At 35.9% G+C, this 279,167-nt stretch overlaps 4 protein-coding genes across 4 annotated transcripts in view; 2 read left to right on the top strand and 2 right to left on the bottom strand.

The window, feature by feature from the left end:
- Positions 1-1,684: 1,684 nt before the first annotated feature.
- Positions 1,685-4,441, top strand: LOC140147844 (dual specificity tyrosine-phosphorylation-regulated kinase 2-like). The gene is given in 5 exon segments (XM_072169600.1): positions 1,685-2,723; positions 2,726-2,836; positions 2,838-2,927; positions 2,929-3,102; positions 3,105-4,441. Coding segments are annotated over 5 exon segments (1,704 nt in total). The 5' UTR covers positions 1,685-1,967; the 3' UTR covers positions 3,678-4,441.
- Positions 4,442-63,647: 59,206 nt separating this feature from the next.
- On the bottom strand, positions 63,648-117,470 carry LOC140147850 (F-box/LRR-repeat protein 5-like). The gene is given in 11 exon segments (XM_072169619.1): positions 63,648-66,814; positions 77,077-77,309; positions 91,711-91,758; positions 91,761-92,366; positions 92,833-92,915; positions 93,942-94,225; positions 94,735-94,926; positions 97,644-97,782; positions 99,252-99,449; positions 101,766-101,912; positions 117,363-117,470. Coding segments are annotated over 10 exon segments (2,007 nt in total). The 5' UTR covers positions 117,447-117,470; the 3' UTR covers positions 63,648-66,814; positions 77,077-77,083.
- An 11,710-nt stretch (positions 117,471-129,180) lies between these two features.
- On the top strand, positions 129,181-267,450 carry LOC140147843 (cadherin EGF LAG seven-pass G-type receptor 2-like). Its single transcript, XM_072169599.1, is given in 37 exon segments — positions 129,181-130,337; positions 130,339-131,391; positions 131,394-131,799; positions 132,223-132,987; positions 154,164-154,796; positions 167,495-167,723; positions 170,990-171,194; positions 185,556-185,668; positions 190,637-190,926; positions 197,647-197,813; positions 199,293-199,439; positions 208,857-208,976; positions 217,066-217,154; positions 217,156-217,226; positions 217,910-218,166; positions 225,779-225,871; positions 225,873-225,926; positions 225,928-225,997; positions 226,803-226,999; positions 228,097-228,303; positions 233,843-234,026; positions 234,651-234,897; positions 235,364-235,543; positions 236,764-236,890; positions 237,553-237,756; positions 238,914-239,152; positions 239,489-239,555; positions 240,274-240,353; positions 246,970-247,138; positions 247,924-247,998; positions 250,476-250,737; positions 252,616-252,657; positions 253,847-253,963; positions 262,518-262,682; positions 263,375-263,587; positions 264,874-265,105; positions 265,719-267,450. Coding segments are annotated over 37 exon segments (8,829 nt in total). The 5' UTR covers positions 129,181-129,308; the 3' UTR covers positions 265,750-267,450.
- Positions 267,451-271,800: 4,350 nt separating this feature from the next.
- Positions 271,801-279,167, bottom strand: part of LOC140147840 (protein SEC13 homolog) — a 35,524-nt gene continuing 28,157 nt past the window's right edge. Inside the window, exons 8-9 of the mRNA XM_072169597.1 lie at positions 275,823-275,909; positions 271,801-274,571 (exon numbers count right to left, since the gene is read on the bottom strand). Coding sequence (XP_072025698.1) covers positions 274,464-274,571; positions 275,823-275,909 — 195 coding nt within the window. The 3' untranslated portion in view covers positions 271,801-274,463. The remainder of the gene's footprint in view (positions 274,572-275,822; positions 275,910-279,167) is intronic.

Genomic DNA, 279,167 nt, shown 5'->3' with positions numbered 1-279,167 from the left:
CTACTTTTATACTGTAAATGATAATTCAGTCATGTGGTCAAAATAGTCTATTAGAAGTTCTCTGTTTGGTGCTAATGCTTGGTAGATGCGTATCCTACATTGATATATGGTATTAGCAGGTAAGTATCAACATTTGGAATTTACACTCACAATCAAGTTCCACCCAACTAAAGTCTGAATCTGTTTGATTGCTTGAGCCGATAAATCAGCCAAGCAATAAATCATATCATCAATAAGTAAAATAGATATTTTTGATAAAAAGGTAATTAGTTCGTGTAGAACCTGTGAATAGAATACAAAACATACAACATTGTGATCCTGCATTGTGACTCACTTTTGCTGTCCATTCAAAGTAAATGATAAAATGAAAAAAAAAAAATCTTAAGGAGTGTATTTAGTCATTTTAAATGATTCTATTATGAATGGTGGATATAAAATTTGAAATGATGACAAGTTGACAACTATTCAGATCATTGAATAAATAATTAATGATTTAAAAAAAATAAACATAAAAATATATAACAAATTAAAGGAGGATTTCGTGATCCTAGCATCCTCTTTTTATGACATTTTTCAGTAGTATATCCACAAAAAAAGCTTGAGCTCCCAAAATTTCGGTTGATTCCGATTTTGCGTTTGCGAGTTATGTTTGATTATGTGTATTCCCGGTGTGTATTACACTGCTCCATAGGCCACTGGTGTAATTTCGTTCTGATATACCAGAACGAAATTCAAATTTGACAATATTTTTGGCTAAACAAATTAATCTGCAAGAAATTTTTGGTACATGAACATTATGTAGCCAGAGCTTTCCAGTGGCATAAAAATCTCAACTTTTTTGGAGAGAAGTGGGGGATGAGGCTGTGGATTATGAAATGCCCTTTTAATTTATAAATAAATAAAAGACTAACCAAATAAAATCATGAATTAAAAGTAGATAAAGTAAATAATTGTTTTTTAAAAAAATGGCACAAAGTTTATATTTTACTCCATGTCAGCTTGTTAGGAAAAACAAGAGATGGTAACTCTGGGAAAATGAGTAAAAAATGGTATGCCAAAGAGGATTAACTCGGAGTGAGATGATAAAAGGTATTCAAAAGCCCAAAATGCACTTTTTGACACTCCCACTGAACATGACTCATATTAGTTTCCAAGTAGTTCATAAACTGATTTGCCTTTCCATAAACCTGTGATGAAAGGAAGTATTGATTTTATTCCTTTGACAAGACTTCCCATGGAATTTCTGCCCCACCCCTCCCCATTATCCCCACTTAGCTCCACTTCCCGTCATCTCTCTTTTATTTTAAGCTATTTTAGGCATAGGCCTTGCGCCTTGTTTATTATTTTGCCAAATGTTACTTTTGTCTCACCAGGCTCAAACTGAAATTGACAAAAAAAGTAGGGTTACCAAATAAATGGTAGACCCAGGTTTGCTTTATAATTTCCTAGCCTTGTCCCATTCTAACTTTTGCCGACTTTATTTTTGGCATAGGCCTAATGAAATCCACCTGTTACCACGAAAATCAGCACTTTCAGCGCCAGTTTTCGTATTTTTTCGAGCACAGAAAGTACGAGGTCTGAGAACCGTAGACAGTCAGCCAATATGTTTCTTGACATTACCCGTTTTGATTTACCAGGTTATGTATTGTGTTTACATAAATATTGGATCATGGAGTTTTTTGTTTGTACTCCATTGATCACATGGTCTGTTGGTTGGAGACCTGAGCACAGTGACGTTGTAAACAAATGAGCACGACGCTCAAGTGTCGGCATAGCAACCAGTGGCAAATTCCATAGCGCCGCGTTGGGAGACCAACATAGCAGCCATTTTGAATCCGATCGGAAGTCACTGCACACAAGGAGCTCTCGGAAAATCATGGATTTTATATGATAAGTTGATGTTTTTGAGCCACATCGATGCTATCAACGATTTCTTTGAACATTAAGGACACATTATAGTAGATTCAATGGTGGACACATATTCTAGAAAGCCTAATTTACAGGCATCGCGGACTCGTTCGCTAACCGGTTTCACCGGTGACTACCCATCAGTGTCGCATACCGTAGCAAACATGAATCATGCATCTCATGTTGAGTTACCACCCATCAAAAGTCATACAATTGGTGGATCAAAACAAAAACCACATGATAATGTACCAGGAGGCGGTGTGCAAGTTCAACAACTTTTTGAATCCGACGATAATCACAACTACAAGAAGTCTATTCCGTCTGTTAAAGGCCAAATTCCAAATGGTCACGGGCCAGGCCCGACGGCTCATCCCTTGCCTAATGTCAATCGTAGACCGTCAAGTGAAGTTAGCAACGGGTCAAAAAGCAACTCTGCCAAACCAAAGTCGTTACCAATGACCCCCGAGGAAGCAATGAAATTATATATGCACAAATTAACTTCTTATGAACACCATGAAATCTTCAATAATCCTCAAATTTACTATGTTGGTCCAAATGCAAAGAAACGGCAAGGAGTTATCGGCGGAGCGGCTAACTGTGGATATGATGATGACCAAGGATCATATATTCATGTACAACATGATCATGTTATGTATAGGTATGAAGTGCTCAAAATATTGGGCAAAGGAAGTTTCGGACAAGTTGTGAAAGCATATGATCACAAAACCAACCAACATGTCGCAATCAAGATGGTTCGTAATGAGAAGCGATTCCATAGGCAAGCACAAGAAGAGATTCAGTATCTTAGAACACTTGAAAAAAGCAGGACAAAGAAAACAATCACAATATCATCCATATGGTTGAAAGCTTCAATTTCAGGAATCATATTTGTATCACCTTTGAATTACTTAGCATGAATCTCTACTTAACTGATCAAGAAGAACAAGTTCCAAGGATTTAGTTTACAATTAGTGCGAAAGTTTGCTCATTCGCTGCTTCAGTGCTTGGATGCCTTACGCCCTTAACCGGATCATACACTGCGACATGAAACCGGAGAACATATTGTTAAAGCAGCAAGGCCGTAGTGGAATTAAAGTGATCGATTTTGGTTCCAGTTGTTATGAGCATCAGAGAATATACACGTACATCCAGAGTCGTTTTTACAGAGCACCGGAGGTGATTCTAGGAGCCAGCGATATGGAATGCCCATTGATATGTGGAGCTTAGGGTGTATCCTCGCGGAATTATTAACTGGTTATCCTCTTCTACCAGGTGAAGACGAAGGTGATCAGCTGGCCTGTATGATAGAGCTACTAGGAATGCCACCGCAGAAGTTGTTGGATGTGTCAAAGAGAGCGAAGAATTTCATCAATACCAAAGGTCATCCGCGTTATTGCACCGTCACAACGCTCCCTGATGGCACGGTTGTATTCAACGGTGGGCGGTCTAGACGCGGCAAGACAAGAGGTCCTCCTGGAAGCAAAGAAATGGTGAAAGCACTCAAAGGCAGCGATGACCCTCTCTTCTTGGACTTCCTCAAGAAGTGTCTAGATTGGGACCCTCAGATGCGTCTGACTCCTAGCCAAGCACTCAGGCATCCATGGTTGAGACGACGACTACCAAAGCCCCCATCTACCGATGTTTCGTCTGCCAAGCACAAACGACACGGGTCGTCAGTCGGTAAACTTCCGCCAGCAGGTACTAGCGGCAAAGTACGTCAAGGAGATGGAACGTCGCATCGGACTGTACTACCTAAGATTGTCACATAACGACAAGTTATGTCTTAGGAAATAAAATTAATGTAGGCATTCCAAGAGTATAAGATGTATGCTGCTTGCAATTCTTCTTGAGTTTTGACAAATATTACATCCATTTTTCGTTCCCTCAAAATGTGTGTGTGTTGAACTGTTCCAAGTATTTATGCGTCGACTTAGTCGGTGCTAACATTGTAAATTTGTAGATAGCTTATTGCAAATTAAGTAAATATATGTAGATCATAATTCAAACTACATATATTTTGAATTGCAAGTTGTTTTTATAGCTTGCTCATATTGTAAATGTATAAATTATTTTTTATTTGTACAGTGATACTTTTTATACAGTATTGAAATCCTTATAAAAAAAACAATGATGAGTGTTTCTAGTACATATCATTCATCTTTTAAAATGAGTCGGGCACATCAAATTTGTGTCAGTCATATAAATTTCACAATGGGATCCCGATGTATGTAATATTTGTCAAACAAAGTCTGACATTTTTTACTAGGCTTTGCTACTGCTAGTCAGTTGGTCATGAGAGAACATGTATCACTGCCTAGCTTGTATGAATTATTTTACTAATCATTCTAATGTACTACAATGAACAATGTAATTTATTTGCCTTGATGTGAGTTGCCTTTTTGAAAATTCACAATTCAATGTTTTTAATGGTACTTTGTATTAATGGATCTGACAGTTTTTAGACATGTTTTTAAAACAATTTTTTTCCCGAATCATCCAAATTTGATCTACAATTTATAAATAATAACGCCACAGTACAATGTACAGAGGGTGCTTTTTTATTCATACAAAAAATGTTTTGAAGGGGGTCTTGGAGAAAGAATCCGGTCATTCAAAAGTGTGGATTATATATATGTTGGCTAGGTGTTGAATATCAGGAAGTAATTAGTAAAGCATGATATTTTTGCCGCATTAAAATTTCATGTGTGGGAGAGAACCTGCGTTTCCACAAATGTTTACTTCCTTAAAATTAAGACCTATTTTGTCCATGTAGCAGAGAGATGTGACTTTTCAGATTTTACTTCTAAAGCCTGATTTCAGGTTTTTTGTGAGTCCAAATTCCCCCGTTTTTATTTATTTTCAGCCCGTTTTGGGACTACTTTTTAGCCAGCATTCACATGCTTTTCCAGATTTTTTCTCACCAGTTTCAGGTTTTAGAGTGGAACTGAGTGACATCTCTGATGCACACGTAGGAAGAAAAATATTTGTATGCATAATAATTTGCAAATCGTCTGCATCCGTGAAATTTACATGCGCACAAACATTTCATGCTTTACAGGTTAGTTATCGTACTGCATCCAATGTTATCAACTTGCTTTAAGGGGGTACAACACCCCTGGCCAATTTTGTGCCTATTTTTTGCATTTTTCTCAAAAATTATAGCACTTTGGTGACAAGTAAGATATGTATATTATAGGGGCAAGGACTACAACTACTGTACTAAAAATTCAGCAACACAAAGCAAGTAGTTATTGATTTATTGATCAAATAGTGGTTTTCCCTCATTTTTGACTGTAACTCCACAACTGTTGTCTGTGTTGAAATAAAATTTCCAGTGCAATAGTTGTAGTCCTTGCCCCTATATTATACATATCTTACTTGTCCTTGATGCCCTATAAATTTTGAGAAAAATGCAAAAATAGGCACAGAATTGAGCAGGGGTGTAGTACCCCCTTAATGACTGCTATTATTTTACTTCCTTGACACAGACAATTAAGTCTCAATTGTTTTGAAACAATTGGCCATGCTCATTACAGTGCACTTGCATAATTTGATACACGTTGGATGTAGTACGATGATAGTCAGTGTTAAAAATTCCAAGGTGTGCCTCATGACATAATATTATAAGCAATCCGCACCATGTGCCAAGTATTTTAACATGCATCAACTTAGGAGTGTGCACAACTGTCTGCATTGTGATCCAAAACATGTACAGTAGAACCTCATTATAACGAAATCTGATACAAGAAAAACCCTGTTATAAAGAAGTATTTTTCCAGAACCAAGATACAGAATTCTTTTGTTATTCATTGTTTTTACAACCCTGATATAACGAAATTTGGATATAAAGAACTAATTTCTCTGTCCCTGACAACTTCGTTATAATGAGGTTCCACTGTAGTAATTAATAAAATGAAACCCTAGGAGTTGTCAATTCAGGGACTCTTCATTGTGAGTCAATATTTTTGTCATAATTTGCATTAGTCACAATCCAAAGTTCAGCAACTAAACCGTACGATCCGTACCGTACATGTAGGAACATTGCGAGGATGCTATTTTTTTATGCAAAAAGGTCAAAGGTGCATGTTTTCATAATTAGAATTTTGGCAGTTTTAGCATTTTTTTAAACTTTGTTTGCACAAAGCAAAACATTTTACAGCACATTTTTAACATTGGACCATCAGCTAGACATAATTTTTTGGGGGGGGGGGGGTTAATCATTTGCCATTCGGTTTTAATCATTTTTAGTCCACAAAAATGTCTGCAGAAATTAAATGCATTGCTGGCCAATGCTGGGATACATTGGATATTATTTTGCTTTGAGCTAACAAAGTTCTGTTATGTGATCAATATTTTTAGCAAGTTGAGAGTTTTATGATAAAAAAAAAATCATTGCCTTGTGCCCTTGTCTACAGTTATGCAATGTAGTCTGCACTTTGTGTGTGTCATTTTACAGTGTTTTATAATCATTTATGATGTGCTTTATGATAAAGGGTCATACATACTATACATAGACCTTTTCAGAAGGTAGTTTTATGAAAACACTGATTATGCGTGCGGCCCGTGCGTGTGACCTACCATCAGAAATATTCAACCAATCAATTGCTAGCAATTCAAATGCGTATTCAACAGCTATGCAGTGGATATCACGTTGTACACTGTGTCAAGTAAAAGCAATGTATTGCACATCACAGTCATCATCAGGCCACACCACATGCTGCAGATCAAAACGCAGTCGCCAGTGCGATTGGTTGTAGTGTTTTGTTGACAGCACACAACATCTTTGTGAACTATTTTTGATCAGGTGCTACCTTAATTACTAATTTCACTTTGAGGTAACCACATTTTTCTGTGAGACTACGCCCCATTCAGTATATTTTTAGTAGTCGGAAATTTTACATTCAGGTTACAACATTTTTGTATTCAAAAGTTCGTCCCAGTAGTGCGTCTAACTAATGGTGCCCAGGACCTGAACTGGGAATTGCAGTGTACTTTCAATTTTTGAAACATCTAGATACGGTACATTGCAGTGCACTCAGGGAGATGAATTGGGTACATCCAGTGAATTTGTAATAATGCAGTGGCCCATCAATCGTTTGGGTTTTTCCATAGATTTTTTTCCTCAAACCCACTACCCTGTAAAAGACACATGATGAGGATTTTACAAAATGTACTAAAATTAAAATACCCAGTATTATGATGATGGCAATTCCAATGTGAAAGTTTATCTGATATTTCACAATTCATTCCACAATTCAACATTAATAATTTGGATGTGAATTCAATTTTTGTGTTGTGTGCCTGTGTGTGCGAGTATTATAATAATCATCACTATCGAACTTCACCCTGCCCCCCACCCCAAATGGACAGATGTATTGTTGTCTTCTTTGAGGAAGGAATAAATAGCCCACAAATTAGTTGTAATTTTAAAACACTGACACTGCCAACTATTAAACTTCAAAACAAGGTTGACAATGTTGTGTCAGGTTTAATATTCAGTAACTGAATTGTTCTTTGGACCAAAGTCAAACTCAAATTAAATATCAATGTAACCATTTCATATTTTGTAATACTATTTATAGTTGTGTGTTTAATGTCGTAAAAATAGTCTGATTATGTCATTTTGTCAGAGTGACTAAGAGTAAGAACCCAAGGCAGACATCATTTTAAAAAAATTCAGTAAGTTCCGTAAAAATAATGTTTTTGTTGGGTGCACTGTATAGCGGGGGATTCTCACCAGGTTTTTATTGTCACACTTTCACAAATAATTTTGGTACCCAGTATCACAAATTAAAAAGCCTTCGAAAAACATTTTGACCCGTACATGTAGGCTTATGTGTGGCTATTTAAAACTGCAAAATTCAATAGACTGCTCTAAACTATTAAAATAGCAAATAACGCTAATAAGTGGCTAGGCCTTGTTTTGGAACTTCCCTGTAATAATGCTGGCTCAGCCTGGACTGTTTAGTCATAATCATATTGGGGGTCAAGGTGTTGCGGTTCTTTCTTTGTTAGGCGCTATTTGTTCTTGCATGTTTGTGGAAATCAGATAGGGACAATGAATTGGTTGTTTCTGGTGACTAAATCTTTTCCCAGTATGACCAAGGCTCTGATCAGTCAGCTGGTCTGTCTGAATGCCTGTCCCTTTGTTCCAGTCCTATTCATTCGGTATCAACAGAAGTGTGAATTCATACTGTGTGTATTACTGTATTATTAATATGCATAAAAGTGTGCATTGTTCGATTTATGATTATTTTACCACTTTTAATACTGATCTAGACACAAATGTGTTTACTTTATATACATTGTACATGGACACACAAATTCCTGGGCACAAATTACCCATAGGTGATATTCTCAGTACTATAAAAAAGTAATGTATGTTATGCCTGAAGAAAACATTTGTATCAGTTTGATGTACAACCACATGTATATTAAGTAGCACTTGATAATTAAGAAATTTTTGCCCACGTTTTCCCCAAATGTTTTCAGTTTTTCAATGTTCTTCAATGAAGCAAATTTATATCATTGCATCCATTTATCTGTATTTTAACAAGTCAGGCATGTTTTACATTCAACCATGGTCATACATAAATGTATGTCATAGACATGGTATAATGTTGAAATTTTGCTTACCCAATACCACTCAAAGTGTCAAAATAATATTTCTTCAGGTACAATGCGTAGTGTGGAAATTTTAGCTTCAATCACAATAATTTATGATTTCTCCATAAAAATGCACATGATTTTATACTGTAAGATGTACATGACTTGGTACCGGTACACCAGTATTTTAGGAAGACCCTTGTAATGTAATTGCAAGTTTTAGGTATACATCATACATGTATGGTTTTCCATTGATATCTTTTTTTTTTGCAAATGCTTTGATCTCAAATGGTACAAAATGTAGTTCATTCCATCACACTTTTATGTTGACCTCATTTCATAAAATCACAACGAATATTAACTGAAGGTTTGACTTGCCTGAATTGAATTGAAAGTATTATCATTTTGTTTAAATGTGATTTGAATATAAATAGGAATATCATTGTCACATCAATTTACAATAAAGTGTTTTTGTTGTTTAAATTGATACAAAATTGTCCAACAATGGAAAGTGAGTGAAACCATAGATTTTATAAAATCTATGGTGAAACTCAGTATAAATGTTTTAAGTCATGATTAATTGCCATTTTTTTTACAAAATTAAACCAATGGGAAAGAATAGCCCTACAAATATATCTCAAAATCTGTCTGCTGACAATGGCCTTGTCCTGCTCAGTGCCATGTGTAAGGTCAGAGGAGGCTCTGTTGAGCTGTCTTGGAATGTTATGGGTATTATAGCCCTGCTCATGTGTCAGTCTGACAATGATGCACTTTACATACAGTATGTATTTGACCTTCACCTCATTAAAAATCCAGGTTTTATGAGACTTGAGGTGGTTAAATGAAATTAGCACAAACACCTGTAAGTGTTTTATTACTCATTGTAAGTTGACCATGTCATTTAGGGGCCTCAATTATCCCATGTAAATAATTGTGCCAGTTTTGAAAAGGTGAATAAAAATCATTACTGTATTAAAATGTACACAACAGTGGCAGTGTTTGTGCCGGCCCACTGGTACTGTACATGCTGCAGGGCTGTGGCCCCAATTCTTTTGCCACAAACACATGCTGTACAAGTACATCAGATTGCATCAAATTGATTGAAATCTGGTGATGGCACTTGAACTTGGCATTTAAAAAATGTGTACTCAGTACAGTGTATGATGGTATCTGAATGTACTGTATCAATGCAAATATTTGAGGCAATTGTTTTTAATATGGCTGAAATGGGTAGCCATTTTTACAATGGTTGATATTGAATATTCCAGTACATTTTGTAGTACTAGTATTGAACTACATGTATAACATCCAGTGCCTCATCAAGTAGCCTAGGCCTGCATAATATGTGAGATTTCTAATATCAAGTTCTGGTACATTGTACTGCGTGTAGATGGTTTACTGATACAATGTATTTCAGCTGATTCTGGAGTTTTTTAATCAGGACCATAACGGTAGAAGATACATGTAGTAACATAACCCCAAAAGAAATTACCTAATGGAAAAAGCTGTATCAACTAGAAATTTCCTTTGAGTGTGAAGGCCAATTTCAAGTCATGAAAAATCCTTGCTGTTGAAATCCTTGAACTTTCAAGAAAATTGCAACTGTGATTCAGCATTAGATTTTATTAAAACCAAAGGCAATGTAATCCCATAAGTAAGATGAGTGATTGTTTGAGGGAAGAGAGGGAACATTAAACGCTAGTAGTACTGCTTTGTATAATAGTTGACAGTGCATTCCATGATAGATTATTGATGGTGTATTTTCCATGTATTCCGTCCGTCCATCCATCCATCCATCAGTCTATGTACTGTTTTAAGTTCATGAGCTGTATACCATGTGTTGGGTATCATTTATGGTGTTTGGTGTGTACTCGACACACATCAATAAGCTTACAGAGAGCCTCACACAGTTGTGTTCTGAATTGATTTTCAAGACAAAAGATGTGGCTTCTAAAATGAGGAACATTTCCTATTAATTTTGTGAAAATATGCAATTTTTCAGAGCATACATCAGTCTACTGTTTTAAGTTCATGAGCTGTATACCATATGTTGGGTATCATTTTATGGTGTGTACTCGACACACATCAATAAGCTTACAGAAAGCCTCATGCAGTTGTTATTAATAGTGTGTTCGGAATTGATTTTTGAGACAAAAGATGTGCCTTCTAAAATGAGGAAAATTGTGTGAAATTATGAAATTGTTCATCATTGATCACAGAATTTGTTGTACATGTATGAAAGCAGAACACATGTGTTGAAATAGGAAATTGATTGTTTTTGTTTTCATCCTGCAAACCGATTCATAACCATGTGAGGATATACGGGGACAGTTTTATGGTCAACACATGGAGCTATACATGTAATTTGTGATAAATTTCCTAATATTGTTCTTTTGTAAGCTTATTGATGGAGAAATTATAGTGAAAAACATGAACTGATATGGCACCGGTACTTTTAATTTTAATTTTCTGACTTGATGAATACATAGCTGTTCAGAACTTCAGATTCAAATGGTTAAATCAGGAACAACAAATTGTTTAATTCTGATCATCATCCTCATGAAACTTGTTAGTAGTGCCCAGTATGACAAATATTTCTTTCATTGCGGACAAGATATTACACAACTTCCTGTCTAAAAGTTATTTCTATTTTCAACCAATTAGTGTACACTATTCATTTGAAATCTCCAAAATGATTATCAGAATTTATTAAAAATAATAATTTGAGGGTTGAGAACTAGAAAGCCTCAACTCACAAAGGATTCCTTTGTGAGTTACGGCTTTCTGGTTCTCAACCCTGATGTTGCAAGTGAAACTTAATTTGGACACATTGTACAATGGTGCAAACATTTTACATGTATGCAAACAGATATTAAGTTAATGAATTAAAAAAAATTGATTTACATTTAAGTTAGAATATTATATTACCGTACGCCGTACTTGTTTTAAGTCCAGGATTTAACTTACCATATTGTTACTACCCCCTTCTCAAATAAAAAAAAATACTCCCCAATTATATTAAATTTTTGTGAAAGGATCCCATTTTCCTTCGGGGTGATGTAAAATATTAAAATATGGGCCCTAAAAATGTAATTGTAATTATTATGTTGACAGCATTGCACTACCACGTATACAGTCCATTATCTATGGCACATTTATTGCAAATGGTTTTATGCCCAAGGCTTTGTTGTTTTGTTGCCAGGTGATATACTGTACAATATTCATCCATTACTGAGCTGTTCTATTCTCATTTTATCAGTGCGACATTCAGTTACTCCAGCATTAAGGGGGTACTACACCCTTGCACAATTTTGTGCCTATTTTTGCATTTTTCTCACAAATTATAGCGCATTGATGACAAGTAAGATATGTATATTATAGGGGCAAGGACTACAACTACTGCACTGAAAATTTTATTTCAGCACAGACAACAGTTGTGGAGTTACAGTCAAAAATGAGGGAAAACCACTATTTGATCAATAAATCAATAACTACTTGCCTTGAGTTGCTGAATTTTCAGTGCAGTAGTTGTAGTCTTTGCCCCTATAATATACATGTTTTACTTGTCAACAATGCGCTATTTTGAGAAAAATGCAAAAATAGGCACAAAATTGGCCAGGGGTGTAGTACCCCCTTAAGGATGTCTAGTGAAATGAATTCCAGATGAATTTGTATAATTTATATTTTTAAAAAAACTAACATTAAAGAATGAACTTCAATGAAGGTGATGATGTCTGCTGTTGTCAAGATTTGTTATAAAATGTCTTGACCTTCTGTTATGATACTATAATAATTAAATATGCAAAAATTTGGTGTTATTTACTGATTTTAGTACGGTACCATACATGTATGTATAAAATTTGAACCATCTGTTTTTTGTAGCTCACTATGTACAATGTACATGTTATCAGTATCATGAGTGTGCTTCAAATTTTGAAAATAAATTTGGACAAAAAAAAGCTGAAATGTTTTATGTTGGTCTAGTATTATTTTGTTGTTTATACTTGTTTTTCTTATAAGTGCATTGCCTACTTTGTCAAAGATCCTTAGTCCTACAATGTATTTAAAGCCCTAATGTACAATTTCCTTATATTCCAAATGCAGAAATAACACTAGTAATAATTGTTGGCAAGGGTTTCTTTCTGTCCATTTTGAGCTGAAATAACAAGGTAAAGTGTCTACAGTCCATGAAGAAACCCTACTGGTTTTTTTGGCAGTTTAAGGTTAGGCCTAAAAAAAATTGTTTGATTGGCGTAACCCGACCTACCTTAAAATTAGGCCCAACCCTAACTTTTTATATTTTTTTTTTGCACAAAAAAATAATAAAATTTAAAAAAATAAATAAAAATAAATTAATTAAAAAGAAGAAAAAAGTTCCAGTCTTTATCAAACAAAATTTACAGCTTCAAAAGTAAAAAAAAAGAAAAGAATCCCGACCTACCTACCTACCCTAAAAATTTTTTATGTTACGCCAATCAAACAATTTTTTTTTAGGCCTTAGCAACATTACTATTTTAAACTGTTGTGATTTGGTAGTTCACAGCATCTTGCGAATGTTAGTGAGCTTTGGCAAAAATTGCATTAATCATTTCATAGCGAGTGTGTAGAAGAATTCAAATATCACAGATATACTTTTGTAGGTCCTGTGGTTCTTGAGTTACATGTATGTTGTAAAGAGGGCTGAAACAACAACACTTACATGTATGTAAAACGTACATAACTCATCATTTAATAACAACATTAAATCAAGCACGCTTTCAGAGTATGATTTGTAGAATTAACTTTTGCAAAACTTTTTTCAATAATACATTGATTTAAGGGGTACTATACCCCTGCCCCATTTTGTGCCTATTTTTGCATTTTTCTCAAAAACTATAGCACATTGGGGACAAGTAAGATATGTATATTATAGGGGCAAGGACTGCAACTAATGCACTGGAAATTTTATTTCAGCACAGACCATGGAGGTAGTAGAGAAGGAGAAAGCTCGCACAAATTCTATTGTACAATCATAATTGCCGCCCTTTGAGGTTTCCAGATCAACGTTTTGATTATGTTACACGATTATCACTTATAATCTTTTGTGTTGTATACATGCATGGTCGCACACTTGTGTGCGCTATAAATATGATGAAACAGCATAAGTCATTCTAACTTGATGAAAATGACGCACATTATGCGTTACATCTCTTTTATTGTCTAGTTTAAAAGAGGGCTCAGGACGCGGTTTATTTTGAAACCTCGGGGGAGGAACAATTGTTAAAGTTTTGGGTAAACAAATAAAATCGGACCAACCCGGGCAGTACCGGGCAACACTGAGATACATCTCGTTTGATGGGAGTATAATTCAACTCATCAATGCGCAATTTATTTTAATAAGATCTTCGTATTTTTAAAACAGTGGTTAAAACAATTTTACCCGTCCTTAAAATGTGTGTGAACTGCACTATTCCATAATAAACTGTTTAGAAACATTCTGGAACAACGTGTTTCAACATATTAATCGTAAAAACATCATATATTAAATGAAATATGCTTCAACAGCTAAGTAAATGTATGCGCATCCATAATACATGTTTTGCGCATACGTGATTTACTTGTTACTAAATATGAACCCCCCATGAGACGGAGTCATTACAGAAATTATCGGCGATGATCATTTGATCAAAGGTATATCTGTCTCTATTGTGTATACAATAGGATTCACGTAATGAGCTTAACGCGAGCTCACTCCTTCTTTACTACCTTCATGCACAGACAACAGTTGTGGAGTTAGTCAAAAATGAGGAAAACCAATATTTGATCAATAAATCAATAACTACTTGCTTTGAGTTGCTGAATTTTCAGTACAGTAGTTGTAGTCCTTGCCCCTATAATATATACATATCTTACTTGTCACCAATGTGCTATAATTTTTGAGAAAAATGCAAAAATAGGCACAAAATTGGCCAGGGGTGTAGTACCCCTTAAATAATGAAAATCATTTTTTTTGGCTGCTTTAACCAACAATACGTTGTGTACTCGTGTAGCCTTAATGTGTAGTTCCATAGGAGGACATAATCATAATTTCATGAATTATGACTTTGATTTATATTGATATGAAATCCGGTTCGCTATCTGGTGGGTACTGTGCAGTAGCTGCATTGGTACTGTGTGAAATACCTCGTAACATTGATGATGGTGCAGGTGTACCTGTGCAGGTGGCTGTAATCTTGTACATGTAGTGTAGGACATCCTAATCTGTTATCCTAATCATCCTGCCAGTTGTAGCATATTTCTGATTTTATGAACTTGTGTCCCTACTTCATCCCAACCTGATCTGGGTACAAAGACCATGCCCATACACTATGGACCACAATGGCCTCATCCCAGTCGCATAGTTCAATAACCTCATTAAACCATCATAGTACAGAATTTGACCTCAAGTTGCAAGGTATGAGTTTTAGTACCCAAATTTTTAAAGGTCATTCAATGACTGTACAAATGTATTGGGGTTAACGGTGTGCCCCTGATAGATGAGCATGTTGTGGATCCTAGTGATACATTGTACATGATGAAAGTGTGATGTTTTTAATGTTTGCCATACATTGCACAATGTCAACAAATATTATGTACATATACATTGACAACATGCCGCATAAAAGGACTTTTAAGTCCTTTATATTAAAATATATTAATTGTAGTGCTGTACTCGCACACAGTCAAGTACCATTTTTTAAAACAAATTTTACAATTCTGTCATTCATGTAGTATGATGACGTAGTTTATCCAATATTGATGTCTTGTCTCATGAGCAAACACGTGATCGTGTATTTACTTAATTATTAGCAACAAGGGACAATTGACTAATCAATGATCATGCATGTACATGGAAGTCCTACAATGTATGCAATTAAAACTATTCAATAATGAATGTAGGAATGATTTCATATTCGCTGCTCGATCACCATGATCAAATGTTGTGATTGCTCTTGCTCAAACAAACATGTACAATAAATTAAGACAAGGACAACTTTTCTACAGACTACACATGATAAGAAAGGGGGCAAATAGTAACAGACAGATGGAATCCATACACCGCCTATAGAAGATATAACCAGGGCTGTCAACTCTCACGCATTGGCCGTGAGTCTCGCGCATTGGGTCACTTTCTCACGCCAAGGTAGTATAATCTCACTCCTAGCTAGTAAATCTCACGCAAAACGGTGGAAAATGAGTAAAATCTCACGCATCTTCAAATATAATTTTCAGATTCTCGAACGCCATGGCTCAAATAATCATGGTTCAAAATGAACATTGTTGTCGACAAATCCCGGTACAGCTCTGTCTCACGCCAAGCTGTTCCAAAAGTTGACAGCCCTGGATATAACCTTAATCTCCCACACAGGGGATGTAGATTTCAAATGGAGTCCCCCATTGAATTCACACTCCCTGTGTGGAAGATTAAGGTTGTGTCTTAGGGCGTATGGATGTAAATGAATTCAAGCAAGCACCAAGTTCCTGATAGTACATAAGCCTTACAGCTTCACACTAGAGATAAATATACATGATCTGAGCGGGATTGATCTCATAATAGCTGAGAATTATTTGTTTTTTGTTACTGCGCAAGTCAATAAAGTCCTAACTTACATGTACGCCTGAGTAAATAAACAAACGCATGCATCTGTCTGCTGTCACACAATATACGAAAGCACAGTTGTTGTAGATGTTGCACTCAGCTGTATGTATGCCACGATGTTATGAGTCCCACCTAAGCTGGGTGACGGTATGTGCCTGTCAATAGGCCACTTTTTTAAAGTCATATATACCCAATGACCCCCTTTAAGTCATACCCAATGACTCCCCTGTTTTAGGCGCAGCTACTCAATGATCCCATTTTTTCCCTAAAATTGCATCATCAAAATGCCACAAAATAATGCGGAAACTTTCCAGCACATTTGTATCGGAAATTTAGAACAAGAAACAGAATGATGCTCCATTTTTTTCAAAATTTTCTACCCGATTATACCCTGTTTTGAAATTTTATACCCAATGACCCCCTTTTTCAAAATACCAATGACCCCCTTATTCATTTTGTTTGTACCCAATGACCCCCCTTTTTTAAAACAACATTTTGTACCGATAGGCCCCTACGACGCCGGTACGTACATACCCGTCACTTCTAAGGTTGAGTGCCCCCCTTGGGTTCAATGACTTGATTGTGACAAATTGTGATGTGGTGGGAACATGTACAAAACATGATACACGCATACTGATGGTGATGAGGGAACAATGGTAATGCTGACAAACTGCCTGACATGATCTGTGATATCAGTATCACATGTCTAGAAGACATTGCAAAATGTCAATGGCACCACAAATCCTTTCCAGGATCTGTGATGGCACACAGTGACTGTTCCAATTGTCATGAATTGAATCACCAGTTAGTCCCATGGGAACCCGAGATTAATAATTATTGTCATTTACAATTTACCAGTACATGTTATTGTGATTATGCAGCAGCTGTCAGTCAGGGTCATGTTTAGGGTTAGGGAGGTTATAACTAGTTAGGCTTATAGGTTACTTAGGGTGAAGTTATTAAGGTTATTGAGTTTTCGTACAATGTAGTAATGACCTTTTGGACTCGCAACCTGCAACTGTTATTTGAAGGTTCTGGTTATATTAGTAAACTGTTGTATGAGCATTAAACTTGGTGGGTATAGTCACCATTTAGAGCCACATTTTTGGAAGGTCATTTTGGGGTAATCCGAAATCAAATTAGTATAAACTGTAGTATGGGTATGGCGTTTTGCGCAGTTTGTAAATTTCAACAGCCAGGTAATTGCGACAGAGGAGAACCGCCAAAAACAGGTGACCGCCTAGTTGTTACAAATTCTGTGCAAATTTTGTTGATTTGATGAAGAAAATTGCATCAGGCCAAGTTCAAAAGGGAAGCTGTTCAGACTGATTTTTAGAAAGAAGCAACTGATTAAAGGAAGGTGACCTAATATATTTGGAAAATCAAATTCTTTAAAACTTGCCTATAACATAAAATGCCGTCCCTTTCAAACATTCATGAAAAAAGAACATGTAAATGTTTCTTGTAAATGTGACTAATTCCTTAGGGGTGGTGCAATAATTATGTGTACCCCGGGGTGAATTCTCAAAATGGTCTGCCAAAATCGCTTGTTCCCTTTGGCCGTGCCAAAAACCTTTGCCCCCCTTTAGACGTGCCAAAAAACCTTTGCCCCCCCCCCCTTTTGACGTGCCAAAAAATCTTTGCCCCCCTTACACATGCAAAATTTTGGGGAACCCGAATTTAAAACCTTAAATTGTCTTAACATATAATGCGACCGCAGCGAGCAGGAAATTTTGCATATTTGAACGTGTTCGTAACATTTTCCTACGCCTTTTTAGGGCGTAATATGGAAAAGGTGCCCAAAATATCTGTGCCAAAAAATGCTTGCCCCCCTTTTGGCCTGCCAAAAATCTTTGCCCCCCCTATAATTCACCCCGGGGTACACATAATTATTGCACCACCCTTATGGAATTATTGACATTTTATACAGCGTGATTTTGGTAGTCTACAGCATTTTTATTTAAAATGATAATCATCATGATCATGTAATAAATTGATATCAAATGAGAGATCCTATTTTGCTCATTAACATATTGAAATTAGGAGTTCCAAATCGGTGTATTTCCAAAGATATGATAAAAAACTGTTGAATTAGTCTAAAATACACATGTATGGTACCGTATACCACATTTGAGACTAATTCAACAGTTTTTTGATGATTTGGAACGCCTAATTTCAGCATGTAAATGAGAAAGATATGAGCATTTTGATGGGGTAAAGTGAGGGGATGAGGTTGTCAATCAGGTTACCCACCTTCATTAGCAAAACAAAAAGTAATAAATAACATTTGAAAATGAAATATTCAATTAATTATTACTTTTGTTGCTGATTTGTTGAAAAATATAACCAATTTTGATTTTAAAATGTATACAATGTGTAGGACTGAATTGAAAGATACGCTTTTGAATGGATTTTCTGAAGATGTTGCCACACATGTTTTGTGATGCGTGTTTTAATTTGAAATGCCAAGGCCAGCTGTAAACACATTATATTTTGAGGACAGAAAACAAGTATTTACAGCAATTTATTATAGCGTCGGTCTGACACCTCCGTTATACAATTAGTCCTGAAAACGATAGCTGCAGTGACATAAAAGGCTATAAAACTGATAGGATCCCCTATACTTTTTATGCGATTGAAAGAAACAGTAGGTTGAAATTGTTGTCAGTATTTTGATATAAATTGTAGGATGAAATTACATCTTGATGTAGAAATGTAGATTTTAGTGTGTGGTTGAACATGAAGTAGAGATTGCCAAGGACACATGTAGTATTATGTTGGTGGAACATCAGGGGAAAAACAGGTCACTTGATGTGAAAGTAGGTTAACACCTACCTAAACCAGACATGTCTGTTCATTAACCATGTTAGCACCTTGTTTTGTCATGCAGCAAAAATGGGGGAACACTACCTTGCACATCGGATCAAAAAATATAACATAATCACGGGTTGCTATTTTGTCAATTAGCTTGCTTTAAAGCTCTTTAAAACCCTAACTATAACCCCCCCTGTGCTTTTTGGCGAATGGAAAGAAGGAAGGAATAAAGAAAAGATGAACAAATAAGTTTTTTGTTTCCCTTAGTATTCGAACCCCAGACACCCATGTGCCAAGCATTTGATTGGCAACAGGTTACCCCGTAAACATGATAAATACAGACCATGAAGGTCAATTGGTCCATGAAGTGCAAGAGACTGAACTGCTGCAGACACACAGCACATTTTTATGGTCTTAAAACGTGATACTTGCATAATGCAAAGACACATGTACAGGCCTGATTTGTTAGATTAGATAAACAATCGGCCCTCATGAATATGCAAGAATTCTCAGCATACAATGCACTTTGGCTGTTGGTGAATGGTCTGAATGGTATGTTGTCTATGATGGGTACACCTATCCAGAAGTGGCATACAGGGACAAAGGGTGAGAAAATTGCTAAGTCATCCTGCCAACTGACCCCCCAGTTGGTACACCACTAGGCCTTCATGATCACAGTACAAACCAGTCACTTGAGATCTTGAAAGTTGTCTTTTAAAAAATTCTCTTGCAATTCTACAATTCTTAAAAGATTTATGTAGAAAACTATATTTTATCTAGTACAGCTACAGTCAGTCTACTTTGAAGTACAAAGTAGCGACCCGGACGCACACATTGTGCCGACTTTGAAGGCACGCATACATGCAGCAGAGACGCAGTAACTGCAAGCACTATTTACTGCCAGCTGTATACACGCCGTTGTCACTTTGTACTTCAGAGTGGACAAACTGTATACTTTGGGATTTCATGTTGGTTTTTTTCATTTTCTGTTTTCTATGGAACAAACAGACATCTCAATCTTGATGGGGTAAAGTGGGGACCATTATTTAAGTCTCCCTCTTTTCAATATGATTTATAGGGCCAGGGGCGTGCCCACTATACCCAGAATCATTAGATCCTGACGGTGTGCACAGCATGCCTCCAAAACAGGTTGATTTTGATGTGTTTCGGGCATATACCAGGGACTCGGCCCTAGGGTGCGCACCCTCTGCGCTCCCAGGCCTGGATATATCCCTGATGAAGTAAAATCCCTGTACAGGTTCTTAATGTTGTCAGAGTGACCACATTTTGACCTAGATAAGCTGACCTTTAAGGTGGCGATAGATAAGCTGTCGACCTTTAGTAGCGAGATGTATACACATCAAGTTCATCTGAGGTCATCATGCAGCACTCATCACACACAGTGCATTATACTGTAACTAATACCACGCCCATAAAGGAAAACAATGGTATCCAACTAGACTGACTATCAAATTTACATACATTCAAGACCACACCCATACATGGTACAGCATAAAACATATCCACATGTATTTTCCTCTCATTAAGCATAGGTGATTCCTGTTTAATAAGTGCTAGGCTATATAGGACATTATACCTACGGATCATCTGCTGGAGGGAGGCTTCGGTGTGTTTTGTTTGTTTTTGCTTTGTGTGTGTGGGGAGGGGGGGGGCACTATTTCAATTCCTAGGCGGTTTTTCTTCTTTTTTTTGGAAGGGGAACAATCATTTCAATTTCCTAGGCTGTCTTCTACATCTAAGGGTATAATATTCAAAAGTCCCCCTTTTACGCCATCAGCTCCAAAGACACACCACCTCAAAATTCTGGGGGAACCGTGATAGCCACCAAAATTTTTTGATGTGCCCCCCCCCCCAGACACCATCAATTAATCCAGTTATTCATCAGTTTGAGGCTTGATTCATTGGGCTATTCCATTAAAAATCCACACTACCCCTGTGGAAGATTTTGGAAATATCTGCCACAGAGGGAGTATGAATTTCAAATGGAACAGCACATTACGCAGCTCAGTTTGCATTTCAACCTGAATCTTCCTCTGAGGGAGAGTGAGTTTCAAAAGAAGCTGCTGATGTGTTAATTCCATTTGAAATTCATACTCCCTCTGTGGAAGATATTTCCAAAATCTTCCACAGGGGTAGTGTGGATTTTAAGTGGAATAGCCCATTGCCCATGATCAATTACGGATGTATTGCCATGTAAGCCTGAATTGCAATGGTATTGGGCTATTCCAGATGTATTCCGCACCCCCCCCTATGGAAGACATTTAAAAAAATACAATTCCAGCTGGAATTCAGATGTGTCTAGAATTCCAGCAGTCATTTTTAGCAAAGATTCCGGCTGGAGGGTATGGAAGACATTGAGATTAGGTGAAATTCGGCTGCTAAAATAAACGAAAAAATAAAGAGTGGGGATTGTGAAATTGTGAAAGGCCATGATGTGCCTATGGAAGACATTCACATTTCTTAATATTCCGGCTGGAAAATGGTCAAAAATGCTCCAATTCCAGCAGAATCTTCACTTATGATCACCATCTCGATTAACCTATGAAAGACATTTACTTGAATTCTGGCTGGAAACAAAAATGTTCTAATTCCAGCTGGAACCCTATGGAAGACATTTACATTTACGTGAATTCCGGCTGGCCATATTAGACATATTACCACAATTCCGGCAGTGTCTTCCATGGGTTTTTTCCTGACATGTGAATTCGGGCTGTCAATTTAGCCCCAATTCGGAAGTGTCTTCCATAGGGGGTGCAGAATACATCTGGAATAGCCCATTGTCACAAAGATATGGTGAAGTAAATGTCAAATTAAGCTCACATAGCTGCTTAATATCTATTTTAAGAACACTCGATGTTAAATATCTCTTTTTTTTAGACAAACCTGTTAAAGGTAATTCAACCATGCATAGCATGAGGCATGTAATTGTGTAAGAGTATCATTTACTAATGGAACACAAATGCTGGCATATGAGCTCAATATGGAACTATGAGATATTGCCATTAATATCAGTACTAATCTCACTCTTAAGTGCTGCCGACTTTGACCCAAAGATTTGCTTTCGCATTTTATTAGATGAAATAGAAGCGATGTAATACTATCGAACAAAATAGATAAATGCAATCAAAACTGTGGGTCAATGCATCTGCAGAAAGGCAAATTAAATTTGTCAGATGCATCACGTACTGATCTATCTCAAAAGGCTGCCTTGTGTGATTCTTATTATCAATGATTTTTTTCAAACTTTCAGCATGCTTCTTTCTATTATGAATGGACACAGTGGTGGCATCAGGAATCTTTTTCGGGGAGCATTAGGCAAAGTGAATGGGGGGGGCAAAATCAACCAAATTTTGCACAACATTGCTGCAGAAAGTGGAAATTAGTGTGATTTTGTTTTTTTTACCTCAAAAGTGAGGGGGACGAGAAAAATATTTGGGGGGAATGCCCCCTTGCCCCCCCCTCTAGCGCTGTCACTGAATGGGCATGAATTGTATTGCTGTGCATGATAATATCTTAAAAAATAAGCCTAAATTATTATTATTTTTTTAAGTGTATCTAATCACAATTAGATGACAATATTACTCAATGCAGCATGGCTTTTGAGGGGGGGGGGTTCTCCCTAAGAAATGGTGTACGGGGATGCTCAAAGGTTTTCAGGTGCATTTTCATCATTTTTGGTATACCAGTGGGGTGTTTTATGTGATGGCATGTTGTAAGACACTCCAACCCCATTATGGTCGCCATTTGAATCAAAATGGTATAGAGATGGGTTGGTTAACTGATACAAGCGAGGTATAGTAATCGGGGGTTTTTTGCTCTAGCCTGGAGCCAGGCAGACTTTTTCAGGGAGGGCAAAGGGGAGCATTAGCCTTTGAACTGGGGGGGGGTGTTTGAAAATGGTCAAAAATGGGCTAAAAATGTCCAACAAATGCCTAAAAAACACAAATATCAGGGCAGCCAGCATCCTACAGTGCAAGACTGCTCAGGGGTGAGGGGATGAAGGGCAGCTTCTCCCTGGCTATGCCACTGGTGGTTTACTGGTGGTATGTACAAAAACTTGGTGTATATATAGTTTGGTGGTACACCAGCCTGGAGGATATCCTGTTCTATGGTCCATGTGTCTAGAATTCACACTGCTGGAACAAAATATGGAATAAGAATGTCTGGGTAACGTACCTCAATGCGTGGTAGAAAATTAGACCCACCTTTATATCTTAATTTCCAACAACTGTCGTACTTCAGTGTGATGTTCACAATTCTCTGGGATAAATTATTCGTATCATCCTCATGCATACAGCATACCAAATCAAATCTTACAGCCTTTCCATGAAAGTAAATAATTCATTTCGAGTCTTGTGATGCTTTCTTAACCATATGCTTTTGGATTATTATCCTGTATAACTAAAGAAGAGCAGTGATCTGAAGATGAATTAATTTGTTTTCAATAAGACAGAAGTGCTGATATTGCTAAACCTTTTATTTACCATTATACATAGTCTTACCTGTAACTTATTATAATACATACCATGTATTAAACATTGGCATGACATTTGAATTTTATTTTGTTTTTATATTTTTAGCTCAAGTGAAGATGAGCGACTTGTAATAATTGCATGATATGTGGAGTGGCAAGGGATGGCAAGGCCTGTGTGTCTCTGGGTGGTTGACTCCCTTGAGTTTACATTTTGAATACTTGCCTTGTTTCTCCAACAGGCTATTTCAGTTGAAATCCATACACCCCCTACGAAAGACACTACCTTAATCTCCAACACAGGGGGTGCAGAATTAAAATGGAGCCACCCATTCAGGTAATCCCATTTTAAATTCACACTCCCTGTGTGGCAGATTATGGTCATGTCTTCCAAAGGGGGTGTATGGATTTCAGCTGGAATCGCCCCATATGATCAGGATGCGATGGTGAAAATCTAAACCCTGAACTATAGTGTGTCCCATCAGGACCCAAAGTGTGTTTCCGCATGGAGCAACGGTTTAAAAAAAAAATCCCTATACACGTAACATCTTGGTTCAATATCTCTGCATTTTACATTTCCATTTCATAAAGTAATACCTGAGTACCTCACCGTTGGTTGCATAAAGCATGCTTCCTCAGATGCACATCACCAGTAATGAATTGCCACGAATGACACATGGGTATTGCATGTTGAAGAAATGCCTCATTATGTTTTCACTCATGTATATAGGAGATAATGTTAAAATATATTTTTGTTATAAATTTATTTACTGTTTGTTGTGCGGTTAAGCTTTAGTGCTAAACATTCTTCTTCATGAAGAAGGCAGGGGGAAAAAGATGCAAAATATTTAAAATCATTTAAAATTACTGAAATAGTTTGCAAGTCAATACATTTGTGATAAGAGCCAAAAAAAAGAATGGGAAATTACCACATTTGGCTATTTCATTTGAATCTATACACCCCTTTATACATTATAGAAGATATGACCTTAATCTTCCACACAGGGGGTGTAGATTTCAAATGGAATCACACATTCATCAGGTAACCCCATTTGAAATTCACACTCCCTGTGTGAAAGATTAAGGTCATGTCTTCCATGGGGGTTGTATGAAATTCAACAGGAATAGCCAATTGGTTGAACTAATATGATGAAAGATCCTGGATGAAGCTCAAAGATGAACTTGGATGGCACATCAGGACCCAAGCGTGTCTCCACATGGAGTGATCGTTTTAAACAAACTAACAAGCATTCCTTCACAGGATATCCTGCCTTTGCACCAAATTATTTTATTTTATCAAAAACAAAAATAACACGTGGCATGAAAATAAAGAGAAATAATGAACAAAATTGAGCACTTTTTAATTCAATTTAATTTTAATTTCGCAAACCAAAGTCTCTATTACACATTGAAAAGCTGCTGAATGTCTATAGCTGTCTATCTTGTTATTCTACATGTGAGGTATTCATTGCATGATCCTGATGGTTATTTTCAGAGAGCTTAATCACATTTACAAGCTTTTTATTAAAAACAAAATGGTAAGCTGTTATGAACAAATGACTTTGTATATAGCATATGCTATAGCAGGTTGATGCCATTTCTAAATTACAAATGAATGATATAACCAGTGGTGTGCCTAACGGGAGCCCTCCCCCACCCACCCCCGACAACTTAGATAAAAAATATATTCCTTGTTCTTGGTGCTGTTTAAATACGCATTCAATTAGGGTATAAAATAGTATGAAACAAACTGAAAATGTTCATGTTTATTGTATGTTTCAGTAGATATCCACACAAAAAAGCTTATTCCCTAAACTTCTCTTATTTTAATTTTGCATTTGCAAGTTTATGCATGCATTATGTGTATTACATCAATGATTACATACAACCACTGTATTGCAATTTTGTTCTGTTTTAACAGAACATCAATACAAATTTGACTATATTTTTGTGAAGCTAATGAATGGCAAGAAAATATTTGCACACTAGTCTAATATTACCGTAAAAACTCGATAGTTGGCATATGTGCTTACTATTGAGCGCTTTTGAAAACACGATATTGTACCAAAGTCTGGCGCTTTACCAGCTGAGCTAATGGGGTTGAGACACACATTTGCAGGTTTACTTGTTCGTATATAACTATGTGTACATCAATGATTTGCTCAAAACCCTTTACACGTTTGTGGATGGGGCTCTTCATGTTTGCATGTTTTAAAAGCGCTTGATAGTAAGAACATATGCTAACTATCAAGTTTTTACTGTATGTAGCTAGAGGTTTCCGTCCTGTTACTCCTGTAGTATAAAAATCTCAACTTTTTTTAGAAAAGTGGGAGGGGAGGATGAGGCTGTAGATCACAAAATGTCCCTTTAACAGTAATTGAGATTTAATTAAAACAAGATGTCAAAATATACAGTTTTGTTCTACATATCTGAAATTAAAATATTTTGGTAAGCATTATAGTAAAAAATAAGCAATTATGCTCTGACCTTGCTCACTTATAGCAAGTAAATTGTAATAAACACAACAGTCTATTCCGTAATATGTGACTGCTGGAGAAGGCCTGAGCCTGTGTGAAAATGCTTTTCAACACTGAACATGCTAAATAGGCCTACAAGTAATCAACTAAATTAGCTTTCTAGTTACATGTAAGAAAGAAATTTATTCATCATACACAGCATGAAGCATTCATTATGTTATTAATGTAGTCTGGGCTTGATTGAAGTAAAAATCAGGTTAAAGAAATTTCAAAGCAAGATGCTATTTCTGTTTATATGTAAGCACAAGGGAAATACACTGTAAATTGGCCAGAACACATGGAACGCGTTCATTAATGTAACAGCTTTTTAACACATGACACATGTTCAACTTATTTAGAGAACACTAGTGTGAACACCTGAGACGTGTTCACAAGATACAGTTGAACACATGACACATGTGTAATATGTGTTCTAAAATATTTCAGAACATCAGTGTTCAAACTACAAGAACACCAGTGTTCAAATGAAACAAAGAAAGACATACGGAAAAAAGAACACATGTCAAGTGTTCAAAAGGTGTTACATATGTGTTCTAAGTTTTGAATATGTTGTCTTATTTTTCAAAATCAAATATTAATGTAACAATGTTTCCTTTTTGTGATAGTGCTATGTAGGTAAGGAGACACTATTTAAGGCAAATTTTAGTTTCCAGACATCTTTTCATAACTAATCTTGGAAACAGAGACAGAACACTAGTGTCAAGTGTTCTATGACTTTTACAGTGTACTTTGAAGAACCTTTAAAGGTTCTCCTGGAGGATAGTCAAAGAACCCTTCTAGAACCTTTTTTCTAAGAGTATATACTTCTATTATGAAAGCACTTTGAAAAAAAATTAGTTATTAAAATTAAATATAATATCATATTTGATGCTTTTAAGCAAGCAAAACTAAAATAGCTTTTATAACACACTGCTATTCCTTCCATACAAGCTTCAAACTAGCCCTACTAGTATAGGGCCTTTTGACTGTGGTGATCCAAGAACCATGCATGCATAAAACCTGGCTATGTCCAGAGAGCTGCTGCCAGTGACTGCTAATTCCCCAGAAGCTTTTATCTCGGGGACAGCGGTTAGTGGGTTGTGAGCTGTCACTGGGTTTTTAGCAGTTCTCAGTATATAGCATGGTGTATATAATGTGTAATATAAAAAAAAAGGCCCTGTGGTAGGGCTACTTCAAACCTGCTCTAAATTTGACATGAATTCTTTGGGATCAATTCATCTACAATTAAGACAGAAATATGATATGACTACCTGTGCTGTGTAAACAATACAATTGTGTCAAACAGAGTTGCACAAAAACTGTAATGGGCTATTCCATTTCAAATCCATATTCCCACTGTGGAAGACACAACCTTAATATTTCCCACAGGGGGTGTAGACTTCAAATGGAGCCACCTTCTCCAGGTAACTTAATTTCAAATGCATACTCCTTGTATAAAGATTGAAGCTCAGGTCTTCCATAGGGGGTGTATGGATTTCAACTGGAATAGCCTGCTGATTCACTACAACTAAAGAACAACACTGCCCATGGTGTTGATTTAATTCATCTCAAATTTCTGCAGCGATGTGCACTTTCTGTTTGATGTTTTCTATTCATTTCTTTTTTATGTGGAAATTCAACCTTTTTTATAAGTTGACAACGGTTGATAATCGAGTCTTCAAAAAGATTGAGCTGTGCTGCATATTAAAATGTGGCTGAGACAAAAGGCCATGTCATTGTCACAGGCAAAATTGGGAAATCACACATATTTTGCAGCATCTCTACTCATTTATCACCATTTTGTAGAATTCAGCACATATGTGACCGTCCACGGCGAATGAGCCGTAAATTCCTCCCCCGGTCAATTTTGTATTATTTCGTGTTTAAAAATAAACATCATAAACTTAAAATGGTATATCATTTGACTTCAAACAATATCCAGAAGCGGGGTTATGGTTTGTTAAACTTTGCTCCTTCAACAAAATTATAACTTTTTACGTTTTTACATGTGTCTCTTTTTCCACATTGCTGGCAATATATATCAAACAGTCATAATTGGCGGTCATTTCAAATCATCCCCAAGTCAACGAGGTTTAAGAAAGTTCTCTCATTGTTAATTGTTGGTTATGCATACCTGTACAAAATACAATGCCTGGTAACCCACCACTTGAACAGGATTTAGCAAAAGCAAACAAAGACCAGCAGAGCTATTAAAAGTTCTATAGCTGGCCATCTAAGGTAGAAGCTTATTATCCACTTCAACAATAGGATTATTGATTAGTTTTTGACTATCAAAATAAGACGGATGTCGGGCCAGCTTAAGTTATCGATGAATACGACCTTCGTACACATTTTACACCGTAACACAGAATACAATTTAGGGAATTTACGGCTCGTTTGTGCTGCCGGGTCACATATATGCTGTCAGCATATATGTGCTGAATTCTACAAAATGGTGATAAATGGATAATGCTGTTTCTTTTCAGAATTTAGTACGATCTAAGGTGATTTTAGCAGATTTGAAACAATTTTGTAACAAGTTTTCCTCAATTTGCTGCAATTTGTAGGATTTGTAGTGATCAGTTACAATTTAGTAAGATTTGTAGTGATTGGTCACACTTTAGCATAATTTATGCAATTTGCATGATTTTTCACTATATACTGCGACTAACAGCAGACTAAGTTGGTCAATTTTGGGCAATTTCCCATTTTTCCCCCGTGACATTGGGCCTGCAACACATAAAAGTCAAACGTGCCAATGCGTTGGTAATCAGATTCTTGTTCCATTTAAATGTGAAGTCGTCTGTGCCGATTACTGCAATATTGGTGCCATGTATACCAACAGAAAATGTATCACACTTCACAGATTGGAATTCAGTCCACTGAGGGTTGAGCAAAATATTTCAATTCTGAAAACCACAGATATTGGAACAACACACCGCCCACAATTAATTACAAAATTTGACAAACAAAGAGACAATAATAAGCTACACTAAATTACTGCTCTGGATTTTCAAATTAATTCCGTTCAAAATGAGGCTAAATTTGTAAAATTGAGAACAATGTGCAATTCACTCCCAAAAGAGTTAAATAAATTTCACTCCATTACATTACTGCTCTGGATTTTCAAATTAATTCCGTTCAAAATGAGGCTAAATTTGCAAAATTGAGAACAATGTGCAATTCACTCCCAAAAGAGTTAAATAAATTTCACTCCATTACATTGAGTGATTACTAGGCAATCCATATCCATAAAAGAACGAAATATCACTCCTTTACTCTTTGTAAACCAGGTTGTTTGAAAACTTGTTTTATTATTTTTAAACAACTGCTGTTCAGTTCACCGTTAAACAGCATTTTTGCCCTAATGCCCCAGTTGCATTTTGGCGAGGGGGAAGGAAAGAGGGAAGGAATTAAGAAAAAAAGAAGAGAAAACTTTAGTCTCTGGTGCGGTTTTGAACCCCCCCCCCCCCAACAAAAAACCCTCAGGTGCCACACCCGCGCACAAGCCTACGTTGCAACAGGGGTCTAGCTTGGCAGGCCAATCTTTCCATGGCCATATGACTGTTCACAAGATGATGCAGCATCACATGGGATACCACACGTTCGGTTAAAAGTGAAATGTACTGGGCAAATAAATAACAAAAATGATAGGCCTATATAGTTTAGGAACAAGAACCACAGCTATTTCTGATTTGCTTCTGCTTTGCCATAAGCAGTTAGGTCTGTAAATAGATTTTTTCCCTCATTAATTCCGTTTTTCCGGTATCTTGAATTATTGTCATTTTGTAAAGTAAACTGAAATTTGGCCCACAAACTGGACCATTTTGACAATTATCTTAGTGAAGCCTCCTTTTTTTTAGTTTTTCACCGTTGAAATTCTGAGACATTTTGAAGAAAAGTTACTTGATTCGATACTCGCATTGTTTATGTATAAAACAATTGATATGTACTACATATGTGTAAATCAACCACAATGTCAAAGGCTGTATAAAGGGTATTAAACGTTTTAATAACATTTTAAAAACATGTTTTGAAACTTCCTGCAAAATATTCTTACATGCTTAAGGGATCTGGAATGAGCATTTTGACAGTATTTTTTGTGGGACATGAGAGCACATCAGAATGTCTTTCTGATATCAAATAATTTTCATTTTTTGAAATTCACGATATAATACAAATTTTATGACAAATTATTAAAATTTGGTATTTTTCACATTTTTTATATATAACAGTCCTCGAAGTAAATTTTATAAATCTAATGATATATTCTTAAAGTGTATGTAGCTGGGAGGAAAAGCTGATGATCAATTGAAAATTTTGACCTTTCATATTGAAAACATGGATTTTTTCCCAAAAACACCTAATTTTTTTGTGTTTTGGGAAAAAATCCATATCTTCAATACTGAAAGGTCAAAATTTTCAATTGATCGTCGGCTTTTCATCCCACCTACATACACTTTAAGTATAAATCATCAGATTTATAAAGTTTACTTTAGTACTGTTAAATATCAAAATATCAATTTTAATCATTTGCTATAAAATGTGTATTACATTGCAATTTCAAAAATCAAATTATTTGATATCAGAAGGACATTCTTCGTGTTCAGAATGCAATTCGATATGTCTGATGTGCTCTAATGTCCCACAATAAATACTGTCCAAACGTTCATACCCCATCCCTTAAAAGCATTGACGAAATATTTTGCAAAATTGTGTGCAAAAAATATTTTACAATAACATTTGTTGTTGAAATGTATTTTCATACAAAACATTTTAAAAACATTTACCTACACTGTAAATCCAAGTGTTTAGGGTTTCTGTAACACTTTTTAAACACTGCAAGGTGTTTAAGTTTTCATTTACACAGTAAAGGTATAGGACACCTAAACACCAAAGTAAACACATAAACACAAAGAGTAAACACATGAGAGTATTTAGATTCTAAACATTCAACATGTTTACTTTCATATTGTTCGGAAAGTAAATGCTCATTTGTTTACTTTGTAAACATTTGGTGTGTTTACTTTCTAAACAATTTTGAAAGTAAACATGTTGAATGTTGAACCTTAACATAACCTGATATTTAATGTTACTAAAATGTTTTTCACCGAAACCAACTCCCAAAATATAACCTGTTTAAAATGTTTTAAACACGTTTTGTATTTGCTGGGATACTATTCATGCATCAATGTCGTTCACGTGCTCACATCAGCCTAACAACGTAATCTTTGGATATGTTCCAGTCCACGGGTTCCAGTCAAATCATTAGCATGATCATGCTGATTAACATAATGAACATAAGGAAATGCCCTACATAATTATTTATAATGGAATAACTTAAATTTGCAGGCACATAATTTCAAAAAATTCTGAAAGTGTTTGTATATTATTATTTTTGTGAAATTCTGCAGAATATTCAGAATTACAGTAATGCAGACACCTTTTAAGCAGTTTCTGATGATAAGAATATTTTTTAGTATTAAAAAATAAAAAAATAAATTGCTCTGAATTATTAAAAGGTTCACAGAACTGTTAATGCAAAATATCTTACAATATTTTTATGATTTGATATTTCTACAATTTTCCCAAAAATGCCTTAGTAAGTGAAGTGACATTTGGTTGTGTGGGTATAACTCATTGATAGTATAATTATATGGATTATTTAACTTCTACTTCCAATTCAATGTCAATCTTTCTTGAAAAAAAAAAAAAAAGTAAAATCCACATGAAAATATGCTTTTATATTATCATCATTTGCTTCATTCTCATTTAGTGACAACATGCAGATAGCTAGTAAACAGAGTGATTAAAATGTAAAATGCATTTTTTCTTCAATAAAAAATTTTGCAATTTCAATCTAATTGGGATCATCATCAAAACTATTAAAGTACTATTTAAAATGCAAAAAGTAATTACAGTTTGCCAGCGATGAAACAAATTTATAATATTTAAGACTACAACGAACTATTTGTGAGATTGTCAGAATTATATATAATGCATGCAATTTGTTTCCAAAATTTTCAGATTTCACTTTTTGTTCATGGTTTGGGGAAGTTAAATATGCTAAATTTTAATTAGTTATGTAACCTGCCATGTTATTTTTCAACAATTATTAATTGCCATTTAGACTTGTAGAAATTAATTTCCCAAATCTACAATGCTTGGAAATTCAATTTGGTAAAATAAAATCAATCTGATTTTTTCCTTCTAGTTGCATCTTATTTCCATCTTCATCATCTTCTCTTCAAGGTCATTTGTGACATATTTGATCCAATTCGACCAATGTCAGAAATTTGAAGATATAATCTCCAAGTTGTTTTTTTAAATAGTTTTTCAAGGCTGATACCTGGGAAGTTGAAACCTTAGATAATCTATGCTGAAACTAAATGCTCCATCTGACCATCTCTTAGTATCATACTCGGTTTATCAGGCTTTACAAATCAAATTCAAGTTGTTGTTGGTAGTTGTGGTGAAAAAAATACATTTACCCAAAACCAATTATGATAAAAATCTGATATATTTGGCTGTGATTTGCATGATTCAAACCTTTTGAAATATCCTGAAAGTAGTAGAAAATCCTTAGAACTGTGTGAAATTGGGCTAAAATACCCCAAAATGGGCTAAAAATCAATAAATTTTAGCTACAAAAAATCCTGAAATCAGAAAAAAAACCTGAAGAATCACATCCCTGGATTTTATTTGCCGTGTCCTAAAATGCATAATATATTAAATGTTTACATAAAAAATGACCCAAAAATGGAATTGGGTGGTTTTGATATTTTTTGAAAAGGTTTTTGCTCTGATCTGAGACTTATAATATAACATTCACTGCGCTAGCGTATGGGCAGAAATCCCGGGCAGAAATGTGTACTGATAAAACCTACAGATACATGGTTTTATCAGTACACTTGGGGAAAAGAGTAGTAGAAAGACATGCAAGCTTTTGTCAGTACAATACAGGATAATTCAATCGGCTGTATTCCATAGTGGCGTATAGTGATTTTTGGTCATTTTTTGAAAATTGGCACATATGTTTTTAATGATGTTCTCTTTCATTTTTTCTAAGTCTCATCAGTCATAATTAGCTAATTAATTAGTAACTAATTAATTAAATGTATGATATAGTTACAAAGTGACATTTTTGTATTCCATAGTGGCGTATCGACCATACGCCACTTTTTATACACATTTTATAATTATGAAATATCGGCAAAATGAAAAACATCGTATGTCATAGTGGCGTACACGTATCGGACCTATACGCCACTATGGAATACTGAACGATTTAAAAGTAACGCCCATGGATTACACAGCGACTGAGGTGGCGTGACGTTAACGTTAGGCTAGGGTATTATGCGTTTTGTTTGTTTTCCATAGTGACGATAGTTTTATTTTCAGTTTGCCAGCAATAGTATGTATTTATTTCTTTTGAAAAATATATAACAATAAAATCTATTTAGTTTACTACAGAAATTTCACATCATTTACAAAATATAATGAATGTCTGATTTACACAACTCGATTTTAAATTGGCATTTCTTCAAACCCGATTTTCTCGAAAAGTTGTTTATTCATGGGCGCCCTACTATATACGCCACTATGGAATACAGACGACGATTATAAAGAATATTCCATGGTGGTGGTGGCGTCAGGAATTTTTTTTCCGGGGGTTATTGGGGAAAAGCGAATTTCAGGGGCAAAATCAACAAATTTTGCAACAAAATTGCCACAAAAGTAGAAATTTTTGTAATTTGGAGGTTTTTGCCTTAAAAGTTGGGGGAGGGGAAGAAAAATATATTTAGCTAAACTCCCCCAGCAGTAATGCCACCACTAAGAACATCAGGGAAAAATTGAGATGCGTACACAGTTTTGTCATCCCAACAACGTCATGTCCCTTGCACATTCCCGGCTGGCCAAAATGATGTCTTGTAAAAATAGCCACATAAAAATTCTTACATTAGCCATGTTGACTCCATACATTTGAAAGGTTTTTAAAAGCCACAACTAATCAATTGCTTGAGTGGAGAGATACATCAGCTAGCCTTCCAGTCGGACAGTGACCTTTTGTTTCTTTTCATGCAAGAAATGTTGATGTTATTGGGAAAAAATTAGTTGTACATTTAGAATTAGAAAATAATAATTGTATAATAGAGCCCAAAATAGATGAATATAAGTTTTTCATTTTTAGAAGCATGGAAATTACTGTATTTTTGGAAGCAAAATTACAATCTTGATGAGGTTTTCATCAAATTGAACTTTGAAGCCATTTAAAAGAATAAAAATTAATTTTCTTGGAGTAGGTCTATATACAATGTATATTATACATAAATGTGTTAATTGTATACAGAAATTCATTTCAGTTAATGGGTGACTACACGAGGAGGGGGAATCCACATCAAGATGTTTCAATGAGATGCGTGTCAATGCGATCTCCTCTAGAGCATGCAGACAAAATTGTGTCATGAGCACCTTTATGCACACAAAATCGCACCATGAGCGCCCTACATGCTCACACACTGTAACACACAAGAAACATGCTTACTATGCGATCATTTCCAGGATGCGGATTCAAATGCAGTGAATAAACATTCTATTGTTGATGCGCATTCTGAGAGATCGCATTGAAGTGTTTTAATGCAGATCTGGCTCTCGTGTGGATCGAGTCATTCGTTGTCTTGTTGGTCTTCAAGCAATTACGAATACTCACATAGTCGCATTCAAGTAGTAAATTGAGGAATCCCAACATGAGCAAAACAAATTATTTTCTTTCTTTCTTTTTTCTTTGTTTCTTTCTTTCTTTATTTCTTTCTTTCTTTCTTTTTTTTTTGGTTTAATAACATTAATTTCAAAATGTTAAAATAAAAATCACACACCACACCTGCATTATATTTATATTTGAAAAGAAAGGAAAAAACAAACAACAGTTCAATATCAATTTTTTAAACACAACAGACTCCTCATCGGGTTAGACTCCTCATCCACGCATCACATATTTCCGCATTGAAAATGGAGATTTTGGTTTCAGCAAAATATGAATAATGCTCTGTTCAGATTGTATACCCAAAATGCATCTTTTTGGGTTAATCCTCCATTTTTCTTCGTCAAAATTGAGATTTTGGTTTCAAAAGAAAGCTCATATTTTTCTCATTATCCCAGTGAAATTTAATGCTCAATATATTTTTTGTTTGAATGGTGTGAATAAAACATAGTGATCTGTAGTAACCACAGGAACATCCAGAACATATCAAAACTTCTGGAGCAATACAACTCAAACTTTGGAAACATTATTGTTTTACTGGTATGCCTCAATCTAAGATAGAAAACAGAACATCGGACCATGCCCCTTTAAGTTACTTTTAGTTTTCAACTGCATTGATTTTTTAGCACAATAATAAAAGGGATTGCAACTACAAACAGCAGAAGCTCCACAAGCAGATAAAATGTGTCGGCAAATTATCAATTTATATTGAGTAAAGCCCGATACAAGGAATATGACAATTTGATATATAGTTTAATGTATTTTGAAGAATATGAATTACCTAGAAATGGCTTCTTATTTGATTGAAAGCCAAATTTCAAACAATGGTAAGATATATGTCAATAGATGGAAAAATAATGTTGATTATGTCAATCTTTATAAATTAAATGTCAACTTACCATAACTACGCAATTCAAAAGAAACATATCAGGAGTTTTTTTGTACATGTCTAAACTACACCAACATTTGGACTATTCCAGTTGAAATCCTTACACCCCTAAAGGAAACATGCCCGGGGGGATCACTCACATAACAAAGTGGTATGCATGCTCGTCCAGCCCATCAAAAATAGACCCTAAATGGCGTAATCAGTGTGGAAAAATTTCACCCCTATTGGCGTAAGGCTCTGTAAATCTTACCCCTAAAATATGGCGCAATTCCAAAAATCAACCCTTTTTCGACGTTTTTGGGGACGAGCATGCATAACACTTTGTATGCGAGAGACCCCCTGGGGAAACATGACCTTAATCTCGCACACAGGGGGTGTAGATTTCAAATGGTGTCACCCATACCCCATTTGAAATACACATTCCCTGTGCGGAAGATTCAGGTCATGTCTTCCACAGAGGGTATACTGATTTCAACTGGAATATCCCATTCAAGAATCACCAATACAGGTCAATTAATTAGGTCATTCTACTTCATATATCATTGGAGTTATATGAGATTAGCCTTCCAAATCACCAGCTTCACTCATTAGAAAAGTACTTTACTTAAACCAAGATTCCTTTCACGCTTGTATTTCTCTGATTCATTACCCGCGGGCATTCACATATTAATGGTCTGTACGCATGCCTGACATAAAAAGCAAGTAAAAAGGGGTGTTTATTAGGCAAGGCAAGTTACGCGCGTGACGCATTTAGGGTCTAAAAACACTGATTTTCAAGAATATGGGTAGTTTTCTGAAACTGAACAACTTGTTTAGGGTACCTTTTCAAATTTTTGGTAATTACGAGTCCAAAAAGGGTAAATTCTTTTCATTTTTATTAGCCAAAAACTCATTAGGGGGGTAAATTCTATATTAAATTACCTTAGTCAGGGGCTAAATTTGCTGGTAGGGTAAAACTCGTTTGGGGGTGTTTCAAAAAATTTTGGTCACACATGCGTACACTATCATACTTGAGTGGCCCCCTGGGCTTCATTAGCACATCTGTGATCTATGCTTGTTCCAAAAATGCAAAGAAACTGAATTTTAATGAATTTTAAGGTAATCTGTTTTAGCAAATCACTGATAATTCCTTTAAGAAAGAAACTGCACATATATGAGTGGGATGATGAAACCAGATCTCCTCAAAACATATTAAGTTAAGATGAGAGTAAAAACATGATGTAAGCTCTATACTGTCTATGGTTATACATATATTTGTACACAATAAGATATTATTCATTCTGAAGTCTGGAGTATCATTAGGCTATTCCAGTTGAACTCACACCCCCTATGGAAGACATGACTTTAATCTCCCACACAGGGGTGTAGTTTTGCAAATGGAGTCCATTCAGGCAACCCCATTTGAAATTCACATTTCCTGTATGAGAGATTAAGATTGTGTCTTCCATAGGGTGTTATGTATGCAGTGCTGGAGGACTTGAGTCCAAACTTGAATCCTTTTTAAAGGACTCAGACGTACAGGACCTAGACTCGAACTCAAGCATCAGATTTTGGAAGGGACTCAGACACCAGGGACTCGGACTCAGACAAGGTGGACTCGACTACAACACTGGTTATATGGATTTCAACTGGAATACCTCATTGCAATGAAATGATAAATTGTCCAGTGGAATAAGACAATTCCTTGCAATATTAAAAGCATAGTTTAGAAACTGTTTTGAACTTGAGATTCATCAACAGACCATATCCTTGTAACATTAGGCTCACCACAAGAAGAATATAATAGCTTTTACATGTATAAACACCCTAGACAATTTTATCAAATGTCTGATTAAATTTGAAACATGAAACTATACCAAGTAATGACTGGTGTATTGTATGATGCTGCATGATGACAGAGGTGTTTCTTGTGTAAAATAAAATGGGGTTTGTTGTCAAACATTTGCACTCTGAATATTAGAAAAGTATTTCTTTTCAGAGTATGTGAAAATCTTTGTGATATTCCATGCATGCATGTCAATCCGGCCCCCACCACTTCAAGATGAATTGACGCCTATGTGATATTCCAAGTTTTTTTTCTGTCCTAAAGGTAAACCTGATGGTGAAAGGCATTACTCTTTGCTTTAATTTTGTATCAGTGTGTATGGCAAGCCACAAGTGATAATAAAGACATCTCACTTTGATTTTGTATCAGTGTGTATGGCAAGCCACAAGAGATAATAAACACACCCCACTCAGCCACTCTCAAAAATGTTTTTAAAACTCTTTACCAATTTCAAATATCCATTCAGATCAGTGGCGTAACTAGGGTTGGTAGCACTTTTCGGGCAAGAAAGCCCCCGAGAATAACTTAGATGCTGGCAATTCTTGAAACAATTGCGCACACAATTTTGACAAATAAGGCCTACCAGTAATTAATTTTGGTTACTAGAGTTGAATATTGGTCTTAAAATGTTCTTTCAATTGATTTTGTGCTGAAATGTGCACAAAGTGTGTGAAAATTTTGACTTTCATCACTTGGAGGGACGAGAATCGATGCTGAATTGGTCAATTTAGGCGCCCCTAGTTACACCACTGATTCAGATATGTGCAAACAAACCTACAAATGATAACTGGTTCTGGAAAATGTGCCAAATGACTGAATCTGTCAACCAAATTAAAGCAAAAAATCAGCAGACTACTGTGTGTACTACTATGATTATGTTTGTTTTTCTAGTTATTCAAATTGCGCTTGTAACAAGCATAAAAGCAATATTAATTCAACAATAATTCAATGGTAATAAATTAGCAATGACCCACAAGCAATCAAAAGCAAAATCACAAATCCAAAATGTAACTTTGCCTTATTTTGACCTATCAAAATAGAGCCGACTCTTTCTGATGTAATAATATGCATAAAGCATATTGAATCATTGGCATCAGTTCATATGACCAAGCAATTAGCATTGGTTTTCAATGACCTGACTACACAGCAAACATTGATGCGATTTGTTTTTTGATTGTCACAATTAATAAGATGAGCTCTGCATCAGTGTTTGCTTGGATGGACCGAGACTGACCGAGTTAATGTACTTCCATATGCATATGATGCACCAGGATGATACACTTACAAAATTTGCCCTTCCGTAAAAAATGCAGTATGTGAATAAATAGCATAGCAGATACTGCCCTGATACGTGTTTTTTTTTAATTTAGTCTGCCTTAAGGGATCCAAAATGAGCGTTTATTATGCGTTTCGACAGTATTTTTGTGGGACATGAGAGCACCTCATCAATTGCATTCTGAATCTGAAGCATGTCTTTCTGATATCAAATAATTTTCATTTTTTAAAATCACAATATAATACAAATTTGATGACAAATTATAAAAATTTGATATTTTTCAAATTTTTGATATATAACAGTCCTCGAAGTAAATTATATAAATCTAATGATATATTCTTAAAGTATATGTAGCAGGAGGAAAAGCCGACGGTCAATTGAAAATTTTGACCTTTCATATTGAAGATATGGATTTTTTCCCAAAAGACCTAATTTTTTTGGTGTTTTGGGGAAAAAATCCATATCTTCAATACTAAAGGTCAAAATTTTCAATTGATCGTCGGCTTTTCATCCCACCTACATACACTTTAAGTATAACTCATCAGATTTATAAAGTTTACTTCAAGTAATGTTAAATATCAAAAATATCAATTTTAATGATTTGCCATAAAATGTGTATTAAATTGCAATTTCAAAAATCAAAATTATTTGATATCAGAATGACATTCTTCAGTATTCAGAATGCATCTGATATATCTGATGTGCTCTAATGTCCCAAAATAAATACTGTCCAAACGCTCATACCCCAGCCCTTAAGGAATCAGATAGCAATGTTTGCACAGTATTTTTTGTGGGACATGAGAGCACATCAGACATATCGAATTGCATTCTGAATACAATGAATATCCTTTGAATAAATAATTTGAATTTTTTGAAATTTGGGATATAATACAAATTTTATGGCAAATTATTAAAAATTGATATTATTGACATTAACAGTCCTTGAAGTAAACTTTATAAATCTGATGCATTTCTCTCTTTCTCAAAAACAGACTGTAGTGAACATGGAATAAATTTGTTTCTTTTAATTTAAATCTAATGATATGTACTTAAAGTGTATGTAGCTGGGATGAAAAGCTGACAATCAATTGATAATTTAGACCTTTCATATTTTCCTAATTTTTCCCAAAAAGACCTTTTTTGGGTCTTTTCGGGGAAAAATCCATATCTTCAATACGAAAGGTAAAAATTTTCAATTGATCGTCAGCTTTTCATCCCATAAACGTTGAAAAAAGCAAAAGCAATTTAAGAAAATTCACAATATTTTTGGTTCCCATCTCATGAACAACTTCTCTTTATGACTTATACTTAGATTTGCAAATTTGGTTGGTTTGCATCTCATTTCATATTTTCCCCCAATGACTTGTTTGATCACATCATATCATTACACTACATTGCTACAATAGCAATTTTATCAAACCCTACTTTGCCATTGCCATCGTACATGACATACCATAATTAGCTATAATTATATATAGGCCTATCCCCAAGCTCGTTAACTGGTCAATTACATTAACCAATATACCTTGTGAGTCTCTTTCAGCAGGTTTCAATGTACTCTGCCAGACAGTTGGTCATCTCGTTATCCCATATCGCAGCGCTCGTTAATTGATTAATTAGTTTAGCTGTACTACTACCAAGTTCATCTATGCCATTCATTATTACTGTGGATAATTGGAAATGGATGGGAATTCAGAAAAGGCAGAAAATTTCTCTAGAATCCAAGTCATGCTTCTTGATGGTGGCGTCATTAATGTCAAAATCATATGCTCGTTACTATAAATTATTCTATGCATATAAATTAGAAATTCCAATGACATCCATTAATTACACTATTTTGATGGCAAAGGTCAATATTTTACAATTTTAATTATAATTTCATACGGAATATGCATATTATTATGAATTTGTTAATGGGTTATTAAATTTAAATTTCATATGCACATTGCTAAGCATATTAACTGGTAATTAAATATACTAGATCAATATTAATATATGTCATTTATTAAACTAAGATTTTAGCAACAAGATCAGGAAATAAACTGTTCTTTTTAACAACAAGATCAGGAAACACAGTTATTTTTTAAAGAATTTAAGATTTCGATTTCACTTTCTATATTTGATTAATTCATTATCCCAAAGCTTAATATTAATTAATTACTGTAATTAACATTTCACTCTTGAGTATTTCCACATAATCGTTGTGACGTCACCCAGTGTATATCTAGGCCGGATTATAACCTGACTTCACTTTCTCTGTCACAAAGCTCGTTAATTGATTAATTAAACAGGCTCTATCAAGTCCCACCTGTTTATTGATTTCTTCCAATTTAATTGGGCAAATTCTTCCGTTGTCAGTTCTTTGTTGTTGCAGTAATTAAAATTAACGATACATTAAATAGTTATCAGTGGCATACTCCCTATACCAACGATGACTAATGAATGATAACACACTATTTTCATTTAAAATATTTTCACTACAAGATGCAATTTTGCAATATTTTCAAAATAAATAAAACTTTTGGTGAAATTAAAACACAATCCAGTAGCAGAATGTCAAACTTAATTTTCTGGATTAATTTGTATTCAATGAATGATTTCAAACATAACATTACCAGAATATTGGTGAATAATTAGTCAGATGAATCTTCTTTTTCCAACAATTAAAATAACCTGGCTCAGGAGCCAGCCACACAATCTATTAGATACTGGCCTATTACACAGCTGTTTCATTTTTCTATAGTATACCGTAAAAATTCAATAATAAGCATATGTGCCTATTAACGAGTTGCTCAGACAAGAATGAATTTTTAAGGCAGTTTATTAAACTTTTTTCATTTGTTTTCCTTAAAATTTACAAACATCTGTGTTACAGATATTTGTAAATTAAAAGAAAAAAATTAAAAAAGTTTGTTCTTGACTGAGCAACTCATTAATAGGCCCATATGCTTGTTACTGAATTTTTACGGTAGGTTGTATTATCAGGGAAGTGGTTTGAAGTCATAGTTGGTGTTAGACAGGGATGTCTTCTCTCCCCATGCCTCTTCAATCTATATCTGGAGTTTGTCATGAAGGACATCCAAAATCTAGGCTCAGGTGTGCAGATGGGTGACATGTGCATTAACAACATCCGATATGCAGATGACACCACACTCATGGATATGGACTTTGAGAACCTGCAAATCTCCACTAATGAATGGGAAAAAGCATGCAGCAGCTGGGGAATGAAAATCAACCCAACAAAATGCAAGATCATGTCTGACGATCCAAGAGATATCATGCTGAGCCAAATGCTCATTGACAAAGTAAATAACTTTGTCTTTCTGGGTAGCAGTGTGCCCTCAGTAGAAGAGGATATTAAACGTCACACAAAGTTGGCAGCTTGGGCATTTGGTAGATTGAAAAATACCATCTGGTCTAACCATGACATCACCAGATCGCTGAAAGTAAGGATCTACCAGTCCCTCATCCTCCCTATTGCCACCTATGGGTCAGACTGGATGTCTTTGAAATGCGATGCCTTAGGGCAATGCTTGGAGTTTCCCTACTTAACAAAATCTGCAACAACTCCATCAGACAGAGTCTCAACATCACTAGCTCCATTAATGATGTTATCTGCCGGAGACGTTTGAAATGGGCTGGGCACATCTTCAAGATGCCTCTACATCGGCTTCCCCACCAAGCTTACATTAATGACTTCAGCAAGAAAAGACCACCAGGTCGTCCACCAACCAGATGGAAGGACCAAATTCAGAGGGACTTGGGAATGACCCCACATGAAGCAAAGACACAAGCAACAGACAGAACTGAATGGAGGAGGCTTACTCGGCAGAGCGCAAAGGGCCACACTGGTCAAGCCCAGGGAATAGGCTGCAGGGCATCACCCCCTCCTAAAAAGTTTTTTTGGCACTTTTTATGACGAATTATCATCATCCAATTCCAGAAATGCACTGATTGAGAAAATCTTACATGTCGGATTAATCCTACAAACCTGCATCCCTGAATCACAGCTTTTGTATTGGTGGTGATTTGTCTTCACTCTTTGAACTCTCCTTACATAAATTTAAATCTAATGTCAAAATACACATTCTTGCACATTTTGTGAATAGTAAATATGCAGTAAGAAAGGGAAATGACATTGTTTTCAATTGAAGTCTAGAGTATAACACTATTAGGCCAATGAAAGTCGATTTTGAGTTTCCCGTCAACCGCCCTCACTTCATTTTCTGAACCTCACTTGAATTCATTATTGTGATTGTCCAAAAAATGCCGATAAAAACTGGTTATATTTGAAATTGCAAAAAAATGATGAATATCCATTTATTTTTTTGTAGAAAAATCACAATCAAAACATACATTTTGCTGTCAACCTTGCAGACTCTTTAAAAAAAATATACTTTTGAATCTCATTTGGGCTAAACATCCATCTTCAAGTGAGTGAGCAGCAAATAACAACCCATTATTCATGCGTGTTAGTCATATAATAAAAGGTAGAAAAATAATGAATAATGAAAAAGTTACCCGACTTGTTTTCAGAAATTATGTGACGTGAAACTCAAAATTGACTGTTAGTGGCCTGAATACGGTACATGACAATTCATGTTGTGACAATCTTCTCCTCACAAAATTAACCGATACAAGCCAATATTATTGACAAAAAATGTCCAGTATGTAAACTTTGTGCCATCAAATACATTTGTGGTAATAAATATTACAGGATTTGTTATATGACCAATAATTCAATTTCAGAATGTATTTTAAGATAATTCCTGTCATTCACAATTGTCCAGAGAGGTCATCATAATTTCCTCCATTCAAATTGACCTCAAGCCGAGGCTCAAGCATATTTTTGCTTTAATTATGATATAAAAAATTATGAATGCAGGTGAACATGTTAAATAACAGCTATAATTAGAAAGACTGTGATGTAATTACCATATATGGCAGCAATACGGATATAATGACTAGTAATTGTGTCTATAGTTCATATACCCTCCTCGAGGCAGTAATTTAGAATTTGTTTCATTATCTCTCAACGTAATGATGATAAGTAAAATGTAGGGAATCCAACTAGCATAACAGATTCCTGCAAAAATGAGAAGTTTTTGAGATTGGACATTAGTGTGGATTTGTTGTATAAAGTATGTAAAATTGCTAGAATATGAAGCAAATACAAAATTAGTGCTAAACTCTTTCTACTCTCATCTTTGAGTGTTAATATTTACTCTTTGTGTACATCTTAGTTGTCTATCTTTTTCCTAGAGAAGACACCACCCACACACACACCAAATATAAGCAGCTCAGACAATTACTAGTATAGTCTGTCATGTCCATATAGACAACTCATATTTAAATTGCAAAGATTAAATCCTGAAGAGCAGTTACAAAAACATACAGGAGGAACAAACACATTTCTTGTTTCCACCACTAGTCCAAACCAGCCATTGGTGTTATCTTCAGTAGATAACATACATCAATTACTCTGATTGTACACCCCTTTGAAGCCATCTTTTCTTCTTCTTCTTCTTTGCGTGTGTGTGGAAATGGTACACATCTGAGTATATATAATCAGCTCAGTTCATACTTTTGTTTCCACTACTAGTCCAAATCAGCCATTGTATCTAATAATGTTTTCTTCAGTAGACAACATGTACTAGTTACCATGGTTACTCTCAGGAATGAAAACAAGCACTGACATAATTTCCTGAAGCTGCTTTAACATTTACTGAAAATGTGTATTTCCCTATACTTTGTACAGGGAAAATCCAAGCAAAATTTCCTGAAATCAGGAAATTTCTTGACGTTTTACACTGATTGTCAACCTCTTTATGGCCCTCCTTTTTCCTGGAGATGACACATCTGTGTATAAGCAGCTTAGTTCTTACTCAATCATAGCCATCTTACATTCATACATAATTTAAATTGCAAAGATCAAATCCTGAAGAGCAGTGACAAAAATAAGATTAGCAACAAAATATTTGTTTCCACCACTGGTCACCACATCTGTTGTATTTAATAGTGTTATCTTCAGTAGATAACATATACCAGTCACTCAGCCTTTGTATCTAATAGTGTTATCTTCAGTAGATAACATATATACCAGCTACTAAGCTGTTGTATCTAACAGTGTCATCTTCAGTAGATAACATATCAGTTACTAAGCTGTTGTATCTTATAGTGTTATCTTCAGTAGATAACATACCAGTTACTAAGCTGTTGTATCTTATAGTGTTATCTTCAGTAGATAACAATCTATCAATCTATTTGATAGATTTGATCTATCTTCAGTAGATAACATATACCAGTCACTCAGCCTTTGTATCTAATAGTGTTATCTTCAGAAAATAACATATATACCAGCTACTAAGCTGTTGTATCTAACAGTGTTATCTTCAGTAGATAACATATCAGTTACTAAGCTGTTGTATCTTATTTCATCTTCAGTAGATAACATACCAGTTACTAAGCTGTTGTATCTTATTTTATCTTCAGTAGATAACATACCAGTTACTAAGCTGTTGTATCTTATTTTATCTTCAGTAGATAACATACCAGTTACTAAGCTGTTGTATCTTATAGTGTTATCTTCAGTAGATAACAATCTATCAATCTATTTGATAGATTTGATCTATCTTCAGTAGATAACATATACCAGTCACTCAGCCTTTGTATCTAATAGTGTTATCTTCAGTAGATAACATATATACCAGCTACTAAGCTGTTGTATTTAACAGTGTTATCTTCAGTAGATAACATACCAGTTACTAAGCTGTTGTATCTTATAGTGTTATCTTCAGTAGATAACATATACCATCTGTATTAGTGTTATCTTCAGTAGATAGCATGCGATAGGTGGATAATTCGCTAAACATTTGTAACACATCATAGATGTACCATAAATTCTCAAACCCAATGTACGTTAAATCAATCAATAGATGAAATGGGCGTCATCAACTGTAAAGTTTGCAGCCTGTTAAAAGACTTAATGGTGAGTGATGTTAAGATACAATAAATTGAATGTTAGTGAAATCCCAGTCCCACTTGGCAGCTTCTGTAGCACCTTTGACTTTACTCTGTACTTTTAATATGATTATTAATTATTAAACCAATATTAGCAGCTTGATGCATGTAAATACAAGAATTAAAATTGTGACATTTTTTCAACATCATTCACATAATCTCTACCAACATAAAATTGAAACGTGTTATTTTTCTTCACTTAGTCTTGATATATACTATCATTTTTTGAAATTTTGATGTTTAAAAAGTTCAAAACTATGGCGATTTCTTCTGACGTAAATGCAGTGACAAAATAAGATAAATTTAGCCTCCTTTCAATATAACAAAACAAACATTCTATTGACCTGCTTAAACCAAAACAATTGAACAAAGTACTCTGACCATATAAATACCACTTTCCATGTCTTCATATAATGTATTATAGTAAGCATGTCCTGGCTTTGTTTCAAGTACAAGATAAAATGTATTGTCTGCTATTAGCGAGTTAAATAGAAGGAAATTAGCCCAGGCTAATATACTATGGAATGTGATAGGACGGGAAATGAGGCAAGTTGTAGCGAGGATGAGATCAAAATGTGAGCAGCTGTTGTGATCTATGAAGTATGGATTAGGAGAGTCAAGTTAAGGCCCAAGAGTGGGGATACATACTCTAAAAGTAGACATTTTCACGCTACATTTATTTTCACGTTTTTCTGCTCCTGCGAAAATAACGATGCGTAAATATATTCCTCTTGTGTATAGGTCAATGTATAGAAACTTAGAATTGCAAATTTAAAAGCAAGGGAAACAGTTCAAAATTGGCAAAGTGTGAAAAATTAATCGCGCCAAAGATTTATCGCGTCAAAAATGTCCTCTTTTACAGTACACTAAAGAGCCATAACTGATCTCATCTCCAATGGCAAAGTTTAATAACCTCCAATTAAAAAGCATTGCTCAAAAATTGACCTCAACTTGCGGAGTATGAGTTTTTGTAACCAATACATTTAAAGGCCATTCTGTTAATATGCAATCATATTGGGGTGATTGAACTGTGCCCTGACAGATGAGAATGGTTGTGATACTAGAGTAATATCTGATCAATGCAATGTTGTAATGGGAAATGAAGCTGCCTATAAATGGTATTACATTATAACAGTAGCAACTTTAAAACAGGTTTAAAAGAAAGCCACTACAATTGTTATATATATTGTGACCATGACTTAAAGACCCATTCAGAGATTTTTGGTACAAAATATTTGTGTAACTGCACTACCAAATGATCAACGACATGCCCTTGTGCTAGATATAGACTACCCCGTAGTCCACTTGCCCATTGTGCATAGGGCCTACTCTGGATATTGTATTTAAGCTTAAATCTCTGATTTAATTAATGTGTGCACAATTGATAGATTTTCACATCTGATCAGTCACCCTACTCCCTCTGTTTGTTAGCTTCAATAAACTGGTAGATTCCAAAATCAGAATTGTTCAGTATTAAAGTGATGTTATAATTATGCAAGATAATGTTGCATTCAATTACTTTTATTGTCACTAATCGTCTGATATTTTTAACTCTTTATGACCATTTTACTATTGAATACTTTAATTTTAATAAACATCAGTATAATTTTGAGTTCAACAAAATGGGTTCATCATGACTAATAATAACATATTTTAAATAAAATTCGACTATGGCATAGTCTATGCTAGATAGGACTTCAAAAGATGTGCACCGCTAAAAATTGGGGTTAAAAAGAAGTTACTTGCATTAAGGTTTTGTTTTAAGGTTGATATCTTTGAAGACAGACTTTATTTTCATTATTTTTCCTCACATTCTCATTATTTTTTCTTCATTTTTATTTTCTCAAGGAAAAACATGTTTTCCACAAATTTCTGTGTTTTCCATTTTTTTTATTAAATTCTGTGGATTTTTCCGTGACACAGAGAACTTGCCACTTTAATCTATGCTTGTTCCAAAAATGCAAAAAATTTTGATGAATTTTATTGTTCTGGTTCAACAAATGGCTAAATGGGCCATTAATGTTGCAAGCATCCACAAAAGGGCATAGTAACCATGGTTACCATTTTCTTTCAGCACATTATTGATCGTTAATTGCGTAAAACAAAATCCATTGCCTGGCAATGTTCATAGAAACTCTAATGTTTAAAATTCAAATTTGAACAAATACCCACAGTATGATTATGCAAGATTCAAATAATCAGCAGTATGACACTACACTGTAATTGCTCCTTTCACACGAAGTAGTCATTCAAACCTGTGTAGCAAGCCCCCTTTATCTAATTATGCAGGAACAGCATTTAAAATAATTGGCCTGTAACTTTTTGGCTGGGCTGGGCTTTGGTACCCTCCGATTTCACATAATGATCTCAAAATAGATGGTGCAAAGTTATTATTGTCTGATCATTAACCTAACCGAAGCATCCAGGAAAATGTGCGATTTTTGAAAGCAAAATGTGTGTGTCAGTTTCCAAAAATACTGCATTTGCATTTTTCCCAAGAAATGCATGAATTTTCTCCACAAAAGTTTGTAATTGCAATATCTAAAAATATTTTTTTACATTTTTACTTATTTTTCTTACGACAGACTATTTTCTGTATTTTTTTAACATGGATTGAGTTGCAGTTCATTATGGATTCCTTGATTTTAGAAAAAAGTTTTTGGAAAATGAGTACTTGAAAAATGATTATTTTGGGAAAATCTTAAAATTTGCGGTCGGATCTATAATGCGTGATTATACCAAAAATGCACAAATTTCAGCGCTTTTTCACTTTGACTTTGTGCATTTTCTGTCCTTAACATAACCCTAATCATAATTCTCCCTAACTTTCATGCTAACATTCATTCATTTAATTCACAAAAAATACAACAGTGCATAAATTTACATAAAATAAAAATCACATGCAGTTGCAAGGCATGCAGCATATTTTCCAAAACTTGCACAATTTCTAGCACCACCCCCCCCACCCCCATTTACCCCTGGAAAAATATCCTGATGCATCCACTTCACAAGATAAAATAATGCACATTACTGTTAGGAAGAAAAGTTCAAGTGTGAAACAAATCACTGGCTGTTGATAATCAGGTATGTGTCAAGTTCATTGGAAATAGAGCTTGGTGGATTTCCTTGCATGGAAATGATCAATTTGTTGTTACTTCCCTATGTGGGATTATAAGCCTGGTAGAGTTTACGGTGTTCGGTAATCAGCTGAATTTCCTACAATTTCCTACATGATGAATGAAATGATAACAATGTGTGTTCTTGTGGCAGTGTGTGAAGTGATAAAACTGGATGAATTGTTTCATTTTGAGTGTACTATAGCAATGTTTGGTTTATTGTTGGGTCCTGGCAGGGCTGGATTTTACCATTGGGCACAGTGGGTCACAATCTAGGGGGTCAAATTTTGAGAAGAAAAAGAAGTGAAAAAAGGAAGAGAAAGTTGAAATAAGTTGGAATATTATATACATCTTCTTTTGGCCTGGTTTTAGCCCACAATTTTGCTCCATTTTTCACCCGTGGCTACTGGTCACCGATGGAGTGCTTGGTATGCGGTCTGGGGTTCAAATCCCAAAGGAAACAAAAAATATCTTTGTTCATCTTCTCTCTTTATTCCTGCCTTCTTTCCTTTCCATTGCCAAATACACAATAAGTGTTAGGGTTGAAACAATAATAATAGTTCCATATAAGCTGCATCTTGCTTTGTGGAATACAACTTGTTTACAATCATAATTATCGGTACACTAGTCCAGGGAGGGGGAAGTACAAATTAATGTGCCCACAGCCCATGCGGCAATGACATGGCTTTTAATTGTCTATATCATTGTGTATTTTAAGCCGAGGCAATGATAATGTTTTTTGCATTACGGGATTTTATGTCCAACCGTACTAATGAAATAATGATCTTCATTCCACTTCCCAAGTCCCTGGCACTGTCATACCTGAAACAGATCTTGAAAACGGTGCATTGGACATAAGTGTCATTTTCAAACTAAATAATGTTCAACACCTTTAAGACAGGATTTATTTCTTGTTTCTGAAACCAATTTTGTAGTAAGCCTTTAATTTAACTCTGATTGGCCAATGCATATCAACACAATTTTCATCAAATGAGCTATTCTAGTTGAAATCCATACACCCCTTATGGAAGACATGACCTTAATCTTCTTCATAGGGAGTGTGGAAATCAAATGGAGTTACCTGAATAGGAGCTAATAGGTGATTCCATTTGAAATTTACACTCCCTGTGTGGGAGATTACCGTCATGTCTTACATACAGGGTACATGGATTTCAACTAGAATAGCGCCATGACGCCAGTGCTCAAAATCTATATCTCCATTCAACTAGTAAGTAGTACACCCACCCACCCACTAACAGGGTTGCCAAAAGATTTCAGCCCGAATCACAGGTCAAATAATCGAAAAGTCACCCAATTTTTCTCTTTACCATTGGTTTCTATGGGGCAGGAAACTATCGGAAGTCGCAGGAGCTAAAGTTGAAAAGTCGCCCAATTTTTTTTTAACCATTGGTTTCTATGCGACAGGAAATTGTCAAAAGTCACGGAAAAAATCTTCAAAAGTTGCCCAATTGGGCTACCAAATCGCGGGTTTGGCAACCCCACCCACTAATGAATCATAATGAATTACCTGCATCCCTCATACATGTTCCACAGATAAACACAATGCTGGTTGCTAGGGAGAATAATTATACCATCTGATTACATTTATATTGATTACCAATTTTGTATATTTATCAATACATGGTTCTGTTTTCAAATCACAGATAATAACATTAGCAAAACTACTACATGTATAATACTTGATTTTGTTTATTTTTACCTGAATGGTCAATACACACAAAAATATTTATTTTTAGAGCAACTCGCATTGATTCTGTATAAAATCATTTTGTAATTCGTTTTGTTCAACAGTCAACAGAGGAATTGTTTCGCTTGGTGTTACACATAGGGCTGAAAATGTGTTCTTTCGAATGTGGTCATAGCCTGGTCTGTACTAGCCAGGATTTAATGGGGTGTTCGCGGAGGGCTGGCTATGCAAGCTGGGTATGCCGCTGGTTACCACATAACAAATTTCTCAAAAAGTGGGGCAGCCATGGCATCCCTGGTCGCCCCGCTTGCTACGGCCCTGGCGCGTATGTGTGTTTGGGTGGTCGCGGCAGTTTTAAGGTGGATGCACCTGTTTGTCCTTAAATTAAAAAATTCTCATATTATTCTTCCATTTTATTAAACATTTTTACATTCTTCAGATAAAATATTTTGTATCTTATACTTGTGTCTACCAGTGATAAAGCAGAATATAAAAATAAAATGTTGTAAAAATACATGCCATATTTTCAGAAACCAGCAATATAATAATATTACAATAATATAACATGACCCATTTCTGTTGATTTTAATAAATATGGTACTACGGTAATAAACAAGATTCTGCAGCCCTTTTATTCATCATCTCGAGGGCTTAGGACCCCGGGGGTACTCAGTACAAATGACCATACGGGGACGTGCATAAATATGGGTAGCATTTTCAGCCTTCTGGTATATCAATGACCCCTTTTCAAAGCCTATTTTGGTATATGAATGGGTCCTTTTTTCAAAATGTTCTCAATTTTTCGGAAAACAGCCCAATTTTTCCGTAATCTAGCCAAAATTTTGGGAAAATTTGTAAAAACTAAGACAATTTTGGTTAAATTTGGCCGAAAAATTTGACTTTTGGTATATAAATGGGTCCAAATTTTTTTTTTTTTTTTTATATTTATGGGTCCACTTCCAAAATCTCAGCGGCACGTCCCTACCAAAACCAAACTTGAGTACCCCCCCGGGCTTAGGACCAGAAGGCTTAACTACAATAGCTGCCACGTGTTATATTTTTAGATCTATCTATAAGCTAATATAAACTGAGCTCAAAAAGAAACTTATAATTTTTACAACTTGTGAATCACAAGGTCATATCTTAAAATACTGTCAATCAAAATGAACCAAAATTACACACAGGATTACTTTAATACTCTACTCAAAACACATGTCAGTAACCAAGCAGTTGTCCAACTGACACAACAGCAAAATGCACTGTCATGGGACAGCTTCCTGGACTTCCTTCACTTTCACAGCCCAACATTTGGCACCCAGGACAAAAAATCTATGAGAATGCACACAAGATCCTTGCACAGATGATAAAACGGTGCTGCTTTCTGCTTTTCATGCACTTTTTTCATGAAACAGGGCTGGGCTGTGAATGTGGTCCAGGAAGCTGTCCCATGTCAGTCCATATTGCTGTTGTGTCAGTTGGATAACTGCTTGGTTACTGACATGTGTTAAGAGTATAGTATTGAAGTAAACCTGTGTGTAATTTTGGTTCAATTTGATGGACAGGATTTCAAGATATGACCTTGTGAAAAATTATAAGTTTCTTTTTGAGCTCAGTTTAGATTGCAGAAATTATCAAAATGTCTTTAGGGCAGCTAATGCCATCTGCATTTCTTGCTCTAAACCCCAAATGTTCTTTTCAGAACTCACATCTTTCAAGTTCTGGTACATATAGGCCTACACATTATGTGACATGTGACATGATCACATCATGTCAAATATGTTTCACATCTTGCATCTGGGTTATGGGCATTTGGGAGCAATATTCATTCACATTATTCCCAAAATATACGACCCAGCATGAATAAACGAGGCACATTAAGGGATATATATATCAAAATTGATGCATTCATATTTTTTTATGTTTATAGTGAATGAAAAATTGACTTATATTTCGACCTTGCTCCACATTTGTTAGTTACATAGCAAAATTACCTTTACCTCACATCCGCATGGCCGCATCATTGAGCGTTTCTAGGCTACAGATCCTTTCACTATTTCGTTCAGACAAGATCGATTGACGAAACTTCAGATAAGACCTTGTATTTATTTCACATATTGTCTGTTATAAATAGGCAATTAAATTCCAAACAAATAAAATTCCAAACACAGGTGTTGATGTAGTATATGAAAAGCCGGTAATTATTTACACTTCCAAAAACTCAGCATTTTCAATATAAAAATGGAGGAAAACAACTATCTGTTGTTATTTCTTTTCAAATTGGCATTAAATATATGTAGGCCTATATTTCAACGGGAATTCCATGAAATTTATTGTTCATATGACAACAGAGTAATGTTGAATTAGTCTCTTAATCAAGACATTACCCCCCCCCACTTGTAAATACCTCCAAACGAGGACCTCATTCTGCATATGATTTAATACTATTTAAGGTTGGTCTGAACCCTGGAATTATGAAAACTTTCAGGCCTCATAACTGCTAAATTATTAGTCTAAAGAATATAAAAGTATACATTTTTAGAATGGAAATGACTTGATGAATTCATCTGTGAGGTCCAATTTGGGCCAAAATGCTCATTTTGGAGAAAATCCACAAATTTGTTAGTACAGCGTAACAAAAAAAATTGTTTAGCCAAAAATTTTTTTATTAATTTTAAAAACTAGATAAAAATATCTAGGGACCGTTTTTCATTTTTTTTGAATTTTGACCAACTTCTGCATTTTTTGACCATTTTTGGTGCAAATTTCTCAAAGTTGGTCAAAATTAAAAAAAATAAAAAAACAGTTCCTAGATATTTTTATCTAGTTTTTAAAAATTAATAAAAAAAATTTTTTGGCCAAACAATTTTTTTTTATTAAAAAATGCGTTTGGGGATTTAGGGCCAAAAATGAGCATTTTGGCCCAAATTGGACCTCACAGATGAATTCAGCAAGTCATTTCCAGTCTAAAATGTATACTTTTTTATTCTTTAGACTAATAATTTAGCAGTTATGAAGCCCGAAAGTTTCCATAACACCCGTTCTTAATCGACACACCGTGGACCTCACACACACACACACCAGACCACTTATTATCCAACCGTGGTCCGTCCTATATAAGTGGACCCTTTTTAAATGCATTTTTACGTTATTTGCGATGTCCTGGTTATATCCAGCAGACAGAGGACGTCCGAAGTCAGAGGTGTGTCTGTTTGTCATGTGTGTATCCATATGTAGGTCCTCGTTTGGAGGTATTTACAAATGAATATACTACACACAAAAGCTCCACAGTTAAGCACCCAAGATAGTAAGTGGGCTTCTTCCATTTTACCTCATTATTTCAGCCAGTAACATTCCAAACATAATTGAAATTTAACCAAAATCATTATTTAGTTTTAAGAGGAATCAGATAGCAGGAGCCATGATGAGGACATGAGTCAAGGAAGTCAATAATCACATTCGTCAAATCTTACGTTTTTGGCATTTTCCCCTCCTCAGAAAAACCATGCACATTTTGGCAAAAATGAGACCCCTGTAACAAGCCTTGGGATCTCCTTTATAGAACCCATGCCATTTCTCTTGTGTGTCAGCTTCATTTGTCTCAAAATTTGAGTGCCACGGACAGGTCATGCGCGCCTCTCTGACCTACCTGAAGTTTATACTGCCATGGTATTGGTGGTGCAGGGTTCTTAAACTGATAATTTAATGTGATTATTAAAATTAGTCGGTAGATACACAACCAATTCCTGCACCTGGTGTGAAAATGATCACCGATCACCAGGAAAATGAACCAGGGACATACAAGTTGCTTTTTAAGACCCAAGTTTACACTAGTAGTATATTTTCGTCATGTCGCAATTACCCGATAATGAAACAATTATGTACAATGACAAAATGTGTACACACAGGTCATTTTCATCAACAATTATGACACGATCATGCTACTCACCGGCCCAATGATGTAAATTTTCATAATTTTTCCTAATATTTCCATTGTGATAATTAAACGATGGTTCCTGCACTTTATTCAAAATCTCAGATTTTGACAAAACTACAGCACCTAAAGTCTTGATTTTAGCAGGGTATGTTAGTTTAATAAAGTACATTACAATTGTGTAAAAAAACTGAAGTTTGAAAAATATTGAGGGCATCTTCCTCAGCAAATGTTACAATATGGCTTTATGGGTCGGGACTGTGCAATAATTATGAGCCCCCCCTCCACCCCCACGGGGTAAAAATTCCAAACAGCTCGCCAAAAATCGCTTGCCCCCACCTCTCGATCTGCCAAAAATTGCTTGCTCCCCCCCACTCCTTGCACATGGCAAATTTTTGGGATCCCAATTTATAAACCTTAAACGGTCTAGATAGGCCTACATGTTGCCGGAAAATGTGGATATTTAAGCCTTTTCGTACTGTTTTCCTAAGTCTTTTTTATTTAAAAGGCACCCCATGAATGTGTGCCAAAAATTGCTTGCCCCCTCTAGGCTTGCCAAAATTGCTTGCCCTCCCCCTTTCAGCTTGATAAAATTTCCTGCCCCCCCCCAAATTTTACCCTCCCCCACCAGGGCTCATAATTATTGCACAGCCTCTAACACACACATTGAGGGTGGGGCAGATGAAGGTGGGGTTCATGACTCATGATCCAACACACCCAAACCAGACAGTCACCATGTGTTTTACATAGCACTAGTTTCCTTTCTATATAAACAACATCAGACATAGCAACATTTATAACATCAACACACACCACCTCTATTCACCTTTACACTCATAAATATTTCTTCTCATACCCCCTTCAAAGTTATGTGAGCTACGTTGACAAAATTACATTCATTCTTGCTACAATTTCATTCCATACACTATGGACCACAATGGCCTCATCCCAATGCCATAGTTCAATAACCTCAATTAAACAATCATAGAGCAAAATTTGACCTCAATTTGTAGAGTATGAGTTTTTGTACCCAAATTTTCAAAGGTCATTCAATGAATGTACCGTGATGTACAAATGTATTGGGGTTAAAGAACTGTGCCATGGTAGATGAGCATGGTGTGGATCCTAGTGATAGCAATGTAAAGAGATATATTGATCGCCGCAATCACCATTAAAAGTCTGTTGGATACCGGGTGTTGATTATTGATTAGGATTGATTAGTGGTGCTACACTAGTTGTACAGATCTGTGTCTGTGTATTCTTCAATCACAGATGAGCGTAATGTTTGCTATTGAATATCAATATTTTGACTCCTAAAAACTGGTCAGACTCGCACCAGGTTACTATTCATCTATGTACAATTTTAAGGTGATACCGAACAGTAACTCAGTTTCAGGAAGATATATCTAAGTAATAGAAAGATATTATAACTTTTTTTCTTAAAAATTCACTGTTGCATAATTGTGAAAAGTAACATGTGGTTCTTAATGTATCTATAGGCAAACTACAAAATCCAAACTTAATATGACATTCAGCTTAATAGTTTTTGTAGTTTTGAAGAGATTCATCAAAATATGAAACAAAATCATTTGGGCATTTAAAGCCTTACTAAAGCCCTACATAACTGCACCATGAAAAGTGACATGCCCCCCCCATTTCCATCTTTGGGTAGATCACAGATATGTTGGGTAGATTCACTCCACGGTGCAGTAGCATACTAGTTAGGATTTTTAAGAGGGGGTAAATGAGATAAGGAAAGTGACTTCAAAAGGAGGGGCAAGATTTGTTAAAAATTGTCAGAATGTCTTGCGGCCAACATCCCTTGGCCATGCACTGCTAAAGTGTGTGCACATAACTGCATTTTTATTTTTTAATTGAATATCATGTAATGGTTGGTTGAAGGAGCTGCATCACCTTAAACGACTGTAGAATTTACTTGGAATAAGTATTTGGTTGACTGCTACTTAAAGAATCCAACCTTTCATATTATATTGATACACTGGAGATGGATGCATTAAGACGTGAAGGCATTTTCTTTATATTATTCGTTAATACTAAGAAATATGGGAGACAGAGAATTGCACAAACTATCAAGAAATATTTTGCATTTCTACATGTACATCATGCAAAAACCAGTCACCTTCTGTTTCCATGGTTCATGTATCCAACAGCTGAGCTAGCTACCTCACTACTTGTTCCAAAATAGAAAAGCCTTATTATTCTGAATCAAAATCTATTTTTAGCACTGATTATTTAAAATAGAATATGTACATGAATGTTGTGAGTGAAGTTCCATTTTCAAACATTGGTAATTTTTGGGTGAGATTTGGACAAAAGGATACAATGTGAAGGACTCTAGTGATTTAATTTTAACTAATTTTAGTATTATGCTGCAAATTATAGACAACTTCCATTAATTTTACCTATAAAATTTTTTTTAAATATAGAGCCTCCACAGAATAGTTATTATTATTATGGATTTAAGGGCAACCTACTTCAGCAATGTAGTGTCATTGGGAGTGTCATGAGAACACAAAGGGCCACACCCAAAATGATAAAGGACATTTCATTACACACTTACCAAACCAGCTGGTGTGCCCTCAATTTCTACCCACCCATCCATCACATGACTCACTCTATTTAATGCCAGGTGTATTTTAATTGTTTCCGAAAAGATATTCTATTGTTTTAACCACATACACTTGTTTATCTTTTTCTTTCTCAAAGCTGATGGGCATTTTACAGTGTGCATTTGTACCAGAGAAATATTATTGACCAATTTATCCCCCCCCCCCTACACACACACATTTTTGTTTTTTAAACAATGTTGGTAAAATTATGTTTTAAAATAATTTGTTGGAAGAATTGTGTAATTAACACATTATATTAGTAAAAATATTTTGTTGTGTATTTAAGAATGCATGCATTTCAAAAGTCTGAGAATCTCAAGCTTATTTTGACCGAGTTTGAGTCGGGGGAGAAAGGGGAACCACATTCCACATTGGATTTTAAAATCTTGCCAATCATTGAGACACATTTGTTTTGCCCAATAATGGTAATATAGGCCTAATCTTCACTCAATTTACCAAGCTCATCTTATAAATTCCGATAAAATATAACATTATCATATGAGTGTATAAAAATACAAGAATTACTGGAGAGAAGGCCAATAGCATCCAATTATATCAACATTAGGGAAACATTAAACAATTTTTTTTAAATATATTCTAATACTAGAGCAAAATATTTACAACTCACTTTGCAGCATAGCAAATTGAGCTGTAAATGATTTAGTTCCAGTATAACATTTGTTTTTAATGTTTCCAACTGTTGGATGAATAATCTAAACGATGAAACATAAACATAATGACAAATTAACCATTCAACATGAGATAAATAAAGTACATAGGTCCATAAGGACACAAACCCAAAGATCAATGAAGCTCTTTAAAAACTAGTTTGGTTACAAAGATACAGTGGTGCTGCAAAAGGTGGGAAGGTGAGGGGGGCAAAGAGAACATTTTTGGGGGAATTTTCAGATTGTTTCCCCCAAAAAAACTCACTCTTCCTCCCTCCCATTTCCCCCACCCTAAGAAGTGCTGATGCCACCAATGTAAAGTTGATCTACTCCAATACAACCTAAAGTTGATCTACTCCAAGTAACCTCAAAATGTGTGGGGGGGGGTACTCAGTGTAAATATGTATTACAGGGATGTGCCGCAAAAATGGGTCACATTTTTGGCCTTTTGGTATATCAATAATCCCTTTATCTTAATTTTGGTATATGGATGGGTCATTTATTCAAAAAAAATTTTAATTTGGGGAAACCAATTTGGCCGAAAATTTTGACTTGCGGCATATCCATGGGTCCAAAATTGTTTAAAAATTGGTATATTGATATGTCCACTGTCAGGTTCTCAGTGGTTCCTCCCTGCTAAATTAAACTTGAGTAGCCCCCCCCACAGCCAGAAATGTCTCAAACTGCAACGAAACTAGTTTCATATATACAACTTCACCAAATTCTAGGCTTGTTCACTTACACGTTAACAAATATTAATAAAATGCATTTGTAAAACCACCTTTATATTTTCCTATGTTTGATTTTAATATATTTCAGAAATAAAAAGAATATTTTGTACAGTCAAAAGAAAGAAAAAAATGGATAGATAAGAGAATGAGATAATAATTATCCTTGGGAACAAACTACATTGTTTGTCCTTATAATCTTTGCCCGGTTTTAGTACTATACTGCGCCAATAAAGTATCCTTACAGTTGGAAAAATAATCACAATTTCAAAACTGAACAATATTTGGGTAAATTTGTTGTTTTAATAGATGCACTATTTAATCCTGCACATTATGACACCACATTGAATCCAATGTGACTTCAAGAAGCAAAGTTACAAGGCCAGTTTGTCACTTTTAAAATTGGACCCTCGTCTATTCAATTGCTTGTAACTTTACTTCTAAAGGTCACATTGGATTCAATGTGATGTCATAATGTGCAGGATTAGATAGTGCATCTATTAAAAAATACCCAAATATTGTTCAGTTTTGAAATTGTGATTATTTTTCCAACTGTAAGGATACTTTATTGGCGCAGTATATTTATTATGCACTGGTTGTTATGTATTGTACGCTAGACAAAAACAATAACATACTCTTAATATGCTGCATGAATAACATATTGGGACATTCAAAATATGTGACATGATCAAGGGGAATGAGTCGGATGTCGCTAATATTGTTTTTGAGATATTGGTAAAAACAGTGTTCAAATTTTTTTGTTTTATATTGTTTTCAGCCATTGATAAATTGCTCGTAACTCGGTAACCAGATGTCCGATTTTGATGGGGTTGCATCAAAATGTAGCATTTATAAACTGGCAGAAATTGATGTAAAAAACTGCTATAAATTGAAAATTGCTGACATGTGACTCATTCCCCTTGATCATGTCACATATGCTTAGATCGCCTCTTTAATGTATCTGCATTACATGAGCTAATCCATTTAGTGTCCACACTCCCCTGTAGAATATTTTGGAAATATCTTCCAGATGAGAAGATGAATTTCAAATGGAATCAGCACATAAACCAACTCTTATTTGAAACTCACCCTCCCTCTGTGGAAGAATCATGTTGAATCTTTCACAGACAGTGTAAAAATTTAAATTGATCTCCCTAATGTGTTCATTTTATTTTAAATTTACACTCCCCCCAATGGAAGATATTTCTACCATCTTTCACAGGGGTAGTGTGGATTGAAATGGAATAGCCCGATAATAGTACATATTCTGTGACTGAACCAACTGTAAGGCTATGGAAAAATAATTATTTCATTAGAATTTCCTGCCGCTCAAAAAGTAGAATTAGTAGAAAAACTTGATCCCATAATTATTTTATCAATTTTCGCTTGATAAACGATGCACTGCCCATTCATCACTGTCTGGGACATTATTATTGCACCATCAACTGACAACGTCGCATCATTGAAGAAACTACTCCTGGGAAAATGGAGCTCACAAAACAATGCGGAAGTTGATTTCGCTGTCAACTTATTTTTCTTCTCCCGGAGGCTTCAAAATATTTTGGGTTGGGAGGTCTGAGCTACTGTCAAACTCTATCCAAACAATTATTTTCCACAGTCTAAGCTTCTTTTTTTTAAAGATTTTCAATATTGCAAATGCCATAAGTTTGGTAATCAATTAAATATTTAAATTATTCTAAATGGGTGTATGATTCATTTGTAATTGGTTCCGTTGCCAAATTTGTCCTTGTACTTGATTGAACTTAATGAACGCATGAGTCTTATCAACTGATTTTATACTATTATTGGGCCATTCTAGTTGAAATCCATGCACTCTCTATGGAAAACATGCCCTTAATCTTCCACACAGGGAGTGTGATTTTTAAATGGGGTTACCTGAATGGGCGATTCCATTTGAAATCTACACCTTTTGTATGGGAGATTAAAATCATGTCTTCCATAGGGAGCGTGTGCATTTCAACTGGAATAGACCGTTGCGAAAACCTCACAAATGGTAGTAATTCCTTCAAATCAAACCCAATTACTCACTACTTCTTGTTTATTATGCCAAATCTTCATTGCTTATGAGTATTGATTTGATTGGTAAGAGTAACCGTAGGAACGTGTTACCTGGTAACAGTCATTAAGCAGACAATACAATTCAGCATCGAAGTGGTTACGTAATTCTCTTGGTTACCGGATCACGCTATTTTGATATCCTTCGAGTACCATATACTTTATGTGGTGATTGTTTCGATCGTAGTTCATTACTCTGGCGCGTGATCCCGTTGGCATAGTAACATTACGTAACTTCGATACTGAATATCATGGGCATACCTGTCTGGTTGATGGAATTCTTGGAAGCAAATCGGAAATGATTATTGCAATACCTTGATTAAATATACATGAGCAAAATAAAACATTCATTACGATTTAGGGCATATTTTAATATCATTGTAAACCTTGGGGAGTTGGGATACAGAAATTATAACCAGACTTAGCAGATGTGACCATTAATACTGGATTTGTTCATGCATGTTTTGGATTCTTTGCTTCAATTTGAAGAATCTTCAGTAACCAGATTTGATCAAATTTATATCAGCATTATGCACTATGCAGACAACATGAGTGCTTGAATTAACAGAAATTAGATCTAAAACTGAATCAATATCATATGAGTTTTCACATCTGGTATGCTTTTATCTGTTAATTTTGCAGCACTACAGTACATGCAATCGTCTAGTAATAGATACGAGATTCCTCTAACTTAAAATCTCATTAATAGCAGTAGACTGGGAGCTTAGTTAGAATTACCGATCCTTAAAGGTGTGATTTTATTGATGAAATATTCTGTCTTATTAAACTTCACTTCCGTTATATATCCCCCTAGCAACACAGACTCGAGATGATATCCAACAGACAAGAATTCCATTAATTGCAAAAATACTGCTTTTACCTTTTTTGACAAAATTTCGCTAGCATGGGTATAAATATATTCATGAGATGAGTTTAATTTTAGCATTGTGTGCAATAAAAACATTTCCAAGTGGTTTGTCACATGTATCTCTCATCGATATGCAAAAGAAAAACAGTACATATTTACCTTCATTGCAATGCAAGTATGCCATATTCATACCTTAATGTAAAATGAATTATTGCTACTATTAACTTGAAATGTTTTTACAAGTATACATTATATGTGTGTGGAATGCTCTTTTTTTGAAGCATGCACCAATATTAAAAACCACTACAATTCCGCTGATAATAACAGTTGGGACCTGGTTCAGAACAGCATTGGGCTATTCAGGTTGAAATTCTTACACCCCCTATGGAAAACATGACCTTAATCTTCCGCACAAGGAGTGTGAATTTTAAATAGGGTTACCTGAATAAGTGACTCCATTTGAAATCTACACTACTTGTGTGGAAGATTAAGGTCATGTTTTCCATAGGGTGTATGGACTTCAACTGGAATGGTCCATTCTGTAGTTGTCCATTGGAATTCATTTAGAAACCGTGCGCTGATGTTTGGTCCCAATTGATGCACTGGTCTACATCGTTCCTCTCACGCTTGCATTCTGTCATTTTTTGTGATCTTATAGTGTACCCTATTTTATGTGTATGATCAATGGATGAACCTCGGAAAAGCTTCTATATGCAACATACTACGCACACAAATTTTCGTACACTTATACAAATACAATATCTTACAGAAAACGAAATCTAAATTACCAAATGAAGTACTCAATACATGGAGGATTTGTTCTGCATATTTTGAAACCTTATTCGACACGATGTGACTTTATTTCCCAAAGTGACACATTTGGGATATTTCCTCCTTCTGAGTGATTCCTATTGGCTTTTGTAACAGCCACATTACAGCATGACAGATCAACACTCACTCACTGTGCTCACAATTAACATGTTTGAAGAGAAGAGTCTATGTAAATTTTGTCACTTTTGTAATACTCTTCTTTCTATGTTTTTTTTTTTGTATAATTCCTGTCGATCACGTCGCTGTTTTTCCGTGTTACTCTCTTTCTTCATTCAAATTGGTATAATTTGGGAAAATCAAGTTGCATCATGCAGAATGGAGCATCAACATACGCAGAATAAAATGACATATCTATTGATTATTTTATTTGATAATTTAGGTTTAGTGTCTGGCCGGACATTTTAAAAATGAATTTAGAAGAGCAGCAACGACATCACTTGCATTACATTCCAGATGTTAAATCTACATCATATGCAAAATTTGAGGAAATTCGCATGACGAGTCCGTTTTATTTTAGGGCCATTTGTCTATAACTGGTCTTTACATGTAGCCCTATGGAGAGAGTGCCCGTTGAGGGCGCTATAACCCCCATTTTAGGAACAAAAACAGACGATGGTGGACTACATTATTCAATGTGGCAACAGCCAAAAGCGTAAACAAAACAGACAATATGACGGCAACACTGCCTGCACGATGGACGCAATTATTTTTTCCCGGAGCCAAGATCCGTTCTTAGCTCTATTGGCCGGGTGGCCCCATTACAGAAAAAAAATGCACAAAATATATTTCCCAGTGCAATATATACATTTTCACATGTTATAAATAATTTTAAATTCAAAGAAAAAAGAAGAAGAAAAATTTTAATCATCGCCGGGATGGGAATCGATCTCGGGACCCTTTGCGTGGCGGCGAGATCCGTAACCACCCGGGTAACCACTACACCACGTAAACTCATTGATACACGTGGGGGGTAATTTTCAGTAGGCCTATATATCGTAACATATCGTATGCGTTATTCATTAAAAAAATTAAAAAACCAGTACTTACAATGAGGTTCACTGGCGAACCTCAACGGATTTAGACTGATAAAATAGTGCTTAATAACATACGTACAGTTTTGGAATAATTTGAGACATTTTTGTGTTTACGTGTAAAACCAATGACAACGTCAAAATTGAGCCAATCTTGGCCGGCCCCCCCTGGAACAAAAATGTGATTTTAAAAAAACGGACTCGTGCCAATTTTCTAAAATTTTCAGAGTATGTAGTTTGAACATGTAGAAATATAATCAAGTAGTTGCCCTACCTGCTCTTCTCCGAAAAAATAAAAAGTCCTATACCTCAATGATAATGAAACCTAGGTGTAAGCTATTGCTTTTGTTTTAAGTGTAGGGATACTTTTTTGTGTGCAGTACATATGATATTCCTCATTGACCTGTCTGCTATCACTGTTAAGCACAGGATTTCCACAGCATATTTTTATCATAATATCACACAATATCCTTTACTTTTTTATTGCAAATGCAAAAAAACCCTTGCCGGTCTACGGCAACAACAAAACATACTTGCAGGCATAAACTATTTCGGGATATGCTATCTCTCATGAAATATATGAATATTTCATAATGCAAATGGCAATAATTCAGTCAATACGGTTTAAACGTGTTTCAGGGTCCTCTTTGGTTTACTTTGTAAGAAATTAACCCACACAATCATTATATATTGATAAACTTGGATTTGCACCAAAAAGCTTTTAATAAATCAAAGGCTTTAAGCTTATGTTTCTTAAGGTCTTTTAAAATATCTCTTCTCATATGGGAAAAGTATGAGCAGATTAGATTACACATCCAGAATTGCTCCTTTAAAAAAGTGTGCTATCAATTTTTTTCCACATTCTAATCTCAATTTTGTGCATTTTGCATGATTCAAGTGACAAATGTAGGAGGGGTAGCCGGAGAGGCATTACTCCCCTCAAATCTGTAAAAACATGCAGTAATCAGCATTTAGCATCTCCACCCTTAAACATACCACCTGCATTCACAATTGATTTTGCTATCAAATTTAACTTAATAGAATCAACAAAAAGTATAAAAGTTATTTTTGCAAAAAAAAAAAAAAAATGGCCTTAAGATAATTACCCGGAAAAAAATGCTGTGAAAATACAGTGATTATCAGTTGTTCCTGCAGCATTACACCACCTTCAATGCCAGCTGCACATTTTGTACTAAGTCTGATGACTGAAACCAAATTGACATATTGTGACATATCATCATCACTGATCATGAACTTGAATGATAAGTTACCTGAGTACAGCATCCCAGATAGAGTGACACATGTCTTGCATTATTAATTCAATCTAGCTAGCTAACCCTACCATGGAAAACTAACAATTAAAACGTTATGTATGATGTACTATTATAATAGATGCCAATATAACACTCTCTCTCAATATGTACATTTTCTTAAAAGAATAATTTTTCTAAAAAAGGGTCAGTAATGTAAGATAGATTTATGTATATCATTATCACCCTTTGAATGAAAGGGAGAAAAGAGAACCAATTTTCACCTTATTTCTCGGAAAATATGTAATCCTTACTAAAGAAACGAGCATAAATTTAGTGCTAGAATTTGGTACTTTTCTTTTTGGCTATTTATAATACTCAAGCAATCTGAGACTAATATATAAGTCTATGTAATACATAAGCAAGAAAGTTATTGTGTTATTTCAAAAAATAGCTGTTTCAAACACTTCAAATAATAATATTATTCATTAATAAAATAAAGTTGACTCTTATCAATCTACTTTGTGTACTTTTATTAGAAACAATCACTTAATGTTGTTTGATTAAAGCTCATAATGCGTTGGAGGGTGTCTGTCAATCCTAAAATAGAGTCAATTAATTTCAGATCCCTATTAAAATACAGCTCACCCACACATTATGTTCTAAATAAACTTTCATCTCCCTCTTAATGAAAAGTCATCCCTCTCTATAACAAGTATACATTATGTATTTCTTTCTATTATTAAAAACCTGGCTTTTTCCCAATTGTGACCAATTCCCACCAAATCAGGAATATGTTAAAATTTAGCTTTTTGATATTTTGACATAGATGTGAAGATAACTAGGGGGTTCATTAATAGAAATCGAGGCCATAATCGACTGGATTGCATAAACAACATTCACAACCTCATGAATATATGCGATGCGTTTAATGATCCAATCACAGATAATAAGTTTTAAATACGCAGATGCAAATGCAGGTTATTGAAAGAGTATAATGACCCCATCTCGTGGCGTAGCTTAAAGTACGCTTTAAAGTGCCGCGCCGTGCGACTTGTTATGCAATTTACGCAGATGCTGGCCGTCGTATTTGGACATCGCATGATTGCGCGCTAGTGTGATTGGTCGCTAGCAGTATTTCCTCAATAGACTATTTAATTTTTACAAGGAAAATGAACGATACAGTTAAAATTGTGTTGTGTTCAAAAGGAACACAATATTCCTCGGTTCCAAAACACAACATTTTCACAATACTCTCAACAAATGATGCGCAGTCATTAACCTCTAAATCATGCCCTCAATTCTATTAATGAACCAACATTTGGCGATTGTATTTCATCCAATAATAACCAAAAATAAGATGTAACAGTCTAAAAAATGTGATTTTCCTGCATTTTATTTTGATAACAAAATCATCATGCTAAAGCAGTCGCGCATTAACATTGTTTATGCCCAGCTCGTAACCAATCATGCACACCATTAGATTAAAGATAGTAAAATTTGCAATGTGTTCGTAAGATGTTAGTATTATAAAGGAATTAATATCTGTCAATTGCCGATTAAATTGTCCCCCTTTTCTAGTATTCTAACCTACATGTTTAAGTGCTCCCTTTCAATGCACTTTTAGCATGATAAATAGGAAAAATGCTAATTGAATCACAGCAAAAGCATCTAAAAAAAAATCCAGTTTGACTGTTAATATTTTTCAGCATCATATCGGACAAACCTGGTGGCAAATAGGTCAAACAAAGTGCCACAACTAAGTTAATATCAAAATGTTATGGTACATGTATGCCCGTGCATAATGTATGTGTCTTGCAAAAGGCCTTCATCTCAAAATCAGGGCCCCAAGTTCCTGGTTTCGCGAGAACGGGTCACAAATGATCTTTTATTCTCCCCCACCCAACCCACTCAAACAAAATTTGGCTGAAGACCACAATGGCTCAATGGACTATTCCAGTTAAAATCCATACACCCCCTATGCAAAGACATTACTTTAAATCTCCCACATAGGAGGTGTAGATTTCAAATGCAGTCATCCATTCCAGGTAACCCCATTTGAAATTCACACTCCCTGCGTGGAAGATTAAGGTTGTGTCTTCCATAGGGGGTGTATGTATTTCAAATACAATAGCCCAATTTTACCATGTGAATCATAACAAACCATTTCCAAGTCTGTCTTTGAAGTACTCCATATAGTTGTCTACATCACAAAGCTCTTTATATGTGGCCTGTCAGCTTACTCCGTGTGCCTAAAATAGAAAACAGGAAAAAAACAGACAAGATATCAAGTTCAATGGGGTTGTGAGTAACAGCAATCCCTAACATCTGATCAGCTCGTTTCCAATGATTAAAGTTCAACGACTCTCAATGTACATACAATGAGATACATACATGGCCTTGTGGAAGGTGACAAGGGAAGAGTATGGGAAATACATTGCTTGGGAACTACAGAGCTGAATTATGTATATAGTGTGTAAAATGGAGGTAAATCTTCATAGACATTTAAATTGGTAGCATGGTAGCAGCTCAAAATTGCCAGTACTATGGCTTATGTTTTCATAAAATAGGGTACTATGTCAGACGGGCAGGTAAAATTCATTTTGTGAACATTATAAGGGGCTGTACAATAATTATGAAACTTGGAGAAGGGTAACATTGAGGGAGAAAGAATTTTTGGCAAGCCGAAGGGCGAAGTGGAAGCTATTTTGGCACATATTCAAGGGGCACTTTTGAAATTAACCTGTAAAGGCTCAGGAAAACAGTACCAAAATGCTAATGTAAATTTTCCTGCTCACTGCACCTCGCAATTATATACCATTTAATGTCCGCATACCGGGATCCAAAAAATCTGGCATGTGCAAAGGAGAGGGGGCAGGCCGAGGGGGATGCAATTTGTGGCAGGCTGTGGGAGGCAAGCAATTTTTGGCACACCATTCGGACATTTTACCCCCTCGGCTTATAATTGCACAGCACGTAATTAGAGGTCCCCCTGCTCCACATTTCTTCTCATTTAGAGGCTGTACAATAAATATTTGTACCCAGAAGGCAAACTCCCAAAATCTTGTGCCAAAAAATCTTTGCCCTTCCACTTTTCCACATGCCAGATATTTGGGAACCTTAAATTGTCCGATCATGTGATTATAGAGATGCAAGTGTAGTAAGCAAAATATTTTGCATTATTATTTGAATGTTTTTCAACTGGTTTTTTTTTACTAGGGGGGGAGCTACTATTAAGGCACAATATTGAAAAGGTGTCAAAAAATGATGTGCCAAATATTGCTTGGCCTTCCCCCTTTGTGACTTGTCAAAAACTGCTTGCTTCCCTTCTTGAGGCTTGGCAAAAATGCTTACCCCTCCCTGCATACTTCACTCCAGGGGTACACATAATTATTGCTCCACCACTGAGGGTAAGAAATTGCAACAAAGGTTGTAACAATATAATTTTGGGACCCGACACCTGCAAAGGCAGAGTATGAAGGAACAAAAACTGAATAATCTTTGTGGATAAACTGCCTGTTATGTGATATTAACTGGGGGAGGCCTCTAGATAGAGAAAGGTTGCTACAAACATCTTAAAATTTAACTAAATTATGTAATCGTTGGTAATTGGTTTCAATGAATTCAAATAAAGTTCTTAACTGAATGATTGAATGAAAAAACCCAACTTATGTGTATTTCAAACTAAAAATTAAATTCATTATAACAGACTTTATCCTTCCTCTTTGAATTCTGATGAGGTGAAAATGTTGACATTAAGCATGGTAAAATTCAAAATCTTACAAACGTAATTTGAGGATTCCCAGGCAACCACAATGATTCATGAACAGGGAATCCACAGATCACGCAGCATGAGTGATCTCTGGACAGTATCACAAGACCCCAGAGCTGACCACAGGAAGCTTCAACATTTGTGTCTAACAAATGTAACCACACAATCACCAGTCCACCTTGCAGACTCTTCAGCACTAATAAGACACCATAGTGTAGAGACCACGCCCTAGAACCCGAGAGGGTCTCTCCCTGGTTGAAGGTATACAGGGATGTGCCATGGTTTTGGGGTACCTTTTCAGCGATTTTGTTATATCAATGGGTAGGTTTTTAGTGAAGACCAATGTGCCAAAGCGCCCAATTACGGCAAATTTGGATGATTTTTGGGTGTTTTTTGTTGAAAATTGTTATACTGATGGGTAGCAAAAAGTAGGTATAGAGAAAGTCAGCATCCGAAAGTCTGCTTGGCAATGGCACATCCCCGTACAAAATATTTTGAAGACCCCCCAACCCGGCTCTAGAAATGGTGCCCCTTTGAAATACTGAAAATTGGGAAAAAGGGAGGGGGCTTCACCTTTTCATTAAAAAGGGTGACATTAGACGTGTAAAGTGTGCTGTGGCTTGTGGATCAATGTCTATCAATGTCTAAGTGTTGTGCCTGTACGTAGCGCACTATAATTATGACAAGGGTGAGATAGAAATATAAAGAGTGGGGGTTACACTACAATTTGGCATCTACATCAGGGCATTGGCATCCCTAGTCACCAGTCAGGTGTTATATTACTTTCACTGATTCATACAACCAGGACACATCAATATCAATCATAATTAAAGATCAATTACACAAGGTCAATAATAAATAATCAATTTGTGCTAAACAATACAAAATAATTGAGCAAATAACCCTGAATTATCATCTGATCAATTTAGACCACAAAAAGACTATTATATAGACATAAAGAAATTAATGACCTTTGAAATACTTGTTAAAGCTAAAAATCAAAATTATAGTTTTTGATCATAATAATAGACTTAGCTAGTAAAGATCAATGGTACAACTTTTGCGATAAACAAAATTTTGGTGGGTACAAAACAAAGTGGTGCAGATGTTAAAAGATATCAATACTTAAGATTTTGTGGCATTAAATGTACCATTCATTGCTGAAATGACCTTCGTTTCACATGTAAAAGTTTGTATGTAATATAATAATTTATTTTATTACTAGTTTTATAATGCATCAATAACCACCTTGAATCATTGAACTTCAAAAATTCAGTCATATTATTTTAATTCTACTGACCATATAGTGACTAATTTAACATTCAAATGCTTGTTTTTGCTTTTATTCATTCATATTCATATCAAGGTACTGTTCTTCCAAGTTCAGGATAAGAACAAATAACAAAATAAAAGACAACAGCAGTGCTGAAAAAAAAAGTGAAGCTCCATTCAAGTTTGTGTTGCAGCTAGTGACACCAACATCAAAAAAAATGTCAAAACTGTTCATTTTATTTAGGTTTTATTAAGCCCAGGATTTTAAAAACACAGAGAAGAATACATAAATGCACACTTATTTCAACTGTGGTCCTTGATGAGTCTTCATCAAAAAGACGACGCACGATTGTTGCAGCTGCGTCTTCAAAATACTGGGTATTTTTACTAATACAATGTTTTTGTGGGAAAATAACCAACTGGCCTTTCAGAAAGGCTAGTCTTGGATGAGCCTTGGACACAGACACAAGTGCTCAGAGGCTACAAAAAAATAAAGAGATGCCAGCCGAATATGACGGAACAGGGATATATGGTGAAGTCCAATTTTTAGTTTTCATATTGCACTTACTGGTTATTGATAGAAATGGAACTGGAGAGGACTTTGTGATAGATGGTCAAAAGATCGAGGAGGTTACACAATTTGAATACCTGGGTTCAATGATAGACAACAAAGGTGATAGCACATCTGAGATCAAAAGAAGATTAGCTATGGCAAGGACAACAACTCAGAGTATGTCAAAGATCTGGAAGAGTCGTGGTTTATCAATCAACCTCAAGGTACGGTTACTCCGTGCAACAGTCTTCTCAATTGCTACATACCAAGGGTGAAATTAAGCGGGAGACGGGAGCCGTTTGGCCCCCAGAAACTCTGCAATGGCCCCTGGTTCCATCTCATTTGTAGTTGACCAGGGGACACTTTTCTCACAAAACTTGGCCCCTGGATAGTGGATATTGAAACAAAAATATCAAATTTTAAGCAAATAGTGCTTATTTAAGTACCCATCCAGCATTATCAGCATATCTTTATTTTTATTGGCCCCTGGTAATTGGAAGTGGCCCCTGGTTTCTTCAAATCTTGGTGAACCAGGGGCCACTTTCTTCTACCTAAGTGGCCCCTGGTTCAAGCTCTCTTATTTTCACCCTTGCTACATACGGGTGCGAATCCTGGGCAATGACAAAGAATGACAGGAAGAAGATAGATGCATTTGAGATGTGGTGCTATAGGAGGCTGTTGGGAGTATCTTTGAAAGACAAGAAGACAAATATCTGGGTCCTGAATAAGATTGGCACAGACTTAAACATCAGAAAGTCCATCATTGAGAGGAAATTGCGCTACTTTGGCCACATTGTAAGAAAGGATGGTGGAGTTGAGAAGCAGATTCTTCAGGGAGCTGTGGAAGGCCATCGTGGAAGGGGATGTCCATCAACATCTTGGACAAATGATGTGAAGAACGTTTCATCACATGGAATGTATGGTGCAACACGTTTGGCTTTTGATAGAAGTAGATGGCGTACTCTTGTGAAGACCACTGCAGCGCAATCCTGTGCCATCTGACCCAGAGAGAGAGAGAGATTGCACTTATACATATTACACATATCATATCAACTGTTCAGCAAGCAAATAAATTGTATCCTTATTAATACCGTGATTCGTCCGAGTATAGTCCCACGCTCGAGTATAATCCCACCCCCATTTTTCAAAAATTTCAGAAATTGTAAAAAAAAAAAAAATTTGGTTTTGAGTGTCCTGGACCTAGACCTAGATGCTAGGATCATTCATGGTTGACCTAAAAAATAAAAAATAAAAATTTCAAGATATTTTGTATTTTTAATATGAAAATTGATACTTTGTTTTCATGTCATACTCTATTAATGATTTCAAAATGCATTTAAATTCAATGCATTTTGAAATCATTAATAGAGTATGACATGAAAACAAAGTATCAATTTTCATATTAAAAATACAAAATATCTTGAAATTTTTATTTTTTTTTTAGTTCAACTGTGTCAACCATGAATGATCCTAGCAACTAGGTCTAGGTCCAGGGACACTCCAAAACCGGAAAAAAAAAAAAAACTTAAAAAAAAAAAAAAAAAAAAAAAAATTTCACATAAAAAAACGGGTGGACTATACTCGGACCAATACGGTATTAGGTCGCTTGCAGTCTTATCACAAGCAGGGAATATTAGTAAAATTGTCCACTTTTTGCCCCTCAATGCCCCCCCCCGAAAAAAAAAAAATTCCTGGCGCCGCCACTGCTTGGTACACCTACTTTCCTTCTTACGCTTGTTAGATTTTATTTAGCGAATAACAGATAATTATGAATAATCGTATTAAAGTTATCATTATATCATTTTTTTATAATAATTTGTGACAAGTAATTCTATTGTCATAACTTACTTCATGAGAATTGTATGAGATAAATGAGAAATATTTTGTTTGATTTGATGGATTGTATGCCTGTCTTTAAACTACAAAATACATTCTTTGCCAGATTTAGCCATTAAGTGTCTGCATATTTCCATACAATGTGTATGAAATGCACAATATATCTTTTCCCTCTTTACGCAGGTGTCCACTGCAGATAGCAAGTTTCACAATTTTTTTTTAATTCAAAAATTTCAGAATTGTACATTTCCATGACTATATTTGGAATCAGCATGAAAAATGCATTAAAATGAGTACAAACAAGCCTAGTATTGGTTTAGTGATTCTTGAGACAGCTCTTGATATTTTTGAAAAAATATCTCAAAACTTGGACTTTTTATGTTGAAGCCTATGGCTAGCATGCCGAGTATTACACTGAACTGAATTTATGAATTTATATAAGCAAAGAAATCACCAGGGGAAAGTCTTTGTCATCATTGCAACTATTTTATATTCATCCTGTCCACACATTTTAATGCTTGACCTTTCCCAAACAATGCGACTGCTACGACTTACAATGAATCTCGCTATAAAAGCACCTTACAAATTCAACTCCCTCCTAATGTATAAAGATTTCTTTCTCATCCACAAGACCCTGGTGATGGGTAGGCAGAATTACTCAAGCAAAAATATTTATTTTATGCGGCATCCGTTTATTCACTATTCCTCACACTTCTCAGTACACACGTACAGCTATACAAGGATTTGCCGATGTATGTGTCTTATATTCAGCCGCCTGGTATAAAAATGGTCCTTTTTTTGGTTAAATATTTGTGCAAATTTGTTGCGAAATCTGCCCAATATCATGAATTATGAGCCAAAATGGGGCCCTCGGGTGTAGAAATGGGTCAAATTTTTGCCCTACTTCCAGAATCAATTTGGCAAAAATGGGGCCCCCGGGTGTAAAAATGGGTCAAATTTTTGCCCCACTTCCAGAATCCTGTGGACCCAAACCAAGTACCCTGCTGGGCAAAGAATACTAGGGATCAATAGTGTACAAGGAGGGTGCACAGATTGTCTTTTTGTGGTACAAAGGATAGTTTGGCTATTATAGTAATTTTTCTGATTTATAGTACAAATTTTCATAAAAAATAACTGTCACAAAATTAACAGAGTCTGTAAGTCACAATTAGTTCCGTCTGCACTAACTTATTGATTATAAGCTGTCTGCGTTTGCACTGATGGATGGTTGTCCTTCAATGTTGTAATGAGAAAAAAAAGGCAGAAGTACTGATTTTTTTATTAATCTTTGTGGTAACAAAGCAACTGCAAATTGCAAATTCTTGCAAGTTGGCTTTTTAATACTAGGAAACACAAGTAAAATTCAACATACATGAAAATACGACTTGTTAAAAATCATGAAAATTCTTGACTTTCTTGAAATTTTCATTATATATCTCTTTATTTACAACATGACCAGTAATTTTGTGTTTGTTTACAAATTAAACTAGAAACTTTATACCTTTTATTTACTTCAAACAAAATGTTGTTTTTATTTATATACATTGTCACTTTACTTGTCCTTTGTTTTATAAATTGTAAATTGACAGCAGAATTAACAAGCAGATTTTTGCGTAAAAACAGAGATTTCCCACCTTGATGAAAATTTAAAATATCGGAAATTCAACTAAAATTGGTTATCTCACAGGTCTGAATTCATGAAGACGTTGCTTATCCATTCTCATAAGCATAAGAAGCCCTGTAACTTTGAAAATTAATTAACTATAGTTATGGAAGAATGGCATCGGCTGATATGTGCATCTTGTTTATTGTGTAACGGAACAGGGTCATACCAGGATCATGCGATGCTACGTGGCGTGGCTTGGTTTGCGAATGAGGTATTGATCTTTTGAAGCTTTTCCATGACGTGATTACGCTGTACATGCTATAAAGGCAAACAATACAATTCTTTTCTGACAGCAATTGTATCGGTGGACAAATGCAGACAAACATGAGCCTAAAATTGACAGTGATGACCCAAAATACATCAAGGGTCACTCATAACTGACCATACAAAATGTGGCTTTATAGATTCTGACAGGGTTATATGACCAATATGAAAAGAAAGTGAAGGTTTACATAATATGTGTCTATGATTCATCTGTTGGCCTTGCGTGGTCATCCACAGATTAATTAATATCAGAGACAGATATTATGTAAACCTTCACCTTTTAATTTTTTTATTAGTTCTGCTTACTGACCACCCCTGGCATTACATAGATATACTTTGATCAGCTCGTAATCGGTGGGAAATGTTAGGCTTTTACCACTATGCCAAAAAGTAGACCCACGTTAACAGTGATCATAGTTGACCTGTAAGCTCTATATTTGCGAGTTAAAGAAAGATGAAGTATATGACTTGAATTAACAATTTGTGATGTTTCTGGCGAGATGTCACAAGACAATTCTCAAAATAAAATATATTGATATTAATCCGCGATGTTATAAGGCTCACCGATTACAAGCTGATCAAAGTATAGTGAGTTACAAGATGCATTTGGGTTTACATAACACACCATATCCACCCCTGGTATTTGATAGTACATTACAAGGTGCATATGTGTTGCGTATGTCAGTGTATCCTTTACATAACACACCATATCCATCCCTGGTATTTGATAGTACGTTACCCCGGGTATGTTACAAGGTGCATTTGAGTTTACGTAACACATCATATCCACCCCTGGTATTAGACAGTGCGTTACAAGGTACATCTTAGTTGAGTAACCTTAACATAACACACCATATCCACCCCTGGAATAAAATATTACGTTCAAAGGTACATTTGAGTTGCGTACTTGATATAACACACCATATCCACCCCTGGTATCATTGAGTACCGTTAACAAAACATCATATCCAGTTCTCATTCAAAGTAAGTAAGCATGTTGAATCCTGTAACTGTTATCATCATTAGCATCCTCATCGCCTTATTACTGATGATGATATCAGAAAGCATCAGCACCATTTATCAGCTGATTTGGCCAGGAAATTGGACATCCAGATTACTGGTCAAGTTTGACCCTGACACAGACAATGATGATGATAATGACAACAATTTGATTGCTGTCGCTGCTGCTGACAGGATGCTGATGACCACACAGTGGAGATGGTGACAGATGAAATATTCAACCTGTCAAGATTGCTAGTTTTGTTAACCCCATGAGAACTACCTGCCGATTGGCCAAAATGAAGTTTTCATTATCAATTGGTCCAATCAGCAACATTGTTAGAATAATTTCATCACACAAAAAATTGGGCCAAATTATTTGCAAACTCCATCCTGATTGGTGATTAAAATGAAGATATTATGTAATTGACCAATCAGAAGCAATGTTAGATCGGCAGGTAGTGCTCAGGGGGTTAAGCTGAATGAATCATCTTATTATTAACACTATTATACAACCTTTTATCACTTTTTTTTTTCAAAACTATTGCATTCATACTATTATGTCACTTGTTGACTGTCATCACTTCCTGTTGATCATATCATCCTCCTGATTTTAGTATAAATTACGATATTTTGCAATACACATATATCCAAGGTTACATCCCTATCTACACTCACAGAGTCACAGGATGAACACAGTCTATTATGATGAGTCAAATGAAATTAACACATAGCTAAAATGTGGTAACAGACCCACTGGTAAGTTGCGAGTGGCAAGGCCTAACTTGCCTCATCTTGTGGCATGCAAGACAAGTATATAAGTAAGAAGAGAGAGAGAGAGAGAGAGAGAGAGAGAGAGAGAGAGAGAGAAGAAGAATAAACACATTTCAAGGTTGAATAGAGGCTGTTCTAAATTAATTATTCTATTTCATATCCTTGCCTCATGATTAGATCATTTTGACCTTCAAGTAGAAGTAATTGGCCAAAGGTTTGGCAATGCATCAACAGTGCTGCACTAGTCTCTGGTAGGGAAGAACGGCAGATTTTGAGAGTGTGCACAGTGTAAACACAGAAGTGGGGTTCTGATTGGCCGATTCAATCATCTGACAATCTTAACAACAAACTGGTTATCTGATTGGCCGATTATGCATAAAAGTGTTGGTCGGTGCAGAGCGACACTCTTGAAGGGAACTCAAAGCTATGCGTATGTCGCTCATTAGACTATGCCATAGTCGATTTTTGATAAATAAAAATGTTATTAATCATGATGAACGCATTCAGTGGAACTCGAAATTATACTGATATTTAGTAGGCCTACATCAAAATACTAGTATAAAATGGTTATGAAAAAGTTTAGGCTATATAATTATATTTGTGACAGTAAAAGTAAAGTATAGGCCCTACGTAGGCTTATATTATTGAATGCAACATACCGGTATCATAATGGCATAATTATAACTGTGATTATAATGACACTTCAATACTGAACAATTCTAATTTTAGAATCTGCCAGTTTATTATCGACTATGGACTTTCACTTTTAAGCAGAACTTTACCCCGCATGACTCACACACTGTCAATCATACTTGTTTATCAATAAAATCTAACCACAAGACTAAGCATGGTGGTACAATACGCGCTAGATGCATACGTTCATCCACCAGCACAAAAGCGCCAAGCATTCCCTAGATAGTTGTGTACCATGTATAGTTATAATGGTACCAGTACGCGTCGGGAGGATTTAAACAATAACGAGGTCTGGGCGACCAATCACAAGCCAGATTCATTTTTAAAGATGCATTACATCATCACCAATTTTAGTTAGGCCAGAAATTGGCCTAACTCTCAAGGCAAAGTCAGTAGTCCACTTGGGAAGCTAACAAACAGAGGGCGACGGTGACTGAAAAGATCAGTTGTGAAAATCTATCAATTGTGCACTCATTAATTAAATCAGAGTTTTAAGCTTAAATGTAATAGCCAGAGTAGTGCACAATTGGCAAGTGGACTACGGAGAAGTCTAGTCGCTCATCGATAGGGTGCTCTCGTCAATCAACTACCTATTTCACCTATAACAGACACAATTTCTTGCCTAGCTATCAACCAAAAAAGCAAGAATAGTAAGCACCACTCTTTCAAACAACCTGTCTGTTACCTTTTATCTATTCCCCACTGCGGCAGCACACTCTGCCACTGCATTCCAGATTCTGACATCCACTGGCCGTGTCTGCATATGGGCCTTCCAAGATATTATCACAATAGAAGAACTCCTGATGGTCCAACAATGGACAGGAATAAGCCAGCTGGGAGATGCCTGCTGCGGTGACGCCCAGACAACCGGAGAGATCCAGATGGTGAAGATTGTCTAGTCCACCTTCTGCAAGAAATCTGTAAGAAGAAAATAATAAGTACGTGATATGTTAACATGGAGTTTAATTTTACAGTAACTATTAGACAACCTCTTAATGATCCCGGCACAAGCTGGAATAGGCCAGATGCAAAATGCCTGATGTTGAGGGTAAAGGAAGTCATGTAATCAGAAACTAAAAGGTACCTCAATGAATAGAGCACATCCACATCTTCCAAAATATGTTATTTCTTGGCTATCGACCCATGTTTAGCCAGTCTAATCTCAACATGAGCACAAAGGGAACCTGTACAGGAAGTGACATTTGATGTAATCAGGTGATACATCATGTTGCAAAGGATTCTGGGAAGGGTGAGATATCTTCTTTATGCATGTTAATGTGGATTACAATATCCCGGTGAGGAAAATGAACCAAACTACCAATGACGTCCACAATTGCTGGGTGTCAACTGTTATGTGAAGCATATTGTGGTCGATGTCATCAGTAGGTAGGCATTTACCAACATACCCCTTCACACATATTTACATACAACAGGCACACAACTACTTTGACCTATAATTTTCATGGTATATGAACAAAATTTCAAATTACTCATAATTCTACCAGCACAGATCAACATTCATGACAGACGGGGGCTTATTTGAAAATCTTTCCCGTTGGCATTGAACCCAGACCTACTTTTTCTCATTCTTGGTTTATTCTTGCACAGCTGATTTGTCATAATGTAGGGCTGCCAAGAATACAAATTACGTTATTCAAGGGAAAATCAAGGTGCATATTTTAGTCTCCAAAATTTCTTATCAGGCCTATCTTAATACATACATACATTTTTCCAGGTCATCCATATTTAGCTTTCACTGAATGTAAATCCTACGTACCTCCTAATAACACTGCCCTTTCTAACAAGTTATCATTGTCTTAGAAAAATCTTTTTTATCAAAGAAAACAGCTCAAAGAAAAACGGCTCATAATTGAAACTCCCTTCACAGAAAAGCCTCGTCATATTTCTTCTATTTTTGTCTCTATTTAGGATTTTCCTACATTTGTTTCAATTTAGTTTGTCAATTCATGTTAAAATACTGTAAAGTGTGTCATATACCTTTGTGATTTTGTGATTTGGTGTATCTGTGTGTATGGGGTACTAAGGTCTATGATCTACATGCAGGTTAATGTGTGTGCTGGGTGTGTACGAAGTAGTGGTGGCACCGAAAATGTTTTTTTGGGGGGGTCATGGGGGGACCAAAGTGAATTTCAAGGAAGGGAAAAAATCAGCAAAAAGTAGAACTTTTTGTAAATTTGAGTTTTTACTGGGAGCATCTAAGGGAAAGAGTTCTGACTGGGGGACTTTCCCCCATGGCCATGGTGCCTCACTGGTGAGAGTCTATAGTCCTGAGTATAATTTGCGGAGTCCCTCAAGGCTCAATATTAGGTCCTTTACTATTTATTTTGTACATAAATGATATAACAAATACCTCGACTATATTAGACTTTGTATTGTTTGCTGATGATACGACAATTTTATACTCAAGCAATGAAATTGCTAATCAAATGTCATTAATAAATAAAGAGTTATCCGAAGTGAGTAACTGGTTTAAAGCAAACAAACTTTCTGTAAATGCTAGTAAAACTAATTACATGATTATGGGTACCCCTAGAATGACTTCGATAAATAATTCACAAGAAAAGGGTAACCAAAACCAAATTTTAAGGTGTAATTATTGACGAAAATCTCACATGGAAAAACCATATCAACGGAATCTCAAAAACAATCTCACGGAATATAGGTATGATAAACAAGTAGAAATTTTTATACCTGGGCGTGTTTTGCACACGCTTTATTGTACGCTTGTCTTGCCTTATATTAATTATGGTATACTTACATGGGGAATGCATGTAAAACATATCTTGATAAAATACATTTGCTCCAAAAATGGGCCATGAGAACCATTTCAAATAGCCATTATCGAAGCCATTCTGGACCACTATTTCATAAATTCAATATGCTCAATGTATATGATATATTCAAACTAGAACTAGGTGTATACATGTATAAATATTCTATTAAACAACTGCCATGTTCATTTGACAGTTTCTTTCTAAAACGATCCGATATTCATAGCTATCACACAAGAAACAGTAATAAGTATAATCAAACAAGAAACAAGAAAGTATTCACTGATCATTCAATCAGGACTACCGCCCACTGTTATGGAATTCCCTGAACGATAACCTTAAAGTAGCAAACTCAATCAAACATTTTCAAACAAATATAAAACACAGCTAATCTCATTTTACAACTAGTTCTTGGAGCCCTGTTTTTGTTCTTGTGTGATAGGCTTAATATGACAGCGTTGAAGCTTTGATTTTACGTTTGGCGGACAAAAGTGTGAAAAAATTATTTAGGGGTGAACACAATAAAAATTCTTCATTGTTTATATGTTTCCAAGGGTAAAATATCATGCAGTTTCAGATTTTGGCACTTACAACTATCTATCTTTTATAGATTTTAAGAAAAATTCAATTTTATGTCCGATTTTGGCCGAAAATAGCCGTTTTGCGGTGACAAAAAAATTGACTTGGCCGAAAATAGCCGTTTTGGGGTGACAAAAAAATTGACTTGCAGATTTCCTGTGAGTGTATGAACATGAACACTATTAAATAGTGCCCAATTTTCTATACTAATTGTGTAACAAGGGTACAATTGTGATATTAAAAGCTTTCAATGGGATCAACATATTTCTTTATTTTCGTAGCAGCAGTAGAAACTTGAGCGTTCTGGTGACAATTGATTTGTAAAAAAGTACAATATTCGCCTCATTTTCTATTTGAAAAGGCCACATCTCCACAATGGTATGAGCTATAGGGATGCTTTAAGTGTCTTTTTGCTCAGTATTTCAATAGCTAAATGATAATATAATAAATAAGTAAGCTTCATTTACAGAAAAGAAAATAAATTGCAATATGCTACCCCCACCCCTAAGAATTTTGAGGGTGTAAAAATTAATGGATTTTCTAAAAAAAATAAGTCCTTCAAAACTGGGAGGTTTAAGGCTAAACAAACACAAACTTGCTCTTGCCAATACCTCCCTCTAGAGCAAGTTTATGTTTATTTAGCCCTAAGTATCCCCATTTTGAAGGACTTATTTTTTTTAGAGCAAATTTTCACAATACTTGAGGATTTCGGGCAGAAATATGTCTGTACAGTGCTATGGGGAAAATTTTCAAGTTGATAATTATGCATTTTTTTATGTCAGATTCAGTTTCTACACAAAATTTCACTCTAGAAAATGTTCCTTTAAGTAGGATATCTTTCACTTTATGTTTTCACCATTCTGGCCACAAAAAGTAAGTCAAAGCTTGAATGCTATCATATAGCCTACTCTGTTTGTTTGTTGTTGTATTAATTTAGTTCTGTAAGGGGATGGTCAATGCTGGCCTTATTGGCCTTTCGATCATCTCCTCCATAATTGTCTTGTTTTATTTTTATGATGTTGAATTTCTTTGTATTTTGTTGTTTTTTATTATGGAAATAAAGATGGAAATAAATAAAAATAAATAAAGAGTCAGTAAAGTAAAATCACATTTTGAGATTTTCTCAAAAACTGTTAATTTTTGCAGGAATCTGTTATGCTAGTTGGATTCCTTACATCACTTCCTTCCTAAAAAAGTCCCAAGTTTTGAGATATTTTCTCAAAATATCAAGAGCTATCTTAAGAACCACTGAACCAATACTAGGCTTGTTTGTACTCATTTTAATGCATTTTTCATGCTGATTCCAAATATGGTCATGTACACTTTTATATACTTCTCATCATTACATTTAGAGATACAGTAAAAACAATATCTAAATTACTGACTCCAGAAAAGTATAGAGATAATATCTAATTGTCTGTAAGTATTATGTCACCTGTCATACTTAAATATCCCACATGACCATCTTTAAGATAATATGTATCCGATTCTATGTAGAGCTATTCATATCCTAGGTGCACACTGAACAAGCCATACATTAACAAAAAAACACTATGTATATAACAGATAGACCGGTACAATTAGCAGTATTAGTTCCTTGCCCAAAGGGAAATTCAAGTAAGCTCACTTTTCCCACTAGAACAGAATAGACACTGCAGAGTCTAGCACATTTACATACTGAGCTAACTCGATCACTTAAACTAGAACAGCACCCTACATGTATATCAGCCATTAACCGGTTAACCCTATCCACATGGGTGTCAACTGCAGACGACAAGTTTCAAATTTTTTTTTGAAGTTCAAAAATTTCAGAATTTTCATGATTTGGAATCAGCATGAAAAATGCATTAAAATGAGTACAAACAAGCCTAGTATTGGTTCAGTGGTTCTTAAGATAGCTCTTGATATTTTGAGAAAATATCTCAAAACTTGGGACTTTTTTTATGGCTATCATGCAGTCTGTGATGCAGAGCATTAAAATAATATGATATTTTGAAGATATCTAAGTCATATTCTATCACCATTGCATGCTGCAGGTAGCTGCTCAATCCAAGGTTTGTCTTGCCTAGATATAACACACAGGTGAAGGCACAGTCACTTAACTCGCAACATTCAACACTTCCTGCCTCTATTTTTACCGCCCTACTTCATAAATATTCCTAGCAAGATTAACGAAGCAGATTACACACCGCAAAGTTGACACTTGGTGTGCTTACTCTGAACATGATCGGGTTGATAATCCATTCTAATTATGCTTAAGCTTATTTCCTGATATAGGCTGGGAAATCCCCCCAGAACTTAGTAAGTGTGAATCCCACAGAGTATGGGGTGGACTTGATTACAGATAGTCATGAGAATCTTGTCCACAATGATTACAAGTTAAAACAATGTGTTACAAACAAGGACAAAGCATTTCACTCACAACATTTTAACAGTTTCGCCATCGCAACATATTTTTGATGGTACGTGGGAACAGGAAAAGTGATCCCAGCTAGAAATCAAACCCAGGACCTCAGGTTTGCGAGACATGTGCCTTAACCACAATGACCACCTGAGCTTCATCATTAGACAAGACTGCAAATTTGATATAGATTGGTCACTCAAGAGTTCCTTGAATATTGCCCATAGGTAGGGCCTCCAGGGGCCAGGAATTTTCAATAGGGGGGGCATCATGTGCTTTTGGACTAGGCGCCTCGGCGCCCACACACAGCCAGGCCCGCTCTGCAAAAATTAAGGGGGGGGGGAGTTACAAATGCTACATTTAGATGTAAACCCTATCAAAATTGGGCATCTGGTTACGAGCAATTTATCAATGACTGAAAACAATACAAAACAAAAGAATTTGAATACTATTTTTGTCAATATCTCAAAAACAATATCAGCAACATCCGACTCATTCCCTTTGATCATGTCACGTATGCTTTTTATTGTAAACTTCTACAGGCTGAGTGTGTATGTGTGTTTAGGTATTCCTATTCCCAATCACATAATTCTATGACAAAACTTTGATGGTTTTAAATTAAAATAAAGATATGGAATAATGGATAGAGTAGGGCCCTTAGTAAAAAATGTTTCCTTTGTCCCATTTATAATCCTATGATTTTTTTGTGCGCATCTAGGGACTATGACTAAGAAATGACTAGGACTATTTATTGAATAAACTGTAACTAAGATCCTGTAGAGAGTTATTTATTGTAGGGAGTCTCTGAATCAATGTCAGTCCTATTTTCAGATGTAATGACTAAGATTACATTCAGGATAATTTTACACCAATTCCAAAAAAACACACAAATGTGCAATGTATATTGCCATTAACATCCAGGGGTGGAATTTTGGCGGGAGTCCGAGAGTCGACTCTCGCAGAGACTCCCGTAAAAGTCCTATTGCGAGAGTCCATGTGGACTCGCGCTGGAAATGATCGGTTCATCGAACTTACGTTTAAGTTCAACACGCCTTAAAACTCAAAGCCTGCAAAATATAAAGGAAAAGTCGCCAAAGATGCAATGACATATGGAAGTGAGAGTATGATGACACATATATTAAAAACGTAACTTTGTTAGTTTATTTGTTAGTTTGTTTGTTTGAATGCATTTTATGTAGGCCTACATATATAATACCTTTTGGACTCCCGCAAGATTGTACAACGAGAATCCATTTACGGGAATCCATGGACTCTCGCAAAACTCTCTTGCGAGAATCCACTTGGACTCCTGTGGCACTTACGAAATTCCACCCCTGAACATCTACAATACTCCACACCCCCTACAAACTCCACACAAACAAACAAGTAAACAAACACTCAACAATACCTTCAATAACATGTTGAGATACAGAGACAAGACAATGAAAGAAATTAGTAGGGTCAGGAAAGAGTTGAGATATCCTTTGTTTTATATTGTTTTGGGTTTTTTTGTTTTGTTTTTTAGAGAGGTTTAATGGACCATATTTTAAAACAAGCTCCGCTGAAATTACAGGCCATTCATGGTGGATGGTCGCAAATCTAGCTCCTGCCATCCAGTATTTATTTTGGGACATTAGAGCACATCAGACATATCGAATTGCATTCTGAATACGAAGCATGTCTTTCTGATATCAAATAATTTTCATTTTTTGAAAATCACAATAAAATACAAATTTTATGACAAATTATAAAAATTTGATATTTTTCACATTTTGATATATAACAGTCCTCAAGTAAATTATATAAATCTAATGATATATTCTTAAAGTGTATGTAGCAGGAGGAAAAGTCGACGGTCAATTGAAAATTTTGACCTTTCATATTGAAGATATGGATTTTTTCCCAAAAGACCTAATTTTTTTTTGTGTTTTGGGGAAAAAATCCATATCTTCAATACGAAAGGTCAAAATTTTCAATTGATCATCGGCTTTTCATCCCACCTACATACACTTTAAGTATAAATCATCATTCAAGTACTGTTAAATATCAAAAATATCTATTTTTAATGATTTGCCATAAAATGTGTATTAAATTGCGAATTTCAAAAATCAAAATTATTTGATATCAGAATGACATTCTTCGTATTCAGAATGCAATTCGATATGTCTGATGTGCTCTAATGTCCCAAAATAAATACTGTCCAAACGCTCATACCCCAGCCCTTAATGGACCATATTTTAAAACAAGCTCCGCTGAAATTACAGGCCATTCATGGTGGATGGTCGCAAATCTGGCTCCTGCCATCCAATTCACATTAAGTACCGTACTGTGTACTTGAATTGGGCTAGGTCTAGATAGACACTTCATGGTTAACACCTTCCTGTTGCATTACATAACCAGATAGAAGAGTTGTACTATACCATGCATATGATTATCATGTGGTTATTTGGTTTCAATTAGTGTAAGGTGCAATTCCAGGTTATCTCTAATTGCATATGGCCGTATCAAATGAATTGCATCAGTTTCTGGAGTTGGTTTATTTTGTTTTTAATTTTTAAGAATACTCTCAGATTTCAAAGTTCCAGCAATTCATTATGATGATGAAAAACCTCACTTAAAATAAAGACGTTTTTATTGTATTCTATTCTGAGAACCTTCAAATAAAAAGAAATACATTTTTTAAGATTGCCATGAATAGGATTACAACTTCAGTGCTAGCAATATCAATCAATCAATCAATCAATCAGAACCATTGCAGTTACCCAGAACAGGTTGAACACAGACATCCAAGTGAACCTGCCCTAGCCTCAGTGACCATGCTAGTATTGTGTCTTGCCTAAGGCAAGCATTACCTAAGGCAATCATCAAGAACTAGTCCTACTTACCTAAAGTTTGTTCGCCTTATATAAGATGGCAAAAATTAAGACTCATAACACCGTGTATTGATATAGAATGGCATGCACACAGTTGAGTGCAATGCTTACGCTAGTTGTGGGTTGCATGTGTGAATGGCGCACGATTATGTGAACTTACGTGAGCGTGAGTTGGGACTTTATTGATGCACGCATTGATAAAAGCCGAAAATTTCAGCCTTATATAAGCCGAACAAACTATACAAATTTCCAGGTAAATCTAGAAACCCCACTATTGTCAGACAAGTGTGGAAAAATATAGGTCAGCTTTGTAGCAAAGCTAGTCTGTTCCTAAATAAGTGGTGATGCCTTTTGCCAAAAGTGCCAAAAATGAGCAATTCTGTAATGGAAATACCAATTCAGGGCTGGAAAAAATGAAAATTTCCCTTGAAGATGATCAAAATTTCCCTTCAAAAAGACAAAATCTCTCCAAATTCGTATGTATTTTTGTTTGTTTAAGGACCAAGCTTCAAAATTTCCCGGGAAGGAGCTTCTCACTTTCCACATTTTTTCCAGGCATAAATGGAATTTCCCAAACAATTTAATGATAATATATATATTCATCATTGCAGTTGATTACATAGAGGATTATATTCTGCCAAATCTTCAGCTAATGCCCCTCAAAATCCGTACTAGACAAGATTATAAATAGTTCCAAGTGCAATTACAAAGTCAACATGATATGAGCAGAGTTTCAGGAAATTAAAAAAAAAGTATATCATTCATCCAGAATTCAAAATCCTTACTTTATCATAACAACCTAAACCCACTGACAATACCTAACCTAAACCTATCCATCTGCTATCCCATTCTTCCTCCTGCTGGTCAATGGATCACTCAAAACTAATATTACCACCTTGCACTTCCTGAGAATCCTGGATGAGTGTCAGCCGGTGGCTCCATGGCAGGCACCGTGGACTGTGATGGCAGACACCATAGACTGCGGCTATTCTAATAATGTAGATTACACGATGAAACTTGGCTCATCTATTGTTTCTAACATCTGATTAGGTACTTGTGCTTTACTCCGAGACAAATAGGAAAGGTGTGATACTGATATGAGATAAAATTGATGGTGTAAACATGTGTTTCAACTAAATCTGACTAATTGTAGTTTTTGACCCTGTAGAGTGTGCTGACCAGAGCATTTATTGAAATGAGTACATAGCTGAAAATATTCTTTTTTTATTACCTACAAGTCTACAACTGAATCAGATAGCTTGTTTGTATAGATTAATGTTTACAACCACATGATTACACTGGCCATCCAATGGTCTATGCTTACAAATCTCATTCAGCTTTCTTTTTCACTTTACGGCAAATATCAGGTACTGATTGGCCAATTCATAGAAGTACTAGCACAGGCTCTGTGACGGGACATTGATACAGGTATGGCGATCCAAGATATTTCAACGCTTCACTCACTATTTTAGAGGCGCCACAGCTTGCGAATGGGGCTAGTTCTAAAGTTTTACAACAACCAGCATCTCATTGGCTCAACAATTAATGTTGTGTGAAAAGCATCACGCAGATCTACTTAAAGCAATAATGTGTGATTTGCATAAAGAATAGATTCCTATTTAAATGTTTGTTTTCACTGATCACATTATCCCCTTTTAATTTCGAGCCAAACAAATGAGATACAACGAAGAAAATTGCAATTTTATTCCAGCGCCTACAATGCGTGTACTGCGCTCGCCGATCGTAACATGTAGTACTACACGGAGTATCGCGCTCGATGTGTGTACACATAAGCGGACATCCATGGGAGATGTTAGCAAGCAGTCGATCGATGAACTCTCAATAAAACCGGGTCGGCCCGGTTTTAATATAAAAAGTTAAATTTTACTGTTATTAAAGCACTTCAGGCTTAGTTTTTTACGTGGTATTTTAGTACACTTCTGGGCATTATAATTATGCAAAAAGTAGAAATCCGAGTAAAATTGAGGGCGTCGCTGTGAAGCAAATCACACATTATGGCTTTAAACACCCCCTCTCCACCACACACACACATCCCTACTCGTATTCACCATGAACAAAGGACATCCGTATCCCCCTTATTATACACCTTTAACTGAGGGACAGACACATTTCAAAATTAATCGCCACATCAAGGGCATTTACACAAGTTTGACACTTCACAAGAGACCATGTATTGCACCCAAAGCTGAAGCCCTTTTGTTGACACAATCTTATTTACAATTGTCATACAATTGGTATAAAAACCAAAGATGTCCTTAATTCTTGTGTGTCCAGTTACTGAGGTTTTATTCATGAGTGTGTCCATGGTTCATGGTGAAAATAACACACACACAAACAAATTTGACTGAAGCTTAAAGAAACCTTACTTGACACTAGATAAGAAACAAACAAATTTGACTGAAGCTTAAAGAAACCTTACTTCACATTAGAAAAGAAACCTATTTCACAAAACCTCAATCTATTCTTAATTATACAGAAGATATACAAAAAAAGGTTTCCCGGACAATCCATGTGGTCCGCAAATTGGGCTATTTCAGATGAAATCCATACACCCTCTATTGAAGACATCACCTTAATCTTCCACAAAGGGAGTGTGAATTTAAAACGGAGTCATCCATTCAGGTAACCCCATTTGAAATTCACACCCCCAGTGTGGGAGATTTAAGGTCATGTATGGATTTCAACTGCAATAGCCAATACTAACAGGTACTGGCTGAAAGTCATCACAGCATTGCTTTGAATAACTTATTACATTAAAGACTTTGGGATGGATCAACTTTCAGCACTTTTACACTCCTCATACTTATTTTCATCTCTGGTTTCAACAGCACGTAATCTGTGAGTACCAATATTCATTAACAAAATGGTACTCGCTTGATGAGTGGATGCTGCATCAACTACTGTATAAGTGGAAATTTTCGCGAGGGTTTTATTTTTGCGAATTTCCCGATTAGAGCTCCAACCGCGAAAATAACACCTCGCGAATGTATGCAATAATGTATTACAAGTATAGAGGAGGACTGGGCAATCGCGAAAATAACATTCGCGAAAATGTGTCTCTCACTACAAGTCGCGAAAATAACTGTACGCGAAAATTACCACTTATACAGTACCACTCTCAATTCTCGCTATTCACAATAAGGGCGCCGCCAGCGGTTTGCGATGTAATCGTGATGTATCATGGGAAAAGGTCGACATCCAAGTCCGCGCAATACGAATATTACCATGCTATTACATAGGAACATGCGACAATATTTTTTTAGTTTGTCAAAATAAAGGTGTTACACATGAATCGATACTCAATAATACTTAATGTGATTTGAAATGTGCACAATTAATTTTTTCTCTATCGATTTGCGTGTAATACCGTTATATTGACAAACTAAAAATATTGTCACATGTTCCTATGTAATAGCATGGTAATATTCGTATTACAAAAGACTTGATGTCGACTTTTCCCATGATACATCACGATTACATCGCAAACCTCTGGCGGTTCCCTTATTGTGAATAGCGAGAATTGCTGTACTCTGCAAAATTTCAAAAGGAGGCACAACTTCCAAGTAGTCCTGCTGACCGGATCACAGAATTACTTTACTGGGAGATAATGTACAATTTTAGTGCTAAAATGGGTCAAAATGGAGTAACATGACCAATATGCTGGTACCCTGTACTTAAATGCACTGTGATTTTTTTTATAATTTTTTCCCGCCAAGTCCTGCGATCCATTTTGGATGGAACAGTGATCCCCAAAAAGGGTCGCGATCCAGTTTGGGAACTGCTGCACTATATATAGCTGAAATTAGATGAAGTCATACAGCCACATCCAAATGGTTTTTGCCCAATGTAGAGCTCATTACCCAACAAAACAAAAACACTCCATTGGTTAAAAAACCAATCACTGCTCGCTAAATTCAGCTTAAGAAACCATCCAATATTTTTTTATTGACCACATTTATACTGTAATTGGACAATGCTTTCTATTTTTACTTGGCATTTAAATGTAAAGACAGTGTATAGACAAGCTTTGTTAGTTTGTTTGCATTATTTATACCCCTTCCTTCCCACACATTTAACATCTATTTTTTCTTTTTTGCTGATAATCTAATCAGGTTGAGAACCTCTGGCCCTGCCACCCCTACCAAATTACATCACTGTACCCCACACAGATCTCCAGATATTGGGACAAATGAATAACCTAACAAATAATGAAACACACAAACATACACCCCCCTTCCATATCCATACTTCTCATATACATAATGTCATACATCCCCCCCCCCCACACACACACACAAACAGAAAGAATACACTATCACAAGATCCCCTTTATGGCTTAAGTCCGGAGATAAAAACAAGGCATATTTTATTCTTGGAATTATTCTTATTTTTCAAAGGTCAGAAGTATTTCCATTAAGTGTTTACAGGAACAAGAGCACTTTATTGATGAGACGTGAATCCTGAAAAGTATTTAATCAAATCTCTTTCTGTCTCTCTTAGTAAGGTATTTGCTTTGATTCACCTCAGTTTGGTTGGTTTTTCTTCAGCCATGAATTGGGCTACTTTTTTAGCAATCTGCCGCCATCTTGACACAATGTCCACTGCACCTATAGCCTAAAATATTGTAGCAACACTGAATACATTTACCCCAGCCAGACAGGTAATGATGCTTCTCCAGACATATCGGCACAAATGGATATCGGAGGGATAAAATTGATGAGATGAAAACACTTTAAAGTATGGACAAATAGCCTCAACAAAACACCAATATCTATCAATTAGGGCCGCTACAGACTCCCGAGTATTTTGACATAGAATATTTGATGTAACATATCTACGTTATTTAATCTAAATTCTAGTCCCATTCTATTTCCAGCAACTTTAAGTTGTAACGAAAATTTGATGACTTAAAATCGATAATATGTTAGGTAGAATATCAGGTAGAAATATAGATTTAAAGTCATCATACATTCGTTATAACTTAAGGGGGTACTACACCCCTGGCCAATTCTGTGCCTATTTTTGCATTTTTCTCAAAAATTATAGCGCATTAGTGACAAGTAAAGACATGTGTATTATAGGGGCAAGGACTACAACTACTGCACTGAAAATTCAGCAACTCAAGGCAAGTAGTTATTGATTTATTGATCAAATATTGGGTTTCCCTCATTTTTGACTGTAACTCCACAACTGTTGTCTGTGTTGAAATAAAATTTCCAGTGCAGTAGGTGTAGTCCTTGCCCCTATAATATATATATCTTACTTGTCACCAATGCGCTATAATTTTTGAGAAAAATGCAAAAATAAGCACAAAATTGGACAGGGGTGTAGTACCCCCTTAAACATTACTGGAAATAGAATGGGAATAGATTAAATAACATAGATATGTTACATCAAATATTTTACGTCGAATAAAAAGTCAGTAGGGTCACTTCAAATGTATATACCACTAATATGTTTAAGAGGATCCCTTCTTCAGTTCTGTTCCTTACAATATTTTCCTACCAAGTACGCCATTTTTTAAGACAAGAGACATGTACTACCTGTGGAAACCTCTTTTATATCCGCTGCTGTTAAGGGATCTAGAATGAGCGTTTATTGCGTTTCGACAGTATTTTTTGTGGGATATGAGAGCACCTCAGACCTATCGAATTGCATTCTGAATACTGAAGCATGTCTTTCTGATATCAAATAATTTTCATTTTTGAAAATCACAATATAATACAAATTTTATGACAAATTATAAAATTTGATATTTTTAAATTTTGATATATAACAGTCCTCGGTAAATTATATAAATCTAATGATATATTCTTAAAGTGTATGTAGCTGGGAGCAAAAGCCGACGGTCAATTGAAAATTTTGACTTTTCATATTGAAGATATGGATTTTTTTTCCCAAAAGACCTAATTTTTTGTGTGTGTTTTTGGAAAAAAATCCATATATTCAATACGAAACGTCAACATTTTCAATTGATCGTCGGCTTTTCATCCCACCTACATACACTTTAAGTATAAACTATCAGATTTATAAAGTTTACTTTGAGTACTGTTAAATATCAAAAATATCAATTTTAATGATTTGCCATAAAATGTGTATTAAATTGCGAATTTCAAAAAATCAAAATTATTTGATATCAGAAGGACATTCTTCAGATTCATAATGCAATTCGATATGTCTGATGTGCTCTAATGTCCCAAAATAAATACTGTCCAAACGTTCATACCCCAGCCCTTAAATGATTGATTAAGAATATCTAATTGGCTCTTCAAAATGTGCACAGCTATCCAATTCATTGATTGGTATATGAATAGGGGTAATCAGCAAATCTGTCTACCTTACAAAACCCATTAATACACCAAGGCCAAAATATGATTGTTGCGTTGCACAAAAAATTGTTTGATTGGTGTAACATAAAAAAAATTAGGGTAGGTCGGTCGGCAATTTGTTTTTTTTTGTTTTCTTTTTTTACACACACATTTTAAGCTGTAAATTGCGTATGATAAGGGCTTTGGGACTTTTTTTTTACTTTTTTGTTTCAATTTTGTTTTAATTTTTTTTTTGGCAAAAAAATAAGAAAAAGGTCTTGGGTTGGGCCTATTTTTATCAATCAAACAAACAAACAATCAAACAATTTTTTAAGGCCTAATTACCTTAATCCTGCATCGGTTATCTTATAGCATCCAGAAAGACTAAGATACTCCAGACTCCTCTCCATGGCAACCCTATGGTTGGGGCTACCCTCATCACTCCCCATCTGTTGACAAATAACTTCCTCCTCAGGATACGAAAGCAGCTTGAATGGTCGCTATAGCGACTAGTCCTTAGGGCATCATTGAGCCCTGTTTGGTCGCCGTGGGCAACCCCTGTCCTATTTGAATTCAGCTGATGGTCTAACGTGATGGATGACCTCCTGGTGTTACTATGACCACCGGTAAACAACCGCTGTGTTGCGCTATTGGAGCAACAGCATTTAGTCTTTGATGCGGAGCATGATGATGAATTTGCATTGGTGTCATCATGCTGGTAGCGCCTAGGCCCCTTAGTCCTTTCATTATTGGGAGCCATGGACCCTATCTCATCCACACTGCAGCTGCTGCTTACCACACCATGACAACTACCACAATTGCATTGCTTTGTCTTCAATCGGCCATTTTTATCAAAGTCTCTTTTGGCGACGGGCTCTGTGGTATCATGCAACTTTTCCGATAGAGCTTTAGATAGCTGTCTCAACGCTCTATCAGAGATGCTTACGCAACCAGACAGGTCGACATGCTTCAACTGACTTCCAGCACGATCCTTTCCGAGCCTGCAAGTAATAGTTAGATGATTGGTGATTAACAGGGGTTGTACAGGTTCAAAAATGTTTATAAGAGTCCTTACAGGCCTCAAACTAAGCTCTTTTTTTTATCAACTGGCACTCATTCAAAGGTACCTGTATAAATTCATTATTCATTAATTTCAAAGATATCAATATAATATGGAATTAATATCTCTTTGAAGTTTGTGCTAAATGGGAAACATTGGGTAATCCTGGTATGCATTTTTTAAATCATCAATTTGTTAATTTTTTAAATTTTTTTTGCTAAAACAATTGTGTTTCACTAAAAAGCTGAAAACAGCATAAACCAGTGTAAACACAACAAATATGGACTGAAAATAACAAAAAACACATACATTTTGGTTTTTAAAAAAAGCGGAAATTAGCTGAAAAAGGAACTCTCACACCCCTAAAGTTGACATATTTAGCAAAAACTTACAAACTTCAAACTTACCCTTTGAATGCAATATCATTGACCTTGGTCATGGATAGGTCCAGATGTTTCAAGTTGGGACATTTAACCAGGATTCGATACACCTAGAAAAGAAAAATAATATAATGTAGTACATTTTTGGTCAATGTTGAATAACTTCATATATGCAGAAACAGTTTGTACCATATAAATTATTTCCACATCTAAAGAGCTGATTTGTCCAATTGAAATTCTTAATTGCGTTTACAAAATAATACAAATTGTTCTGATTTGTGTCAAGTCTTTAAAATTACATTATAGTTTTCCTGACATTTAATTTAATGCTAGATAATAATAAGATGTGCTTGCACTGTAATGCATATACTATGTCCAATGCATAAAAAATGTCTTTGTTTCTTTAAAATAGTAATAATGGTAACCAAGGATTCTAAACAATCATACAGTTGCTAGACACAAATGTATTTTAATCCTTCATTTGTTTTCAACTATAGAGGGGGCTAGGCTCAATCTACTCAAAGTAATAGCAATACTCCAAAATAATATGATATGTTATAGAGGGGGTAAGACATGATATAAAAGTGGAGTAATCAAGTAGGGTCTGATTTAACTCAACAGTTTTAAAGTTAAAATAGTGTAAATGTAGTTGTTTTTCATTGATTGAATTAAACACAGATTTTGTGTGGGGGTGTGTTTGTAAAGTATACCTGCTTTGTACATATTACAGATTCTGTCACGGGTTTTATAGCTCATGTGTATGTTTATTGTATGGCTATTTATTATTTTGTGCAATTTGTGCGTAATCATTGTATTATTAAGGTTTCAATATTAGCACTGAGGCTTTTCAGACTATGATCTTTTAAAAGGCAATAAAAAATTATATAATAATTTGATTAAAAGAGTTTTATTTCAACCCCACACTATTTTTCGTTCACCTGAAACACCTTCACTCTTTGATCAATTATTATTGGAATTTTTCTATAGGCCAATAAAATTATTATTAGAATGATATTGGCACTAAGCTTTCTGGTTCCAATATGACAGGAGGAACACCTGTTATGTTATGCTTACATTGTGCAAAAATGGCCACATGGACTGAAAAACACCTCAATTTCAATCATGTACATACTTACCACCCCATTTGTCAGTCCTTTGCTACGTGCCAACACCACATTCTCAACACCACTGCCAATGTATGGAATAAGATACTTGGACATATCGTCCAGCATCTTGGCTTCGCGTCTAATCCCCATGGCAGTGCGGCTTGCCTGACTGCTATCACTGGTGTCGCTCTCTCCAGACGAGTGCGATTCGTCAAAATCGGCATCCTCGTCCACCACGACGTAGGTGTCGTCTTCAATGTCCCATGGGTCGGGCTCGCTGGGAATGTCTGAGATTGAGTGGAACTTCCAGTCACCTAATGAGAACAAAGTAATAATAATAATAATGTTTATAGGTGGTCTGTAATAACAACACACCACACAAATATACTGTGCCCACTGTACCGGATGTACAGTTTTCTACACAGAGGTATCGCTAGCCAGAGCAGACCATGATGAGCACACTTGACTTGAGCACACCTGACCTCAGCAGATCACAAGGTCCCAATTAAGAAATGTGTCTAAAGTATGATAGAATCTTACCTTGTGCCCATTGTCTGGATGTAAAGTTTCCACAGAGATGGATCTCTAGCCAGACCCAACCAGGATGAGCACCCTTAAGCACATCTGATCAGATTATGAGGTCCCAATTAAGAAATGTGTCTAGAGTAACCACAGAATCTTACCTTGTGCCCATTGTCTGGATGTACAGTTTTCCACAGAGAGGGATCTCTAGTCACACCCAGGATGAGAACACTTAAGCACATCTGGTCAGATCATGAGATCGTAAGTAAGTAATGTGTCTCGAGTAAAAACAGAATCTTACCTTGTGCCCACTGTACTGGGTGCAAAGTTTTCCACAGAGATGGATCTCTAGCCAGACCAGACCATGATGAACACACTTGGGCACTTCTCAGCAGATCACGAGGCCCCAAGTAAGAGAATATCTCCAAGGTAATTTCAGTTGGTAGGCTCAGAATCTTAGCTGTGTCGTCCTCATCCTCTTCTTCTTCCTTATCTGTTAGGTGTATCAGCACACAACAGTTGTGTTTAGATTTAGGTACAGGTATACTTTTTGAGAGCAAATTTCGCGCACCAGTTTTAGAAAATTCGCGATTTGCGCGATTTGTCCATAATATTCCCAAAATGCGTGCATTTTCCCCAAAAAGTTCAAATTTTTTTAAATGTTTTCTTTTTTTCCTCTGAAATCGGAAATCCTTCCCCGGCAGGTGTGGAATTTCGACGCGAGTCGACTCGCGCAGAGACTCCAGTAAAATGCCTTCACTTCAGTCCACTTGATCGGCTCATTCACTCACTTACATGTATGTTCAAGTTCAACACCGGAATTCAACCACAGATTCTCAATGAGAACACAAACCAGCTTTCAACTCCGCTCAGTTTTAACAAATTAATCAATACTACTGATTAATCAATAAAAGTTTCTAACCAATGCAGTGATTGGACATCTACCCACTCACAACACGATAATCAGTCAATCGGATTCTGGTTTCTATACACGACGGCACTGACCGAATCGTGTGCTCACTTCGGGTTCATGTTTACGACTGTCAAAATTGCACTCTGCTTTTTTTCTGCATGGATTGTATTGCAGATCGCCATGGATTCTTTCAATTTTATTTTATTCTTCCATCCTACAATTGACACAAGTTACATGTTTCACTCATGAGTTGGTCCTCTCGTTTTTCAAAAGTCCATGCATGCCTTTGGTTCTATGTTACAGACAAACTAATCTTAACAAAATTGAAGCAATGCAGTAGACTTCAACATCTTACCACTGCAGCTATCCTTAGAAAGAAGAATCATTGCCGGGTTTTAATTTCAGAGAGAATCCACAAATTTATTCTAAAGACTTGTTAAAAGTTTGGACTATTCAATTTGAAATCCATACACCCCTTAGAGATGCACCATTAGACTTCAAGGGGGATAGGAAGTTTTGAAAAAACAAAAACTTCCCCACTACATGAGCAAAAAAAAAAACTTCCCTTACCAACACTAAAAAAAAAAAACAATGAAAAACTTTCCCCACCTAACTGTGTATAAATGTATGAAATGGCGGCGAAAAACAAACTTCGGCGGCGAAAATAAAAAACATTTTTCCCGACCCCAACTTCCTAACCCCCCTTGAAGTGTAATGGTGCGTCCCTTATCAGTAATGGATGACATGACCTCAATCTTTCACACAGGGACCATTATAGGTTCACCTGAATGAGTGGCTCCAAATCTATACCCCCTGTGTGGGAGATTAAGGTCTTGTCTTCCATAGGGGTGTATAGATTTCAACTGGAATAGTCCATTTGCAAAATCAAAGCTGATCCTTGAAGTCTACACATTAGATCATGTGCATTAGACTCCTGCAAATTGGGCTATTCTGGTTGAAATAGATTCACCCACTGTAGAAGAGATGATCTTAATCTTACACACAGGGGGTGTAGATTTCAAATGGAGTCACTCATTCAGGTAAGCCCGTTTGAAATTCATACTCCTTGTGTGGAAGATTTCAAATGGAATATCTCAATCCGGGGTACTCAAGTTTGGTTTTGGTAGGGACGTGCATTGAGATTTTGGAAGTAGACCCATAAATATACCAATTTTTCAAGAAATTTGGACCCATTCATATAACCAAAAGTCAAAATTTTCGGCCGAATTTACCCAAAATTGTCTTAGTTTTTACAAATTTTCCCAAAATTTTGGGAAAATTTTGAAAATTTTGGCTAGATTAAGGAACAATTGGGCTGTTTTCCGAAAAAATTGAGAAAATTTTGAAAATTTGAGGACCCATTCATATAGACGAATCTAAATTCACGCATTCCTACACCTGACTAGCAGCCTTTAGTTGGGTAGCCGTCGGCTACAATGCACTCAAAATGTGAAATGATTCGCCTTGGCGGAAATTTTAAACTGCATTCCATCACCCGCTTTTACACCTTAATACATAATAATCGGATTAACTACACGCGGTATCTATGCATTTAACCCTCCTCGTCCTTGCATCTTCTCTAGGTGTTAGGCGGCTTTTATTTGCACAATTGGACGCTCAAAACACCAGGTTGGTGCTAGCGGCTACCCAAAGATGTCCCACCAAATCCTGACCATGACTTGGCTACTTGGATTCGCTCTATACCAAAATAGGCTTTGAAAAAGGGGTCATTGATATACCAGAAGGCTGAAAATGCTACCCATGTTTATGGCACGCCCCGTATGGTCATTTGTACTGAGTACCCCCGGATCTCATTGCAAGAATCAAATGCTTTAAGGGGATACTACACCCCTGTGGTAAATTTGTGACTATTTTTGCATTTTTCTAAAAAAATAATAACACACTTGTAACAAAAGTTATGTATATTATTGGGGCAAGGAATCCAATTACTACACTGAAATTTCAGTGACTCAAGACAAGCGGTTCCGTATATATGATAGGAAATGAGGTACATCCTAGCGGTACCTTTTTCGTATCATAAATAACAAACCGCTTGCCTTGGGTCACTGAAATTCCAGCGTAGTATTATTGGTTTCCTTGCCCCAATATTATACATAACTTTTGTTACCAGTGTGTGATTAGTTTTTGAGAAAAATGCAAAAATAGACACAAATTTATAGAGGGGTGTACTACCCCCTTAATTATATCGCAAATTCATAGCAAGAATCAACATTGATTCTTGCAAAGTGCAACAAAATTCTAGAGCCACGTCTTAGCGACAAACCAAGAGCACTCACCCTGCACTTCAACTCCTGAATCATCCTTCTCGCTATCACGTTTGTACTTGGTAAGCCGAAGATGTCGCTGTATCACATCTGACTTGATGGCTTTCAACTCATCGTAGGTGAAGTACTCCATCAACAATGGCTGGAATATCTGGGTATAATTGGAAAATAGATCAGTCAGATATGTGAACATCGCCAACACACAATTTAACACATATGAAAAAAACGATAAACACCATTTCCAAGCTTTTTGAGTTAAGACCACAGCCACCTGCCCTATAATGCTAGTTTTAAAATGACACCATACAAAAACCCACACTGAACTTACAAATTTGTACATTTTTGGAAAATAATATAATCTGAAGTAGCACATATATTTTTTTATAATTTTCTCCAAGAAAAGTGTGAACAGTTAACCCACGCAAAGTGTTACAATTAAATTAAACAACATAATATCAGCTGCACAACCCAACAGAAACAAAAGCAAGGAAATGGGCTGAGCATGGGGTTTTGAACCCACAAACTTCTGTTTACTAGATTTGACCAGTATATTGCCTATATCTCACACTGAGAATATATTAATCATCACAGTTAAGGGGTATTACACCCCTCGATAAATTTAGTGTCTATTTTTGCATTTTCTCAAAACTAATAACACAGTGGTAACAAAAGTTATGTATATGATAGGGGCAAGGAATCCAATTACTACACTGGAATTTGAGTGACCCAAGACAAGCGGTTCGTTATTTATGATAAGAAAAGAGGTACCGCTTGAATGTACCTCATTTTCTATCATATATACTGAACCGCTTGTCTTGAGTCACTGAAATTTCAGTGTAGTAATTGGATTCCTTGCCCCAATAATATACATAACTTTTGTTACCAGCGTGTTATTTTTATTGGAGAAAAATGCAAAAATAGTCACGAATTTACCACAGGGGTGTAGTACCCCCTTAATTAGACCATGCTACATCACATGTACATTTGTTTTCTCTCTATAAACTGTCATCAGTGTCAGCATGTTTATGCAAACCCAAATGGATTTGTACTATTGATGTTTTACGACAATCTTAGTGCGAATGGATTGGCAACAGATTTCTAGAACTGACGACAATTGTGATGTGGTGTCTTAAGGCGTCGGATAGCAATGTTTGCACCATGTTTTTTGTGGGACATGAGAGCATATCAGACATATCAAACTGCATTCCGAATACGAGGAATGGCCTCTGATATCAAATAATTTTTATTTTTTGAAATTTGTGATATAATACAAATTTTATGGCAAATTATTAATTTATCAAATTATTAAAATTTATTTTTGATATTTAACAATCCTCAAAGAAACTGTATAAATCTAATGATATGTACTTAAAGTGTGTGTAGTTGGGAGGAAAGCCATCCATCATTTGAAAAAAAAATTCCCCAAAACCTACAAATTTTAGGTCTTACGCCATAAAATTTGTATTATATCAAAAATCAAATTTATTTGATATCGGAAAGACATTCCTCGTATTCAGATTGCAATTCGATGTCTGATGTGCTATCAGGTCCCTCAAAAACTACTGTGCAAACATTGCTATCCGATCCCTTAATCCTGCTTCAAATAATTCCACCACTCACCTCTTCCTCTTCCTTCATATGAGGTATGAAATCCTCATTGAATTCTCCCAGCGCTTTTCTCAGTGCTTCTCCAATGTTTATCATTTCACCAGGCCCGATATGACAGTGATTCATGGCCTTGCAATCCTGCTCAAACAGCTCCAGCATCTCACTCAGCTTGTTGTCGGAATGAATCTTGGTCACCTCTTTCACTTCAATCTGAAATTTCAATTCAAATAAATTATTATAATTGAAGACCGAATTAAAATGACAAGTTTGCGTCTGACGTCAGGGCAAAAGCACGGTGTGATTGGTTGCTGACCTGTGCAGTACAGCATTTTTGGTCTGGTTGACATTACGTCATACGCAACCTAGTCTTTTTAATTTGGTCTTCAATTATATGATAATGTACTTAGTGATTTGTTTTTTAATAAACACACATCTTTGACAAATTAAGGGGGTACTACACCCTTGCCCAATTTTGTGCCTATTTTTGCATTTTTCTCAAAAATTATAGCGCATTGGGGCCAAGTAAGATATGTATATTATAGGGGCAAGGACTACGACTACTGCACTGGAAATTTTATTTCAGCACAGACGACAGTTGTGGAGTTACAGTCAAAAATGAGGGAAAACCAATATTTGATCAATAAATCAATAACTAATTGCCTTGAGTTGCTGAATTTTCAGTGCGGTAGTTGTAGTCCTTGGTCCTTGCCCCTATAATATACATATCTTACTTGTCACCAATGCGCTATAATTTTTGAGAAAAATGCAAAAATAGGCACAAAATTGACCAGGGGTGCAGTACCCCCATAAGCTACCACAGTTTGTCAAATGACATCTGCTAGCTAGCAACTTCTGATTTACCGTAAAAGTAGTTATATAACTTGATCGTTTAGCTTTTCATTGATTACATGTAGGTCTCCACTAATCAGAGGACCCACGATATATACACAGCAAAGTCTGAATTTCCCACACTGATTTCACGCTCTGTTGACTACTACAAGATAAGCTGACATTCAGAAGAATGGTGAATTTAAGATGCACTGTACTGTGTCATATGCCCTGTGATTTGTGTAAACAAATTGCTGGGACAATGATCAATTTACGAAACTACTTTTACAGCAAACTGCCAGCTAGTTGCTTTTCCGATACAGGCACTAGGATCCACAACATGTTCATCTATCAGGGCACAGTTCTTTAACCCCAATACATTTGTACATTCATTGAATGACCTTTGAAAATTTAGGTACAAAAACTCATACTCTGCAACTTGATATCAAATTTTTGCACTACCTGTGTTTAATTGAGGTTATTGAACTGTGCCATTTGGATGAGGCCATTGTGGTCCATAGTGAGGGGCAGGAAGTAGATGCAAAATATCACCAAAACTGTTACACTCGTTGCGCACAACAATATAAGCAGCTTATGACTTTTCAATAAGCACGGTGGCTCAGTGGTTACAGCCTTGGACTCATAATCTGAGCGCTTGCTCGGCGTGCGTGGGGTCGAGTCCCCGTCCCTCCACCGTGTTGCGCCCTTGGGCAAGGCGCTTTACCTCGCTTGCCTCACCCCACCCAGGTGCAATGGGAAGCTGTTAGGGTTAGTCACAGTCGTTGTACTGATGAACCCTGTGCCATTTGTAGGCTGCAAACGTGGTTCCGGCATAATCTAATGACAGCGGAATAAATGTAAAGCGCTTTGAGGATGTTTACGGCATAAAGCGCTATATAAATATCTACATCTACATTTAATAACACAGAAAAAGATCAAGGGAAAATAGTAGTGTTTGAACCAGGGACTTGATTTATTTGTCTGGTTTTGTTTTGAATTCACAGAATTTATTCATGCATTATTTTTTCAATTAAAAAAAAAAAAAAAAAAAGGAAGGTTTTATTTCAAAAGTTCTCTAATGGTGACCTGCAGGTCAAATTGATAGAATTGTACATAAAACACACCTAAACAGACACAGTGCAATTTGCAGGCAACAGCTTAATCAGCGTCAATATTGCAACATTGAAACAAACAACTATACAAACATCCAATCCAACCCAATCCCCCAGTAGGCAATGAGGATAAAGTGCCTTGCCCAAGGACACAACACGTTGGCACGAGCGGGGCTCGAACTCGCAACCTATGGATTATGAGTCGGGCGCCTTATCCACTCGGCCACACGTGCTCCCGTGTCACAGATAATTTTACCTGTCCCAGGAGCATACTGCCCGTCTAAAATGACAGGTGGATGGGTGGTTAGCTAACACCATGGTTTGAACGGAGGCAGATCCGGGAGCAACTTGTGACCGACCAAGAGTTAAAACACTCTGCTACATGGCATGCAAAAATGAGACTTTTACCAGAAGACAGTTGCAGCTATTTCATGGTAACAGGTGGGCAAATAGAGCCTTATTTTGTCCCTTGAAACAGATGGTACTTTAACACAGGGTATGCATTTCTAGCTCACTGATGATGATGTTGTCACCAGAATAGAGCTACATTGTCTATAGACACCCAAGATGTCTTGCATAAGCTTACCTGTAAGAACTTGAGCCTATTTTTAAGTTTCTGCATGATGCACTCATTCTCTATTCTCTCGTGTGTCTTGAATTCCTTGAAGGTGTTTATCAGGCTGCACAGGAGCAGCTTTAGGTCTGAATAACTGGAAAAATCGGTTGCTGTTAACTGTGAAAAAACAAAGGAAATATGCAGGGTTAAGGGGTTGTTTGGAATGACAGGTGAGTCAGGGGTCAAAAACAAAATTTTTACCTTTTTGACCTCAGCACATGTGTATGTATGATCTGCCATACAAAAAATTAAAAAAACAATACCTCAAAGTATCATTTTTTAATGTTTTTTTCATAATCACGATTTTCTACAAATTTCATCTGTTTGTACCGGGCGTGTCTGTTGCCAGGTAGGCCTACATGACAGCATAGACACATCGTTACAACCTTGAATAATAATACAGAATTGTGACGTTATATTCTTCTTAACCTATCTTAGAACTGCCTATTATTTCAATTGTTATACTGTTCTGGTTGGTTTATTGCATATACTGTATAGAAATTATGCAATATGACGTCGAGCATGACAGAGTCATCTTCATTCAAATAAAATTCAGGTACCCGTAAGGTACCACGGAGCAATTCACACGATAATACAATAAAACAGATGAAAGGTATGAATGGTTGTGGAATCGAATTGCAGACCTGTCCCTCTGTCACCTTAGAACTGCATCTCGTAGGCAATGGTAGGTAATAAACCAACCGAACGGTATAACAATTGAAATAACAGCATGTCTTGGTCTCAATTCAAGATGTGCAATTTGGACACACCTACTGTTGGCTGATTTATACTTCAACAGTTCCTCAAAGCGATATCAGAAAAGCCACTATCTCATTGTTCATTGGCCCGCAGTATGCATACGCCCGGGCACTCAACTTTAGAATTGATGGGTATATGTGCCTACAAGCGTCGCGAAGTAGGCGCATATCAGTACAAAACGTTGGGTTTTTTTTTTTTTTTTTAAAAGGGTCATTATGTACAATCAAAATGAAAAAGGGGTCATTGGGTATAATATTTTGAAAACTGAAGGTGCCTGGTCATCGGGTATAGTCGGCTTCAAAAGAGGGCATATATTGACAGGCACATACCGTCACCTCTAAAGTTGATGCCCCGGTGCTCGCATTATATTTTGTTCATGGCTCGGCTTTTAAAACTCCCACACATCACAATAAGGCTATTGAAAAGTGTATAGAATAGCTAATGATAGACCGGTCCTTGCTATTAGTCGCGGACCCGAGCGACAATATAGTAAACACATCGAGTTTATAACACAAGTGACAGTAGTCGTGAATTATGGAGGGTTTCATTGAACTTCTACCAGCAAAATATGGAATAATACTAACACAAGACACCAATCGAGATGATGATACCAGTCATAATGGAAGGCTTGTATTTGACCTTCTTATGAATCCAATTTCGTGGCGAGAAGTTAAAAAGGTAATGTATATTTTCAAGACATTTGGGTTCAAAAATTCCGTATCAGCTCAGTATCATCAATTCCGTAAATATGGCGATAGAGGCACAACTTGACAATAAACTGAACTATTTAAACGTAAAGGACGCACTGGATACACATAAATTTGTGTTTCCTTGCTGGCGGAATAGTTGCAAAACTCTTTTTTGTCAAAAAGTTGGACAATTTATGAATTATGATTGGCAAAATAGCGAAAGGAAATAGACTTTTCCAACCATGTAAAACTACACTGGGTTGTTGACATGGTCGACATACATTAAGGCATACGCATGTTCCTAAAGTAGGAGGTAAGTACTATAATTAATTGTTTAAAGTGCTCAACATACCAGCAAAAAGTCATAGGGTCATCAGAGTACAAGGACTTTGTGAAATACTGGGTACCAAAAAAAAGTGCGTGAGCCGATATGCAACATCAAATATAAAAGCCGATTTACATAATTTCCCATGACCTTACAGAAGTGATCGTGCTCAAATATAAAACTATAGAGTTTGGTCCTTGATATGCACCATCAATTGTGTACTTGTGATCAATATTGCTAGGCAAACAATCACAGCAAACATGCCAAAATCCTCCCATTTCTCCTCCATTTACACACATATAAACCCATCCCTTAATACAACAAATATGAACAATAAAATACTAAGCCTATGTGTACACCATAGATAAATATAACATAAATAATTATGCTCAAGCTCATTCCAGGAAAATTCAGGACTTGGTGGGATATTTTGGAATTGGAAGGAAATGTTGCTTTCCCATGTACGAAATCTGACCTCTGCCGTCATAGTCACCATTGCTAAAGATGTCTATGGGAACTATCTAGACTTGCTCGGTTCTCATGTTGCCCTTTTTTTGTGTTCTGTAATGTCAGAATAATGTGTTGAATTTATACAATCACAAGTCCAAATTGTGCTGGAGCACAGTAGAAACATGCATGTACATGTACTTCACACAGATAAATTAGAAGGTAAATCAATTTTGTAGAAAATTATAAAAACATCAGTAAAATTTGATAATACTAGCGGTCACCTGTCTTTCGCAGATCATAAATGATAGTGTTGGGATTTTTTTGAGGCTGTTAAAATTGGACAACTAAACTGCGAGTAGGTTCCATTTCAAAGTTGGACTGAATTACAAAATCCTCAAAAAATATTTGATTTTTGTATTGCTGAACAACTTCAGTTGGCAAAAAATATTGTTACCAGTTTGGGGCTCCATTCTGTATCCTTGTCCCGGGCACCACAACCACTAGCTACACCACAGCCGGCCACCCCTCCCTCTTTCCTATATCAAGTCTTTCACCTGGCTCTTATAGACCTAATTTACCCCCTATTACCCAGTGCGGGCAAGTCATAATTCAGTATGACTTGCCCTGAACGTCAATATATGTTCGGAAGAGACGGATAAATTGCATGAGAGCCTGCCAATTTAAGCTTCCTATAATATCTATTGCACATAACATACGAAGTCACAAACTTACAAACTTCAATATGCGCTTCAAATAAAGCAGACCAGCTGTTAATTATTACCGATCCTGCAGAATAACTTACATTATCGTCAATGTCATGGAATCCCGTTGTTCAGAATTGCAAATCTCATTTTTATCTGTCAAATTGGCTGTGGATGTGCTCAGAGATTTATGATGTGCTTCATTAAATCACAGGTGTGAAACTGACTTTATACCACTCGCTCGCTTTCGCAGAAAAGCGAAGCCTCCACCTCGTGGCGCTGGGACATGACGTCATCATGGACGTGCGGATTTCCGACGGCCGGGCGCCATATAACCCGTTTTGTGATTGGTTGCAAAAACTATTAATTGCAATCGTAAGCCAATCAATGAACGCGACAGCCTTAATTAATGTGACCCCATGTGACCCGCCAGTAAAGTACGTCTAACCTGATTGGTTTACAAAACTACTTTGATAATTGCTAAGCCAGTCAGCGTGCTCGATGCTTAACAACCTCGTAGAGGTTTTCGAGAGGCGAATTCACGTAGTGATCCAGCGATCGAGTATAAATTCAGCATGACAACTGCACTCGCAGGTGCAATAACAATACATGGACACAATCACTGACATTTACACAATGTAATAATGAATTATTTATGACATGCATGGGCTGGAGTTTATGATCGAGGTAAGGTTTTTGGTCTGTCCCTGCGTGAATATCCTTAGTTTTCAGCATTAAAAATACTTGCGATGACCAGTTTTTTGCGGACACTTTGATAACAGGTAACTTTTATAGGTCATAGGGTAGAAACGATAGTTGTACAATTGTACAAAATATACATTTTGTTATAGGCCTTAAATGTTTACAAAAATATATTGGTCCACACGTTGTTCATGTATTCAGTTGTTCGACGTATATTTACCCCCATCAACTGCAAATAAACCGGTGAATGTGAAAACAATATGTAGGCCAAAATATATAGAACACTATACCTCCATGGCGTTCACCATTTGTAAACGAGCATAAACTGTTAACACAGAATAACTAAATAATATAATAATAAACCCAATAACCATAATAAACAATCACTGATTGGCTGCTCAAACAGCCAACCGTCTTGACAAGAAGATGGTTGAACCATTGGTCGTCTTCGCATAAAAGGTGTAGATAACTTGCCTCTTCAACGCGATTTACATTTTAGATAATAAAAAATACAAGACATTTTGGTTGGTCCGGGACCCCGAAAAGCAACCTAGCACTACTCCTGTACTGTCGGTCAGCATGACATCACTTACGATAGACCGCTTTTCCCCATTGGCTGCTTTTGCCGAGATTTGGCTATTCCACTTCGCCCCCTCAGACACACAGGGGACACTTGCCGTTGCACTCAATGGGGGAAATCACAAAACATGCCATAAAATAAATACCTCTTCCAAAAGCTGGATTTCTTTTTATCAGGAATTCAATCACTTGAGTTTATCACATTTCGCTTACTTCCATACTTTGTATTATTGTTCATGTATAATGTTATATTGTGCTTTTAATAACACCCAGCCCAACTTACCATTCAATGGGAGCAAGATGCTGTTGATCTTCGCTGAGAGTGCAAGTGCTGGTAACCTCTCCTCTCCTGGGTTATCATGCTTTTTCATGTGCCGGTCACATCACCAAATGTATTTTGTATGATATCATATTTTGTATTTTAATTTGTACATTTTATATTACTTGCTACTTGTATTGATTTTAAAAACAATTTGCCTATTCTCATGTTATAGTAATATTATTGTATTTTGTATATATTATCATGTTGTATCATGTGTAAGTTTAAGTTATTTTTGGTAGTTTTTAAGGTTTTGCATTGTTTTATCTGTAAAGCGCCCTGAGGCTTTTCTGCATAGGGCGCTATATTAAATCTTTGTTTATTATTATTATTATTATTATTACCAAAGACAAGCCGACAAGGCAAATTGGTATTTTCTGTGCTGAGAAAATTGACTTGAACTGAAAGGCCCTGTACAAACCATATTAGGGATTTTGCAAGGATGACCCCTTTTGACTTGAGTTTGACACAACACGAAGTTAGCAATTTTAAATAGCAATGGACTTTCAGTTTCCTATACATTGGATTGAGCATTTTCCCAATGTTTAGGAGTACATTTTCTTCAATATTATTTTGACAAGTTGATGCAAATGTTCTATTCTATATTGTTTGGCAACAATGTCTTTTGCCAATATAAAAGTATGTCCAAAGTTGAAATTTTGTGTTTTTGATCGCAAAGATAGGATATTTTTATTCCCAATTGGAATTCTGCACCCTACAAAGTTTGACGATAATTTTGCCTCTTTGGACATGGACACTAACCGAGTCTTAAATTATGAAGTTCAATAAGGTGGGTACCAATTTTATATACCAGTGACCAAATTTTTCAATTATTATGATGACCTGTGCAAATCGTTATTAAAGTGTGTATATTAAACACAAACAGACAAAAATGGAGTGAGCTAGTCCTTTGTACGGCGTATAGACGAATCCAAGTAGCCAAGTCATGGTCAGGATTTGGTCGGACATCTTTGGGTAGCCGCTAGCACCAACCTGGTGTTTTGAGCGTCCAATTGTGCAAATAAAAGCCGCCTAACACCTAGAGAAGATGACGAGGAGGGTTAATAGAATAATAGCTAATAATATATATAATGGAGATAATTCCGCAGGTAATCCCGTCGCATCTATCCATACATAGTCCTTTTGTTCGCAAGTACATCAATGCATAGATACCGCGTATAGTTAATCCGATTATTATGTCACTTCAACAACGAATAGACCATGCTGTGTGTTTTGTCGAAGGGAACTGTATTGTGTTATTCTTTTGTCTACATGTGTTTTCGCGGAAGGTGTAAAACGGGTGATGGAATGCAGTTTAAAATTTCCGCCAAGGCCGAATCATTTCACATTTTGAGTGCATTGTAGCCGAAGGCTACCCAACTAAAGGCTGCTAGTCAGGTGTAGGAATGCGTGTATTTGGATTCGTCTATATAGGATGGTAGCGAGTCTGGTTTTCTCCATCCTGCTGATTACAACTTCAGAATCAGAACTTGGTTCAGAAACTGAAGGTAGAGCAAGGATAGTTCCCGGGGGGCCACTGGTCATTGACAAGGGGGTATCATGCATGGCCACAAATTCATGTAAAAAGGGTCTTTTTTCACGACCAGGCACTGTACGTACGTATCGTGAATAGGGTGTCAAAAACACGGAAATCAGAGAAAAAGGGTACCGTATCTTTTCCATAACAGATTTACGTATTTAGGGTCTGTCCAAACTTCGAGTCCTTCATAAGTTTCACGGCCTTCATGTTTATCCTCAGATTTGATTGCGTAGTTCTCTGTTTTAAACCCTAAAAGATTGCCGACTTTGCCCAGCTGCTTGGAATACTTTTCACAAACCCATTGAATGCAACAACCCTATGCACGTATTGACGCGTAGACACTCTGATGTCAATGGAAGAGTTTCAATTCTCCTTTATAAATTCCTAAGAAGAGTTTCTCATTTCATTTTAAAATAGTTACTATTATTTGAACTTGTATTATGGATAAAAATGCAGATTTTCAAGAAAAATTTGACAATTAAAAAAATTGTTTTAGAGCGTCAAAAAACAGTCGACGGATCATTGAAATTAAGCAATATTTAGTATTTCTTCTTTTAATTTATTGGATAAAATTGTAATTTACAGTTTTGATTAGTTTGATGAGAGTGGATTTAAAAACCAGTCCACTAGAAGACGTTGTAAGGCAAAAAAAAAAAAAGGTTTTTTTTATTTTTTATTCCTGACTTTTTTCATGGTATTTTTAGAAAAAAGTCTGATTTTCACGATATTTTACTGGAAAAACTATAACAATTTTTTTTTTTTAATAAAAAAAATTTCTGCATTTCTTTTTTGTCAAATCGCATGCGATTTTACAAACGCGCCGCACCAGCTTTGAGACAAACCTCTTTTTTTTTTTGCCTAATTGACAGTTTGACATTTCCGCCGGAGGATAATGTGAATCCATTAAGATGTGGCGATCAATTTCACGATTTAAATCTTTCCTTTCAATACTAAAGATAGGCTATCAGTCGCTTGTGCAGATATATGTTAACATTGGATTCCATTTCTTGTTTATTGTTCACTGTATATGGAAAAGCCTCTTCTGTTGTATCTTGTATTGGTTGTATTTCCCACGCATAGGTAGATTTGTCAATCAAAATAAAATCTAATTCTGTCGGCCGGACATCCAGGCATGAACCGGCTGACAATAGCACTGGAGTGAAAACAACATTCGCATTCACTGAACTCTGGAGTGTATCAGGCGGCGGATGACATGATCGAGCCGGCAACTCGTGAAACCGCCCGGCCGTATGGCATTTTCCATATAATCGGTTAGTTTTGTGGGGTTCATTATCGAACCCCAACGGTTTTAGCTTGTATTTATATTATTTATCAACATAGGCCTATTTGTTTGTGATATTTCAAGCGTTTTAAAATTTCAAAATAATCCCATTCAATTACACGGTTGACGATGAAAATTTACTGAATTTAGGGACTGCACGTCATACACCACCTGGAGTGTATCACAAGCTATCACACTATTGTGCCAGATTCGACTCTCTGCAAATAAAATATGCGATAAGTTGTTTTCACTCCAGTCCAATGCATGTGACGTGGCCCCGACCGAGAGAATATAAAATCGCAAATTAATAAATATGTAGGGGACTCGATCGGGTTGGAGGTTATTGCGTTAGCCTAGGACCCCAAGGTAGGTCTATATAGAGACTGGATACCTGAACTAAAACCCGGGACTAAAACATAAACCCAGTCAGTACAGGTACATGTAGTCAGGTACATTGTACTAGTTCGCAAGGCAAAACAGATGTGTCATTTATCGGTATGACATTTTCGTTATTGATGCTGCCCTATTTTAAGTTTGCACAGAAGAGGCATCTCAGTTTTAGTGCGTCGATTGTCAGTAAATTGCACATACATACTCACTCTAAATTGTTCATCAAACTAATCCTGCGTACCTTATGAAAAGAACCATATGCTGCATTGTATGTACAATCACCAAAAAAGATGAAAAACGCATCTAAAAAAATTCGGTATGCAACTCTACGGCACTATAAAAATCGAAGACACAATTTATGTGTCAAACTCCAATTACACAGGGCGGATTACTCCAAAGGCTTGATTCATAGATAGGCTAGCTCACATCACACACTATAGGTGGCGCTATTCGTCCATAGGGAAGTGGAATGTGCTTTACTGTGGGGCTCAATGGAGAAAATCACTAAAAATCAATTTTGACAACCAAAACCTAAGTGATGTTGACTTTATATGATGGTACTGGCATGATACTGGATTCATAAACTATCACATAGTGCAATCCATGTTCCACCAAGTCGACGCTCGATTTAGCTCAAAAGCAATTTGTGTGTAAATCAAGACCATCCAACTCTAACTACCATCCAACTTTCTCAACTACTTAGCATGAACCAGGGTAGCTTACGAGTGCCCCTTGAACTTTGGCACGATCTTAGAAATTTGGGAATATCTGCTAAGAAACCCACCCATAGGGGAACCGCTGGTGGAAGAGGTAGATATGCGAGTAATCTCCATACTGGTGCTGACCATCACATAATGCCCTTTTCAGATGGTCCCGACAGTGATGCAACTCAACATACAATTGTCTCTCCCGACAGTCCCCGTCACAATTTTGAACATGAATCCAACCCTAATGCTGATATTGATCCCCCTTCTGCTGACTCCAGCATATATAAGAACCTGAAATGCAAAGGTCTGCACTTCCTGCATGTAAATGCAAGGTCCCTCCCCTTCAAGATCTTTGAAATAAGATTGGTTGCTCAACAGTATAGACCAGCAACAATTAGCATAACAGAGTCCTGGTTTGACTCTTCGATAACTGATAGTGAATGCAGAGTTGAAGGCTATGACGTACTGAGAAATGACCGCAATCGTAATGGAGGAGGCACCTGCACTTACATCCGCAATGACATAGCTTACAATCTGCGTGAGGATCTTCAAAGAAAAGAACTGGAAGCAGTGTGGGTGGATATTCTACTGCCAAACACAAAACCCATTTTACTAGGGACAGTGTATATGCCATATAAAAGTCGAAAATTTGTTGACACTTTTGATGAGATATTATCTGAAATAAGTTCCACTCAAGAAATATATATAGTTGGAGATTTCAATATCTGCCTTCTTGATCCTAATTCTTCTGAATCATTGTGCAAAGTCTATAAAAGTTGTCTTTCAAGTGCTGGTCTAAAAAATCTTATAAAAGAACCTACTCGTGTTACTGAGGACACAGAGTCCCTAATTGATCATGTTCTTGTTAATGATGCTAGCATGGTTTCTCAAAGTGGAGTTATCTATCTTGGTCTTAGTGACCACTTCATGACGTATTGCACTAGAAAGGCAACTAAAGTTAAATTCAACAATCACAACACTATAAAAATAAGAACTCTTAAGAACTACAATATTGACTCTTTCAGATCCCTACTTGCAAATTGTGACTGGTCTTCTATCTTGAATTGTGATAATGTTGATACTGCATGCCAGAACTTTAAACAAATCTTTGTCAATATACTTGATCAGGTTGCTCCCAAGCGTCAGGTTCGAATAAAACAACGAACCGAACCCTGGGTCACTCCAAGTATTCTTGAAAGCATTAGAAAAGGGATAACATTCAGTAGAAAGTTGATAACTAAAACCCCAGGTATTGATTATCATGACTATACCACCTTTCGAAATCAAATCCAGAGGGAAGTGAAAGCTGCCAAAGCATCATTTTTCAAGAATAAATTGGAAGAATCCATGGGAGATCAAAGAAAGCTTTGGACTCATCTGAAAAACTTGGGCTATAGCTCTAAAGCAAACTCTAAGGGTAAAATTGTTTTGGACATTGATGGTGAACTGTGTTATGATACCTTGTCTGTATGTGATTATATTAACAAATTTTTCACTTCAGTTGCTTCGGTCCTGGTTTCTAAACTTCCTGCTGGCTTGAACCAATATGACACAGCTTCAAACTCCTTTATTCAGTTCTATCAGAATAAAGGTGTCTCCCAGGGTGAATTCAATCTTAGACCAATTGATGAGAATTTTATTCTCAAGGAGCTCCATAGTTTGAATGTTTTGAAGGGTGCGGGTTTGGATGAGTTAGCCCCCAGATTTTTGAGGGATGGAGCTGTTCAAATTGCCCCCCTGATAACACATATTGTCAACCTCTCTATCAATACTGAAACTGTGCCTGAAGATTTCAAGACTGCCAGGATCACCCCTCTGTACAAAAAGAAAAGTAAACTGGATGTTGGTAACTACCGCCCAGTGAGTGTTCTAAATTGTGTTTCAAAGATCTTGGAAAAGAGTGTTTATGTACAGGTTAAGGATTATTTGACACATAAAGATCTTATTTATCAGTATCAGTCTGGTTTTAGATCAGGATTTTCAACAGAGACTTGCCTTATATACTTAACCGACTTTGTCAAATACCAAATTTCTCAAGGAAATTATGTTGGAATGATGTTACTGGATGTCCAGAAAGCATTCGATAGTGTCAACCATAGTATATTATGTGATAAGCTTGAAGCTATGGGCATCAGCTCTGGTTGGTTTCAGTCATATCTGTATAACAGAAAGCAACTTGTCTGCATTGATGGAATTAAATCATCTCTCCAAACTATAACTTGTGGCGTCCCTCAGGGTAGCCTGCTGGGCCCCTTGTTGTATTTGTGTTACAGCAACGACATGGAGATTTCAGTGCAGAACAAGTTACTACTTTATGCTGACGACAGTGTTATCATTGCATATGACAAAGACCCCAAGGCTGTTGCTGATATGCTTGGCTCTGATCTTAAATCATGCAATCAGTGGTTAGTCGATAATAAACTGTCTCTTCATGTTGGCAAGACAGAATGTATACTCTTTGGCACCAAAGCTAAGTTAAAGAAAGTTCCTGACTTCTGTGTTGCCTATGATGATCATGTTATCAAATCTCAGGAGAGTATCAAGTATCTTGGTGTTTCAATAAACAATACACTGTCTGGTGAAAGCATGGTTAACTCTGTCATCAAAAAGGCTTCGGTCGCCTTAAGTTCCTCTACCGCATTCTCACATTCTCAATCAAACTTTGCGTAAAAATCTTAGTTCTGCATTGATTCAGTGCCACATGGATTACTGTTGCACATCTTGGTATAGTGGCCTCACTCAGAACCACAAAAATAAACTGCAAATTACTCAAAATAAGGTTGCTCGTTACATCTTGAAACTTTCTCCCAGAGATCACATTGGGCAACATGAGCTAAACCTTGTGAATCTCTTGAAAATTTGTGACAGAGTTAAACAGCTGAGGCTTAACCATGTCTTTAACATCTACCATTGTCAAGGTGCACTTTATCTTAATCAGAATTTCACTAGAACATCAAGTGCTCACTCTTATGGAACCAGATCAAGTGAATCCAATTTCATTGTTCCTAGGGTAAAAGGTATCGCCTCAAACACATTCTACTACAAAGCCATTTTGGACTGGAATGATCTCCCATCAAACATCAAGGGATTGCCTACCAAGTCTGCATTTAAACAAAGTGTCAAACAACATCTAGCCAGCAACTCTCTCAGTCAAGAGATGTCTGATTTCATTGTGTAGGCATTTTTTTGGTTTCCCAGTTGTTCTCTCATCTTTTCTTGGGACCCCATCGGAAATAAGCTTGCCTTTTCTGCGGGCTTAATGGGTTATCCCGGCTTGTCATTTTTTTTGTCCGTGTGCCTTGTTCCTAAATGGCTTTGTGGCTGATTAATTTAAGCTTTAAATAATTTGTCACATTGATGTACTTTGTAATGATTTTTCTGTCTCTATAATTTGTTTTTGTATTCTAATGATATTGCCTAATAAAAAACAAACAAACAAACCAAAACAGCTTTCTTACAGTAAAGAATAGGAGGTCATCTGGGGTCACATACAGTAGTGTGCATTGTACACAGTGATGCCAACGCCGCGCTGGCACAATTGGGCTACTTGGCGATCACTTGCCGCTACGTCACAAAAGCATGCCGCTACAGTCTCAGACCGCGGCAGTAATTTGATGTATTTTCCTTTCAATTTAGCCGATTTAAAAACGTTTTGAGTCTTTGAAGCTCCAAATTGAAATTACAATGGGTTTTGTGACCGTTTATTGATCGGTCAATAACTTCCCAGTAAGTATCGGAAGTTTTAAAGTCAAGTGCTTTTCCGCCCAATTGGGTGTTTTGCGTTCTAAATTCGGGTAAATCCACCCAAATATCCGGTATTGGGTGCTTTTTGGAAGCTTAAAAAATTGGGCTACTTGAGAAGCCTTTACCGCGGCCTAGCAAGTCAATGTGCCGCGCCTTAACGCTGAAAAGTTTTGGCAACACTGATTGTACATGTGCCTGCTGTCACAATTTCACACACAAAATTTTGGGCAATTTGATGACACTATTTTTGTCTGTAACATGCACTAGAAACATGATTGACCCCTTATTGTTTAGGTAATTTAATTCTCTTTCAAATGAAAGAACTTTCAGCTAAAAATATTGAACTTCAAAATTTTATGAACATCCCTATCATAGACTAGTGCACATCGTTTATTAGTTCATTGCGTACGGCCATGCCCATGGGTGGCCGTACACAATTTTCATTTCTTTCGCTGCGACTGGGAAAACAGCCTAACAGTGACGTCATCACTTTGCTACAGAGCAGACAGGTGATCATGTCATGTGATATTTTGTATTTACGGCATTAAAAGTTGAAGTTGCATTGGAATTGTGTGCTCTGGAAAACTAATTTTTTTCTGGATTCATAATGGAGTATTAATTACAATTTCAAACATGAACGGCAAGGTAAGAAGTACAACAACCCGTCACGTGTATAATATTATGACAAACATGCAGATATTTAAGCTACTGGAGCCTTGCATGCTTTCCTACAAGCTCTAATTGAAATTATGTTGCGTTAGCTTTCTGCATACAGATCAGCCCATACCGTACTAGCAGAGCTAAGTATGGTATGGGTTCCTCGTACTAGTCAGGTACTACGTTCTACACATAGGGATGTACTTTGACTTTGAAAGAGTACTCTGCAACTCCTCTGTCTGATGAGGTCACCCGCAGAGGGTAGTGGGTGCGCACGAGGGTTTGCTAGTTCTTTTTTGCTGAGGTCTCTCTGAGGTATGCTGTAACTTGAGTCTTGAATGTGTCTGGGCTTGCTATGTTGATTATGTGTTCAGGAATATAGTTCCATTCAGCAATGGTACGTGGAAAAAAGGACTGATTGAAGCAGTCCTTTTTGGCATATGGTCTATTAAAGGCGTTTGTATTCTGCAGACAGGTTGGGCGCTGGGCTGGCTGTAAGAACGTCGATGCCGGTATGGCCACCTGATCATTTACAATCTTGTTCATCATCGTCAGTCTGGAGGCTTTCCTGCGAAGTTGGAGGCTGTCCCATTGCAGTTGGTTTAGCATCTTTGTAACGCTGCTGTGTGGTGAGTAGTCTCTACACACAAATCTCGCCGCACATCTTTGAACGGCTTCCAGCTTGGTACTTAGTCCTGCCAGCAAGACTTCAGTCTTTATCATAAACATAATGACATCTACTGACCTGAAGTCTTGCAGCGGTACATAGGGATGCACTGTACGTTTAAGAAATCCAAACTTCAAGCATCAAGAAATATACCTTGTATTTGTCAGTTTTACCTCAGAGATGCTGTAGACCCTCTCTACACAGTGTAGAAACATCACAAGTAGAATGTTGCTCAATATGATAAATCCAAATCATGAAAATCAAGACATTTTGCAGCAATATTTTGACCACTTTTGCACTAAGTAAATTACTCCCATGAAGATTGCAGGTTTTGCCAACACTGGGAATTTTGAACCCACCCAAAAGATGAGATCAATGTTGATCAATTACCTCAACTTTGGGAGTATAGACTAGTACAGTGGGATTAAAATCATCCAAGCACGCCCAAACCCTGGTACAATGGGATTAAAATCGTCAGTGCATGCCCAAACTGTCCTTGAGAGAGTTCCTCAGCTACATCCTTAGAGCCCAAAATGAGCCCACATATTGTGATATTTCTTATTTGTGGAAAAGATAATAATAGAGTGAACTGTAACTCTAGGTACGACGAGTTACAGTTTATACTGGAACTAGCTTGGTACTTAGGTCAGCAGTATACGGGTCCCAAACTGTTCCAGTGTACTCTAAGTGTGGTCTTACCAACGACTTATACGCTGTGGCTTTCAAGTCAGTGGGGCAGGAATGAAAATTCCTGCGTACTCAGACAGGGTCTAATTCTGCATAAAACCGGGCAACGTTATTTCTATTATAGATCTGCTGCGCATTCAAATTGCATTGTATTGCATCGTAATTTCATTTGTGTCTATGCTAATTATGTTTACACAACATGAACTCACGTGTTTTCAAGCAAATTCGCCGATAATAGGTGATCAAAAGCGATCGGAATGTTACAAAAGTACAGATCGCATTCAGCTTACTTCATATGAGATGATCTTGGGAAAATACGGCATAATTTGTCTTGGTGCTTGCGGAATGCCATGCAGTAAAATATTAAAACGCTATGCAATTCATGATTGACAACTAGCAATCGGCGTGTCCTTCGTATGAATTGTATCCTCCACTGTCAATTTCTTATCCACTCACTAATCCTCACAAAAGCTTTGTGTTGATTACGTAATGTGTGGAGGCAAATTGCAATAAGTACAATGATAGACATGTCCACATTGCTTATTATAGAGGGCGACATTCAATCCAAAAAGTTTGGACCACAGTAGCTCACAGTCAATGGCTTAACTGTGTAATCCCCATAGGAAATACAAAATTTGAAATTTGGACACCAGAAACTTGACGACGTAGTCTAAAAAGTGCTGGTACTTTATCCTTGAACAGAAGTCAGCATGCAGTGAAAGTTAGATTTCATAAAATAAAATCGCCTTTGTTTAAAATGGATCATCGTGGTAAAAAATGATGCATTACATGCTTTTTTTGTACAGTAAGTCATTGTAAGGCATTGTCAATGATGGTCGCAGAAAAGTGCAGTTTTTTAAAAACAGACATTTGCCCATACCATCGCTAGTTTTTGACCTACAGACATGGTTGACCCCTCATTTTTTAAGTTAAATAATCACCTTTTTAAACAAAATAATTTCCATGTGAAATATGCTACTTGAAAATTTTGTGAACATGCCTAACAATGAAATAATGTCATTATTGCATTAATGAGAGTAGGGGCGGGCTCGAGGCGGGTTTCTTCTTCATCTTACGTAACAGTATTGTTCTCCAAAAAACCCGGAAGCTTGTCGTTTGGAGCTCTAGCTGAAATACAGCAAGATAATGTAAGATAGTAAATGTAAACCTGTATTTTAGCTAGAGTATCTCGAGCTATGCGTACTACACCTAATGTAACGTATGCCTGTCGAATTCAACAGCCATGACAGCTATAAATAGACATAACAGCACCAGATAGCAAGATAAATGTAGCTGCAACTCACTTAATATTACATAGATAAGTCCTAAAATAGAAGATTTCAATTAAAATACAAATAAATAACACTACCTTTGCGGAATAGCGTTCCACTAGCCGTTTCATGCGGCTATGTGGGCCCGTAAAGACATCAACTTCGGCTGGTGCGAGCGACATCTTGGATGTTTTGTGACCTGTGTCTGTGACGTAACAATTCTGTTTTGCGCTTGCGCGCATTCATTATTGACGTCATTTTCCATATTTGGATAAAAAGTTTATCGCGTCACTTTGAAATGTAAACAAAGTTTATTTGTTTGCTGTTCACTGCCCAAACACGGGTCACTGAAATGCTGAATCACAACCATTGGCAGAGGGAAGGAGAAGGTCTCGTCAGTTTTGAATACCAAAATTATCCCTTTGAAAGAAAATACCGGTATAGGCCATCATGAAGGAGAAGCCGAATTCAATGGTCAAGTAGAAGTAGGCCTACCTCTGATAGCAATGTGGATGAAGTAGAACTACTTCTGATAGCAATGTGGATGAAGTAGAAGTACCCCTGATAGCAACTCTGATAGCAATGTGGATGAAGTAGAACTACCTCTGATAGCAATGTGGATGGAGTAGAACTACCTCTGATATGGATAAAGTAGAAGTACCTCTGAATGTGGATGAAGTAGAACTACCTCTGATATAGCAATGTGGATGAAGTAGACTGAAGTAGGCCTACCCCTGATAGCAACTCTGTAGCAATGTGGATGAAGTAGAACTACCTCTGATGGCAATGATGATGAAGTAGAACTACCTCTGATCATGCTGATAGCAATGTGGATGAAGTAGAAGTACCTCTGATAGCAATGTGGATGAAGTAGAACTAGGCTACCTCTGATAGCAATGTAGATGAAGTAGAACTACCTCTAATAGCAATGTGGGTGAAGTAGAAGTACCTACCTCTGATAGCAATGTGGATGAAATAGAACTACCATAAAATGGGGTAACTTCGGTCAGCGGGGTCTTTGGTCGGTCAAACTAAATTGTCATATTTTTGTACAGCAATATTGTTTAGTCATATTTGGTGTCAATTTGTTAAGAAATATATTTGGAAGAAACAATAGTCGCTCATGTCCAATTTCCTCGAAATTTACGAAAAAATCAGGATTTTTGACCACAAATGAGCATTTTTTGACATTTTTTTCAGAAAAATTAAAATCGATATTTGTGAGCAAGGATATTTGCTTGATTAAATTTGCAAAGGGTCTTAATATCATTAAAAAAACAAAAAACTTGCCCATATACAGCGAAGATCAATTTTTTTTTTTTTTTTTTCTTCATGGAATGTAATACTCTGACCAAAGTTTCCCCAAATGCGGGGTAACTTTGGTCAGGCTATTTTAACCCCTAGGGCAACCTTGCAAAATTATTAAAAAATCTTTTTCAATTTCAAGGTGCAGAAGGGAACCCAAATGTCATAAAAAAGAGATAATTAGAAATATAATTGGTTTTGTTTTGAAGCAGTGGTTTAAAAACTCCAAAGTTACCCCATTTTACGGTACTTCTGATAGCAATGTGGATGAAGTAGAAGTACCTCTAATAGCAATGTGGATGAAGTAGAAGTACCTCTGATAGCAATGTGGATGAAGTAGAAGTACTTCTAATAGCTCTGTGGATGAAGTAGAAGTACCTCTAATAGCTCTGCGGATGAAGTAGAAGTACCTCTGATAGCAATGTGGATGAAGTAGAAGTACCCCTGATAGCAATGTGGATGAAGTAGAAGTACCTGTGATAGCAATGTGGATGAAGTAGAATTCCCTCTGATATGTGGATGAAGTAGAAGTACCTCTGATAGCAATGTGGATGAAGTAGAACTACCTCTGATTTTTACATCTTCTCTGATCATATATAGGCCATCATGAAGGAGAAGCCTAATTCAATGGTCAAGTAGAAGTACCTCTGATAGCAATGTGGATGAAGTAAAACTACCTCTGATAGCAATGTGGATGAAGTAGAACTACCTCTGATAGCAATGTGGATAAAGTAGAAATACCTGTGATAGCAATGTGGATGAAGTAGAATTAGGCCTACCTCTGATATGGGGATGAAGTAGAAATACCTCTGATAGCAATGTGGATGAAGTAGAACTACCTCTGATTTTTACATCTTCTCTGATCATTTATAGGCCATCATGAAGGAGATGCCTAATTCAATGGTCAAGTAGAAGTACCTCTGATAGCAATGTGGATGAAGTAGAACTACTTCTGATAGCAATGTGGATGAAGCACAAGTACCTCTGATAGCAATGTGGATGAAGTACAGGTACCTCTGATAGCAATGTGGATGAAGTAGAAGTACCTCTGATAGCAATGTGGATGAAGTAAACTACCCCTGATAGCAATGTGGATGAAGTAGAAGTACCTCTGATAGCAATGTGGATGAAGTAGAAGTACCTCTGATAGCAATGTGGATGAAGTAGAACTACTTCTGATAGCAATGTGGATGAAGTAGAAGTACCTCTGATAGCAATGTGGATGAAGTAGAAGTACCTCTGATAGCAATGTGGATGAAGTAGAAGTACCTCTGATAGCAATGTGGATGAAGTAGAAGTACCTCTGATAGCAATGTGGATGAAGTAGAACTACCTTTGATAGCAATGTGGATGAAGTAGAAGTACCTCTGATAGCAATGTGGATGAAGTAGAAGTACCTCTAATAGCAATGTGGATGAAGTAGAAGTACCTCTAATAGCAATGTGGATGAAGTAGAAGTACCTCTGATAGCAATGTGGATGAAGTAGAACTACCTTTGATAGCAATGTGGATGAAGTAGAAGTACCTCTGATAGCAATGTGGATGAAGTAGAACTACCTTTGATAGCAATGTGGATGAAGTAGAAGTACCTCTGATAGCAATGTGGATGAAGTAGAAGTACCTCTAATAGCAATGTGGATGAAGTAGAAGTACCTCTAATAGCAATGTGGATGAAGTAGAACTACCTTTGATAGCAATGTGGATGAAGTAGAAGTACCTCTGATAGCAATGTGGATGAAGTAGAAGTACCTCTAATAGCAATGTGGATGAAGTAGAAGTACCTCTGATAGCAATGTGGATGAAGTAGAAGTACCTCTAATAGCAATGTGGATGAAGTAGAAGTACCTCTGATAGCAATGTGGATTAAGTAGAGCTACCTCTGATAGCAATGTGAATGAAGTAGAAGTACCGGTACCTCTAATAGAAATGTGGATTAAGTAGAAGTACCTCTGATAGCAATATGGATGAAGTAGAACATGTAGGCCTACCTCTACCTCTGATAGCAATGTGGATGAAGTAGAAGTACCCCTGCAATGTGGATGAAGTAAAAGTACCTCTGATAGCAATGTGGATAAAGTAGAAGTACCTGTGATAGCAATGTGGATGAAGTAGAATTCCCTCTGATATGTGGATGAAGTAGAAGTACCTCTGATAGCAATGTGGATGAAGTAGAACTACCTCTGATTTTTACATCTTCTCTGATCATATATAGGCCATCATGAAGGAGAAGCCTAATTCAATGGTCAAGTAGAAGTACCTCTGATAGCAATGTGGATGAAGTAAAACTACCTCTGATAGCAATGTGGATGAAGTAGAACTACCTCTGATAGCAATGTGGATAAAGTAGAAATACCTGTGATAGCAATGTGGATGAAGTAGAATTAGGCCTACCTCTGATATGGGGATGAAGTAGAAATACCTCTGATAGCAATGTGGATGAAGTAGAACTACCTCTGATTTTTACATCTTCTCTGATCATTTATAGGCCATCATGAAGGAGAAGCCTAATTCAATGGTCAAGTAGAAGTACCTCTGATAGCAATGTGGATGAAGTAGAACTACTTCTGATAGCAATGTGGATGAAGTACAAGTACCTCTGATAGCAATGTGGATGAAGTACAAGTACCCCTGATAGCAATGTGGATGAAGTAGAAGTACCTCTGATAGCAATGTGGATGAAGTAGAACTACTTCTGATAGCAATGTGGATGAAGTAGAAGTACCTCTGATAGCAATGTGGATGAAGTAGAAGTACCTCTGATAGCAATGTGGATGAAGTAGAAGTACCTCTGATAGCAATGTGGATGAAGTAGAACTACCTCTGATAGCAATGTGGATGAAGTAGAAGTACCTCTGATAGCAATGTGGATGAAGTAGAACTACCTCTGATAGCAATGTGGATGAAGTACAAGTACCTCTGATAGCAATGTGGATGAAGTAGAAGTACCTCTGATAGCAATGTGGATGAAGTAGAAGTACCTCTAATAGCAATGTAGATGAAGCAGAAGTACTTCTGATAGCAATGTGGATGAAGTAGAAGTACCTCTGATAGCAATGTGGATGAAGTAGAAGTACCTCTGATAGCAATGTGGATGAAGTAGACTACCTCTGATAGCAATGTGGATGAAGTAGAAGTACCTCTGATAGCAATGTGGATGAAGTAAAAGTACCTCTGATAGCAATGTGGATGAAGTAGAAGTACCTCTGATAGCAATGTGGATGAAGTAGGAATACCCCTGATACCAATGTGGATAAAGTAGAACTACCTCTGATAGCAATGTGGATGAAGTAGAAGTACCTCTGATAGCAATGTGGATGAAGTAAAAGTACCTCTGATAGCAATGTGGATGAAGTAGAAGTACCTCTAATAGCAATGTGGATGAAGTAGAAGTACCTCTGATAGCAATGTGGATGAAGTAGGAATACCCCTGATACCAATGTGGATAAAGTAGAACTACCTCTGATAGCAATGTGGATGAAGTAGAACTACCTCTGATAGCAATGTGGATGAAGTAAACTACCTCTGATAGCAATGTGGATGAAGTAAAAGTACCTCTGATAGCAATGTGGATGAAGTAAACTACCTCTGATAGCAATGTGGATGAAATAAACTACCTCTGATAGCAATGTGGATGAAGTAGAAGTACCTCTGATAGCAATGTGGATGAAATAAACTACCTCTGATAGCAATGTGGATGAAGTACAAGTACCTCTGATAGCAATGTGGATGAAGTAGAAGTACCTCTGATAGCAATGTGGATAAAATAAACTACCTCTGATAGCAATGTGGATGAAGTACAAGTACCTCTGATAGCAATGTGGATGAAGTACAAGTACCTATGATAGCAATGTGGATGAAGTAAACTACCTCTGATAGCAATGTGGATGAAGTAGAAGTACCTCTGATATCAATGTGGATGAAGTAGAAGTACCTCTGATAGCAATGTGGATGAAGTAGAAGTACCTCTGATAGCAATGTGGATGAAGTAAACTACCTCTGATAGCAATGTGGATGAAGTAAACTACCTCTGATAGCAATGTGGATGAAGTAGAAGTACCTCTGATATCAATGTGGATGAAGTAGAAGTACCTCTGATAGCAATGTGGATGAAGTAGAAGTACCTCTGATAGCAATGTGGATGAAGTAGAACTACCTCTGATAGCACAGTGGATGAAGTAAACTACCTCTGATAGCAATGTGGATGAAGTACAAGTACCTCTGATAGCAATGTGGATGAAGTAGAAGTACCTCTGATAGCAATGTGGATGAAGTAGAACTACCTCTGATAGCAATGTGGATGAAGTAGAAGTACCTCTGATAGCAATATGGATGAAGTAGAACTACCTCTGATAGCAATGTGGATGAAGTAAACTACCTCTGATAGCAATGTGGATGAAGTAGAACTACCTCTGATAGCAATGTGGATGAAGTAAACTACCTCTGATAGCAATATGGATGAAGTAGGAATACCTCTGATAGCAATATGGATGAAGTAGAACTACCTCTGATATAGCAATGTGGATGAAGTAAACTACCTCTGATAGCAATGTGGATGAAGTAAACTACCTCTGATAGCAATGTGGATGAAGTAAAAGTACCTCTGATAGCAATGTGGATGAAGTAAAAGTACCTCTGATAGCAATGTGGATGAAGTAGAAGTACCTCTGATAGCAATGTGGATGAAGTAGAACTACCTCTGATAGCAATGTGGATGAAGTAAACTACCTCTGATAGCAATGTGGATGAAGTAAACTACCTCTGATAGCAATGTGGATGAAGTAGAAGTACCTCTGATAGCAATGTGGATGAAGTAAACTACCTCTGATAGCAATGTGGATGAAGTAGAAGTACCTATGATAGCAATGTGGATGAAGTAAACTACCTCTGATAGCAATGTGGATGAAGTAGAAGTACCTCTGATAGCAATGTGGATGAAGTAAACTACCTCTGATAGCAATGTGGATGAAGTAAACTACCTCTGATAGCAATGTGGATGAAGTAGAAGTACCTCTGATAGCAATGTGGATGAAGTAAACTACCTCTGATAACAATGTGGATGAAGTAGAACTACCTCTGATAGCAATGTGGATGAAGTACAAGTACCTCTGATAGCAATGTGGATGAAGTAGAACTACCTCTGATAGCAATGTGGATGAAGTACAAGTACCTCTGATAGCAATGTGGATGAAGTAAACTACCTCTGATAGCAATGTGGATGAAGTAGAAGTACCTATGATAGCAATGTGGATGAAGTAGAAGTACCTATGATAGCAATGTGGATGAAGTAAACTACCTCTGATAGCAATGTGGATGAAGTAGAAGTACCTCTGATAGCAATGTGGATGAAGTAGACTACCTCTGATAGCAATGTGGATGAGGTAGACTACCTCTGATAGCAATGTGGATGAAGTAAACTACCTCTGATAGCAATGTGGATGAAGTAAAATACCTCTGATAGCAATGTGGATGAAGTAAAATACCTCTGATAGCAATGTGGATGAAGTAAAATACCTCTGATAGCAATGTGGATGAAGTAAACTACCTCTGATAGCAATGTGGATGAAGTAAACTACCTCTGATAGCAATGTGGATGAAGTAAAATACCTCTGATAGCAATGTGGATGAAGTAAAATACCTCTGATAGCAATGTGGATGAAGTAAACTACCTCTGATAGCAATGTGGATGAAATAGAACAGCCTACCTCTATATATTATAGTCTATAATCACGAACGATTTCCAAAACGTTTATGTGAAAAGACAATAGACATTGCAACAACAAATATTGTCAAAATGTTATTGCAAAATATTTGTTGGTAAACATTTTGGCAAAATATTTTGTCAACAATTAGGCATAATAACATTATGTTAATAGAATGTTTTGCATCCTTTATACGAGGGGCGATCAAAAAGTTCATAGCCAAATTATTTCTATCTCGCTCTTGAATATGGTCACTGCATATCTTAATGCACTTGTCTGTCTCAATTGTTCTTGAAACCCCATGTGTCGACCAAATGAATCACCAGCATAGCTGGTTATGAAGGTAGGACTTAAAGAAGATGTTATGAAGGTAGGACTTAAAATCCTAAAATGGGGTTCATAATTGGATGTCATGACTGGACCACAATATGGTTGCTTTAGTTATCTGACCCCTCTGTCGTGAATAGCAGCTTGACATACTGAGAATAGTGTACAGGACACAATCCGAGAACAGTCCTATTCCTACCACAACCTTTTTCAGTTGATGGCTTGTATTGCTATCAAAATTGAATGATATATGCCTATGATTGTACTTTCATTTGGCAAACGATCTGTCCAGAATCTCCCTGAATCTCATACAACAGCGATGAAGACCTTGACCCTATAGTGACCAAGTGATGATATGCTTAGGGGTGGAAGATCGAGGTGCTTCCACTGAATCATGTTTAAAAGCTTGTTCCTTCAAAACATTACTCCAGTGCAAAAATATACGATTTTTGCATCACTGTATATGGGATGGACACCCTGCAAAGCGTACCTCCTTGATTTCACCGGTACTACCTGAAGTGAACACATGGTCATCATGGAATTTGACCCTCAGTGAAAACTCAAATGAAATTTAATGTACAGTTGCTGTAAATGGTGATGGAGTTCTTGATATTCAACAGCAACGAAATGGTCCTTTGAGTTCAAGGATTGAATGAGCGTCCTTGAAGATCATCTAAGGTCCAAAAGACTTGCTGACGTCACCACTAATGATATACGAGCTGGTACATGATATGAAAGGGTCCTTCGAGTTCAAGATTGGAATGAGCGTCCTTGAAGATCATCCAAGGTCCAAAAGTATGACCTGATTGCTTCACTGCATGACATGACATTGATAATGAATAAAAACATGCATAAGGATGATAGCCTCAAAATCCCTAGTCTACTGTAGACCATTTTAATTTATCATCCCTCTAATCCCTCTGATCATGGAAAATCCATCAATGACCTGTTCTGATCCAACAGCTAGCTATCCATGGGAAAAATCTTTTCTCTGGGCAGGGCAGTCACTGGGGATGTGTTGTGTTTTATGCATGGAATGGTATGAATTGTTTATCAAAATGGGGAATGCAGAGCAGTCTACAAAATCCCGCACGAAATATGACATCTTGCTCATCTCAGGTTCACCTCATCGAGTGATGGAGGTTGGTGGCAGGAGTGGGACTGTTCTTGGCTCATGAACAAAGTTAATAGCAGTTGATCAGGATCAGGTTCACACCTCCTATAACTTAGAATGAGGACCGAGACAAGTTTTATACATAATTGGCAAAGGTATTCACTAGAACTACGAGTCCATTTAGTGAAGTACCTGGATATCCCACCCGTAAGAAGATCATCATTCGGTCACCATTTTACAAGGTCTTTATCGAGATTGTCTTTATCGAGAGTGTTTAATGACTGATCATTTTCCAAATGGAAGTAAAATCGTAAGCATATTTTCACTGCCAAAATTAGCTAAAATTGAGGTCAACCTGCGAGTGATGTAAGTTGGTGGCAGGAGTGGGACTGTTCTCGAACTGTTCCATGTTAATATTTGTCAAGCTGTCATTCACTGACGACTAGAGGCGTCAGATAACTCAAAGCAGTGATATTGTGGTCCGAAACTATAGTTTTAGAAAGCCTATCCCGGAGTCCTAGCTCCTTCACAGCAGGTATAGGATGGTGATCAATGCTGCAGTAAGCCAGTACTGCGGAAGAGAGGGTCATGGAGCAATCGGAAGACTTTGTTATCATAGAAAACAGGTATGTGCAGTCAGGGGCGGCGCCAGGCTTTTTTGATATAGGGGGGGCAAAACAATTGTAGAAATTTTTTATGCGGCGCGACAGCGCTGCCCGTCAGCTTGCGCGACGCAGAAATGTCTGAGGGGATGTGCCCCTCAGAATTTGAAAATTTTCAAAATGAAAGCACAAATGAAGCCATTTGATGCACCATTTTCACCCTTTTTAGGGTTATTTATTTACTTTCCAACCGCATATTTTTATGGATTTCATTCACGGGCCGGGCCCGACTTTCAGCCCGCTGGTTTTAGGCGTGGACCTACTCAATTAGTAAATCCAGCACTTTTTGGCAACAAATTAAGTTCATGGTACAAATGTGCACGAAGTGAAATATGGTGGAAACAGTAAAGAAAGTCGCGCGAAGCGCGAAGAAATGGGCACTTTTAATGCTAAAATGGCCAAATATGAGGTTACTTTGGTCAGAAACCCACATACAGGCGTCAACATTGGGGAATGATTGTATGGACCATCTACCCTATCAAAATATTGGGGGATTTATACCCCACACCCCGGGTCGGATCTACGCCTCGGGCTACGCCTGTGATCGAAACGCGGTGTATGTTAAGTCAGTTGCATTGTATTATGATACGCCGGTTTTTTTTTTTAATACAAATTGGCACGATAAAATGTGACGTGTCATGTCAAAAGGAGACACTTTTGGGCAGGATCGCAAATGGAGAAATAGCCAAAAATCTGCCCGGGGAGATTTTTTCACAATTTGGGTTTGTTGCGAATTTGTGATGTTATTAATGTTTAGAATATTGTCTGATAGTTTCAGACCGGAATATAACTGGCGTCTTGTATTTTTTGAGACATTTTTCTTGGTAATTCCTACTCTCAACATAAACATTGTCAATAATATTTTTAAAGGCTGATATCTCAATTTCCAATTTTATCATACCATAACTTACGAACTCAATATCTTCGCTTAGGAATGTCTGATTTCATTGGGGAAAACCGCATTGTGGAGCAATATATCTCTATATTTAAGATATTTAAAAACCTCAAAATTGATAACCTGCCCAAAAGTGTCTCCTTTTGACATGACACGTCACAAATGATATGAATGAGGGGTGTCTTGAGGTTGGAAATATTTCAAACTGAAAGCCGTGATCAGGAGCGTAGGCGAGATGTAGTCGCCCCCTATGATCACTAAAAGCCGAAAGGTCCAAAAAAAAAAGTTTTTATGCTTTTTCAGTCAGAAAAGGACACAATTTGCCCATTCGCGAGTGTAGCGAGCGAAAAAATTAGATTCTTTATGCTTTCTTGGTCAAATTTTTGGAAAATGTTCAAAACAGGTCCACCTTTTCAAAATCAGCCCCAATAAATCCTGAATACACCCCTGGCCGGCCGTAATGAAAATGGGCCTAAAATATAAGAACCAGCAACTTTAAAACCGCGTATAGGTCAGCATTCCACAAGGGGCAAGATGTCCGAAGGGGGAGTTTCCTCCTTCTAACCATGGCCAGGGAGGGGAATGGCTCCTTTTCTTTTTCTCCCTCCTCTCTTTCTCTCCCCTCCCTTTTCTCTCTCCTTCTTCTCTTTCTCTTTTTCCTTTCTTTTCCCCCTTTTTTTGAAAATTATAGGGGGGGGGGGGCAATTTCCCCCTTGCCCCCCCCCCTGTGGCGCCGCCCCTGTGTGCAGTGAACATGTTTAAAAGTGAGAAGAAAAAAATAAAATGAGCTGGTATCTTGTGCTACAAACTTATTGATATGAATAGCCCCCTCATTTCCTATTACTAACATTTGCAGTCATGGAAAAAAATTTGTTCTTGAGATGGAAACACAGGGAAAGAAAACAAATTAGATAGAGACCTAGAGAAATAGAAAATTAGCTTAAAGTTGAGATTTGGAACTGGTAAATTACTTCAAGTTGCAAATAATATTGTAGAGAAATTTGTTTGGACAAAATATTGGAGCAAAATGTAGAATAAATTGGGGAGGAAATTCCGCAGAGGAAATTGTACTGGGGTCTTTTTTTTGTGTGTGTCAGTATAAAAAGCACACCTGATAAAAAAGTGGGTTTGTTTAGTTGCGGTCTTTCTTGCAAATCTTAATTATTCAATCCCGGGGTTTAATCTAAATCTTTTTTAATAGCTTCTAAAACATATGGAGATTTGTAAATGTAGGCCCAATTTTTTTTGCTTGGACCATGTGGCTTGGACTATTAATAAGGGTGGGGCAATTTGTAAATTTTGAGGGCGCAATTTTCTTGACCTGCTGCTTTCCAACTTTTACAATCAATATCGCCCACCCCTAAATTTAAGGCACTTCTCCGAGCTGTTGCTTTTGTTTACTGATGAAATGATGCTGTCGATTTAATTTATCAACGAGAGGAAGATGGATGAAGAAGCAAAGTAACGGAAAATGGACAATTGTCACTATAAATGGAAAGGACAGTAAGCAAGATGTAGTCACTGTTTAAGTTTTACATTCCGTTGGAAAATGTTCGGGACTTAAATACTTGATAAAACTGTTTGATGCAGCGGCAAGTCGGCTGATCAAGACCCGTTGGTCGCCGTTATGGAATGGCTGAAGTGCCTGTTGTTTCTGCGGGCCTTTGCTGCCGTGTGTGTGCTCACCAGCAGCGCTTGGGCGTCGTACACAGTCAACATTCCACATATTTCTCGAGCTGGGACAGAATTATTTAATGCCAGTTTAGGGCAAGAATGGGAATATAACATCCAAGGATCACTCACTGCAAAACAAGCCCAGCATTTTGTAAAAGTGGATTCCGGTAGTGGAGTTTTAAAGTTACACAAACAAATAGAAGATTGTTATTTTCTTCATGAAAATCCATTTATTGTTTATATAGAAGCACGATATAGAACTAGAACTGATGAGATAATTTCAAATCAGTTATATACAATTATACCAGTGTCAATTCATGTACATGGTGAACATTGTAAATTAAAACATCGAAGGAGAAAACATAAACATGACGGAAAACAGTGGAAGAGGAGCAGGAGGAGGGGGAGTTGCCCCAGTTGTTCCTCAGCAAAGGGTGCTGGCAGACTTTTTCGTTGGAAATTGCTGGGATCAACAACAATCTATTTTGTCATTAAACAACTTTATTCCAAGTTCTGTCAGACATTGTAACTTGTTGTTTGTTGTGAAAAATAACAGTATAGATCTTGAAGTTACAGATTCATCAACTGGTGCAATTGGTTTTCATAGAAATCATATAAGCAACTGCTTTTTCAAACCAGATGAGCAGATTATGTTATTAACTTTACAACTCGATCCTCATTGTATACAAGATGCTTACCCTGTTCATGAAGGTGATAATGAAATACCTGTGCAAGTTCGAATCCGAATCGAACATCCTCCAAAATTACTGCAACCTATCAATGAAAATCAGCAAGGAAGTAGAGATTCTTCCGAAGGCAGGAGGAGAGTTCGAAGACAATCCAGAACTGTAAATCGAACTCCTAGCTTTCCTCGTGGTCAATATTTGGTTAGTATTCGAGAGGAAGAGGATCCTGGATATGTAGTTGAGACAGTTGCTGCCACCGATCCAGATTCGTCTTCGTCTCCGAATGGCCAGTTAACATACTCGATGACTGCCGAAAGAGATGCACGAAGTCGAAACATGTTCAATATTGATTCGGAGACTGGCCTTGTCACCACTTCACAGAAACTGGACAGAGAAGAGATAACAGAACATCTGTTGAAAATAACAGCAACTGATCTCGGAAATCCTCCAAGGTCGTCTTTCGCATACCTTCAAGTAACAGTTGAGGACATCAATGATCATGCTCCGGAGTTCGAATTGAGCGAATATTCTATTTCTACGGAAGAAAACCAAGCATCTGGAACTTCAGTGACTGATGTACATGCCATTGATAATGACGAAGCTGGTACTTCGAACGCAGAAGTGAGATACAGCATTTTGAATCCAGAACCTCCAAATGATGCATTTTCGATTCATTCGAGATCGGGATCGATTACCACCGGACTAGACTGGACAGGAGAAGTTATCACATTATACTCTTCTCATTCAAGCTATAGATCTTGGGATGTATCCAAAGCCCTTGAATTCAACCACGCGGATCATTATATCAGTCGAAGACGAAAACGATAACTACCCTCAATTCACGAAACGGAATTACGAAGTTAGCATCATAGAAAATTCAAGCCCAAATAGAGTGATTGAAACAGTTGTTGCTACCGATGCCGATCTTGGCGAGAATGCTCAGGTCCGGTATAGCATGGTTGGTGGCAATTCACAGGGTCATTATGTAATTGATGCATACAATGGGGAGATCATGCTTACTTCGAGTTTGGATTACGAATCAACATCTGGTTATCGCTTGGTTGTACGTGCTCAAGATGGCGGTCGGCCGGCGAAAACTAATACAACACATGTGATCGTAACGGTCGTTGATGTCAATGATAATTCTCCTAGGTTTCCGACTAATTTTTACCCAGTGTCCATCCGGGAAGATGTTCGAATCGGCTCTCCTATTGTTCTCTTGCAAGCCTTTGATGTTGATTCTGGAGAATTTGCTAGAATGACGTACATTATTGATCAACCTCCTGACGACACTTTCCCTTTTGAAATTGAAGAAGATACAGGCCAAATAATCAATGCACTTATGTTAGATCGAGAATTGAAAGATACCTATGATTTTAGTGTACGAGCAAGTGACCAAGGTGTTCCACCAAAAACAGCTACGACAGATGTCCGAATTACTTTGACGGATGTTAACGATAATCCTCCAATGTTTGCGGAACGGGAATATTTTAGCCAAGTGGATGAAGATGCCCTTCAAGGTACAAATATTTTGGAGTTGGTTGCAGTAGACCCGGATATAGGCAACACTGTTTCCTACCAAATCACGAACGGCAACATACGGAATCGATTCAGCATCGTCAGCCAGTCGAATCGTGGAAAGATATCAGTAGCGCTTCCATTGGATTATAAACAGGAGCCTCGGTTTGTCTTGACCATCACCGCCGGATAATTACTTCTCAGTACTTGCCTTGTCCACGCCAACATCACCGATACCAACACGCATACCGTCCCGCTTTTGATCAATCGCCGTACACAGCATTTATATCAGAAAGCGTCTCTGTTGGCCACGTGGTTGTTCAAGTCCACGCCACAGATGGTGATAGTGGCGAAAATGCTCGCATCACCTACACCATGGATAACCTGGCAGAATTTGAAATCAACGAGAACACAGGGGAGATATACACAACGTTACCACTGGATCGCGAGGATAAACCAAGCTATACCATTCACGTTACCGCAACTGATAATGGCATGGAACCTCAGCTGGACACTACTGAAGTCGAGATCTTCTTGACCGATATAAATGATAATCCTCCGATTTTTGCACGAAGTAATTACCCGGCTGAGATCAGTGAATCTGTCAACATAGCTTCCAGTGTGGTTCAGATACAGGCTGAAGATGCTGATGATGGTAAGAATGATTTCTTCTTCAAATTAGGTTTTCAAAATCCCCAATAATTATAATTATTGAAATTACATAAAACAGTATTTCAAATCTCTAGGAACTCAAAACTTATCCTTGTCTTCAGGGCTACCAGAATATATACAGAATATGCAGAACCAATATGTTTATATCATAACACTTGTTCAGAGTGGAGGGGAATATGACCATAGACCATTTTAAATGGTCTATGATATGACAGACCCTCTCTGACACAAACCCCCAGCACACACCCAGGTGGCAGGAGTGGGATACAGTGTGCTTTATGCCCCCCGACCTCCTTGCCCTCATCCCTTTAACCTTCCCCTTCGACCTCATCACTTTTGAGCCCTGTTTTAGTTGCAAAAATTTTAAGTATTATGTTTTATTGATCATCACATTTCTTTGCTACAGGTACAAACAGCCAGATCTCCTACACATTCAATGGCGGTCATGATGGCAATGGGGCTTTCATTATAGATGAAAGTTCTGGCGTCATTCGGACAGCTCAAAGACTCGACCGTGAACAGACAGAGACCTATCACCTTGTTGCGTATGCTCAAGATGGCGGTCGTCCCATGCAAGAAACATCCTTAGATATCACCGTAACCGTCTTAGATGAAAACGACAATCCGCCGGTATTTGCTAAAGAGCAATATGATGTTTATGTTCAAGAAAATCGTGGTAGAGGAACCCCGGTGTCAACGATCACAGCTGATGATCCGGATTCGGGGTACAATGCATTTGTTCACTACACACTAGTAGATGGAGATACAGATTTGTTTGAAATCGACAGTACTACAGGAACACTCATAACTCTGTATGAATTTGATTACGAAGAACGGTACGAGTACTACGTCAAGGTCCGTGCCACATCAGTCCCATTTTTCAATGATGCCAGGATTTACATTCATATTTTGGATCAAAACGACAATAGTCCGGTTCTGAATGACTTTGATATTTATTTCAATAACTACGAAGGACATTTCCCCGTGGGAGATATAGGACAAGTACCGGCGTATGATCCAGATGTGTCAGATGTTCTGAGCTATTCGGTGAAAAGTGGGAATCGTATGGATCACTTGATGTTGAATCGAAGCACCGGAGGAATACGAATAAACCCGATCTTGGAAGGAACGGATATTCCACAGATAATTCCATTTTATGTGGAAGTGTCAGGTAAGTTACAATGTACCGTACTTGAATTTGTTTTGTCTCCATGTAAGAATCGTTTTACACCTTTTGACTCAAGTGCCTAATGTAAAGGGAGAGGGACTGCCCCACCCCCACACCCCCCCCTCATGTACAGTGTATCGATTGGGGGACACTTGCCTAAAACAACCAAAAGGGGACACACAATTCTAGGCTTCTAGCATAAATGGTGACCTTTATGTGCGAAAACACACAAAACTTGTCTAAAACCTACAATTGCGTACAGCGTACATATCCTACACCCCTGATAACCGAGGACATTTGAATTACTAGTAATGGCTATTTTTGGCACTTTTAGCCATGATAGGGGGTGCAGGGGGAGAAGTCTCTACAACTAGGAAAGTCCCTGGCCATTAGATGTCCTCGTTTGGTGGGTTTTAGACCAAAATATCCCCTTTTGTTGTGTTTACTAGCCCAGAACTGTAACGTCTGATCATAAGAGTGAACCAAGGTTCAATATATTGCTTTTTAAAATGTGTATTTTGAAAAAAAGGCTCAAATAAACTCTCTTTTCAAAATGTTTGTGTTAATCTATATCAACTACCTAATTCCCAGATCATCAGCAACAAAGAATTACAAATTGAATTTAGATATTCCTATTATTTAGTAACACAGCCAAACAGAATAAATCCCTGCATTATTACTGCAAGGTTATCCTGGTAGTATCATATTTTAAAGTGTTATGGGATCTTCCTGAACAAAAGCAGTGGATTTTCCAATGCTTCCCTAGTTTTTATCAATTTAATCCTTTTGGATTGGATTTTCTTTGTTGCCGTTTTGACTGTTTGATTTACCAGTTTATGTTTTGATGTGTGTTATTAAATAATAAAATATTGATCTGATCAGTTTAATCCTGGTTTAATCTTTGAATTTTGACTTTAATAATACTTTTCATAAATCGTTAAAATATATTGTAAAATTAATGAAACCTGTTCTTACAAAATGCGAGTATAAAGTAAATCATTCTTGAGTTATGTCCCAGATATATGAAGTTATACTTCATTAACCATTTAAAGCTTTTTTTAAAAAAATATGATATTACTTTACTGGCATTTAGTGTTTTAAAATTTTCAAGAATAAGAAATTCTGTTGTTTTCTATAAAATGTTTGGCATGTTCAAATAGCTCACGAATAGAATATCTCCTCTTCTTCCCTGGTGGTAACCTCCCTTCAATTTTGTGGGAATTGGGAACAGATCTACAGGATACTATTCAGAATTTTCAGATACTGAGATACACAGCAGCCATTTTGAAGACAAAAACATTTTGAATGGTTTGATGATGACCAAGGTATACAAAATGTCTGTTGCATGATTCAGCCTTGGGGGTCTTAATGTTGTTTTATCTTTCTTTAGCATTTGGTTAATGTGGTGTAACTAGGCACAGCAGTAGGGTTTTGTTTGCTAAGCTTACTTAGTGAGGTTAAAGTCCATGCAAAATAACTCTATAGACCTAATAAAAGGGTACCTTCAAAGTAACCATGGATGGGTGACTAGAAAGAAATGAATGAATAAGAAGGTAGGAAGTCCATCTGCCTATCATGAAAATGCAGGGAATGTTTGAATTTTAAGTGAAATGTCAGATTCATACAATGTATAGTAGGCCATTTTGAATATGAAGGTCTTGTGGTTCAGAATGTTTGCAATGAGTCTTGTCCATATACATATTCCTCATTTAGGTTGGTTTAATTTCATTGGAATTTGAATGATGGTCTTGAGCTACATGTTTATTTTCATCTTTACAAACATTGAAACAAACTGATTATACATGGTAAAACTCCTGCCAAAACTACAACAGAATTTGATGAATTATATGAAATTGCCAAAACTCTGACTGTGTACAGTGTGTTATCTGTGCAAAAAAGATTATGTACATAGATTGTAGACCTTTTGAAATCTACTGAAGATAGCACTCAGCTTGGTGACAAGTGATTGGTCAAGTAAACAGGTCAACTACTTCAATTTCAGGGGTAACTTAATTAGAAGATGACAAACAAAACTTATAAAATGATCTGCTATAAACTTGATACTTATGTATTTGAAAATTTTATCCTGAGAAATATGTCCTTTTTAATTATTTGAAAAAGGAGTGATTCAGAAAAAGTCATGAATAAGGACAGTCATTTAGCGTAGAAATATGTTGTAATCAGAATCCAGCCGTGTCAAAGACTTAATAAGAAACTGTTTCAACTTGGTCTTGTTTGTTGTTGCCAATATTGCACCGTATATTTGTGTCAGGCCCATCAGGGGGTAAATTACTGTCAAGCTTCTGATTTTCAAAACCAACTGGCACCGGTGGTACGGTTTTCTTCGTGGGCTGCTTCTCTCAAGAGGTCATTTACATAGCAACAGGATGTAGGGATCCAAACTCGCACTATATATTTAGAGCTCCACATGTGTACGAGTGTGATGTTATTATTGAATCTGCTGAATTCTAATGTCTTCACTCAGTTGAATCCCAGCAGTTCTGTAGATGGGGACTGAGAGGGGGAAAGTGAAAATTTGACATAGCAAATCATGGATATTTTGAGATTCTGAAATAGATTTCTTCAGTGCTAAAAACAAGGTTAACTCAGAAAGATTTAAACAATGAAGTGGCATGAGAAATAAGCAAAGTAGAAAATATTCTACATTAAAATATTAACCCCGTTATGATTTTTATCATGTACAATGCCAACTCATCATTTAGAAATACATTTTATACATTTACAGGCATTTATGGCACCATATATACCATGGCACTTACAAAAATATACACAAAAAGTCACATAACAAGAGAACAGTTCAAGAAAACAAATTAGGGGAAAAACAAACAATGGATGAAATGTATTACTCTTGAAAGGGAGGGGAGGGGACAATCATGCTTCTTGTATTCTTGCCCCAAATAGTGACAATCATTTGTTGCATAATTGAGATCTTTGAAATTGTTTACAATGTAGATACAATAGTTAGTTGTATGTACTCAAGATTGGAAAAGTTTGCTCCACTTCCTGAAATTTTAGTCCAAAAATGGAAAAGGTACATATACATAGCCTTAGGATCGTGTTTAACACACACAAGTTTACATATTTGGAAATAAATCTAACAAGAACATGCTTTTGCATAGCCATGCTATTTTGAAACAAAATTCAACTTAGAAATTTTTGTAAAAAATATGCCCATTTTGTACAAAAATTTTCCTCTGTATCATCTCTGCATTTTTAACCAAATTAAACCTCAGAAAATGACTCGATGCGGTTTTAAACAGAAATCCAATTTATCCTCGGCATAGTATACAATTCTTTTTACCAAATTTGACCTATAAGTGTTGTAAATCCATATACTGAATGACTGAATCTCATGTCGCCAGTGAGTACACATACGTGACTTGCTATGATAATGTGCTTATTTGAAAGTAGTGAATATATTGCAGCAACAGACAGGTATAGTGGCAAATATGGTTACATCACTCAGTGAGTCACAGATGGTATATCGTATGTAGTTAAAAATGGCTTACTCACACATCTAAAATTGATGTCACTAAATGTCGCTAAAATTTGAATGTAAAGCTTACTACTGACAGGTATTAAGGCTTCTCTGGGAATTTTCCACATAATATCATCAAATATGATTTCAAATTGATCAGCTGTTTTTTTCTTGTTTCAAATTGATTTATAATTGATCTCTATTGATTTTTAATTTTTTATAAGTTCAAATTGATTAAAATTGAGCCGTTTAATTAAGGCTGTTAAAAAAGCTAATAAACGTTAAGGTAGTTCATTCTTTGTTTTTTAATTAAAAGTTGATCAACCCATTGTCAAATGTGTTGTTAATTTCTTTATGTTCAGGGATCATTATTTATGCATGTTTGCATCAAGGGCATTCAAGGCAACTTGGTTCAAACATAGACCATTTCAAATGGTCTATGGTTCAAATGGAGCTGTTGCCTGAGCTGTTGTTATTTTATTTGCTGTTGCTAGTTTTAGTCCCATCCTTACTTTTATAGAATAGTATATGTTTTACTGCAAAAACAATCATACATAGGAGAATGATTTGAATCCCATGAGAAACAGCTGCTGATTGGTCAGAATGAATATTGTGTCCAATTTGAAGCAATCAAGAAGGGTATTATTAAGATCTGTAAATGCAAGTTTGACCTGAAATAGTTTAAAGCCTAATCATAATTGGCAACTGAAACAAGCATTTCCAGTTATCAACCAATCAGAAATGCTACATAAATCTACTCTTGTGTCAATGATATTTGTAATTTAAGTGAGTCCTGATTATGATTGACTCTTGCATGTTTTTTTAAATAGGCAAATTAATTAATGATAACATAAAAGTTACATAATCGATGCACGCATTGATGCATAATCGATGCATATTTTTAAAAAATGTTTTAAAAAAATGTTTCATTTTGAAATATAAAACTGATGTTTAATGACTAAATTTAAAAACCCTTAAATGAAATATTGTATTTCAATTTTCAGTTCATTCTAAGACACATGCATGTAAATTAAAAAACCCAATGAAATATTTATAACATTTTGAAGATTAATTTCAAGTGTTTATATAAAGGAGACAACATACAGTTATTATTTCAAGTGAGTTATCGCTGTATTTATTTGCATTCTAAATATTTTATCAGGGCGCACAAGGTTTGTGCTCGTAAAGCTGAGCTATGTATCTACTACACATAGTGAGTCATCAGGCGCAGCGACAGCACTGTCAATAAAAATAGGAAAAATGGCTCTCTAAGAGCAATTCATCATGCACTTGTTGAATAAAGGTAGACTTAGCGTGCATCCTGTCGTAAAGGTGTATTCAGTTGTCTTTGGGTAAATTTAAGTGGCAGTGAAGTGGAAACATGCCCTTTTATTTTCCAATGATTTTGATAAATGTTTGGCATTTGTGTTGATAAAGTGTTACATGTATTAGGAATTGACAAGGAAAGAATAGCAAGAAATTGTGACAATTTTGGCTGACTAATAATATGTATTGTTGTGTTATTTTACAGAAATCTTTATAGCGTCTGTGTCCATTTCTAATACGATTACATATTTGTTAACATGTGAAGATAAGAGTGATAATTTGGAAATGGATTTAATCTTGAATGTGTTCAGGCAAGTGTAAAAATTGTGTTCAAATGCGCATTCAGTTAATTCAGCATGCATCAATTCAAAATATCTTGTTTACAAGCTGAAATTTGTTTTTTTTGTTAGCTGAGATCGCTGTACCAGCTGAAGGGTATTTATAATCACATACAAAATGTCCTATTATGATACTGTATTTAGAAGAAAACAAGTGAATTCAACACAGCATTTTCCCACCTTTTCAATCAAACGTACTTAATTTGTCATATTTACATGTAGCAGTCATGGTGTGTAGCCACCCTGCTTGCCTACATACTCACCACCCATCCAGCCTCACACACACACATACGACACGCATAAGTGCTGCGCTTAACTGCCAGGTCAGCTTTTGAATGAGAGTAACAAGCGGAAATGTGCTGTCAGACGATGAAAAAAAATCTACAGCCACAATTTTGTTTTCACACACCTAGATTTGAGCATTTTCCATATCTTCATCAAGATACTTTTTCACTTGACATGTTCGCAATAAAACCTTGAGAGTCCCTCTCGTAATGTTACAGATCTTCGTCGTCCTGCCTAGGGCTAAATATTTGTATAAGTCCGTTTATCTTTCTTTGAATAGGGCCTGATCTGATAGCCGTAAAGCCTGCTAGGTTACAAGATGTTGTTACCATTTACATGAATGCCCTCCGTTCCTCTTCCTCAATATCGGCTTTTGAGTTCAAGCGCGGCTGACTCAGATAGACCCTATAGGTAAAACATGTAAGATCTTTGTAATATTAGCAGTTTTAATCTAGATTTTATGATTTTTTATTCGGATGCAGATTATTTGCTTGGGTTAATCATAAGGACTGCAGGTCCATTGTGTATTCAAGACAATACAGATTTGTATAATTTGATCGGGTGAGGTTATTATTGTTGCTTCCTGGCTTGGAGCTATTTCCATACTTTACATGCATTAATATTAATTTTTTTATGATGTTGTATGTAAAATAATAATTTAGTTTTATGATTTGGGGGATCATAAGATCATGTCATAACCTTTTATTCAGTTATTCAGGTTCATGTAGGATGACAAAGTACCATTTGGCATGCAATTGGAGGTCTATATGACTCAATGATCAGCAAAATTGCTAGTGGTCACCAACAACTTAATATGTACTGGAAAAAGAAAACAATATTCCTATTGTGATTTTGTACCTATCTTTCTTTTGTTTATCAGCCGATCTCCGTCTTCTGTTGTGGTGTAATTTCTTTTAATAGATTTGTATTGTCTTTATGCATGCTTGTACTGTTCTTTTCATGTTCATCTTATTGCATGAATAGGTTTGAATTTTATACAGGGGGCAAAAATTGAGGTACTGAGACACGTTTTCCTCATAATTGCAACCCAAACAATCAAAATGCTGACAATGTTGTGAAGAATCAATTTTCAGATTTTTGGATCATGATAAAGAACAGAAAATCAACTTGAATTTGATATAAATATCATGAAAATTTGATATAAGAAAATCAAGTTTTGGTCAAAAATACCAAGTCTTAAATATTTTTATATGATACATTTAAGTGATATGAGTGCTAAATCACCTTGAAACTCAAAAAACAACTTTGGCGATGCTGTCCACATCTTGCTTTCACCTGTCACACTATGTGCCTAGCACAAATCATACTTGTTGTGAATCCGGAGGCCAGCTTTCTTCCTCTCCAATGTTTACTAGGTATGTCTTTTTTATTTTTTAAATTCAAATAAAAAGCCATGACAATAGCCATAGCAAGCATCATATTAATTTTGGTCCCATGGAGTTTTGAACAAGTCTGGAAATTAGACCCGCTTGGCTACCCTAGAATGGGTTTTTGCTACCAAATTACCACACAGCGAGAGCAACAAAGTCATTGGCTGTGAAAAACTTTTTTATATTTTCGTCAATGACCCATTAAAAATGTGAAAGTATAGTTGCAGTTACTTAATATTACTTGCGGTTGAACATGCAAGTTGAAATACGGCTCACCATTGTGTGTTTTATATATTATTTATAAGTGTACGATGTATGATCAAATTTCAATTTAATCAATATTTGCAGAAAAGTTACAGGCGTATGTATGTCTGAGAGTAATGTAATAAATAACCACAAAATAACTTTTTGAAAAAGTCAATAATTTCATTCTGTATCCAATTTGGTACATGTTGGCTTGTTAAAGTGTAAGGCATTTGTTCTTGTCACACTTTTGGAAATGTTAATGATGAAAGCCCAGACAATATATTTTGATGTTTAAATTTGAAACATGATTTTGAGTGATTCAATTTAGTAATTTTAATGAATATTTTATGTACATGTATGGTCTAAATCTATCAATAGTAATGAAATTGATAGAAAAAAGATTAAAAAGACGATAAACACCATATTTTATGCAAGTAATGCTGCAGTTTGCAGCAGCTTGAATTACAGCCAGTTGTTGTGATTGTGGAACTCGGAACGTTTGAGCGAGTTGGCTTGCTATCTTCATTAGATGACATTAATATTGAAGCATTATTGACACATTGTCAAAATATAATCAAATTTACAGATTTAAGAAAATAAACAATACCATAACTGTGCAGGTGACTCTACACCCTGCAGCAGCTTGTGATTAAGTGTACAGCAAGTTGTTATTGATGTTGTGATTTCAGAACTCAAGTGATTTGACTGATTTATCTTACTATCTTCATAAGACGACTTTTCTTATACTCAGTCCCCACCATTGACATTGAAGTTGTCAAGAAATTTCAGTAATCAAATTTACAGATTTAAGAAAATAGGCATTAACTCCCATAATTGTGCAGGTATCTCTACACCCTGCAGCAGCTTGCAATATTCAGCCAGTTGGGGATTTTAGGACTCAAAATGGTGCGGCCGTTTTATCTTGCTATCTTCATTAGATGACATTTATACTGAAGCATTGATACATTGTCAAAAATATCAACAATCAAATTTACAGATTTAAGAAAATAAACAATACTATAATTGTGCAGGTAATTCTACACCCTGCAGCAGCTTGTGATTAAGTATCCAGCCAGTTCTTACTGTTGTTGTGATTTCAGAAGTCAAATGTTTGGACTGATTTATCTTGCTATCTTCATAAGACGACCTTTAATTATACTCAGCATTGACATACATGAATGATTTACAGGGCATTTAATTTTCAAGAAATATCAATAATAAAATCTACAGATTTGAGACAAGATTGTTCTCATGAGTATTTTCTACTCTGTGGAAACATGTGTGCCATTGCATTGTGCTTTTGAAAAATGGATTTGTTTCAAAATATATGTGGGTATCTTCGTTGAATAAGTTCATCAGGTTTGTAGATTAAATAAACAAGACATTTTTGGGTGACAAAACCAAGTGAATTTGTACTCACTACAAAATGTAGGACGAAATATTGTAGTGAGTACAAATTCACTTGGTTTTGTCACCCAAAAATGTCTTGTTTATATGTGGGTATATATATGATGTATTGTATTGCTATCTACCAAAGACAGCTAATTACATGAAGCAAGTACATTGTGTATAGTTGTACTTGTATTATAGTAAGGTCGGTATGTTTTACAAATATGTGTAACAAAACACAGTAGAACAAAAACTTTAGTTTCCAACCAGAAGAGCTTTGATTTGGACATCATATTATTTATATTTTTCACGCTTAGATTTCAATCTGTATTTAATTCAAAATTTGCCACCAAGTCAACCCTCATTTGCCCTCTTGAAAAAACACATTGAAAGCAAATTTCTTTTACGTGAACGCACAAACAAAAAGCCGATAATTTGGTTTGCCCATGGTGGTGGTTTCCTTTGTAGCTTTAGATTATTGACGACATCATCATGGACTTGTCCACTTTGGTAGCCCAGCCGGCCCGTTTGCTTTTGTTAGTATTAACTAGCAGTAATGACCAAACGAACACTGTATGTTCGGACACAGGTCAGGCACTGTCAACTCTGATCATTATTTATTCATAATGTTTAAAATAACCAGTGTGAAATGCAGTAGGTGATTATTTTTGTGAGCTTTAGATTGATATTGTCATTTGTACTTTCCGACACCTATTGAATACAGATTGATTTGTTAAATTTCTGATAATGTAAACATGTCACATAAAATAATCACTTGTGTGGATTTTGATCAAATTTAAGCTATGTACAGGTGTGCGTGTGTGTGGAGTAGGAGGACAGGGCAGGAAAGATGGCGATCTTTGCAGTCAATAAGTCTTTTGTGTATTCAATTTGAATTAACTTTACATATCCGACATGTTTGATAGTATCTCACCAATGGCATTGAAATGTTGAAGCCTTTCCAGAACTTCATGATAGGAAACATGGAGAATGTTGAAAGGAAAAAAATAGAAGGATGTTTCAAAACTTGCAAAGACTTTGACATTTAAATGCGTAATGTGCTTTCCCCTTTCTTTACTTTCCCTCCCCCACTCAACTCAGTCAAAATGTGTTTAAGATATATACAAAACTTATATTCATAAAGACATTATGAAGAAGCATTTACTTGATGAAATACTCTTCCAACCAAATTATACTTCAACATATTTTTACCGATATTTTTGTAAACAAAAAATGGGGAAAAATTTAATTGCGCAATTTTATCGGAGACAAATGCACACCACAAAACGGAAGGTGCATGGTCGTTTGAGACATTATTTGTTTGTTGTTTTTGACGTATCCAGATTCCAGGTACAACTTGATGACCAACTCAGGCAACAATCCATTTTGAATGATATTGAATTGTAGTACATGTACTCCAAGAAGTGCAGTAGCTCCTTCAGGATTTGAGTTGTTTTTTTCAAAAACTAGTGTTTCTGAATATCATGAATTCATGGTGTTTCAATAACACATACATTGTAACATGTCAGGGCACTGTTGTTCAACCCATTCTGCTTGAACACTACTTGCAGGTTGCCAAAAGATTTCAGCCAGAATCGCCCAATTTTTCTCTTTAGTCGCGGGAAAAATCTTCAAAAGTCGCCCAATTGGGCTACCAAATCGCGGGTTTGGCAACCCTGATTTGAAGTGACAGTGGGTACGTACATGTAAATCGGTTGCGATCTCATACAATAGTCCTAACATGCAAATGACTGTAGACCCTAACCCTCAGCTCTTAACTTCATTTACATACTAGTGACTATTGTAATTATATAAGAGGCCTTTTTAATACAAATATATCATACTCTAACTAATATCAGTTTTGAGCTATTACTTTTGAATGGATGCTACTGTGATGTCATTGGATGTGAGATGATAATCATTATCCCAATCATTATGTCCCATAGTGATAACAATGCATATAATTTGAATTTGAATTGTGGTTTTCAAGTAGATCAATTCAGTTCCCCACTGGTGAACTCTTCTTTAAGGTTAGCCGAGAGTTTTTCATGCGCTTGATTTCAGAGGGGCGTAAGTTCATAACAGAAACAGCCATGCAGAAAATGAACAAGCGTGCCGGGACGTAGGCCTACTTACAATAGAATATCGATCCACGGTCAAGACATGAAAAGGCTATGAAACTTGTCTTAGCTCGTGCCCGGAGCTCGGATGCCGGGGTGGCACAAGCCGTTTTCGCAATTTTCACAAGGATTTTATAAATTTTAAAATTGATTGGGGCACTTCGTCAAGCTACGCCCTGGAAAATGTGTTGATTTTGAATTTATAGCCTTGATATCTTTGATGAAATCAATGCTGCTATTCCCCTGATTACAATGTAGGCCTAAGGGTAGGCAACAACAACAATATCAAAAAGCAATTATTTGTAAATCGAATTTGGGATGAAAATCAACAAGACAGACTTAGCAGGCCTACAAATTTCTGAATTATATAAAGTGAAAAACAATCAATCACGATTCACTGCACTCAGCGAATCAATCAAATAAAACTAAAAAGAAAGGAGCAAGAAAGAATAGCCTAAAGACATAGTGAAAAAGAGGAAGAAAGAGAGAGAAAGAAAATAAACGAAAATGAAAGAAAGAAAGAAAGAAATGAAAAAAGAAATGAAAAAAGGAGAAAGAAAAGAGGAAAGAAAGGAAGTAAAAATGAGAAAAGAAAAAAAAAAAAAGAAAATTCAGCCACACGGAGACTCGAACCCACAAAAATAGTTCACATTAGATTATCAGTCCAATGCTCTATCCACTCGCCATCGATCAACTTACGCAATAGACTGTTCTCAAAGCGGGTGATATAACTATAATTGGATGCAATTCAAGATGATTACAATCGCGTCCGCATTATGGCTCTTAGAATAAACACGCATGTCGGCGCTGAAATTTTGAACGAACTGATGGAGGAAAACCTCGTTTTTGCAAAACTAGCTTCAATTTGGAGTGAAAATCAAATGGAATAGCAATTGGCAGAATGTTGAGAAATAATGTAGGTATTCAGATGTCTAAATTAACGTCTCGTAATCAAGATATCGATAATTTCACAAACCAGCTTTTTCTCAAGCAAATTCTCCAAAATTTTCCCCCAAAAGGGCTTTTAAAATTTAATCGGTACTGTATTTGGTTCTTCCCCATGGCAACATTATTTCTTTGATCGATTTATAATACAATACGAAAAAGAAGAAAACAATCGCTTTCGGTGTGGATTTATACGGAGCGCACATTTGAAAAAAACCTCATGGAACGTGTTTTTGATGTTGTGAACATGGTGGGTAAAAATGCTTTAAACGAAGGATTTTCAAATTTATTCTAATAATTTGTATATAACACACACAAAAATGTTAAGCTACATCCAATGCACCAACATTTCACTCGCTGCGATATTTGATTACTGAGAAAACTCTGTTTTAGAGAACAACTTTATACGTCTTTTATACGTTTTTTATACGTCTCTTTGTGTAACCTTAATCACACCAAATGCAAAATAAGACTTGATTATTGAGCCGTTTTTGATCCCCAGGCCCAGCCATTGATTTCTAAAGTAGCAAAATACTTGTCTATTTCTTAGTGGTTATGACATCATCAGCACTATAATAGTGCTCTAATACTACTTAATTTTGTGATGTGTTTTTAGAGTTCAGTCCTCAGATGAGTGAAGTTAATACAGGCTTGCAAATTTGACACGGGGTACTCAGTGCAAATGACCATACGTAAACATTTGTAAAAACTAAGACAATTTTAGTTAAATTTGGCAGAAAATTTTGACTTTTGGTATATCAATGGGTCCAAATTTCTTGAAAAATTGGTATAGTTATCGGTCTCACACCCTTACCAAAACCAAACTTGAGTACCCCGGGATTTGACAAGTGTCTGCAAAATAATGACAAGTTTGGAAATATAATTTAATATTTTGATTTTCCTGAAATTAAGTCCCCTCGAAAAATACTGATGATTATTTGCAAATTGCAAAAAGAGGCACCCCTAATGTTACTTAAATTCAAAAGGTCAGGTCTAACAAATAGTCAATCAATCTCAATATTGTTGAGTTAAAGCTTGCCGAATCAGAAGCGGCCATTTTAATTTGCTACAGTTTGCCAGATTTGCCTAACCTGGTCCGGGTAATTATGTTGTTAATGCTCGGCTCTGTTTGCATCGGGCTGTTACTATGTATGCTGCCGAAAACGTGGAAATGCGTTCTGACATTGACACAGATGTTGAAATGTAGATGTACATTGAGTAGATAATGAAACCGTTATTAACAATTATTAGAAACAAATGAGAGTTTGTGTAAGGCAGCGGAGATCAAAAAGTTTGTTTTGGTAAAGTATTTGAATTGGAAGTAGAAAGTGTTTAATATATAAACACTTCTTTGTGCTCTTACTTAGTAATTACACATTTTGAATATTGAAGTAAGGTTCGTACAAAATACATTGTATTATTACGATTATCAAATGTCTGTAGGTTTATGAAAACGTCATTAGAACTGATTTGTACAATGCAGGTTTTGTGTCAATGGGGATTTTGGTCCAGCTTTTGCTCTATATGTAGGTGAAATAACCAAACTGAAAAGAAATGGAGACAAGTTAATAGAGAACTTTGTCCTTAATGTACGATCTTTTTAAATTTTTAGATTTTTATTTTTTCTTCCAAAATGATAAAATAGTTAATATTAATCATTATGAAAGTTCCCAATACATTTGGACACGAAAAACATTGGAAATTTGCAAAGAAACAACAACATAAACGTCACCTCTATCATTCGCACTGTTTGGATTAGGACGGCGAGTACGGCTTCAGAGTTAGTCTCCTACGCAGCCAGTTTGGTTATGCTAAACCCAACTGGTTTCTTAGGAGACTACGATTTGCGAGTCGTTCCGACATATTATCATAATCTGAACAATTATGATAATATGTCGGACCAACAGAAAATCATCCCGTTTTACTACAAATTGGGCGAATTTGACAGGTTGCTCATAGATTTAAGTGTGTAAGTATTACAATTATGCCAAAAAATCAGTTTTGAAAAAAATAAATGTATTTTCTGAAAAAAGATCGTTCATTAAGGCTTTAAGAAATGTATTTGACATATTTTTCTAGTGAGTAAATATATGTGGTGTGAACTTACAGTTTTAAAAAAAGTATCAAATTTCAGATGTTTTCAATTATTGCTATATATGGGTGTCTTATCATTTTATTCACTCCCAAATTACACATCATCATCATCTTCATCATCATCACCATGAAAAGCTCCATAAATTCACAAGCCTTTCCTTCCCATCCGCATTACATAGTAAGTAACAAGTCTTGTGGTATAAATTGATGAGTTGGTGTGCTTCAAGCGCAAAATTCACCATCAATTGGTAATATGATGCTGTACAACTAATGGAATGTTAAGCTTTTTACTGGGTCCCTCCCTACCATACCTAACATATTGCCGGAAAACTACATTGCTACCATCGTAATCAGCGGGCCTTATAACATCGTGGATTAATATATCAAAATACTTTATTTTGATAATTATCTTGTGTCATATCGCCACAAGCATCACAAGTTATTAATTCAAGTCCTATACTTTGTCTACTTTCTTTAACACACAAAATAATGACCAGACAGGCCAAATAACATCTTAATGCGGGTCTACTTTTCAGTGTAGTGGTATAAAGCCTAATATTTCCTGCCTATTATATGTGCTGATCAAACAATAAGCATGAATTAAATTTCACTTTCTTGATTTGATTTACAGACAGAGACCATTTTATGATTGAAATCTAGTGTACTGATGACTGACCATGGTGCAAGCCATCAATTTAATCATTATAATTAGACACGTATATGATAATTTGATCGCAGTTTTCTTGATATTAAATTCACAAGCCATAATGCTCGTGTCCGCAAGTACAATATAACATTGGTAAACCCGCAGATGATGACCATTTATATTAGAGAAAGTGCTAGGCGGCTGTTTATTGTTCTTGTCGTTTCTGTGGTTATCATGCATATCCCACTGTCTGGGTTCCTTCCAAAGTTTAATGTTAACTTTTACCAGAGAAGCCTAAAAGGTGAATGTTCTCATTGCACAAACAGTTTTGACTGTGTGCAGCTGAAGCTAGTATTTGAGGTTTTAAGAGGTATTTGGTTTAGCATTATAACCAAAAGAGACGTAAGGGAATGGTTTTGATTCCACAATAAGAGCTAATAAGTTTTTAAATTGTGCTCATTATAACATTCTATAACATATTTTGACATTAATAGTCTCAGCTCATGAAAAAATACATTTGAATTATGATGCCAGGGGAACTTTAAAAGTAGCTTTGGGGTGTAAAATATAGAATGTTTCATTCTAAATATTACTCAAAGGAGTCTGTACAATGTACATAGACTCGTATATATTTTCAAATAGACTCATTTTAAATACATCAGCATGATCAATGTACAATAATTCTGTATGTTGAAAATGTGCAGTACAGGTATATACATGCATAATGGAGACTACTCTAATCATAATTTTGATGTGGGGGAAGCTTATGACCTTGAAACCTTGCCCACCTCCCTTTGTAAGGGTCAAATTTTGCTCTATTAGTGTGATTTTTTTCAAATAATGGACCCATGTCTAAAGATTTTCTGTATAAACCTACCCCATTTTTACCATGTTTAGACAATGTCAAATATACAGTAACTTTAGTAAACCTGACTTTTTACTCACAACTCTGAGAAAATCAAGTCTTTAAAATAAGTCAACCTTGATTCCCTTAGTTGTATTAGGAAATTTATTGGTAGACAACTGATCTTCCCATGCTGCCATGAGTATTTCTTTTATTTTCATTGTTTTTAGACGCCTTTAAATGCTAGCCATGTACGATAAATCAGATTCTGGATATTTGACAGAGAGCAAAGCATCTGATATGTGGAGCAAGACTAGCTTTTATTGGAATATTCATCAGTTTTCACATCTTTTCCGGAGGAAAGAATCTCCCTTGATAGCCATGCTATCGAATAAAGTAATCCCAGGAAGCGGAATTTAGTTACATACATTTGCATCAAAAACTTATAGATGCTAGGCTTAACAATGGCTTGCTACTGTAGACACGACTCGAAGAAAATCGAACAAATTTATTTGCTCTCAAAGTTAATATTTGTGTAGCATAGTAGTATTATGTCCACTGAAGGCTTACATTGACAGGGGCTATGTTGAGGATACAAGTTTTTACCTGGAGTTTATTATTAATGTGTATGTAAAATGCTGTTTGCTTTTGGCAAACAGAGTGTTGTAAGTGGTTACTGTTTGCCTGTCTACAGCACTAAGGTTTGGAATATGCTCATTCATAAAGGCATCATTCTGTAACATGTTTAACCCCAATATGTTTGTGTTTTGTAAAATGACCTTTTAATGTGTTGGGTACAAAACTCACTCCCTAAAACTCCAGGTCAAATTTTGTGCTATGATTAGATGGCGGTCAGTGAACTATGCCACTAGAGATGAGAATAATTTGGCTCATAACACAGGTTCCTAAATGTATTGCTTCTCACTATTAGCCAGAAATAGCCTAATTTCTCAGGGCAACGTTCATTAACCCTCATTAACTAGTATATAGCTCAGCAGTTGACCTCACATCATAGAGTATGAGATTTTGTCTCCAACACATTCAAAGGTCATTCTGTGAATATAGAAACATATTGGGGGTTAAAGAACTGTGTCCTGGTAGATGAGCATGTTTGAGGTCCTAATGTCTTGTTTTGTAAAAGTTTGTCAAAATTGATTGTACCCATAAGTAGCAGACGACAAAACAACCTAGGTATTTTGTTGGTTTTGTGATTTAAAATTGGCAGTTGAAGGAATATAGCTAAGCTAATGTAAGAGCAACAGTCATGTAAAACTGTTTTGTTTATCCTTGCTCAAAATATTTTCAAGGAAGAGCGGATATCTCTTTGAGCCCAAGTTATAATCATGATAGTAGCCATGCTGCCGTCAAAATCAGGCTTGAAAATTTTCACTGTTTCAGTTGCTTCACATTTTTGTGTTTCATCAACACCTTTTACTCAGTGGGGTAGCCAGGACTTTTTCAGAGGAGGGGAGGCAAAGGGGGAAAGGCAACTTTCTAGGGGAGGGGGGAAAATTTGACGAAAATGTAAAAAGTACAAAAAAGGCCTGACAAATCAGGGTGGCGAACATCCCGCAGGCAGGCAAGGGGGAGGCTAAAACTTTGCATGGGCCATTGTCTCCCCTTGCCCCCTTCCCTTCGCTATGCCACTGTTCACCAATAGTTTCCTGTCTTATTTGAGCAATTTCACAGGAAAATGGTTACAAATTTACTGTTTATGCTTTTTTTTTAGTACATCAGTTAGTTTATTTTGTAAATACTGAAAGATTGAAAAAAATATTGCAAACATGGTTCAACAGTCGGTTGGATACTGCACATCTCCAGTAGCACAGAGCATAGACTCTGAATATGTATCTTCAGAGTCTATGCAGAGAATAACATTTAATTAAAAATCATTCATCAACACCTAGAATTATTAATAAGGTAAATGATATATTATGAGTAAAGCAAACAGAGATTTTATTACTATCAAGTCATTGTATACTGCATAATTCACCCTGGGCGCATATATTGACAAATTATTGATACTTATAACGTAAAATGATATCACAATACAGCATCCTGGGGATAAATCCTACTGGATCCAATAAATACATTATTATATTATTCCTTGCATACATCAACTTATGTACATTGCCCCATGATTATGTATTATTGATAACTCAAGATGCAGAGTTTAAACGATTCAGAACTGCACAACTCACTGCCCCGAGTCAAAACTTGTTACAAAATGATGCGCGATGATGTCTGGGTGCCGAGGGTCCATCCAGAAAACCCAGATGTGACAATCAGTACCTATTGGCGTGATATCGGTAGCTGATATGAGTGGTTTCAACTGAAATATTGAAAAGGACAATATTCACAGTTAAATTGCTAGTTATAGCTGTAAGCTAAAGTTTCAACAGTTTAGGAGACTGGAATACTAGTAAGGTCAGGTCATGCCTGGAAGCTTACTAAATTAATATCTTTTTTTTTTCTGTCTAAAAAGGATGTATAATTTAAAGCGCTAGATTTTGTCACACTATTAAGCATGAAGCTATCTATGAATTCCTCCAGTGGCAATTATCACCGATACATGTACTTGTAAATTTATTTTACTAAACTATTTTAGTTACTAAAAGCTTTTTTTTTTTGCTAAGTTAAAATGAGAGAGGTGTAGTTTTTATTTATGGGTGACACAATTTGAAAGTATTGCAGGAAATAAATGTGAATTATAACAAAAATTCCTTTGAAAAGGGTATAGGCACTTACATGTAAAATTTGAGAGAATGGCAGGAAATGAATGTGGATTGTTATAACAATTCCCTTTAAAAGGAAATGGTCATTTACATGAGAAATTAACTTGAAAAGTTAGATTAGTTGCAATGTAAAAATATAGAAATACATTTTGTGTATTTATCAATAATAAATAGATTTCAGTTTTTAAAATAGAGACTTTCATGCTGGCCGGTTCCACAAACCAATTGTCAATGATGTTGAAGTGTTTCTAGACCTACTACTTTAGAAATTAAAAATTAGAGATATATATTGGGCTATTCCAGTTGGAATCCAGATACCCCCTATGGAAGACATGACTTAAATCTCCTATACAGGGGTGAAGATTTCAAATGGATTCACCCATTCAGGTAACCCCATTTGAAATTTACACCCCCTGTGTGGGAGATTAAGGTCATGTCTTCCATAGGGGATGCAAAGATTTCAACTGGAATAGCCCAGTGGACAGGAAATGTGGAAAAAAGTATGTGTTTGTCCCATATGCTCCAATGTTTGGATTAAAAATTGAGTGATTACAGTGTTTTTTTTTCTTGATACAAAATTAAATTGTGATCCCAATAGTAACCCCTCGCATATTCCCATAACCCTTGTGTACTGGTGTTAATCGGTCCCTTAGTTCTTAATCTTCCTAATTGAAAATTTAATTTCTCACTTTCTGCAAATAAATGTGTAAAATCTACTGTTTTAACCTAATTCTTTCATCCCTGATGTTTAAAATTCCCTAGTGAGTTTTCTAATCATATTATTAGCTTACCCAAAATGTAAATATATGTTTTGCCGTTCAAAATTGCATTACACTTATTCCACCCGAAGCTAAAAACTTGCCACATTATGTATGCAACAATGAGACCAGCGCTGATATAAATAGGTCAATAGCTATGCAGATTTATGTGTGTGTGGTAATGCCGCTATGAAGAGAAAAAAAGGCAAAGCAGTCAGAAAAAAATTGTTGCATCGGCATTAGCCAAAAAGGTGATGTGAAAAAGGATGATGCATCAAGAATAGAAAAAAATACAACACTTGCCCTCGTGTTTTACCTGGAGCCCCGCAGATGTGTCGTGAGTCATAGGGCTGCTGGCTAGTGTGTGTTAGCAAGCGCATGCGTTGCCCTGGATACCCAAAGGATGGAAACAGATCATGATGGTACAATTTGATGATTGTGTGTGTCAGCTTTCATTTATATGGATGTTATTATATTGGGCTTAGTAATCGAGTAGGAGGGAAGGATGAGTGAGTTGAAACAATAGTTTTCACTGATTTATGGTTGGTTAATCATAAATTGCGACCCATATTGCGAGATTGGGTTTTTTAATCTATGATTTTTATCATCAGGATGGTTGATATTAAATTTGTTGCATGTTGGTGATTGATGGTGAGATGAATTAGATGAATGATGGATGGATGATGGGTGGTATACACGCACTTGATGTTGAATTATCTGTAGTGCTTAGTAGTGAAAGATTAGCATTGAAATATAAGTAACATAATCTTTCCTTGAGGGAATGCGGAATGGTCATAGATCTTCAAAAAACAAGATCTATGGTTTGGTCCAGTTGTATGCGTTGTATCTTCCAACATTTTTCATCTAATCCACAGAGGATTTATGACTTGTAACATTTTGTATGCTTGTTGTTTCCATATTAGGTAAAATTGTTGTTGTTTTTTGTGCACATATTGTCGTCAAGTTGGGTTTCCAAGATTTTTTGTTCTATTTTTCCTGTTTCCTTGTAAATGTCACCCCACATTTCCCTCAAAATCTTGTCTTAAATTCAACTTTCTGCAACTACCCCATTTTTGAAAAAATGTTGCTTTCCTGACTTTGATTTTTGTTTGTGTGTGCTTGTTTGTTCGTTTGTTTATGTGATGTTCATTGACATTGAACAGTAACATCTTCTTTTTTCAGTCTGGCCTTACACATGTAGATTACATTAAATATTGTTTAATACATTACATTAACCAACACTTATAAAGTGCCTTTACCACTGGATTCAAAGTGCAATAAAAAAAATGAAAACAAAGCAGCAAAAACAAAAGAAACCAAACATAGGAAATCTGAAACAGATTAGTTTTGAGAGCAGATTTGAAGGTTTTAACTGTAGATATGTCCTAAAAACTCAAGATACAAATTCTCCAAACCAGTTGGCATAAAGCTGATGCTGTATCAGCTCTATGGTTGGCATGGACATGGGCACTGTCAAAAAATTAATTTGTTGCCTGCATCTCTGCCTCCCATCCCATATGACAATCACTAATTAGTGTCATGGCCAAGTGTAGACGGATGCTTGATTGATGATGCGTTTGATATTGAACATAAACATACCCACAATGCATACATCATCCATGAACTTATCAGTCAAATCATGGCATAAAATCATATCATTACTGTTTTACTATGTGTAGGAAGCATATCCATTTAGTTCTGCATGAATTAATTGAAAATTCAATCAACAATTACGAAGATAATGTAATCGTGTACTTCACCTGTGGTAACTACTAATAAAATTAGCATAATATGAATGTTATACTTCACTACAAATATATTTATGATGATGTACCAGGAAAATTACCTAACTATCTCAGAGGTGTTGTTTTAATTAGCTTTTACAGTTACCCATAAAATAACATGGTGGATTTTCTTTGGAAGCTATTACAGGCTTATTTTAGGCTGTTAAGTGATTGGTGTTATGATCATATTTTTTTTGTACAAGAAGATATACAATACAGCTCAGCAAGGGTAAAATTAAGCAGATTCTCAGTCTCAAGCTCAGGCGCCCACTTAAATTTTTCTCTTCATTATTTATTTCTATTGGGGCATGAATCTACTGAAAGTTGCAGGCGCCAATGTAGAAAACTCAAAATATAATTAAATTTCTGTTCTGATGAAATTATGATAAAAATACATAAATATGTGATTATATAAATATGTGATTATAATATAATATTAATGCTTAGTCAAAGGGCTGAGTTTTGTTGTTGGCAATTATTATATGAATACGACAAAATCAATAAGTTTGTTGCCCAAATTCTTTTGTTATGGTATTGGAATTTTGATGTGCTCATTGAGCGGATCCTGGTCAGTTCAATGACCCCACTTAATACCTGAAAATATTATACAGGGTGAATAAAGAAAACAAACAAAATTCATAAAAACACATTAAAACAGCACATTTACATATGTATGTAAATATGGCTTCGATATTTTTCAATGTTATTTTGTGAAATATTCATATTTTATTTATTCTTCATCATAACATGTATTTTTTTGTTTTCATTTATTTTTACAGATGGTTTAAACCTTGTGACATCTCTCTGCACATTCCACATGACAAAAGTGACAGATGACATGCTTCATAGTAGCGTCACCGTCCAGTTGCAGGACATCAGCGCAGAACAATTTCTCTCACCCAAACTCCACAAATTCGTCGATGCCTTATCGACCATCATCCCGGTAGAACGCACATGGATTTACTTATTCAGCATCAAAGACGACATCGTCAAATCCGGTCCGCCGGTTCTCAACGTCACCTTCACGGCCCAGCGTCCTGACGGACTATACTACAGCTCTCAATATCTGCAAGAACGCATCTATTTAGAGCGAAGTCAGCTGAGCAGAGTATCCGAGGCGATCGTTCTTCCATTTGGCGATAATCTGTGTCTGAATGAAATATGCAGCGATTTCTACCAGTGTCTTTCCCCACTCACATTTTGGAGTACTTCTGGTTTCATCGCCACTACCTTGGTGATCTTTCGTTCCATTCACCCGGAAGTACTTTACAAGTGTGATTGCCCTCTTGGATTCACTGGGAATTACTGTAAGACGGAGATCAATTTTTGCTACACAGAGCCTTGTAAGAACGACGGGGAGTGTGTTCAGAAGGAAGGAGGATATACTTGTATTTGTCCTATGGGATATACAGGTAAGATCTTAAGTTTTTGTTGTTCAGCCTGCAGAATTCAGCAGCTTTAGAGATTCATTATAGAATCAAAGGCACCATTACTGTTATACTTTTAGCCTTGGGTAGAAATTCAATGGCATCATTACTTGTTTGTTTGTGCATTAGCCTTGGGTAAAATTTCAATGATCTTGACAAAATTTTCTGTTTACATGTACGAACCTTGCTTAACTTCATATACATACTAACTATATATGCATTTTGATTTTAATCATAAGCACATAGTAAAAACCCCAAAGCAACTGGGGTCCATAACCGACCCCAGGCAAGGGGAAACAAAGCACAAAAGTCTTTCAAAATTAGAACAATACACAGCAAAGTTCAAAACATAAAAAAGAACATATTGTGTTTGACAAAAATAGATTAAAATGATTTCTTGGCATTTCAAGATTGAATGAGATGACATGAGAACATGATTTAGTAACAATTTTCTTTCACTTCATATAACATCTGCAAGTGGGTGATTTTCTGACAATTTGCCAATTTTCGATCGATCATGATGAGTATTACTAGCAATATTTAGGACTTGCATACAAGTATGACTTGGCTCACCATCAGTCACCAAGCAGGTACACTCTTAGAAAAAAGGTTCCAACCAGAACCTAAAATGGTTCTTAAGCTGTCCTGTATGTGGAACCTTAAATGGTTCTATTTTTTATCTCGATGGTTCTACAAAAAGAGAGAGAACCATTTCAGACCTGAAAAGGATTCTGGAAAGGTCAGAAAGAACCATTTTGGACCTAAAAAGGTTTCTCAAAAGGCCAGAAAGAACCATTTTGGTCCTTTAAATTTTCTACCTACAGGACAGCCAAGAACCCTTTTTTCTAAGAGTGTACATCACAAAACATGATGTGTAAAACCTAAAAATATATGTGTTTTAGTACCAAAACTTGTATAACTCACAGATCTGTGTGATGCATAGTATTATGTACAACGAGGAAGAATATATGTTACCATAAATTGTCAAATGATATGCTGAAACCCAATCAAAACAGCAGTTTTGCAGCATTTAATTACTTCATACCTGGAGCCAGAAGAATCCTGAAAAGTGCAGGCATTCTATTAGTGTAACTTTAATATTATTTTAAAGAACATGTTGTCATTGCATGTTTTCATTCATCACATATTTATATATGTCTTAAACTAGAATTGGGAATTATCATGTTGTTTTAATATGAATTCTATTTCTTACATAGTTTTGTCAAGCATAATATTCAAATTTCAAACTCCTATAACGTTATTGGTATGAATACCACCGGCGTGTCCAGAATCTGTTCCTGCGGGGGGCTCAGATGGGCTTTCAGAGTTATGCAGGGGGGGGGGAAGAGAGGCTTAATGGCTAAAATTGCCAAAAAACGGCTGGACACGCCACTGAATACCACATCTATATCATATACAATGTGAAATTCAGATGCATCAAATATTTTCCAAGGCACACTTTATCTACTCACTGGTGTTTCATTTTACAGTCTCTAATAATGATAAATTGCAAACATATCCCACCGATCAAACACAATCAGACCCACACAATTATCTGCACAATTATTTGAAGATCAAATTTCACAAAAATTCTTCTATTGTTCCCCTATTTATGTGAACAGAACTTGGCAGCAATTGGCCTAAAACGCTTCAATGCACCCGGACAAAACCAAAATCAGAGTGCATTGGACTCTGATGGCCAGGTTGCCGTGGAGAACAATGCTTTGTGTTAGTGCCGGGCAAACTGATTATATTAGTTTTTAAGAAACGTTTGCTTTTCACTAATCAAACTTAATGAAATTTAAGTAGTGGTAATTGGATAGTTTGTTGACAAAGAATAAGTCTAAATTTTGCCTTTTGACTCTTTTTAATCTTGTAGCAATTGACTTTCTCATGTTAGAATAGAAATGAAATTTAAATGAGAGCTTAGATTCTGGAGTCGATATCCATGTAATTTGAACGCAAAAAGTAACATTTGCAAAATACATGCATACATAAAGACTAAAGTTGTTTTTTTAAAACTTCCGTGGTCGTGCCTGTGCGTATCGCGTACACGAGCGTAAATGCAAAAGCAATAAACAATCACGCTGATTGGCTGATCAACGCACTTGACAACAATCCGGCTGACCCATTGGTCTTCGACACGACGCGTAGTAGGCGCCCTTGTCACTTCTACGCCGATCGCAATTCACCAGCGCTGCACTACCAGACCACGGAAGTTTAAAAAAACAACTTTAGCTCAACAAAATTAGAAATGTGTGGACAACATCTTATCCTCACAGTATGCACTGAACTTGCTCTAAAGCTACACTTGAACGAAATTTAAACTCTTCAAGTTTAACCTTCAAATGCAAGGCTGGCATTTTGTTTATCATTGCATGAGTTTATGTAAATTTTAACAAAATAGCTGGAATTTGTCAAATTTCTTCAATTTCTAATCGAACATCAAATTTGGATTGTAAAGTGCATTTTTGTGGGAAAATGAAGCACAACATAGATTATTATGAATGCGATTTCCAGGTTTGAAGCTTTAAGCTTACCTGGTAAAATTCATCATACAAAATGTGTAGCTGTTTTCACGCCTTTGCAAGGAGGGTGAATAAATCTTGTGAACATGACCTAGTTTTAAACTATATTGACTCTCTGGTTACTGTCCCCATACTTGGCTAACACAGGTGCCTTGATCTATAAATATATTCTAGTTGTTTTTTAACTAAAATGTCACAGTTTAGAATCAAGCTTTCAGCATAAGATGACAGTAATATTTGATGAGAGAGAGATATATTTAAGAAATGCTTTGAAACGTCAAAAGATCGTCTTGTCATCAAATATTTTTTAAATCCCTGTGTTTACCTGTTGGATTTCAAAGTAACTTTGACGATGAAAAACGAACTCATTCAATTTTAAATTTCAAAATTGATTCAAAGCTTTGACTCGTGTTTAAATAGTTTCCATAGCGATACATGTAATCACATTTTGAAATAGATTGGAAGAATTAGATTGCTTTTCTTCAGTTTTTTTTATAGCTCGGGATGCTGGATGTTGTGAGAATATTATACAAAAATGTTTTCCAACATCAGATGACATCTGTACTAATATAAATATTAAAAGATCAACAAGTAAATATTGAAAGATCAACAATTTGACAAGAAAATAAGAATTTAGTATATGGTCATTTTCACAGTAAAGGGTGTAACTTTTGATCAAAAATCAAAAGTTACACCCTTTACTGTGATTTAAAAACATGTGACTTGAGGATCTACTTTTTTGATATTTTGATAAATAGATTGGATTATCTCTTTTATTTATATTTGCACAAGCTTGCTGAACAGTTTGTTTCGAGGCTTCAAAAAGTTAACGGAAAAACGGCTCTTTGAAGTCAAGATTTTATAAAAATTTAAAAAGCTTGCAAATCGACTAATTTTTGTTACCCATTTCAAGTTAAGATAGCAACTGTTATGAATCAAGAAGAAGTGAAGAAATAACAAAGAATGATGAACCAACGTTACACCCACAAAGTTTGTTAACAATTGTTAACGGAAAATGAAGCCTCGAAACGACAAATATCAAGTCCGGTTCTCAAAAATACAGGGCTGTTCACAATTAAATCTAATGTGGCAGTGTTTACTGAACATATGACTGTACTTTCAGGATAAGAAAATTATCCATGAACTAACTGAAGAAAACACAGGGTTTTACAAAATGTTACTGTTTTTATAGTTTTTCAAAATGGCAATATTAAGTACATTTAAGCCTGCTAAAACTGAACACAGTAACTCCCAAAGCTGATTATGCTACCCAAGGTAGCTGCTAACAAGATGACTTATGTGGCCAAAAATCATGGAATTCTGTGGCTTTATTAGAACACGACGGATTAAAATGTTAAAAATCCAAAGTTACACCCTTTACCGTGAAAATGACCATATATTACATTCTTCTAATCTATTTCAAAATGTGATTACAATAATGTATTCACTATAATATTTATTAAACATAGTCAAATCTTTGAATCAATTCTGAAATTCAATGAGTTTGTTTTTCATCTGTATACAAACTTCAAATGGAGGGTAAAACTGTTTTCTTTGTGATCGTGGTTACTATAGCAACTATGTAACCAATAATGCTCTTGCCAAAACATTCACTATGGACCACAATGGCCTCATCCCAATGCCATAGTTCAATAACCTCAATTAAGCAATCATAGAGCAAAATTTAACCTCAAATTGCAGAGTATGAGTTTTAGTACCCAAATTTTCAAAGGTCATTCAATGAATGTACAAATGTACTGGGGTTAAAGAACTGTACCCCTGATAGATGAGCATGTTGTGGATCCTAGTGATTGTTAGGGTCTGTTAATTTAATCATGCAAAGTTGCATATTAAGAATATTAAAAATTTAACACCTGCTGTCGGAATTAAACAATCACTCCTGTTAAATACAGTGTTTTAGTTGACTTCCTATACCACATCACTGCAAGTACTGAAAAGCACAGATCCTGGAGTGAAAAGCCATCAGTAAACTAGACATTTCTGGATAGATTGAGGTTATAATTTATAGGGTCACATAAAGGCCACAGACAGCCATAATTGAACTTTTGGCAGTATATGGACAGGTTCAGGTCCAATGTCACCTCCATTGCCAATACCCACCATGTGATTTGACACTTTTACCTATAAATTACAAGGAAGGTAGATCAGTTCATTGTGTTCTCAGACAGAGCGAGACTGTTTATAAAACTAAGGAGTTCCAAGAATATGGGAATGTGTTGGGATTTGGGGAAATGCTCTTCAACCAAGCAATTTGAAATAGGGTTATGCATGAGGACACTCCATTTCTCACTATCCTCATGGCAAAAGGAAATGGCTGAAATGAGGCTTCTCAATCCATAGGGAAGTTGCTGCACAATCAGGGCCATAGCAAGCGGCCGGCCGGGAAGACAATGGCCGCCCACTTTTTGAGCAATTTGTTATGTTTTTCCTTACAAATGTACCTTTATTTCAATTTGGGCATATTATTATTACTAGCTGCCCCACATTTTCCAACCTTGTTACTACGGTGTAAGACTGGTTTTTCTTTTGCATTCCCCTTTTGATAAACAATTCACAGCAGATTTAACAATTCACATCAGCTACATGTATGTCATTCCATAAAACACAATACATCCCCAGTGACTGCTCTGCCCAAAGTTTTTTCTCGGGCATCACGCTCGGCATCACAGTTTTCAGATGGGAGCGGTTCTCGTTGCAATCATTGTGAGATGAGTTGATATGAATTTCCAAAAGGGGTTATGAAGTAGCTTACAGCCCTGTGTACAATAATATACTAAAAGCATTTAAAAGCTGCATCTTCTCTGATCTCCGTTACGACCACATTCCTGGGTTGTATCGTATTGTGGGGTGTGATCCTTGGCCACTCAACAGCATGGTTTCATGGCTCTGATCAATGCTATAGGAAAGATATTGGTATAAAATTGGATCTCCGTCCATCATAGGGTTGAATATCTCAGATGGTATGGCATGGACTTGCGATCCAGAGGTCACTGGTTCGAATCCTGCTTCTGCCAAATTTTCTCTCATTTAGAATTTATAGAAATACATATTGCTCTGAGATGCATGTACTCTGTACATGCAGATAATATTGTTTCATCGAATAGTAAGAGTACCTCACTGTCATATAATGTTACACATTCAAGATACAACAAAATTGGAACATTACTCTATGATGACCCTCGGAGTGTAAATGACTTAGAATTTACTGGCCAGGTGAATCAACAAACTCTCCGTCATGTTTCCATTATTTGTCTAATGACCACTGCAACCCGCACAGACACATACTATATGTCAAGTACATGAGAAACGGATTTGTTGATTCGTTAACGTATAGGTCATCCATGCATGCGCTTATGGTTAGTCTGACCAGGAGGACTCAATTCTCACCTGTTTTTAGATGTTCATTTGTATCTACATGAATAGACCAATTAGTGGAACATTCATGACATTGAGAAGACATATCGCATCAAGACAGTTGGACTATGCGATGCCCCCCAACAGCTACACACTTAGTGCGAGGTGTTCGGTCTGTCGAGCTGGCGATGTAACAAGTTTATGATAATATTTGGACAACATTCCTACATGCTACTCCTAGTGTACTCAGCTTCAATCATATACACAGAGAAGACTGTGCCAGAGGTGTATCATTGTGTTTATCATTGACATTTTTTAGTATGGAGCATTTGGGAACTCTTGAGGAATCTCTTCTAATTTTATCATTCAAGTTCAACGATTTATAGTTTATAAACAGTCATTATTCCAGATACAGAACATAATAGGTTATGGGTTATGTTCTACCTTCATGAACAGATCAGTCAATTATTCCATAAATAACTTTCAGGTTAAGGGTTATGTCCTACTGTTTTAACCCTAACCCTACCCGTGGTTTTTGTGCTATCGGAAGGAACGAAAAAGGAGAGAAGATGAAGAAGAAAGTCACTTGGCACCCCCGGGATTCGAGCCTCGGACCCCTCGCATGCCACGCAGAAGATCCCCAGCATGTAACTACACAGGTGACGTTGGCCCGGCCAACGATTCCCTGGGTATATATGACTTTGTCTGATTGCGTCATCAAGTCCCGTGGAATCCGTGCACGCAGAGCGGTTTTAATAGTGAGCTTTAGTGAGTCCTAGTTGGGTTAGGGTTAAGAAGGTATATAGGAAAAACATGCATATAGCTTAACCCTAACCCTACCCGTGGTTTTTGTGCTATCGGAAGGGAAAGAAGGAACGAAAAAGGAGAGAAGATGAAGAAGAAAGTCACTTGGCACCCCCGGGATTCGAGCCTCGGACCCCCCGCATGCCACGCAGAAGAACCCCAGCATGTAGCTACACAGGTGACGTTGGCCCGCCAACGATTCCCTGGGTATATATGACTTTGTCTGATTGCGTCATCAAGTCCCGTGGAATCTGTGCACGCAGAGCGGTTTTAATAGTGAGCTTTAGTGAGTCCTAGTTGGGTTAGGGTTAAGGAATCATGGTTTTGCTTCAGATGTATTTTTAAATCCCATTTTGTTTTTGTGTATTGTGAATTGTTGGCATGACATGACATACTTGTCAGCTTATAGATTTATAACATGGGAAAGGGGAAAATAAAAGTATAGATATCAAGGTAAGCTTCAGCCTTCATCAAGTAAAAAGTTTAATATTAGATTTCAGTTTACATGGCAAAATTAGTCATGACATCATAATGTTATCTTTTTGCTCATAACTTGTAACTGTACATCGTAGATAGGTCAAACTATTCTTTTTCTGATCCTTATGACTAGAGGAACACATTGCTTGTGTTTTTAACCAAGTCCAAGCAATTTTGAACTTGACCTCTGTGTAAAAGTTCAGTGACCTTTTCCCACCAAATAAGGGTGCTCATGAAATGCCTCCATAGCCTATAACGATCAGCTCTATGATAAGTACTTGATCTTCTGGCTGTATCTCTGCCAAATACAGCAAATTTAACATGATTTGCACGATTATTATGGGAATTTATTGGACTATATTGCCTTCTATTTCAAATAGAGAGGAGAGAGCAGAGTTTACCGAGTCAATAAACTGCTCTCTCTCAGGTCGCTCACAACCTGTTCAAGAAAGGTCCCCATGTGTTATTGCTCCAATTTGCCTCATCTTAACTTGAAGGTGGATACACCAATATTGTTTTTTTTCAAATCACATTATTAGAATAATATATACTTACGGTACATGTACCTAAAAAACCGATTTTGCCACAATTTCTATGATTTAATACCATGATCTTGACACATTGTCATTGCCGCTAACTAAAGACAAGACAAAAATTATCGAGCCATTAGAGTTCAGCTCACTTCATCATATATGTACACAATCAAAGTATTATCATTTCTCATTATTGCCAAAATATGTCATCATTAATATCTATCATAACCATGCCTCTATGGTTTATCATGGAGTCGTGCATTCGCCAGTAATAGAATAAAATCAATAGATTGAGGCTATCGTCAAGGTGCACGCACTTCCTCCAATTATCCTTACCTTGCAAGCTCCTGCAGCATTCCTATGTGTCGTTTCCGAACACCTTGATGACATTTTATCAATCACGACACAGTAGAGTGTAAAAAGGGATTCTCAAACCAAATTTGCGTAACACAGGTGTCACGTCACTCACCTCTTGTTTTTATTAATTTTTTCGCTTCAAAATCGATCAGATATTTTCAAGCGCTGTATGTGTATCCAGGCATAAACAAACAAATCCTTCAAAGATAATTCAAATTTCCACAAAAGTAGCAATATTTCTCACAATTTTTTATGTATTTCTTTATTTGGGAAAACAAAGATAAGGTACCAATCCAAAAGCCAAACATTTTGTCCAAATGCCAAAAAGGCCAAATTTTATCCAAATGCCAAAAATTCACCCCAAATGCCATAATGCCAAAAATCTTCTCCAAATGCCAACATTTCTCTTCAAATGAAAGCATCTCTCTCCAAATGCCTAATTTTCTCTCCAAATGCCTAATTTTCTCTCCAGTCTCCAAATGTCTAAATCGCAAGGATTCAACATTTTTCTAAGCAAAGTTAAATCTTCACTCAAAGCTCTAGATTTGATTCTCAAACAGGCATTTTGACTACTTTGTTTTCAGACATAATTTTTTCAAACACAATTTGTTGTTCCCCCTGCAAACGTTTTGCAGTCGTAGATATCATCAAATACTTGATTAATCTTGTAAAGTGTTTATATTATTATTAAACCTATGCAAAGTGCTTTCCCCTCCCCAAATCAAGATAGTCTTAGACATGGCAGTGCCTGTGCAAAAAGTATTATAAGTTGATTAGTTCATACACTAAAGTAGGCTTGTAAAGCTACTCAAGAAATAAACATATCATAACTCAATTACAATAGTCATGTCTGTATAACTTGCAAGAAATAAAACATGACACTATTTTGCTAGGTTTTCAAAACTGGTGTAAATATTTGCTAAAAGCCTCCCTTTTGATTGTAAAATGTGTAGCAAGGTGAACGAGTACCGTGAGTGAGCAGGTAAGAAGTGAGTCAATTGAATTTATGTTGCCGTTTGACTCATGAATTATGCGTAGCCACGTGTTTGCTAGAGGCTGGGGTACCTAGCTTAGATGCCTGGGCTCTTATAATTCGTATTCGCAGGCTGATTCAATTTCCCATCATGCATTTCAGTTTTAAGCAAGATATAACACCTGTTTGTACAAATGCATTTTTTTATTTCATAAAAAAGGTAAATATTTTGATAGCGTTCAGATCAAGTTAAAATGATGGCATAAAAAAGTTTTCAAAAGCTGCAGAATCTAATTTTAGGGGAAGTCACTTAACATGCACCCCCATCTACATTCTGTAGGAAATTGGTACCGTGGCTGCACAAAATCCCACCTATGGGCCTGCTAGTGTAGCTATGCGATAGTAACATACCCGAGGGGGGGGGGGCTATGGAGTATTTAAATGTACATTACACTACAGTACAATGAGTATGCTTGGATGGGATCTAAATTAAAGCCATATTGTAACATTTGCTAAGGAGGACACCCTCAATATTTTTCAAAAATCCTGTTTTTTACATGATTGTAGTGTACTTTAGTTAACTAACATACCCTGCAAAAATCAGACACTAGGTGCTGTAGTTTTGTCAAAATCTGAGATTTTGAATAAACCACAGGAACCATCAGTTTATTATTACGATGGAAATATCAGTCAAATGCATATGTGATGTTCATAACACAGTACGTACATGGAGTGCGGGCAGTCATAACATATCAAAAGAACCGACCTGACTCACGTTTGAAGGAGTGGCTCGCATTGACAACATATGCGGTGGTATTAAATAGCTATTTTCTTTGTATTGCCTCACCTGTTTGGGCCAAAATTAAAAGAGCACATATCTGACAGTGAAACTAACATTTTGTGAAAAGAAAATACAATTCTATTTCTATTGAAATGTTACAATATGGCTTTAAGTAACAGTATAAGGTTTGTAGTCAAACCTGATTATGCCAATGCTGCATTGCATCATGGGATTGCGTTACACGTTCAAGTGATTCGTACTAATGTCAGTCAGGTGGGAGTGCTACCTGAGAATGTAATAATCCCAGGTTTAGTTTCAAACTAGAGACTAAAAGACGGCTAGATGTAATTAGGGACAATGAAGGTAAATGAGATGCAGTTTTGGTCTACATTATGTTAAGGAAATGTGGTTTGGCTTGAATTATAAAATGCCAGGGAAAGTCAAGTTTTATGTACTCAGGTGAGGTCAAATCAATATGAAAACAGAAATTAGGTTATTTTGCATTATAGGTTTTATCTACCTGGGCAAAATCTATGTTTGTGAGCCATATGGAAACTGATGGCCATGAGCATTGAAGCAACTGGAGCAACAGTGAGTTGCTTGGTGAGTTTGCTCTGCACAAACTGAATTACATACGCTGTCCAGTGGCAATTCTCCATAGTTCAATGTTATTTATAAGTAGAACTGAAAAGTTTTGCATGTTTTGAAAACTAGAAATCATATCAGGTGGAAAAACACACAAACAAACAAACACTTAAACATAATTTAATCTAAAACATCAAATGCTTGGTTTACTTACTTCATGTTTTCAACTAACAATGTTACAAACATTTGATTTTAGCTCATTATTAGGACAACTAAACATTAATTCGCAATAAAGAAAAGCAGAAAAAAATATTAATTTCAGGAAAAATTGTATTTTGGTAAATTTTGCAGACTTTATCCCTCTGGTGTATGCTCAGTATCTTAACAGAATATTATTTTGTCTTTTCTTATAAATCACCTCTCGCCAGTATCAGGGCGTAGGAAAAACCTATGTGTATTCGTGTTTAAAATCAAAACCTCCTATCTGCCAAAAATACCAAAATTAACACCTTGCATTTTCAGCATCGCTGTCAAAACTACTTGCCACTGAAATTCTTCACAAATGTTTAACATGTTCTTGTTATATTTTGTTTATTAAATATTTCTTTTATAATATTCTTAAAATTAAAACTGCTTTTATAACTAAAATATATGCAATTTTGTGGGTTTGAATGAAAAGCACATAGGAGGTCGTAAAAGTAAAATCCACTTTACATAGGAGGTTTTGATTTCAAGGTCAAGTGGAAATTATCTGTGAGGAGGTTTTTTTCATTCCCAGGGACCTGTTGTCCATTTCGATTAAATAGAAACCGTTTTGCACACATATTACCAAGAATCCATTTGTGTAAACAAAAGACACAATTAGAAATCCAAAACATGCTGAAATCTTCCGATGTCCATTTAAAAATCAATTTGAACAGACATTGTAGCGGAGTTTAGTCAAGCATCTTGGTCGAATTCATTTCTTATTAACTAGTTTGTTGCATTCTGGCTGGCGACGGTTGTCGTCACTTTGATGGTTGTCATCATGGGAGTTTTAGCGGAGGAGGCAAGGCATGAATTATGCGTTACGCTTTACACATTGGTTGCTCCTGCTGGCTCCTGCGATGGTGACAAGTCAATCGGGACGGTAATAAGATAACGTAATAATCCAGGCTACAGCTTGAATTCATTGCGATAAATAACAACCACTTATGCTGAAGTTACGCATCGCAACTTGCATTATCTGCTTAGAAAAAGATATTTATGCAGGCAACTATTTTCAATGTTTTTGTCTGCAAGTGATATCCATAAACGGTGAATGTAAATCATCTACTAGTATCAAGTAGGCTAGTATAGATTTTAAAGGCAAATTCTATCATGTAACTGATGAGTGTAAGATTATGCGAAGGAAAAAGAGCAAATTTTATGCGGAACATTATGAGACAAGTATGGTACTTAAAAGCCTGGGCAAATTAATTTGTAAGCGACTGTTAAAGCTGATGGAGTGGAGTCCTTGTCATATGTAATCCTGAAGGGCGCAATTATGGTACAAGATAGAATATGCTGTTGTCTGCTACGACTAGGATCCACAACATGTTCATCTATCAGGGCACAGTTCTTTAACACCAATACATTTGTACATTCATTGAATGACCTTAGAAAATTTGGGTACAAAAACTCATACTCTGCAACTTGAGATCAAATTTTGCACTATGGGTGTTTAATTGAGGTTATTGAACTATGCCATTGGGTGACAAATAAACGATAGGCACACAGACAGGCAGACGGACACCCCGACACCCGACACAAAACAGACAGACAGACATGCTGCAAGTGATATGATATTGAATAGAATTCCTTTGCAGAATTAATATATTGTAGGTTCAAAATCACAAAAAATCTTTTCGAGATATTTTTCCAGTATGTTTTCTAAGTGTTACTAATACTGGGTTTCTCTACAGAAGTCAGTTGGACAATCCTGGAACAACCCGTAGCATAGGAACGTGTACTTATGCATACACCCCTCATATTTTGGTCAAACTGACATCCGGTAGAGAAACCCAGGGTCCATGTATTGGAATTTGTTGGAAATATTTATACTAGAGTTGTGTGCTTCTGCTGTATAATTTTAATGTAAATTAACCGGAAATTATTGCTGCTCCACCAGTCATGGGCTGTGATCACGATAATGAAAAATTTCAATTGATTCTCTTCATGTTTGCATATCCGCTGACTTGTTTGCAGGAGTACTAAATGTGACCTTGTATATTTTGTTTGTCAACACACAGGTGAGAATTGCGAGATAAGCTTTGAAGAAGGACATTGTACTAAGGACGTTTGTAAAAATGGTGCTCAATGCCGCAACTTTCTACTCGGAGGCTTTGAATGCCACTGCTTGGGCCCGGTCAGCGAATTCGACGGGCCGTTCTGCGAGGTTCGTACGCGAAATTTTCCAGAGGGATCTTTCCTGATGTTTTGGTCATTGAACCAACGTGTTAGGATCAACATCGCTCTTAGGTAAGTAACTATCAAATGTTACCCCCATGGGAACTACCTGCCGATTGGCTAAAAAGAAGTTTTCATTATCAATTAGCCGAATCAGCAACATTGTTAGAATAATTTCACCACGCAAAATAATTGAGGTGAATTATTTGCAAAGCTCCATTCTGATTGGTGATTAAAGTGAAGATATCATGTTATTGACCAATCAGAGGCAATGTTAGATTGACAGGTAGTGCTCAGGGGGTTACTTAAATTGAATTATTACGAATCATGTTTCAATTACGTGGATAAGTGGGCTATGAAATTTAAACGTTGAATTATTTAGTAGTTTGTGTTGGGGAATTTATTTTGGTAAGAAAATGAACCAAGGAACATTTGTTGCTAGGTAAAAAGATAGTTCTGTTTATCCTGCATGTCACTTAAACCTTAATCTAGCTGTAGTGTAACATTGTGCAGACCGAGTCCGGGTGCGCAGATCATGGTAGTGTGCTACGAGATTAACATGATTTCCCCCGAGGGCGCCATAGTACGGTTGATAAAATTGAGGCCACTTTTGCAATAGGTAGGGTAAAAAGTATCAGCTCACATGAAATCATGCCGGCATTCAAGGACAGAAGTCATTTGTTTTATGTTCTACAATATATAGTTTGCTTTAACTTATAAGCAGGTTTAAAAGTGGAAACGATCTTGGCACACTTTAAAAACAAAACACACTTACATGTTTGAAACAAAATGGAGTAGACGAGTTTTATGCAAAGAACTTTGGATTTATAGGCAGCAATTTTGTGGGTCACTAAAATGTAGAATAGGCCTGAAATTGGTCTACATTGTATGTAGATCAGTTACTGAATATTGCAGTGATGATCATGTTTCTTATTTCATTTTTCATATCTATTCATTCATGTTTAAAGGGGCGTGAGACAATCAAGACCCTCATCCCCCAAGTTTCTTCATCAAAACTGAAACTTTGATATCAGAATAAAGCTTATATTTTTCTCATTACCCCCATTCAAAATGTATCGTTTAGATGCTGTGAACAAAAATACGTGGTGAATTGCGGTAACCACACATCCACACCGGAACTTTCTGTACTATATTCTATGGGGTATTATATTGTTATACGCCTTTTTCATTCTCATATATAAAACAGCTGGAGCAATACAACTCAAAACTTTCAAACATTGTTTAAATGATAGACCTGAATGTAAGATAGAAAACAGAACACGAAAAGATAGGACCACAACCCTTTATTGATCTCTGTGTGTTGCTATAGTATCTGATTGAGTGACACCTAGTACCTCCCGTTGCGTCTTTGCCGATCAAAATACAACTCATACCTAAAATGCGACACTATTGTCTGAAAAATGATCACTCATGTTGCAGTAAAAGGCTAGAGAAATGTGAAGTGAATTTTAATTATTGAACCAAACTTGCACACACCATTGTATGCATCAGTAAGTCCAAACAGATGTAGAAACTTAGCCCGAAGCTTTAAGCAAGTTCCCCTATACTGCCCCCATTACAAGTAGTACGTGTGGTGATTAGCATACTATGGCATTGGTGAGTGTTAGGCTAGCTAGCTGTCCATCAGGGCATATCAGCATAGTGTGTATTCATCTCGCTCGCAAAAAGGAAATAAACACATGCATAGCTAACGGCTATGAGATGTATTGATGCGATAGGTAGGGGTGAGGGTGTGATATCCAAATAGTGAAATATGCTGGGAATGAGTAAAATAGATAAATATAGTACCTGGTACTAGTACATTGTGGGGAGAAGACTTGGCAAGAAAAAGTCTCGGTGATGAAATAGTAGCAGACGACGAAAATAAGAAATGGGAAAATTTCCTTTCCCAAAAAAATACATCTGAAATTTTGGAAATGTAACTTTTTTTTCAGGAACTTTGGCTTATGTTCTGGAAATATGAACATATATAATGGAAACAATTTTGACTTTCTATCCTCGGTGTACTTTTGCCATAAATGTATGTAGTCAACTTTATTCTTCCTTCATATAACCAACTAGTCTTTGTCAAAGACTACTCGCGATCGAAGGGGGATGAGCGGCGTTGTGCCGAAGGCTGCTTTTACCACTTTGGTTACTGTGAGAGTGTGGTACCCAGTACTTTCTCTCCCTGTGCATAATATATAGCACAGACTAATAATCAGCCTAATTTAACATATCAAAAATTTGGGGAAACAGATTAGTATGGTGCAAGATGGGAGGAGGAGGTTGGCATTTGAGACACACTTTCTTGAAAAATACCCTTTGTAATAATTACACACCTTGTAGGGATTTAGTACATGTATGTGTGAGGAGGATACTGGTTTAGATTTTTATCACCGAGCTGTAAGAATTGTGTGCTAATGTAGTCTGAAATAGCAGCAGACAACGGAAATCAACTAAAAAGCTTTCAGGTATCAATAGGTGTTACGATGTGATGAAGTAATTATATTTGAGCATGAATTATATAGGAATGGGGGTCCATTATAAGCTATTGCATCATGATTCTTATTGTCTGACTTCTTTCTAATTACATGCATGACATTATAACAATGGAATATACTATAGAGGAAAGAAATTTGTACTATGGATTGACACAGTATCGCGTACATTATTTTTCTTAACCGAGACACACCTTGTAATACTTTGTTTGGTTACAATCAGTGAAGATTTATAACAGCTTGGATTGCTGTAGAATCATCAGAATGTTGTGCACACGGTTAGGCACAGCACCCACGCTAATTGCGTATTGCATGATTGGCGTGCCTACGTAAATTGGGACTTAAGTGATGCGTATAGTAACAAAAAACAAATAATTTTCGCCAATTGTAAGCCGAACAAAGTATACAACTGGTGAAGAAATGAACATTTTCCAAAGAGGAATGCCATTCTTTCTTTCACTCAAGTTTGGTAATGTCTTGTGGGCGTGTGTTGTTGGTTACAGTATCAAAATTTGTGCGCCAACCTAATCCTGCAGCGCGTATATACACGCATACAAAGACGGTTTATCACCACGCTTGTGGCGTAAAGGCACTGACATTACTATCAAACTCAAGCTGAAACTAAGTGTAGTTAGTGAAACAGGTGCGCTACCAGCAAATTGACAATTATTTCACAATGTTCATATCCATGTGATTATTTCTTGAGTCATGTTTCATGTGGCAAAATCATTGATATAATGATCATCGTTAAATTTTAATGACAGGAAATGTGCTCCGAGCTTAGTAAAGGATGCATGCGATATTAAACAAATGAAATATTAATTTTTCTTCTTGCAGCTTCGCTACGAAGGAGCAGAACGGCCTTCTCTTCTACAATGGCAGGTTTAATCAGCAGCATGACTTTATAGCGCTGGAAATTGTGAACGGTCAAGTGCAGTTTACGTTTTCAGCTGGCGAGGAAAGGACTAATGTGAAGGCATCTATAGAGGGTGGAGTTAGCGATGGCAGATGGCATAAAGTCATGGTCGACTATCATCAATTGGTAAGTGGAATGTTTATGAGAAATGTTAGACATGATAGGAAGTTGTCCTTTTAGAGCTGCTTATGACTTATTTTACCTACTATTTCCACTTGAGGTAGATTTCCTACAGCATCTACAACAGATTTTCTAATACCCAACTTTGTCTCTTCGGGAGTTGAATCGGGAGTTGAGAGAGACGTTAGTGCGTATTTCGCTGGTCTCTGTGTCGAATTGGCTTGCTAACCTAATCGCACCGAGCGTATACACACTACACACATGTACAAGGGCGGTTTGGCAGCATGCTTATGGCGCAGCCTCGTAAAAACACCGATAATACTCTCAACTTTGGGAAAAAGTAGATCCACTTTCGGGAATTCTAGCTATCTGCATCTGGGAAAGCATCTATAGAATGGCAATTGGAATAAAGTCATGGTCAACTATCACCAATTGGTCGAGTCCGCTGAGAAATGTTAGACACGATAGGAAGTTGTCCTTTTAGAGCTGCATATGACTTGCCTACCATTTCTACTTGATGTAGATTTTCAACAGCACCAGCAACACACAGCATCTTTTCAGGAAATTGAAACGTGAACGTGTTTGAAAAAAAAATTTTGAGAGGGGAAAGAAGTAAATTTTCTAATACTGTACTATGTCCAATCAGGAGTTGAGAGAAACATGGTGCGTACTTCGCTGATCTCGGGGAATTAGTTAGCACGCCTGCTGCGCAACAGCGTAAAAGCAATGATGTCACTCTCAACTTCCATTGGGACAAAGTAGATTGCTCTCAGGAATTCTAGCCATGTGATTTACATGATACAAATATTACAAGAAAGTGAACAAACATGAGTAAAGAAAAAGTATGAATATTTATTATTAGGATACTGAATGGTTTTTTTTATTACTTAATTTTTTTTAAATTAATTTTATTACCAACTACACATACACATTAACCTCCCAGGTAACATGTTACTATGTATCTTACATGATGGGTTCTGATCACGTCCCAGGAATGATCCCCTGGGTGAGTACACTGCTAGTGAAATTCCTAACTAACTTCTTTATTTGGGTCATTGCACCGTCGTCATGGGAATTCATGAATGAAGATGGCAACCAGAGTGTGCAATATGATTTTCTATTGGTCCAAGTAAAAGATTTAAAGTGGCGCTGAACAGGTGTTGTAATGTTGCTAGTTTTGTGGTTTTTCGCAAAATTAACAGTGATGGTGTTATGTTGTAGCGACTTCAAGGAACCATTACTGTTGCATAGGTAGTTCAATGATAGATCTTGATGTTGTTGATGCACAGATTCAATTTTTTTAAATAACAAGAAAAAGTAAAAAGTAATATGTTTTGCACATTTTGTCCTCAAAGTGAAGAACCACTAGGATATTTGGAGTAAAACCAAATTGTCAGTATTAGACTTGTAATCAAGTCATGGAAGTCAAGTCAAGGGGTCATTGATAGGTCAAGTCAGGAGTCAAGTCAAGGAGGCATTGAGAGGTAGGCCACAAGCTGATTCAAAGATTCATTGAGAGGTTGAGTTACAAGTTGAGTCAAAAGTCATTGAGATGTCGAGTCACTAAACAAGTCGAGTCAGAGTCAATGAGATGTCGAGTCACTAAACAAATTGAGTCAGAGTCATTGATATGTTCAGTCACTAAACAAGTTGAGTCACAAAGAGTCATTGGGATATCGAGTCACTATAAAAGAAGTTGACTCACAAAAGTCATTGATGTTGAGTCACTAAACAAGTCAATTTAAAGAATCATTGAGATGTCAAGTCACTAAATGAGTTAAGTCAAAGAGTAATTGAGATGTCGAGTCACAAAACAAGTTGAGTTGTCATCAGGAAATAGAGACTGGTCAAGTCTGGTTAACTCAGCCAAGTCGCAAGTCAATCTAAGAAGTCATTGATACTGTAGGTCAAATCAGGAGTTGAGAAAAGAAGTCATTGAGAGGTGAACGTTGAGTCGCAAGTCAAGTCAATGAGTTATTGAGATGTCGAGTCACTATCAAGGAATATATAGAGTCACAAGTCAAGTCTGGTTAACCTAGTCAAGTTGTAAGTCAAGTCGTAAGGGTTGTGTCAAGTTGAATCAAGTCTTTCAAGTCAAGACACATCACCACCAGGTTTGCTATTGAATCCCCCCAAAATGTCTGAAAAGGGTTCCCATTAGAAGCATCACCTTAAGCTCATTAGTATTCCATATGCATTGTCCAGTCTTAGTACGTCCAGTGAGATTCATCACTGAATACAATTACTCTATGGAGTCAATTATAATGCACTTAGCGCCATGATTGGGACATCATTATGCACTAATTATATCACAAAAGGCAGGTGATTTAGGGTTGTTGATGTTGACTAATATCTATTATGGGGGATAATAATTAGCTAATATTCATAAAATTGAATCAGTGCATGTTAGAGACTGTGAGGATGATATTTGAATAGATGATATCAACTGGCAGCTGGGATTCTTGAAAATGATTTTAACCAGAGATGTGTATTTTAAATGGATGTTATGCAACTGTACAGTTTTATATTTATGATAGGGTTTAATTTTTTTTACCATACAGTCCAACCTCTCTTATCCGGATGACCGGTCCTCTTTTGTATTCTCTCTGTTATCCGGCTATGAAATTTTTACAAGAAAACAGATTTTAATGCCTTAATTCCAAGTTCAAACTGCTTAGAATGACATCTATGTTGCATAGTATACAAATACAACATGTTTTGAGGGGAAGTAGTCAAAACTACTAGTCCCTCGGTGTTGGATGATTTGACTACTTCCCGACGCGGCCGCGTCAGCGGAGGGAAGTAGTCAAATCATCCAACACCGAGGGACCAGTAGTTTTGACTACTTCACCGAAATGAAACATGTTGTATTTGTTTTGCTATACCTCATAAATATTTTCACTATCACGGTAAAATCGTGAACAAAAGTCAAAACAAACATCAGTCAACATGCCGGCCAGAATGATAAATAAGCTTAATATTTTGCTTACCTGATTTTATTGCAGGATTTCTGTTCAATCAATATTGACATTTTGACCTATATTATTCAAATTTTCTTTGAACTTTCCATAAATAACATTTTGTTTCATAAAACGTCAAATTCGCGTGTTATTATCCATCGGTAATCTCGGCAAAATAACTGCAGCAGACGCCATTTTCACGATAAACGCATCTGCAGAATCGCTGTGTGTAGGCATAATGCTACGTCTGAAGGAACGGTGACGCACGGGGTCGAGACACCGTGTGGTAGTAGGGTGCGGAAGTTTTACTACTTCCCAGCGTTACGTAATTGCACAGGCGCGGGGAAGTAGTCAAAATACCGTGCTTTCGGACGCTAGCGTTATTAACCAATAAGATGTCTGGATTACCTAATAAATATTTATGAGGTATAGTAACATTGAAATACCATCTTTTAGTCTTACACCCCATGTTGAATCAATCTTTTGTTGTCCCAATTTTGGTATTTGGGAGAGTCTATGCAATTTTGGTATTTGGGACAGTCTATGCAATTTTGGTATTTGGGACAGTCTATGCAATTTTGGTATTTGGGACAGTCTATGCAATTTTGGTATTTGGGACAGTCTATGTAATTTTGGTATTTGGGACAGTATATGCAGAATTTCACATAATTCACTTCTCCGGATTTGCCACTTCTCCGGCCAATGCTTGGTCCCATCATGGCAGGAAAGTCAGATTCAGACTCCACAATGCAGCCGCAATGAAATCTGAGCCAGGCTTTACGAGCTTGGCGGTGAAAATTCTCATCGCACGGTGGAAATTTTGTTGGGGATGAGAGTTGAAATTTGTCTCTTTCGTACCGCGCTGTGATATCGCGCCATGCATGCTTGTGATTGGCTGCTGGAAAATAAAGGTCGGCGGAATGAGCATAAAAGGAGATGCAGAGTCCACATCGCAGCCGCTATGTTGCGATATATCACTGTAGTATTTTTAATTTCATTGCCCAATGTTGCAATGTTTTAAATGCATTGCATCGCGCTGTGATGTAGAGTCTGAAAAACTTAAAAGGAGCTGGACTGAACTAGATAAATGTCAGACAGTGAAAATGATTATGGCAACATTGTTCTTATTAGAATGGGTCACAGAAAAGTTGGGTAACATATTGGATAGTCTGTATTCGCTTTATTGGCAGAGGTGCTGATAAAAAGATTTGAAAGAACCAAGATCATTTTCAAGTGGTTTTAGTGGTTTTTATAGTGAACTGGTGGTTTATATTCAAAAAGGTATTTAAAGGGAAAGTTCAAAATAGAAAATCTACCAGTACCAACTATTATACATCTTTCCCATTGGTTGTGTAGTGAAAAGGCTTCAGGTAAATATGGTAAATATCCATGAATGTTTAACAGTAACACCACCAGTAGCTTTTAAATCTCTTTTACCTACAATTATCACGTTTTGAGTACTTTGAAACCAATTCCTCCTAAATCCTGGGAAAAAAACGTTGTGTATAATATAGGGATATTGGTAATACTCCATGACTGCAACTATCAGGTCAAGTCAGGACAGCACATGCCGCAGGGTTAAGTAAACTTTAGACCATTGAAAACCAGTGCAGTGTTAAGATTGCAGTCCACCACTTCACCTCCATAGGGTTTTTGTACTATCACCAGGTATAAGGTTGCTGAAGGGTGTCTTAAAACTCACAATTTGGGTTCTTTTTTGAATGACTTGCATGCAAGTCACTTTTCCTTGATAAAATTTTCACATCTTTAAAAAGCAGCAGTAGTTTTACCAGAAAAAAAATCTGTTAAATGAAGCTTTTATGAAAATAACTCCTCAATTTAGCCATAGACAGTAGAGAGAAGAGCCTTCTTTTCATCCCACCTCAAACAACCCTTTTTCCACTCAATTGGGCAGTGAATTTCTAGTCTGCTACACTGAAAATGCACCAGACATTTGACCAAGTCCCTGAGTCAAGTCACCAATATTGAGTCCTGAGTTGAGTCATCTGAGTTTTGGTTACTCCTTCATGTAATTACTAGATTACACAACATTAGGGTTAGGGTTAGTTTAGGGTTAGGATTAGGGTTAGGGTTATGATTATATGATTAGGATTAGGATTAGGGTTAGGGTTAGGATTAGCTTGTAAACACAAAATATTTGCATGAAGGTCTACAATCTTGCAAATGTTGAGTTGAGTCTTCATCTACTACTTTTATAATACAAGCCTGAAATGCAGAATGTTTGGGCCCGTTGTTTGGGTTTTTTGTTTTTTATTTGCTATGACTGCATGGAAATTGGGCCACATAATAAAAGCTGCCTAAAGCATTGCCTATGGCCCAAGGAACTATTGTGGTCAGCTGAAAGCCTTGCAAAAAACACTTTACCCTCAAGTGTGGTGTTTTTGGGTGACTTTTATCAAAGACCCTATTTATGGTCTGTGCTTGACTAAAAATTGGGCTTCTTAAAAACACTCTGCCACAGCTGTAATAAGTTGTTTGCTGCACCTTTGGGCTGTATAAATAGCAACTGTGCCAAGAATGTTTTCTTCCTTCAAGAAAACACCTAGCCTATGGGGTTTGGATTTGAGTGACAAAAAAGAGTGAATTCAATGACACTTAGGTCTGTGAAGGTTGATGGTTAGTAATATTTTGACCTTTTGCTTTTGTCATTACAATGTAAAAGTTTAAAATTAAAAATATTAAAAAAATTCAAATTTTAAATTTGAATACCATATTAATTTTTCTCATTTTGACTTCTGTTCTTGTATCATTTCATGATTTTTGAAATTTTTTTGACAGTAATAATGAGTTTAGGACACAGATCTACATGTTTGAAAGGCATTTTTTATATTTTAAGTTTTAAACATGTGAAAATGAGCAGTGTGAATATTTCAATTGAGAGGTATTGCTAATATTTGTCATTATATACAATGTGTTGGGTGAAGTTAGGTGAAGTTTAATGTTGTCAATCAACAAGTTGGGTTCATTTAGAGGATTCTTGAGGTGGACCAATTACCTTGCCACTTGAAGCTCACCTTGGTTTCCTTAAGGGATCTGGAATGAGCGTTTTGAGCGTTTGACAGTATTTTTGTGGGACACGGAGCACATCAGACATATCGAATTATTCTGAATACGAAGAATGTCTTTCTGATATCAAATAATTTTCATTTTTGAAATTCACGATATAATACAAATTTTATGACAAATTATAAAAATTTGATATGTTTCACATTTTTGATATATAACAGTCCTCGAAGTAAATTTTATAAATCTAATGATATATTCTTAAAGTGTATGTAGCTGGGAGGAAAAGCTGACGATCAATTGAAAATTTTGATCTTTCATATTGAAGATATGGATTTTTTCCCAAAAAGACCTAATTTTGTTGGTGTTTTGGGAAAAAATCCATATCTTCAATAATGAAAGGTCAAAATTTTCAATTGATCGTCGGCTTTTCATCCCACCTACATACACTTTAAGTATAAATCATCAGATTTATAAAGTTTACTTCAAGTACTGTTAAATATCAAAAATATCAATTTTAATGATTTGCCATAAAATGTGTATTAAATTGTGAATTTCAAAAAATCAAAATTATTTGATATCAGAATGACATTCTTCGTATTCAAAATGCAATTTGATATGTATGCTGTGCTCTAATGTCCCAAAATAAATACTGTCCAAACGTTCATACCCCAGCCCTGAAAGATGTTGAAATATCCCAGAATTAATCAAAAGTAATGTAACAGGAGTCATGATCAAATAACATCTTTATATAGCACAATTTAAAATTGTATGTGTATTAACCCTAACACCAGTAAAAACCACAAAATACCACGATGAAAAATTCTGATCATGCATGCATCCCAGGGTCTGCGATGACGCAATCACCCTAAGTGTGATATGCTCACGGAATTGCTGGCGGGCAGCAATAACCCGATCCAGGTACCGGTCCGCGATCGTTAAGCTTGGCATGCGGGGGGGTCATAGGTTCAATCCGGGGTGCCAAGTCAAAATTCTTCTTCTTCTTGAAAAATTCGGATCTTCTCTGACTACCGATACCAAAAAGCATGGGTCAGTGTTAGGGTTAGAAAAGATGTATTTTTCCAGATTAGAGTGTCCTCTAACCCTAACACCAGTAAAAACCACAAAATACCACGATGAACAATTCTGATCATGCATGCATCCCAGGGTCTCATGATGGCGCAATCACCCTAAGTGTGATATGCTCACGGAATTGCTGGCAGCAGCAATAACCCATCCAGCTACCGGTCCATGCGATCGTTAAGCTTGGCATGCGAGGGTCATAGGTTCAATCCCGGGGTGCCAAGTCAAAATTCTTCTTCTTCTTGAAAAATTCGGATCTTCTCTGACTTCCGATACCAAAAAGCATGGGTCAGTGTTAGGGTTAATGCATACTTGGAAGTTGTTTGTGATAAAGATAAAAGTTTGTTGTTGAAAATTTGTTTTCCTTAGCTTTGATTAATGTTTCATGCATGATTTTTTCCCATATTCTGATTATTAATGTCAACTCACAAAATACTAAAAGAGAATTTATTATAAAAGATATTTTGATAAAATGTACAATTATTTGTACATTATGTGCTGTAAATTGATCACAGTAATTTTACATACTGGTGTGTGTCCAATAGAGAAATCATCTGGACTTAAATGTTTTATTGCCTGGTATGTGTTGATGTCCCTATATTGGTATTGAAAATTGTCCGCTATAATGTTCATCATCATGTTCATCCATTTGCACCTGTGTCAAGTCTTAATGACTTAATCCGATACAGATAGCACATGATGAACTTGAATCTACATGACACAAATACCAGAATGGTCTATCAGTATGGTATCTATCGTCAATACTTGCCGTCACTACATGAGATGATAGCGCATGGCATGATATCAGTGCCACACACACTCATCCTCGCTATGTGTTGTCTAATTGTGGATCACTTGTACTAATTTTATTGAATTATAGCGTCGAAATATGTAGCAGAGTAACATCTTTGGGAAACTGTTCATTAGTTAGTTAGTTGGTTATACATGCATTGAATTTATGATTCCATTTCATATGGAGTCAAAATTGAATTATGGATTGTATCATATAGAGGGTATATAGGCAGCGTTCGAAATAGGGCCGGTCAGCCGGCCATTGGCCTGTAACTTTTTGGCCGGGCCGGTAACTTTCCTGACTAGCAGTCTTGTTGCCGGCCAGACTGGCCGGAAACTTTTCCAGCTGGGACAAAGTCCCGGGAACTGGGGTAAAACTACATGTGACGTAATAATCTACACATCCCTGAGGTACTTGTTCAGAATTGAGATAAATATTTATCTTTTTATCAATATACAATATATTATTATTATTTGCAGTTCATTTTACGCATGACACTATTGAACTTGTTGTAAGTTGTAATTGACGAAAATTAAAAGTTCTAAAAAGTTTTGGCCGGTAACTTTTCAGCCGGGCCTGTAACTTTTGAGAATTACAGGCCTGGCTGGCCTGTAACTTTTTGAGGCATATTTCTAACACTGTATATAGGCCTACAATAACAGAGTCATCCTCATTTAAATAACATTCTGTCCTCCATAAGGTACCACGGGAAAATTCGCATGATAATACAATAAAACGTGTGATATGTATGAATGGTTGTGGAATCGATCTAGAGACCTGTCCCTCTGTCATCTTAAGTTATCTTAGAACTGTCCTCCTGCATGGCTGCCATTTCAATTGTTATACCGTTCCAGTTGGTTTATTGCATACACTCTATACCGCCCAACACTAGATTATTTATTGGAGGGATAACAATAAGTTCAAAGACTCATGCGGGATCTCATGGCAACCGTCATGGTAGCATGGTGTTAGGGTATGTTTTTATAGGCCTTCAAACACATTAGGCCTATGGTTTTATACAAGAAGTCTGAAATGTGAACCCGGGATGTGAAGTTTCTGTTTGAAAACAAAAGACTTCGGACATAGAAAACAAATCTATTTCAGGAGAAACTTGATAACGGGATTAATGATACATGTATTGGAATTGCTTCAAATAAATGTAGTGAGTTTGAACATGCAGAAAAGGTGAGGACCCGAGTACAAAACTCTCCAAGTAACCTAGGGCATCCCTAGGCCCCTTCCATAATGGTTAAAATTCATAATTTAGGGTAAAATTCATAATTTAGGGTAAAATTCATAGTTTTAGGGTAAAATTCATATTTCAAGGGTAATATTCATTAATTCATAATTTGAAGTTGTATGCATTTCAGAAGCATCTGTGTTTCTGCAGCCTCTGGACTGAGTCTGGAGTCTATGACCAATGTTCCACATGGTTATTTTATTATTTACAGTGTACGTGTACCAGGAATAGTACTGGCAGCAAAAAACAAAAAAACTACATGTATTCCACTGCCTGTGGTAGTGTGACATTTACTTCCACAAAACTTGTGTTATAACAGAAGACATCAGAATATAAAGAAAAAACAAAACTAGTGTAAGATGAATGGGTACCCCACCTGAATGTGACGTGCATGGTACAAATAATTTGTTGACTTTGACACAAGTTGCAGGCTGGCAATGTGTGAAAAATGTCAAATGGGTCGTGGAAATATCACTATTCCCAACAGCAAGATATAGTTTACTATGCCTGCAGTCAGTGTATAATATATTGCAAGTTTATATTCTAGTTGTAGTAAGTTATGCTTATGCTTTGAACTTCACAAACAATATGCTGCTGGTTTATGTGATAGATAATTTTAGTTTCAGGTGATGGCAGACTGTTTGTTTAGTTTTGTCAAATTGTTGGATTGGGGTGTTATATCAAAATTCAGACTGGCTGGTAGAAAGGTTTTGAAAAGCAGTAGGCTTATACAATGTACCAATGCTAGTTTTTCCGAAATGTTCTTCAAATGACTTCATTTTTGTACCCTCATGATTAGATATGGTTTTGTAAGGTCCCCAGTCCTCTCTGTGGGTGTGTTCCCCATTTATGGTTGAATGAAAGAAAGTGTGATTTTACACAAAAGGCATTAAAGGGGGTCTCCGGCAATCATAACATTGTGCCTTATATGTTAAAAAAATAATTATCAAGCACGAATCACATGGTTTTATTTAAAACAAACTCATATTGACCATAAAAGCGAATAAAAACAGTCGGCTCTCAACACGCGATATTCAAAATTCCCGCGCAAAAATTGTCTAAGTGCAATGACGTAATGGTTTATACTTGTGCTCAATTGTCGTCAGCCTTCATTGTATTACTGGGACGTCATTGCACTCAACAATTTCGGCGCCCGGGAATTATGAATATCGCGTATTGAGAGACGGATGTTTTTATTCGTTTTTATGGTCACTATGAGTTTGTTTTAAATAAAACAATGTGATTAGTGCTTGATAATTATTTTTCTTACATATAAGGACTATAATGTTGTGATTGCCAGAGACTTCCTTTAAAGGTGGATGCTTACAATTGCTTCCCAAAACCATAGTTTGAGAGTGGTGGGACTAGGTTAAACTTGGCTTTTTTGACAACATTGTCAGGAGGCCTAGTTAAAATATTGGTCAAAGTTGATCTTTTGGATTGACATTTTCAACATTTCACACTTCTGCTTCAGGGAGGGGGAGGGTGAAACAAAAATCCTACAGAGTTCAATGTTTAAATCTCATCAATAAAAACTATCCATGTATTAACAGAGGAAGAGGCTTACGCATCATACACTGGAACATGGAAACATTCAAACATTACAACTAGCGCACGAGATCAAATTAATGATGCTTAATCGTTATTCTTAATATATCAATTTACAGGGGAAAGAAGAATTACGCATCGCACACTAGCACATTTAAACATGAATTTACAAATGGAAACATAACATGCATAGGCAGATATACCAGAGAAAAAACTCTGGACATACCTGCCGGTGCGGGGACTTGAACCCCAGACCTCTCGCTTGTCGTGCGAGCGCTCTAACCACTGAGCTACACAGACTGTCCCTGTTAAACAGGACTCAAGTCTGGTACTTATGGATATGAGCAGTCAAGGGTGAACAGTACAAACAACACGTACATTACGCACCAGTGTACGAGATCAATTAATGATGCTTACCCGCCAGCCTAATATAATCATACAAACAGAGGAAGAGGCTTACGCATCATATACTGGAACATGGAAACATTCAAACATTACAACTAGTGCACGAGATCAAATTAATGATGCTTAATCGTTATTCTTAATATCCATGTATTACTTTTCACAATTCCTTGATGAATTCTGAAAAGAAAAACAAAGAGGCTTGCTTGGATCACCTTGAGCTTTTAAAACTTGGTAAAACCATACAAAAGTTGCAGGAATTTGTATTTGCTCTCAAAGCAATGTTCATAGCAGCAGAGTTGGAAAGCTACCCAGTAAAAGTCAGAAGAGTACAAATTTGTTTAGGCTGTTCTTTGCCAACGAATAGAATTAGTAGTCATTTAAACATGTTTGCTAAACATAACATTGTGTTAAGCTCATGTTGAATGTAACAGAGTTCAGCGTGCAACTTAGGAGGTGATCTCCACCGGAGGCAGTCACGGCCAACATCGATACGCAAAAAATAATACATGAATGTTAAAGGTTATTAAAACAAAAAAGAAACTGCATTCAGAAAGGTGATGTTGGGTGGCGTTAACTGGAATGACTTGACTTGAGTCGGAGATGTTGACTCTAGATTTAAAGAGAATGTGTAGTTTGTCAGGATTAGGTTTATGGGAGGAAAAGGTTTTGGGATCACGGTCTTTGTGTTGTGTTAAAAGTGACGAAGGCTCCTGAAAACACAATTTTGAGAACTCAAATGTGATGTTTACAGTGGATGGGATGGCAGGAGCCACAGTTTTCCAGTTTAAGTCATTCAATCAGGTCTTCCAGGGAGACCAGTACATTTGTATTGATGGAATTTCCTGAATAAATAACGAATAAATAAATAATAATTTACATCTTACTAAAATAATGCTATGCCATTGGCTTAGGAAGATTTTCAACATGGGGGACTGGGCTGAAAATTTAAAATTTTTCAATGGGCTACCCTGGGGTGCATGAAGGTGGTTTCCTCCCTCAGAGTCGGACAATTTTGCAAAATCTAGGTCACAAACACCCATTTCCCTTCTATTTTATCACAATTTTTTAACTTCACCTAGGATTATGGGAGGTAGGCTGACAGGTATTCCAGACCTGCACCAAAATTATTGAGGGGGCTGAGCCCCATCCCCCAAGTCCCCCCGGTTCCTAAGCCTATGTATGTACTTCTTAATATTAACAGTGATTTGATAGGAAATGAGTCAAGGAAGCCAATAATAACATTTATATTTCTATAGATCTTCCGATTCTTGAGTTAAGGCTAGTAATATCAAACCAAAGTTTTGAGTGTGACCATCTAGAAAAAAATCAGGCACTTGGGATGGAAATGACACCACTTACATGTAGCCTATATCTGGCCTAAGGATTGCCTTTGTCGAAACCATACCATTCCTCTTGTGTGTCAGCTTTATTTGTCCAAGTTCGAGTGAAAACACTGCTAAGACATGCTCTTCTCAGACCTGCCTTGAATTAACTTCAAACCAACTTGATATTTTAGATGGTTTCTTATTTTGTTGTTAATGAAAAAGGGTTTGTGTTTTGGGATCAATTTTCTTTGCAGCTTTAGAAATGATTAAATGATAAAAAAAGGACTTCAAAAGGCTTTTACTTTATTCAAGAAACTTCAAGGGGTTGAATGGCCGATTATGAATGTACATTACATAAAGCAACATCATTGTGTAGGGGGATGTCTAGGGGGTAATGATAAAAGGTCAGGATCTACTTCTAAGATACCATTTTGGAATTAGGTTAATACAGATTGAACGAAAAAGTGATTTCTCTGCTCGAAAGTGTGTTAACATCAAAATTGCTTTTCAAAGCATGCATATTTTCTTGTTAAAGCCATTTGCAGCTCTAAAAGGTGGGACTTTATGTATCATATGTATGTGAAAAACTGTGAGTTGTGCGGAGAATTTTAAAACAGTAATAAAAGGTATTTTCATTATTGATGTGGTTTTTTTAGTAACAGCACAGACTTGCTTTGTGGCGACTGTGCAAACAAAATTATATAATCCAAACATGATTTTCAAAAAGGTTGTACAATGTGTTGCATATACACCAGGCACAAAAAGAAACTCATCAGTTATATTCATCCTTGCTGTTTAATAACTTGATAATTTTGGATTATTCTGAAATATACATTTTGTTAATTGGACTTTTCTTTCTCATTTGACACCCTGTTCGTGAACATTGAGCAAGAATTGACCAAGATATGCACCTACAAACTCTCAAACCCCAAAATGAAAAGTTGCAATTTTAACGATTCAATTGTGCCTGTTACACTGTGTGCTTTATTGATTGGCCCATGGCGCTTGTGTGCAATACAACGATGCGTTCCCATTGAAAACCGTTGAAAATGCAACTTTTCTTTTTGGGGTTTGAGGCTTTGGAGGCACATATCTTGGTCAATTCTTGTTCGTTTTTCACGAACAGGGTGTCAAATGAGAAAGCAAAGTCCAATTAACAAAATGTATATTTCAGTTATTGAACAGCAAGGATGAATATAACTGACGAGTTTCTTTTTGTGCCTGGTGTATATGATTAATACAGGCCTGGCTGTAGCCGGAAATTATTTTTGAGGCAGATTTTTGATAAATTTGACCTTTTTTAGGTGGATTTTTGATAAAGTTGACTTTTGTTGACAACATTGGATGGATGGATTCTGGTGGATTTGAGGGAAAATTCGGGTGATCTTGGACCAATTTTGGTGATTCGGGACAATATTTTAGGGAATATGCACAGATATGAGGTTTATTTTTTACCTTGGTGTTGTTAGAGGTCTACCCTGCATATGGGCCTGCATTAATATTATAATAAGACATTTTCTTAATTATATGGAATGTATTCTTTTCTTTCTCTATTTTGCCAACAGTTGTTCAGTTTCTTATAAATTTCATCTCTTATACAATTTACTGTCATTCAAAGTATTGGCAACAAAATACTTTCAGACGATCAATTTATACAGCATACAGTCTTTGAAAAGTACCTCTATTTGATTAAACATCACAGCAAAACAGCATGAAAAGAATGTTTGGCTAACAAATTTTGATGTTATAAGCTTCGATTTTTGCAAAGCCATGATTTCAAGACATTCTCTCTTGTTTCGATTCATTCCATCACGTTTCATGTATTATACTATCCATATAGTCATATTATCATCATGACATGCAACAATCTGACTTTCTCACTCATACAATACTCTCTCTTTCTCCGTCTAAAATGAAACCTGTTATGTGCTAGATGCAGTAGCATAATGTCTAATGTATGCGTTTTATTTTTTGTTTCTTTCCATGTAGACTGCTACTGTAGTACTGGATGACTGTAACACAGCTATATCACTTCAACATGGGCGGACGACGATTGCCAATTATACATGTGCAGCGAAGGCTACTCAGAGAGGCAGATACAGGTGATTGGCGATATTATTAATCTCTTTTTCCCCTGATTTCAAGTATTTTTAGAACTATTATTGAATTGTACCTTCAATCTTGGTTCCCATTTTGCTTTTTTTTTTGTATTTTTCACCCAATTTATTTATTCTTTTATCTATTTATTTTTTTGTGTCTATTTGAGCTTAAGGTCAACCTTACTAATGATGCTTGTACTTTAAATTGTATAAATTGCTCTACAACCACCTGTATGAAATGGGCTGTTCCATTTAAAATACACACTACCCCTGTGGAAGATTTTGGAAATATATCCCATAAGGGGGTATGGGATGGAATGAACACATTAGGCAGCTCCATTTGAATTCCATACACCCTCTGAGAAATATTCAACTTCAATCGTCCACAGAGGGAGGGTGAGTTTCAAATGGAGCTGCCTAATGTGCTAATTCTATTTTAAATTCATACTTCCTCTGTGGAAGATATTTCCAAAATCTTCCACAGAGGGAGGGTGAGTTTCAAATGGAATAATCCAATGTCAGCATTATAGGCTTTTTTTTCATCATTTCTGTATCCAAGGTCACTATAATTTATTGAACACAATTTGTTGGCAAAATAATTTTTAAATAGAAAATTATTGAGAATTTCAATTCTTTAAAATAATAAGTGAATGCAATTTTCTTCAAGTATATCAGCGTAAAACGCCAGACTGTTAAAACAAGTTAAAACTAATCGTTGCATTTAGACGAGGAATTTTTCTCCCTCTTTCATACCCCTTGCCCCCGTTCTGTAAGCAAATACCATGATCAAGTTATAAACGTCTTACAGTAACATTTTGAGAGTTTCCTGATCTGATTTCTATCATTATAATGGGAATATGGCAATATAGGAGCACAGGTGGTTTGAACATCTATTACTCTCGGTTTCTTAGCGGGTTTTGTCTGTTTCTTATGTAAAGTTTATATTGATTCTATGTTGTATTTGACCTCAGATCAACATTAAACAATTTATCATAGGGATGCATATAGTCGCCTATAAATAGTAGAAAGTGACATTAGATAGAAGAATATGTGCTCTTTATTTGATCAAATCAAGCAATGTGAAGATGTATAATAGCGCAGCCCTGCATAGTGAATCAAAGACGGAATGGGCTATTCCACTTGAAATCCATATACCCCCTTTCAAAGACATGACCTTAATCTCCCACACAGGGGGTGTAGATTTCAAATGCAGTCACACATTCAGGTAAACCCATTTGAAATTCACACTCCCTGTGTGGAAGATTAAGGACATGTCTTCCATAGGGGGTGTATGGATTTCAACTGGAATAGCCCATCTTGGAGCAGACGACACTGAATGGGTGACCCCATTTGAAATTCACACCCCCTTTGTGGAAGATTAAGGTCATGTCTTCCATAGGGGGTGTGTGGATTTCAACTGGAATGGCACAATAGAACAAGACCCTATTGATCAATAAAAGTATGAGACATACAGTGATGACGCATCTTTTGATGTTTGGCACAGTTCAGTCTTGAATAATTTGATTTTTTCCCACTTTTTGTGGTAGCTTCAAATAATATCATAATTGCTTAATATGATAAAAGCATTTGATTATTCACGCCATTTCTGTATATAATACATAGGGTCAGCTATTTCACCTTAACATGTATCAACATGTGAAAATATATTTTGATATTGGTACTGGTTTGATAAATGGACTAATTTGTGAGCTGGTCAATTTGGGTCAATCATGGCACCCAAGTTGTTTTTATAATGAATGAATCTGTACTCAGTGGTGCCACCACATGGGAGAAAATACCCCCCAGTCAGAACTCTTTCCCTGAGTTGCCACCCCAGTAAAATATTTAAAATTACAAACATTTCCACTTTTTGCAGCAATTTTGCACAAAATTTGTTGATTTTGCCTCCTTCCTGAAATTCACTTTTCACTTTTCCCCGAATAAATACCTGGCGTCGCCACTGTCTGTACTCATTGCATTTGCAATTCATAATTTTACGGACATGATTTGATTATTGATGTAATGCTGGTACCATTCTTGAATAATTTCATCGTTTATGACCGGCTATGTATTTCCTGTTTTTAGTTTTCGCCCCAGGATTAAATCTTTGGCTAATAATATCATAAGACATTCTGTCTATCTGTCACTCTATTAGTGCTTATTTTCAGTGGGTCATTTGTTACGCTGGCCATCATATAGACGTAATATAGCACGTAATAGCGCAGGTCTGAAAGGTTGTTATTTAAGTCACGTTTTAAACTCACTCACATCTACAGCACACATCCATTATGTGTTATTATTATCTCAATTTAAAGTAATACTATATTACAGCTGTTAAATTAAATGCATTTCAAGTAATTATACCCATTTGGGGCTTATTTACAGGGATGCAAGTTTTCCTGCTTTTGCAGGAATTCCTGCTTTCATGAAGTCCAAATTCCCACACATTTCTTTATTTTCAGCCCATTTTGGAGGCTTTGGGTCCAGATTCACACACTTTTCAAGCTTTTTCTTTCAGATCAGCTTGCATCGTTGTTATTTAAACTGATTTTTAAAATACATTCCAAAAGTAGTGTGGCAAATATGAATATAATGAAAACGCTACTGTTTAATAACATGGCCTATTCTCTGACCCGAAAATCTTCTATTTTCAAATTAAAATGTCATCTTAAATCTTTATCATTTTTATGTTCATTCTTTCTAATACTAAAATGTGAAATGCAGTGTCAAATCGTACTACGAAGCACTTAATATGTAGTCTGAAAGCATTAGGCGACAAAATTTTTTTTTTTGTATCTTCCCAAATTGCAAATATTTACAGACAGATTTTGGTGATTTTTTTTGGGTCATTAAAAAAAAAATACAACGACCGACCCTACTTGAAAGGTCTGTCCGCCTGTAGAACAGGGTTTTTTCCGTCGCCTTATATCGAATTTGTTCTTTTCTGGTACAGTTATATAAATATTTTCAATGTGAGCAAAAAAATGTCTCTACCTACTTCAAAATTTAACATTAAAATTCATATTTATCCCAAGAATATGGGGTTCTCAAGACAGCTGCAAACAAATTAACATTAAACAAGCTGTTGTGATTTCCTATAGTTTCAATTTTTCCATGCAGACCCTCATATGTTGATATGTTAGCACTTCTTTCATCAGTACACCAGTTACCACACAGTCACTGATCTTAATTCCAATTTCTTGAGCAAAATCGGTACTTTTTTGTCTGAAAATGTTATCAATGGAAGGTCAACATTGTAAAGCAGATGGAGATTTACTTCTAAATTTCCAAATTAAATGGATTTAAAAAGGTCAAAGATGTCCAACAGGAGTTATCCAGCAGATTCCAGCCAATCTAGGATCTGTCACCTTTGATTTCAAGCTCCCTGTTAACTTACTACAAAACAAGGGTGAAATCAAATTGTAATGGCCATGGCACAAAAAGAAGAGCCTGTTTCTGAAAGATTTCATGAATCAAAGGTGCTAAAATCATTGTAAGCTTCAAATACAACACAAAGTAGCGTTATGTTTGTGTTCATATGTATATCTTTGAGAAATTGGGTCCTGCCTTATAAGGAATCAAATGTTAAAACAAAGTTAATGTTACTATCATCTGACATTTCCAACTATTTATTTTCATCACATATTTCAGCCTACACATGATGCTCATCTAGTGGTTCATTTACAAAATCTGAAATTTGTTTTCATTTTTTCAAAGTTAACCAAACTATTTTACATTCTTTATAATATCTCCTCTGTCAGGAGACAGCTAAATGAGGAAATGGCCTGATGAAAAGATGCACTAAAATAAAACCAGAATAACTAGAATCAATAAAACTAGAATATAAAAATATTGGAATCACAGAATTCTTCCAACAATCATATGTGGTAGGTTTCATAACTACATATCTGTCACTGATCTGTCATAAATTGGATGTCATCAATTTCAATATCTTTGTGCTTCCTATTTCAAACAAATCCTCTCAACAAGATGGAATTAAATAGGTTAATCCATTGTGGTCAAAGTAGCATTCAAAACATGCCAAATATCAAGCAACAGCTAAAGTATTGCAACAGAACTTGTACCCAGCTGGCAGATGGATATCAGTGCAGTCAGAGCCTACAGCAGTGCTGGGCAATGTGGGGTCTTACACCTCCGGCTCTGTCTACTATGTACTTGTACTTCCATGGTCTGGTCACTGTGGCGATTTTTTACCAGAAAACAAGTCTCTGTAGTAAACTTTTAACCAACAACTGTCAGACGTGTCTTCAATTAACTTTGCGGTTAATGCTTCTGTCTATTTGCTCTTTAAATATGTGGTCATTTGATTTTGAAAATTATACTTTAAGTTAAAGAAGAAAAATGTTTATTTTGAACATTTTCAAGAATTACCTTCTTTGTTACTCAGAAGTTTGGAGACAAAAATGCATTTTACAAATTGACTGTCTTAGAAATCATATCTTCAAAGAGGAAGCCCCGCCAGGACAGTTCTATGCATACCGCGGAAACATGGCATGTTGCCTCAGGGGATTGACGCTAAGTCAGGTACCGCGTGAGCAAACTCAAAAATAGCGCAAACAGCGTGAGCGTACACAAAAGAAACTTCGCGCATAAGATAAGCGATGTCGCCAGGTCTGTACGCTGTACCGGCATCAGCTGAATTCGAGTACGCTTAGAGGGCACAGGCATGGAAAATTCCAATCTGTGTATTAATATAATCTAAGGTTCTATGTTTAATATCAAATTTATCATTGACAAGGTTATATCTGAATTTGATAGGTGCTTATTGATGTTTTAATGTTATTCCATCAATTGGCACCTGTAAAATTCAGAAATAATGTCACTGATTAGTTTGATAACCAGGCAGGTTTGGTTCACCCCAGAAGAACTGCTCTGGCATGGCTTCCTCTTTAAAGAAGCTTTTTAAACATCAACATTAACTGTATCTTATTCTCTCCTTTACTTGTGCAGGTTTTTGAACCTGAATGGCCCATTCTTACTCGGAGGCCTTCCATCTCTACCAGACGACTTCCCGGTACAGAACTCTGATTTCAAAGGATGTATCCGAGATCTCCATATAGACAATGCCTTTGTGGATCTAGCTTCCAACATTGAAGACATGGGTACCCAGCCTGGGTGCTCACATAAGGATGATTTCTGTCATAGTAAACCATGTTTTCAAGGAGCTTCGTGTGAGAATCATTGGGATACATACAAGTGTAATTGTCCTGCAGGAACTGGAGGAAAGAATTGCGAAGAAAGTAAGTATTATTGTGTGGGGAGTAAGATGGTGTATCCATGCAAGGAGCCAATACAAATGTTTGTGAGACTGGATCAAAGATATTGATAGGAGAAGGCAGGTAGGCGTATGTGTAATGCTATGGGTAATCTGCCATATTGATAACCAAATTTGGAGGTTCATTGTTTTCCCATCCATGATTCAAACATGACAGTTTTGAAAACAAAAGGAAGGAAAATGTTCTGGAAAGCCATTATGTGATCAGGATGATGTGATCATTAATGAATGGTCACTAGGGGGAGGTGAGGAAAGCAATTATGGAGGATGGAATTTAGTACTTGATAGTTTCTTAGTGACCACTAATAAAGCAAGAATCCAAGAGAGCCATAAAAGACAAACTATCGGACCATATGGCATGCCAAAGATACAACAAACAGTGATATGGTAGTTTTATTTGAAAAGCAAATAATATTGCTTGTCTCTAAAAAGAGAGAGAGAGGGAGATACAGGAAGACAGGTTTTCAATTAAACTGAGACTATGTGTAGAATAGATTTATGTGTTCGCTATAGTGCTAACGGTATGGATTAATCTGTCACATTGTTATGTTAGTTCAAGAAGGTTGTATCTACCTGCAGTGCATTTAAATAGCTGCCATGTAACTAATGTGTTGTATCATTAGACTCTTATCTCTTCCATTTTGTTGATGTGCATTATGCCCTCTTGTCTAAAACCTATCCTACATGTAAGGCAAAGGAGCCAAATAGGTTTGATCTTATGATCGACCATCGGTGCTTGGTCGGTCCTTATTAGGAAATATCAGTTAATTGAATCTGTGTATGTAATGTATATTGACCATGAATTCTGATTAATTAGTTGATAGTTCATTAATTACAAGCATTGAAGCAGCATCAACGGTTGATCCGCAGCTTGAACAAATTTAGTATCTAACCTTAATTAAAAGGGCATTTCGTGATCCACAGCCTCATCCCCCACTTTTTCAAAAAAGTTGAGATTTTTATACCACTGGAAACCTCTGGCTACATAATGTTTATGTACAAAATATTTCTTGCAGATTAATTCGTTTAGCAAAGATATTGTGAAATTTGAATTTCGTTCTGGTATACCAGAACGAAATTACAATGCATTGTCTATAACTCGGAAACGCAAAATCGGAATCAACTGAAATTATGGGAAGAAACTTTTTTCGTGGATATCTACTGAAAAATGTCATAAAAAGAGGATGCTAGGATCACGAAATACTCCTTTAACATCTAAAATAAAGAAAACATTCGGGTGCAACAAATCACTTGTTTGATGTTTTTTACTATGGAAAATCCACAGCTAAGAATTTAAAAACCTGCACAAGCTTCCGAATTCGCCATTCTGAGCATCTGGATCTCAATCACATGTTAAAAACTGAACATTATTACAAGCGGACATTGCTAAAAGTTAACAAAGAGATTTTGGTTTTGTCAATCAGTTTACATGCCTGCATGTCTTTTGCTTGGTTGAATGACATTTTGTCTGTCATTTTTAGGCCCAGAAATGGTGAATGCGAATAAAAACCCTTGGGTATTTATTTCCAAAAAGTGCTGCGGGTTATTTCTTCTGCGTTGTACAAATGCTTTTCCGATGTTTGCAACAGTGCAATTAGCTTGTATCTGGAGAGTTGGAAGATATTGAGACATACATGTATTGTCAGGATATGTCAGACATCATGAGACTTAACACAAGAAGTAGAAAAAAATCTGAAAAAAGAAAAAAAAATCTCCTGTGGTTCAAAATCAAATCAAATCACATCAGGCAGCTATTGGTAGTATGACTTCATGTCTGTATGAGATGATTTGCGCTGTAGGAACAACATGCTATACTTGAGGCAGCTATGATTCTATAGACGTCGATATTCGGCACTTGCATGAAGATATTGTGCAGTTGTTACAATGAGACAGCTTTATAGCAAAGTTCCGGTTTCATCCAAATGCCTGATGAAATTCAAGCTACGGTCCTTCTAGCCCACTTAAACGAGTCTTCATACCACCACATGAATGACATAGTCATACAGCACCAATGTGTTACCATTGAAATACAGAGTAATAAAATTGAGATTTTAATAATGCAGGAACTCAAGTCAAGAAGCCCGCTTATTGTTGATTAACTTTGCAGCCATGCGGCTGATGATGGACTATTGGGATGAGCAGGCAGTTGTAATGTTGTGCTGACATCTAGATTAATGAGGGTGCTTGGTCTATGTAACAACTTCGTAATATGTACGCTTTGGCGAAGTCAACAAGGGTTAAATTTGAGTCATTACAGTGCTTAAAGATGTGAGAAAATAGGTTGTGATGTGCCATTGATGAATCCTTTGAACTTTGTAATATGAATTGTCAGAAATTGATATTTGATAGTTGAGTGATTGTTCATTCTGTTGTAATATGTAAACTTATGAAAATAGGGAATAAATTGACTCATATTCCAGTAAATTAAGATCATTTGAGTAGATGAAATCTAACTTTCTAAGCCATTCAGTTATGAATTTTGTTTCTAACTATAGCAGCAGACATGCTTGTAACTTCTGTTTCAAATGCTGTAGGCCAATTTCAGTAATTGATTATGAACAATAAAGTTAAATTTTGGATGATAGCAAAAATTAAGCAGAAAAATTAATGAAAATATGTCGTGCAACTAGTACCAGAATGATTGAAATTAGAACGCAAATTAGTACTCGAAGGCAGACAAATTAGGCTATTCCGGTTGATATCCATACACCCCCATGGAAAACATGACCTTAATGTTCTACACAAGGAGTGGGAATTCTTAAAGGGGTTACCTAAATGGATGATTCCATTTGAAATCTATACCACTTGTGTGGTAGACTAGATTGAGGTCATGTCTTCCATAGGGTGGATGGATTTCAACTGGCATAGCCCATTACATCTATTTTCTGTCAGTGTATCAAATAAATGGTTGACATATTACGCTCTTGTTCGTCCCCATTCTATTATCGATCTGTGCCTATAGCACATTATCAGGTGCATACAAAAGTGACATTTTCTGAAACTGTTCATAATAACACAGGCTGCAGTGGGACTGTGTAATGATAATGTCCATGTTGCGCTCTAAATTATGTCACGTTTCTCCGATTTCATCAGGAAGTAAGATTGAAACCATCCATACATGCCCCATTTTGTAAATCAGTGATGTGATGCAACAAAATAAACCAATTAAGAAAAAGATCAATATTCAGTTGTTTGTAGCCAATAACAAGGTCGGGTAAATGGTTATGATCACTTAGAACTTCATTGAAATGGAACTTATATCTATTAGGACTTCTGATTCATTTTATTATCCTTTCAAGCAAAGTGCAGACTTACTTGTTTTGTACTGTTTTCCCCCTGGCCTTTTCCTAATTTAATTTTCCTAACTTTAGTTTTCCCATATCATTATAGTTTCTATTGAAACAATAGACCAGGAGCACCCCCCCCCCATTTGGAAAAGTATACAATAAGTCCCAAAATTTCAGAATTCACGAGCGTAGTGAGCAAAAAAAATCAGGTTTTTTACAAATTTTGGGAAGAAAGTCCACTTTTCACAAAATCCCCCCCCTGGAAAATAGTCCACTTTTTCAAAATCAGCACCCCCTCAATGAAATCCTGCGTATGGGCCTGACCAGGAGGATACTACCAATATACGCCTGCATCATTACACAATCATATCAATTCACTGGCGATAAAATATACTGGTAGTGATTGTGCAAACCCTACTGGTGATTCAGTATCGTCATTTGACGTCAAAAATAGCAGGGTGTCATTTGGTTTCCAGGCCATCTCTCGTAGGTTCCCCCCGGGTACTCCAGCGTCATCTTGCATCTAAACCGTGGCTCTCTTCCTAGAATATATTGATTTACCTTATCTCATGTATTGATTGTGATAAATAAAGGTATTGGAGAAGGGCGCAAATGGTCGAGTAATGGATAAAAATTGTTAATAAATCAAAGCACCTAACCCCAAAGCAGCCCAACGAGCAGTGCGTCTTGTATTCACATTGCCGTGAGTTCAACTGGTAGTGATTTCAAATCTATATTAGCTAGTCACTTTTCCCATATTAGGGTCAGCTTATTAAGTCACAAATATCTCTATACACTAGCAGTGACTGCTTTCCTGCTTTATGATATAGGCCTAACCATTACATTGAAGGGCAAGTTATTAATTGTTATTGGTATTTGAAATTATATTTTCCCTTTAATTTTTTAATTGAAGAACAAAGCTGATCATATCCAAATGAAATCCCAATGCAATTTAATGGATCATTGCTTAAGTAAACTCAAAGCTTTCTTTCTTCAAATTGGTAAATAATCCCGATTGTAAGTAGTTTTATTTCCAATTATATTCCCTTTGTATTGTATAATTTGATTGATCATTGCTTATGTCAACTTAGACTGTTTACATGTCTATCTCATCAAGCGTGGATAGTTAATGGTTTGTTATGCACGTACACTGTACGTACTACCTGTCCATGTATACAGGCTTTGTTTTTTCCTTCAGTGTTTTCGAACTATATTCAAACCTATCATGAATTCAGCTCTTTTATAGAGGTAGTGCTCACTGATAAATATCAATATTTGAGCAGCCATTATTATCTGGCAAATCTGGAAAATACATGTATATTTTGTTGGAAACATTTTTGCCAAGCACAAGCAAATTTTCATAACTTTTAGCCTGATTGTAGAGACTTTATCTTAATTTTAACTTTGCAACCAAATGTTACTGTATAAAATGTCATGAAAGCAAAAGCCTCCTAAAATTCAGTATTTGACAGTACATAGTTTATAGGGTAAGTAATAGGAACAAGCACCCTATTATGTCAAATTGGATTCTAATTTTATGAAGAGTCAATCATACATATTATATGAAAATACCTAGTAATTGCAAGCATTATTCACCAATGTAGGTCAGGTGGAAACATTGAATGAAATATGCAGTACAAGTTGTACTATAGGTGTATTCAGACAGTCAGAGAATTCTTGAGGATTAGCCTACTCAAGAATAGTAATTCAGTTAATTCCCAACTGTATGTTCACACGACTGTATTGAAGACTGGAATCCTTGAGTTTTGTGATGCCCGATGACCAGGGTTGTCACTACGCCGGACGGCGCCGGTCGGGGCCGTCCGGCACTGTCCGGGGCCGTCCGGCACTCACAAAAAAACAAAAACAAAATTTTTTTTTTTTTTTTTTTTTTTACATTTCGAAGTGGATGATGATATTTCATCATAAAAAGAGCAAGAAATTTTTTTTTAGTGGGGTGGTACCCTCAAAGCCTATTCCCCAATCCCTAATTCACTAAAAAGATAGTGCGAGGCGCGAGAGCTTCGCTCGCTACGCTTCGCCTTCAATATTTTAACCAGTACTTTTTTGGTCCTGGTGACAACCCTGCCGATGACTACAGCTTTGGAATTACAAGTGGAAGTTTACTGGGACCCTCTCTTGTGGCACGTTGAATTAAACTACGGTATATGAAACCACAGTCATGGGTTATTCTAGTACTTCAAAATGGCTTGATCACATGGCAGTAGCTCTTAAGGATCAATTGAGGATCACTCTGGGGTATCGCAAAAATCCCCTAAATTTCTTGGGGATAAATTTGAGAGTAACATGGGGATAGGAATCCTTCACACAGCGGATTTCCCAAAGTTTTTGCTTGAGAATCGTGTTGGTTAAATAAAAATCCCTCCATATGGATGGGCCTAATGCGGCAAACTGTGCCATGTATAGTGAAATAGTATGTACCATGTAGAGAGGGAGTCTTAAGAGAAATACTGTAAACTATGAAATGTTTAGTTTGTGTGCATGAAAATTTTGTTAATTTCATGTATTCCATATAAAAGCCACACTGTGGAAGATTTTGGAAATATCTGCCCCCGGGGGGAGTATGAATTTCAAATGGAATGAGCACATATTGGGCAGCTCCATTTGAATTTCATACACTCTGAGAAAGATTCCACCTGAATCGTGCCCTGAGGGAGAGTGAGTTTCAAATGGAGCTGATTATGTGTTAATTCCATTTGAAATTCATACTCCCCCTGTATAAGATATTTCCAAAATCTTCCACAGGGGGAGTGTGGATTTTAACTGGAATAGCCCACTGTTTTCATGCCTCGCAAATATTGATAATACTTCCTGTAGGAGTTAAAGAAAATGTTTTACAGTAAATGTACCTGTCACTTCTTTCACTTAGTATTTTTTGTTTGTTTGTTGTTGTTTTTATTTTGTTCTAGTATATTTTTGTTGTTCTTGTATGTTTGGGACATCACTCAGTTCTATTATTGTTGAATAGTGATCTATACTTTGTTTGGCTTATAATTGGCAAAAATGATTTGTTTTTTGTTACTACGCGCATCATCGCAAGTCCCAACTTACGCTTGCATAAATTCACATAAATGCGTGCCAGTGACACTTTAGCGCAGGTGCTGCACCCAACTGGGTATATGCTGCCATTCTAATGATTTTATATCAATCCACATTGTTATGATGGATTTACGAGTCTTTGCCATTTATAAGTCAAACAAAGTATAGTTGAGATGAGTATTTCGATAGACCAGCATCACCAGAACACTGAAAATGAGTCAAAACAAGTGCATATAGAATTGCATTTTATCATAATATTAACGATCATTGGGGAAGCGGAGGATTAGTAATTAAAAAGTAACCCAATATTTTGCTCTTTTCTTTTGTTTTTATTTTAGATCTGCCGCACATTTTACGGTTTGAAGGCGATGGTTATATGGATTTCCAACAAGGCCAGATGACTGTGTCAGTCCCATGGGTCAATCGCATCATGTTTAGAACCAGGGATAGGGATGGTTTACTCATGTATATCAATCTGGGTTCCACCGTATTCATTAGGATTGAGGTAAGCTTAATGGTGGGTGGACTTAGTCTTTGCCACAGACTCTGTTCTGCTTAGTACGTCTCTGTAAAGCTTGAGGGTCAAGCATAGACTGACAAGTCAAGTGCAAAGTACAAAGTTAAATGTTTGTTGATGCAAAATATTCACAAAATTAAAGCAACCAAAAGGACCATATTTTGTGCAATATTAGGTCAAAATGTACTGAAACAAAACGCGTCCAAAATTTGAAGAAATAATCTTAAAGGTTAAACTCTTGATTGAAAATGTTCAGCAAAACCCAAAAGGTCACTTTTGGGAGGGTCACGTTCAACTTTTGTTCATGAGGCAAATTATTCTTCCTTAAAAAGTTTAGATTTAGGAAGTTCCCCGTCCTCGAAAATGATGAATTCTGGCTATGGGCCTGCTCCTTGATTCTCTTTTACTAGTGGTTCTCAGTAGCTTCTCTCTCCCGTAAGGATACATTTAGATCAGGAATATAGTGCAAAAAAAAACCCTATTTGCAATAGCTGCCCTATTATACATTGGACAATTTCTCCATTCTATATTGTACACATCAGAAGATATGACACATGGCAGCTATTGCAGATAGCAGTTTCCTCCTCGATTTACAGGGTCTGTGACATAGACTATATCTTACTACTTAAATGAGGAGGTCTTAATTGGTTGAGTAGGTAGTAAGTCATGCCAGAAATTTGAACGCTGTAAAAAAGGATTGATTTGATATTTAGGATATCTACGCTTGTTAGTGCATTATTGCTCAGTGGCTGTGGCGAGATTGTGCTTTGGGTCAGCGGAAAGAATGTAAATTAGTCAAAACATGGGAAAGGATAAACACATTTGACAACCTATAATAAAACTTGCATCATATTTTATAAAAATGTCTGAAGAATCTTGACATAGTTCAAAATACTTCATAATTTTGGATTTTAAATCAAAATGCCTGGAATATATGGTGTGTGTATTGATAATGTGTACTGAAATCTTGTTTATCATAGTTGTTAAACATCATTATGTAAAACAAATATAAAGCAAATCTGCCCCGTATGTGTAACCACTGGCAAATAAAGATATTACATACACAGTAATTTTTTTAAACTATATGTATGTATCTAACTGCAGACACATACATTTGAATTTTGTTCACCATATCATTGACTTAGTTAAGATTTTAGTGTCCAAATGTAGACTCATCCTACGCCGGCAACTGTGGTCATTAGGTATACAGTTTTCTTATTTTCTTGTGCTATTTTGCATCTAAAAACATTGTCCTCGGTCATGTGCTTCCACCCCCACTCATAGATTTTTGTATATGTGTATCCTCATTTGCAGATGTTTACAAACACCACCACCACCCACACACCCCCACCCACATGCCACGGCAGACACAAATACATACACCGACACATTCAAAACTTAAACAACACAACAGTGTCAATTTTATAAATATTAAAAATTAATTGTTTATTTGTTATCATTCCGCAGCTTGTCAATGGTCGTGTTCAGTATCGTACATCAACGCTGATCATTCGCATTGATGATGTGCGAGTAGATGATGGAGTCTGGCATGATTTCCAAGCCGAGTGGAAAAATAATGAAATTGTCATCTCATTGGACCATGGCAAATACAAGGTAAGATGTGTTTCTAGAAAGTAATCAACATACTTGTGGTTAGATGATTTGTTTGTTTGTTTGTGTGTGTAGTGGGGCTGTATGTGTGTGTATTTTGTCTGTTTGTTGGGGTGTACGTCTGACTGTGTTGATAGTGTTTACATGTTTTTATGTTTTATATAAAATCCAATGCAAATTGCACGACAGACATGAAAGCTAGGATTGGAATGGCCAACGGAAGAATAATTGAATGAATGATTGTGGTTCTGGAGAAGAATCTTAAGGGGGTACTACACCCCTGGCCAATTTTGTGCCTATTTTTGCATTTTTCTCAAAATTATAGCGCATAGGTGACAAATAAGATATGTATATAATAGGGGCAAGGACTACAACTACTGCACTGAAATTTCAGCAACTCAAGGCAAGTAGTTATTGATTTATTGATCAAATATTGGTTTTCCCTCATTTTTGACTCTAACTCCACAACTGTTGTTTGTGCTGAAATAAAATTTCCAGTGCAGTAGTTGTAGTCCTTGCCCCTATAATATACATATCTTACTTGCCACCAATGCACTATAATTTTTGAGAAAAATGCAAAAATAGGCACAAAATTGGGCAGGGGTGTAGTACCCCCTTAAGCATCAATTGGAAGTAGAAAAGAACCAACAGACCCATCCTTGGAGAGTTGGTGACAAGAAGGTTAACCTTGGTCACAGTCACAAGGAGACAAGCTAGGAGTTACAGCTAGATGGTAGCCAACCATCAGTATAGTGATGGCAGCCGAAGAAGATGTGTTATACGTGAGGGATTTGTTCAATGGGATGTGTGATCAATAAGCATTTTAATATTTAAACAGTATTATTTGTGGAGGCTATCACTTGTTTGTTCTTAACATCAAAAGAAATACATCAGGCCCAAAATTCCAATGACAAAAATATGAGCTTTCTTCTGATGCCAAAATCTCCATTTTGATAGGATAATGAGGGGGTTGAGGCTGTCAATCTGGTCATGCTCTTTAATCTAACAAAACTAATTTAATAATTTAATAAAATACAACAATTAGGCTATAGTATAGTTGGTATCACAAGAGATCAGTCTCTTTTATTTTCCCGCAAATCCACTTTGGCATTTTTTTCCTACACATAGCAATATTTTGTTCAATGCTATTAATATTATTTAAATTGAATTGCTTTCTGACAACACAAGTTTTGCTCAATTACTACATCTTACATACCGGTACATAGCATCAACACCATGTTGTGATGTAACATGCGTCTTCATGCGTTGAATCAAACATGAAATATGACATAGCTCCTAGCTTCTGTACATACCCATCTCTATTGTCTTGTCTTGTATGTTACACTCCATTAGCCATGTGTTAAAGCTTTCAGTAAGATGTGTTTATTTTAAGCCAGTCAATTTACCATAACCAATGTTCAATAAATAAAAAATGTAAATGTAGATATTTATATAGCGCTTTATGCCGTAAACAGCCTCAAAGCGCTTTACATTTATTCCGTCATTAGAATAATCGAACCACGTTTGCAGCCTACAAATGGCGCAGGGTTCACTCAGTACAACGACTGTGACTACCCCTAACAGCTTCCCATTGCACCTGGGTGGGGTGAGGCAAGCGAGGCAAAGCGCCTTGCCCAAGGACACAACACGGTGGCGGGACGGGGACTCGAACCCACGCACGTTGAGCAAGCTCTCAGATTATGAGTCCAAGGCCGTATCCACTGAGCCACCGTGCCCTCATGCCCAATGTGTAATCTGAATACACGTAATATGTTTGTTTTAATACTTATCAATTGGATTATGATGTTTTAGTTTGGTTATTAGTCCAGTTGAAAATAGTAGTCTTAAAGAGGAAGTCCCGCCAGAGCAGTTATTCTGGGGTGGACCAAACCTGCCTGGTTATCAATTTAATCAGTGACAAGGCTATCTCTGAATTTGACAGGTGCAAATTGATGCAGTAACATTAAAGCATCAATTTGCACCTGTCAAATTCAGAGATAACCTTGTCACTGATTAATTTGATAACCAGGCAGGTTTGGTTCACCCCAGAAGAACTGCTCTGGCGGGGCTTCCTCTTGAAGCTTATGTAATGGTGAGTTTGCTTTGCTACTACTAGGTCAAAACATTGGGCTATTCCATTTGAAATCCATACGCCCTCCCATGGAAGACTTGACTTTAATCTCCCACATAAGGAGGTGTGGAGTTCCCCATGCAGGTAACCCTATTTGAAATTCACACTACCTGTGTGGAAGATTAAGGTCTTGTCTTCCATAGAGGTATATAGATTTCAACTGGAATAGCTCATTTATTGACAAAATATGGAGGTTTCTTCTCTCCATAAAGTGAATCTACAGCCCAATTATGGAATTCTCTTCCTGCCCAAATTCTAGTCATTAGATCAGGGCAGCTTCAGCAGGGAGGTTAATCGCTTTCTGGGTGCTTCCTCGTCAGCAGCTTCTAAATGATTTTTTGTCTCTGCTGTTAATGCCCAGTTATGCCATGTCGTAAAAAAATGTCTATTTTGATATTACTGCAGACTTTCAGAACTGATAAGTTTATTATATTAAACTTTAAGTTAGTTGTCAGGTGCCAGTTTCATTAATTCAAAAATAGAAAAAGTACAGTAGAATTGCTTTATATTCAATGTGCTAACCCGGGGTGCTGACACCTACGTTTTTCTTTAGCAGAACTAAAAACAAAACAAACAGACACAAATTACAGCATATGGCAGAAAACTGACATGTCAGTGTTTCTAAACAAACCTTGTTCATCAATAAAGAGGGAGAAAGCAGCATTATTATTAGTTAAACATTCATGGATGAGCTGCAATAGAATTTTCCAAATCAAAATTTCTGAAGACAACTGATGTTTGTTTATGATGCGTAATGTGTACCACTGGCAAGCACTTTTCGTTTACAAGCATACAGATACTTTATTACGCTGCGTATGCACCTGATGCATGTGACCTGGTTTTCCGAATGTTTCAGATGTTGGTTTGAAAAAGTCTATAGAATTGCTCTATTTGAATACAACTGACAACATAATCAAACTAGGCAGTTACCATAAAAATGAGCAAATTACCATGAATGAATTACGAGGGTCAATATCATTAGTGACATCTTGCTCAAATGTAAAATTTCCTTGAAATTACAAATAATGAGATGCAGCACAATATATACATAATAGGCCTGCCTGCCTCTACCATTAAACCAGGCATGAATCACATTCACAAATTAGTTTTAAATTATCATCAGTTGCTGACGAGGTCTGCTCACTATTTTAAAAGCGTATCTTTTACAAATATATGTAAGTCAAGTCACTGTTTTCCCTTCACACCACTGCCATACACTATGGACCACAATGGCCTCATCTCAATGGCATAGTCCAATAACCTCAATTAAACAATCATAGTGCAAAATTTGACCTTAAGTTGCAGAGTATGAGTTTTTGTACCCAAATTTTCAAAGGTCATTCAATGAATGTACAATTGTATTTGGGTTAAAGAACTGTGCCCCTGATAGATGAGCATGTTGTGGATCCTAGTGATATGCGAGGTTATTTTTTGCACAAAATTGAGCGAAATGGGGTCGCAAGGGGCTTATGAATATTCCAAAATAGAGAAATGAATGCATCATCACTTCAATTGTATTGTAAATTGATAGTATGCAATTCATGTTTTTGTTTTGAAAAGCTTATAATTAGATGAATAAGATGTATGTAATAACTGAAGCGGGTGAAAATTTAGGAGAAGAAAATGACTTTCAATTACACATTTGTTGAATGAAATGCACTATAATGAATATTTTAATGTGTTTTGATCAGCTCTGTAGTTGAAACAGTACTGTAATGTGTTTGCATATAATATGAGTTGAAATTGATATACATGTAGGAATATTGAAAATAAACTATTAAATGAGCCATTTTTCTTTTTTAATGAAAGGGATATATTATTTGCTTTCTAAAGGTACAGTGAATTTGTACAGCAGAGCACCCTAAAATACATCATCATTTGGATTTTGGCACTTTTAGAACAAGCAAATGTGCTTATAATTTATTTTTATGCAAATAAAATGTGCCGCATAAGCCTACTTTCAGGAAATGTGCACATGTTTATAACATTTTGTGTGTGTAAAGCCTAATTTACATGGAGACTCTATTGCTTGAAATTTAGTTCCAGCAAGGGAGAGTCCCCGTGTATATTGGTAATTTTGCCAGGCAAGGCTCCTGGACCTCTGACCTTTCATAGTTTCCTCAAAATAGAACCTGGGCTATTTTTTCAGGACAGTATACACTCTCCAGAGAGTTTTCTCTGGTATGTTGATGACATATGCACACTTTTGTTATGTATTTACCTGGTTATGGTTTTATAGGTCACATAGGGGGCCCCAGATATAGTTCATTGAGGTCACAATTGCTGGACTCTATGTCCCCATGTAAATTGCATCGCCAGGGCAAGTAATCCATCAAAATAAAATTTATGGTTATTATGTAGGCAAGGGTAAAGTCCCCATGTAAATTAGGCTTAAAGACTAGAGGTGAAATAAGACTACTTTGTAATTCCCTACATGCATGAATAAGGTAAAGAGTCTTGAATTTGAAATAAGACACACTACTTCAAAGTGAGATTTTCTTTCAAACTATATAGCTTAAATTTAGTGGACTGCTTATACTTTTCACTTGCAGCTGAAATTGACTGGCAGTATCAGTTAGAGACCATTAAAAAGATTCTGAAATGAAACGTTTCCTTGAATGACAATTTCTGTATTTTGGTTATAATTCAGGAGGATCTGAAGCCTCTACTTTAGATGATTGAAGTTGAATGAAAACTAAAGCCTGCGGGATTGGGGCTGGCAAAGAAGAGATGCTTAATAAATGTTTCATATATTGTTGGATTGCAATGCAAGTATTCTGATAATAATAAAAGTAGGGGGAAAGACCTCTTTTCATTATACTTTTAGATATTTGCAATATTGTCTGATTATTATAAAGTTGGTAGTGATGATGATATGACGACAACAAAGACAGTAATTATGATGATGACAATGAAAAAGATGATGATGATGATTACTATGGTGATGAAAAGAAAAATGATGATGGATGATGATGATAATGATGATGATGTTGAAGAAGATGATGATGATGTTGAAAAAGATGATGATGATGTTGTAGAAGATAAAAAGAAGCACAGTGATTTATAGTGCGCTACGCACAGGCACAACGCCTAGACGTTGATCCACAAGCCTCAGCACACTTTACAGGTTATCGCTGACCACTATGGCCCCACATCATTCCATAAACCATTAAACAACAATTCAGGAACTTTGCTGCTTCAAGAGCGCACACCCTAGACATTCTACAAATAACCATCGCAACCAGAATCAGCTCCCCGAGTTTCGTATGGGTTACAACGAGACAAATTAGCAGTAAGTTCCTTGTCCAGGGAATTTCAAGCTAACTCAATTTTTCCACGAGAGCGACTAGGCACCGCCAGGTTCGCACTCATAGACGAAACGCCTTATCGATTGAGCTAACTTGACTTGAAAGATGATGGTGATGTTGAAGAAGATGAGGATGAGGTTGAAGATGATGTTGAAGAAGGTGATTAATGCTGAAGAAGGTGATGTTTAAGTAGATGAAGATGATGTTTAAGAAATGATGATGATGACAATGATGTTGTTGAAGAAGATGAAGATTGATGATGATCATCATCATGTGGTGGTAGTGGCATTCGCAGTGGTGGAATATTAGCTGCTTGCTTTTGACCTTCAATTGCATATATTATTACACAATTGTGATAGAAAATAACAATAAAACCAAAACAATTTTCACAATTGACCAGCTGTAGAATCCAAAATATAAAGAAAGATTTCGTTCTGTAATTTCATTATCATACTGAGTTTATACTAGTAAAAACGAGCAATACATTATGTAAAAGTAGAAGTGTTATAAAACCAAAATGAAATGGTGTCAGTTTACTTTTGGCAGTCTCAAAGCTAGCAGCTTATAGCTGATCAAGTAGCTCATTGCTAATAATGCCATGCTACTTATATATTTTTGCTGGTATATTTCAAGTACTTCTTACACCTCGTAGTTGATACCTAATGTGTATAGCCTTGGGGGGTACAGACTAATATAAGAAATGAGCCGATGAGCGGGGAGAATGTACGCCACTATAATGCTGTAGCTTTATTGATCCAACAATCCGGCTCATGGAAAGTGTTGGAGTGAGTGTGGGGAGGGGATTGGTGAAGGGGGGATCTGTGTGTGTATCTATGTCTGTCCGTGTCTCTGGGGTGTGTCTGGGTGTGTGTCGGGGTGTCTGTCTGTCTGTATGTTTGCCTTTCTTTGTGGATTATTGAGGAAACGTATATGCAAGTGTGATTAATTAAATGTTTGCCTTTGGGGAAGATATTGCAAAAATTCAATTTTCTTAAATTGCTTGCATGCGTGTAAAATTTAGTAACACAATTTGCAGTTGTGGACTTACTTTATTATGAAGTATGTTCAGGGTGTATCAATTATCCACAAGTGATGGATGTGGATAGAATACTTTAGACAAATCGGTGATAAAGGATTGATGTATTTTTTTTGCCATCATTAGTTTAATGCTTTTATATATATAAAACACTGTTTTGACAAAATTTAATGTTTTAACTAGCGATCAAGTTCACAAAATGGATTTAAAGATTTGTCACAACTTATGATATATTATAAGACTTGAGAAGCATCCTACATGAAATGGGACCCAGATTTACTTTCTTTACTACCATATTTCGTCAAAGAGTTACATTTTCCCAAGGGGGGGGGGCGTTTATTCAAAGTCAATTTTAGAACGATAATTCCCGTTAAAATCATTAGGTAAACTTAAAACTCACGCTAAAATGACGAACTGTGAACTAGAAACACTGACTTCTGGTTCACCTCCGGGTTTCCAATCCAGATTTTTGCCAAAAAGTGACGCTATTATCGACCATGTGGGCAACTTGGTAAGCTTACTACACAAGATAGCATGGAAATATCAGCATTTTTGAAACATCTTGGTTGAAAAAAAGTGGTGGGGGCGTTTATTTGAGGGGGGGGCGACTATTTGACTAAATACGGTATGTTAGTTGTTTTTAAGCATGTACTTGAGGATTTAAGATTAACATGTTTGAAGCAATGGAGGAAACTCTTAGGGCCGCTACAGACTCCGGGTATTTGACGTATAAGATTTGATGTAACATATCTACGTTATTTAATCTATTCCCATTTTATTTCCAGTAATGTTTAAGTTCTAACGAATGTTCGATGACGTAAAATCGATAATATGTTACGTATGATATCTGGTAGAAATATATTATTGATTTTACGTCATTAAACATTCGTTAGAACTTAAACATTGCTGGAAATAGAATGGGAATAGATTAAATAACGTAGATATGTTACATCAAATATTTTATGTCGAATAAAAAGTTTGTAGGGTCACTTAATGTTTCTGATTAGTCAAAAAGTTTAAAAAAAAGTTAAACTTAGTTTAAACTAAGATTAGTCAAACTTAACTTAAAGAGAGCAGTTCTCTAGCATTTTAAATACTTCTTACCAAAATTACAAAATTGCAAAAGGTGTTGCTCAGGCAGAATTCAAATGTAATGGCCTCTAATTGATAGAAAAGAAGAAGTTAAAGAAGACCTGATTTGTAAAAATACCCTTGAAGGAAGACCGTGGGTTTGATTCAATGTGTTTGCTTATTCCTTTATTTGAAAATGTAGTCAAATGTATACAGGTGCAATCGTTGAATGCTGTTATCCACATAGCATCGGCACTATGCAGCCAGACATTCAAGTCCATTCAAGGCTTTCTGTTTATTAGTTTGTTTGAATGAATCTTGAAGGTATTATTGCAATTCATTTTATATTAGTATGAATTATTTTTTTAATTTGATGTATTTGTCATTATGATGTGAAATAATATTGTGAGTTACTGTGAAAGCAACCTTGTATATATTCAGTATCAGCAGATTTTGATAGATTTGAGCCTTTTCAATTCTGTGATTGAAAGCTGTTGAGGATGTGAGGCTAACATGTAAATTTTCATTGCATTGACTGTATTTGATCTCATAAGTGCCTGAAGTCAGCTTCTTTTCGGGGTAGGGGGTAGGTGGGGGGGAGGGGTATTAAGATGATTAAATTGATGATACAGTGAATCTGTAAGCAAAATCGTCATAATCTAAGCCGGAAATTAGAGATTCAACATTTTACAGGTGCGTTGAAAAAGGGGGCACTTATACAGTTCTCTTGAAGATTCTGTCAGGGTGCTTATTAAAGGAAGGTGACCTGATATATTTGGAAAATTAAATTCTTTAAAACTTACGTATAACATAAAATGTCATCCCTTTCAAGCACTCAAACAAAAAGAACGTGTAAATGTTTTTTGTAAATATGACTAATTCCTAATGGAATTACCAACATTTACACAGCATGATATTGGTAGTCTACAGTGTTTTTATTAATGATAATCATCATGATCATGTAATATATTAATTTCAAGTGAACTGCCCTATTTTTCTCATAAACATATTGAAATTAGAAGTTCCAACTCAGTGTATTTCAAGATATCATCAAAAACTAACTGTTTAAGTAGTCTCAAATATGGTATACCATATTTGAGACTAATTCGACAGGTTTTTGATGATTTCTTTGGAAATATACCGATTTGGAACGCCAAATTTTAATATGCTTATGAGAAAAATATGAGCTTTCATCTGATACCAACACCAGCATTTTGATGAGGTAAAGTGGGGGGATGAGATTGTCAATCAAGTTACCCACCTTTAATGGAGGTTGGAGGAGCACAAATTAGGTCAAATACAGTATTAAATTCTTAATTCCTTGAGAAAAGACGCAGTATGGCTGTATGGCGTTTCAATTTTGTCAATAGAACCATTATCTTACCATAGAAAATATGTAAAGAAGAGCCATAATAAGTCACACTTTTAGAATAGAAATTTATGTTCAAGTGCCTTTAGTGAAACTTAACCTTATAACAGTAAAGACCGAGTGATGACTATCACTAGGATCCGCAACATGCTCATCTATTATGGGCACAGTTCTTAAACCCCAATACATTTTGTACATTCGTTGAATGACCTTTGAAAATTTGGGTACAAAACTTCATACTCTGCAACTTGAGGTCAAATTTTGCACTATGATTATGTAATTGAGGTTATTGGACTATGCCATTAGGATGAGGTTATCATGGTCCATAGTGTATGTAGTCTTGAAGCAATTTACTCCCAGTCACATATGTTAGCATAGTGTCCTGCTAACAAGAGATGTGCAGACCAAATCACAGAAGATTATCATCACTCTGCTCTCTGCTCTCTGCTCCGTACATTTTTCACCCAATAGATTATATTCTTGTTGTTTTATTGTGTCCTTACAGAAATCAGCGAGTGCAGCGAGTCAGATAGATGCCAAGCAAGTGAGTGAGGTGCTGTCAGGAGGAATGCCTGGTGATGATGGCAATGGGTATATTGGAGACGGATTCAAGGGTTGCTTACAGGTATGGTATATTGGTTGGGTCTGAGGGTAGGTGGGCAGAAGGGGCTGCTGTCAGGAGGCCTTTGTTTTATTGTTTTCCAATTTTGACCCCTCCCCTTGACAATTTCAACCTCACCAATTGACATTTTGAACCTCACCAATTGACAATTTGAACCTCTCCAAATGAAATTTATTAAAGACTGCACTGTAGACAAGCATATCAGAGAGGAAAGGAATATTATTATTTTTTAATCATACTAAAATATTAGATTACCAATGTGTTATGACTGCAAAAAACCCATGAAATGGAATTTGTCCCCAAAACTGGACCATATTGTCAATTTTCCATGGCATTTTATCTTTTGATAAAAAGACAGTGGTTTATTCACTCATCCTCATCCTCAATCTTTGTATCATCAACCATAATGGTTGAAAATCATCGGAATTTGTTTATTTGACAAAACAACTAAGTATTAATTCTCTGGGAGAAGAGAGGTAATGGATTTGTTCATTTAGACAGTCATTTAAAATCAAATTGCATTTTTCAAAATAAATCCAAACAGTTTGGGAAAATGCAATTAAAAAAACAAAACAGGAAAAATCACATTTTTAGAAAATCAATTAAACACAGATAAGCTCAGCTGACACAACCGTTTCAGGATATTTATTATTTCAACTGTTTCTGACAAATTTCTGGCATTATTATGAGCATTCCACTTGGCTCTTGCTTTATATGAGAAAAATGATGATTTATGTGCAATAAAGATTATATGGGATCCATCCAATACTCATCCGAATCAATATAAGTGTAACATAAATCCACCGCGTAAGAGATCCCATACCGCAGATAACCTACAGTGAGCGAACTACAACTGTGATGACACATTGTATGAAAATTTGACAAATGTCGGAAAATTGTATGTTTGATTGCCATGTACAGAGTCGGCATTCATTGAGTATAAATATAAAACTAGGCCAGTTGTTCTTCATATTACATCTGCATATTATCTGGTATTATGATGCTCCTAGAGACACATTTTAGATATGTTGACACATTTAGATATATGTGACACGATCAAGGGGAATGAGTCGGATGTCGCTAACATTGATTTTGAGATATTGGCAAAGAAAGTGTTAAAATTCTTTTGTTATGCCTCTTATGCCTCCACCGCGAGGCATACTGTTTTTGCAATGTCCGAGCTTCCGAGATTCCGAGCTTCCGTCCGTCCGGAGGCTGTATCTCGGGCATGGATGGGCGGATTGACTTCAAATTTTCAGGATAGGTGGGTCATGGTCAAAAACTCTGGCTACTTTTTTTTGGGTGGGGTTCAGGGTCATATACTGAGGTCAAAGGTCATTTAAGGTCAAATTACTACGTCCGTCCGTCCGGAGGCTGTATCTCGGGCATGAATGGGCGGATTGACTTCACATTTTCAGGATAGATGGGTCATGGTCAAAAACTCTGGCTACTTTTTTTTGGTGGGGTTCAAGGTCATATGCTGAGGTCAAAGGTCATTTAAGGTCAAATTACTAAAAACTGTTGCATGGGCATGAAACTTGGTGGGTATAGTCAACATTTAGAGCCAAATTTTTGGAAGGTCATTTCGGGGTCATCGGGGGTCACCCAGGGGTCATCTAAGGTCAAATTACTAAATATTGTCTTATGGGCATGAAACTTGGTGGATACAGTCAACATTTAGAGTCAATTTTTAGAAGGTCATTTTGGGGTCATCTGGGGTCACCCAGGGTCATCTAAGGTCAAATTAATAAAATTGGTCGTGGGGCATGAAACTTGGTGGGTGCAGTCAACATTTAGAGCCAAATTTTTGAAAGGTCATTTCGGGGTCATCCGGGGTCATCTAAGGTCAAATTACTAAATATTGTCTTATGGGCATGAAACTTGGTGGGTACAGTCAACATTTAGAGGCAATTTTTTGGAAGGTCATTTTGGGGTCATCCAGGGGTCATCTAAGGTCAAATTAATAAAATTGGTCGTATGGGCCTGAAACTTGGTAGGTACAGTCAACATTTAGAGCCAATTTTAGGTCATTTCGGGTCACCCAGGGGTCATATAAGGTCAAATTAATAAAATTGGTCATATGGGCATGAAACTTGGTGGGTACAGTCAACATTTAGAGCCAAATATTTGGCATGTCATTTTGGAGTCACCCAGGGGTCATTGGAAGTCAAATTACTAAAAATGGATTTGTACACATTTAAATTTCAATCGCCCCATGGTGGAGGCATCCCATTCGACGCCTTGCGTCGAAAACCGCGACGTTTCTAGTTTTATATTGTTTTCAGGGATTGATAAAGTGATGTAACTTCGCAAAGAAAAGTCGTATCAACATGGGGTTTTCAGTTTCTAAAAGCTCTATATGTCCTCTTTAGAAATAGATGTAAAACTCATTTTCGACCAGGGTCAACAATGTGACTCATTCCCCTTGATCATGTCACATATACATTTAAAAAAATAGACTGCATCTTATTGTTTATCTAAAATTGCAAAAAGAAAAAAAATATTATTTTTAATTTGTGGTTTTAAAAAAAAAATGAAATTGAAATTAAATGAAAAATTGATTTATTGAGTTTATGCATGGTGACTGAGTTTTTTGTTTTTATTTTAAAAATTTCATATCTTTAGAGGATATCACTAGGCTATATCAGCAAATTTTCAATTTTAAATGTTAAAAATTAGCATCGACCTTGCATTTATAATATAAGATAATTAATAGTAGTAATTCCGCAAATTTCTATCTAATCTGAGTGCAATCTCTATCTATGTTATTAGGTATTCATTTTCCTAGTGTTAGTCATATTGGGAGAAAAATAGAATTCTGTTTTGCTACGAAAAAAAAAAATTGTTGACTTTACGAGAAAGAGTCAGGTGGCTTTCTGGCATGGCATGTGTTAAAATTTATTAACACAACACTAGACATTAAAAGGCATAGCTATACACTTGATTCAGAGATGTTTTAATTAACATTCTACCTTGGAGATTATGATTGCAGACGACATTGACAATTTTTTAACAAATTTGTTAAAAAAGTGAAAAAATTCTAAATTTTCATGCTTGTTTTGGGTTATATTGGTATGATTAACATTAAAATCAGCGCAAGCATGCTTAGTAGTGGTCTAGTGGTGCTTGAGACTCTTTCATGTCTAAAAAAATTGCACCAATTTTGCGATTGTAATCTGTATGCGCACGCAAGACATTAAGATGATGAGAGTTTTCACATGGCATTAATGGAGTGAAGCCAATGACTTGTAGCACAAACACAGAACGGAAGATGACTCACTCCATCATCATTTCATCAACTACCGTACCAGTTTTATTCTGTGATCGTAATTCATTTTTATCATCGTAAATTCATATTTCTGCGCCATTCACCAGCTCATTGGCAATGACAGAGGGTGTTTTATTGAAGCGCTTTGTAGAAGCTTAAATTACGAGAAATGGGAAATCAGGACAGTGACTGGTCTTTTTGCAGTCCATAAGGAATTGGGCTGTTCCATTTAAAATCCACACTACCCCTGTGGAATATTTAGCTAAAGTCTTGTACAGAGGGAGTGTGAGTTTTGAATAGAATAGACAGTTGGGCAACTTCTATTTGAAATACTCACTCCAGTTGTGGAAGATATAAGTAAAGCCATAACACAAGGGGAGTATGGGTTTCAAAATTATTAACGCTGACCAATTACATTTGAAAAACATACTCCCCCTGTGGAAGATATTTCCAAAATCTTCCACAGGGGTAGTGTGAATTTCAACTGGAAGAGCCAATTGCTGAGAGTTGTAAATGTGATCATCTGTTAAGCAGTTAATAAAATTTGTGTGTAATGTGAACATTTATATCAGTTTTTACGAATGTTTTAAGGCTAGACATATAGCATTAGTCATCATTGACATATGTTTCTGATAAATCAAGCAAGTAGATAATGAATCCCATGTTTCTCATCAAATGAGTTCATAAGGTGTTCGGCCAAATTACTAATACGGTAATCTAGCGTTAAACGACATGTGGATAATGTTAAAAAACGGATTATGTTGGTTGACCATCCTTTTACTCTCGTACATCAACATTAAATATTAGTCACATATCCATGGCAGATTTTAGCTCGTAGATCAGGCAAAAACATATCATATGGCAAATACCATATACTCTTTATTAAATGAGTTAATTGGATGTATGTAGTAATGGAATGGTGTGTTTGAGCAACCTGATATGGTGGCTAGGATAGGATGACAGCTGTAATCAAGACATCAATAGTACATCACTAAATGGTGTATCTGACAGTCATGCTGCTAACATCATACTGTCTTTTGCTATTGTTTTATATATTTTATAACAATTTTCATTTCAATAGGATGTAACTTGTGTCTAGGACATGCAGACTATACTTTGATCAGCTCGTAATCAGCGAGAATTATTAGGCTTTTACCCCTACGCCGAAAAGTAGACCCATGTTAAGATTGAAAAAAATATATACCTGGTCAATATTTTGCATGTTAAAGAAAGTAAACAAAGTATAGGACTTCAATTAATAATATGTAATACTTCTGGCGAGATGTCACAAGACAATTCTCCAAATAAAATATATTGATACTAATCCGCGTTGTTATAAGGCCCGCCGATTACGAGCTGGTCAAACTATAATACCATTTTTAGTATAAATTAGTACATTTTTATCTCTTGGTGAATGAATCCAGAAACCAGGTTATAATTCAAAATGATCCAAAATGATGTTAATTTTTACACTTTTTTGGCAAAGATTTGCTGTGTTTGTGGCAGAAGATGTTGCTTATAAATACAAAACATTACTCTCTTCCATAACAGTTTGATTCACAATTTGAAACATTGCAGTCCTATGAAATCAAATATTGCTGTATGCAATATGCACCACAGTCCAAATGTGCATCTTAAAGGCCCATTCAGTGATTTGCTCATCCGGACGATCGTATAAATCATCAAAATTCAGATTTTGGTACCTTTGTAATTGGCATAGATGTGCTAACATAGCCTGCTAGTGGTTCGGTCGAAAGCCGTGTATTTTAAACAAAATAAAGCATTTACATGAATCTGGACTTTTGATACTGACAGTACAAAAAGTCCGACTCGAGATCGAAAGAAGCTCACTCTCCACCATACCAACACGCGTTATGTATTGTTTCTACTACTTATTACATCAGTAGCTACTATTTTAAACAAAATACACAATTTTAACTGTTTTTCATATTTGAATTGACCGTTAGTTTGCCTCGGTGACGTTTAATTGCTTATTTTGTTTTCTACTACAAAAATTAAGCGGCTGTTTTAAATCAATTTAGACTCTACTTCCCCCGTGTTAGAAACACTGGACTAGGAAATTTTCCAGTCGATTGGTGGCGCACTGTACGAAAATCTTGATTTTCTCGAGTCGATCTGAGTTGAAGTAGAAAACCTTTCTAAAACTTCTGTTTTTGACTAATTTGTCGATGTATTCAGGGAAAAGTGGTTTAATGAAATTCTGTAGACTTATTCTTTATTTCTAAGCAACTCTGACAAATTTCCATTTTTTAATGTTCCTGTGAAATCACTGAAAGGGCCTTTAAGAGGGAATCTGTATAAAGCACAATAAGAAATTGCAACAGACTGAGTGGTGTCAGTTCTTACTTAAAACTGGACAGAGTATAACTAGTTTACTCTACAAGGTTTGATATGTCTGATGCCACAATGTAAATAATTAAAAATGAATACCAAGGAATCACAAAAGTATGATACTAGGTCAGGATATGGTGCAGGCGTGTTAGCTATGACATACACAGCTCAATTGGAATGTAAAAACACCTATAAGGAAATCGTCATCAAATTACCAAGGGATGAAGTTCAAGCATTTTGTGCTTTTTAGGGATTCAGGGATTGTCCTGCGAGCACGGCAGGTTGGTTCGTTTGTTTCAGTAGACAGTATGTCTGTTTGTCTTTTTAGTAAGCGGAAGAGCAATTATTTGTACTAGTGCTGGGTGATGTGACTTGTCATACAAATAGGACTGATGCTCAGTAAAGATCATTGAGGGATTGTATTGATTTAGCTAGTGGTGGTGGGACTGGGAGATATGTGATGCGATCAATGAGGTTAAACCAAAGAGTACCGACTCCACCATGTGTGTGTGTCGCTCATAGATAATGTCACTATGCACCTTTCAAATTGAAGTGCCTGGTTGTTTACGCTCTGCATGTAACATAATGTCAAATGTGACACGATCAAGGGAAATGAGTCGGATGTCGCTAATATTGATTTTGAGATATTGGCAAAGAAAGTGTTAAAATTCTTTTGTTTTATATTGTTTTCAGCGATTGATAAATTGGCGTAACTTCAGAAAGAAAAGTCATATCAACATGGGGTTTTCAGTTTCTGAAAGCTCTAAATGTCCTCTTTAGAAACATGTGTAAAACTCATTTTCGACCAGGGCCGACATGTGACTCATTCCCCTTGATCATGTCACAAATATGCTTGCTAATCACAGAGTACGCAAAATTTTGTAACACTCAAGCTTAAGGTTATTAGTTATTTTAAACTGTTGTGATTTGGTAGTTCACAGCATCTTATGAATGGTAGTGAGATTTGGCAAAAAGTGCATTGCTCAATTCATAGCGAGTGTGTAGAAGAATGAAAATATCACAGATATACTTTTATAGGTGCTGCGGTTCTTTAGTTACGTTGTAAAGAGCGCTGAAACAACAACACTTTTGTAAAACGTACATAACTCATTAACAACAATAAATTAAGCAAGTTTGCAAAGTATATGATTTGTAGAATGAACTTTTGCAAAACATCAAGGTGTTGTTTTTCGATAATAAAGACAGAGAATTTATCGCGCCTGACGTCATCTGTCAATCAAATTCGAACATGGTTTGTTTACAAGTGTCGTGACGATGACTTGCTGAACACGGCGGTATAACCGGGCGTCTTATTGTTAATTTTGCAAATTCAAACATGCAAATCATGCAAAGACCAAGTTAGGTCTTAATAGTAGAAAACTTTCTTTCATGAAGGCACCATGTCAACAATGCCTAGAAAACCTGCTTTTTGCCTTGTAAAAGTACATAATGTTTCGCCATTTGCTGCTATTCCTTTTCTCCGATCAGCACCAGATAGATCGGTCTTCCTTTACACACTATTAACCTGTGTAAACCAATCAAGGATCGTAATTGACAGTGACATCAGACGCGATAAATTCTTTTTATTTCTATCTTTAATTATAGGAAAGTTAAGTCTTCAAATATACCCAAAATGAGGAGAGAATATCTTTTGTATTTATTGCTTTTATCAAAATAGAATATGTCTGATTTTCAAGGATTTTTCACCATTTTAGCTGCTTAAAATGGAAATTGAATGACATTGACAATGGAACAAGATACTAAAATGCTTGATGACATGTTAACATATTGTTGTTATTGAATGAAATATTTGCATGGAAAAAAAGGAAAATCCAAAGATAAAATGACATTCGACTTTTTACTTATTTATTTTCCTTTAATAATCTATAATATTTTGTTGTCAAGGGCATCCATTATGTGTATCCATAAAGATAGACAGTCCACATCTTTGCAATAAGTAATGAAATGATTGTTTTTTGGTGTGAAAGAATCAAGTTTTTGATGAGTTCAATATTTGAAAAAATATTTATAGAATTTGAAATGTATCTGAATATGATTAATTGTTGGAAACTCAAGATTTGATATAATTTTCCAAAATATCTGTGATTTTTTTCTTTTCTTTCTATAAAACACAAAATAGATTACATCTCTTGAGAACAGTCATAATGGTATTTTCAAGACAGTGCAATTTTTTCAACTGACAATTTAATCAACTGAGAATTGTCACATTACACAACTAAAGATTCATTTTGCCTGATGGCCTCACATATCTATTCATTTCACATTATTTCACTTGCGATTGAAATCCCTCGATGAAAGCCCACGATTTGCCGAAGGATTTATATAGAGTTGTCAAATTGCTAACATCTCCCATTCAAAAACTCAATTCACTGAAGGACGCCGAAACCCGATACTTTCAGAACTCCTGAGTAATCAATATCGTCCGCTATTTTCTATTTGTGCTCATAACAGGGCATGAAAATTGGCGCCGTTGAGCTGGACAGTACGGTGGCACGGATGATCAATGTCGAACATGGATGCGAGCAAGTGGACTCTTGCGCCCGACGTCGTGTGCCCCAATCAGAGTGTTTATGAAGATATATGGGATGATTATACTTGCGAATGCGAGAACGGTAGGTACTTGCAAACTGTTGCTGCAGCTGGTCTAATAAAGTATGCATTAAGGGGTCTGTTATTAATCACTTGATTTGTGGGAAAGTGTTTGCTTTCTTGTAGCATCACAAGATAAACTCTTTTTTGAACAAACTCTGAAGCTTGTGACTAATGTCTATCATTTTGATATTGCAAGAATTGTATGTTATCTGCCCGGGTTATCTGTCAAATAAGTTGAAATAAAACATTATCTGCAGTTATTAAATCCCAGCATGATATATACTGTATATTGCTATCAATATATTATCATATAATACATGTCTGCTAGCAAAAACATTTATTGGAAAGCATCTATTTCATTGAGAAAACCAAATTGTACTCAAATACTTCAGCTTTGGCCTCTGTTGTCAAGCATAATCTTCTCAATAAATTTGTACTACAAACCTACGTAATGCATCATCTATTTCACATTGGAAGATTAATTTAGAAATTTGAATAAATCCCGAGAATGAATATGATAAGGCTACTTAGATATTTGTAAAAGAACTTGTGAACCTAACATGATTAAAATCTGTAAATATAATTTGAATTATTTTTCAGTAGTTTTAGAGTCATCCTAAACACGTTCCATTCAGTTAAATCCCACAGTAAGAACACACATAAACCCCCAACTGACAAACACTTGCATCAATTTGATATTCAGGTCACTACGGCCAGCAGTGCACAAGTGCTTGCGATCTTGGCGTCTGTGAACATGGCTCCTACTGTCTCCCAAGCCGACACCAAGTGGGTTATCAATGCAAGTGTTCTAATCTGTACTATGGTGAGCACTGTGAAAACACCGTGCAGGAGTGCGATGAAGACTGGTGGGGACATCACATATGTGGACCGTGTGAATGTGACGAAGAGCGCGGATTCAATTCGGATTGTAACAAGACCACAGGAATATGTTATTGTCAGGTGAGTTGACGATCTTTTTTTAGTAATTGCTGCATCGTGACCGGAATTTGAATAAAATTAGAACAGTCCGCGGAAATCCAAGCATCCGCTTAATCCTTGGGCAAATAGTAAGGTATCGAAATAGAAGAGGCTTTGGTTAGAATTAAGTCAATTTGATTGATTTTATGCAAGTGATGGGGTAGGTTTACATCAATATCCTTTTGATTATACTGAAGAAAAAGGAGAATTGTTACGTGGATATTTGTAGAGGAATGCAATGCATGTTTTGGGTGTTTAGGTATTAAGTGACAGTAATGTGTTGTGGACACGGTTGTTTGATGGGATCATTTATTAGCTTTTCAAACAAAACATCATGTATAACCAAATTTTAGGCTTAAACAGCTAAAAGTGATATCGTGCTAATGTATACAGATGATTTTAAGTCGTTCCCAACTTTAATTTCCCCTCTTTTACAAAATTATTCACTTTTATAGTATTTTTATAAGCTTTTTCGGCTATAAAATGTATGTATTAATGCCAAAATTGGTGTCGCCATTTAGTTACTGGAAATTACCCTTTCAAGCTTTTAATACAAATAATTCCTTTTATTGTTTGATAAAATATGTTTGTAACATTTCTTTGTTGCTTGTTTCACCTATTCCAGTTGTTTTAATGGCGGTATTAATCACCTAACCCTTGCAAATAAAGAAATATGATTTAGGATAAATAGCGCCATCTATAGTTTGCATTTAGTTAATAATGAAGCCAATTCTATATACATCAAACAACCGTGTGGAGGTGTTGGAAACTGTTTTCAAGATAGGAATGCAACTTGATTGCATTCAATGCTAGAACATTAACATAAAAAGAGTTTTTGCAATGTTTTATGATTGTAAACCTATACCTGTTGTCATCAAACTGACCTACATTTAATGCTAATTAATCAGTCCATGGAGCAGGTGGGCAAACATATTATTTTGTCAAATATAACTGAAATGCAATTTAGATATCATCATTATCATGTGTGGAATTAGTTACCTACCCTTACGCCCGGTCCCCACATTCCGTTTATCTGCAAGTATGCATGTTTGTGCGCAAACTTGGAAACACCCCCTTTTGCAGCTCAATCAGGTGAAATACACTCCTTTTTTGAGTAATTTCACAATTTTTTTGCCCTTCAACAATAGTCTTTTTTTTTCTTCGCTGAAACACAAACAAAATTTCAAAGATACCCCTGTTTGACAGAAATGTGAAGATTAATTAAAATTATTGTTACATACAAAACATGGACATTTTATGCATCAGATAATTGTGGGTATGACTTCTGCAGTAAAAGTCAGGTCCTATTCTTGCATTCTTAAACAAAATGCTTATCCATGGATACACGGAATGTGAAGACCGGGTCCTTACATCAACAGAACTGCAACAAGCAAGACTTTCTTCCATACATTTCACTCATAATACAGCAGTATTTGTAGTATTAGTAACTTTTAAATGACATTGTCATTTATAGTATTAGTATCTTGTCCCCATGTCTACCATATTGGGCTATTTCTTTTGAAATACATACACCCCCTGTGAAAGACATGACCTTAATCTTTCACACAAGGGGTGTAAACTCAAATGGAGTCATCCATTCAGGTAACTCAATTTGAAATACATACCGTACCCCCTGTGTTGAAGATTAAGGTAATATCTTCCATAGGGGGTGTATGGATTTCAATTGGAATAGCCCCTTGCAAGTAAGTCAAGACTACCATTTCTCTTATAATATGTTATAACACATAGCATCACATATGCCATGTAATAATAGCACATAGCCTCTAGTACAGGTGTGCTATTACAAGGCAATTAGTGTGTACGGTACTACTGATGACCTTTAGAAGAACTTGATGCCTCAAAACAATAACTTGATGCCTTCAAATGACTGTAGGAGAAGACAAAGTAGAGTATCATTGTGTTGATGCAGTATGGATGTATCTGCTAAAATAAGCAAAAGCTGCAATGTTAACTTACAACATATTCATAGTTTTTAGTATCTGCTAACAAATCATTGGCTAAGCCATCTTCAAGCCTTGAAAGAAGCAGGCACCAGGAGCAAATTTGCCCTCGTAAAGACATCAATTGCTCCTGGTCCTTGTAAAATTCAAATGAACCAGGAGCAGTTTTTAAAAACAAATTGCTACTGGTTCCAGTTTTGTACTTGATGCAGTTATAGTGCTGGTATGTTGTTTTATATAATGCAGAAAATTGTTTATTATTTGAAAATTGCCCCTGTTTCTTCAAAAATTGCTCCTGTAAAATTCCAGTGAACCAGGAGCAATGTTCAAAAACAAATTATTCCTGGTTCCAGTCTGCTTATTTCAAGGCTTGGCCATCTTTAGGAGTATGACATTCGAAAAACATTCGCAAGCTGCAATGTTAACTTTAGAATTCTTAGTCAGTGGGAGTGGTCTAGTTTGTAGACTCATAATCTTATTGGACAATCACATGCTTGTGGGTGTCACCGCGAGTATTGATAACACATAACATGCTTGGAGAGGTGCGCATACGATTTAGCACTTATGCGTAGACTTAGTATATAATACTCGCACACACTTACAGTATGCGCAACTGAAGACGTGAAGTTGTAAACAAGTTTTGTTCATTTTAGAATAAGGGAAGTAACTTAATTTTTGCTCTATAAATTATTTATTACAATAATATTAAAGTGATTAAGAATGAGCATAAACGATATGAATTTTTACTATCCTCTACCATGTGATAGATGACAGGCAGTTCCAATATTTTATTGCATTCCACTACTCAAAATATTGGACCTGCCTGGCATCTGCCACACAGTAGAGGATAGTAAAAACAAAAACCCTATCGTTTATTCTCTAAATATAAGATAGAAATTGTGTGTCTACCATCATGTCATGGGCTAAGCCCGGTGGGTTCAGTCTTCACTGACAATGTGTACGCATGATGGTTCCAATTAGGGGTACTTTTCAAGAAATGTCCGCGGAATTTTTGAGGACAAAATTATTTGCGATTGTCCAATTAGGGGTGTTTTGGAGCAAAATTTTCCTTGAAATGAAAAATAGGGTGTATTTCTAGGACTTTTGTCCGTCTTTTACTGCTACAGTTTTCGTTATTGTCCTCATTTCCGCATGAAATAGGGGGAAATTCAAAAGCGTCCTTGAAATGATAAAAATAGGGGTATTTATTTCGGAAAAATGTCCTCGATTCATCGTGATAAGGGGGTGAAATGAAAATGCGTCCTCAAAATGATAAAAATAGGGGAGGTATTTGGGGCAAATTTTCCTTGATTTCGCAAGTAAAATAGGGGGTAAAATTGCTACAAATGTCCTAGATTCCCCGTGAAATAGGGGTCATTTTCAAATCCTGGAACGGTCATACATCCTACCTTTAAATACAAACTGAACCCACCGGGGGGCTAAGCCATCTTTAGGAGTAAAGACTTTTGTGTGATAAGAGTAATTGGCCACCCGTTTACATGCTGTGTAATGAATGTACCTGTCCATGTGCCTATGGCAGGTAAAGTAACTGGGGAGACGAGTAAAAGCATAGCTTTGTTAGTCACTGTTGCTGTCACTAATGTCATCAACAAAGATGCTTACATTTTAGTATTCACTATAAAAGAATATATTTATACCAACCTTGGTTTGAAAGATGTTATTACTGTGTGCATGTATGTAGCTAACCTGATGCAGTAAGTACTATTGCTGTTGTTGTTGCACTGTGCAGGTAAAAACATTATTTTTGGCTGAAAATCTTTTCATTTAAAGCAGTATTTCGTGATCCTAGCATCCTTTTTTTATGACATTTTTCAGTAGATATCCACAAAAAAAGCTTATTCCCAAAATTACAGTTGATTCCAATTTTGTGTTGGCGAGTTATGCATGATTATGTGTATTACACTGCTCCTTAAGCCACTCTTGTAATTTCGTTCTGGTACACCAGAACGGTACACCAGAACGTAATTCAAATTTGGTGATATTTTTGCAAAAGGAATTAATCTGTAATAACATTTTTGTAGCCAGAGGTTTCCAGTGGTATAAAAATCTCAACATTTTTAAAGAAAAGTGGAGGGATGAGACTGCGGATCATGAAATGCCCTTTTAACTACCTATATGACTTAGCAAAGAAATCAACAACAGAAACAAAAAAGAAAAATTAAGGATAAGACATCGTAACTGGTCATTTTCAGAGAAACAAATGTTACAAAGCAGCTATCATTTTAAGACAGTTGCATCTGTGTTGTGCCTCTATGCAATGATATAGAAACCATCATAATGAAATGAGGTCTGTGGATTCAAATCTTTGTGTCTGTACCATATCAAGTGACATATTAGGGACTATTGTTCTGTGGTGTATAGGATTGCAAATATGTTGTTATTATGATATGAGAGAAGAGGGAGATGGAGGGGGAGGAAGCAACTGAAATCAAGATATGGGAGGGGGGGGGGGAGAATATAGGATCAGGCGAACTGTTTGCTGTCACATTTACTTCAAGAAAGAGAAAAAGTTTAAGATATACGACAAATTTTTCAAAGTACAGAATAAGAAATATAAGGTGAAAGCAGTACCTGTAGTGATGTTTGGCTATAAAACTGACGCAACAGTTGAAGTAAAGCTTTGACAGTGCCAGGATAATACAGAATTCAAGCATCAGTTAACAGGTTCAGATTTTTGAATCTTTTCAACCTAGAATGTAAGCATGTCATTACAATTATAGTAAGAATTCCAATTGAATGAACACAGCTTTCAACAGCTGCACTCGATCCAACCGCGATCTTAAATCGCGTATTTCAAACTACAACCCAAACGCACGACCTTGGATACAATGCTAACCAATCACGAGTGCGTTGGCATGGTTGATTCACTTCAGCGTTACTCACGCACAGTCGCTGCGCTGGCGTATATCGCGCAGTGTACGCAAAAATTCGTCACGCTATTGAAAGCTGCGTTCATTCAATTGGAATTCCCACTATAGATATGTGTGTCTGTCACAAGCTTGTTAGTGTAATGTCCTATGCACAAACAAAATGTGAGACTTTCACATAGGAGTATGAGCTGAGAGGCGTAGTTCTGATATTTCCAGAGTTGTATCCTAGTCAAATTAATTTTCGTTGCATTGGGCTGTTACATATGAATGCTGTCATACCTCTGTCATGACGCTGTGGAAGATTTAAGAAAAGAGGAATGGAATTGGCTATGGCGATGGTTAATTATTTTGAAACCCACACTCCCCCTGTTATACTGGAATGAGGATTTCAAATAGAAGTGACCCAATTTTTGATTCACTCTGAAACCTGCATTCACTTTGTGAAAGACTTAAGGGGGGTCGATCTTTTGTGCGTAATTATAGAGGGCCAGGGGATTCACTCTATCATTAAAAAAATTATTCGAAGAAGTCAAAGAGCCCTAGGAATTAAAACTGTAGTGTAATTCACGCCAGATACAATTTCTTTATACGACAAAAATTAATTTTTGTAATCGATTAAAAAACAAACGTTTTATATCAATTTTAAATTTAGCCTAAATCCGTAAATATGGTACCTCTCGCCCTTTTTTAGGTCAAGGCTATTTTTACCATTATGCAGCGAACCATTGTTGAAGTTTTTTCACATACATGTACAAAACATTCTAGAGAAAGAATGAGTACATATAGTGTTGAAATATCTTTTGTTGATTTCGAATGATGTCATGAAGTCGTAAATTTTAAGGTCAAATTCCTAAAACCAAAACAAAACATTGCGACGCAGATAATTCCCGACTTTCGCAATTTCATCATCACATCAGTGTCTTTATTATTTGTTTGAAACCTTTCCCAAACGTTCGTGCTATTTATGCATAAAACGGCTAATCTATCTTTACAAAACGTGTCTTTTTTAGTAAACAAAAGGCTAAAGATGGCATTATGAGATTTATCTTTTATCATTACACTAATCTGCTCAACTGCCACGGTGGCCGAGTGGTAAAGCGCTAGACGCGTAATCGAAGGAAGTTTAGAATCGCTGGTTCGAGTCCCAACGAAGCCTGTGGAAACTTTTTTCTTCAAAATTCATGATCGCATTCGAAATGAGTCACTTGTCGGTAAATCATGTATCGTATCCTTAAGGTAAATGTTCCACAGGGGGAGTATGGAATTCATATGGAATAGCCCATTGCTCCATTAAGTAATACCCCAGCCTATCACAAGCCCCTAAATCCCACACAAAGTAATGAAGGTTACATGATGATGGTCTGAGGCACCCTTACTATGCCTTTTTTGGCCATGAGATAAAAAATAATCAACCTTTATGGATATCTGTACCTTGGTGATGTAATTGATCTTGTCATCAATAAGCAAGAAGAGTTTAAAGATGACCAGTTTATGTGTAACCCTACCTGGGAAGTGTGCCATTATAGAGTAGAGCAGCTACTATTGACCTGTTTTCTAATTCTTTATCATTTCTAGTGTAACATATCTTGTCTACCTGCCTTTGGTTGTTTGAGTGGTGCTGTGTTGTTTCAGGGTGTAGAAATGGTACCACCTTATTTGTCTATGAGAGATGAATGTCAAACAGAATTTTGTAATACTGTGTTTAATTTTTATCTACAGGTTTGGTTTAAATTTTTAAAGCAAATTGACAAATATGTGACCATCCAGCACAACTGAGCCGTGAAGTTGCCAATCATCATTTTTGAAATATTCAACCAAAATATTCTGCTTGAAATTAGCCTTAAAATGATGTATATCATGTCTATAGTACTTGACATTTAAGTAGTGAAAATCAATAAAACAGTCAATAAATCCTTTGTTTCCTATTGTTTATTGTTAAGTTCAATGGAGCATATCTCAATAGTGGCACTGGCGACATCCGGGCTCAGTTGTGGTGGATGGTCACATATGACATATATTTGATATATTAAAGAGCTGTTTTTAGGGACCGGTCACTCACTACTTATGCTTGGGATGGAAGATTAACTCAGATATTTTGTTTTCCCTCACATCAACTACTCAGTGCCAGATGTGGGTAAATGCAATAGCTGCCCTTTGAACATTTGGCAATTTACATACAGTGTATGTTACTCTTCTACACATGGCAGCGACACATGGCAGCTAGTGCACTTACCCACTTCTGGTACTGAGTAGTCAACATGTCCATATTTAAAATTTTGTGTTTTCCCTTCTTGATTATTGTGTTTTCCCTAATTCCCCCGGCTAATTCCTCCACACCTTTAAGGTGTAAATATTGATTGATAACGTTGATGATCAAGTAATTTGCCAATGATAGTAAGACAACAATCTTTCATAGAAAAATCAATTAACTGCTTGTAGCACATTTCTCTGTGCAGACTTCACAGCATATACACTTTTTTGTAAGATTAATAGCAGAGAGAGCATTCTATTTTTCTTATATCTTTAATTTTACAGACAAATATATGCTGTATTATATGATTTCAAAGAAAAAGATGGTGATTTCATTTACATAAATGATGCCAAATGGTTTATAATGTGTATCTTGGGCTAAATTGGTCATGGGCTTTTACAAAGCATATATATAATTATGCCATATATATATATCTTTGGCTAAATAAATTAATAATTATCTTTACTTTTCAATATTTTATTGTTGAACAGGAGCATTCCTACCGGCCAATGGTGTTTTTACCAGAGGAGAACAATAAAGCCATCTTGAGTGATACCTGCTATGCTTGCGACTGCTTTCGACATCGGGTCACTGAGTCAGGATTGCGACCAACAGACTGGACAATGTCAGTGTAAACGATGGGGTCATAGGTCGGCGATGTGATTCGTGTTTGGATCCTTATGCTGAGGTCACACTGAGAGGATGTGAAGGTTAGTATGTGATGATGATGATGATGATGGTGGTGATGATGGTGGTGATGATGGTGGTGATGATGGTGGTGATGATGATGGTGATGATGACTGATGGTGATGGTGATGATGATGATGTGATGATGATGATGGTGATGGTGGTGATGGTGATGATGTGATGATGATGATGGTGGTGATGATGGTGAATGGTGGTGATGATGATGATGATGATGGTGGTGATGATGATGATGATGATGGTGATGGTGGTGATGATGATGATGATGATGATGGTGGTGATGATGGTGATGGTGATGATGATGGTGGTGATGATTGTGATGATGATGATGGTGATGATGATGATGGTGATGATGATGATGATGATGATGGTGGTGATGATGATGATGATGATGGTGATGATGATGGTGGTGATGATGATGGTGATGATGATGATATGATGGTGATGATGGTGGTGATGATGATAGTGATGATGGTGATGATGGTGATGGTGATGATGATGGTGGTGATGATGTGATGATGATGATGGTGATGGTGATGATGGTGATGATGATGTGATGATGATGGTGATGATGGTGGTGATGATGATGGTGATGATGATGATGGTGATGATGATAGTGATGATGATGGTGATGATGGTGATGATGGTGGTGATGATGGTGATGATGGTGATGATGGTGATGGTGATGATGGTGATGGTGGTGATGATGATAGTGATGATGATGATGGTGATGGTGATGATGATGGTGATAATGATTGACCTTGATGATGATGATGATGATGGACCTTTGCCCCATCTTCTGTCTTGCAGTGGTGTACGATTCTTGTCCAAAGCGTTATTCCGAGAAACTCTGGTGGCCTCGTACCAAGTTTGGCAAGACGGCTTCAGCACCATGTCCTCTAGGAACCAAGGGTAGAGCTGTGAGATTATGTAGCTTTGAAGACAATTGGTTGAAAACAGATCTATTCAACTGCACATCGGAAACATTCTCAGTTCTGAAAGGCATAGTAAGTATGATTTTTAGAAATTCCTGAATACTTTCTGATTACTTTGACACAAATGATGTTGCATGAAGATCCAATCAGTGGATCACAACATATTCCTGTTCAAGATTTTAGCTCCCTGAGATTCCGATCCCAGCAGAGTTTTTTCAAAGGCAAAGTGATTTTTAAGAAACATCTTTGTGCAAGTTAGAAAAATAATGCCATATTATGTGGAATTGATGTTTATTTATCCATATTGCAGACTACCTTATCGCAAATCTAGCTTTGGAAACTTTCTTGAAATTTTGGAATTTGAGGAGCAACTTTTTTATTAGTGCCGTCAACTGCAAACATAATCCTAACATCTTCATCTGGACCCTGATTCTAAGGCACCAGAAACAAATTTGTTCGATCTTTGGATCGACCATCGATGCTGCTTCGATGCTTGTTATTAATGAACTATCAACTAATTAATCAGAATTAATGCTAAATTTATATTGTTAATATCACTACAGGCAAAAATTACTGTTATCACTATTAACAATATTAAATTAATTGATTTAATAATAATAAGCATTGAGCAAGCATTGATGGTCGATCAAAAAGATCGAATTTGTTTATATTGCCTAACCTTGTCCGAACCCTCCCTTGAACCCAAACCCTAATGCTAATGGGGGGGGGGGGGCAGTAAACATTAATTTTAGCCAAATTATTAGGAAGGTGTATGCCAGAGTTTGTTTTTCTCGCTCTTTCTCTCAGGCAATGCAATTAAAGTTCCACAAAATCAGTCGGAAGTCAGAAATTCTAGTTTGCAAATATGGGGGCAAATGTGTCTTCTTTCTTATGTAATTCCTTTGTTTTTGTGATGACTGAACTTTGAAAAACTTTCCAACAATAGATGATAGAAACATGTTATTTCAGTAAACATAAGCTGACAAATTCCTACTTCTAGATATATCAAAATGTGGAATTTGATTTGATCCGACTTCAGACTGAATTGGCTTGGTCACGTCACATATTTTTGTTGTGGTTGGTTTGTTTTATTCCTGTACAATTAGAATGTTGCCTTCCAACCATATACCACTACTAATAATGTTACTTACATGTTCTATTAATTCCAGCTTTCCGATCTTGAAAATGGCATAAAGCTGAACCCTGACCTGTCTTTCAAGATATCCGTAGAGTTATACAAAGCTACACAGGACACTAGTACTTACTATGGCAGTGACATCAATATTGGATATAAAGTATTGAGTCGAGTATTGACACATGAGGTACAACAGAAAGGACTCAATGTGACAGCTGCAAATAAAAGGAACTTTACCAGGGTAAGGGAACGCGACGTGTGTCTGTCTGTCTGTCGGGTGTCTGTCTGTCTGTCTGTCTTGTCTGTTTGAGTAGAGTATTGACACATGAGGTACAACAGAAAGGACTCAATGTGACAGCTGCAAATAAAAGGAACTTTACCAGGGTAAGGGAACGGGATGTGTGTTTGTCTACCTGTCTGTCTGTGCGTTTGTCTGTATGTGTTTCTTGCTGTCTGTCTGTTTGTTTAGTAATAAACATGTGAGATGTAAAGCGATGAAAAAACCCGTTTTACGGGCGGACAGACTTTTCAAGCAGGGTTGGTTGGTCAGGATTTTTAATTTTTTTCCGGAGGCTAAAATTACCCTAAAATATCACTGAAAGCTTGAAAAATAAAGCAAAAATTTGATGATTTTTTTCCAAACATATCTTGAAAATGTTCTGCATTTTGTTTTCCAAAATATTTAAGTTAAAATCAACTGATTTTGCATGATTTTATCAGTATATTTAAAAAAATCTCTCAAAATGCAAAATCTGATCTGATCGGGCCAGTAAAATAAGGTGTTTTTTCCCGTTTATTGAAAATTCCTTATGATAGGCAAGCAGCTACCAATAGAAACTTTGAGAACTTAGAGAGGGAGCAACAAATTAAATGAATTTTTAAAATATTGTTTTCAAGCCACCTACAGAAAATAAATTTGGGGTTATGTTTAGTATATTTATTTTCCAACATATCAAAAAATACACTGTAAACAAGACATTTTTAAATTTGTTTTTTTACAGAATTTGATCTACTTAAAAGTAGATCAAATTCTGTAAAAAAAATAAATCAATGCTAGTGCATGTTTATTGAATATTACTTTTCACAACTTAATCCAACTCAATCAAGAAGAAAATAACTTCAAATAATCACCCGGCAGACGATGATTTGACTATAAGCCAGAGCGTAATTTAGCAAAACCAACATTCTAATACATTCATCATGATAACATGGATATAAGATCTCAAATTGAATCTATCAATACCATATGAATGTTCCTTTGCCTGACAGCATTAACATTGTACAAAACGATACAGCTCACATCGGCATCTAACGATGTTGAGCAGTATTTTTACGATACTATATAATTTGATTTTTTTGTGCTTCATTAAATTTCACACTTTCTGTACAGTTCAAAACTGGTGTAAAATTACAAATTGTGAAAATTCATGAAGTAGTGGAAAAACCCAAATTAATTGAAATATTATAACAACAACAAAAATAAGTAAAAATTGTGAAAATTTTTGATGTAAAAATTGGCAGTTACAGAGTATTTCACTTGATGAGGGCTTATAAACAGCTGATAATAGGTTAGTGATGATGCCGTGATTAATTGCCAATGAATAGTTATCAGGCAGGGTCGGATCCAGGAATTTTTGATAAAGGGGGCGCCTTTTGGTCGACGACGAAAAAAATGTGTTAAAGGGGGTTACCCCCTCGAAAACTCAACGGTTTTTGCCCATTGTTTGCTCTTCATGGCCGAATTTGTTCCTTTTTTTTTAATTTCTTACAATTTTTGTATTTTTAAGTTACCGGCGCCTTTGCTAGTCAAAAAATAGAGGGGCGCGCGCCCGCCGCGCCCCTAAATCCGCCCCTGTCAGGTATACTTGAAAAAAATGCTCGGAGGCATAGTTGCGCATAATTAAGATTCGTAAGAATGATGATGATTGTGAAATCAGTGTTTAATTAAATGATGTTATTTATCATTTACTGCTGGATATTTTGTTTGTTTCAAGGCAAAGTTGTGCATAGTTACGATTGATTATGATTGTGAATCTGTGTTTCATTCTAATGTTTTGAGTTCTCATTTCTGCTGGATATGTTGTGGAGCCTATATGGTGTTTGGTTTACAAATATTTTGATAATTATATATTTTTCATTTTGCGGGTGTTTTTACCGAGCAATAAATGTGAGGACAAATTTAATTGTTATTACTTGCAAATATGCAGGCATGTGTTGACAGGTTTATTTTGTTTTATAATAAAAACTTGACATATGCTAATTTTTTAAATTAGTATTATACGTCATAGTGTAGAAAAGGAGGCATTAAAATGATTTTAAAATGAGAACTGCAAGAAGTAGAAATTGTGTTTTTCTCCAATTTGTCAAGTAAATAGGAATTAGGTTTTCATAGATAATGTAGGGATGGGTTAGTCTTGCAGCCCCATGTTTAATTCCATGCAGTACTGAATGTGAAAATGGACAATTCCATTTGAAATCTACACCCCCTCTGTAGGAAATTAAGGTCATATCTTCCAAAGGGGGTGTATGGATTTCAACTGAAATAGCCCAATGGTTGCCAATCCATCCATAGCTGTCCACATGATTATAATCGGGTGGCCTTTTTAAAAAATTCTTATTTGTTTGTTTGTTTGTTTGATATTTGTTTGTTTGTTTGTGTGTGTGTATGTATTTGTTTGTTTTCGTAACAGTTTAAATTATTCTCCACTGTAACACCATGAGCACCTGTCTGGATAAAAAGTTGACATTATAAATCTATTTATTTCTAGCATTTTTGTATTTCTTCCCACGTCTTTGGTTAGTGTTCCAAATTTGGCATACAGACTGTCATTCAAGTAGTCCCTGCTTGAAAGACATCAAGTAATTAGTTCTCGCCACATTATTGAATTTACTTATCGCCTATTCCGTCCAGTTATTGACTTTTAGCGAAGATGGTCATTGCCTCCTAGTTAAGCATCTTAAGGTTACTATTGGTCAAATGCTAATCTGTCGTATATCATGTAAGCTTACTTTAATGCACTGACTTGCATTGTAGGAATTGTAGATAACCCATTTTGATACTCATGATAATTTTGTACAAATCAAATGTATTACTAGTATGCTACTGTGTTTCATTTATGAGATGTGTGTGGTTGTACCATGTGTCACTGACACTAAGAGTGCTTTGTGGTTTTTGAATCAAAATTGTTTTTGCTGATTTGTAATATTAATGGGTGAACAATTTATTCAGCTTAATGTGGATTTAAAAGTTTTAACTTTGAATTATTTAACTACTTACACGCTGTAAACATGGTAATTTGGTGTTATCAAAACAGTTAGAAATGAAACAAAACAATCCCCCCCCCAAAAAAAAAGGTTGTCGGGTAAACAACAGTGGGGGCCTGCACTTTCTTAAAATTCATGTAAAATCAGCCATTTTTGGCGATTTTAGCCATTAAGCCCCCCCCCCCCCACATAACTCTGAAAGCCCCTCTGAGCCCCCCACAGGAACAGATTCTGGACAACAATAATGTAAAAAAGAAATTACCTGGTGTCAGTTTCTTGCAATACCTTCAAATAAGTTGGTAACCCTTTAAAGTATGGTAAGGCAATAACCTTACCTCAATTCTCTTAATGTGTTCAGAGAGTTTAGAAAAAAAATGAATGAAACAAGACAAATGTAAAATTTTTATTTGCTATGCAAGCATTGAGATTGTATAACTGTATACAAAGACAGCTTACTCCCATGCTACAGTAGTGCAATTGAAGAACAACTCTTAAGTCCATTAAGTCAAATTAACTCCTTGAATTAAGATTTTTCTGAAAGTTGTGCACATTGGACTATTCCAGTTGAAATTCTTACACCCCTTATGGAAGACATAGACTTAATCTTCCACACAGGGAGTGTGAATTTCAAATGGAGTCACCATTCAGTGTTGTCTGCTCAAAATGGGCTATTCAGTTGAAATCCATACACCCCTATGGAAGATATGTCCTTAATCTTCCACACAGGGAGTGTGAATTTCAAATGGAGTCACAGATTCAGTGTCGTCTGCTCCAAAATGGGCTATTCCAGTTGAAATCCATACACCCCCTATGGAAGATATGTCCTTAATCTCCCACACAGAGAGTATGACTTGTAAATGGGGTTACCTGAATGGGTGACTTCATTTATCATCTACACCCCCTATGTGGGAGATTAAGGATGTATTTTCTATAGGGGGTGTATGTATATCAACTGGAATACTCCATTGTATGCATGATGTACAGACTACCTGTTATAACATGTAACATGATAAAATAAGCAAGGGGTACTACACCCATGTGGTAAATTGTGACTATTTTTGCATTTTTCTCAAAAATAATTACACACTGGTAACAAAAGTTATGTATATTATTGGGGCAAGGAATCCAATTACTACACTGAAATTTCAGTGACTCAAGACAAGCGGTTCAGTATATATGATAGGAAGCGAGGTACATCCTAGCGGTACCTTATTTCTGATCATAAATAACAAACCGCTTGTCTTGGGTCACTGAAATTCCAATGTAGTAATTGGATTCCTTGCCCCTATATAATATACATAACTTTTGTTACCACTGTGTTATTAGTTTTTTTTTTTTTTTCTAAAATAGACATAAATTTATCGAGGGGTGTAGTACCCCCTTAAGTGTAAGTACTATAGAAATGACATGCTGTAAGTAGGTCGTTAGGCTTAAAGTTCATGTTATTTTGTAATGTAGTCATTTCAACTGTGACAGATGTCAGAACATCTAATACCAGTAAAAAGATAAATATGATAAGCTCTTTCCAACAGTCGGGGTTCATCGCAAAACCAATACTCTTTAGTACTTGGACTTTATTTGTACTTCTGCGCCGGTGTGGCTTATACAACTTATGAATGTTAACACTCTCCAAGCGGGTGTTGACTGCAGACAACAAGTTTTTGTAAAAAATTAAAACATTTGAGAATTTTAAATTATCATGACCATATTTGGAATCAGCATGAAAAATGCATTAAAATGAGTACAAACAAGCCTAGTATTGGGTCAGTGGTTCTTAAGAAAGCTCTTTATATTTTGAGAAAATATTTCAAACTTGGGACTTTTCATGTTGAAGCCTATGGTGAGCATGCAGAGCATTAAAATATAACCTAATACACCCACATTTATCTTCCTACGTTGACTGCAGACAACAAGTTTTTGTAAAAAATTAAAACATTTGAGAATTGTAAATGGTCATGACCATATTTGGAATCAGCATGAAAAATGCATTAAAATGAGTACAAACAAGCCTAGTATTGGGTCAGTGGTTCTTAAGAAAGCTCTTTATATTTTGAGAAAATATTTCAAAACTTGGGACTTTCCATGTTGAAGCCTATGGTCAGCATGCAGAGCATTAAAATTAAGGCTGGCATTTTCGGGCGGGTAAACGGGTACCCGCCTGAGATTACATTACCCGGGCAGGAAATATTCAAATTCAAATTCAATGCATTTTGAAATCATTAATAGAGTATGACATGAATACAAATTATCAATTTTCATATTAAAAATACAAAACATCTTGAAATTTTTTTTTTTTAGTAGAACCATAAATTATCCTAGCATTTAGGTCTAGGTCCACCGACACTACAAAACCAAAAAAAAAAACTTAAAAAATATTTATTTTATTTTTTTTGCAATTTTGGGTACCGGTTACCCGCTTGAAAAATGCGCTGGTACCCGGGTACAAAATTACCGAAAATGCCAGGCCTAATTAAAATATAACCTAATACACCCACGTTTATCTTCCTATGTTACAGTATATCATAGAGAGTGCTAGTAGCTTGCTGGATCCAGGTAACACAGCACATTGGCAGATCATTCAGAAGTCATCCCGTGGAGCTGAGGAACTCATGGAAATCTTGGAAGGTTTTGGAGCTAGTATAGCGAGGACTTCAGACTTTACATATCCACCGGAGTTTGCTGTGATTACACCAAATATAAGTAAGGCTTCTCTTGAAATAAATACTATTTGGTAAATAACCTCAATGAAACAAAATGAATGAGTGTGATATATTTATTTATTTTATTGTATCACTTGTACATAGTAATTGAGTTTGGCACAGTAGATACCAGGTTCAATTTCCAGGGACTGAAAATATAATATTGGATTCAGGTATTCACATACTCAATTACTGCTCTTGAATAGCATTCTGATGTAGTACATGACAAATATTTTGTAGCCTATCCTATCCCGGTCCTATTTGTCTCATGTCTGGCTATTAAGACTGTGCTGGGCATGAAAGCAGAATTGCCTGAACATGAATTGATTTACTTGGATTGTACATGAAAGAGAAAGTTATGTCATGTGGTGAATAACATGACACCAACTGATTTACTTGAACATGAAAAAAAAGTGTTAAGCAATCTATGACAAAGGTTTTGTTGTCAGTTCCCATCAGACTAATGCCTGGCTGTTCATTCACCCTGCCCCAGACATGAAAGAAGAATTGTATAAACACTGATTTATTTGGATCATTGAACATGACAAAATAATGTGATGACACTTCGTAGCCATTTTGATTATTGGATAATCTATCGTTACTGCTTTATATTTTCCTCCCACAGTAATGCATCATGACATCATCGTGCGAGAAAACTTCACATCAGTCGCTATTCCCGACTACGATGCGGACACATGGGGAGAACAAGGCATTACGGATTTGACCAGAATTCACATCCCTGGTGATGTCATCCAGCCTCGTCCATTCGATCCCGATTACCTGTCGATCTCTACTAACGTAGCTGTAACATCGTACATCAGATTTAACAGTATGGGCAAACTGCTGCCAAATAAGACACATAGGGGTGTAGAGTAAGTAGTAGGACTGTGAAAATTTGATGTGAGGGGGGGGGTGTGCGTGTGAGGGTGGTGCGTATGTAATCGCCCTTGAGCGTTAGAGAACCAGGGCCCATCCCGGTTCCCATTTATGTGCAATGGGCAACAAATAACCTAAAAATATGTATAATTTGGGCATGTCCCTGGTTAACCAGTGAAATTCAGAATTTAACTACCGTGTTTGCATAATCCTAAACGGCATGTCCCTATTCAGAGGCAGTTGTAAGTAGGGATGGGGGTGTGTATTTGTATGACAGTGTGTCTGTCTGCCTGCCTTCATGTGTATGTTTTAAGTTCACTGACTTTGTGCATAACAGCCATAGATCACAAGTTTCACTCTGAAGACCTTTCCTTTCAACCTGTGCTGTCAATACATGTACTACATTTTTTTATCGAGGCAAACCTAATATATTTGATTTGTTTTCTTCTTGCTACCTTACAGCACGGGCAATAACTTTGAGGGGCAGGCTATCAACACACCAGTCATTGCCCTATCTCTGTATGACGAGCTGTCTGATGGCGATGCCATGACAACAGAACTCAACCAACCAATCACGCTTGAGTTCCGTGCATTGTATACAAACTACAGCAACCCACAATGTCTCTTCTGGAATTTCACTCTGTAAGTAATGTTAGGATAGGCTAGCTCACATCACACACTATAGGTGGCGCTATTCGTCCATAGGGAAGTGGAATGTGCATGTACGGTCCAAAAATGGCTTTACTGTGGGGCTCAATGGAGAAAATCACTAAAAATTAATTTTGACAACCAAAACCTAAGTGATGTTGACTTATGTTGGTACTGGCATGATACTGGATTCATAAACTATCACATAGTGCAATCCATGTTCCACCAAGTCGACACTCGATTTAGCTCAAAAGCAATTTGTGTGTAAATCAAGACCATCCAAAACAGCTTTCTTACAGTAAAGAATATGAGGTCATCTGGGGTCACATACAGTAGTGCGCATTGTACATGTGCCTGCTGTCACAATTTCACACACAAAATTTTGGGCAATTTGATGACACTATTTTTGTCTGTAACTTCAAAAGTATATGCACTAGAAACATGATTGACCCCTTATTGTTTAGGTAATTTAATTCTCTTTCAAATGAAAGAACTTTCAGCTAAAAATATTGCACTTCAAAATTTTATGAACATCCCTAGTTAGGATCAGATTTTACATAACCTGTCATTTTTACTCCGGCACAATTTTAGTGAATTACAAATCCAGAGAAGATTTATTACTGGTAAAAACTGAATAATAGGAATACTCAAATTTTCATTTGTATCACAATAGGTAGGTATTTTATGTTTCTTATATTTCTCGCAACAATGAAATTTGCTTACCAAGATCTGAAGCTTTCATCTTGTTTAAAAATGATGTTGTAAATGTTAAACGGTAAATGGTAATTAATTTTATGAATATTTCTGATGTTGATATTAGACTAAAATGCTCTTGCTTCCCTAAATAGTTACAAATTTCTTTAACTTTGATACTATAGTATTAAGAGCTATCGATAAATACTAATAGCATCATAGATGGTGCCTGCTTCTGATAATAGATTGGTCAAATTAGGCTGATTATTGTTTGCAAAAATAAATGATTGTTGGGAACTGGCGGTTCATTTTGTATGTCTTTTCTCCTCCACCAGTTCTAAGCACATGGGAAAAATTATAACAGGAAAAAAAAGAAAAAAGATTAAGATGACAAGAAACAAGTACCTGTAAAGTAAAAACTTATTCCACAAGTTAATTTTTTTTCAAGTTATTACCACATTTTCAAGTTCATTATCAAAAATTACAAATTAATACAATTTCTAATTTTGCTGTACTTACAGATTTGGTGCTGGTAAAGGAGGCTGGTCTAAGGAGGGATGTGAGTTAACAGGTTTTGAGAGAGGTCACATCAACTGCTCATGTAATCATCTTACTAGCTTTGCTGTACTCATGGATAAATCACCACTGGTATGCATCAACATCTACTTTTAAGTTTTCATAAAAAAGTTATTTCTGTTATTTACTGGAAGAACTTTTTGTATAGTAATTTGTTGTTTAAGAACTTAAAGGTATAATATTGTCTATGCTTTAACCTTTTGCAAAGATTGAAACTTACAATAGACTACTAAAAATTACCCAAATTTTTATCACTGTTCAAAGCCAACCAGATTTTAAATATGTGATGTATGAAATTTTTGAACTCAGCAATATTACAGCATGCCCTATGGTTAGTTTTTCACCTTCAAACATATATACTGTCTCAAATATTAGTATTAGGAAATTTTCTTTCCTAAAGGCACCATGTCAACAATACCTAGAAAAGTTGCTTTGTTGACATCATTTGCCATTTTCTGTGATTCCTTTTATCTGATGAAGGCACCAAATGAATCAACGTCCCAATTATGTGCTACTAACCAATCACAAGCTTTGGATGGAGAGTTCGATTGACATGATTTGTCAGACGTGAACTGGTTTCTTTATCTCTGGCTCTGATTATAACTATCATGTTCAAAGCCAACCAGATTTTAAATATGTGATATAACAGCATTTCAAACATATAAATTGTCTCAAATATTAGTATTAGGAAATTTTCAAGCATGCCTAATTCTGTACCTTTTGTTTTATTCCAGGGGCGTGTATCAGACAGAGTGGCTCTTGAAGTAATAACCTACCTTGGATTGAGCATCTCTCTTATTGCCTTAATACTAGCCTTCATATCCATGCTATGTCTCTATAGCTTACACTGTAATCTCAATAGTATTCATCTCAACTTAGTTTTTGTTCTCATCGTAGCAGAGATTACCTTCCTGGTGGGCATCGACAGCAAGGTGGATGTAAGTTTGACAAGTTGATTGTGTGAAATATTTAGAGAATAACGATAGGAATTTTTGTTTTTACTATCCTCTACCGTGTGATAGATGACTGCGATAAAAATATTGGACCTGCCTGTCGTCTATCATAGGTAGAGGATAGTAACAGCAAACATTCCTATCGTTTATTCTCGTTCTTAGTCAGTTAAATATTATTTTCATAACTGTAAACTATTTTTTTTTTTTTTTTTTAAGTTACCATCATAAAAACTCCCCTTAATATAAAATGAACGAAACTTGTTATTCCGCACTAGTCTACGCATACAACGCGATATATACGCGCACCTCTACAAGCGTGTCTACGCCTGATGGATGGCACCTGAAATCATACGATTGCCCAATCAGATTATGTGTCTACGAACTAGACCACTCCCACTGACTAAGAATTCTTTTTCATTGTCCATATCAACATTCAGGAAAAAGTATTGAATTTAGGATTTCATTGAAACATTTCTTTGAAGCATTACTTTGAATTGGTTATCTTGACCAACTGGGATGAGAGCAGTTATGAGTGTAGGGATGGCTTCAAAACTCAACAGCCGGTGTCCTGGCAGAACAGGTGGCATAACCAGATTCTACTCTTCTGAACAATAGAAGCTAGGGCCAATCACCGGTTACCGGCAAGTTACCGGCGGTTGGGTTTTTGAGGCCATCCCTATACTAGTTGACATGAAACCAATTTAAAGATTTAAAATATTGGTGGTGGTGTTAGTAAAATAAAATTGTAATCAGGATATTGATTGGGTTATTCCTCTGTACCAAAAAACTGTAGGAGAGCTTTTAGGACAGATGAACAAAATGCTTCTTTCAACTTCTGTGAGAGCTATTGAATCTGGATGGGTGAATCTTTTAAATCTACACCCCCCCCCCTGTGTGGGAGATTAAAGTAATATCTTCCATAGGGGTGTATAGATTTCAACTAGAATAGCTCTCATAGAAGTTATACACCTATCCTAAAAGCTCTCCTACAGCTTTTCTGGTTCAGAGGAGTACCTGTTTCTGGCTCCAAAGACTCATGTTATAAAAGATGGTGTGTAATTGACCATAACAAATTGCAGCGTTTTAGTTTCCTAGTACAGAAGTTCATACTTTTTACATTGATTTGATACAATCCTTTTCAGCATGCCTGCACCATAGTAGCTATAGTACTTCATTATACACTCCTGAGTGCTTTTGGTTGGATGTTCGTCGAGGGCATCCATCTATATCGTATGATGACAGAAGTACGCAACATCAATCGCGGCGGGATGACGTGGTATTACATCGTAGCATACGGTGTACCAGGTATCATCGTAGGCTTGGCTGTACCGCTTAGTGAAGCAACGTACGGACATCAGCTTAATGCTGCTAAGGAAAAATTGTAAGTAACAAAGATTTGATATGTATTTAATACGCTTCTTTGTTTTAATATGCTGGAATTTTTCATATTAACCATGAACCATATTCTTTAAATGAATATACAGTCATTTGATTTTGACACCCAAAATGGAAAACTAACTTATCAGTATTTTGAAATAATATGCTAGATAGGATTTAAAAAGCTGACTCTCCGCTTCATTCAGATCAAAACTGTTTTCTTTATTCTTTAAGTAAATTAAAGCACCTTCGAATATTCTGTTATATGTGTAGTATAGGGTTGCAGAATATTATTGAACTTGTTGAATATAACATTGTTATTTCTATATTTTCAATTCAGTTGCTGGCTTTCTCTTGAGGACACGCTGATATGGAGTTTTGCTGGGCCAGTATTAGCTGTAGTTGTGGTAAGGCTGTACACAATTATTATGATCTGTATATCAAATGTATAGCATTGCATCAAGTTTGAAGCAGGACAGAATTTAATGAATTACACAAATTTAACCTAAATTAAATGTCAGATTTTGTTGTAAAAGTTCAGAATGTTACTCACATTTTAGATGTTTCATCTTCAGTGAGGAAGATTTAGCCACTGCACCTCTTCTTTCTTGCCTATTCTCATTCTAAGAATGTGCTGTTTACTACGTAGTAGCTTATCTTACATGCAACTCAAAGGAATAAGTTCCTTCATCTTGGTTGATAATGTTTGTAACAGTGCAGAATGTTGATACGGGATCCATACTTTTTTGTAGGATATTCTTGTTGGGAAATTCACGATTTCGGATCCCGAATCCTTTCAGAAACGGCTATTGCCGAATCATTCCGAGTCATTCATTAGGAACAATAGAAATGCTGTGATTGGTCGAGATTGCATTTCTATTGTTCCTAATGAATGATTCGGCAATAGCCGTTTGTAAAAGGAATCGGGATCCGAAATTGTGAATTTCCCAACAAGAATATCCTACAAAAAAGTATGGATCCCGCATCAACATTCTGCACTGTTACATGTTGCACCCACTTCCGGCTTTCTGATTCACATTGTCTCTTTGATTCATCACATTTGTTTGTTAATTATAGTTGTAATAATTTGCTACTAATTAATTTGCACTGCTTGTTCAATTTCAGATGAACCTTGCAGTATTTATTATGGCTATTAGAGTGTCCCTCAGAGCAAGCCATAAAAACCCAGAGTTTAATACACTAAGGTAAGCTTTCAGCATTTTTTTGAAATATTCATTTTATTGACAAATTCCAGTCGTCAAATATTGTCTGTATTGTGTCATTATAAACATTAATATAAACTGAGCTCAAAAAGAAACTTATAATTTTTACAACTTGTGAATCACAAGGTCATATCTTAAAATACTGTCCATCAAATTGAACCAAAATTACACACAGATTTACTTCAATACTCTACTCTTAACACATGTCAGTAACCAAGCAGTTATCCAACTGACACAACAGCAAAATGCACTGACATTTGACAGCTTCCTGGACCACATTCACAGCCCAGCCCTGTTTCATGAAAAAAGTGTATGAAAAGCAGAGGGCAGCACCGTTTTATCATCTGTGCAAGGATCTTGTGTGCATTCTCACAGATTTTTTGTCCTGGGTGCCAAATGTTGGGCTGTGAAAGTGAAGGAAGTCCAGGAAGCTGTCCCATGACAGTGCATTTTGCTGTTGTGTCAGTTGGACAACTGCTTGGTTACTGACATGTGTTTTGAGTATTAGTATTAAGGTAATCCTGTGTGTAATTTTGGTTCATTTTGATTGACAGTATTTTAAGATATGACCTTGTGATTCATAAGTTGTAAAAAATTATAAGTTTCTTTTTGAGCTCAGTTTACATTCATATTATTTGTGTTAAATATTTAATAGAGTATTATACAATCATATTGATTGACACCACTTTTACAACTGATGGTTTATAATATAAACATTTAGAGAATATTCAGCGGGTGCATTTTCACCATTGTATTTTCGGATATATTTCTTAGAAGCTTAAAAATAATATGGTGAAGTTTTGAAAGTGGTTCACCAATGCATGTTGTCATTCTATATCAAATCATATATCACTAACAAGTATTATAATCAACATACACGCCGTCTTTATAATCAGCTCAAGCTGTCCCTTGTGAGGAAGTGAAATTTCATAAGTCATGGCCGTTCATTTTTATGCTGAATTGTTTTAAACCATAGTATGTCTACATAACCACAATTCAATAAATATTATATTGATGTTATGTACAGTACACACGATTCTCATGTTAATCATAATTTTATTTGATTTGTCAGATTTGTTTAGTTGCAAAATTTGGTGTACTGTCAACATTTAGTTGTAGAACAATGCTTATGTTCCGTGACCAAATCTTAGAACAAAAGGTTTGAAAGTGTGTGTGGCATGCCTAAAGGGTACTGAGCAAATTTGGCTTGGGCTGCCCTCTTCAAAGTGGTGAAAATGCACTTTTAGTAAAAATGCACTTTCAAACCTTTGTTCTAAGATTTGGTTACAGAACATTAGCATTCTTCTTCTACTAATTGTGAAACAAAATGCATAAACAATACATATTAACTTCTTTTTTTATATTTGATTGTCAAGGTTGCCATATTCATTTTTTGTGCAAAAACTGGCAACTGTATGCTAATTGACATGTACATTTCCAACATTTGTGTTCAAAAGTGCTATTATTTGTAAAATCAATTTTGTTCCAATATTTTCAATTTTCTACTAATAGACCACTAATGTAAGTAAATTTTGTGACATTTTTTTATTTGTCTTTATTTTAGCATCACTACATGCATGAAAATGAATCTTGATTTTTATTAAAATAGCTTGCATCTTGTTGATATATTTCATTACAACACTTATTACGATTTTGTTAATTTCAATTAGTTCATAGAAAATTCTAAATATGCTAGTTGCAAAATGTCTTATTTTAATAGTTTTGTTTTTAAATACATTTTGAAAACTTTATAGAGATCCTGAAAAAATATCATATGACAATATCAAGTTTTTGTGTTTGTAAAGTAATGTCAACCCTGTGATTGTCCTTCCTGAGGATATTAAATCGAAGTAGTGAACAAAATGAGCGTGCCCTGTGTTTGCATGTTGTCTGTGAAAAGAAAAATAAGGCCCGTCTGGCTTGTTTTTCCATGTGCTGGGTAAAACTATGTTTTTTAGCATCTGCTTGTCTATATGTACCCATATAAGTCTTAGTTCTCTTGCTATAAAAGATGATTCGTGATTTTACCAATAATTGCCGCGCGGTCTTATGTTATACACTGGCCTCCCCTTCTAAGATGCTAAACATCATGCTAGGAGATAGAGGATGAGATACAGTGTTTTGTACCCCATTCATAAACCATCCATTTTAGAAGATTACCCACAGTGCAACAGTGCATTGTTTTGTACCCCATTCATAACTATCCATTGTAGCAGAACTCATAATGCAACATAATCCCATGTTAAAAGGGCATTTCGTGATTCACAGCATCATCCCCCCACTTTTGTCAAAAAAAGTTGAGATTTTGATATCACTGGAAACCTCTGGCTACATAATGTTTATGTACAAAATATATATTTCTTGCAGATTACTTCATTTTGCAAAGATATCGTGAAATTTGAATTTTGTTCTGGTATACCAGAATGAAATTACAACACATTGTCTATGGTGCAGTACAATACACATGATCATGCATAACTTGCAAACGCAAAATCGGAATCAACTGAAATTTTGGGAATAAGCTTTTTAAGTGGATATCTACTGAAAAATGTCATAAAAAGAAGATGCTAGGATCACAAAATACTCCTTTAATTCTTTGTTGCGGTGTTGTCACATTGACTCTAGTACAAATACAAGTCTGGTAAATTCCAGTTTGCTTTATCATGTTTTAAATTGAACTCTACATTTATAAATAGTTTCAATTATTTCTCGGATTTTAAGTGCCAACTGATTAGAATGAAATGTTTTTTGCAAAATACTGAACCTGTAATGATCATCCTTAAATGTGTAAGCCTGAAGGCATGCCTATGCTGTCCTGTCATGTTCTATGTTTTGTTGCTGTTGTTGTTTATGTTTTTGTTCCCGATGTGCATGGAGCTCTTGATATAAAGTTGTGATTGGATTGATCAAAAAACAAGTCAATGAATAAATCTGGAATAATGAATTCTTTGCAAATCAACTGTCAGTATTCTTTCAAATATGTGACCTGTTCTGACAAAACCAGGAACAAGTCGCATTTTTGATATTTCATGATTTGAATAAAAATATAAGCACGGGAAAATAAGCTTCAAATACCAAAATTATATATATAGCATCAATACTTTTCAAGATATGGATAATTTTGTAAATGATACCTTGATATTTTTTTTTTTTTTTATTCTGATTAATGGGCTTCTTAGTTTCCTGCTTTACACAGGATTGAATAGGGATTATCATAGTTCAACTGTCCATTATTGTTTAAATAAACCTCTTTTTAATAAGTACTTTCAAGGACTTGAAAGTCCACTCAGTCCCAAAGTCAAATACCATGAAATTAAGAATTAAAAAATTAGATTTTTTTATGGGAATGTCATCTTTAAAGGCCTATAACTCAAAAACATACCTGGCGACATGTTCAGGGTTTTGTTGGAGCTGGTCACATACGTCGTATATGTTTCATTTGCTTATTGTGTATTGAAGCACTTACAAATATAAAGGCTTTGAAATCTCTGAAATACTTGTTTCAGTGTGTTAGTGAAGGGTCCTTTGTTTCATTCTATCGTCTCTATCCCAAAGTCAGAATATTTATGTTCATTTTCTGAATTAATGTGAATTTGGCAGCATGAGAAAGACATGACTATATGCATTTTTCAGCAAAAGTTAAAATATTATTTTCATGATGTTTTATAGTTGAAATTAAATAAGCATTTTGATTTTGTGAGTAGTTGTAGATGCATTTGAATGATGCTTGCATTATGGTTGATGTCATAAAAGCATCCGTGTATTTTAAAGATATTTTATTATTATTTATTGAAAATGAAAAGTATTCACTGGTAAATTATTAAAGTAGCGTAGTCTGCTTGATGAATGAAAATGTAAGTAGTAACCATGGTAACGCCAAATATGATGAAGTAGAATCTCAATAGGCTATTCCAGTTGAAATCCATACACCCCGTATTAAAGACATACCTTTAATCCCCCACAGAGGGGGTTTGAATTTCAAATGTGGTCACTTGAATGGGTGACTCCATTTGAAATATACACTCCCTGTTTGGAAGAATAAGGTTATGTCTTCCATAGGGGGTGTATGGATTTCACCTGGAATAGCCATTGGAGGCAGTATAGTTTGCCTCAATCATTCCTGAGAGCACACTTCTCTTCTCTTTCCTTTTTTAAAATCTTATTTTACTCAAATATCTGTTTCCTATTTCACACATGGTTTGAATTAATCAATTTTCATGAAGTTTTTTTTAAGGTGGGCAAATGAGAGATAATAAAACAAAACCAATTGGCAGAATTGTCATGCAATGTAAAGCATGGGTCATTGGCATATTCCATTTGAATCCATACACCCCTATGGAAGACATGATGTTAATCTCCTCCAGGGGGTGTGAGTTTCAGATGGAGTCACCCATTCAGGTGACCCCATTTGAAATGTGTACTCTATGTGGCAGATTTAAGCCATGTCTTCCATATTGGGTGTATGAAAAATATTTGCACTTTTACAGCTTGGTGCATTATTTGTTTGCCAAAAATTTAAATATAAAGTAAAAACAATGGATTTATTTTCAAATAAACTGGCCTCAAAAAGAAACTTATAATTTTTCACAAGGTCATATCTTAAAATCCTCTCCATAAAAATGAACAAAAAATTTCACACAGGATTACTTCAATACTCTACTCTAAACATGTGTCAGTAACCAAGTAGTTGTCCAACTGACACAACACTAAAATGCACTGACATGCAACACCTTCCTGGACCACATTCACAGCGCAACAGGTTTCTTTGGCTGGGTTCCAATTATTCGCCTGTACATGAACAAAAATTACACACAGGATAACTTCAATACTCTACTCTAAACACATGTCAGTTACCAAGCAGTTGTCCAACTGACACAACAGTAAAATGCACTGACACGGAACAGAATCCGGGACCACATTCACAGGTGAATAATTGGAACCAAACCAAAAAATCTGTTGGGCTGTGAATTTTGGTCCAGGAAGGTGTTCCATGTCAGTGCATTTTGCTGTTGTGTCAGCTGGACAACTGCTTGGTTACTGACATGTGTTTAGAGTAGAGTATTGAAGTAATCCTGTGTGCAACTTTTGTTCATTTTTATGGAGAGGATTTTAAGATATGACCTTGTGAAAAATTATAAGTTTCTTTTTGAGGCCAGTTTAGTTTAGTATCTACTTAAAACAGCTAGCGTAAGTGATTAAAGATAGCTCACTAAAAAGTTGCATGTGATATGCATGGGTGCTGGCATAACAGCGCCTAGACAGGGTGTGTGTGGTCTTCCTGTACATTTAAATTGAACTATGGTAAGCATGGCCAGATTTTAAAAGAAAAATTTCAATTTTTTTTGTTATTGAAGAGTTTTCATCAATATTTTTTTTCCATCGGTGAATACTTTCAAAATGTAAAAAATCAGAATGCCCTAATATTTAATAAATAAATTTGTGTGAAAAATTCCTATCCATTTGTTGGGTTTGTTATAGCCGAACCTATAAGGCACATTCCCTTTTTTTTAATCGCCTAAGCTAGCTGTTAAAAAAAAAGGATCAATTTCTTTCAACAAACTCAGGTTTCATTGATTGCACAGCTTGTGAAATACCAAAGATATTCAACCATGTGTGACATTCTATTCTACATATAAATCTAAAATGTATCTGCCACATATTCAATAATGTACTCTTGTATAAACGCACAATCTGTATTACAACTTAATTAAACTGTCTTACACTGCTTTTACCTTCTCTCTCAAATATCAAATTACACTTACAGCAAAAACACTTTTTGTCACTGATTTCTTTGTATTTAAGTTCAGAATGAAATGTGTTAACATATAGCTTCAGAATGCCCTTCTTTCATAGTACAATCACTTGATTCTTCTATTATTTTTGAAATGAAAATTCATACAACTTCATCATGATCAGACCGACGATCATAATTTCTTTCATCCCCCAATGACCACATACCTTACTTGCTATCAAGGGACGGAGTAAACAATAAAACATGACCAATCACATATCATAAATCTCATGCAATGCTATGCCTTATTTGTCTATTCCAGTTGAAATCCATACACCCCCTATAAAAACCTGACCTTAGTCTTCCACACAGGGAGTGTGAATTTCAAATGGGGTTACCTGAAAGGTTGATTCCATTTGAAATCTACACCCCTTGTTTCGCTGATTAAAGTCATGTCTTCCATAGGGGGTTTATGGATTTTAGATGGAATAGCCCATTTGTTTTTGCTATCTTATGTACTTCATGTTTTGAGTATGTGTTCATTAACCCCCCTGGACACTACTGGTCATCTAACAGCATTTCTGATTGGTTGAAAACTTGAAATGCTCATTTCAATTGCCAATTATGACTAGGCTTTAAACTATTTATGGTCAAACTTGCATTTGCAGATGATCTTATTAATACACTTCTTGATGGGTTCAAAATTGGACACAATATTCATTTTGGCCAATCGGCAAGTAGTTCTCATGGGGTTAAAGCAATGTTGACCCTGCATTGGTTTAATAGGAATATATTTCAACTCTCTGCATCTATCATTAAATTAAAATATTATTGTGTGCTAATCAGTTGTATTCTCTCTTGTTTCAGGTCTGGGTTGCGAGCAGCCGGCATTTTACTACCTCTTCTAGGCATCACGTGGGTGTTTGGTCTGCTGGCTGTCAATCAAAATAGCGCCCTCTTCCAGTATTTTTTTGCAATTTTCAATTGTCTTCTCGGTGTCTTTATTTTCCTCTTTCACTGTGCACTTAATCAAAAGGTAAGTTCAGAAGAAGTTTTTAATGAAATTTGTTACTTAATTTCTAATAAAGTGAAGTGATCAAAAAATTGAGTGATTTACCTCAAAATTGGAACAAGGTACACACAAAAATGAAGCTGTTTTAATTTCAATTTTGTTGTCATGCTGCATAAAATATTATCTTTAGAGACCGTAATTACAAATAAATTGCAATATGTAACAAATTGGAGTTTTGTGTAAGAATTTAATTAAGTTTAAAGAAAAAACAGTTTCAGGTAAATATTAGTATAAATAGACATTTTAAAATATAATTTAATTTCTGAAGAGGACTTTGATATTAATTTATAATATGCAGCAAATGTAGTGATTTGTGTAAGAATTTAATCAAGATACAGGAAAAACAGCTGTTTCATTTTTAATAAATTGGTGTAAACTGTAAAGCAACATGAAAAAGTATATCTTCAGATACTAAAATTACAATCCTAAATAGACTTTTCAATCAAATATTGAATTTCAACATAACATGATTTGTTAGAATGAGCATCAGTAATGCTTCAATAGCCCTTATATAACTGACTGACTTGAAAAAGTAATTTGTTCCAATTTTCAATTGAATCAGCATGAAAAAGTATATCTTCAGATACTAAAATTACAATCCTAAATAGACTTTTCAATCAAATATTGAATTTCAACTTGTATAACATTATTTGATTTGTTAGAATGAGCATCATTAATGCTTCAATAGCCCTTATATAACTGACTGACTCGAAAAAGTAATTTGTTCCAATTTTCAATTGAATCAACAGGTTCGTAAAGAATGGAAGAGACTCACGATGAAGTTTCTCGGGAGGAAAGTGCAATTTGATGACACCGCTACATCTGTAAGTAAATAACAAGCAGCAGTCATAGTGCCTGCAGTAACATGTCTCTAGAACTACCTCAATTATTTTACGGTCTGAAAGGTTGACTGGATTATAGAACATGTCAAATTTGTGGCTGAAAAGTTTTGAATAAGTTCCATTGGTATTGGGTTTTGATGGTTTTTGGGAGCGATTTCCGAATAGGGTGGAACTCTACTAGTTTTATTACAAGACTGCCCTACCCCAACCCTAAACCCTAACCCTAAACTCCGTAAACGAGGACTGGACTCAAGTCTAGCAAGTTGCACCCTATTCGGTAATTGTACCGGTTTTTGTCAACAATGGGCTATTCCATTTAAAATCCACACTCCCTCTGGAAAATTTTGGAAATATCTGCCACAGGGGGTGAATAAAAACCAAATGGAATGAGCACATTAGGCAGCCCCATTTGAAACTCACCGTCCCTCTGTGGAAGATTCAGGTTGAATCTTCCACAGAGGGTATATGGAATTCAAATGAAGCTGCCTCATTCTAATAGATTAGACAATTGGGTAACTTCCATTTGAAATACTCACTCCAGTTGTGGAAGATATATGTAAAGGCATATACAGGAGGAGTATGGGTTTCAAAATAACTAACTTGTGTACATTATTTTCAAGTGATTAGTAAAAATTGATTAAATTTTGAATGGAATAGTAAGTCACAAATAGTCAGCCTGCTACACTAATTGTCTAAATCATTTTTTGTAATTTTGAGAACAAAGTACAAAATATGGTTCAATTATGCATTTAAACACATTTATTCACCAATCTTTGCACAAGAACAAATGATAATGATACAAATGAAAGGGAATAATCCGAAATAATTAGGGTGATTACGTAACTGATGTATGCTTGTTCTCAAAATTACAAAAAAATTACTTAGGCAATTAGCGTAGCAGGCTGACGAAATGCAAAGTGATACAACAATGACTAATTAAAATATTAATTTGAAAAATATGCAAGTAATCCACTAGACTTCACAGATTCAAGTTGAAGATTAGCAGCATAATGCAGCCTAATATTTGGCTTTCAAGTTCATTGATGCATAATTTGGGGTAAAATTATGAAAAAATCCCCAAAATAATGTAGTAATTGTACATTGATCTTAATCTAAGCTGGCAGCATAAGTATCAAGGCACTTACATCAGCTCATTAAAATACACATAGATCATTCATTTGTATACTTAGATGAGGTAATGAGTCTGATGAGTCATCAGCACCCCGGAGCTAGATTTATTAAAAAAATCACAATTTGAATTTGTATCTGAATATTGCACATTTTTAGCTTACAAAATAAGATAAGATTATACTTTATATATCTTTCTAAAGACATACATATATGTAAGACGGTTGTTAAATTTTTGGGCATGTATTGTGCAGCAGTAAAATTGTGAAAATATTGGTGCCGCAAATTTGTTTAAGCTTTTGCAGTGTCAAAGATGTGCAACAGGCTAGCAACTACCAAGGTCTTTTTGATTGAAATTAAATTGTGAAAACACTGTCAGTAGCCAGCACAACCTGCAGGGTTTTGACTATAATGATTAAATTTCCATCAAGTCCGTGTAAATAGGTCATATAGAAAAAACCTAATTTGTGTTTGGTTGATAGGTAATATGGGCTGTTCCAGTTAAAATTCATATGCCCCCTATGGAAGACGTGACCTTAATCTCCCACACAAGGGGTGTAGATTTCAAATAGGGTCACCCATTTAGATAATCCAATTTGAAATTCACACTCCCTGTGTCGAAGATTAAGGATGTGTCTTATACAGGGGGTGTATGAATTTCAACTGGAACAGCCCAATGTAGTATGTGATGTGTGTAATATTTATAGACTTGAGTGTAATTGGAAGACAGTAAGTTGTTGATGGATAGTGTTGATGAATTATTTACAAATTGGGGCAGTGCAGGTGCAGTCTGTGTGCCTGATTGATGACTAAGTTCAGATAAAATAAAGCATTGGATAAGCTGATGTGAATTCTATTTTTCATTGCAAGTTTTACAAAAACCTTACTGCGTTTTCAGCAATTTTAATATGTTTTTTTTTAAATTTAAATTTTTGAAAACTTTTGTCAATGATTCTATTGGGCTAGTCCATTTTAAAATCACACCCCTACTGAGGAAAAGTTTGGAATTCCAACCAAATTTAACAGTTCAAATGCAAGCATTTTCATCCATAAAGGTGAAAAAGATGTTAAGATTTTTAGATTTCAAACATTTTTCTTTTCTAATTTGAGTCCAATTTTGTGAAATTCAACTGGAGTTTTATAAGTTAAAACAAATTTCAGTGAGATTTGCAACTGGAATTGAGATGGCATTGAAATCGTCCACAGGGTGTGTGGATTTTAAATAGAATAGCTCATTATTTACAAAATAGTTGGCACAAAGTTAGAAAAAAAAAAACAGTACAAAATTAAATGCAAATTCGTAACATTTGAAATCGTGATTCCAATTTCAGCAGCGGTCCGCCTTATCGTACAGCAAATCAGAAGGCACTCCAAATCGTTTCAATGTCGGCATCTCAACCAATCACCATCAGTCAGCTCACTCATTAGCAACCAGTAGAAGTACCCTGAAAACGAGCACTAGTAACATCTACAGAGCGGATGGCTATATAAACAAGAATGTCAGCGTTAGCACGGAGACAACGACACCCTCGGCGCACATGAATTACGCACCGTCGTACTACAAGCCTAGTACTAAAGTCACCAATTTAGATGGTAAGCATGTGGTTATGGTCACTATCATAGAATCATGTCTTGAAAAATTAACTTTGGTTTTAGAACATTTTGTGATTTTATTGATGTCTAGTGGAAGATGATGATGATTATTAGCCTGATTAGCTTTTGTTTATAATAAATTATAATGTACAAGTCTCATCCATTTTTCATATGAACATGATTTTCTTCTTTCAGCGCAAACCATACAAAAACATGCCCACACCAAAATATATGTTACATGATACACAAAACAAGTATACACATATGTTGGGGTGTGTACATACCCCACTCACCCCTACACAACAACAATTACATGGGATTTTGCATTTTCCAACCAGGGACTTCTTTGTTCAACTGGGGATGCGCTCAGTTTTTCTTGGTGTGAAAAAGACACACAAAAATCACCGGCGATTACTAACGCTCACCCACACACGGACACCCCAACATAAAAAGACACACAAAAATCCCTGATCACCGGCGATTACAAACGCTCACCCACGTGAGCACACTCACTAAACCCCTATCAACAAGTGAGCACACTCGCTTCTAACCTTCTTGAGAATGCTGTGATCATAATATAGACTAAAACTACAACAAAAGTAATATTGCATCCTCTAGTTGACCCAGTTGTCAATTTGTATTAACTTGCTTATCAGACAGTTCACGAGTTCATATTGCATGATATGTACTTAGTTGTAGAGTTACAATCTCTACCATTACCATACGATTCATGACGAGATTGTAGTTAAAATGCCACATATTTCTTTCTTAAGCACATTTAAAATAATTTTTTGCAAAATCTATTTTCTGTTAGATTTCACTTTAAAATATAGAGAAAAATCAAACATCTTAAATAATACACCGGGTTGCATGTGTGTTACTGTGGACTTAGATGAGGACTATCCACATGAGGAGTTTTGTTCCAGTTTGTCTTGAATCAATCTGAAACTTGTTCTGGATTAGTCTGGAATGGTTCTGGATCAACTCAGGACTGAGGACTATCCACATGAGGAGTTTTGTTCCAGTTTGTCTTGAATCAATCTGAAACTTGTTCTGGATTAATCTGGAATGGTTCTGGATCAACTCAGGACTGAGGACTATCCACATGAGGAGTTTTGTTCCAGTTTGTCTTGAATCAATCTGAAACTTGTTCTGGTTCAGTCTGGAATGGTTCTGGCCCGGGGGGGGGGGGGGGGGGTGCCCAAGTTGGGTTTGGGGGGGGGGGGGCCGCGGGGAATTTGAAGGGGGGCCCATAAATATACCAATTTTTCAAGAAATTTGGACCCATTGATATACCAAAAGTCAAAATTTAACAGAGCAGAATTTAACACAAATTGTCTCAGTTTTTACAAATTTTCCCAAAATAATTTTGGCTAGATTAAGGAAAAATTGGGCTATTTTCCGAAAAAATTGAGAAAATTTTGAAAAAAGGACCCATTCATATACCAAAATAGGCTTTGAAAAAGGGGTCATTGATATACAAAAAGGCCGAAAATGCTACCCATATTTATGGCACGTCCCGTATGGTCATTTGTACTGAGTACCCCCGGTTCTTGATCAACTCTTGGATATCCCAGAACTGGGTTGGAACATATAAACTCATCTTGACAGTGGCGGCACCAGGAATTTTCTTTAAGTGGGGGGGGCAAAGTGAATTACAGGGGAGGCAAAATAAACAAATTTGGCACAAAATTGCTTCATTGAAAAGTGAAACATTTCTAAAGGCCTCCCTCCCGTAGTGCTGCCACTGCATGTTGATAGCTTTCTATAAGTTCATGGTACAGTATGCAGTTCTCTCTAGCTTCATAAGTATACTAATAAGTAGGTTGTATGATCAATTGTGTGTGTACTAATCTAATACTATGCAATGTTTCACAGATCCTGATTTGACTATTATCGCAAACACCACTAGCTTATTAGGTAAGCTGGACAGATGCGCACAGCGGTCTATTTTATTCAATCTTGATCAATCACATTCCATGCCCATTTGCACCTTATTAAATAACTGAATGCACTTGTTACCATAGCAATAATTTAAAAAATCATTTTAAAAAGGAAAAAAACATCATTTTAATAAGTTTTATATCTCATATTCATTTGGTATATCAGTGGTATTTTGAAAGCGTAAAGTTTTCATAAATATATTGGATATCATGATGATGATTAAATGGGCTATGCCAGTTGAAATCCATACACCCCCAATGGAAGTCATGACCTTAATCTTTCACACAGGGAGTGTGAATTTCAAATGGGATTACCTAAATGGGTGATTCCATGGGTGAAATCTATACCCCCTGTGTGGGAGATAAAAGGTCATGTCTTCCACAGGGTGTATGAATTTCAACTGGAATGGCCCAATGACTTTCCATAGTTACCATTATTGATTAAAGGAATTAACCAATCTAACAATTAAACATTTACCAGTGGTGTATTCTTCTTTAGCAAACTAAACCAAATATCCTAGAAATAACTTTTTAACTTTTTAACCTATCTTTAACCTCGAACAATAATCGGAACTAATCCTCTTCTGTAACTAACCATAATTCTATTTAAATGTATGCATCTTCCTCCATGAAGAATACACCATGTGTCTCCTGTTTTTTTATCATTGTTTTTCTAGTGCCATTGGTATATTAACATTCATAAAAAATTTGGTACCAGTTCAATTAAATCATCATGTATTTCACATTTTAAGTACTATCTATATTCATGATCTGAATTGATAATAAGAACTATACGAATTGGATGTATTCTTAATGAAAACATACACAACCAGACTATTCCTTCAGGTAACTCTCAAGTACCACCACTGTACTGTGACCCACTAGGTACTCAGTGGTATGTTTTGGTACCTATGGTGTGCATCTCATTTGTTAAAGGCCATAGAAAGGAAGTCATCTGGTTGTGTATATGGTTGACTTGCATATAATTACAACCATTAAACACAATTTGTAAATTTGTTTCACAAGTTAAATTCCAAACCAAAACTTGAAAATAAGAATCATCTGATTAAACTTACTAATTAATACTAACACCTGTTCTTCATTCATTGATTTGTTTTCTTCATTCCATCCTTCGTACAAATCACACTTGCCCATTCATGCTATAGATTGGGATTACGATTTCACTGGCAGTATGCGTACTGTTAGTTTTGGTAATCTCAGCAATAGTCAGTACAATGGGCATAGCAGACGATCTAGCGGTAGAAGTGGCAAAAAGCGCAGCGGTAAGAGTGAGTTGACTGCATGTCATATCGATCATAAAGTTTTCTCCGCATGGGGTTGTTTGTGCTTTTAACACCATGTATTTTGGTGTGTTGTAAGTGGTATCAATTAATTTTTATCGAAATTTATGATTTAATTTTATGATTTTCTATTTGATGTGATGTAATCTGGTAAAATTTTAATGTGGTGTAATACTTATCTGCAATTGATTTCAGCTTTTCCTTATAAACAAGGCTTTCCTTCTTCTGCTTACAGTATTTTTGAGTTGAATCAATTTTTGTAGCCATTTATACTGCAAAAGATGGTATCATTACCATGGAGGTCAGAACGTTATACAAAGTTCATCAATCTGTTTTCAGTTGTTAGGTTTAAAAGTCTAATAATAATCCAGCTCAGATGTTGATTAAGTGAGAGAACTAGCTTTGCAAATGCTTACCAGATAATTTAGGAGAAAATTTAGGGTAGTTTGAGTGGCCATTTTCCCTCTCCATTGATCAATCATACATTTTGTGATGCCTCCTAGGCTCTCCCTGCACCCAATCATACCCTGTTGCTTAACTAACCATAACAATACAAGATCTTCTTGCACCATTTCATTTAATCTTGGAAAACATTAGGGTTTTTAATCACACCAAATTTATTTTGAAATGCGCATCTTATTCTCAAAGATAGATTGAAAGTTACATAAATCCTGCACACACATTTCCTGCACAAAGCAATATTTCATGGCGGTTTACATGAGCCTAGCATTGTCATTTCAGGTTCTACGTACTCAAAAGGTCTATCTTGTTATGCTGAAACTTGTGCTTCAGTTGTTACCATTGAGCATTTAAGATTTGACCAATCACCTGAACTATTTCATCCTATGTCAGGAAGAACAAGCCATTTCATTGGTTAATAATGAAGCTCGCACTAGCAACTGCAGTATAAATTTGGCTTAACATATTTTTGCATCATGGCAGAACATATTTAATAATTCATAAATCATGTTATGCACTGCACTTAATTATATTGCACTATCTGATCAATTTGATATACATTTCTAACATTGTTATCCACACAAACAGAAGACATGCACTTTTTAGGTTGTTGGGCTATGCATCAGGCTATTGCAGTTGAAATACATATGCCCCATATTGAAGATATGACCTTGATCTTCCACACAGGGAGTGTGAATTTTGAAATGGGGTTACCTGAATGGGTGACTCCATTTCAAATTCACACCCCCTGTGTGGGAGATTCAGGTCATGTCTGTCATGGGGTATATGGATTTCAACTGAAATAGCCCATTTATTTATGTTGTTTTACACAAACAAGTTGTTTGATTTTGATTATTTTCTCTTTCAATCTTAAAAGGAGGTTTTTCCAAATTACGGTATTTCTTCCAGAATTACAGTATTATTGATTTGCAGTTAATTTTAGTGAAATGACAGTGCTTTTGTTTCTCTATGATAAAATTTTCAATTTGCATTTTCAAAAAGGACAATGTAAGATAATTTCAATCTTCAAGGCAGGGTTTGAAAAATATGTATTACTTTTGTACATTTTCATTTTCAGAAATCAGTCAATTTGTACTGTAGATTTTATTCAGACATTTATAGGATAATTGTGTGACTCTTTTATACATATTATATTTTTTGATATTGTTTATTTTTTGGTATGAATGAAGCATGGTGTTAACTTGTAGCATGTGTGTAATATTTACCCATTCTAATTTAAACCCTCATTATGCTGTTACTGTGTGTTTGACACGCAATGGCTCACATCGTACAGACCTGTATGTTGTTACACTTATATGGCGGTGTAAGCTAGAGCAGGGTTGCCAAACATTTTTAGTCCACATTGCGAGTCAAATCATCACAAAGTCGCCCAATTTTTCTCTTAACCATTGGTTTCTATGGGATAGGAAACAAACAAAAGTCACAGGAGCCGATATCAAAAAGTCACCCAAATTTTTTAATCATTGGTTTCTATAAGACGGGGAAACTGTCAAAAGTCGCTGGGAAAATCTCAAAAATTCACCCAATTGGGCTACATATTGTGTGTTTTGGCAACCCAGTGTAAGATCTGACCAACTCTGCCTCAAGTCATGATTCATATACATCTCAAGTGGTACAAGTATCCAATTTGAATCTTCAGTATATGCCTCCTGCCGATCAACATATTCAAGTGCCTGTGACAGGTTGCATAGAGAACTAAACTGGAGTGAGAGTTCCTGACATTTTAAATATTGTACAAACTGTTATTTTCTGTCTTAAATTTTGTGCCAGTTTTATGAATCGGGAAGTAAGCAAAATATAAAGATCGCAAATAATTCAATAAGAAAATAGCATTTTGTTATGTTAGTGGCATTTTGGTTACTGTGAATTTGAGAGCTTGCACAGTCTTTCCAAAATGAAAATGTGAAAAATTGTGTGCAAAAATAATGACTCGCCCAGGATAGAGCTCCAACTTCAGGTAGTAAGATATATATTACAACCTTGATATTTTTAGTAGTATACTTGATAAAACACTAGGGGTAGATAACTGGAAATGTGTTTTATTTGCATGCTTTCCGAACGATCGCTGTACAGCTGTTTGATCAGTCCCGATTGATTTGTTTACAAGCAAGCACGTGCTGCTAACGTGCGGTGTTTATATAATTATTTATCACAACCTGACAATATTCAATTTTTAATATTTTAAGTTTATTTTCTCATAAATAATCTAGGTTTCCTTTATTAGTATTATTGTTACGATGAATAAAAGCAATTTTAAAGACAAAATCCAAATGATAACCCTTTTTGTATTATTTGTGGCAGCGCGTGTTTTAGTTTTTGTAGCATCAACAGCACGTTAATTTAAAAATAGAAATGCGGAAGAAAAATGAAGAACTAGAATTGCTCCGGATCGACAGAAATTGCTCATGTTTTTGCACCTGTTTTTGACCACGTTTCGACCAAAACTGACACAGAAATGAGAAAAATTATCATAGCGAATGGAGATGGAATATCACGGCGAAAATGCACTTTTATTTTTTTTAAACAATCAGCATTTGATGAGGTGTAGACCCAGGGTACGTGTGTATCGTCATAATCGTGAATTTCAGATGGACGCACAAAAATCTGTCTGGACGCAAGTTTTTGCAACCTCGTCAGCAAACTTGCGTCATTACGGACGCACATTTTTTAAAACCTTAACGGGAACCCTGCACCACGTATAACTTTTTTCCGTTTACATTTCAAATCTAGACGTGTAAGCAGTATCAGTTAATATAATTTGGTGTATAACTTTTCTTTTATATTACCGTACTGACGCGAGTATAGTCCCACCTTCGAGTAAAGTCCCACCCCCCAAATTTTCGAAAAATTTCAGAAATTTTTGGGTGAACATTTTTTTTTTTTTTTTTAAGTTATTTATTTTTTCGGCTTTGGAGTGTCCCAGGACCTAAACCTAAATGCTAGGATCATTCATGGTTGACATAAAGGTCTAGGTCCAGGGACACTACAAAACCAAAAAAAAAAAAAAAATTGAAAATGTTCACCCAAAACGGGTGGGACTATACTGAGTATACTCGCGTCAGTACGGTATTATTCTTTGATATTTGTTGATACATTATTTCCATTGTACAGTAACTGTTATTTATACCCACACATTTCTTTCAATTATCTTGCTGTTTGACCAACTTGTTCCTCCACACAAAACTATACTAGCGGGTAACCATGATCATTCTAAATTTCACGGAAAAGGGCTGTATTTTGTGTACATTTAATCATCATTGAAATACATAATCATAGGGGTTTTTTGGTATGGAAGAAGTAATTCTATGCAAAATTAATGAAAATGGATATTTGAAAAACCTGGAAATGTGTTTCATGGTTATCTACTATAAATTTGAATTGTGCTATTCAAGTTAAAATAAACGCCTAACAAAAAGTAATTACCCCTTTTATTATGATATAAACTCAAATTTATGCATCAAATTTAAAAACTGAAATAACAAAAACAAACTCAGGTTAATTCTGCATATTTTGATACCTCATTTGTCTGGATAGCTCAAAGTTTGTAGCCATGGTGACTCCTTGAATGAAAAAGATGCATTTTCAAAAGTTGCACTAAAAAGCTACTTACACAACATTTTCAATGGGTTTAGGTGCAACTTTTGAATGGGGGTCTCTTTCATTCAAAGGGTCACCATGGCAACAAATTTTGGGCTATTAAGACAAATGAGGCATCAAAATTTGCAAAACAAAACTGGGTTTCCTTTTGCTATTTAAATTTTAAATTTTGATGCATAGATTTTGAATTATTATCTCATAATAAAGGGGGTATTTTACTTTTTGGTAGATGTTTACATATACCCCATGTGGAAAACATGACTTTAGGGTCACTCCATATGAAATCAAGGAGGCGCCCACCTGACCCCCTCAGATTTGCTTTATATTTTAGTCATATGTTGTACCTGTAAAAATATTAAAACCTGCAAATTTGAGGTCTGTAGCTCTTCTGGATTTTCTGTGGCAGCCATTTAAAGTTGGAGTAGGGAGGTCTAAATTTGGACCCAAAAGTTGCCCTTTAAATAAATTTCATCTTTGGGAGTCTGTGCCTTCTTTATAAAAAGAAAGAGAGGTCTGAAACTTTGCATACACACTAACTGCATGCCCAATTGGTCAAAAAATAAAAAATTAAAAAATTCTGTAATTGCGCGTTGTGTCACGGGGTCATTAAATATGCAAGAAAAAATGTAATGTTTTGTAAACTGGCAAGTTTAGCCCCCTAAATTCACATTTTTGTCAGATTAATTATTTTTGTTGTCACCGATGCTATATATAGGATAAAAACAATGCATACCCAAAAATTGGGGTCACAACTCATTTACATTTCGAACAGCGCCCTCACGAAGATGAAATTAATTGCAAATTCAACATTTTCAGGGGGCCCAAAGTCGATGTGGTCCACCTTCAAAATGTATAAAATATCACTTTTATATAACTACTAGTCTTAAATTACAACTTTGCTAAGTCCCAGTAATTGTATAGGTTGACTTCATATAAAATGACAAGCCCAAAGTTGACCATTTTCTTATGATTGCATATAGTGCAAATGTGCGAATCGGAAGGCTTGAAAGTCAAATTGGCCACAATATTAAAAATAAATGATTAGATGAGTAGTTATTGGCCATATTTACTTTTATTTCCATTTCGTTTTCAATATATACAGATTTTCTATGGTAGCCATTTAAAGTTGGAGTAGGGGATCTAAATTTGGACCCAAAGTTGCCCTTTGAATATATTTCATCTTTGGGAGCCTGTCCCTTCCTAATAAAAAGAGAGAGAGGTCTGAAACCTTGTATACACACTAATTGCATGCCCAATTTGTCAACAAGTAAAAAAAAATGTCTGTAATTGCGCGTTGTGTCACGGGCCCGGACACGGGGTCATTAAATATGGAAAAAAAAAATGTAATGTTTTGTAAACTGGCAAGTTTAGCCCCCCTAAATTCACATTTTTTGTCAGATTAATTGTTTTTTGTTGTCACTGATGCGATATATAGGACAAATACAATGCATATCCAAGACATTGAGGTGACCATTTATTTTACATTTCCAACAGCGCCCTCGCGAAGATGAAAATTAATGCAAATTCACCATTTTCAGGGGGCCCAAAGTTGATGTGGTCAACCTTCAAAATTTATAAAACATCACTTTTATATGACTACTAGTCTTAAATTACAACTTTGCTCAATCCCATTAATTTTATAGATTGACTTCATATAAAGCGACAAGCCCAAAGTTGACCATTTTCTTATGATTGCATGTACTGCAAATGTGCATTCGGAAGGTTTAAAAGTCAAAATGGCCACAATATTGAAAATAAATGACTAGATGCATAGTTATTGGCCCTATTTACTTTTATTTCCATTTTATTTTCAATATTGGGGCAAATTTGACTTTCAAGCCTTCTGAATTCAGCACATTTGCACTACATGCAATCATAAGAAAATGGTTAACTTTGGGCTTGTCATTTTATATGAAGTCAACCTATACAATTACTGGGACTTAGCAAAGTTGTAATTTAAGACTAGTAGTTATATAAAAGTGATGTTTTATAAATGTTGAAGGTGGACCACATCGACTTTGGGCCGCCTGAACATGTTGACTTTGCAATAATTTTCATCTGCGTGAGGGCGCTGTTCGAAATATAAATGAGTTGTGACCCCAATTTTTGGGTATGCATTGTATTTATCCTATATATAGCATCGGTGACAACAAAAATAATTAATCTGACAAAAAATGTGAATTTAGGGGGCTAAACTTGCCAGTTTACAAAACATTACATTTTTTCTTGCATATTTAATGACCCCGTGACACAACGCGCATTACAGAATTTTTTATTTTTTATTTTTGACCAATTGGGCATGCAGTTAGTGTGTATGCAAAGTTTCAGACCTCTTTCTTTTTATAAAGAAGGCACAGACTCCCAAAGATGAAATTTATATAAAGGGCCACTTTTGGGTCGACATTTAGACCCCCCTACTCCAACTTTAAATGGCTGCCACAGAAAATCCGTAAGAACTACAGACCTCAAATTTGCAGGTTTTTAATATTTTTACAGGTACAACATATGACTAAAATATAAAGCAAATCTGAGGGGGGTCAGGTGGGCGCCTCCTTGATTTCATATGGAGTAACCCTTTAATCATCCACATGGGAGTGTGCATTTTAAATGGAGTTACCTAAATGGGGGACTCCATTTGAAATAGCCCATTGAGGGAATGTGTTTGCCTGTAATTACATGTTTGGGAGTGGGGTAGAGATGAGTGGGATACAAAAGAGGGACTTCTTTGGGTGCCCTTGACAGATAGAAATGGAAAAAGCAAAAGAAGAAAAACTGGTTAAAATAATTGGCTCTTCATTATTAATCAGTTTTGTTCGCATTCAAAGAAGATTATAAGTTCTCAACTGATATTGCATGATAAAACATCTGGTGTCTTCTTCCATGACAGATTTTAATTCAAGATACTTTGCGGTGTTTATGTGCCAAGATGCATATTCAAATTAATAAGTAGATTGTTTAATTTTGGTCACGGTTTACTGGCGGATGACTGAGAACTCAATGTAAATAGTCTTATGAAAGTCTGTCAGCAGAGAGGAAGCCAAAAAAATGGTGTTCAGATTTGGATGTATCGAGGTATTTAGGTGAGAGAATAATCGTGGACATTGTTAATAAAGGGAAATATTACTCACAGTCTGCACAAAGAAATCCGAAGATGTGGTTTTATGTGATACCCAATCCAGCTCAGGTTTGAGCTTGTTTCTAGATGTTTGACAGACTTTCAACTATTAGCAACATTAATTTAGACCAGACTATATTTGAGAGTGACTAACAGCACTGTTTGATCATGGAGAAATGGAAATGTAATATAACCTGATAGAGGAGTTCTTTGGTTTGAGTAAATAGTTCTGGCAAACATAGTGTAGACTTGGTGGTCCCAGGGCTAGGTTGTAATATTAGAGTAATGGAAGGGAGATGAAGTAACACAGAAAAGAGGAATTTGTGTGCATACATTTGATTATAAATGATACACTTTTTGGTGTAATTGCAGGATATAGTCCACCCCAACCCTAATCCTAAAACCCTAACCCTAATCCTAATCCCCTAATCCTAAGCCTAACCCAGTGGATGGACTAGATTATGCAATTGTACCCATTTTTTTACACATATAGACAAGATGGTGTGAAATTTTGAACATGCCCGAAAACTGGATTTAAAAAGTCAACAAAGACCAAAGTCATGCACAGAAATTCCTGCTTTTACAGTCCCCCTTTAATTTTTTATCTTGACCCTTTGACTTTGTCCCAGTTTCTATGTCCTGTATGAAACAAGGTGTATGGCTCAATTCAATAAACTTCAATAATTCAGAACAGAGTGCATTTTGGGAAATATTGAGGTGGGATAAATCACAGATATGGAACATTATCTGTGGATAAATCGATCACAAATCGCTGTGTTTCAACAGCGGTGAACTTTGCACTTTCTAAAAACTGCTTTTTACTTGTGTCTTTCACATTGTTTGATCTTGATATCTTAACAATACTTGATAAAAGCAAGCAAAGTATTAAGTGAACTAGATTAGAACTGGCTATTCATTTTAATATTCACATTCCCCCTGTGGAAGATGTTGAAAATACCTTCCACACAGGGATTATGAATTCCAAATGGAATGAATACATTAGGCAGCTCCATCAGATTTTCATACACCCTCTGAGAAACCTGAATCTTGCACAGAGGGAGGGTGAGTTTCAAATAGAGTTGGTTAATGTGCTAATTCCATTTGAAATTCATACTCCCTCTGTAGAAGATTAGCCACATGTTGTAATGGCAAGAAAAATCAAAGGAACTCCCTGCAATGAGTAGCAGATTATTTATCACACTTTAGATGTATGGATATTACCCACAATGCACTATGTTCTGAATTAGTGTACTTGTTTGCTGCAGCTTCATACACACCTTGGTTTGTGTGCTTGGTCAGTAATGATATCGAACTAATGAGTTAATGTTTTGTTTACTTGTGTAGGTAATGAATCCGATTCAGACAGCGATGTGTCGGTACGGAAACGGAATAGAGAGAGTATGTCGTTAGCGTCGTCTCATTCATCAGATGAAGAACGAGATACGTGGAAAGACACACCCAAGAAAGTCAACCTGCCTGATACAGTCCTACATAGCACCCCAAAGAAACGTAAGTTTCAGATACTCTTGGGGTTTGTTTTTATGGGTAGGGATGTGCCGCTAAGTCATAATTATACATATTTTTTTCCCAAAAATTAGACCATTTCTATTCTGAGTTCCAGAATTTGGGCCAAATAAAACACAAATTTGACCATTTTTCAAATATTTTTTGTATAATTTGACAAATTTTGGCTCAAAATTCACAAAATTGGTCCAGTTTGCAAACAAATTTGATAAAATGTTGAAAAGATCACCTATCTCTGTATACCGCATTTCCTTAAATAAACGCTCCCGGGGGCGTTGCATTTTCCAGACGGGGGGGCGTTTATTAGAGGTCATTTTTAGCACGACAATTCCCGTTAAAATTATTAGGTAAGCTTAAAAGTCACTCTAAAATGACAAACTATGAACTAGAAACACTGACTTTTGGTTCATTTACGGGTTTCCGATGAAGATTTTCGCCAATTATTGCTGTTATTATCAACCATGTGAGCAACTTGGTAAGCTTACTACACAAGATAGCATGGAAATATCAGCATTTTTAAAACATCTTGGTTGAAAAAAGCGGTGGGGGCGTTTATTTGAGGGGGGCGACTATTCAAGGAAATACGGTGCTAAGTTTCATGGTTGTGCATGATAGAAAGTGTTTTGATAGAGTGCAAGATGCATGTATTAAATTACTTGCCCTTTTCTCCACTCCAGCACCTCAACCAGAAAGCCCATATGGCTCCTTGAAAAAGCACCGCTGGACAGATGATGCATACTCCGCTCCTCCTAGCGATACTGAGTCAAGGAGAAGCGCGCCCATTGCGAAAACGGAGTTGAAGATTTACGACACTAAATTATATACACCAGAGAAAGAGTTGTATGGTCACCTAGGTAGCGAAAGAGGCAGCAATGCTGGCAGTGTTACAGGTAGGAGTGCTCAGAATTGTGAATTTTTGTGGTTGTATACAATTTTTTTTCATTTCTGCGTGCTGTCGACAAGGACCCAACACCCCCACTTATTCCCATAAGGGATGGTGCCAATATAAACATCTCAAAAAAAGTAACTAACCCCCCTTAAATAATGACCATTATTCAATAACGGGTGATTGTATTACAAATCTGTAAAATGTGTTGGAAGCAGAATTTATTTCTGCACATTTTGATATCTCATTTGTAGCAATTGACTAAATATTGATGTCACAGCGTACATTTAAATCAAGATTTGAAAGTTGCAGTAAATTCTATTGATTTTGCATTCAGTGTAATGGAAGGAAATCTGTGTAATGTTTTTGTATTGTAAAAATGTGTATGTAAGTGCAACTTTCAAATCTGGACTTCGCTACATTTAATTAACCGGTGTTTTATTGTTTTCTGGGCTATTGTATCAAATGAGGTGTCAAAATGCACAGAAATAAATTCTGCTTCCAACGCATTTTACAGATCTGTAATACAATATCCCCTTTTTGAATAATGGCCATTATTTTAGGGGGGTTAGTTACCTTTTTTGAGATGTTTACATGGTGGTACAGGGAATCATTGCACTATTTCTGTGATATGACAATTACCGTACTGACGCGAGTATAGTCCCACCCCGTTTTTGGGTGAATATTTTTCAAAATTGGGGGTGGGACTATACTCAATTTAAAAAAAAAAATTTATTTATTTTTTCGGCTTTGAGTGTCCTAGGACCTAGACCTAAATGTTAGGATCATTCATGGTTGACCTAAAAAAAAAAAAAAAAAAAAAAATTTCAAGATGTTTTGTATTTTTAATATGAAAATTGATAATTTGTATTCATGTCATACTCTATTAATGATTTCAAAATGCATTCAAATTCAATGCATTTTGAAATCATTAATAGAGTATGACATGAATACAAATTATCAATTTTCATATTAAAATACAAAACATCTTGAAATTTTTTTTTTTTTTTTTTTAGGTCAACCATGAATGATCCTAGCATTTAGGTCTAGGTCGGGACACCCAAAGCCGTTTTTTTTTTTTTTTAAATTTCCGAAATTTTTCGAAAGTTTGGGGGTGGGACTTTACTCGAAGGTGGGACTATACTCGCGTCAGTACGGTAGTTCATGATATACCAGGATTTTAATTTTCTGTTTTAGCAAATTTGCACCATCTCTTCAAGGATGTGTAGTTTCACCTGTGATAGCAGTGAATCAGTCTTTTGAACTCGTTTTGCATTTTCTCTTCAACAGGATCTAATCGTAACATAGTGTCAAGTCGACCGGACGTACTCCCTCTGAAAGGCATCATGAAAACGCCCAAGTCATCAACATCAGGCTCTGGGTCCAATGGATCTACTAGTAGTCTGACTAGAATTGGTACAACATCGCTGAGTGGAAGTCAATCCAAGCTAGCCTCATCTGTGTCGTTAACGCGAGATAAATTAAAAGCGGTTACCACAACGGCAACAGACGGCCAATCAGAGTAAGAACTGAACTATTGATTCCTTTTTAATGTTTAATTCAATACAATTCAGGTAAACTGATGTTAACCCCATGAGAACTACCTGCCGATTGGCCAAAAAGAAGTTTTCATTATCAATAGGACCAATCAGCAACATTGTTAGAATAATTTCACCACGCAAAAAAAATGGGGTGAATTATTTGCAAAGCTACTTTCTGATTGGTGATTAAAGTGAAGATAAATATGTGACTATTTTTGCATTTTTCTCAAAACATAATAACACACTGGTAACAAAAGTTATGTATATTATAGGGGCAAGGAATCCAGTTACTACACTGGAATTTCAGTGACTCAAGACAAGCGATGCGTTATTTATGATGAGAAAAGAGGTACGGTTAGAATGTACCTCATTTCTTAACATATATAATGAACCACTTGTCTTGAGTCACTGAAATTTCAGTGAAGTAATTGGATTCCTTGGCCCTAACTTTTGTTACCAGTTTGTAGTTATATTTTGAGAAAAATGCAAAATTAGTCACAAAATCTATCAGGGGGTGTAGTACCACCTTAATACAGTAAATGAAAATAGGTCATCTAAAATTAACCACCTTGTTTTGTGTTTGTTTCTTTTCAGTGGAGGAGACAGCAACGAGACATCGGTATGATGAAGAAAGAAGATAGAGAGATATGTGAATTTACTGTAAATAGTCAAAAAAATATCATGAATTATTGTTTGTGTGATCCAAAAATTATGATAAAGTACTTGTGAATGTTCCATGTGTCATCCTGTACATATATTTTATGATGAAAATACAATTTTGGTTATTTTTGTTAATTTGTATATTTTTTTGTTTGTTTTATGAAAACAAAAACTTTTAAGCCAAAGTTTTGTAGGGTAGACCAAATTATGTGTGTGTGTGTTCATTTATAAAAACTCTAATTATGTTATGGTTGCCATGGATCCTTGGTGACTATCAAGTCATTTTGGGTGTATAATATAAAACAAAGACATTTTGACGTATTTCACTTTTCTCAGCTTTGGCTTAGAAATAGTGCATTTAGATACGCGTAACTTGAACTTAAAAATAGACCCATTTACTAATCAAAGGATATGTGCACTGTACTTTAATATATACTAGTAAGACTGTATTTACTGTAGGACAAGCGGATATGGGGATAGAACTTGAACATAGACCCTATAAAGAAGGGTCTCTGGCTTGAAAGTCATATGCTTTTCAAGACTATGAGCCACGTCCCCCTAACATAGCCAAGGTTTCTTCAAAGTGGGGGAGGTGACTTTTGAAGGGGAACAATTTTGATAACAAACTGGGCAAAACATTCCTAAAAGTTTAATAATGGCAACCAGCATCCCGCAGTGGGCTGTTGCCCCCTCTGTGTTGCCCCTTCCTTCCTCTGGCTATGCTGCTTATGTCCCTTGGATACCAGCATTGGTTTTCAAGCTAGCCATATGTTTCTTACAGTAACCCAAGGATACATACCTACCTAGCATGACCAATATAATATTGCAGTCTCTCTGTGGTTGCAAACTTGTATAGGTCATGCCAGGAAGATATATATTGACTGCTCAGTGCCAGTGTTCAAGTACAATAGCTGCCCTGTGAACATTTGACAATTTACACACAGTATATTGTATCATCTACACATGGCAGCTATTGCGCTTACCCACTCTGGCACTGAGCAGTCAATATCACAGTCTTAACAAATAATACAGCACTTGTGGCTTTGATTATTTTCATACATGGGTTTTCTACTTATGTCTTTGACAATATTTGGCAACCTCATTTTTGTTTAAGTAAGTTACATCATGATGGACATAGTAACAAGTGAAAAGTATAAAGTTTTGCATATTTTCCATATATGTGTAAGTACTTGATGTAAACGAACATGGAAGATGATTCTTGCGGGGTATGTATTTAAAACAAAGGTTGAAACAGAACTATTGTTGTTGTCTGTACTATTATGTCTTCTTCTTGGAAGGGCTTCTTTCTTTATTTGCTTGTCAAATATGCAATACAAAAGAATAAGAATTATATGAAATGTTTTAATTGTATAAAAGAACTACAAGAATATTATTGTAATATGTTATTTATACAAACTTATTGGAAAGTTTGATTGAAAGGTTAAAGTTCATGTCTGTAGGACAGGCAAATATTAGGTAATATGGAATGATAAAAATAAATTGAAATGGTATAAAATGGAAATGAAACAAAATTTCACTGGTGGAATGTTCATGGCAATTTCAATCGATTGCAAATTGAAAGTTGGTTAACTCTTGAAAATGGAATTATTTTAAATTGAAGCACAGTTTTGATAAGAGTATTTCAACAGAACTTAAGATAATGTAAATTCTCTAAGTGATCTAAATGAGAAGGCATAAAGACCAGTTGTGATAAATTTTAGAAGTTCCATCACTGCTGTAACTCTCCTGCCAATTATTTATTAATCTTGTCCAAAAAAATGTTTGTATTTTTATACACTTACTGACTGAATGAGCAATGTATAATTGTGATTAAAATGTAAAATTGGTATTCAATCAGTTGGAAAAACACCCTGTAGCACCGATCAAAAAAGTTGGTGATACTTAATATTATATAAATAATTTCATTCCAGCTGGGAATTGACTACCAGCAGTAACTGCACTAGCAATGGGACATTGCAGTTGAAATCCATACACCCCCTGTGGAAGACATGACCTTAATCTTCCACAGAGGGAGTGTGAATTTCAAATGGGGTTACCTGAATGGGCAACTCCTTTTGAAATCTACACCCCCTGTGTGGGTGATTTAAATTATGGCTTATATGTATTTCAACTGGAATACCCAATTTTTCAGTTAAAATCTGCCTTGAATTTCAATCCTGTGTATATTGCATTGATTGCAATTTACTGCAATGGCTATCATTGCAACAAATAAGAAATTTAAAAGCAGTATTATTTGATTTCTGAGGAATATATCTTGTGGCCAAAAGCAACCTAGAATGTCTTAAATACCACAAACATGTTTGAATACTGAAGCCAACTTTCGGTGTAAATCAATATGTAGCCCCAATGGTCTATTCCAGTTGAAATCCATATACCCCCTATGGAAGATATGACCTTAATTTCCTACACACGGAGTGTGAATTTCAAATGGGGCTACCTGAATGGGTGACTCCATTTGAAATCTACACTCCCTGTGTGGGAGATTATAGCCATGTCTTACACAGAGGGTGTATGGGTTTCAACTGGAATAGACCAATAAATGGTGCCATTTTTTTATTATACCAGTGAATTGATAAATCATCCTTTTTGAAAAAACAAACAAAACATTCTTTGTACCGGGAAGTCCTACTGAATGAAGAAATAATGTTCTTGTATTTTGTAATGCTTTGTAATTTGTAAAGATTTGATTGAGTGAGTGATTGCATTATGCTTGCCTTAATTACGACCACTGTATGTGTATCCATTATTCTATATTACTATTCTGTGTAATTGGATGGAATATAGCCATTGGCTGGTCCATTTTGAAGCTGAAATGTTTGTATATATTGCACTATAACTGTGGTGATGATATTAACTATGATTATAAATTACAGATCAAAGTCTGTGTATTGTGGATTGGAAGTCAATTTTTGCTAGTAGCTTGGATGTTTTGTTTTATAACTTTTTATATATTAGTAGCAAAAATGAATTGATTTGTGAAATATATTCACAAAAATAAACAAATATTTTGTGTTTTTAGACTACTATAATGTTGATATAGGCAGTCCAGGATCAAAAACTGAAACCTTGTGGAAGCCTGAATCTGCTAGGCAAACAATGAAATAATATTTTCTTTAACGTGTGTCAGAATGTCGAAAACCTTAATAATTTTGGGAAAATATGTCATCTTTGCTCCTACCATCTCTCTTGTGACCCTTAAGTTTAATCAAGCAGGAGGGGTTCAGTAATCAACCTATACTAGAATAAATCTTTGAAATAATTCCCCTAACCATCACATCTATACCTAAAACCTATTGTGTGCAATAATCTTCCAACTTGTCCTTGATCATAACCCTTTTTTCCCACATGAACCCCCCGCCTATCCGATATGTAAATGAAATATACCTTGTCACATTTAATTGATAATAATAACATTATGTAACATGGTGATTTGTTTTTGGCTTAAACTCAGATTCCTTTTGAAGTTGAGTGAAAATTTCAATTTTTCACCATTTTACCACTTGAAGAATATCCAAGCTTCTAGTAAATACAAAAATTATGGCCACACTTTTCCAAAAAATTAGAAAAAATCATGTTAATTGTGCCATCTCCTGTGTAAAGATTTGTAAAATAGTTTTAAGCAGTATATTGATACCAGTGTTATGTCTTGTATATAGAGCCATGTAGTTATACCAACATTTGCACCATCTATGTATGCAGATTTTACTCTTTACCTGTGACCGTCATATGATGTGATGTGTAGTTCTAGTGATATATTGAACCTCCTAGACCATAAGTACTATTATGAAATAAGTTTATTATTGATACCACCTTGTTTACAAAGGGCTATTCTATTTTAAGTCCACATTCCCCCTGTGGAAGATTTTGGAAATATCTTTCACATGGGGAGTATGAATTTCAAGTGGAATTCGCACATGAACCATTGTTTTTTGAAACTCACACACTCTGTGTGGAAGATTCAGGTTGAATCTTTTACAGCGGGTGTATGATATTCATATGGAACTGCCTGTGTTCATTCCATTTGAAATGCATACTCCCCCTGTTGAAGATATTTTCAAACTTTATCACAGTAGGCATGTGGATTTTAAATGGAATAGCCCAATGCTTCATGTCATTTAGTTTTTACCAATTTATTTTGGATGTTGGTGACTATTTCTTGAGCAATTTAATTTCAATAAATATTATGCTTCCATTTCGTTCATTGTCTGCCTTATTTGATGCAAAATTTTACAGTAATAATGCTTTGCTTCGCTACCATTAAGCTTTAAAATGTTAAACTATACCACCTTGTTTGAAGTTTAAGGGTACTTTTTTTGTATTATTTAATCAATTTTTCATTGCATCTCTGTTGTAATTTTTCAATTTTTGAATAAGCAACAGAAACTAAAGTGTATGTTTCACATGTTTTGTCATTTTAACTTGGACATCAGGGTACTGCTATGTTAGCATAATTTAGTGAATCGCTAAAATGTGGTCGTTTTCCAAATTCCAAATAATTGGCCAAGTAGGACTACTGTAATTGGTATTTTTGAGATTTGATAAACATAGATTATGATAATTCTTGTAGTGCTAAAATTATTATGTAGAGCATTACTAAGCTTTCAGACCAAAAGGTGCCCAAATGCAAGTTTATTACAATTATGAATTTACTAGCATTCAAATTCATCAGTCGCATTACAAAATGCAATGGGTTGGTGCTAGGTTGGATATTTTCCAGTGGTTGTAAAATTGTTGCTAATTATAAAGACACTGATAAACTGCACGATAACATAAGATAATTATTTAAATGTCATCTTTCCACCATTTTATACTTGCTTTAGTATCATCAAACTTAATTTTATTTTGTTATAATATAATCTAATCATTTCTGATTTCAAGATGTTTTTTATACTTGAAAATTAATTTCTTTTTGTAAAATGATGATAATGCTTGCGCACAGAAACTATGTCTGTGTTGTACTAGTAGAGCAGCTAACGAATGATACCCAAATCATGTTTTTGTACAGTACTTGACTTTGTTAAATTGGATTTCATAAATCCAGCACATTGTAATCCCAAATTGTATGGTATATTTCCCATGTGCTTTGTGGGGAGAAGAGTGGCTTGTTACAGCACGAGTATCATCTCATTAATTTGTTTCTGAACAGCATTAACATCGTTAACATTGAATTACAAACTCTTCCTCTAATAGACAATGGCATGACAAAGGCTGCAACCAACAGATGAAATTTCAAATTGTTTTTGTGATTTTTCCGACTTTTTGTCTGAAGGTCACATGTACTTACAAAAAAACAAATACAATCCTGATGTGCATACTTCCTGATCTCATGGTGCTGACCAAGTATTTTTCAGTGTCATCATTACTGAATAATGACATTCATTTGATTTTCAATGTTATTGCTGTTTGTGAAAAATGACAAGTTAATAAATCCTTAAATTCTTTTGAGTAGTGTATATATTCATTAATACTTTTGGTCCATGCTCATTCCTTTGGGTGCAACTTCAAAATTGAACCTTGGCAAACATTGAGCCTTGGCAAACTATGAACCACGATGGCCTCATCCCAATGGCATAGTTCAATAATCTCAATTAAACAATTATAGTGCAAAATTTGACCTCAAGTTGCAGAGTATGAGTATTGGTACCCAAATTTTCAAAGTTCATTCAATGAATGTATAAATGTATTGGGGTTAAAGAACTGTGCCCCTGATAGATGAGCATGTTGTGGATCCTAGTAGAGCATTGGCAAACAATGGAAATAACTGCTTTGACCTCACCAACTGCACCACATCAATAGAACTGAAATACATTCAAATTCAATTTTCTTAAAAATAACGATGTTTATACAATATAAATGAGATGCACTTGATGCTGTAAGAAGCCAGAGAATTGTGAGTAGTATCCAAGTGTAGTGTCCTAATCATGATCTAGTGCTATATTTTAGTGCCATGCTTAGATGTCTTTGTGAAATAAAATAAAGCTGGTACAATAAAGAATATCATATCGTGTCCATTGTTTGTTTATTTACATACATATACAACATTTTATTATCAACTTTTTAAACTATACTTTTCCCCTAGACTCTAATTTTGTGATAGCCCACTCCACATGGTTCTTGGTTTTAGATTGTTACATACATAATACATACTTTTCTACAAGCTCAAGTAACATTTCATACAAAAGGTCTTGGGTTCATTCTAGGTTTAGCTTCTGGGTTATCAAAAGAATTCGTATAATATGAATTTAATTAAAAGCAACATTTTCAAGTATGATCTGCTGATCACAAGCGAAGTGGCTTAGTTGTACATTAAAATTAGAATTTGGGCAGCAGACCTTTTTGTAAAATTCTTCAGAACAACCCATGTTCGCTGAAATATTCATCTGCAAACTTTTTAGTTCTCTCTTGCTGTAACTGCACATACATCACACAAACAGCGTGCACTTAGTTAGTTTACATGCTTTACACCAGAATGTTTGAAATAGCTACCATAAATGGCTACCATAAAAATATTTTTACCAGTGCTCTCCCTTTTGAAAGTTAATATCCCTTTGAAAGTGCAACAGTTGACAGCAGGTCCAACATGGTTCACAATAAAACAATTTTATACATGTTTTGGTAAATCCAGTGTGTGATCCAAAACATAATAAAATTGGATGCTTTACGCCTAATATTTATTGGTCTACTCTCAAGGAGTTTTAAAATATTGGACTTGACTATGTCTCGTCCAATATTTTAAATCTCGTAGCTCGACCAATAAATATGGGTTCAACTGATCCAATTTTATATCATAAGAAAACTTCCTGCTATTAACATCCACAAATACATCCATAATCAATCATACACCTAAATATACTGCAAAACAGATGCAAGCATGTTTGTTCCTATTTCACACAGGTTTAGGCTTCCGTACAATCAACAATAATATGTGACCTCATAAGCAAAATGAAGACAAGGGGTCAAGATTTAACAAATGTCACATTAGGTAACAAGGATGTAGTCGCATTATTTTTTGTTTAATCAAAATTTTATTCCCAATTATATTTATTCCCAATTGACGACATTGTCTTCATTTTACTTAATATGCAGATATTTAGTGGTGGCACCATGATTTTTTTCTGGGAGGTAAAGGGAGAGGGAGAGACATCTTTTAAGGGGGAAAATATCCAAAAGTTTAAAATTGTCAAATTTCTTATTTTGACTGGGGACAAAGCCCAAGACTGGGGAGCAAATGCCACATTCTGGTGCCACCACTGTTGATATATCAAGAGGGCAACTTACTTTAATAATTTAGTATTATAGATAAATAGATCATGGTGTTGTATCATTTGGAAGAGGAACTTCATTCTTTCTGAAGTGTTCATTTTAAAATAAGAACTGTACACTTACCATCAATCTTTGAAATACACATACGTAATGATAGCACTCATGTAAACACATCAAAAAAGAAAAGTTCCCAATAATAGTGGCCATAATTTTGAACAAAATTAACTTACGGCAAGTCGGCAATACAATAAAACTTTTCAAATTACATCAATTTTTTATTAAATTGTGAATTTCTTAATCATTCCGATATCATGTTGCACAAGTGCAATATCGAACTGCAGCTAGTGAAATTCCCAAAACATTCATATCAATGTTATTGATTTTTAAGTTAATTGAGCTCAAAGTTATGGCCACTCAGAGTAGCGGAAACTTTCATTTTTCAATGTGTTTATAACACATACATAATGACAGCATTCTGTATAATACTTCACCCATACAGCAAGGTAAGGTAGCATTTAGACCCACTTTATGGCGATTTAATGATTCAAATCAGAAATCATCTCAATTTGTACTGCATCTGATAAACTTAGATCAGGATTCTCTTGCAGACATATCAACCAACAAGCCTATTTTGTCCCGCCTACTTCACAATGCTTCTGGTACCGTGCTAGATGAATATAAAATATCTCTGCTATCTGATAATAATTCTCGGCACCTCGAGTCAGTGGCTTCATCAGGTCAGTGTTCAGTCAATTCAAATTTCTAAGTGAGAACTGACAATAGTGATAGCATACACCAGGGCTTGAAAATATTTACACCTCATATCACTTTCTAAGCTCAACCTGAGCCAATGTTGCTTACAAACACAATTGTGGCTTGCTCTCACAAAATGAGCATAAATTGGCAAAATAACTTTCTGAGATATATTATCGCAGTTTTTATGGCGTAAACATGAAGTCGGGTTCTGATTGGATAGTTGAAACACGTCATCATCACATCAGCACCTCATTCACCGATCAATCTGCAATCGGTCGGCCAGTATGATAGTTCTTTGTAAAATACTGTAATTGCCTTATTTCATAAGCTTTAAAAGCATAAATATGTTGGGGTTGCTCCTTACTTTGGCCTTTAAAATCAATATTTCCTTAAAACATTTTTATCTTTTATTAAATATTGCCATGTTTAATGGACTATAAGTGTCTTGGAGACTTCATGCTCATTTTGTAGGTCACAATTTGCAATGTCTCCATAACACCTATCCTAAATAGTATATTTCTCATAATAGCTAACCTCAAGCCCTGTTAACACACATCATACACTTAGTTATGATGGCATTAATTGATGCCACTGACTTGAGGCAATGCAGCAAAGAATGTCTATGAATATCTCTGAATATTACTGTTCTGGTTGTACATCTGTTGTAGTCTGGCTCTGTCCCTCTCCTTTGTTAACATTACTAACACACACCCATTGACCTTCTAATGATTCCTTCCATAGGCTCACCTGAAATCAACAAAACAAAATATTAGTTGGTCACATGTTTGCAAATTTAATCTAATCCCATCTAATTTTCTACATCATGCGAACACTACTTTCCACTCTAAACAAAATGTATTCCCCCACTGTTGCTGGGTGTATGCTTATTGATAATGATTGTATTGATCCGAAACATTATGTTAACATCATTCCCCAAAAAGTGATGAGAGTGAAAATGAAGCTCACTTCAACACTTGGGCTTAGCAAGAGATTTTTACTTCAACACTTAGCAAGCGATACCTAGGCTTAGAGAGAAAACGCAATCTCGCTTTTCTCGCCGTGAATCTCGCTTTTTAGTGCTTTTCTCGCTTTTAAAAGATTCATTTCTACCACGAAAATCTATTTCTGTGGCTAAAGGTTGCAGAATTCGACAACCATTGCAACTAAAAAAGCTTAAGTTTGACCTGATTTTCCAGCCTGAATGTACAAAAACGGTCCATTTTCTGGCACATTCAAGCAACAACACAAGTAATATTCTTTATTTACTACTCAAACCTTGCAGTATATTGACCTTTTAAGCTGATTTATGAGGACAAAATTTGTGTATTTTTGATAGTCCGATTGGCAATTTCCATGCTTTGTTTTGGTATCACTCAGGGGCATGGAGTCAATGAAATACTGCCCTCACTCAATTTTTTTACCTTTTTTTGATTTACGTCAATTTTTGGGCATAAATCTCGCTTTTTTCTCGCATTTTGAAGTTGCCATCTCGCATTTTTGGTCAAAAAATTGTGTTTTTTCTCTAAGCCTAGCGATACCCATGTTTAGCCCAGGCAATCACAAACTTGGTATGGCCCGAAAAAAGTCCAGGCAGTCCATAACCTGTCTGATAAAGTCTAAATTTATTGAAAAGTAACACTTTAATGTTTTGCAAAAGCTCCATATACAAATAATACACTTTGAAAACTTGCTTGATTTATTGTTGTAACTGAGTTATGTACGTTTTACAAAGTGTTGTTGTTTCAGCCCTCTTTACAACATAACTCAAGAACCACTGGAACTACAAAAGTATATCTGGAATAATAATCTGGAATCTGATATTGGAATTCTTCTACATACTCACTATGAAATGATCAATGCAAGATGCTGTGAACTACCAAATCGCAACAGTTTAAATAACCTTAAATGATATTATTTATCAAATAATGTAGACCCACCTCATCATACATAAGCCTTGTCATTGGTTGTTTTTTTTAACTTTGACCAAGGTTAACTTACCTTATTATCTCCACCTGATACCGCCAATATATTTCCTGTGATAGACCAGCTTACATGCCATACAACATCATTGAACTTGTTTAAAATCTGAAAGAAAAAAAAGAAGATAATAACAAACATTAAAAACATGAAAATAACGAAGCACATTTTTTGGCACATTGCGAAACAATATGGAATAACACAATTTTCCAACTCTGAGAGTTAAAGGGCTTGTAAAATTGGCTGCTCAAAGGTTCTGGGCAAATTTGTTAAAAAAATGACCTTTGACCTGTGACCATTGATCCAAAACATAGGTCTCTTATTACCTATTTGCTCATGGACACTTGTGTAGAAGTTGCATGACCAGGGGTATTATACTTTGGAAGTGGGAGCAATTTGAAAAAACTTTGCCGAACTTTATTAACACACACATATCTCATCATTACATCCATATATTGTACATACAAACAGAATTTGGACTACCTATTCTCGATTCCAGAAAAATACAGCACTCATTGTTTGGAATAGCTAAATCCTAGTTCTAACTGGCGATAAAAGTCAAAAACAAATTAAGGTGGGACAGGTGTAATTGACACTTTTTTGTGTGGAAAGATCATAGAAACTCTTTACATGATTCATTGTAACAGGTATAGAATTAAATGTAGAAAAACAGGTTCAATTCAAATTTCATGCATATTAATTAGCCATTTTGCATATTTAATTCCCGAATATTAGCCATTTTTTGAAAAAAAGTAGCTCCACTATACAATATCCTATTGAGACACTTGAGGTGTCAAAATAAAGCTCTTGCAAAGATCTAGTGCATGAGCCTATTTCCAGTAACATCAGGGTGGGTAGGAGGTGTAAAACCTATGATTTTGGGATAAAATGACATCTTGTGTGTACCAACTTTGGCATATTTGGTCATCTGATTTTATCAATATCCAAGAAACATCTCAAATTAGGTTCTTGCACTAGATAATGGTCTAAAGAACATAAATGCCAACTTTCAGGTCTATAGGGGGTATGACTTATGGTGAAAAAATGAAATACGTGAAAAACATCATGCAACAAGTTCGTAAACAAAGAAAATAATAAGATTCTTGTTGTAATTAGCACGCTTTTTATACAATTTGCATAATTTTTCCATATTTTTTTTTTATGCTATGAAAACTACATACATTAATGTGTCTAATGTGTCTAAAAACGACAAAAACTAATTTTTGATGAAATGATGATTTTGGCCTAGATCTAATTACACCTGTCCCACCTTAAGGGGAAATGGACCAAAAACATGCAATTTTGCATGTCACAAATTCTAAGACTTGGCACAAGTTTAAGCATTCAAAATCTTGGCTATAAGTTAAGAGTTTGCTCATAAATTTTAATATTTTGTGTTATTTTTGATAATTGGTTATGAAAAAGATTTTAAAATGTGTTTTCCAAATATCAGATTGCAAAACTTGAAATTAGTCTCTGCACAAATCTTTGGGCTTGATTGTCTCAGCATACAAAAAATGCCCTAAAATGCATGTTTTTGGTCCTTATTTCCAAAAATTGACAAACAATTTGACTTTCATTGCTAGGTAGAACTTAACTATTAGAATTTAGCTCCGTTTCATTTGGCAAAACCAGATATTTTTTGATCCCAACAATTTAGTGCTGTATTTTTCTGGAATAGGGAGTAAGTTCATCATATTTTATAGACATAGGTGCCAACCATAGAGCTGAATACAATGGTGCCAACCTAAACAGGTTACTGTTGTTAATGCTTACATTGACCTTGAAATTAAAAAAATTTATATTGAATCACAATTCCACGTGAAATCACTCCTTTATCATTTAGCATTGTCCATGGGTATTGGACCTTGCAAATTGTACCAACTCCACTATGCATGCGATAATAGTAGTATAGTACTGATATTAGGTCTTTCCACCTTTGATCATGATTCAACAGGCATTTAACTATGAACAGCTTAACTGTATGAAGGAACTGCGGGCATAAAATCCAATTTTTTTTGTATAACAAGAAGTGTATTAAACCATTGTAGTGACAACTACATCGGATGAGTACTAAGAAGATAATAAACCTTTTTTTATGTCAGAGTTTCTACACAAACTACCAGAATTGGAGTTGAAAATCTGAAAGACTAAGGAGGAAATTGCTACTGTATGCTAAAATACTCCAATCAATGTGAGGAGGAAGTCCAATTTTGCACACTGGATATGGTGGAACATCGTGAAATTCAATTAAATGTTTTGAGAAAAAATACCAAAGCATGTGTACAATGATTAAAGAGTTTAACTTCAACACTACACTATTTTTCGCTCTCCTGGAACGTTTTCACTAGTTCGACTAGCGTCTTCAGCAGATGGTGATGCTGTGATGTGTACAATGTTGACAATTACTACAAAGAGATATTGCTTTTTCGCCAACAGCCTCATAATTCAACATATGATAGCACTAGCAACAAGTTTGAGTGGACTGTGTAATTATTCGACTCAATGAAGTGCAGTATCAAGATTTTATGGATTTGCACAAATTAACTAAATGCAATATCTGTATACTGTTTATTAAATTTGTCGTTGCTGGAAATATTTACTCTGAATTTGTCAAACATACAAGCGCATTGGAATGAACAGTGAACACAACCTCAAGATCTGGATATAGCTAAGAAAAGGTATTGCATGTTATGTATATAAATCTAAGTTTGCAATAGTAAGAAAATAAAACTTTGTGACACTACATTCAACTCAACCACACCACTCCACGCCATACATAAATTCTGCCAGTCACATTTCCCCAATATGAAATTTTTTAAAAGTAAAATTTCAATTTTAATTTTACTTCATTAAAGTTTGGCGGAGGCGGGTTCGAACTCACGGCGGCGGACTGCTTTGGACACACTATAAACCCATCAGCGCCTTAGACCACTCGGCTACTTGTCTTGTTGGAATTCATTTGGAACTTATTTGAAGATATAATCGCAACTTCAACATAGGCCTACCACGTGACAAGCAAAGGCAGAAAACGTACCATATTTTGGAATTATATTTCAAATAAAAACATTTATGTGTATTATTAGCGCTCAATTGTGGTTAACTGCGTGTTTTATACAAAAAAATCAACGATAAGCATGATAACTGGGCGTCTATATGGACAATACATTATATCGATTTTGACACGTGCTTGTGTCTCAGTACATTTCCATGGTCAGTAAAATACTATAGAGAAAAACCTACCATTTTTCTTGTATACACGTTCGATGTTTTTATCAATTACATAAAAAATCCATTTTAGACCCCAAATGTTTCTTCGGGAAATAAAAGATTAGAATACCANAAAAACGAAACAGTAATCTTTTG

This window comes from Amphiura filiformis, chromosome 3, assembly GCF_039555335.1.
Source record: "Amphiura filiformis chromosome 3, Afil_fr2py, whole genome shotgun sequence".
In the NCBI taxonomy this organism is placed as follows: Eukaryota; Metazoa; Echinodermata; class Ophiuroidea; order Amphilepidida; family Amphiuridae; genus Amphiura; species Amphiura filiformis.
The sequence above is the reverse complement of the archived record's forward strand: the minus strand, read 5'-3'. Positions and strand labels throughout refer to the sequence as shown.